The following is a 277202-nucleotide window of genomic DNA, read 5'->3' as shown; positions in this document are numbered from 1 at the left end:
TCACTTCCCACAGTCGGAGCAGCTGAATGGCCTCTCCCCAGTGTGAACTCGCTGGTGTCTCAGCAGGCCGGATGATGTAATGAATCCCTTCCCACAGTCGGAGCAGGTGAATGGTCTCTCCCCAGTGTGACTGCACTTGTGTCTCTCCAGGTTGGATAACTGAGTGAATCCCTTGCCACAGTTGGAGCAGGTGAACGGTCTCTCCCCGGTGTGAACTCGCCGATGTATTTCCAGCTGGGACGGGGAGTTGAATCGTTTCCCACAATCCCCACATTTACACGGTTTCTCCCCAGTGTGACTGCACTTGTGTCTCTCCAGTTTTGATGATTGGCTGAAGCCTTGTCCACACACAGAGCACGTGTACCGTTTCTCCCCACTGTGAACGGTGCCTTCTGCTTCCATGGTCAAAAGCTGATGATATTCCAGTCCCGATGTAGCGAGTGACTGTCAGATCTTGAGGTGATGTTTGGTTTGAGCTTCCAGTCTACAAATCCTCCCCTTTTAACATCCTGTAAAGAGAATTTCAAACAGGAAAAGGGAGTGTGAGAGAGAACCTACAAAAATACAAAGGCAGATTGTGAAATTGAGCTTAATGAATCTGGTCATTTGTGGGGCCGGCACAAGAAAAAAGTGACCAAGAAAGCTGCCCGATTGACGTAAAAACACATCTGGGCCAATACTGTCCTTCAGGGAAGGGAACCCACCTCCCTCGACAGGCCCACATTGTAAATTGTTGGTCCCACTGGGCCCAGAATTACTGGGGGTGAAACACAGCAGCTTCTCCCTCCTCTCCATCCAGCTCAAATTGATGCAACAAACAGACCCTTACAGGAGGCCTGTGAGTGCCTTCCACATCCAGCGCCCTCCTGATAGAGCGGCTGGGAATTGCTGGGCCTGCTATATAAATGTAAGTTGTTGTTTTCCTGGTGTGGTGGAGGTGCTGCCCCCGGGGGTTGCTGGTGCTGGGCCCGGTGGCTCTGACTCAGGCCCCGAGAGCCGCACTCGGTGTTACCCGGTGACTGAGAGCCACACTCGGTGTTGCCCAGGGACTGAGAGCAGCATTCGGTGTTGCTCGGGGACCGAGAGGCACACTCGGTGTTGCCCGGGAACTGAGAGCCGCATTCGGTGTTGCCCGGGGACCGAGAGGCACACTCGGTGTTGCCCGGGGACTGAGAGCCGCACTCGGCGTTGCCCGGGGACTGAGAGCCGTACTCGGTGTTGCCCGGGGACCGAGAGCCACACTCGGTGTTGCCCGGGGACTGAGAGCCACGCTCGGTGTTGCCCGGGGCCCGAGAGCCACACTCGATGATGCCCGGGGACTGAGAGCCACACTCGGTGTTGCCCGGGGACTGAGAGCCGCACTCGGTGTTGCCCGGGGACTGAGAGCCACACTCGGTGTTGCCCGGGGACTGAGAGCCACACTCGGTGTTGCCAGGGGACTGAGAGCAGCACTCGGTGTTGCCCGGTGATTGAGAGCCACACTCGGTGTTGTCCGGGGACTGAGCGCCTCGGTCGTGTTGCCCGGGGCCCGAGAGCCACACTCGGTGTTGCCCGGGGATTGAGAGCCACACACGGTGTTGCCCGGGGACTGAGATCCACACTCGGTGTTGCCCGGTGACTGAGAGCCACGCTCGCTGTTGCCCGGGGACTGAGAGCCGCGCTCGGTGTTGCCCGGGGACGGAGAGCCACACTCGGTGTTGCCCGGGGCCTGAGAGCCACACTCGGTGTTGTCCGGGGACTGAGAGCCACATTCGGTGTTGCCCGGGGCCTGGGAGCCACACTCGGTGTTGCCCGGGGATTGAGAGCCACACTCGGTGTTGCCCGGGGACTGAGAGCCACACTCGGTGGTGCCCGGTGACTGAGAGCCGCACTCGGTTAAAAATGAGGCAGACAAAAAGCTGGAAACTATTGACCAGTTCGCCTAACATCTGTGGTTGGAAAAATGTTGAAGAGTTCATTCTTTAAGAAGCAGTAGCACGACATTTGGAAAAGCATAATTCGGTCAGGCAGTCAGCATGGATTTATGAAGGAGAAGTTCAGTTTGATAAATTTGCTGGAATTCTTTGAGCATGTAACGAACACGTTGGATAAAGTGGGTGTGGTGTAATTGGACTCCCAGAAGGCATTTGACAAGGTGCCACATAAAAGATTACTGCACAAGATAAAGTTCACGGTGCTGGGGGTAATATATTAGCATGGAGAGAGGATTGGCTAACTAACAGAAAACAGAGAGTTGGGGTATATGGTACATTCTTGGGTTGGTAATCAGTAACTAGTGGAGTGCCGCAGGGATCAGTGCTGGTACCCCAACTATTTACAATTTATTTTAACGACTTGGAAGAAGGGACCGACTGTAACGTAGCCAAGATTGCTGGCGATATAAAGATGGGAGGAAAAGCAATGTGTGGGGAGGACACAAATAATCTGTAAAAGGACACAGATAGGCGAAGTGAGTGGCCAAAAATTTGGCAGATAGAGTATAATGTTGGAAAATGTGAGGTCATGCATTGTGGCAGGAAAAAAATCAAAGACCAAGTTATTCTTTAAATGGAGAAAGAATGCAATGTGCTGCAGTACAGCGGGACTTGGAGATACTTGTGCACGAAACACAAAAGTTTAATATGCAGGTACAGCAAGTGATCAGGAAGGCCAACTGAATCTTGGCCTTTATTGCAAAGGGGCTGGAGTATAAAAGCAGGGAGGTCTTGCTACAGTTATACAAGTTATTGGTGAGGCCACACCTGGAATACTGCGTGTAGTTTTGGTTTCCATATTTATGAAAGGATATACTTGCTTTGGAGGAAGTTGAAAGAAGGTTCACTAGGTTGATTCCGGAGATGAGGGGTTGACTTATGAGAAAAGATTGAGGAGGTTGGGCCTCTACTCATTGAATTGAGAAGAACGAATGAGAGGTGATTTATCGAAACGTATAAGATAATGAGGGGGCTTGACAAGGTGGATGCAGAGAGGATGTTTTCACTGATTGGGGAGACTAGAACTTGGGGGCATAATCTTTGAATAAGGGGCCGCCCATTTAAAACTGAGATGAGGAGGAATTTCTGCTCTCAGAGGGTTATAAACCTGTGGAATTCGCTGCCTCAAAGAGCTGTGTAAGCTGGGACATCGAATATATTTCAGACAGAGATAGACATTGTCTTAACTGATAAGGGAATAAGGGGTTATGGGGAGCGGGCAGGGAAGTGGACCTGAGTCCATGATCGGATCAGCCATGATCATATTAAATGGTGGAGCAGGCTCGAGGGGCCGTATGCCCTACTCCTGCTCCTATTTCTTATGTTCTTATTTTCCTATATAGTGGATGTCTGGTATGGGAGTCTGGATTTGATTCTGTATCTGTCCATCTCTGGTATGTTAATGAGGGTTTTACTCTGCATGTTAGTTTCTGATACGAGAGCATGGATTTTATCCTGTACCTGTCAATTTCTGGTAATTGCCTGTGGGTTTCATTTTGTCTCAAAAAGGGCCACATTACAACATAATTCTAAAAGGACAAAGAGTGTTTATAAAAACAAGCCTGAAAGCTCTGAGTCTCAAAGCGAGAAGCATTCGCAACAAGGTGGACAAATTAACTGCACAGATTGCTGTTAGCGGATATGATGTAATTGGGATTACAGAGACATGGCCCCAGAGTAACCACAGCTGGGAACATAACATCCAGGGGTATTCAATATTCAGGAAGAATAGCCAGATAGGAAAATGAGGTGGGGTAGTGTTAATGGTTAAAGAGGAGGTTAATGCAACAGTAAGGAAGGACATTGGCTGGGATAATGTGGAACCTATATGGGTAGAGCTGCGAAACACAAAAAGGCAGAAAAAAGTTAGTTGGAGTTGTGTACAAACCACCAAACAGTAGTAGGGAGGTTGGGGATGGCATCAAACAGGAAATTAGGGATGCGTGCAATAAGGGTACAGCAGTTATCATGGGTTACCTCAACCTAGATATTGATTGGGCTCACCAAACTTGTCGCAATACTGTGGAGGAGGATTTTCTGAAGTGTATAAGATATGATTTTCTAGACCAATATGTCGAGGAACCAGCTGGAGAGCAGGCCATCCTAGACTGGGTCTTCTGTAACGAGTGAGGATTGATTAGCAATCTGGCCGTGCGTGGCCCCTTGGGGAAAGTGACCATAATATGGTAGAAGTCTTCATTAAGCTGGAGAGCGACACGGTTAACTCAGAGACAAGGGTCCTGAACTTAAAGGAAACTTCAATGGTATGAGACGTGATTTGACTAGGATAAACTGGCGAATGATACTTAAAGGGTTGACGGTGGATAGGCAATGGCAGAGATTTAAAGATCACATGCATGAATTACAACTATTGTACATCCCTGTCTGGCGTAAAAATAAATCCGGAAAGGTGGCTCAACCATGGCTAACAAGGAAAATTAGGGACAGTATTAAATCCAAGGAAGAGGCATATAAATTGGCCAGAAAAAGCTGCAAACCTGAGGACTGGGAGAAGTTTCGAATTCAGCAGAGGAGGACAAAGGGTCTAATTAGGAGGGGGAGAATAGAGTATGAGAATAAGCTTGCAGGAAACATTAAAAACTGACTGCAAAAGATTCTGTAGATATGTGAAGTGAAAAAGATTAATGAAGACAAATGTGGTCCCTTGCAGTCAGAATCAGGTGAATTCATAATGGGGAACAAGGAAATGACAGACCAATTGAACAAATACTTTGGTTCTGTCTTCCCTCAGGAAGACACGAATTACCTCCCGAAATTACTAAGGTACTGAGGATCTAAGGAGAAGGAGGAACTGAGGGAAATCCTTATTAGTCAGGAAATGGTTGTAGGCAAACTGATGGGACTGAATGCCGATAAATCCCCAGGGCCTGATAGTCTGCATCCCAGAGTAGTTAAAGAAGTGGCCCTAGAAATAGTAGTTGCATTGGTGGTCATTTTCCGGAATTTCATGGACTATGGATCAGTACCTATGGTTTGGAGGGTAGCTAATGTAACCCCACTTTTAAAAAAAAGGAGGGGGAGAGAAAACAGGGAATTATAGACCGGTTTGCATGACATCGGTGAAGGGGAAAATGCTGGAATCAATTATTAAAGATGTAATAGCAGATCATTTGGAAAGCAGTGACAGGATTGGTCCAAGTCAGCATGGATTTATGAAAGGGAATTCATGCTTGACAAATCTTCGAGAGTTTTTTGAGGATGTAACTAGTGGAGTGGATAATGGTGAACCAGTGGGGATGTGGTGTATTTGGAATTTCAAAAGACTTTTGACAAGGTCCCACACAAGAGATTAGTGTGCAAAATTAAAGCACATGGTATTGGGGGTAATGTATTGACGTGGATAGAGAACCGGTTTGCAGACAGGAAGCAAAGAGTAGGAATAAACGGGTCTTTTTCAGAATGGCAGGCAGTGACTAGTGGGGTGCTGCAAGGTTCAGTTCATTGATCCCAACTAATTAAAATATATTTTAATGATTTAGACGATGGAATTGAAGGTAATATCTCCAAGTTTGCAGATGACACTAAGCTGGGTGGCAGCGTGAGCTGTGAGTAGGATGCTAAGAGGCTGCAGGGTGACTTGGACAGGTTAGGTGAATGGACAATTTCATGGCAGATGCATGATAATGTGGATAAATGTGAGGTTATCCACTTTGGTGGCAAAAACAGGAAGGCAGATTATCTGAATGGAGACAGATTAATAAAATGGGAGGTGCAAAGAGACCTGGGTGTTAGGTACATCAGTCACTGAAGGTAGGCATGCAGGTCCTGCAGGCAGTAAAGAAAGCAACTGGCATGCTGGCCTTCATAGCGAGGGGATTTGAGCAGGGAAGTCTTACTGCAGTTGTACAGGGCCTTGGTGAGACCACACCTTGAGTATTGTGTGCAGTCTTGGTCTATTAATCTGAGCAAGGACATGCTTGCTATTGAGGGAGTGCAGCGAAGGTTCACCAGACTAATTCCCGGGATGGCAGGACTGACATATGAAGAAAGACTGGATCAGCTAGGTTTACACTCACTGGAATTTAGAAGAATGAGAGGGGATCTCATAGAAACATCTAATATTATGACGGGACTGGACAGGTTAGAGGCAGGAAGAATGTTCCTGATGTTGGGGAAGTCCAGAATCATGGTCACAGTCTAAGGATAAGGGGTAAGCCATATCGGATAGAAATGAGGAGAAATTTTTCACCCAGAGAGTGGTAAACCTGTGCAGTTCTCTACCACAGAAAGTTGTGGAGTCCAGTTCGTTGGATATATTCAACAGGGAGTTAGATGTGGCCCTTACGGCTAAGAGGATCAGGAGCTATAGAGAGAAAGCGGGACTGAGGTACTGAAATTGCACGATGAGCCATGATCATATAGAATGGTGGTGCAGGTTCGAAGGGCCGAATGGCCTGCTCCTGCACCTATTTTCTATGTTTCTTTCCATTCTTGATGTGTGAGTGTGTTCTGTGCTGTATCTGTCCATCTCTGTTATGTGAATGTCAGCTCCACTCCATACCTGTCATTCTCCAGTATGTAAGTATTGTTTTACTGTGTACCACCAATTCATGATAGAGTATTGGTTTTACTTTCTAACTGTCAATTTGTGTTCTGGAGGTGAGTTTTATGCTGAATATGTCGGTCTCTGGTAAATGAATCTGAGTTTTACTCTGTATCTATCTGTCTCTGCTATGAGTGTGGGCCTTTCACTGTATCTCTCCATTTCTGTTATGAGAGCCTGGGTTTTATTCTGTACCCGTCAAGTTCTGATATCTGATTGTGGGCCTTACTCTATACCTGCCAGTTTCTGCTGAATTGTGAGTGGGCTTCCTTTGTACCAGTCAGTTTCTGGAATGAAATGAGATCTTTACCCTGTACCTGTCAATTCCTGGTTCGCGAGTATGGGCATGTCGCTATATGTCAATTTATGTTATGGGAATATGGATTTTAACATGTCAGCCTCTGATATGTGAGTATGGGTTTTATACTGTATCTCTCAGCCTCAGAATGTGAGTGTGGGTTTTATACTGTATCACTCAGTCTCTGATATGTGAGTGTGGATTTTATACTGTATCTCTTAGTCTCTGATATGTGAGTGTGGGTTTTATACTGTATCACTCAGTCTCTGATATGCAAGTGTGTGTTTTGTCTGCAACTGTCAGGTTTTGGTGTGTGTTGAGATTTAATCTGTGCCTCTCAGTTTCTGCTGTGGTAGTTTGGGTTTAATCTGTGTTTGCCAGTCTCTGGTATGTGAACGTAAAAATCAATGTTACTTTTTACCTGTATTTCTCTGATGTGTGAGTGAATATTTTGCCTTCTGTGTCATTTTTCAGATGTGCGGTTGTGGGTTTTACTCTGCCCCGATCAGTTTCTGCGATGCAAGTAACAATTTTACTTACTGCCTTTCAGTTTTCCGATATGTGCACATGGGATTTACACTTTAGCTGTCACTCTCTGGTATGCAAGTGGGGATTTTATTCTGTTACTGTCACTTTCATATATGTGGGTGTGTGTTGTATACTGTATCTGTCAGTCTATGGTACGGGAATGTGAGTTTTATTCTGCACCTGTCATCTTCTGGTATGTTCGGGGGTTTAAATACTAAATCTGACATATTCTGAAACACGAATATGGCTTTTGCTCTGTCCCCATCAGCTTCTGATATGCGAGTGTAGTTTATACTACCTGTTTGACATTTTTTCTGATAGATGATTGTCTTTTATTCTCTACCTGCCAGTTTCTGGCAAGTGAGTGTGGGTATTTAATGTACCTGTCAGTGTGATCTGTTTCAATGGTGAAACAGCATCTGATTCTACTGCTCAATTTGGTGGTAAGATTCACAATTTAACTCTGCCACTTCTGATCTTTGTGGGACTGAAAGCTTCTGCTCCCTGTGAAAATAGGATTGAGGCCAGTTCTGTGTCTCTGCGCTCTGTGAGTGAAAATCTACTTACTGTTAGTCTGAGAAGGAGCTGCCTGCACTGTTCCTTGTATTCTGGGTGGAGGAAATATCACATTTGTTCTGACTGAAGATTTTTACTCTGAGATTAATAATATGAGAACATTATTAGTTCTAAGATATGGATGCGCGGAGAATATGATGTATCTGAGGGAGTGACAATGTATCTCTCAATCATCAGCAACACGGTTCTGGAGAACTCAGCTCACAGAAACAACATAACCCGTCTTTAAAATATCTTCCCCACACTCCTGTCCTGATGCCTGCAATAGATGCACTTTGTGAAACTCCTCACGTTGAGATTGGAACTGAATCAGGAACATTCACTACTGATTTGGGGAAAGAAAGCAGCAATGATTTGAAACAGCGAGGTGATTTACTTTCTCTGTTACCTTACACTGTCCACGCACAGCCTGAGAATGGCCTCTTCCTTACCCCACTCACATCATGTCCCGGAACAAGATCCTGCTCCACTCTGCCTTTTACACACAGCCCCCAATGGAACTAATCCAGGAACGTTCACTACTGGTTTGGAGAGAGAAAGCAGCAGATTGTAAATAGGTGATTCTGACCATTCTGCCTCTCTTACCCTGGACACACACTGCCCACACACAGCACGAGAATGGCCTCTCCCTTCCCTGACTCACACCATGCACTGACACTGGTTCTTGGTGCAGTCTGCCCCATACACACATACCCCGACTCCCCCTAAACTGCCCCCGGACTCAATGCCGATCTCTGAGCCCATCTGCGGACACGCTTCCAAAGCGCTGCGCTGCTGTAAGGAGGCTGCTGCTCACTGCCTTACCCTGGGGTCACGGTGTCTCCATTCCCGGCTGTTTTAAACCATCTTTTTCCACTCACTGAGTGAATTGTGATCACAGGCAGGGCTGGGGGAGGAGAGGGCGCATGTGCAATTCTGCTCACTTGAAATGGACACAGGAGGCTGGGCTGAACTGCGCATGCGAAGCTCTCTGCAATAATGCAGCCTTTAAAAATCAAAGTGCACTTTTCCCAATTTACTTTTATCAGAATCTGAGCAAAGGAACTGGGCCTGGGGGGAAAGGACAGAAAATGATTAAAGCTCGGAGCCTTGTCCCTTGGAGATTCTCAATTTGGGATTATTCCGTGGAGGGTGTTTCTCTCCATGAGCCCGTCTTCACAAAGCAATTCTGCAGAAACATCAGAGGGACGAGGGAGTGGGAGTGTTTGCTGGGATCATGCAGGAGCTAATATCTGACAGAAAAAATCAGAGATCAGTTTAATTACAGTAAAACACTCAGTCACTGAGAGTAATACTGAAGTGGATAATCAAGGGGCAAAAGTGAGGGAGTAACTTAATACAATCACTATTCATAATAGTACTCAGAAAAATAATGGGACTAAAGGTAGACAAGTCACCTTGCCCTGATGGCTTACATCGTAGCGTCTTAAGAGAAGTGGCTGTCGAGATAGTGGACACATTGGTTGTAATCTACCAAAATTCCCTGGATTCTGGGGCGGTCCCAACAGATTGGAAAACGGAAAATGTAACGCTTCTATTTAAAAAAGGAGGCAGACAATAAGCAGGAAACTATAGACCAGTTAGCCTAACATCTGTCATTGGGAAAGTGCTGGAGACCATTATTAAGGAAGCAGTCGTGGGACATTTGGAAAAGCATGATTCAATCAAGCAGAGTCAGTATGGCTTCATGAAAGGGAACTCATGTTTGACAAATTTGCTGGAGTTCTTTGAGGATATAATGAGTAGGATGGATAAGGCGGAACCAGTGGATGTGGTGTGTTTGGATTTCCAGAAGGCATTTGAGAAGATGGCACATAAGAGGTTACTGCACAAGATAAAAGCTGACTGGGTTGGGGGCAGTATATTAGCATGGATAGAGGATAGGTTAACTAACAGAAAACCGAGAGTCGGGATAAATTGGTCTTTTTCTGGTTGGCAAATGGTGACTAGTTGGGTGCTGCAGGAATCGGTGCTAGGTCCTCAACTATTTACAATCGATATTAATGACTTGGAGAAAAGGACCGAGTGTAATATAGCCAAGTTTGCTGATGATACAAACGTGAGTGAGAAAGCAAATTGAGGACAAAAAAATCTGCAAAGGGATATAGACAGGCTCAATGAGTGGGCAAAAATTTGTCAGATGTAGTATTATATGGGAAAATGTGAGGTTATCCACTTTGGCAAAAATAATAGAAAAGAAAGTTATCATTTAAATGGAGAAAAATTGCAAGTGCTACAGGACAGATTGACCTGAGGCTGTTTGTGCATTAAACACAAAAAGTTAGTATGCAGGTACAGCAAGTAATCAGGAAGGCAAGTGGAATGTTGGCCTTTATTGCAAGGGGAATAGAATATAAAAGCAGAGAAGTCCTGCTATAACTGTACAGGGTATTGGTGAGACCACACCTGGAATACTACATTCAATTTTGCTCTGCATATTTAAGGAACGATATACTTGCATTGGAGGCTGTTCAGAGGTTAATTCTGGCGATGAGGGGGTTGTCTTATGAGGATATGTTGAGAAGGTTGGGCTGATACACTTTGGAATTCAACAGAATAAGAGGTGATCTTATTGAAACATATAATAACGAGGGGACTTGACAAGGTGGATCCAGAGAGGATATTGCCACTCATTGAGTAAACTAAATCTCGGGTGCATCGTCTCAGAATAAGGTGTCACCCATTTAAAACTGAGATGAGGAGGAATTTCTTCTCTCAGAGGGTAAATCTGTGGAATTCTCTGTCCCAGAGCTGTGGAGGCATGGTCATTGAATGTATTTAAGGCAGAGATAGACAGATATTTGAGCGATAAGGGACTAAAGAGTTATGGGGAGCGGGCAGAGAAGTGAAGGTGAGTCCATGATCAGATCAGCTATGATCTTATTGAATGGCAGAGCAGGATCCAAGGGCCAAATGATCCACTCCTGCTCCTATTTCTTATATTATTATGTTATTATGAGATAATAACCTGGGACTGTACATGGTGACTCTAACCCTGGGACTGTACCTGGGGACTCTAACCCTGGGACTGTACATGGGGACTCTAACCCTGGGAATGTACACGGGGAATCTAACCCTGGGACTGTACATGGGGACTCTAACCCTGGGACTGTATATGGGTCCTCTAACCCTGGGACTGTACCTGGGGACTCTAACCCTGGGACTGTACATGGGGACTCCAACCCTGGGACTGTACCTGGGGACTCTAACCCTGGGACTGTACCTGGGGACTCTAACCCTGGGACTGTACCTGGGGACTCTAACCCTGGGACTGCACATGGGGACTCTAACCCTGGGAGTGAACAGCTCTGGGGCTTACCTGTTACAATTGTCTGGGATGTAACCAGAAGCTGAGCACTGAGCAGCGCCTTTAGGAGATGGTGAGAAATCCGAGGTGTCGAGATGAAATAACTGAGCTGTTACTTTACCAAGATGTCCACGCATGCGCTTTGCTGCTCACTGAACCAAGATGGCGGAGGACTGGCCCTGCCTTCCTGTACAAAAATGGCCGCCGTTACCCTGGGCCTGTGACCGGGAGAAAGCCTCGAGGCTGCAGCCGCCGATATTCCGCCGATATTCCGGTTATTATTCCGGGCTTCCGGCGGGCTCCAATTGTTTATGAAGTCTCCCCGCCCACCCGCTGGTCCTTTACTCACCTCCACCCTGCTGAAATTGAGCTGTTTTGCGGGGCTCATTTCACCATCCCTGCTCCGCCATTACACACACCGCGCATGCTCCGAATACAGCCAGTTTCGGCGCCTGCGCACTCGGTCCCTGAAGTCTGTGGTCGGCAGGAATGCTGGGTAAATAGGATCAGCCAATCAGTGAATGGGACAGGTTTTACTGGGCCCCCATTGGCCACTGAACCATGTTCATTCTGGCACTTAGACTTTGTTTCTGCTGCTCTGAATAACCCTGCACCTGAGCAGGAGATTAATGTTCTGTCTCAATATTGTTTCAAACATCGTGTGTCCAATATTTGATTTCTCCATAACCATCATCATCATCATAGGCAGTCCCTGGAAGCGAGGATGACTTGCTTCCACGCCAAAAAAGAATGAGTTCACAGGTGTTTTAATGAAGGACCTAATATTGCAAATCCCGAGCTCCATTTTGAACGGTTGAAGCTGGCTGTGTTTGGATTGTTTTAACGTGTGGTGGCCGTTGCACACCAGGCACCACACTGGCTTGACGGAGCTCGGTCTTGCTCCAGTGGCAAGGATTACCCCAGACGACTGGAGACCAGCTCTGCTGCACGGACTGAGCGAACACATGTAAAGCAGTCTGGGCTGGGCCATGCTGCCCCTAGGCCCTTGCCCCTTCTGGGCCCCAGACTCATGCCTCTCCTGGGCCCCGGTCACGTCCTTCTATAATCTCTTGCCGCTCCTTCGCCCCTCCTGCTGTGCCTGCCCGCACTGCAATTAGCGACGTGACTTTGCAGCCGTCACCATCCTACAATGGATTGCCACCGCCGCACACTGCTCCCTCTGATGGCCCCGACCTGCTGATGGTCATGCAGGCCGGGGCCATGCCGCTGCACGGGAGACTAATTCATGTTCCCTTCCCTTCCATTTTGGGCCTTTTCTTACTCTGGATTATTTCACTTCTCACGCAGTTCATCTTTTGCCACATCAAATCCCAAGCTTGTTTCGGTTGAGCATACGGCTTGTGGATGTTACACACTGAACCGGCGTGTCTCACTTTTCAGACATTTGACGTTCCTTGAAAGAACTATCTTGCTTAAGACTGGAACTCTCTTATTTTCTATATTGTTTAACGATTTTTGAATGCGGTTAACAGATCTCCACACATACTGCTTGTGATCGCCTTTGAAATGCATGGTCTTTGTCATTGTTTTTGCTAATTTTGATGGGTTAGTTGATTTTAATTACTTCTTACGAACATACGTTGCAGAGATTTTTTGCACCAAATTATTGTTTAAACACTTCCTTTATCCGGTCTTTAGCTTCCCCACTGATCACTGTTTCCTCTTGTGGGGGGAATCGAGAACTAGGTGGCAAAGTCTAAGCATAAGGGGTCGCCCATTTAAAACGCAAATGAGGATGAATTTCTTCTCTCAGAGAGTCGTGAATCTTTGAAATTCTCTACGCCAGAGAGCAACGGAGGCTGGGACATTGAATACATTTAAGTTGCAGATGGACTGATTTTTGAAAGATAGCGAAGTCAAGCATTATGCGGAGAGGGCAGGGAAGTGGAATTGAGGCCAAGATCAGATCAGCCATGATATTATTGAATGCAGAGCGGGCTCAAGGGGCCAGATGGCCTACTTCTGCTCCTATTTCTTATGTTCTTAACATTGATTAGGGGCTGGGTTTAGATGTAGGTTTAGTGGTTATTGGGTGTGGTTTGTGGCTCTGTGTTAGGATTGGGATTAGTGATTGGGATAGTCAATATGATATTGGGCTTAGGATATAGTGATTAACGTAGAAAGCACTATTGGCAATATAAGTGTTACTGAACTTGCCCTTTTCCATTTCATGTTTTTAACCTCTCACAGACGAGTCACAAAACAGCCTCACAATGTGTTAATTCATGGAACCTTCATTTCTGCGCAAGCCTCATTTCCTCCCTTATTTTACATCTCTACATTTCTCACAGAAAAATCAATTAGTGACATTAGATTTGGGGATTTTGGGACAATAACAGACGGATACAGTTGTTGTGCTGGTTACATTTAATCATCAGCCTTATTGAAAAGGGCTTCTGACAATAATCTGTCACCAGGCCTCACAGTCACCGTCTGATTCCACCATCATATCTTCATTCATTACCCACCTTTCCCCCTAATTAGAGCTGCTTTCAGCGGCATGAACATTCCCCATACTGAGGCTCTCTAATTACCGAGCAGAGCATGAACACCGGCACAGACTGGTTAGTCCGAATGGCCCATTTCTGCCCATATATCTGATGTAATTCTATAGTCTCAGTGTAAGTGTTCCAAGGATTTGGTGCCTCAGTGTTATTGGTCCCTGGATTTGTTGTCACGGTATTAGTAATCCCTCAATTTGGTGTCACGATGTAATTCATCATGGATTTGATGTCTCATTGTAACTGGTCCCTGGATTTGGTGCCTCAGTGTAAGGGTTCCCTGGATTTGATGCCTCAATGTAAGTTGTCCCTGGATTTGGAATCACAATGTATGTGGTCCCTGGATTTGGTGTCAACAACACCTCATCACTGGGACTGAGGACAAACCCGCCGCCCAGCCACTCATTCAGCACAGAATGATCCCACTCAAATCTATTCCCAATTAACACTGCCCACATTAATTCACCAGAAACAGTCCAGTGCCTGCAAGGAACTGCAACCCCACGTCTAACTTCAGTGAAACACACAATACAAAACATTTGAAAGGAAAAATAAACCCCATCATAGTTCAACAAAGGCAATTAAGGGGCTGTAAATCCCATTCACTCATACACCTTCTTCACCCCTTCTCTCCACCTCCCCCTCCCCAACTACTCTTTCAACCCATCTCCCCAACCCCTCACCCCAACTCCTCTATCATCGCATTTCTCTCAAACCCTAAACCCAACACCTCTTTTACGCCTACTCTCCAAACCCTCCTCACCCAACTCCTCTTTTGACCTACAATTTAATTTTTAACATCACGTACACAAGTCATCCACACTGGAGGTAAATCTTAGGACCTTCTGTGATGGTGAGGTGATCACTGGGCAATAAAATGCAGAGACTGGTGGGAGGCTGCTTATTACCCTCGGTGAGATTTACTCCCCTTTCCCACAGTATACTGCGGACAAGTGGTCACCTTGGTAACGGAATGGTCAGTGTGACATCACTTTCGAATCAAGAGCACACAAGACAATGGGTCATCAATAAAAGGTAAAGCAATTAAACACTCTGCAATTACATTGTAAATAAGAGCAAATAAAATGCTGGAAAGTAACTGGCGAAGACAATAGCTTATCTCTGTGCAATTCACTGTCAAACATTAAGAATGATGTGTTTTGTTTACACACACGCTCACACACACGCATATATAGCAAAGACTTTTTGTGTGCACGTTTCAGTTGTTGTGCTTCACCAGAAGCTTAATTTTACTTCGTCCTTTAGGACCTTGCGGGAGCTTACCGGCGGTGCTTGCTGTGTGAGGATACAAGGAGACTGCACGCGTTTGCTCCTCCCAAACCTGGGGGAATGGAGCAGATATTTAAAGGTACCCGGACTCCCTTTTCACTGCCTGTTTATACTTAAAGGAACAGTGCAATTTATCTCGGAGTGTCGGGGGACTTCACGAACCGACCTCCCATGAACAGTTGTTCCCTTCTGTACTGTGCAGTGATTGAAAAGTTGTCGATTTCAGTGACTTGCGCCTTTCTAAAATGTCACACTCTTTTTGATGATCCATTTGACTTGAATTTGGAAAGACTTCAGAATTGTGCAGTGTGACGAAAGTTTCGTTAAAAGTTGGAGTAAAATGTGTTTTAAAATATTATTTCTAACCCTCCCCCCATCCCCCAAATTTTACAACGCTCTGCAATATTGAATGGGAAGTTCCCAAGTTCGTTCCTTGATCTGTGCTGTTAGTTGATCTCAGCTAAGGCAGCAGTTCAGGGGTTATAATTGTGCTCACTACCACTGGGCTAAATATGATTAACAATTAGTCAGTGCCCCTGCTCTTGATACCGATCCAATGACCTCAACTGGGAAATCACCTCAACTGGGAAGTGTGTGGTTGTAATTTGAGGGCAGGACTGGACTCGACTCTGATGCCTACCACAGTGGAAATGTGTATCCTGTACTTAAAGTAACAACGTTTGTAACCTCAATTTGCAGGGTATTAGAAGGTGAGGGTCTACAGCTGGGAAACTGAAACCAAACATCACGGCAAGATTTGAGAGATTCACCGGATTGATCAGGATCACCCTATCATCAGCCTTGGAAAAACACCAATCACAGCGGTGATAAAAAGGACACATGTTCTGTGTGTGGATGCACCTTCAACCAATCGTCTAGCCTGTGAGACTCGTGTGGCCAGCTGACTCAACACTGTAAATCTGGGGACAGTGGGAATGGATGCAGATGCTCGTTGGGTGGAAAGACTTCAGGGAGAGACCGTTTACCAGCTGACTGTGGAAAGTGATTCAGTCTCTCATCTCACCAACTGACATTCGAGGACTTCGATAACAGACTTTCTCCTGTGAATATAGAGCTGGGTTACTGGACCGTGATATTTGTACTTGTTCATCTTCATGACTGTAAACCTTTTTCAATTACTTGATGTGATGGTTTACTTGTACATTTTTCTTTAAATACATTTACTGAGTGGATTCAAATTTAAATTGAAACCAGATTTGCACGATTCTCTATTCACAAATCGAAGGTGAGAGAGATGCTGTCAGGAACGCGCTAAGTCCTGGAGCAGAAAGGGATTAACAGACTGTGTTTTGTGTTTAGTGATCCCAGGCGTGATAGCTATCTCTACTCTGGACACCAAGGCAAAGAGCGGCACTCTGGAAGGTATAAGGAACTGGGACTTCTCCCTGAGAGTAACCAAAGGCATGAGAACTGAAACAATCTCGAGAAAGAAAGGAGAAAAGGACCAAAATATAACAGGACATCAATTAGTTTCCTCTTATCGTGGATATTTCAAATATCGAAACATTTTATTATTTGAAATATCAAAATATTAAACTCCATCCAAGTTTTCGGGATTAGTAATATCAGCAGAAACAAATCCCAACTGACAGAACGAACACTATTCAGTCAGGATGCGATTAACAGCAGTAATAACAGTAGAACATTACCCCTGCAGTCACTTGTGAACACGCAATACTGATGACTGAGTGAATCCCTTCCCACACTTCCCCAGTGTGAACTCGCTGGAGTTTCAGCAGGTTGGATGACTGAGTGAACCCGTGCCCACACACAGAGCAGGTGAACGGCCACTCGTCGGTTTGACTGTGACAATGACTTTCTAGATCAGACGGGGAACTGAATCCCTTCTCACAGTCTCCACATTCCCACGGTTTCTCCATGATGCAGGTGTCCTTGTGTCTCCCAGGTTGGATGATCAGTTGACGTTTTGTCCACACACAGAACATGCGTAGTTTCTCCCTGCAGTGAATGGTGCAATATTTTTTCAGCTGTGTATCTGATTGAAGCTCTTTCCACAGTCAGTGCACTGGAACACTCTCACTCGGATATGTGTGTGTGCTTTTCCAGTCACACTGATGTCTGAAATATTTTCCCACAGACATGTTGTGGAACAATATTTGCGAGACTGTATAATATAGAAAGAGAGGTTCATTAAATCGGAGACAAAGCTCTGGGAGAAGTGTAAGAGACACCTGTCTCTGAACCAGCTTCTCAATTTGGTATCTCCAGTGAGGTTCTTTTACTTACAAATTACGTCACTTTACATCACATGCTTTAGCACTAGTCCTTAAGTCTAATCATCGCATTAAAAGGTTTACAAACCTTTTCATACAATTACTATCCAAGGCTGGGCTATTGATATAAACCATCCTCACATTGCGACAGAGCATTATAAACAAGTGCAGGCTTTTTAGCACCGGTATAGACAAACATACCCCCACTTATCTCTCCAGTCGTTCATTATCGCACTTTCCTATCTCCATAACTCAAGGCCAGCATACCTTGAAGTCTAACTGTTTTTTTTTTATATAAAGCATAATTCATCAGTATTGTCCCTTACAAAATTCATTAAAGGGGAAAATAAAAACAAAGATTTGGTCCCGTATATTAGTCAAGTATATGTCCAAAAATCCGCTCCAACAATATTCCCCCTTTTGGTCCTGGAGGAAGTTAACGAAATCCAGATGACCACAATGATAGTAGCATGGTGTCATATATTCGGCCTTTGGGGTATGTTACTTCCCTGATGTTCCATATGTCCACCTTGCTTATAGCTCGAGGCTACCCTTCAAAGATAGTGGTCGGTGTCATCGTCATCTGTTTCTTCATCCTTGGTGTCTTCAAGTATTTCCATCAGGTGTGCTTCTTCTTCGGCGATTACACTGGATTACTGGCATCAGTCAAGCCATTATAACTTTACAGCAGATATTAAAACACCCTATAATCAGACAGCAAGTAATTATTATTACAACCAGAATAATTACTCCATGCATAAGATAGGACCCACAGGATTCCCCTAACAGCCAGTCAAACCAGCAAGATCCTCCTGCTGTCGTGGATAACTTTTTACCTCCTTTCTTATGTGATCAGCGAGGTTGGTTATGTTTTCTGAATTATCGGGAATGTAAGTGCAACATTCAGCTCCAATTAAGGCACATGTGCCCCCACTTTGTGCTAGTGTATAATCTAGGGCCATTCGGTTCTGGAGTACTATTGTGCGTATGGCTACCATTTCAGCCGTTATGCCCTCCATTGCTTCAGCAGTGTCGTTAACTATCTGTTCCAGTACCCTCTCTAGGTTACGTAATTCATCTATGGTGCGTCCTATCCCGAATGTGAGCATCATGACCCCAAATAGCCTCTCTACCGGGGTAAGATCTCGTCTTAGTCGACCTGGTGTCTGTACTTCTGCTAAAGTACGTACCCGTCTGACAAAAGGGGACCACATATCCCAAATAACAGGACCCCCTTCAGTCCTGTGGCAACCAGGGATAGGCCTTATGCCCGCACACAAAATAAGTGCCATTGTATGCTGTTAGATTCGATCCCAATCTCTCTCTTAGCCCCGGTCGCCAGCTAATCTTAGTTTCCCAGTCCTGACTACTTGTCTGATTCTTCAAATCCTCTATTTCCAAGAACCCCTGGTTTGTTGTTTCGCTGGCTATTATGTTCCACCTGGTGAGGTTAAAATATCCTGCTACAAAACCTGTTTCCTCACCAGTCAGGGTTCTAGTGAAACAAATGTCAGCAGTGGGCCTTCCAACTCCTGAGGTGTTTGTCAAAACCAGGAATGGTGGTCGTACCGACCTATCGTATTCCAGATGATACCATCCGTCAATGCATCCAAAAGGTAACACCCCGATCTCCACGTTTCTTTATCCCTACTCTGGTTCCAAGGTATCATTTACTTCCCCTGTATCGTTTTGTCGCATTACCCACTCCATTCCGAGATGTTAAGGGAGATTGACCTCAAAGGGGTGCCTCCTTTGCTATGTATGGGGAAGTGCAAAAATACCCAGCAACTGGAAAAGTTCTCATTTTGCGCATAAACATAAGACATGTACAAAAAGGTATTCACATGTAACTCTCGTTTCAGTCTAGCTAGCAGGCCGGACCTAACACGAACTATGATAATCTCACCGATCGCAATATATAGTTTCATCTTATTACTCTATAATTAACAAATAGTCAAAGGCAAAATGGCCGTATGGTTTTGAAGAATCTCTCGCTGTCAATCTGTAATTCGACAAACAACAACAACTAATACGTGTGCTAAACGGCTGGTTCAAAACCCTTACGCTGGGCCCAATGCTTCCATTGTCCGTTCCCTTTAACATCGATGCAGGCACAAGTGTCCCTGCTGATTATAACCTCATACGGTCCTATTCATTTTTGGGGCAAACTCCGGTTTTCCCGGGAGAACCCTTACCATAACGTGATTTCCCGCCACCTGGACTTCAGGAAGCTTTGTAAGCTCTGCTTCCGCATCTCTTTCTTCCTGATTGTCCCTAACAAATTTACACATCCCTTTTAATTGAGTACTTATTTCCAAAACATACCGTTTTATTTTGTCTTTTAATGGGCCTACATCGGCCCCCCCTGTTATGATGTTCTCTGGTAATTGCATCGCCCTTCCTGTCATTAGTTCAGAAGGAATTAATCCGGTTGTCCGGTTTGTCGTGGCTCTTAACTTCATCAATATAATGGGTAGTACTTCTGTCCACGTTTTTCCTGACGTTTTCATGGCCTTTGCCAGGGAGTCCTTAAGGGTATGGTTCATGCGCTCCAACATCCCAGAACTCTGCTGGTGGTAGGGGATGTAGAATTTTTGTTTTATGCCCATCAGCTGGCAGATTGTTTTTACAATTTTTTTTTCCGGCGATGTCGGTGCCTTGTTCAGAATATCCTTGCCACTGTTGAGGCACTCCCCATCGGGGAATCACCGGCTCGGTCAATATCCTTGCCACTGTTGAGGCAGTGCAATCAGGTGTGGGGAAAGCTTCCAACCACCGGGTAAATTGATCTCTAATCACTAGGCAATATCTTTTTCCATGGGATGGGGGCAAAGGACATGTGAAATCAATTTGTACGTGTTCCCATGGCCCTCGTGGACGGGGCTGGTGTCACATTTTAATTTTAATGTGCCTGCCTGGATTATATTGTTCGCACGTAACACATCGATGGCAATATTTGGCGATATCTCTCCCCATCCCTTTCCACCATCAATCTCTTCAAAGACTGCCGGTCATGGCCTCTCGTCCTGAATGAGACAGGCCATCATACAACTCCAATAAGGTATTCTGTAAGCATTCAGGAGCCATTACCTTGTCGTTTCGTCTCCAAACGTTATCCTTCCCTTGCGTTGCGCCCTGCTTTGTCCACATACTTATTTCCTCCTCAGAAGTGTCCTGGTGTAGTTTCTCAATACTTATCTGTTCGTCTCGGGCCCCAGCGGCACTGACTGAGGCTTCCTCACACTCTTCCTGCTCTAATGCCTTCTGTGCAGCTACATCTGCAGCTTTATTTCCCTGGTGACTCAGCCAATCTGGACTGGTTCGGTCCGGCTCCCTCCTAGGGCTTTAATTTTAATAACCGCTTCCTCTTTTGGGTTATTACTTGCTGCTAAAAGAGCTTCTATTCTCAGCCGATGCTTTATGGGATGTCCGCTAGTTGTGATAAAACCTCTTCTCCCTCATGCTGTCATATAATCGTGTACAACCCCGAATGCATATCTACTGTCCGTATAGATATTAACAATCTTATTTTCCGATAATTCCAGTGCCCGGGTGAGGGCTACCAGTTCTGCCACTTGAGCTGACGACGCCCCATTAATTCTCCCTGATTTACCTGTCTCTAGATCCTGGTTAACTACGGCCTATCCGGTACGATGTAGTCCCTCTGCATAGTTTCGTGAGCCGTCCACAAACAAGGTTTGTTCTGCGGTTTGAAGGGGGGCGTCATTTATTCTATCCTCTTCCATATCCTCACATACCTCTTCGCAAAAGTGGGGTTCCCCTTTACCCATCATACCTTCTGCGGGGTTGTTTCCTACATCGCTAATTATGGTTACCGCTTTGTTGGGTGTTAAGAGGACTGCTTCCCACTTTGCCCGTCTCATATTAGATACGGTTCTCAGTTTTCCTGTGTTTAACATTTCTACCAATGTGTGTTTCCTGTGGCGAATGATGTTTCCAGTCATCACCACAGGCTCGCTTAATTTTTACCGCCCAAGCTGCGCAATCTAGCGCGGCTATACATCTGGATAACCCAGTCACCACCGATCTTTCGATGGTAGAGTAATAGGCTATAGGTCTCCTTTTATCCCCGTGATCTTGGGTGAACACGGCCATATAGAACCCACCTACATTGTTACAGTAGATGTGGAAATCCTTACCATGTCAGGCAGTCCCAATCCAGGTGCAGAGACTTTTTCTGACTTGAGTTTACTATACGCCTGTTCTTGTTCAAGGCCCCACTCTATGAGATCTAGGGATGGTTTCCCCCCTTTCACTGATGTTTGTATTGGCTCAGCAATTTTTGCAAAAACCGAGGATAAAGTTCCGACTGTAATTAAAGAGGCCCAGTAATTTCCTCACCCGCCTTACCGTTCCTGGTCTCGGCATGTCCTTGTCTGCCTTTTTCCTTTCCGAGGGCATTTCTTTCAGCCCCTTTGAGAGGCAGTACCCTAGGTACAGGACCTGGGATTTCCCTACTTGGGCCTTTTTGGGGTTAACCTTAAGACCCGCCGTTTCCAGAACCCTTTACACTAAGTATCGGTTTGCCTGATGTCTTTCCTTGCTTTCTGAGGCTATTAATACGTCGTCGACATATTGTAAAATAATATTTCTTGCCGGTACCTCTATTTGTTTTAGTATATCCCTCATGACTCGATGGAATATGGCAGGACTATTATGGAATCCTTGCGGTAATCGGGTCCAAGTATATTTTTTATCCTCCACCGTGAAGGGAAATTTTTCTTGTGATTCTATGTCGAGAGGAAGGGCCCAACAACCATTGGCTATGTCTAGGACTGGAAATATCTTATTTTCAGGGGATAATCCATTAAGGATTGTGGAGGGGCTGGCCACTATCGGGTGTAATTTGGGGGTGACCTTGTTAAGGGCAGTGTAGTCGATAGTGAGTCTATAACTCCCATCTGGTTTCCCTACCGGCCATGTTGGGGAGTTAGTGGTGCTAACTGTTTCTTTTACGATACCCTTTTCCACTAGCCCTTTTACTATTTCTACAACCGCTGTTCTTGCTTCAGGTCTAATAGGGTATTGTCGGTGTGGTTTAACAGATGGTCCAGGGAATTTAATAGGGTCCATCTTCGCCTTCCAGTGTCTAATTCTGTCTGTGCCCAGACCCCGGGCACATAGGCACATATGCCTCCATACCCTCCAGTCCCGAAAAGCCAGTCAGTTTTTGTGGCTGTAGCTACACCTATACTTTCCACATGGTGGGCTATCTGTCCTAAACCTCCCTTACTGCCATCCGCCTTTGGCCATGTAAGTTTCTCCTTGCCGCAATCAATCAGAGCCTTAAATTCCCTCATTACATCATTCCCCAATAGTGTTCCCTCACGACTCTTGCATACGTAAAATCTCATGGGTATATATAATTTATCAATTTCCACCAATTGGGTGGTGCTCAGGTAGGCCAGTGTGGGCTGTCCATCTATTCCGTTTATCAGAGCCTTCTTGTCGGTGACGGGAAGGGGCATATTGGTAATGGATATTGAGGCTCCCGTGTCCACTAGCCTTTCACACTGTCGGCCCCCTACTGGTGCAGACACATATATACTTCCCTCCTTTTCACTTTGTACAGGGGCTGCCGGACATCACCGGGTGGCTTTGTACACCTGCCACTTCTGGTATTCTTGTGCTGGAGGGTCCTTGCCTTATTAGGATAGCCATTTTTACCATAGCATGTCGCTTCCAGGTGCCCTTTCTTACCACAATACGTACATTGCTTTTCACTGCCTTTCTATTTGTATTCCCTGGCAAAATGGTCCGGTTTTCCACAATTATGGCAAGTCCCCCTTTTCTGCCCTCCTCCTGTTCCCGTGGCAGAGACATTTTCCTGCTTTATCTTTGTCTGAGATTTTTCATCGCCCCCTCCCTGGACGCCACTAGCCCACTCGACCAGTTCATCATAATCCTGGGTTACAATTACTCCCATTTTGATAATGGTCTGGTGTGCAGCGGATAGTCCGTCCTTGAATGCCTGAATAAATGTTCGGTCACCGCAGCCTGGGTTTCCCTGTCCAGAGCATTCTTGATATATGTGGAACAATCGTTCCAGATACGCTGAGGCTCCTTCCCCTTTTTGCTGTTTGGTTGTAGTAATTTTACCCCAATTAGTTTGGGCGTTGCCTAAAACCCGTTGGATCTCGGTTTTAAAAGGGCCAAAGGCCGCCTGTTGACCATCTACTTCGGTGGTTAAAGGTACCGCGTGTGTCCAACGACCCCTGAAAAGTAGACATTGGCTGCAAACGCGGTTCCTCCGGCCACTACTCCCCACCGATCTGCCGGGCAAGCCGCTCAGACTCGTTGGTGGATATCTCTGACGTGTAGTTGGTGGCCCACTCAAACTGTATCCAGCTCTGCCCAAAATTTAATATTCGCACATCGGGACTGTAATTTACCGAGGGAAGCCATTATCTGCTGTCTTTCGCCGGGGGTAAAGGGCTTATAGGTCGCAGTGGGATTTACAGCCGTCCCCCCTCTCGTTACCGGCGCCACCGGGAGGGTTTCTAAATCTTCCTGACCCGGGACGGTTGCTTCGCATTGATAATTCTCGTGAGGGGGCAGCGATCCCCCCCATTGAGATCGATCCTGGATCTGTTGTTCCAGCGCCAGGCATTTATTTTCGCAGTCTAAATGTTTCCTTTTTGCCTGGTTTAATTGTTTACTTTTTTCATCCATTTTCTCTTTAAACTCCTTAACCTGTTCCATTAGTCCTGCTAACTGATGCACCAATAATACTCCGGCTTTTTTAGTTTTATCTTTCTTTTGTTTAACTATCCAACTTCGCTGTTGTTCTAACGTCTGGGATACATCCCAACCGTACTTTTGCATTTTCTTGATTAAGACCTGTCGATCGGTCATATAGGAATTGATTAACGACCCGGGTTGGCCCGTGTTTTACATTCCCTTCCTTACCTTCCATCTTTGCCATTCTCGGACGTTTCCCTTTGTTCCTGTAATACTCACGGCCACGACTACTCTGTGGGGACTCTTTGTCTTCACAACAAAGCTAGCGTGTTTCCTTACCACCAGAGTTTTTCGGCTCTCGGTTGGAGTGATTAGTTTTCTTCCGCACCAACCTTATTTACAAAAGGGTATAATCAAGTTGTTAGTCTGCCTCTTCCCGCTATCGACTTACTCGTATCTTATACACTATCCCGTCGTGCCAGTACACCTTTCTTTTCAGTCTCTAACACCAGATTCCAGATACTGTCTTAAGTGATCACGTCTGATCGGACAGTATCCTGTCGTGACGCCATTTTTTTGTGGAAAAATATTTCCGAGACTGTATAATATATAAAGAGAGGTTTATTAAATCGGAGACAAAGCTTTGGGAGAAGTGATAAAGACCTCTGTCTTTGAACCAGCTTCTCAATTTGTTATCTCCAGTGAGGTTCTTTTATCTTACAAATTACGTCACTTAACATCACATGCCCTATCATCGCATTACAAGGTTTACAAAGCTTTTCCTCCAAGGCTGAGTTTTTTTGATATAAACCAGTCTGCATTGTGACAGAGCATTATAAACAAGGGCAGACTCTTTGGCACCGGTATAGACAAACATCCCACTTAATTATCTCTCCAGTCATTCATTATCACACTTTCCTATCTCCATAACTCAAGGCCAGCATACCTTAATGTCTAACTGTGTTTTTTATGTAAAGCATATTGCATCAGTATTGTCCCTTACAAAATTCATTAAAGGGGAAAATAAAACAAACGTTTGGTCCCATATACTAGTCAAGTATATGTCCAAAAATACGCTCCAACATCCATTAGTAAGGGTTCCATTATTTTTCTATCTAAGAGACAATTATACCCCTAGACCACCGAGCTGATTAGCTGAGACAAGCAGGGAGTGCAGTTTATTTTCAACCTTAAGTGATTCAGCCTATCCCACTTTCTACTGCGTAATACAGTGACATCAAATTGTACTGTCTTTCTCGGATTGGTCTTTGTCTGTTTAAAATGGTTGTGCTGTCAGTGCTGCTTCACTCGGTGTGTGTTTAAAAATGCAACGTGCTATCTGCAGTGGTAATGTGCTTAAATCGTTGGATTTGGAATTTAATGGAATTGTTCCCGAGTAGGTTAGAACCCTACTCGTAGTGTATCAGTCGGTGTAGGCATTTGCTCGTAATCCGCTCTGATTGGATTTCATTTGAGCTGAAATTCTTCTGAATTATTTTCCGGGAACTTTAAGGCCACCTGTTACATCACGCTCCCCCAATTATCCACTCGTGTGAGTCCAGAGGATTGGGACATTTTTAAAATCCAGCCAAGAACTACTAAAAATATGATTAAACGTAGATAGATTATGAATGTTAACTTACACGAAATATAAAATTAGATAGTAAGATTTTCTGCAGGTGTATAAAAAGGAAAAGAGTGGCTAAAGTAAATGTTGGTCTCCTGGAGGATGAGAATGGGGATTTAATAATGGAGAACAGGGAAATGGCAGAGACTTTGAACAAAGATTTTGTATCAGTTCTCAAGGTAGAAGTGACAAAAAACATCCCAAGAGTGGATTATCAATGGGCTATAGGGAGGGAGGCACTTAATACTATCATTATCACTAATGAAGTAATCAGAGGTAAAATAATGGGACTAAAGATGGACAAGTCTCCTAGGGTCTTAAGAGAAAAGGCAGCAGAGATACTGGATGGTTTGGTTGTGATCTACCAAAATTCCCACGATTCTGGGTTCGTCCCAGCGGATTGGAATACCACAAACTTAAAGCCTCTATTTAAATAAAGAGGCAGACGCAAAGCAGGAAACTATAAATCAGTTAGACGAACATCTGTCGTTGGGAAAAAGCTGGAGTCCATTATTAAGGAAGCAGTAGCAGGACATTTGATAAAACATGATGAATCAAGAAGAGTCAACATGGTTTTATGAAAGGGAAGTCATGTTGACAAATATCCTGCAAATCTTTGAGGATATATCGAGCAGAGTGGATAAGGGTGAACAAGTGGATGTGGTGCATTTGGATTTCCAGAAGGCATTCGATAAAATGCCACATAAGAGATTACTACACAAGATAAACGCTCACGGGGTTGGCTGTGATATATTAGCATGGATAGATGATTGGCTTACTAATAGAAATCAGATAGTCAGGATAAACGGGTCATTTTCAGGATGGGAAACAGTGACTAATGAGGTGCCGCAGAGATTTGTGCTGGTTCCTCAACTATTTAAAATCTGAATTAATTACATGGATGAAAGGACCGAGTGTAAAGTAGCCAAGCTGGCTGATGATACAAAGATGGGTGGGAAAGCAAATCGTGAGCAGCACAAAAAAAATCTTCAAGGGATTTAGACAGGCTAATTGACTGGGCAATAATTAGGCAGATTGATTATAATGTGGGAACATGTGAGGTTATCAACTTTGGCAGAAATATTAGAAAAGCAAATATTGGCCCTGAAATTCCGGCTTACCCGGGTCTGTACAGAGTTCCTATGGACCCGGGAAGGCATCGGAAATGCCGGTTTTCAGTGTGCAAGTTTCTGACATGACAGATGGCCGTATCTCTGGAGCAAGGACACTTGTAAATGGAACTTTGCGATATTTATTCTTACTAATGTGCTCAAAAACCTTGCGCCTGAAAAAGCAGGCGCATAGACGACTTTTACAGGCGCAAATGTTTTACAAAACACAAAAACATATAAAAATGAAGTTATTAAAACATATTTTATCATTAGAAACCCTCCCCACAACGGTAAGTTTGTTAAAGAACATGTTAAAAAATCGTGAATTTTTTAAAGACATTATTAACTTTAATTTAAATGGAAGTAGTGTAATTATTTTTTTTATAAGTGTGTTAGCTGTTTGGGTCTGTGTTTTTAGTGTTTCCGGCTCTATCACAATTATAGTAACAGGTGTATAGGACCCTGCGGAACTCCTATTACTATGATACCTCACCTGATTTGCTGCCCAAAGCCATGTGACTCCAGCTCTAGGCCGTGCACACGCTGCGAAGCGCAATCGAAGGAGTCCTCAAGAAAGACGAACGTGGTCAACAGCTTAATGTAGATGCGTATGTTTTCTCTAAAATGCCCGCGGGAAGGCCAAAACGGCATTTCATGGCCCACAATTTAAATGGAGAAACGTTGCAACATGATGCAATAAAAGGAGACATGGGAGTCCTTGTGCATTAAACATAAAATCGTTATTATTCAGTTACAGTAAGTAATCAGGAAGGCATATAGCTTGTTGGCATTTATTGCAAGGGAGATAGAGTATAAAAACAATGAAGTCCTGCTACAACTCTGCAGGCCACCACGTGGAGTACTGCGTACAGTTTTTAAGGAAGGTTATACTTGCATTGGAGGCTGCTCAGAGAAGGTTCACTAGGTTCATTCCGGAGATGAGGGCTTTGATTTGAGGATAGGTTTGGAAGGTTGGCCCTATACACATTGGAGATCTGAAGAATGCGTGGTGATCTGATTGAAACTTATAAGATCGATAGGGAGCTCGATCCCAATAACTTAGATTTTTTGTGGAATGTCTCATGCCTCTGTTTTTTTTTCATTGTACTTTTACCTTGCAGCTCATGTCCAAATTCATCTTTTTCGACCAAGCATGTTACACTCAGCTCATGAAATTTCTCAAATTAATAAGCGAGCCTCGATGGCTTTTCGATAAAAGTAAATAGAAAATTATGAATTTGCTCCATTTTCCCCACATTTTCCGAAATCTCAGAGCTTCACATGAGCAACTAATGAAAACTAATCAACTGAGTAAAGTTAAATGTTTCCCGGTGTATGCGGCGCTGTGTCGACTTGACGTCTGACACCCGTGTTCCATTCAGCACGCAGGAACTCGCCTGAATTTGCATACATTTAAATTCTGCGTCAATCTCAAAATAATCTTGAAAAATCCTCAGCACTGTATTTTAGTTAGTGCCCATTCTCTAGTGCTGAAGGTTTTAAGGAGCTGGCCTTTGAATTAGTATCATGTGTGCCGAATGCATACGATTATATAGGATATATAGAGCAGGAGCAAGCCATTCGACCCAACCAGTCGATCCACTGGACATCCTCTCACCAGAATAACGCTATATTCCTTTTTCGCACATATGCTTATCTAACTGTCATTTAAATGATTATTTCCTACTTGCTTCAACAAATCCCTGTGATAGTGAGTTCCACATTCTCAATCTATGATAAATAAGTTTCTTGTGAATTCTTTATTGGATTTGTTGGTGACGATCTTATATTGATACCCTCCAGTGACGGTCCTCCCCACATGTGGAAACTCTCTCTCTGTGCATTTAACCTATCAAACCCTTTCATGTCTAGCAGACCTCTACTAGGTCACCCTCAGATTTCTCTTTTCAAGCGAAAAGAGACGCGGCCTGTTCATCCTTTCCTGATATATATCCTCGCAGTCCATGTATCCTCCTTGTAAATCCTCTCTTTACCCTCTCCAGTTCCATTATATCAATTTTGTAAATAATATTGCGACCAGATTTGCACACAGTACGCCGAACGTGGTCTATCTGTAGAGGATTCTGTAATGACTGGGAATCAAACCGGCGTCGCCAGGCTCTCTGATCAGAGTAAAAGGCTTCATTCGATAAGGTAGTTTATAGCATTCCTGAAGGCATTTTGCTTGCAGAATCTGATTCGACATTTTGAACTTTGTCAATCTGGTTGCACGGGCAGGACTTTGAATGTGAGGGGGAAATTCTTGCAGAGTATTTCTGGTTGGAGACTAACAGCACCAGATTGAATGGCTGAGTTGTCTTAGACAGTAGACGGGACGTTATGGCGATGGCCGCCTAAACCGTTGTGCTCATTTATTGTGGTAAACATTTGATGCTGATGAATCATTCTAGAATTTGACTGAAACTTAGATACAATAGGCATTGAATCCACATCTCCTGAAAACCACTGGTCTCTTCCCCAGCATTGTTCACGTCTTGTTAAAATGAACACTGACTATTGGAATTCTTCACTTCTTGAATGAAGGTGGAACAGAGATCCGGATCGGAGATGGAACTTTTCCTCACTTCTTCCTTCAGATCATTAGTCTGGAGTGAACTGACAAAGATTTTGTAAGAAATGACATTCAAAGAGAAAACGTGCACGACAGTTCTCTTTACCACAAGACCTGCCCGTGCACCCCGATCAACATTGTGAAAAACTGACAGTCAGCTTCTGTGAGCAAAATTAATTTCGCTAAGTCAGTTATGTAAGGTCAGAGACTGCTAGAAATAGTCGGGTAAAAACAGTTCCTTTCCACTTTGGAAGCCACTGGGCAAACCGACCTCAACAGACTCGAAACCGCAATGTTATTTTCCATGAGGAGAGGTTGAGTAGACTAGGCCTATATTCTACAGAGTTTAGAAGAATAGGAGGTGATTTCATTGCGGAGCAGGCTCGAATGGCAGAATGACCGACCCTTTCTACTAATTCTTATTTTCTTATGTTCGTCGCATGCCTTGCGAATGCCCCCAGATCGACAATGTGGAAAACGCAGAATCAGTCTCTGTAAGCAGGTGTTTCAATAACTTCAGTTGAGTAACTTTCAGAATTGGTCGCTTTTTGGGGAGATTCGGAACACAGAAGAATAAGTTTTGCCCTGTCAGTTAAACAACCGGAGCACAACCCGAACCTGCAATCTTCTGACAACATCACGATTAAAACTGAACGCGGATGCCTTATCCATTCGGCAATATTTCCACAGCTGGTCACTTTGTTGTGGAGAGAATTGGGAGCTTTTTCAGGGCTTCAGCTATGATTAGAGAGAGGGTTTTACTCAAATATAAATACATTTTGAATTATTCAACAGGTGCGCTGTCAACTGGGTTCACTCCTACGCAAGGAAAACCATTTCGCTTTCAAATATATCACCTTAGAAATTCGGTCTTCACAGCTGTAATCAGACTAATATTAAGCAGACACACGCACCGAATGATCCTGCACAGACAGCACATCCCTTTTATACTGACAAAGAATGAACTTAACTGACAGCATATCCATTTAAAGAGACACAGAATGATCCGGGACTGACAGCACAGACATATTTAAACACATATTGGTCTACTTTGCTAAATCCTAAAATTCCTCCATCATCATAGGGAGTCCCTCGAAATCGAGGAGGAGTTGCTTCCACTCCCAAAGTGAGTTCTTTCATGGCTGAACAGACCGATGCGAGATCCACAGACTCTGTCACAGGTGGGACAGACATTCGACGGGGTAAGGGGTCGGTTGGGCTGGATTGCCGCGCGCTCCTTTTGCTGCGTGCGCCTGGGCTCCTCATGTGGCTTGCATCAAGCCTCAAAGAGCTCAACGCCCTCTCGGATGGACTTTCTCTACCTCGGGCGATCTGCGGCCAGGGTCTCCCAGTTGTCAGTGGTGATGTAGCAGTTTACCAGGGAGGCTCTGAGGATGTCCTTATAACGTTTATGCTGTCCTCCTTTGGCTTGGTTACCATGAAGGAGCTCCGCCGCAAGCATTTGCTTCTGCAGTCTCGTATCTGGCATTCGTGCTATGTGGCCTGCACAGCGAAGCTGATCGAGTGTGGGCAGTGCTTCAATACTGGGGATTTTAGCCTGGTCGAGGGCACTGATGTTGGTGTGCCTGTCCTCCCCGGAGATTTTCACGATCTAGCGGAGACATCGTTGGTGATATATATTCAGCGACTTGAGGTGCCTTCTGTACATCGTGCATGCCTCAGACCCATACAGGAGGGCGGGTATTTCTACAGCCCTCTGAACCATGAGTTTGGTCGTAGATTTGTTAAGATCTGATCTTAAAACACTTCTTTCCGCAGGCGGCCGAAGGCTGTTCTGGCGCACTGGAGGCGATGCTGAATCTCTGCATTCACATATGCCTTTGTTTTTAAGACGCTGCCGAGATATGTGAAATGGTCCACGTTATCCAGGGCCGTGCCTTGGGCCTTGATGATTGGAGGGCAGTGCTGTGCGGCGATGGCAGGCTGGTGAAGGAATTTTGTCTTACGGATGTTCAGCGTAAGGCCCATGCTTTCATATGCCTCAGGGAATACAGTGATTATACCCTGGAGTTCAGCCACTGAATGTGCACAGACGCAGGCGGCGTCCGCATGGAGCAGCTCAATGACAGAGGTAGGGGTGATCTTGTACCTGCACTGGAGGCGGCGTTGTTTAAACAGCTTCCGACTGGTTCTGAATTTAAATGGGGAGCTTGTTGATTGTGAGGTGGAGCATGGCGGCGAGGAAAATTGAGATATGCATATGAGGGAGAAGGGAACAGAACATTAGGCTGATAGAGTTGAGGAGGAAGGACAGGATAACGTCATTTTAATTCCAGATGTATTTAATGAATTCAATTCAAATTCCACAGCTGCCATGGTTGAATGTGTACACATGCCTCTGAATTACTAAACCAGTAACATAACCACTGTGCAACCGTACTCTTAACTTCATCCTTTATTTTTGCAAATGGGGTAAGGGGATGAATAGTCTCCTTCAGCTCTTAAGTGGCTTAAGTGGCTGAATGGCCTGCTCCGTTTCCTAAATACAAGGGTCGAGGGCTTGAATTGCCAACACCTGGATCGACTGGCTTATATTAACTGGAATTTAGAAGATTGAGAGGGGATTCTATAGAAACAGATACAATTCTGACGGGATTGGACAGGTTAAATGCAGGAAGAATGTACCCGATGTTCGGGAAATCCAGAACTAGGGATCAGAGTCGAAGGATAAGGGGTAAGCCATTTAGGACTGAGATGAGGAGAAACTTCTTCACTCAGAGAATTGTGAACCTGTGGAATTCTCTATCACAGAAAGTTGTTGTAGCCAGTTCGTTAGATATATTCAAAGTGGGAGTAAGATGTGCCACTTACTGCTAAAGGGATCAACTGGTATGGAGAGAAAGCAGGAATTGTGTACTGATCTTGCATGATCAGCCATCATCATATGAATGGTGGTGCAGGCTCGAAGGGCGAATGGCCTACTCCTGCATCCATTTTCGATGTTTGTATGTTTCTATGTATCCTGTTGATGTCTAATAGGCTGAACAGCGTTTAATCATCCCCTCTTTTCCAATGTAAGTGTTTTGAGGGGCCGAATAGTGTGCTTCTGTGTAACAATTTATGGGGGCTGAATGACGTCCTCTTGTTCCACTGCCACAGGCTCGAAGGACTGAATCGCCTCTACCCGTTCCAGCGTAACAGGCTCAAGTGGATGAATGACCTCCTCCTATTCTTGTGTAACAAGCTCGAGTGGCTGAATGCCCTCCTGCTGTCTTGTCTAACAAGCTTGAGGGAGTGAATGAACTCCTCCTGTTCCTGATTAACCGGCCTCTGTGGGTTGAATATTCTTCTCCTGTTCCTATGTAACCGGCTCGGGAGATTGAATGTCCTTCTCTTTTTCTAGTGTATGAGCATCGATGGGCTTAATGACAACCTCCTGTTCCTATGCAACGGATTCGAGGGGCAGAATTGCCTTTTCCTATAACTATAAAACTGTCTGGAAAGTGCCGAATGACCCACCTCCTGTTCTTATTTAAAACGCTTGAAAAGTTGAATGGTGGCCACCTGTTACTATTTAACATGTATGAGGGGATGAATAGCCTGCTCCTGCGTACAAGGTTGAAGGTACTGAAAGGCTTCTTCCTGTGCAATTGCCTCACATCATCATCATCATCATAGGCAGTCCCTCGGAATCGAGGAAGACTTGCTTCCACTCTTAGCATGAGTTGGTAGGTGGCTGTACAGTCTAATACGAGAACCACAGTCTCCGTCACAAGTGGGACAGAAAGTGTTTGAAGTAAAGGGTGGGCGTCGAGTCTGGTTTGTTGCACGCTCTTTCTGCTGCCAGCGCTTGATGTTTGCATGGTCTCGGGGATGAGACTCGAGCAGCTCAGTGCCCTCCCGGATGCACTTCCTCCACTTAGGGCGCTCATGGGCCAGTGACTCCCAAGTGTCAGTGGGAATGTCACACTTTATCAGGGAGGCTTTGAGTGTGTCCTTGTAACGTTTCCACTGCCCACCTTTGGCTCGTTGGCAGTGGACGAGTTGCGAGTAGAGCGCTTGCTTTGGGTGTCTCGTGTCTGGCATGCGAACTATGTGGCCTGCCCAACGGAGCTGATCATGTGTAGTCAGTGCTACAATGCTGGGTATGTTGGCCTGGACGAGGATATTAAATTTGGTGCGTCTGTCCTCCCAGGAGATTTGTAGGATCTTTCGGACAAATCGTTGGTGGTATTTCTCCAGCGACTTGCGGTGTCTACTTTACATGTTCCACATCTCTGAGCAGTACAGGAGGGCGGGTATTACTACGGCCTGTCGACCATGAGCTTGGTGAAAATATTGAAGTCCTGGTCTTCAACCACTCTTTTCCACAGGCGGCCGAAGGCTGACTGGCGCACTGGAGACGTTGTTGGATCTTGTCGTCAATGCCAGCTCTTGTTGATAGGAGGCGCCCGAAATAATAAATTGGTTCACGTTGTCCAGGGCCGTATCATGGATGTTGTTGACTGGGGAGCAGTGCTGTGCAGCGAGGACAGGTTGATGGAGGAATTTGTCTTACTGATGTTTAGCGCAAGCGCCATGCTTTCGTGTGCCTCAGTAAATACCTCGACTCTGTCCTGGAGTTCAGCCTCTGTGTGAGCACAGACGCAAGCGTCATCCGCGTACTGTAGCTCACGACAGAGGTTGGGATGAGCTTGGACCTGGCCTAGGGATGGCGAAGGATGAACAGGTTTCCCCTGGTTCTGTAGTTTAGTTGCACTCCAGCGGGGAGCTTGTGGACTGTGAGGTGGAACATGGCAGCGAGGAAGAATGAGAAGAGGGTTGGAGCGTTGACGCAGACTGCTTGACCCCCGGTCCGGAAGTGGATTCTGTCTGTGATGGATCCGTTGGTAATGATCACGGCCTGCATGTCATCGTGGAGCAGGCGGAGGATGGTGACGTACCTTTGGTGGCGTCCAAAACGGAGGAGGACGCTCCTTAGGCTCTCGTGGTTGAGAGTGGGAAAGGCATTTGTAAGGTCGAAGAAGGCCATGTTACCTGCACTTTTCCTGCAGCTGTCGAGGGGACGAAATCCGCTCTGCAACTCCGTGAGGAGCTCCTCGGCCACATGGAGAAGTCAGTTGAGGAGGATGCTAGCGAGGACTTTCCAAGTGGCTGATAGCAGGGAGATTCCCCTTTAGTTACTGCAGTCGGATTTATTGCCTTATTAAAGATGTTCACGATCACTGAATCACTAAGATCTCCCGGCATGCTTTCCTCCCTCCAGATGAGAGAAAGAAGGTCAGGTTTTCGCGCCAGCAGTGCCTCACCGCCATACTTTAGTGCATCAGCAATGATTCCGTCAGTCCCCGTAGCCTTGTTATTTTTTAGCTTTCTTATGGCGTTTTCTACCTCGTGCAGTGTTGGGGTCTCATTGAGGTGGTGGCGGGAATGGAGGCAAGTACACTCATGTCAAGCATTGGATTACATCGGATATACAGCACTGAAACAGGCCATTCGCCTCAGCCAGACTTTTATGCGCCTCTGGAGCCTCCGCTCAACATTCCTCAACAGCCTAATGCTCTATTTCCTTCTCTCTCATATGCCTGTCTAGCCCCTCCTTAAATACTTCCATACAATGCTCTTCAACCACTCCCTGTGGTACCGAATTACACAATATCACCACTCTTTGGGTGAATAAGTTTCTTTTGAATTCCCTATTTTGATTTCATGGTGACTATCTTATATTGATAGCGTCTAGTTATTCTGATCCCCACAAGTTGAAACATTCTAACTCTATCCACTCCATCAAAATCTTTCATAATTTTAAATGTCTGTATCAGGTCACGCCTCAGCCTTCCTTTTTCAAGAGAAAAGAGACACTGCCTGTTCATCCTTTCGTGATTTGTATACGCTGGCTGTTCTGGTATCATCCTTGAAAATCTTCACTGCATCCTCTGAAATGCCATTATGCCCTTTTTATAATATGGTGACCAGAACTGTACGTAGTACTCTCAGCGTGATCTAATGAAGGTTAAATACAGGTTTAGCATAATGTCGCTAATTTTCAATTCTTTATGTCTAGAAATAAATCAGCGTGTTTGGTTTGCTTTTTATGGCCTTGCTAACTTATGCCGTTATTTTTTAGAGATTTTGTATTTGTACTCCGATATCCCTTTTTTCCTGTACACCACCCAGACTGGCACCTGCCAATAATAAGTGACCTCACTAAGTCTCCTACTTAAATGTAACACCTCACATTTAGATGGTTTGAAATTCATTTGCCAATTATATGCCCATTCTGCAAGTTTATTAATGTCCTCTTGTAAGTTGTTGCAGTGTTCCTCCGTATTGACTATCCCTCCTAATTTGGTGTCACCCACACATTTAGAAATGTTGTTTTTGATTCCGAGGTCTAAATCTTTAATATAAATTTTGAAAAGCAGTGGTCCCAGCACCGATCCTTGCCTTCTGTGGCCAAGAAACGCTAACTTTTACAGCTACTCTTTGATTTCTGTCTTGAAGCCAGCTAGCTATCCATTCTGCCAGTTGTCACCTGACTCCGCATTCTCTGACCTGGCTTGAGGCTCTTCTTGTTCCGATGTAACAATCTATTTTTTTTATTTTATTCATTCAAGCATGTCGACATCGCTAGCAAGGGCCGGATTTGTTGCCCATCTCCATCTGCCCTTGTGAAATTGTTGGTGAGTCACTTTACGCAACCGACTGGCACGCCAGGCCATTTGAGAGGTCAGTTAAGAGCCAACGAAATTGCTGTGGGTTTGGAGTCCCATGTAGGCCCAGACCGGTAAGGACGGCAGAATTATTTCCCGAAAGGAGACAAGTGAACCAGATGAGGAGTTTGTTACAATGGTCATCATTATTGATACTTTTAAAATTCCAGATTTAATTAATTGAATTTAAATTTCCGCACTCTCGTGGTGGGCTATGATTTCTTCTCTCTGGATTATTAGTCCAGTGACATAACCATCATGCTACTATGATTGACCTCCATCTGTGTAATGCGCTCAAGGGGCTGAATGACACCTCCTATTCCTTTGCAACAGATTGAGGGAAGGAATGGTGTGCCCTGTTCCTACGCAACAGGATCGGGAGATTGATTCGCCTCCTCCTGTTCCTGTATAACAGGTTCGTGAGTCGCAAATGCCTCAACTTCAGCCTTTCGAATGGCTAAATGGACTTCTAGTCTTCTTATAGATAAGTCTCAAGGAGCTGACTGGCATCCGCTAGTCCTATGCCTCAAGCTCGAGGGGTTAATGGCCTTCCCCTGTCCTTGTGCAACAGACTGGAGAGGCTCAATGACATCCTCCTATTTCTGCTCAACAGCTTCGTTGGTTTGGCATTGCCTTCTGGTCAACTATGCGAAAGTTTCGAGCGACCGAATGGAGTTCGACATTTCTTGTAAAACAGGCGCACACAGCTGAATGGCTTCCTCCTGCCCTTTGCAATTGGTTTGAGGGGTTAAGTGACTCATTGGCCTCCACCTGTCGCTGTGTAACAGGCTCGATTGCTTGCATCCGTTACTGTGCAAAATATTCAGATGATACTTGGGAAGGACTGAACCCACTTGTGCAACAGAAAGTGCAGGGACCACAGTTAGCCTTCTCTGAAGTATTGCTTTGATGCAAAGTTCACTGTGCGGCCCAGGCTCAAATCCTGACTCTGGTGGGAGTCGAGCACAAAAACTTTGAATGTTTAATATGCCAAGAATTAAAAATCTAACGTGCTATCCATTGCGCCACAGAGTCGCCAAATTGGGCATCAATACAAAAGTAAAATAATGTTGATGCGTAATCTGAGCTAAAAAAAATCTGGAAACACTCAGCAGATGAGGCAGAATCTGCGCAGAGAGGAACAGAGTGAACGTTTCAGGTTGATGAAATTTGATCGCCACTGGATCAACCTCCGCCATCTAAAACGGATGCCCTGTCAGACCCGAATCATCATGTTTGAAAGCAATGTGTTGTCATGGACTCGTAGAACCTTTCAGCACGGAAGGAGGCTACTTCGGCCCAGCGTGTCCGCACAGTCCGGAAATTGCTATCCCGCCTAATCCCACTTTCCAACTCTTCTTGTAACCATGTAACAATCTATTTTTTTATTTTATTCTTTCAAGCATGTTGTCATCGCTAGCAAGTGGCTAATGGCCTTCTCCTGTTCTTGTGCAACCGACTGGAGAGGTTCAATTGCCTCTTACTATTTCTGTGCAACAGGTTAGTTGGTTTGGCATTGCCTTCTCCTCATCTATACAACAGGTTTTTGCGATCGAATTTGTTGCAGTCATCCTCAGTATTGAATATCCAACTAATTTGGCGTCATCCGAAAATTGAGAAATTGTGTTTTTGATTCCCAGGTAGAAGTCATTAATATAAATTGTAAACAACAGTGGTCCCAGCACCGATCCTTGTGGAACAACACTACCCACCTTCTGCCACTCGAAAAAGCTAACTTTTACACCTACTCTCTGCTTTCTGGCTTAAAGCCAGCTAGTTATGCATTTATCTAGTTGTCTCCAGACTCCACATTCTCTGACCTCTCTTGCGGTTCTTCTTTTTCCTGTGTAACAATCTAGACATCCGACTGTTTCTTTTATTCATTCTAGCATGTGGACAATACTAGCAAGGTTAGCCTTTGTTGCACTTCCCTAATTGCCCTTGTGAAGGTGATGGTTAGCCACCTTATGCAAATGAGTTTCTCACTAGGCCTTTTCAGAGAGCCGTGAAGAGCCAACCACGTTGCTCTGGATCTGGAGCAACATTTGGGCCCAGACAAGTAAGGACTGCAGATTTCCTTCACTAAAGGAGATTATTGAGCGAGATGGGTGTGTTGCGTCAATGGTCTTTTAAAATTCTAGATGTATTTAAATGAATTTAATTTGTCCTACTCTCTTGGTGAACTGTGATTTTCTCTCACTGGATTACTAGTCCAGTGCCACAGGCCTCCGGCTGTGTAATGTGCTAGAGGGGCTGAATGACTCAGGCTGTTCCTGTGCAATAGTTTGAGGGACGGAATGTCACCCCCCGCGTCCTATGTAACAGGTTCTAGGGGTTGATTAGTCTCCACCTGTTTCTGTATAACAGGTCGGTGTGTCTGAAATGACTCGTCCTAATCCTATGCAACATCATCTATTAAGGGGAGAGTGGAGTGGGGGAGGGGAGGCGGTGGGGAGGACGGTCGCAATGAAGAGAAATCTAGAAAGCTAAAGAGAAATGAAAATGAAGCAATGCCGGAAAGTGATTGTTGTAATGTAACCACATTATGTCAAGAAGGGACAGAGTATACAAAAAAAAGAGTGCACTAAAAAATAGGATCCTGATAAGAAAAAAAGCGATAAGATAAATCGAGCTATAGTGCAAAAAAATGTTATGATCTCTAATAATGTTAAAAAGACCAATCCAAAGCATTGTATCTGAATGGACGAAGCATCTGTAATAAGATAGAAGAATTAACAGCGCAAATAGATGTAAACAGATACCATATCGTTGCAATTACAGATATATGGTTGCACGGTGACCAGGGTTGGGAACAGAATATCAACCATTATCCGGTATTTAGGAAGGACAGGCAAAAAGGAAGAGCGGGTTGTTTTGCGTTGTAGGTAAAGGATGATATCAGCGCAATAATGAGAGAGATATTCGGCTCAGAAAGACAAGATGTAGATTCAGTTGGTTGGCGCTAAGTAGAACGAAGGACCAGAAAAGATTGGTGTGAGTTGTCCATAGGCCTCCAAATAGTTGTGGTAGTGTAGAGGATAACATTAACAGGAAATCAGAGCTGCATGTTACAAGGGTACTACCATCATCGAAGGTGACTTTAAACTACATATAAATTAAAATAATAATAATGTGGCCGGTGAATTCGTGGCGTTTGTGCCAGTTGTTTTTTTAGCCCAGTATTTTGCGGAGCGTACTAGGGAACAGAATATCCTAGATTGGGTCTTGTGTAATGAGAAGGGGTTAATTAAAAGTCAAGTTGTCTGGGGTCCTTTAGCGAAGAGTGGCAATAACTGGATTAAACTCGTTATTAAGATGGAAAGTGAAGTAGCCCAATCCGAATCTATGGTCCTAAATCTAAGCTAAAGAATCTACGAATGCATGGGGAATGAATTGCATGGGGTATGATAGATTGGGAAGAGTCAATAAACGTCATGTTGGTGGATGGGCAAGGACTAACATTTCAGGAACGAATGTATCAATTGCGGCAGTTATACTTTCCTTTCTGTTGTGAACAAAAAGGATGCTGGCCCAACCATGGTGAACAAAATAAATTAAGGATAGTATTAGATTCAAAGAAGAGTTATACAAAGCTGCCAGAGAAAGTACAACCCTGAGGATGGGGAATAATTTAGAATTCAGCAAAAATGTGCCAAGAGATTGATTGAGAGGCGAGAAATAGAGTATAAGAGTGAACTTGCAAGGAACATAAAAACCGGCTGCAGTAGATTCTACAAGTTCGTAAAAAGGAAAAGATTAGTGAATTTACAATGTGGAACAAGGACATGGCAGAACAATTAAATAAATACTTCGGTTCTGTCTTCACGGAGGACATAAATAACATCCCATAAATGCTTGTGAACCAAAGGTCTCGTGAGCAAAGGAATTAACGGACATGATTATTTGTAAGAAAATAGTGCTGAGGAAACTAATGGGAATGAAGGCCGATAAATCCTCAGGGCCTGATGATCTGCATCCCAGAGTAATAAAAGAGGTTGCAATGGAAATAGTGCATGCATTGGTTGACAACTTCCAAACATCTATAGATTATGGAACAGTTCCTGCAGTTTGCACGGTGGCAAATGTAACCCCACTGTTTAAAAATGGAGGGAGAGAGAAAATAAGGAACTACAGACTGGTTAGCCGAACACCAGTTGTAGGGAATATGCGAGAATCTATAGTAAAGGATATTATAACGGAACACTAAGATAATACCAAAGGGATTAGACAAAGTCAACATGAATTCATGAAAAGAAAATCATGTTTGACAAACCTACTCGAGTTTTTGAGGATGTAACTGAAAGAAAAGTTAAGGGAAACCAGTGGATATAGTGTATTTGGATTTTCAGAAGGGCTCTGATAAAGTCCCACGTAAGATGTAGTGTGCAAAATTAAAACATATATGATTGGGAGTAATTTACTAGCATGGATTGAAAATTGGTTAATGGACAGGAAACAGGATCGATGGGCAGAGGGACCTGGTGTCCTTGTAAAATTGTCTATTGAAAGCATACATGCAGGTGCAGCAAGCAGTGAGGAGGCAGATGGTATGTTGGCCTTCATTCCAAGAGGATGTGAGTAAATGAGTAAAGATGTGTTACTACAGTTCTACAGGGCCTTGGTGAGACCGCACCTGGAGTATTGTGTGCAGTTTTGGTTTCGTTACCCAAGAAAGGATAAACTTGCCATAGAGGGAGTGCAGCGAAGGTTCAGCAGATGGATTATTGGGATGGCAGGACTGTCGTATGAGCAAAGATTGGGTCGACTCGGCCTGTATTCTGTAGAGTTTAGAATAATGAGAGAGGATCTCATTGAAACGTATACCATTCTGCAAGGGTTGAATAGACTGGATGCGGGGAAGATGATGCACCTGATTGGGAAGGTTATAACAAGGGGTCATAGTCTCAGGATACGGGGTAGGAAATTTAGGAAGGAGAAGGCGAGATTTTCTTTTCATTCAGAGAGTGGTGCAGCTGTGGAATTCCCTACCACAGAAGGCTGTGAATGGCGAGTCACTGAATATACTTAAGAGGGAGATAGATTTCTAGACACAAAAGACATCAAGTGATACGGGGGAAAAGCGTGAATATGGTGTTGAGATAGAGGATTAGGAATGATCATATTAAATGGCGGTGCAGACTCGAAGGCCCGAATGGACTATTACTGCTCCCGTTTTCTATGTTTCTATGTTCTAGGATCTAAATGGACTTATACTCTTCTTGTAGAGCAAGCTCAAGGAACTGATCGGCTTCTGCCTCTCCGAAGGCTCAGATTTGAGACGTTAATGGCCTTCTCCTTTCCCTGTGCAACAGTGCGGTGCGGCTGAATGGCCTCCAGCCTTCTGTGTAATAGGAAAGTGTGCCTCCTCGTCATCTATGCAGCAGGTACGAGCGGCCGAAGGTGTTCTACTATTCTTGTATAAAAAGCCCAAGAATCTGAATTACTTCCTCTTGTCCTTTGCAACTGGCTCGAGGGGCGAATGGAATTCTGCTGTCCTTCTGTAACAGGTTCGATGGCTTGCTCTTGTTCCTGTTTATTAGACTCAGGTTCGAAGAGTACTCAATGGAAAAGTCGGTAGGATTGGAGCCACTGTGTAGCATGAATTGCAGGGAATGCAGTTTCCCTTCTCTGAAGTATTGATTTGCTGCAAAATGCACTGAGCTGCCGAAGAAACACCAGATCATGACCTAAATTCCGACTAAATTCCGACCTATCCAGATTAATGCCACTTTCTAGCTCTTAGTCCATAGCCTTTTAGGTTACTGGAATTGAAGTGCACATTCAAGGACTTTTAAAAGTGGTGAGGACTTCTGCCTCTAAATCACTTTCAGGAGTGAGTTCCAGACTCTCACCACCCCTGGGTGAAAACAGTGTACCTCAAATTCCGGAAAACCTCCTACCAATTACTTTAAATCTATGACGCCTGGTTGTTGGCCACTCTGCGAAGGGAAATAGATCCTTTCTATGCACTCGATTTAGGCCACTCATAATTTTATTCACTTCAATACAGACCCCCTTAGCCTCCACTGTTCCAAAGAAAACAAACCGAGCCGATGCAATGTTTACTCAGAGCTAAATTCACCATCCGCCTAAATCTAACATGTATGCTCACGAGTGCTGTCTGATCATTCCTGCAATGCGATGACCAGAGAAGCATGCAATAATCTAGCTGTGGCCCAACTAGAGTTTTACACATTTGAAGCATAACTTCCCCGATCTTATATTCTATGGCTCATCTAATGAAGGCAAGTATTCCGTTTTGCTTCTCAACATAGAAACATCGAAAATAGTTTCAGCAGTACGCCATTCGACACTTCGAGCCTGCACCACCACTCAATAAGATCATGGCAGATCATTCCCTCAGTACCGTTTTCCTGTTTCCTCCCTACCTCTTGATCCTTTTAGCCATAAGGACCACAATAATTCCTGTTGAATATATCCAATGAACTGGCATCAACAACTCTTTGCGGCAGGGAATTGCACAGGTTAACAACTCTCTGATTCTAGCCAATTCACGCCTCATACCATCGAAATTACCTTTCCTAAAGTTCAGGTCCCTAGTTTCTGAATTAACTGTGTCACTCTCCATCTTATAAAGAATTCTACCATGTTATGGTCACTCTTCCCCAAGGGGCCTCGCACAACAAGATTGACAATTAGTCGCTTTTCATTTCACATCACCTAGTCCACGATGGCCAGCTCTCTATGTGGTTCCTCGACATATTGGTCTGGAAAACCATCCCTAATATACTCCAGGAAATCGTCCTCCACCGCATTGCTACCAGTTTGGTCAGCCCAATCAATATATAGATGAAAGTCGCCCATGGTAACTGCTGTACCTTTATTGCACATATCCCTTATTTCTTGTTTGATGCTGTCCCCAACCTCACTACTACTGTTTGGAGGTCTGTACACAATTCTTACTAGCGTTTTCTGCCATTTGGTATTCTGCAGCTCCCCCCATACCGCTTCCAAATCATCCAAGCTAATGTCGCTCCTTATCATTGCATTAATTTCTTCTTTAACCAGCAACGCCACCCCGCCTCCTTTTCCTTTCTGTCTATACTTCACAAGCATCTTATCGACCTGCCCTGCTACCGTCAAGGATTCTGTGGACATGCACTCCAAGGTCATTTGCACCTCTACACTGATCAGTGGCCTAACATTTAAGGTTTATTCGCTTTCCCTATAAGCACTCCCCAAATGCATTATCTAACACTTCTTCGGGTTGAATTCCATTAAACCCCTGACAAGTTCTTTGATATCTACCTGCAATGTACAGCTTTCATTCCTCATTATCAAGCATACCTGGTTGATCAATCTTTCAGTCACCTGCGCTAATTTGTATTTAGTGGTTCGGTGTCAAATTTGTATCGCATAATACTCTTGTGAAGTGCCTTGGACATTTCGCTAATTTCAAGGTGCTAATTATATATAAGTTGTTGTTGTTGTTTAAAATGTGTGTTACATAACGTTATATAGAGATTGCATCACAGAAAGAGACAATTGCACCTAACTGGTGTTGCGAGAGTTAATGCTGCACACTACGCTACTTCACTTGATCCTATCAGCATATTGTTCTATTGCTATCTCAGTCATGTGCTTCGGTAATTTCCCTATAAAATGAATCTGTGCCATTCGCCTCAACTACTGCTTATGTAGCATCTTCCACATTCTAACCACTCTTCGGTAAATAAGTTGCTCTTGAATTGTCCACTGAATTAACCGCTGACCTCCCGTTCTGAAATCCTGCACAAGAGCAAACATTTTCTCCACATCAACTCGATCAAATACCTTCATAATGTTAAAAATATATCTCACTTGTTTTTCGAGAAAGAAGCTCCCCAGACTGTTCAGTTTTTCCCGAAATGTAAATTCTTTCAGTTCTAACCGAAATTTTTCCTTCTTTGCTGCGACATTCTGCGATTCTGTGATTTAATTTTCACAGATCCAATAGGGCAAGCATGCAGGCGGTCTCTCTGATAAATTGTACCAACGAATCGACTATTAAAGCAGCTCGACTGTGTAGCTGCGATGGCCGAGTGGTTAAGGCATTGGACTTGACGATGGGGGTTTCCCTGCGCATGTTCGAACCCTGCTCGCAGAGATTCTACAGATGCTGTTTTTTTATCGACTCACGGGGATCTCATTGGAATCTGATCACAATTCCCTCCACTGCCCTTTATTACACTGATTGACGCGAAGCTGTTGTTCGAACTGGTATTAATTGTTGGTTTGTTGGACACTATCTCCAAAAATCAGTGAGCAATATACACAGTATGAAAAAATGCCTTTTAATAAAGTCAAGTGCATTGTTTGGGAGGAACTCACCTTTCGTTAATGAGTGCGAACGAGGTTTGGTTTTATAAAGATGAACAAGTTTTGCCAAAATGTCCACGGCAGCGTTTGACGTTGCAATTTTCTGATTACATCAGTGTTTGCATCAAAGTAGATGCCTTATCCATTAAGCGACGTGGCCCCTGCAGTTTGCAGCAGAATAATGTATAGCAAAATTCTAATGGGTCAAAGTGTAATAGAAAGGCAAGCATGAAATCTCGGTGCCGCAATGCAAGGAGGATTCGGAAACCAGGACAGGGCTCTGAGCTAGTTAGAGTGGGTGAGCGCTCATATCACAGGACCCCAAAAATACAAAAGGCAGGAGGCAACAGAGCAGAGTAGCACTGGGGAAAGTGTAAACGACAAGGTGATAGGAAGGGACAATATGTATGATTATAAAGAGGCTGCAGGAGGGGTCAAAACTAAAAATCCTGGTTTAAAAACTAGTATTAAAACACTCTACCTAACCGCACGCAGCTTTTGAAATAAAGTAAATGATTTGACGGCACAAATCATCATAAATGGGTATGATTTGTTGGCCATTACTGAAACGTTGCAGGTTGGCCAGAACATGGAATTAAACATACAGCGGTATCTGACAATTCGGAAGGATAGACAAGAAGGGAAAGGAGGTGGGGTAGCTCTGTTAATAAAGGATGATATCAGGGCAGGTGTGAGAGACGATATTGGCTCTAATTAACAAAATGTTGAATCATTTTGGGTAGATATTAGAGATAATAAGGGGAAAAAGTCACTGGAGGGCGTAGTTTATAGGCCCCCAAATAATAGCTTCACGGTGGGGCGGGCAATAACCAAGGGAATAATGGAGGCATGTGAAAAAGGAACGGCAGTAATCATGGGGGATTTTAACCTACATATCGATTGGTCAAATCAAATCGCACTGCGCAGCCTTGAGGAGGAATTCATAGAATGCATACGGGATTGTTTCTTAGAACATTATGTTACAGAACGTAAAAGGGAGCAAGCTATCTTAGATCTGGTCCTGTGTAATGAGACAGGAATAATAAACGATCTCCCAGTACAAGATCCTCTCGGAATGACTGATCACAGTATGGTTGAATTTGTAATACAGTTTGAGGGTGACGAAGTAGTGTCTCAAACGAGCGTACTATGCTTAACCAAAAGTGACTATAGTGGGATGAGGGCAGAGTTGGCTGAAGTAGACTGGAACACAGATTAAACGGTGGCACAATTGAGGAAGAGTGGAGGACTTTTATGGAGATCTTTCACAGTGCTCAACAAAAATATATTCCAGTGAAAAAGAAGGGCGGTAAGAGAAGGGATAACCAGCCGTGGATAACCAAGGAAATAAAGGAGAGTGTCAAAATAAAAACGAATGCGTATAAGGTGGCTAAGGTTAGTGGGAAATTAGCAGATTGGGAAAATTTTAAACGACAGCAAAGAATGACGAAGAAAGCAATAAAGAAAGGAAAGCTAGATTACGAAGGTAAACTTGCACAAAACATAAAAATAGTTATTAAAAGCTTTTACCGATATATAAAACGGAAAAGTGTGACTACAGTAAATGTTGGTCCCTGAGAAGGTGAGAAGGGGGATTTAATAATGGGAAATGTGGAAATGACTGAGACCTCAAACAATTATTTTGCTTCGGTCTTCACAGTGGAACACGCAAAAATCATGCCAAAAATTGCTGGTCACGGGAATGTGGGAAGGAATGACCTTGAGAGAATCATTATCACTAGGGGGCTAGTGCTGGACAGGCTAATAGGACTCAAGGTAGAAAAGTCCCCTGATTCTGATGACATGCAACCCAGGGTATTAAAAGAGATGGCGGACGTTCTAGCAGATGCTTTCGTTATAATCTACCAAAATTCTCTGGGGAGGTACCAGTGAATTAAAAAGCAGCAAATGTAACGCCTCTGTTTAAAAAAGGGGGCAGACAAAAGGCAGGTAACTATAGGCCGGTTAGTTTAACATCTGTAGTGGGGAAAATGCTTGAAGCTATCATGAAGGAAGAAAGAGCGGGAACCTCGATAGGAATAGTGCAATCAAGCAGACGCAACATGGATTCAGGAAGGGGAAAGCATGTTTAATAATTTACTGGAATTCTTTGAGGATATAACGGGCATGGTGGATAGAGGTGTACCGATGGATGTGGTGTATTTAGATTTCCAAAAGGCTTTCGATAAGGTGCCACACAAAAGATTACTGCAGAAGATAAAGATACGCGGAGTCAGAGGAAATCTATTAGCATGGATAGAGAATTGGCTAACGAACAGAAAGCAGAAAGTCTGGATAAATGGGTCCTTTTCGGGTTGGAAATCGGTGGTTAGTGGTGTGCCACAGGGATCGGAGCTGGGACCACAACTGTTTACAATACACATAGATGACCTGGAAGAGGGGACAGATTGTCGTGTAACAAAATTTGCAGATGACACAAAGATTAGTGGGAAAGCGGATTGTGTAGAGGACACAGTGAGGCTGCAAAGAGATTTGGATAGGTTAAGCGAATGGGCAAAGGTTTGGCAGATGGAATACAATGTCAGAAAATGTGAGGTCATCCACCTTGGGGAAAAAAAACAGTAAAAACGAATATTATTTGAATGGAGAGAAATTACAACATGCTGAGGTGCAGAGGGTCCTGGGGGTCCTTGTGCATGAATCCCAAAATGTTAGTTTGCAGGTGCAGCAAGTAATCAGGAAGGCGAATGGAATGTTGGCCTTCATTGCGAGATGGATGGAGTAGAAAAGCAGGGAGGTCCTGCTGCAACTGTATAGGGCATTGTTCAGGACGCACCTGGAGTACTCCGTCCAATTTTGATCACCTTTCCTTAGGAAGGATATACTTGCTTTGAAGGGGGTACAGAGAAGATTTAATAGGCTGATTCCGGAGATGAGGGGGTTACCTTATTATGATAGATTGCGTAGACTGGGTCTTTACTCGTTGGAGTTCAGAAGGATGAGGGGTGATCTGAAAGAAACATTTAAACGAATGAAAGGGAGAGCCAAGATAGAGGCGGAAAGGTTGTTTCCACTGGTCGGGGAGACTAGAACTGGGGGCACAGCCTCAAAATAAGGGGGAGCCAATTTAAAACCGAGTTGAGAAGGAATTTGTTCTCCCAGAGGGTTGTGAATCTGTGCACTTCTCTGCCCAAGAAAGCAGTTGAGGTTAGCTCATTGAATGTATTCAAATCACAGATAGATACATTTTTAACGAATAAGGGAATTAGCGGTTACGGGGAGCGGGCGAGTCCGTGGAGCTGAGTCCTCGGCCAGATCAGCCATGATCTTGTTGAATGGTGGATCAGGCTCGAGGGGCTAGATGGCCTACTCCTGTTCCTAATTCTTATGTTCTTATAATGAGGGATTATGCAGTAGAATTGTATTTAGATCAGTTCCATACTTTGCACTACAAACCAATCAGCGGCAGTGAGTCTTTCACTGATTGAAATACGAGAAGTCACAAATCCCCGGAGGATATCGAATTCTTCATTTAATGCTGGAAATACTCCGCAGGGCCACCAGCTCTCGGCAGAACTAATGTTTTGCAGCATTGCTTCAATGTATTACAGGTTTGGTGTGAGTTTCGTCCCTGAATGTTTAAGCTGCTCTAAAATACTTGCAGGCCAACCGCACCACCAAAAATAAAATAAATGGCACGTAATGGGTTCGAACTCGCCAATTTGGCGTTAGTAACACCAAGCGCTAACCAAGTGAGGCAACCGGCCTTAATGCTATGTACTTTCTTATGGCACTTTTACATTAAAATGGTAGCATTCCTATAGCGACTTTTACCTCAGCACTTCCCAAAGCAGTTCAGAGCAAATTCATCACTTTTAAAATGTGATCACTTTGTAGTGTAGGAAATGCAAAAATGTACAGCATGGAAGTAGGCCCTTTCAGCCAATAGTGCCCGAGGAGGCCGATCAATAGCTTTCCAGCCTAGTTCCCACTTGCCAGCTCTAAGTCCGTCCTATGGGTTACAGCAATTTAAGTGGCATTCAAGTATTTTTAAAATGTGTGAGGGTTTCTGCCGCATTGAGGCATTGAGTTTCCGACTACCATGACGCCTTGGGTAAAGACATTTATCCTCACAGCTCGTCTAACCCTCCCCCTAATTCATCATCATAGGCAGTCCCTCTGAATCGAGGAAGACTTGCTTCCACTCTTAGCATGTGTTCTTAGATGGCTGTACAGTTCAATACGGGAACCACAGTCTCTGTCACAGGTCAGACAGACCGTCGTTGAGGGAAAGGATGGGCAGGGAGCCTGGTTTACCGCAGCTTCTTCCGCTGCCTGCACCTGATTTCTGCATGCTCTCGGCGACGATACTCGAGGAGCTCAGCACACTCCCGCATTCACTTCCTCCACTTAGGGCGATCTATGATCAAGGACTCCCACAGTGGGGATGTCACACTTTATCAGGGAGGCTTTGAGGGTGTCTTTGTAACGTTTCCTCTCTCTGCCTTTGGCTCATTTGCCGTGGACGAGTTCCGAGAAGAGCGCTTGCTATGGCAGTCTCGTGTGTGGCATATGGCCTGCCCAGCGGAGCTGATCAAGTGTGGTAAGTGGTGCAATGCTGGGGATGATGTCTTGGACGAGGACGCGAATGTTTGCGCGTCTGTCCTGCCAGGGGATTTGCAGGATCTTGAGGCGACATCGCTGGTGGCATTTCTCCAGCGACTTGAGGTGTTTACTGTACATAGTCCACGTCCCTGATCCATACAGGAGGGCGGGTATTACTACAGCCTTGTCGACCATGAGCTTGGCGACAGTTTTGAGGGAATCATCTTCAAAGACTCTTTTCCTCAGGCGGCCGAAGGCTGCACTGGCGCACTGGAGGCGGTGTTGGAACTCGTCATCAATGCCTGCTCTTGTTGATAGGAGGCGCCCGAGATAGGGGAATTGGTCCATCCCGAAATTAGTTTAAATCTATTCCCCCTGGTTGTTGACCATTCTGCAAAGGGAAACAGGACCTTCCTTCCAACTCTATCTAGGGCCCTCATAAAGTTATGCACCTCAATATAGTCTGCCCTCAGCCTCCTCTGGTCCAAAGAAAACAGACTCAGCATTTCCAATCTTTCCTCATCACCAAAATTCTCCATTCCAGGCAACTTTTTTTGTAAATCTCCTCAGTACCCTTTCCAGCGTAATCACATCTTTTTTTTTAAATGTGGTGACCAGAACTGCACACAGTACTCCAGCAGCGGCCTACCAATGTTTTATACAGTCAAGTACAATGTCCTTGCAGTAACCAGCAGAGTTACGGACCGAGAGCTGGTAAGTGGGATTAGGCTGGATAACCTTTTGTTGGCTGGCGCAGATACGATGGTAAGTACTGCAGGAATTCCAATACGGCCAAGTTGATCTCTTGGACTAATTTGATCGCGTAGATGGAGAGCAATTTTAACAGATTTTTTCCCCAAAATTAGCCTGGGGGATTTTTCTGCTTTTTTGCTTCTCCCATGCGTTCGCATGGCTCGGGTTGGTGTGGTGTCAATAATTTTTCGGTGCAAGGTGTGTATAAGTTGTGTGGGGCGGACTTATTGGGCTGGGCGTTCTTTATCTTTCCGCCATTGTCATACTTCACAGGTTCATATATAGCCTTCAGGGTTGTTGATCAAAGGGCCTTGTGGCTTTTTGTCGGCTGGCATGTATACTATGGGCCGAATTATCCTCCTTCAGCGCTGTGGATTTCTAGATTTCTATGTACTTTCACAGCCCCAGACTATTCCTTCACAGAGACAGACAGCTGCAACACATATTCAGACGGCTCTTTCACAGTCCCAGACTCGACCTTCACAGATTCACAATCTTCCAACACAGTACCACAATCTACCTTCACAGATCCAAACTTTTCCTGCACCGACCGAGACACCGGCTAAACAGACCCATGCAGCTCCCGCACAGAGGGGTACTGATCCTACACCGAGTCAGACATTACTGCACAGATCCATACACTCCTGTGCAGATAGGCAAAGCGCATACACAGCATCAAAATGCTTGTGTACAGACTGAGACAGTTCCTTTCAGAGACCCAGCATCATCTACACAGGAGCAAACATATCCTCATCAGCCGCAGACAACACCAACACATTTCCAGAGAGCTTCGACAGAGACACTGACATTTCCTTCGCGAAAGTAGGCAGCTCCTGTTCAGAACCAGGCATGAAGCAGGGATTAACAGCACAGGCACAAACTTTCCTACACAAACCCAAATAGCTCCGTTCAGAGACATTGGGACCTCCGAGACAGATTAATTCCCTCCTACATTGACATAGACAGCTCTACCCTGGCCAAGGCATCACCAACACAGATCCAAGAACTCCTACACAGATATAAGCAGTTCTTGCACGGGCGCAGACTGTTCCGACAAAGGGCCAGACTGCTCGTTCACCGAGCCAGACAGCTCGCTTCGGAGATGCAGACATCTCATAAAAAGATAAAGACAGCACCGGTACTGAATCAAAAAGCTCAATGCAGAACCACACTGACCCAGGGAGATCAACCAGAGACAGACACACTCCATCACAGATGCAGACTCTCCGGCACAAAAAGAGACAACTCTTGCAGAGACCCAGTCAGCTCCAAACCTGACACATGGAGCTGCAACACAAAGCAACACGCTCCTACACAAACCCGGACAACACTTCAACAGACACAGTCAGCTCAAATTCTTACACAGGCAGCTGCAACACAGACCCAGACAGCACCTAAAGAGACCCAGAAACTATTACACAGAAACAGAAGGCTCTTACAGTGACCCTGACACTCCTACCTATACTCAGAGAGCTTATCATTGAATCCAATGCATAATGCTGCAGATAACTGAATTAAATAGGCTTACAAAGGACAGCACAGCGTATACTGCCTTTCTGGCTATTCTGACCATGCCAGCGTTTATGTTCCACTCGAATATTCTGGAGTCTTTCTTGATTTAAATCTATCAGCATAGCCATCTATTCCTTTCTACCTCATATGCTTGTATAGCTTCTCCGTAAATGTATCTATACTATTCGCTTGAACCACTCCTACGCTTTTGATTTCCACATTCTCATCACTCTTTCCAGAAAGAAGTTGCTTCTGAATTCTCTATTTGATTTCTGGATTTCTTGATGACTATCTTATATTGGTGGCCTCCAGTTATGCTCTTCTCCACATGTGAAAACATTCTCTCTGTAAACACTCCATCAAAATCTTTCATAATTTTAAATAAATCTATTAGGTCAACCCTATAGATCAATCTTCAAGAGAAAAGAGACCCAGCTTGTTCATTATTTCCACTTATGAATAACCTCCCATTTCTGGTAGCATCCGTGTAAATCTTCTCTGCACCCTCCCAAGTGCCTCTATATCATCTTTATAATAGGATGAATGGAACTGCATGCAGTACTCTCAGTGTGGTCTAACTGAGGTTCAATACAGGTTTAGCATAACCTTCGCATTTTGCAATTTTATACCACTAGAAATAACCTCCACTTCTTAGTTACCTTTATTTTGTCTTGCTAAACTCTGTGACAATTTTTGTGATTTGTGTAGTTGTACTCAGAGATCCTATTGTTCCTCTACCCCACCGAGAGTCGTTTGTGCCAAGTAATTAGTGACCTCCATATTCTTCCTACCAAAATGTATTACCTCACATGTATGTGTGTGGAACTTAATTGAAAATTATATGCCCATTCTGTGTGTTTATTAATGTTGTCCTTAATTTGTTGCAGTCCTCCTCAGTATAAATTTCCTCCAATTTGGTATCATTGGCAAATTTGGAAATTCTGTTTTTAGTTCCAAATTCTAAATCGTTAATATAAATTGTGAACAATAGTGGTTCCGGCATTGATCCTTTTGGAACACCACTACCCATCTTCTGCCAATGTGAATATCTGCATTTTATCTCCAATCTCTGATTTCAGTCTTGAAGCTAGCTCGCTATACATTCTGCTGCTTATACCCTGACGTTGCTTAGCAGGCTATTATTGGGTATCATTGCGAGGGTCTTTTGAAAATCTAGATACCTTATACTTATTGCATGATCAATGTCTACCCTCTCTATAACCTCTTCAAACATTATGAGTTTGGTCCAGCAGTACTTTCCCTATTGAAATCCATGCTGATCATTCATTTTTATCCTTTTGGTTTCTAGATGTTCTTCTATTTTCTCCATTAGTAAGGGTTCCATTATTTTCCTATATAAGTGACAATCATACCCCTTGACCAACGAGCTGATTAGCTGAGACAAGCAGGGAGTACAGCATTTAATTCCCGCCGAAAGCGATTCAGCCATTCCCGCTTTCTATTGTGTAATGCAGCGACATCAAGTTGTTGTACTGTCAGTCTCGGATCAGTCTTTATCTGTTTAAAAGGATTGCGCTCTCAGTGCTGCTTCATTCAGTGTGTATTTAAAAAAATGCGACGTGCTAGCTGCCGTGGCTGTGTGGTTAAATCTTTGGATTAGAAATGTAATCGAATTGCTTCTGCGAAAGTTCGAGTCCTGTTCATAATGAATCAGTAGCTGTAGGCATTCGCACGTAATCCGCTCTGTTTGGAGGTCGTTTGAGGTTTAATTGTTTTGAATTATTTTGCAGCAACTTTTAGGCCACCTGTTCCGTCACGCTCACCCAATCATCCACTCGCGCGAGTCCAGAGGATTGGGACATTTCTATAATCCAGCAAAGAATGACTAAAAATATGGTTATAAGAGGGTAGATTATGAATGTTAACTTGAACGAAATATAAAAATAGATAGTAAGAGTTTCTACAGGTAAGTAAAAAGGAAAAGAGTGGCTAAAGTAAATGTTAGTCTCCTGGAGGATGAGACTGGGGCATTAATAATCGAGAACAGGGAAATGGCAGAGACTTTGAACACATATTTTGTTTCAGTTCTCACGGTAGAAGTCAGTAAAAACATACAAATAGTGGATAATCCAAGGGCTACATGGAGGGAGGAACTTAATACTATCATTATCACTAATGACGCAGTATGAGGTAAAATAATGGGACTAAAGGCGGACAAGTCTAATGTTCAGCCATGAACTCATTGAATGGCGGTGCAGGCTAGAAGGGCCGAATGGCCTACTCCTGCACCTATTTTCTATGTTTCTATGTTTCTATGACCTGATGGCTTATATCCTATGGATGCTTTGGTTGTATCCACAGGATATAAGCCATCAGGTCCAGGGGTCCTATGGAGGACTTGCTTCCACTCCCAAAGTGAATTCTTTGATGGTTAAGCAGTCCGATACGAGAGCCACAGACCCTTTCACAGGTGGGACAGGCATTCGTCAGGGGAAGGGGTCGGTAGGGCTGGTTTGCCGCACGCTCCTTCTGCTGCGTGCGCCTGGGCTCTTCATGCTCCTTGCATCGAGCCTCAAAGAGCTCAACGCCCTCCCGGATGGATTTTCTCCACCTCGGGCGATCTGCGGACAGGGTCTCACAGGTGTCAGTGGTGATATCGCACTTTCCCAGCGAGGCTTTGAGGGTGTCCTTACAACGTTTACGCTGTACTCCTTTGGCTCGTTTACCAGGAAGGAGTTCCGCATAAAGCATTGCTTCGGTAGTCTCACATCTGGAATGCGTACTATGTGGCCTGCCGAGCGAAGCTGATCGAGTGTGGTCAGTGCTTCAATACTGGGGATGTTACCCTGGTCGAGGACACTGATGTTGATGCGCCTGTCCTCCCAGGAAATTTGCAGGATCTTGCGGAGACATCGTTGGTGATATATCTCCAGCGACCTGAGGTGCCTTCTGCACATCGTCCATGCCTCAGACCCATACAGGAGGGCGGGTATTATTACAGCCCTGTAGACCATGAGTTTGGTGGTAGATTTGAGGGCCTGGTCTTCAAACAGTTTTTTCGGCAGGCGGCCGAAGGCTGCACTGGAGCACTGGAGGAAATGTTGAATCTCCATATCAATGTCTGCCGTTGTTGATAAGAGGCACCCCCTCATTTCTAATGGAATTATTCCAGTCACACAGCCTTCGTTCAATCAAAAAATATCTAGATTATGAATCAATTAGTTATTTATTTAAAATAAATCAAATTCAATTTTTTTGAAATAAAAATTAAATGTATTTATTTTCTTAAGTTGTTTAATATATATATATTTCTAAATTGTCTTTCAGACTGGGCTGGTTTTACATCCCTCCCTCCTTCCTGCCTGTCTACCACCTGTGGCTTCAATTACCGTCTCTGCCCCGCGTGGTCCTGAGCTCCACAGCACAATTGCCTTCAGGGATAAAAGAAATCACACTTTATTCTTTTAAAAGGGAACTGCGGTCAGTCAAGGGTGATTCTGCATCTGGATAAAAGGGATGTCCTTGCAGTCCCCGATCATTCTGTATCTGTTTAAAAGGGCTGGTTGACAGTTCCGGTTCATAATCTTTCCCTTTAAAACGGATTTTCTCATAAACCCGGGTCATCCTGTATAGTTTGAGAAGGATTATGATTTCAGCTGCAATGACCGAATGGTTAAACTGTTGTGTTCCAATTTACATTGGGGTTGCCTGCGCCTGTGCGCACCCAGATCGCAGTGCATCTGTTCATTTACTCTAAATATGCTCATTTTTTCCTAAATCCACTCCTTGATTTTGCTCGCAATATACACAACAACACAGTGTATGATGGTGGCAGTGGCCGTGTGGTCTAATGGATACGGCGTCTGACTTCGATATAACCGCGAACTTATCAAAACATTGCAGATTCGTATCTTGCCGCGGTCAATTAACTTGCTACGTGAAATTTTATATTTGTTGCGATTCTGCCGAAAAAACGAGCATCTCTTCGAGTCACTCACCTGAAGTAAAGGAAAGCTGTTTGCGTTAAGAATCTAATGGCACGTGTTAATCATTGTCGATCTGCATGCACGCGCAGAGCAAGCTGTGAAGTGGACTTTCTTGCACATTATTTCTGTTGGGTTACAAAAAGCACGAGATTGAGAGGCTGACGATTGGCTGAATGAGAGACGAGGTGGCCGAGAAATTAAGGCGATGAACTATTGATCAATTTTATTCTGCACGCATGGGTTCGAATCTTATCCTCATCATATTTGTGCTCAGCTTTGACTCCCCTGGTAACTTTGTCAATCACGTTAACCTCATCGCCGAATTTCCCTTTCACTGACAAGGATGCTGCATTTTGATCATGTCATGTCTCAAATTAATAATATATTCGTCAAATGGATAACATTTGTTGGACTGAGGAGAGGGGGACTAATTCGATAGGTCTCTGAGTGACAGCATAATACGATGGGCCTAACATCTTTTCTCACTACCGTCAGAATCTGAGAGCTGCGCTCTTCACTGTCGGCGGCTCGTTGGTTTCGGGGTATGATTCTCGCTTAGGAATGATCACATTTGAAATGCGAGAGGTCTCGGGCCAAATCCTGGACGAGCGCCGCCATTTTTTAATCAAAGTTCCACTCCTCACAGCCGCTTGACATGTGAGAAAACAGACATATTTCACTTTAAAACGTGTGATTTTGCAGCGATTGTTCCCTTAGCATCCAAATCCCAGAGCAAAGTGAAACTCACACAACTGAGTAAAGTTAAAGTATCTCAGAGGTACTCGGCTCTGTGACTCGTTGGATAACCTAAACCCGTGTTTAGTTCCGGCCAATAATTGATCAGTATATCTTCCTGTCTGTACGCATCAGCTCTGCTCAGTCGGGATACGCATACATTCAGCGTCAATTTTCACCTCTGCCCTGAATATGAATGCGTCATGTTTCTCTAGAGCTGAAAAGATGATAGAAGCTAGTTTTTGAATTAGTCTCTTGGTTGCCGAATTCAAAGCGGACAGGGAATCAATCCGGGGTGGCCAAGCTGCCTGATCTGATTAAAAGGCGTTGACACCTTATATTGTAGGCATGTTTTCGTCTTCTGGCCTCAATATTAGGTTCAACGTATCGGGTGATAAGCACCGCTCCCATTGTCTGGTAATGGTTCTGCTATTCCCACCAGCACCTCCTCTGGACCATCCTTTGATACGTTATTGCCCGATTACCACCCACTTTACCTTTCTCCATTGTGCCATGTATTATTTAATCAATGCTGCGTTCCACTGTATCACAGACGTTCCCAATTGACCTTTGTCACTGCGTATTATTTCCAGGCGCTATTTTTGTTGAAAAACCTGTAATCGTGAACTTTTTCCTAAAATATAGGAATGATTATCCGACAGAACGTGAAACCGAGTTCTTCATCCACAGAATATGCACCAGCTGTTGTGTTTTACATATTTATCTGTTTTTATTCATCCTGTTTCCGTGTCCCTTTTACGGGGATGTGCTGTCTGTCTGGGATCATTCTCTGTCTATTTAAAAGGGTGTGCTATCAGCTCTGCATCATTCTGTATCTGTTTAAAAGCGATGTGCTACCTGTCCCAGAGTTCAAATTTCAAATTTCAAAAACTACCTTTAGAGGGTGCAGGAATTTTAGTTTGTTTGTGTGTTTGTGTAAGCCAGTGTGTGTGCAAATGTGCTGTGCGATCTTACTGTTATGTGAGAAAAATGCATTGCATGCAGCTTGAAACCGTGCCGATTTGATTGAACACTCTTTCGTGGACTCTCGGACGGTAGAAGAATCTGCTGTGGGATTTTGCTATTCCACATCTGAAAGAAGGGAAAATACACAAGTTAGAAATATAACGATTTTATCGAGGGCTTACGTGTGGGCTGTGTGATGTGAAGACATCCTCCACCCTTATTTTCAAATTCAAATCAAATAAAATAAAATCAAGACAAGACGAGACAAGACATGACTGACTGACTGACTTTGTATATATATATATATATATATATATTTATATCCAATCCCAACTTTTTAACTTCCAAATTAAATGTTCTTTTTCTGTTCCGCCTGCTCCGGGCTCTATTACATTTTACCTCTTTGACAGCACAAGCAGCTGCTGTCAGATCCAGCAGCAAGTCACACGCGACTTTAAAAGATCGCCTTTGTAGCCCACAGCTTCCCTCCTGTCTTGTCTTCCAGCATGGACTTCCTGTGTTTGGGTATTTATTGACTGCACCTCCTCATTTCCAATCTAATTCTTCCAGTCACACAGCCTTTGTTCAATCAAAAATATATGGATTATGAATCAATTATTTATTTATTTAAAACAAATCAAAATCAATTGAAAAAAAATTAAATGTACTTATTTTCTTAAAATGTTAAATATATCTATATTTAAAAATTGGCTTTCAGTCTGGGCTGGTTTTATGTCCCTCCCTCCTCCTGCCTGTCACTCACCTGTGGCTTCAATAACCGTCTCTGTCCCGCGTGCTCCTGAACCCCACTACACAATTGCCTTCAGGGATAATAGAAATCTCACTTTATTCTTTTAAAAGGGAACTGCTGTCAGTACAGGCTCATTCTGCATCTGGGTAAAAGGGATGTCCTTGCAGTCCCGGATCATTCTGTGTCTGTTTAAACGGGCTGGTTGTCAGTTCCGCTTCATAATCTTTCCCTTTAAAACGGATTTTCTCATAAACCCGGGTCATCCTGTCTAGTTTGAGAAGGAGTATGATTTGTCAAATTGTTGTGTTCCAATTTACATTGGGGCTGCCTGCGCCGGTGCGCACCCAGATCGCAGTGCATCTGTTCATTCACTCGAAATATGCTCATCTTTTCGTAAATCCACACCTTGATGTTGCAGTTGCCCCGAATTTTCTCCCAATATGCACAACAACACAATGCACGTCGCGTAGCCTGAAGGATAAGGCGTCTGTCTTCGATGAAAACCGCGAAATTATCAGAAGAGTCCTGCCGCGGTCAACTTAGCTCGCTACGAGACATTTTATATTCTTTGTTGTGATTCTGCCGAGAAACCAACCATCTCTTCCAGTCACTCACCTGAAGTGAAGGAAGGCTGTTTGCTCAAAGAATCTCATGGCAAGTTTTCATCATTGTCGATCTGCATGCACGGGCAGAGCAAGCTGTGAAGTGGACTTTCTTGAACATTATTTCTGTTTGGATACAAAAAGCAGGAGATTGAATGGCTGACGATATCTTATAGCAGAGACGAGGTGGCCGAGAGGTTAAGGCGATGGACTGCTAATCCATTGTGCTCTGCACGCATGGGTTCGAATCCCATTCTCGTCGTCGTTGGCTTGCAGGTTAAACACTTTTTGACATTCACATTTCATCTCATCTCCAAATTCCCCTTTTACTGACAGGGATGCTGTACTTTCCTCATGTCATGTCTCAAAGTAATAATATATTCGTCAAAAGGAGAACAGTTGCAGTACAATGGCGAGGGGCACTAATTCGATAGGTATCTGAGAGACAGCACATGCACGATGGGCCATAATATCATTTCTCACCACCGTCAGAATCTGAGAGCTGCGCTTTTCACTGTCGGCGGCTCGTTGGTCCACGGTTATGATTCTCCCTTCGGAATGATCACATTTGAAATGCGAGAGTCACGGGCCAAATCCCGGACGAGCCCCGCCATGTTTTACTCAAATTTCCGCTTCTAACAGCCGCTCGACATGTGAGAAAACAGACGTATTTCACGTTAAAACGTGTGATTTTACGCCGATGTTCCCTCAGCATCCAAATCCCAGAGCAAAGTGAAACCCGCCAAACTGAGTAATGTTAAAATATCTCAGAGGTACTCGGCTCTGTGACTCGTTGGATAACCGAAAGCCTTGTTTGGTTCCGGCCGATACTTGATCAGTATATCTTCCTGTCTGTACGCATAGGTTCACCTCAATTGGGATAAGCATACATTCAGCGTCAATCTCCACCTCTGCCCTGAATATGAGTGCGTCCTGGTTCTCTAGAGCTGAAAGGATGAGAGAAGCTGCTTTTTGAATTCGTCCCTTGGCTGCCGAATTCAAAGCATACAGGAAATCAATCCGGGCTGGCAAAGCTGCCTGGTCTGATTAAAAGGCGGTGACAGCCTATATTGTAAGCATGTTCTCGTCTTCTGGCCTCAACATTAGGTTCAACGTATCGGATGATAAGCACCGCTCCCATTGTCTGGTAATGGTTCTGCTATTCCCACTAACACTTCCTCTGGACCATCCTTTGTTACGTTATTGCCCGATTACCACCCACTTTGCCTTTCTCCATTGTGCCATGTATTATTTAATCACTCCTTCGTTCCGCTGCATCACAAACGTTCCCATTTGACATTTCTCGCTGCGTATTTTTTCCAGGCGCTATTTTTGTTGAAAACATCTGTAATCTTTAACTTTTTCCTGAAATATCGCAATTATTATCCGACAGAACGTGAAACCGGATTCTTCCTCCACAAAATCTGCACGACCTGCCGAGTTTTACATATTTATCTGTTTTTATTCATTCTATTTCCGTGTCCCTTTTAAGGGGATTTGCTGTCTGTCCAAGATCATTCTCTGTCTCTGTAAAATGGTGTGCTATCAGACCCTCATCATTCTGTGTCTGTTTCAAAGGGATGTGCTGTCTGTCCCGGATTTCCAATTTGAAATTTCAAAACCTGACTTTGGAGGTTAAGGAATATTAGTTTGTTTGTGTGTTTCAGACTGGGCTGGTTTTACGTCCTTCCCTCCCTCCTTGTCTATCACCTGTGGCTTCAATAACAGTCTCTGCGCCGCGTGGTCCTGAGCCCCACTGCACAATTGCCTTCAGGGATGATCGAAATCTCACTTTATTCTTTTAAAAGGGAACTGCTGTCAGTCAAGGGTCATTCTGCATCTGGGTAAAAGGGATGTCCTTGCAATCCCGGATCATTCTGTGTCTGTTTAAATGGGCAGGTTGTCAGTTCCGGTTCATAATCTTTCCCTTTAAAACGTATTTTCTCATAAACCCGGGTCATCCTGTATTGTTTGAGAAGGAGTATGATTTCAGCTGCAATGACCGAATAGTTAAACTATAGTGTTCCAATTTACATTGGGGTTGCCTGCGCCGGTGCGCACCCAGATCGCAGTGCATCTGTTCATTCACTCGAAATATGCTCATCTTTTCCTAAATCCACTCCTTGATATTGCAGTTGCCCCGAATTTGCTCGCAATATATACAACAACACAATGAATGTTGCTGGCAGCGGCCGCGTGGCCTAATGGATAAGGCGTCTGACTTCGATGACAACCGCAAAATTATCAGAAGATTGCAGGTTCGAGTACTGCCGCGGTCAACTTAGCTCGCTACGAGACATTTTATATTCTTTGTTGTGATTCTGCCGAGAAACCAACCATCTCTTCCAGTCACTCACCTGAAGTGAAGGAAGGCTGTTTGCTCAAAGAATCTCATGGCAAGTTTTCATCATTGTCGATCTGCATGCACGGGCAGAGCAAGCTGTGAAGTGGACTTTCTTGCACATTATTTCTGTTTGGATACAAAAAGCAGGAGATTGAATGGCTGACGATATCTTACAGCAGAGACGAGGTGGCCGAGAGATTAAGGCGATGGACTGCTAATCCATTGTGCTCTGCACGCATGGGTTCGAATCCCATTCTCGTCGTCGTTGGCTTGCAGGTTAAACACTTTTTGACATTCACATTTCATCTCATCTCCAAATTCCCCTTTTACTGACAGGGATGCTGTACTTTCCTCATGTCATGTCTCAAATTAATAATATATTCGTCAAAAGGAGAACATTTGCAGTACAATGGCGAGGGGCACTAATTCGATAGGTATCTGAGAGACAGCACATGCACGATGGGCCATAATATCATTTCTCACCACCGTCAGAATCTGAGAGCTGCGCTTTTCACTGTCGGCGGCTCGTTGGTCCACGGTTATGATTCTCCCTTCGGAATGATCACATTTGAAATGCGAGAGTCACGGGCCAAATCCCGGACGAGCCCCGCCATGTTTTACTCAAATTTCCGCTTCTAACAGCCGCTCGACATGTGAGAAAACAGACGTATTTCACGTTAAAACGTGTGATTTTACGCCGATGTTCCCTCAGCATCCAAATCCCAGAGCAAAGTGAAACCCGCCAAACTGAGTAAAGTTAAAATATCTCAGAGGAACTCGGCTCTGTGACTCGTTGGATAACCGAAAGCCTTGTTTGGTTCCGGCCGATACTTGATCAGTATATCTTCCTGTCTGTACGCATAAGTTCACCTCAATTGGGATAAGCATACATTCAGCGTCAATCTCCACCTCTGCCCTGAATATGAGTGCGTCCTGGTTCTCTAGAGCTGAAAGGATGAGAGAAGCTGCTTTTTGAATTCGTCCCTTGGCTGCCGAATTCAAAGCATACAGGAAATCAATCCGGGCTGGCAAAGCTGCCTGGTCTGATTAAAAGGCGGTGACAGCCTATATTGTAAGCATGTTCTCGTCTTCTGGCCTCAACATTAGGTTCAACGTATCGGATGATAAGCACCGCTCCCATTTTCTGGTAATGGTTCTGCTATTCCCACTAACACTTCCTCTGGACCATCCTTTGTTACGTTATTGCCCGATTACCACCCACTTTGCCTTTCTCCATTGTGCCATGTATTATTTAATCACTCCTTCGTTCCGCTGCATCACAAACGTTCCCATTTGACATTTCTCGCTGCGTATTTTTTCCAGGCGCTATTTTTGTTGAAAACATCTGTAATCTTTAACTTTTTCCTGAAATATCGCAATTATTATCCGACAGAACGTGAAACCGGATTCTTCCTCCACAAAATCTGCACGACCTGCCGAGTTTTACATATTTATCTGTTTTTATTCATTCTATTTCCGTGTCCCTTTTAAGGGGATTTGCTGTGTGTCCAAGATCATTCTCTGTCTCTGTAAAATGGTGTGCTATCAGACCCTCATCATTCTGTGTCTGTTTCAAAGGGATGTGCTGTCTGTCCCGGATTTCCAATTTGAAATTTCAAAACCTGCCTTTGGAGGTTAAGGAATATTAGTTTGTTTGTGTGTTTCAGACTGGGCTGGTTTTACGTCCTTCCCTCCCTCCTTGTCTATCACCTGTGGCTTCAATAACAGTCTCTGCGCCGCGTGGTCCTGAGCCCCACTGCACAATTGCCTTCAGGGATGATCGAAATCTCACTTTATTCTTTTAAAAGGGAACTGCTGTCAGTCAAGGGTCATTCTGCATCTGGGTAAAAGGGATGTCCTTGCAATTCCGGATCATTCTGTGTCTGTTTAAATGGGCAGGTTGTCAGTTCCGGTTCATAATCTTTCCCTTTAAAACGGATTTTCTCATAAACCCGGGTCATCCTGTATTGTTTGAGAAGGAGTATGATTTCAGCTGCAATGACCGAATTGTTAAACTATAGTGTTCCAATTTACATTGGGGTTGCCTGCGCCGGTGCGCACCCAGATCGCAGTGCATCTGTTCATTCACTCGAAATATGCTCATCTTTTCCTAAATCCACTCCTTGATATTGCAGTTGCCCCGAATTTGCTCGCAATATATACAACAACACAATGAATGTTGCTGGCAGCGGCCGCGTGGCCTAATGGATAAGGCGTCTGACTTCGATGACAACCGCAAAGTTATCAGAAGATTGCAGGTTCGAGTCCTGCCGCGGTCAACTTAGCTCGCTACGAGACATTTTATATTCTTTGTTGTGATTCTGCCGAGAAACCAACCATCTCTTCCAGTCACTCACCTGAAGTGAAGGAAGGCTGTTTGCTCAAAGAATCTCATGGCAAGTTTTCATCATTGTCGATCTGCATGCACGGGCAGAGCAAGCTGTGAAGTGGACTTTCTTGCACATTATTTCTATTTGGATACAAAAAGCAGGAGATTGAATGGCTGACGATATCTTACACCAGAGACGAGGTGGCCGAGAGGTTAAGGCGATGGACTGCTAATCCATTGTGCTCTGCACGCATGGGTTCGAATCCCATTCTCGTCGTCGTTGGCTTGCAGGTTAAACACTTTTTGACATTCACATTTAACCTCATCGCCAAATTCCCCTTTTACTTACAGGGATGCTGTACTTTCCTCATGTCATGTCTCAAATTAATAATATATTGGTCAAAAGGAGAACAGTTGCAGTACAATGGCGAGGGGCACTAATTCGATAGGTATCTGAGAGACAGCACATGCACGATGGGCCATAATATCATTTCTCACCACCGTCAGAATCTCAGTGCTGCGCTTTTCACTGTCGGCGGCTCGTTGGTCCACGGTTATGATTCTCCCTTCGGAATGATCACATTTGAAATGCGAGAGTCACGGGCCAAATCCCGGACGAGCCCCGCCATGTTTTACTCAAATTTCCGCTTCTAACAGCCGCTCGACATGTGAGAAAACAGACGTATTTCACGTTAAAACGTGTGATTTTACGCCGATGTTCCCTCAGCATCCAAATCCCAGAGCAAAGTGAAACCCGCCAAACTGAGTAAAGTTAAAATATCTCAGAGGTACTCGGCTCTGTGACTCGTTGGATAACCGAAAGCCTTGTTTGGTTCCGGCCGATACTTGATCAGTATATCTTCCTGTCTGTACGCATAGGTTCACCTCAATTGGGATAAGCATACATTCAGCGTCAATCTCCACCTCTGCCCTGAATATGAGTGCGTCCTGGTTCTCTAGAGCTGAAAGGATGAGAGAAGCTGCTTTTTGAATTCGTCCCTTGGCTGCCGAATTCAAAGCATACAGGAAATCAATCCGGGCTGGCAAAGCTGCCTGGTCTGAATAAAAGGCGGTGACAGCCTATATTGTAAGCATGTTCTCGTCTTCTGGCCTCAACATTAGGTTCAACGTATCGGATGATAAGCACCGCTCCCATTGTCTGGTAATGGTTCTGCTATTCCCACTAACACTTCCTCTGGACCATCCTTTGTTACGTTATTGCCCGATTACCACCCACTTTGCCTTTCTCCATTGTGCCATGTATTATTTAATCACTCCTTCGTTCCGCTGCATCACAAACGTTCCCATTTGACATTTCTCGCTCCGTATTTTTTCCAGGCGCTATTTTTGTTGAAAACATCTGTAATCTTTAACTTTTTCCTGAAATATCGCAATTATTATCCGACAGAACGTGAAACCGGATTCTTCCTCCACATAATCTGCACGACCTGCCGAGTTTTACATATTTATCTGTTTTTATTCATTCTATTTCCGTGTCCCTTTTAAGGGGATTTGCTGTCTGTCCAAGATCATTCTCTGTCTCTGTAAAATGGTGTGCTATCAGACCCTCATCATTCTGTGTCTGTTTCAAAGGGATGTGCTGTCTGTCCCGGATTTCCAATTTGAAATTTCAAAACCTGCCTTGGAGGTTAAGGAATATTAGTTTGTTTGTGTGTTTCAGACTGGGCTGGTTTTACGTCCTTCCCTCCCTCCTTGTCTATCACCTGTGGCTTCAATAACAGTCTCTGCGCCGCGTGGTCCTGAGCCCCACTGCACAATTGCCTTCAGGGATGATCGAAATCTCACTTTATTCTTTTAAAAGGGAACTGCTGTCAGTCAAGGGTCATTCTGCATCTGGGTAAAAGGGATGTCCTTGCAATCCCGGATCATTCTGTGTCTGTTTAAATGGGCAGGTTGTCAGTTCCGGTTCATAATCTTTCCCTTTAAAACGTATTTTCTCATAAACCCGGGTCATCCTGTATTGTTTGAGAAGGAGTATGATTTCAGCTGCAATGACCGAATTGTTAAAGTATAGTGTTCCAATTTACATTGGGGTTGCCTGCGCCGGTGCGCACCCAGATCGCAGTGCATCTGTTCATTCACTCGAAATATGCTCATCTTTTCCTAAATCCACTCCTTGATATTGCAGTTGCCCCGAATTTGCTCGCAATATATACAACAACACAATGAATGTTGCTGGCAGCGGCCGCGTGGCCTAATGGATAAGGCGTCTGACTTCGATGACAACCGCAAAGTTATCAGAAGATTGCAGGTTCGAGTCCTGCCGCGGTCAACTTAGCTCGCTACGAGACATTTTATATTCTTTGTTGTGATTCTGCCGAGAAACCAACCATCTCTTCCAGTCACTCACCTGAAGTGAAGGAAGGCTGTTTGCTCAAAGAATCTCATGGCAAGTTTTCATCATTGTCGATCTGCATGCACGGGCAGAGCAAGCTGTGAAGTGGACTTTCTTGCACATTATTTCTGTTTGGATACAAAAAGCAGGAGATTGAATGGCTGACGATATCTTATAGCAGAGACGAGGTGGCCGAGAGGTTAAGGCGATGGACTGCTAATCCATTGTGCTCTGCACGCATGGGTTCGAATCCCATTCTCGTCGTCGTTGGCTTGCAGGTTAAACACTTTTTGACATTCACATTTCATCTCATCTCCAAATTCCCCTTTTACTGACAGGGATGCTGTACTTTCCTCATGTCATGTCTCAAATTAATAATATATTCGTCAAAAGGAGAACAGTTGCAGTACAATGGCGAGGGGCACTAATTCGATAGGTATCTGAGAGACAGCACATGCACGATGGGCCATAATATCATTTCTCACCACCGTCAGAATCTGAGAGCTGCGCTTTTCACTGTCGGCGGCTCATTGGTCCACGGTTATGATTCTCCCTTCGGAATGATCACATTTGAAATGCGAGAGTCACGGGCCAAATCCCGGACGAGCCCCGCCATGTTTTACTCAAATTTCCGCTTCTAACAGCCGCTCGACATGTGAGAAAACAGACGTATTTCACGTTAAAACGTGTCATTTTACGCCGATGTTCCCTCAGCATCCAAATCCCAGAGCAAAGTGAAACCCGCCAAACTGAGTAAAGTTAAAATATCTCAGAGGTACTCGGCTCTGTGACTCTTTGGATAACCGAAAGCCTTGTTTGGTTCCGGCCGATACTTGATCAGTATATCTTCCTGTCTGTACGCATAGGTTCACCTCAATTGGGATAAGCATACATTCAGCGTCAATCTCCACCTCTGCCCTGAATATGAGTGTGTCCTGGTTCTCTAGAGCTGAAAGGATGAGAGAAGCTGCTTTTTGAATTCGTCCCTTGGCTGCCGAATTCAAAGCATACAGGAAATCAATCCGGGCTGGCAAAGCTGCCTGGTCTGATTAAAAGGCGGTGACAGCCTATATTGTAAGCATGTTCTCGTCTTCTGGCCTCAACATTAGGTTCAACGTATCGGATGATAAGCACCGCTCCCATTGTCTGGTAATGGTTCTGCTATTCCCACTAACACTTCCTCTGGACCATCCTTTGTTACGTTATTGCCCGATTACCACCCACTTTGCCTTTCTCCATTGTGCCATGTATTATTTAATCACTCCTTCGTTCCGCTGCATCACAAACGTTCCCATTTGACATTTCTCGCTGCGTATTTTTTCCAGGCGCTATTTTTGTTGAAAACATCTGTAATCTTTAACTTTTTCCTGAAATATCGCAATTATTATCCGACAGAACGTGAAACCGGATTCTTCCTCCACAAAATCTGCACGACCTGCCGAGTTTTACATATTTATCTGTTTTTATTCATTCTATTTCCGTGTCCCTTTTAAGGGGATTTGCTGTCTGTCCAAGATCATTCTCTGTCTCTGTAAAATGGTGTGCTATCAGACCCTCATCATTCTGTGTCTGTTTCAAAGGGATGTGCTGTCTGTCCCGGATTTCCAATTTGAAATTTCAAAACCTGCCTTTGGAGGTTAAGGAATATTAGTTTGTTTGTGTGTTTCAGAATGGGCTGGTTTTACGTCCTTCCCTCCCTCCTTGTCTATCACCTGTGGCTTCAATAACAGTCTCTGCGCCGCGTGGTCCTGAGCCCCACTGCACAATTGCCTTCAGGGATGATCGAAATCTCACTTTATTCTCTTAAAAGGGAACTGCTGTCAGTCAAGGGTCATTCTGCATCTGGGTAAAAGGGATGTCCTTGCAATCCCGGATCATTCTGTGTCTGTTTAAATGGGCAGGTTGTCAGTTCCGGTTCATAATCTTTCCCTTTAAAACGGATTTTCTCATAAACCCGGGTCATCCTGTATTGTTTGAGAAGGAGTATGATTTCAGCTGCAATGACCGAATTGTTAAACTATAGTGTTCCAATTTACATTGGGGTTGCCTGCGCCGGTGCGCACCCAGATCGCAGTGCATCTGTTCATTCACTCGAAATATGCTCATCTTTTCCTAAATCCACTCCTTGATATTGCAGTTGCCCCGAATTTGCTCGCAATATATACAACAACACAATGAATGTTGCTGGCAGCGGCCGCGTGGCCTAATGGATAAGGCGTCTGACTTCGATGACAACCGCAAAGTTATCAGAAGATTGCAGGTTCGAGTACTGCCGCGGTCAACTTAGCTCGCTACGAGACATTTTATATTCTTTGTTGTGATTCTGCCGAGAAACCAACCATCTCTTCCAGTCACTCACCTGAAGTGAAGGAAGGCTGTTTGCTCAAAGAATCTCATGGCAAGTTTTCATCATTGTCGATCTGCATGCACGGGCAGAGCAAGCTGTGAAGTGGACTTTCTTGCACATTATTTCTGTTTGGATACAAAAAGCAGGAGATTGAATGGCTGACGATGTCTTATAGCAGAGACGAGGTGGCCGAGAGGTTAAGGCGATGGACTGCTAATCCATTGTGCTCTGTACGCATGGGTTCGAATCCCATTCTCGTCGTCGTTGGCTTGCAGGTTAAACACTTTTTGACATTCACATTTCATCTCATCTCCAAATTCTCCTTTTACTGACAGGGATGCTGTACTTTCCTCATGTCATGTCTCAAATTAATAATATATTTGTCAAAAGGAGAACAGTTGCAGTACAATGGCGAGGGGCACTAATTCGATCGGTATCTGAGAGACAGCACATGCATGATGGGCCATAATATCATTTCTCACCACCGTCAGAATCTCAGAGCTGCGCTTTTCACTGTCGGCGGCTCGTTGGTCCACGGTTATGATTCTCCCTTCGGAATGATCACATTTGAAATGCGAGAGTCACGGGCCAAATCCCGGACGAACCCCGCCATGTTTTACTCAAATTGCCGCTTCTAACAGCCGCTCGACATGTGAGAAAACAGACGTATTTCACGTTAAAACGTGTGATTTTACGCCGATGTTCCCTCAGCATCCAAATCCCAGAGCAAAGTGAAACCCGCCAAACTGAGTAAAGTTAAAATATCTCAGAGGTACTCGGCTCTGTGACTCGTTGGATAACCGAAAGCCTTGTTTGGTTCCGGCCGATACTTGATCAGTATATCTTCCTGTCTGTACGCATAGGTTCACCTCAATTGGGATAAGCATACATTCAGCGTCAATCTCCACCTCTGCCCTGAATATGAGTGCGTCCTGGTTCTCTAGAGCTGAAAGGATGAGAGAAGCTGCTTTTTGAATTCGTCCCTTGGCTGCCGAATTCAAAGCATACAGGAAATCAATCCGGGCTGGCAAAGCTGCCTGGTCTGATTAAAAGGCGGTGACAGCCTATATTGTAAGCATGTTCTCGTCTTCTGGCCTCAACATTAGGTTCAACGTATCGGATGATAAGCACCGCTCCCATTGTCTGGTAATGGTTCTGCTATTCCCACTAACACTTCCTCTGGACCATCCTTTGTTACGTTATTGCCCGATTACCACCCACTTTGCCTTTCTCCATTGTGCCATGTATTATTTAATCACTCCTTCGTTCCGCTGCATCACAAACGTTCCCATTTGACATTTCTCGCTGCGTATTTTTTCCAGGCGCTATTTTTGTTGAAAACATCTGTAATCTTTAACTTTTTCCTGAAATATCGCAATTATTATCCGACAGAACGTGAAACCGGATTCTTCCTCCACAAAATCTGCACGACCTGCCGAGTTTTACATATTTATCTGTTTTTATTCATTCTATTTCCGTGTCCCTTTTAAGGGGATTTGCTGTCTGTCCAAGATCATTCTCTGTCTCTGTAAAATGGTGTGCTATCAGACCCTCATCATTCTGTGTCTGTTTCAAAGGGATGTGCTGTCTGTCCCGGATTTCCAATTTGAAATTTCAAAACCTGCCTTTGGAGGTTAAGGAATATTAGTTTGTTTGTGTGTTTCAGACTGGGCTGGTTTTACGTCCTTCCCTCCCTCCTTGTCTATCACCTGTGGCTTCAATAACAGTCTCTGCGCCGCGTGGTCCTGAGCCCCACTGCACAATTGCCTTCAGGGATGATCGAAATCTCACTTTATTCTTTTAAAAGGGAACTGCTGTCAGTCAAGGGTCATTCTGCATCTGGGTAAAAGGGATGTCCTTGCAATCCCGGATCATTCTGTGTCTGTTTAAATGGGCAGGTTGTCAGTTCCGGTTCATAATCTTTCCCTTTAAAACGTATTTTCTCATAAACCCGGGTCATCCTGTATTGTTTGAGAAGGAGTATGATTTCAGCTGCAATGACCGAATAGTTAAACTATAGTGTTCCAATTTACATTGGGGTTGCCTGCGCCGGTGCGCACCCAGATCGCAGTGCATCTGTTCATTCACTCGAAATATGCTCATCTTTTCCTAAATCCACTCCTTGATATTGCAGTTGCCCCGAATTTGCTCGCAATATATACAACAACACAATGAATGTTGCTGGCAGCGGCCGCGTGGCCTAATGGATAAGGCGTCTGACTTCGATGACAACCGCAAAGTTATCAGAAGATTGCAGATTCGAGTACTGCCGCGGTCAACTTAGCTCGCTACGAGACATTTTATATTCTTTGTTGTGATTCTGCCGAGAAACCAACCATCTCTTCCAGTCACTCACCTGAAGTGAAGGAAGGCTGTTTGCTCAAAGAATCTCATGGCAAGTTTTCATCATTGTCGATCTGCATGCACGGGCAGAGCAAGCTGTGAAGTGGACTTTCTTGCACATTATTTCTGTTTGGATACAAAAAGCAGGAGATTGAATGGCTGACGATATCTTACAGCAGAGACGAGGTGGCCGAGAGATTAAAGCGATGGACTGCTAATCCATTGTGCTCTGCACGCATGGGTTCGAATCCCATTCTCGTCGTCGTTGGCTTGCAGGTTAAACACTTTTTGACATTCACATTTCATCTCATCTCCAAATTCCCCTTTTACTGACAGGGATGCTGTACTTTCCTCATGTCATGTCTCAAATTAATAATATATTCGTCAAAAGGAGAACAGTTGCAGTACAATGGCGAGGGGCACTAATTCGATAGGTATCTGAGAGACAGCACATGCACGATGGGCCATAATATCATTTCTCACCACCGTCAGAATCTGAGAGCTGCGCTTTTCACTGTCGGCGGCTCGTTGGTCCACGGTTATGATTCTCCCTTCGGAATGATCACATTTGAAATGCGAGAGTCACGGGCCAAATCCCGGACGAGCCCCGCCATGTTTTACTCAAATTTCCGCTTCTAACAGCCGCTCGACATGTGAGAAAACAGACGTATTTCACGTTAAAACGTGTGATTTTACGCCGATGTTCCCTCAGCATCCAAATCCCAGAGCAAAGTGAAACCCGCCAAACTGAGTAAAGTTAAAATATCTCAGAGGAACTCGGCTCTGTGACTCGTTGGATAACCGAAAGCCTTGTTTGGTTCCGGCCGATACTTGATCAGTATATCTTCCTGTCTGTACGCATAAGTTCACCTCAATTGGGATAAGCATACATTCAGCGTCAATCTCCACCTCTGCCCTGAATATGAGTGCGTCCTGGTTCTCTAGAGCTGAAAGGATGAGAGAAGCTGCTTTTTGAATTCGTCCCTTGGCTGCCGAATTCAAAGCATACAGGAAATCAATCCGGGCTGGCAAAGCTGCCTGGTCTGATTAAAAGGCGGTGACAGCCTATATTGTAAGCATGTTCTCGTCTTCTGGCCTCAACATTAGGTTCAACGTATCGGATGATAAGCACCGCTCCCATTGTCTGGTAATGGTTCTGCTATTCCCACTAACACTTCCTCTGGACCATCCTTTGTTACGTTATTGCCCGATTACCACCCACTTTGCCTTTCTCCATTGTGCCATGTATTATTTAATCACTCCTTCGTTCCGCTGCATCACAAACGTTCCCATTTGACATTTCTCGCTGCGTATTTTTTCCAGGCGCTATTTTTGTTGAAAACATCTGTAATCTTTAACTTTTTCCTGAAATATCGCAATTATTATCCGACAGAACGTGAAACCGGATTCTTCCTCCACAAAATCTGCACGACCTGCCGAGTTTTACATATTTATCTGTTTTTATTCATTCTATTTCCGTGTCCCTTTTAAGGGGATTTGCTGTGTGTCCAAGATCATTCTCTGTCTCTGTAAAATGGTGTGCTATCAGACCCATATCATTCTGTGTCTGTTTCAAAGGGATGTGCTGTCTGTCCCGGATTTCCAATTTGAAATTTCAAAACCTGCCTTTGGAGGTTAAGGAATATTAGTTTGTTTGTGTGTTTCAGACTGGGCTGGTTTTACGTCCTTCCCTCCCTCCTTGTCTATCACCTGTGGCTTCAATAACAGTCTCTGCGCCGCGTGGTCCTGAGCCCCACTGCACAATTGCCTTCAGGGATGATCGAAATCTCACTTTATTCTTTTAAAAGGGAACTGCTGTCAGTCAAGGGTCATTCTGCATCTGGGTAAAAGGGATGTCCTTGCAATTCCGGATCATTCTGTGTCTGTTTAAATGGGCAGGTTGTCAGTTCCGGTTCATAATCTTTCCCTTTAAAACGGATTTTCTCATAAACCCGGGTCATCCTGTATTGTTTGAGAAGGAGTATGATTTCAGCTGCAATGAACGAATTGTTAAACTATAGTGTTCCAATTTACATTGGGGTTGCCTGCGCCGGTGCGCACCCAGATCGCAGTGCATCTGTTCATTCACTCGAAATATGCTCATCTTTTCCTAAATCCACTCCTTGATATTGCAGTTGCCCCGAATTTGCTCGCAATATATACAACAACACAATGAATGTTGCTGGCAGCGGCCGCGTGGCCTAATGGATAAGGCGTCTGACTTCGATGACAACCGCAAAGTTATCAGAAGATTGCAGGTTCGAGTCCTGCCGCGGTCAACTTAGCTCGCTACGAGACATTTTATATTCTTTGTTGTGATTCTGCCGAGAAACCAACCATCTCTTCCAGTCACTCACCTGAAGTGAAGGAAGGCTGTTTGCTCAAAGAATCTCATGGCAAGTTTTCATCATTGTCGATCTGCATGCACGGGCAGAGCAAGCTGTGAAGTGGACTTTCTTGCACATTATTTCTATTTGGATACAAAAAGCAGGAGATTGAATGGCTGACGATATCTTACACCAGAGACGAGGTGGCCGAGAGGTTAAGGCGATGGACTGCTAATCCATTGTGCTCTGCACGCATGGGTTCGAATCCCATTCTCGTCGTCGTTGGCTTGCAGGTTAAACACTTTTTGACATTCACATTTAACCTCATCGCCAAATTCCCCTTTTACTTACAGGGATGCTGTACTTTCCTCATGTCATGTGTCAAATTAATAATATATTCGTCAAAAGGAGAACAGTTGCAGTACAATGGCGAGGGGCACTAATTCGATAGGTATCTGAGAGACAGCACATGCACGATGGGCCATAATATCATTTCTCACCACCGTCAGAATCTGAGAGCTGCGCTTTTCACTGTCGGCGGCTCATTGGTCCACGGTTATGATTCTCCCTTCGGAATGATCACATTTGAAATGCGAGAGTCACGGGCCAAATCCCGGACGAGCCCCGCCATGTTTTACTCAAATTTCCGCTTCTAACAGCCGCTCGACATGTGAGAAAACAGACGTATTTCACGTTAAAACGTGTGATTTTACGCCGATGTTCCCTCAGCATCCAAATCCCAGAGCAAAGTGAAACCCGCCAAACTGAGTAAAGTTAAAATATCTCAGAGGAACTCGGCTCTGTGACTCGTTGGATAACCGAAAGCCTTGTTTGGTTCCGGCCGATACTTGATCAGTATATCTTCCTGTCTGTACGCATAAGTTCACCTCAATTGGGATAAGCATACATTCAGCGTCAATCTCCACCTCTGCCCTGAATATGAGTGCGTCCTGGTTCTCTAGAGCTGAAAGGATGAGAGAAGCTGCTTTTTGAATTCGTCCCTTGGCTGCCGAATTCAAAGCATACAGGAAATCAATCCGGGCTGGCAAAGCTGCCTGGTCTGATTAAAAGGCGGTGACAGCCTATATTGTAAGCATGTTCTCGTCTTCTGGCCTCAACATTAGGTTCAACGTATCGGATGATAAGCACCGCTCCCATTGTCTGGTAATGGTTCTGCTATTCCCACTAACACTTCCTCTGGACCATCCTTTGTTACGTTATTGCCCGATTACCACCCACTTTGCCTTTCTCCATTGTGCCATGTATTATTTAATCACTCCTTCGTTCCGCTGCATCACAAACGTTCCCATTTGACATTTCTCGCTGCGTATTTTTTCCAGGCGCTATTTTTGTTGAAAACATCTGTAATCTTTAACTTTTTCCTGAAATATCGCAATTATTATCCGACAGAACGTGAAACCGGATTCTTCCTCCACAAAATCTGCACGACCTGCCGAGTTTTACATATTTATCTGTTTTTATTCATTCTATTTCCGTGTCCCTTTTAAGGGGATTTGCTGTGTGTCCAAGATCATTCTCTGTCTCTGTAAAATGGTGTGCTATCAGACCCATATCATTCTGTGTCTGTTTCAAAGGGATGTGCTGTCTGTCCCGGATTTCCAATTTGAAATTTCAAAACCTGCCTTTGGAGGTTAAGGAATATTAGTTTGTTTGTGTGTTTCAGACTGGGCTGGTTTTACGTCCTTCCCTCCCTCCTTGTCTATCACCTGTGGCTTCAATAACAGTCTCTGCGCCGCGTGGTCCTGAGCCCCACTGCACAATTGCCTTCAGGGATGATCGAAATCTCACTTTATTCTTTTAAAAGGGAACTGCTGTCAGTCAAGGGTCATTCTGCATCTGGGTAAAAGGGATGTCCTTGCAATTCCGGATCATTCTGTGTCTGTTTAAATGGGCAGGTTGTCAGTTCCGGTTCATAATCTTTCCCTTTAAAACGGATTTTCTCATAAACCCGGGTCATCCTGTATTGTTTGAGAAGGAGTATGATTTCAGCTGCAATGAACGAATTGTTAAACTATAGTGTTCCAATTTACATTGGGGTTGCCTGCGCCGGTGCGCACCCAGATCGCAGTGCATCTGTTCATTCACTCGAAATATGCTCATCTTTTCCTAAATCCACTCCTTGATATTGCAGTTGCCCCGAATTTGCTCGCAATATATACAACAACACAATGAATGTTGCTGGCAGCGGCCGCGTGGCCTAATGGATAAGGCGTCTGACTTCGATGACAACCGCAAAGTTATCAGAAGATTGCAGGTTCGAGTCCTGCCACGGTCAACTTAGCTCGCTACGAGACATTTTATATTCTTTGTTGTGATTCTGCCGAGAAACCAACCATCTCTTCCAGTCACTCACCTGAAGTGAAGGAAGGCTGTTTGCTCAAAGAATCTCATGGCAAGTTTTCATCATTGTCGATCTGCATGCACGGGCAGAGCAAGCTGTGAAGTGGACTTTCTTGCACATTATTTCTATTTGGATACAAAAAGCAGGAGATTGAATGGCTGACGATATCTTACACCAGAGACGAGGTGGCCGAGAGGTTAAGGCGATGGACTGCTAATCCATTGTGCTCTGCACGCATGGGTTCGAATCCCATTCTCGTCGTCGTTGGCTTGCAGGTTAAACACTTTTTGACATTCACATTTAACCTCATCGCCAAATTCCCCTTTTACTTACAGGGATGCTGTACTTTCCTCATGTCATGTCTCAAATTAATAATATATTGGTCAAAAGGAGAACAGTTGCAGTACAATGGCGAGGGGCACTAATTAGATAGGTATCTGAGAGACAGCACATGCACGATGGGCCATAATATCATTTCTCACCACCGTCAGAATCTGAGAGCTGCGCTTTTCACTGTCGGCGGCTCATTGGTCCACGGTTATGATTCTCCCTTCGGAATGATCACATTTGAAATGCGAGAGTCACGGGCCAAATCCCGGACGAGCCCCGCCATGTTTTACTCAAATTTCCGCTTCTAACAGCCGCTCGACATGTGAGAAAACAGATGTATTTCACGTTAAAACGTGTGATTTTACGCCGATGTTCCCTCAGCATCCAAATCCCAGAGCAAAGTGAAACCCGCCAAACTGAGTAAAGTTAAAATATCTCAGAGGTACTCGGCTCTGTGACTCTTTGGATAACCGAAAGCCTTGTTTGGTTCCGGCCGATACTTGATCAGTATATCTTCCTGTCTGTACGCATAGGTTCACCTCAATTGGGATAAGCATACATTCAGCGTCAATCTCCACCTCTGCCCTGAATATGAGTGTGTCCTGGTTCTCTAGAGCTGAAAGGATGAGAGAAGCTGCTTTTTGAATTCGTCCCTTGGCTGCCGAATTCAAAGCATACAGGAAATCAATCCGGGCTGGCAAAGCTGCCTGGTCTGATTAAAAGGCGGTGACAGCCTATATTGTAAGCATGTTCTCGTCTTCTGGCCTCAACATTAGGTTCAACGTATCGGATGATAAGCACCGCTCCCATTGTCTGGTAATGGTTCTGCTATTCCCACTAACACTTCCTCTGGACCATCCTTTGTTACGTTATTGCCCGATTACCACCCACTTTGCCTTTCTCCATTGTGCCATGTATTATTTAATCACTCCTTCGTTCCGCTGCATCACAAACGTTCCCATTTGACATTTCTCGCTGCGTATTTTTTCCAGGCGCTATTTTTGTTGAAAACATCTGTAATCTTTAACTTTTTCCTGAAATATCGCAATTATTATCCGACAGAACGTGAAACCGGATTCTTCCTCCACAAAATCTGCACGACCTGCCGAGTTTTACATATTTATCTGTTTTTATTCATTCTATTTCCGTGTCCCTTTTAAGGGGATTTGCTGTCTGTCCAAGATCATTCTCTGTCTCTGTAAAATGGTGTGCTATCAGACCCTCATCATTCTGTGTCTGTTTCAAAGGGATGTGCTGTCTGTCCCGGATTTCCAATTTGAAATTTCAAAACCTGCCTTTGGAGGTTAAGGAATATTAGTTTGTTTGTGTGTTTCAGAATGGGCTGGTTTTACGTCCTTCCCTCCCTCCTTGTCTATCACCTGTGGCTTCAATAACAGTCTCTGCGCCGCGTGGTCCTGAGCCCCACTGCACAATTGCCTTCAGGGATGATCGAAATCTCACTTTATTCTCTTAAAAGGGAACTGCTGTCAGTCAAGGGTCATTCTGCATCTGGGTAAAAGGGATGTCCTTGCAATCCCGGATCATTCTGTGTCTGTTTAAATGGGCAGGTTGTCAGTTCCGGTTCATAATCTTTCCCTTTAAAACGGATTTTCTCATAAACCCGGGTCATCCTGTATTGTTTGAGAAGGAGTATGATTTCAGCTGCAATGACCGAATTGTTAAACTATAGTGTTCCAATTTACATTGGGGTTGCCTGCGCCGGTGCGCACCCAGATCGCAGTGCATCTGTTCATTCACTCGAAATATGCTCATCTTTTCCTAAATCCACTCCTTGATATTGCAGTTGCCCCGAATTTGCTCGCAATATATACAACAACACAATGAATGTTGCTGGCAGCGGCCGCGTGGCCTAATGGATAAGGCGTCTGACTTCGATGACAACCGCAAAGTTATCAGAAGATTGCAGGTTCGAGTACTGCCGCGGTCAACTTAGCTCGCTACGAGACATTTTATATTCTTTGTTGTGATTCTGCCGAGAAACCAACCATCTCTTCCAGTCACTCACCTGAAGTGAAGGAAGGCTGTTTGCTCAAAGAATCTCATGGCAAGTTTTCATCATTGTCGATCTGCATGCACGGGCAGAGCAAGCTGTGAAGTGGACTTTCTTGCACATTATTTCTGTTTGGATACAAAAAGCAGGAGATTGAATGGCTGACGATATCTTATAGCAGAGACGAGGTGGCCGAGAGGTTAAGGCGATGGACTGCTAATCCATTGTGCTCTGCACGCATGGGTTCGAATCCCATTCTCGTCGTCGTTGGCTTGCAGGTTAAACACTTTTTGACATTCACATTTCATCTCATCTCCAAATTCCCCTTTTACTGACAGGGATGCTGTACTTTCCTCATGTCATGTGTCAAATTAATAATATATTCGTCAAAAGGAGAACAGTTGCAGTACAATGGCGAGGGGCACTAATTCGATAGGTATCTGAGAGACAGCACATGCACGATGGGCCATAATATCATTTCTCACCACCGTCAGAATCTGAGAGCTGCGCTTTTCACTGTCGGCGGCTCATTGGTCCACGGTTATGATTCTCCCTTCGGAATGATCACATTTGAAATGCGAGAGTCACGGGCCAAATCCCGGACGAGCCCCGCCATGTTTTACTCAAATTTCCGCTTCTAACAGCCGCTCGACATGTGAGAAAACAGACGTATTTCACGTTAAAACGTGTCATTTTACGCCGATGTTCCCTCAGCATCCAAATCCCAGAGCAAAGTGAAACCCGCCAAACTGAGTAAAGTTAAAATATCTCAGAGGTACTCGGCTCTGTGACTCTTTGGATAACCGAAAGCCTTGTTTGGTTCCGGCCGATACTTGATCAGTATATCTTCCTGTCTGTACGCATAGGTTCACCTCAATTGGGATAAGCATACATTCAGCGTCAATCTCCACCTCTGCCCTGAATATGAGTGTGTCCTGGTTCTCTAGAGCTGAAAGGATGAGAGAAGCTGCTTTTTGAATTCGTCCCTTGGCTGCCGAATTCAAAGCATACAGGAAATCAATCCGGGCTGGCAAAGCTGCCTGGTCTGATTAAAAGGCGGTGACAGCCTATATTGTAAGCATGTTCTCGTCTTCTGGCCTCAACATTAGGTTCAACGTATCGGATGATAAGCACCGCTCCCATTGTCTGGTAATGGTTCTGCTATTCCCACTAACACTTCCTCTGGACCATCCTTTGTTACGTTATTGCCCGATTACCACCCACTTTGCCTTTCTCCATTGTGCCATGTATTATTTAATCACTCCTTCGTTCCGCTGCATCACAAACGTTCCCATTTGACATTTCTCGCTGCGTATTTTTTCCAGGCGCTATTTTTGTTGAAAACATCTGTAATCTTTAACTTTTTCCTGAAATATCGCAATTATTATCCGACAGAACGTGAAACCGGATTCTTCCTCCACAAAATCTGCACGACCTGCCGAGTTTTACATATTTATCTGTTTTTATTCATTCTATTTCCGTGTCCCTTTTAAGGGGATTTGCTGTCTGTCCAAGATCATTCTCTGTCTCTGTAAAATGGTGTGCTATCAGACCCTCATCATTCTGTGTCTGTTTCAAAGGGATGTGCTGTCTGTCCCGGATTTCCAATTTGAAATTTCAAAACCTGCCTTTGGAGGTTAAGGAATATTAGTTTGTTTGTGTGTTTCAGAATGGGCTGGTTTTACGTCCTTCCCTCCCTCCTTGTCTATCACCTGTGGCTTCAATAACAGTCTCTGCGCCGCGTGGTCCTGAGCCCCACTGCACAATTGCCTTCAGGGATGATCGAAATCTCACTTTATTCTCTTAAAAGGGAACTGCTGTCAGTCAAGGGTCATTCTGCATCTGGGTAAAAGGGATGTCCTTGCAATTCCGGATCATTCTGTGTCTGTTTAAATGGGCAGGTTGTCAGTTCCGGTTCATAATCTTTCCCTTTAAAACGGATTTTCTCATAAACCCGGGTCATCCTGTATTGTTTGAGAAGGAGTATGATTTCAGCTGCAATGAACGAATTGTTAAACTATAGTGTTCCAATTTACATTGGGGTTGCCTGCGCCGGTGCGCACCCAGATCGCAGTGCATCTGTTCATTCACTCGAAATATGCTCATCTTTTCCTAAATCCACTCCTTGATATTGCAGTTGCCCCGAATTTGCTCGCAATATATACAACAACACAATGAATGTTGCTGGCAGCGGCCGCGTGGCCTAATGGATAAGGCGTCTGACTTCGATGACAACCGCAAAGTTATCAGAAGATTGCAGGTTCGAGTCCTGCCGCGGTCAACTTAGCTCGCTACGAGACATTTTATATTCTTTGTTGTGATTCTGCCGAGAAACCAACCATCTCTTCCAGTCACTCACCTGAAGTGAAGGAAGGCTGTTTGCTCAAAGAATCTCATGGCAAGTTTTCATCATTGTCGATCTGCATGCACGGGCAGAGCAAGCTGTGAAGTGGACTTTCTTGCACATTATTTCTATTTGGATACAAAAAGCAGGAGATTGAATGGCTGACGATATCTTACACCAGAGACGAGGTGGCCGAGAGGTTAAGGCGATGGACTGCTAATCCATTGCGCTCTGCACGCATGGGTTCGAATCCCATTCTCGTCGTCGTTGGCTTGCAGGTTAAACACTTTTTGACATTCACATTTAACCTCATCGCCAAATTCCCCTTTTACTTACAGGGATGCTGTACTTTCCTCATGTCATGTCTCAAATTAATAATATATTGGTCAAAAGGAGAACAGTTGCAGTACAATGGCGAGGGGCACTAATTAGATAGGTATCTGAGAGACAGCACATGCACGATGGGCCATAATATCATTTCTCACCACCGTCAGAATCTGAGAGCTGCGCTTTTCACTGTCGGCGGCTCATTGGTCCACGGTTATGATTCTCCCTTCGGAATGATCACATTTGAAATGCGAGAGTCACGGGCCAAATCCCGGACGAGCCCCGCCATGTTTTACTCAAATTTCCGCTTCTAACAGCCGCTCGACATGTGAGAAAACAGATGTATTTCACGTTAAAACGTGTGATTTTACGCCGATGTTCCCTCAGCATCCAAATCCCAGAGCAAAGTGAAACCCGCCAAACTGAGTAAAGTTAAAATATCTCAGAGGTACTCGGCTCTGTGACTCTTTGGATAACCGAAAGCCTTGTTTGGTTCCGGCCGATACTTGATCAGTATATCTTCCTGTCTGTACGCATAGGTTCACCTCAATTGGGATAAGCATACATTCAGCGTCAATCTCCACCTCTGCCCTGAATATGAGTGTGTCCTGGTTCTCTAGAGCTGAAAGGATGAGAGAAGCTGCTTTTTGAATTCGTCCCTTGGCTGCCGAATTCAAAGCATACAGGAAATCAATCCGGGCTGGCAAAGCTGCCTGGTCTGATTAAAAGGCGGTGACAGCCTATATTGTAAGCATGTTCTCGTCTTCTGGCCTCAACATTAGGTTCAACGTATCGGATGATAAGCACCGCTCCCATTGTCTGGTAATGGTTCTGCTATTCCCACTAACACTTCCTCTGGACCATCCTTTGTTACGTTATTGCCCGATTACCACCCACTTTGCCTTTCTCCATTGTGCCATGTATTATTTAATCACTCCTTCGTTCCGCTGCATCACAAACGTTCCCATTTGACATTTCTCGCTGCGTATTTTTTCCAGGCGCTATTTTTGTTGAAAACATCTGTAATCTTTAACTTTTTCCTGAAATATCGCAATTATTATCCGACAGAACGTGAAACCGGATTCTTCCTCCACAAAATCTGCACGACCTGCCGAGTTTTACATATTTATCTGTTTTTATTCATTCTATTTCCGTGTCCCTTTTAAGGGGATTTGCTGTCTGTCCAAGATCATTCTCTGTCTCTGTAAAATGGTGTGCTATCAGACCCTCATCATTCTGTGTCTGTTTCAAAGGGATGTGCTGTCTGTCCCGGATTTCCAATTTGAAATTTCAAAACCTGCCTTTGGAGGTTAAGGAATATTAGTTTGTTTGTGTGTTTCAGAATGGGCTGGTTTTACGTCCTTCCCTCCCTCCTTGTCTATCACCTGTGGCTTCAATAACAGTCTCTGCGCCGCGTGGTCCTGAGCCCCACTGCACAATTGCCTTCAGGGATGATCGAAATCTCACTTTATTCTCTTAAAAGGGAACTGCTGTCAGTCAAGGGTCATTCTGCATCTGGGTAAAAGGGATGTCCTTGCAATCCCGGATCATTCTGTGTCTGTTTAAATGGGCAGGTTGTCAGTTCCGGTTCATAATCTTTCCCTTTAAAACGGATTTTCTCATAAACCCGGGTCATCCTGTATTGTTTGAGAAGGAGTATGATTTCAGCTGCAATGACCGAATTGTTAAACTATAGTGTTCCAATTTACATTGGGGTTGCCTGCGCCGGTGCGCACCCAGATCGCAGTGCATCTGTTCATTCACTCGAAATATGCTCATCTTTTCCTAAATCCACTCCTTGATATTGCAGTTGCCCCGAATTTGCTCGCAATATATACAACAACACAATGAATGTTGCTGGCAGCGGCCGCGTGGCCTAATGGATAAGGCGTCTGACTTCGATGACAACCGCAAAGTTATCAGAAGATTGCAGGTTCGAGTACTGCCGCGGTCAACTTAGCTCGCTACGAGACATTTTATATTCTTTGTTGTGATTCTGCCGAGAAACCAACCATCTCTTCCAGTCACTCACCTGAAGTGAAGGAAGGCTGTTTGCTCAAAGAATCTCATGGCAAGTTTTCATCATTGTCGATCTGCATGCACGGGCAGAGCAAGCTGTGAAGTGGACTTTCTTGCACATTATTTCTGTTTGGATACAAAAAGCAGGAGATTGAATGGCTGACGATATCTTATAGCAGAGACGAGGTGGCCGAGAGGTTAAGGCGATGGACTGCTAATCCATTGTGCTCTGCACGCATGGGTTCGAATCCCATTCTCGTCGTCGTTGGCTTGCAGGTTAAACACTTTTTGACATTCACATTTCATCTCATCTCCAAATTCCCCTTTTACTGACAGGGATGCTGTACTTTCCTCATGTCATGTGTCAAATTAATAATATATTCGTCAAAAGGAGAACAGTTGCAGTACAATGGCGAGGGGCACTAATTCGATAGGTATCTGAGAGACAGCACATGCACGATGGGCCATAATATCATTTCTCACCACCGTCAGAATCTGAGAGCTGCGCTTTTCACTGTCGGCGGCTCATTGGTCCACGGTTATGATTCTCCCTTCGGAATGATCACATTTGAAATGCGAGAGTCACGGGCCAAATCCCGGACGAGCCCCGCCATGTTTTACTCAAATTTCCGCTTCTAACAGCCGCTCGACATGTGAGAAAACAGACGTATTTCACGTTAAAACGTGTCATTTTACGCCGATGTTCCCTCAGCATCCAAATCCCAGAGCAAAGTGAAACCCGCCAAACTGAGTAAAGTTAAAATATCTCAGAGGTACTCGGCTCTGTGACTCTTTGGATAACCGAAAGCCTTGTTTGGTTCCGGCCGATACTTGATCAGTATATCTTCCTGTCTGTACGCATAGGTTCACCTCAATTGGGATAAGCATACATTCAGCGTCAATCTCCACCTCTGCCCTGAATATGAGTGTGTCCTGGTTCTCTAGAGCTGAAAGGATGAGAGAAGCTGCTTTTTGAATTCGTCCCTTGGCTGCCGAATTCAAAGCATACAGGAAATCAATCCGGGCTGGCAAAGCTGCCTGGTCTGATTAAAAGGCGGTGACAGCCTATATTGTAAGCATGTTCTCGTCTTCTGGCCTCAACATTAGGTTCAACGTATCGGATGATAAGCACCGCTCCCATTGTCTGGTAATGGTTCTGCTATTCCCACTAACACTTCCTCTGGACCATCCTTTGTTACGTTATTGCCCGATTACCACCCACTTTGCCTTTCTCCATTGTGCCATGTATTATTTAATCACTCCTTCGTTCCGCTGCATCACAAACGTTCCCATTTGACATTTCTCGCTGCGTATTTTTTCCAGGCGCTATTTTTGTTGAAAACATCTGTAATCTTTAACTTTTTCCTGAAATATCGCAATTATTATCCGACAGAACGTGAAACCGGATTCTTCCTCCACAAAATCTGCACGACCTGCCGAGTTTTACATATTTATCTGTTTTTATTCATTCTATTTCCGTGTCCCTTTTAAGGGGATTTGCTGTCTGTCCAAGATCATTCTCTGTCTCTGTAAAATGGTGTGCTATCAGACCCTCATCATTCTGTGTCTGTTTCAAAGGGATGTGCTGTCTGTCCCGGATTTCCAATTTGAAATTTCAAAACCTGCCTTTGGAGGTTAAGGAATATTAGTTTGTTTGTGTGTTTCAGAATGGGCTGGTTTTACGTCCTTCCCTCCCTCCTTGTCTATCACCTGTGGCTTCAATAACAGTCTCTGCGCCGCGTGGTCCTGAGCCCCACTGCACAATTGCCTTCAGGGATGATCGAAATCTCACTTTATTCTCTTAAAAGGGAACTGCTGTCAGTCAAGGGTCATTCTGCATCTGGGTAAAAGGGATGTCCTTGCAATCCCGGATCATTCTGTGTCTGTTTAAATGGGCAGGTTGTCAGTTCCGGTTCATAATCTTTCCCTTTAAAACGGATTTTCTCATAAACCCGGGTCATCCTGTATTGTTTGAGAAGGAGTATGATTTCAGCTGCAATGACCGAATTGTTAAACTATAGTGTTCCAATTTACATTGGGGTTGCCTGCGCCGGTGCGCACCCAGATCGCAGTGCATCTGTTCATTCACTCGAAATATGCTCATCTTTTCCTAAATCCACTCCTTGATATTGCAGTTGCCCCGAATTTGCTCGCAATATATACAACAACACAATGAATGTTGCTGGCAGCGGCCGCGTGGCCTAATGGATAAGGCGTCTGACTTCGATGACAACCGCAAAGTTATCAGAAGATTGCAGGTTCGAGTACTGCCGCGGTCAACTTAGCTCGCTACGAGACATTTTATATTCTTTGTTGTGATTCTGCCGAGAAACCAACCATCTCTTCCAGTCACTCACCTGAAGTGAAGGAAGGCTGTTTGCTCAAAGAATCTCATGGCAAGTTTTCATCATTGTCGATCTGCATGCACGGGCAGAGCAAGCTGTGAAGTGGACTTTCTTGCACATTATTTCTGTTTGGATACAAAAAGCAGGAGATTGAATGGCTGACGATGTCTTATAGCAGAGACGAGGTGGCCGAGAGGTTAAGGCGATGGACTGCTAATCCATTGTGCTCTGCACGCATGGGTTCGAATCCCATTCTCGTCGTCGTTGGCTTGCAGGTTAAACACTTTTTGACATTCACATTTCATCTCATCTCCAAATTCTCCTTTTACTGACAGGGATGCTGTACTTTCCTCATGTCATGTCTCAAATTAATAATATATTTGTCAAAAGGAGAACAGTTGCAGTACAATGGCGAGGGGCACTAATTCGATAGGTATCTGAGAGACAGCACATGCATGATGGGCCATAATATCATTTCTCACCACCGTCAGAATCTCAGAGCTGCGCTTTTCACTGTCGGCGGCTCGTTGGTCCACGGTTATGATTCTCCCTTCGGAATGATCACATTTGAAATGCGAGAGTCACGGGCCAAATCCCGGACGAACCCCGCCATGTTTTACTCAAATTGCCGCTTCTAACAGCCGCTCGACATGTGAGAAAACAGACGTATTTCACGTTAAAACGTGTGATTTTACGCCGATGTTCCCTCAGCATCCAAATCCCAGAGCAAAGTGAAACCCGCCAAACTGAGTAAAGTTAAAATATCTCAGAGGTACTCGGCTCTGTGACTCGTTGGATAACCGAAAGCCTTGTTTGGTTCCGGCCGATACTTGATCAGTATATCTTCCTGTCTGTACGCATAGGTTCACCTCAATTGGGATAAGCATACATTCAGCGTCAATCTCCACCTCTGCCCTGAATATGAGTGCGTCCTGGTTCTCTAGAGCTGAAAGGATGAGAGAAGCTGCTTTTTGAATTCGTCCCTTGGCTGCCGAATTCAAAGCATACAGGAAATCAATCCGGGCTGGCAAAGCTGCCTGGTCTGATTAAAAGGCGGTGACAGCCTATATTGTAAGCATGTTCTCGTCTTCTGGCCTCAACATTAGGTTCAACGTATCGGATGATAAGCACCGCTCCCATTGTCTGGTAATGGTTCTGCTATTCCCACTAACACTTCCTCTGGACCATCCTTTGTTACGTTATTGCCCGATTACCACCCACTTTGCCTTTCTCCATTGTGCCATGTATTATTTAATCACTCCTTCGTTCCGCTGCATCACAAACGTTCCCATTTGACATTTCTCGCTGCGTATTTTTTCCAGGCGCTATTTTTGTTGAAAACATCTGTAATCTTTAACTTTTTCCTGAAATATCGCAATTATTATCCGACAGAACGTGAAACCGGATTCTTCCTCCACAAAATCTGCACGACCTGCCGAGTTTTACATATTTATCTGTTTTTATTCATTCTATTTCCGTGTCCCTTTTAAGGGGATTTGCTGTCTGTCCAAGATCATTCTCTGTCTCTGTAAAATGGTGTGCTATCAGACCCTCATCATTCTGTGTCTGTTTCAAAGGGATGTGCTGTCTGTCCCGGATTTCCAATTTGAAATTTCAAAACCTGCCTTTGGAGATTAAGGAATATTAGTTTGTTTGTGTGTTTCAGACTGGGCTGGTTTTACGTCCATCCCTCCCTCCTTGTCTATCACCTGTGGCTTCAATAACAGTCTCTGCGCCGCGTGGTCCTGAGCCCCACTGCACAATTGCCTTCAGGGATGATCGAAATCTCACTTTATTCTTTTAAAAGGGAACTGCTGTCAGTCAAGGGTCATTCTGCATCTGGGTAAAAGGGATGTCCTTGCAATCCCGGATCATTCTGTGTCTGTTTAAATGGGCAGGTTGTCAGTTCCGGTTCATAATCTTTCCCTTTAAAACGTATTTTCTCATAAACCCGGGTCATCCTGTATTGTTTGAGAAGGAGTATGATTTCAGCTGCAATGACCGAATAGTTAAACTATAGTGTTCCAATTTACATTGGGGTTGCCTGCGCCGGTGCGCACCCAGATCGCAGTGCATCTGTTCATTCACTCGAAATATGCTCATCTTTTCCTAAATCCACTCCTTGATATTGCAGTTGCCCCGAATTTGCTCGCAATATATACAACAACACAATGAATGTTGCTGGCAGCGGCCGCGTGGCCTAATGGATAAGGCGTCTGACTTCGATGACAACCGCAAAGTTATCAGAAGATTGCAGATTCGAGTACTGCCGCGGTCAACTTAGCTCGCTACGAGACATTTTATATTCTTTGTTGTGATTCTGCCGAGAAACCAACCATCTCTTCCAGTCACTCACCTGAAGTGAAGGAAGGCTGTTTGCTCAAAGAATCTCATGGCAAGTTTTCATCATTGTCGATCTGCATGCACGGGCAGAGCAAGCTGTGAAGTGGACTTTCTTGCACATTATTTCTGTTTGGATACAAAAAGCAGGAGATTGAATGGCTGACGATATCTTACAGCAGAGACGAGGTGGCCGAGAGATTAAAGCGATGGACTGCTAATCCATTGTGCTCTGCACGCATGGGTTCGAATCCCATTCTCGTCGTCGTTGGCTTGCAGGTTAAACACTTTTTGACATTCACATTTCATCTCATCTCCAAATTCCCCTTTTACTGACAGGGATGCTGTACTTTCCTCATGTCATGTCTCAAATTAATAATATATTCGTCAAAAGGAGAACAGTTGCAGTACAATGGCGAGGGGCACTAATTCGATAGGTATCTGAGAGACAGCACATGCACGATGGGCCATAATATCATTTCTCACCACCGTCAGAATCTGAGAGCTGCGCTTTTCACTGTCGGCGGCTCGTTGGTCCACGGTTATGATTCTCCCTTCGGAATGATCACATTTGAAATGCGAGAGTCACGGGCCAAATCCCGGACGAGCCCCGCCATGTTTTACTCAAATTTCCGCTTCTAACAGCCGCTCGACATGTGAGAAAACAGACGTATTTCACGTTAAAACGTGTGATTTTACGCCGATGTTCCCTCAGCATCCAAATCCCAGAGCAAAGTGAAACCCGCCAAACTGAGTAAAGTTAAAATATCTCAGAGGAACTCGGCTCTGTGACTCGTTGGATAACCGAAAGCCTTGTTTGGTTCCGGCCGATACTTGATCAGTATATCTTCCTGTCTGTACGCATAAGTTCACCTCAATTGGGATAAGCATACATTCAGCGTCAATCTCCACCTCTGCCCTGAATATGAGTGCGTCCTGGTTCTCTAGAGCTGAAAGGATGAGAGAAGCTGCTTTTTGAATTCGTCCCTTGGCTGCCGAATTCAAAGCATACAGGAAATCAATCCGGGCTGGCAAAGCTGCCTGGTCTGATTAAAAGGCGGTGACAGCCTATATTGTAAGCATGTTCTCGTCTTCTGGCCTCAACATTAGGTTCAACGTATCGGATGATAAGCACCGCTCCCATTGTCTGGTAATGGTTCTGCTATTCCCACTAACACTTCCTCTGGACCATCCTTTGTTACGTTATTGCCCGATTACCACCCACTTTGCCTTTCTCCATTGTGCCATGTATTATTTAATCACTCCTTCGTTCCGCTGCATCACAAACGTTCCCATTTGACATTTCTCGCTGCGTATTTTTTCCAGGCGCTATTTTTGTTGAAAACATCTGTAATCTTTAACTTTTTCCTGAAATATCGCAATTATTATCCGACAGAACGTGAAACCGGATTCTTCCTCCACAAAATCTGCACGACCTGCCGAGTTTTACATATTTATCTGTTTTTATTCATTCTATTTCCGTGTCCCTTTTAAGGGGATTTGCTGTGTGTCCAAGATCATTCTCTGTCTCTGTAAAATGGTGTGCTATCAGACCCATATCATTCTGTGTCTGTTTCAAAGGGATGTGCTGTCTGTCCCGGATTTCCAATTTGAAATTTCAAAACCTGCCTTTGGAGGTTAAGGAATATTAGTTTGTTTGTGTGTTTCAGACTGGGCTGGTTTTACGTCCTTCCCTCCCTCCTTGTCTATCACCTGTGGCTTCAATAACAGTCTCTGCGCCGCGTGGTCCTGAGCCCCACTGCACAATTGCCTTCAGGGATGATCGAAATCTCACTTTATTCTTTTAAAAGGGAACTGCTGTCAGTCAAGGGTCATTCTGCATCTGGGTAAAAGGGATGTCCTTGCAATTCCGGATCATTCTGTGTCTGTTTAAATGGGCAGGTTGTCAGTTCCGGTTCATAATCTTTCCCTTTAAAACGGATTTTCTCATAAACCCGGGTCATCCTGTATTGTTTGAGAAGGAGTATGATTTCAGCTGCAATGAACGAATTGTTAAACTATAGTGTTCCAATTTACATTGGGGTTGCCTGCGCCGGTGCGCACCCAGATCGCAGTGCATCTGTTCATTCACTCGAAATATGCTCATCTTTTCCTAAATCCACTCCTTGATATTGCAGTTGCCCCGAATTTGCTCGCAATATATACAACAACACAATGAATGTTGCTGGCAGCGGCCGCGTGGCCTAATAGATAAGGCGTCTGACTTCGATGACAACCGCAAAGTTATCAGAAGATTGCAGGTTCGAGTCCTGCCGCGGTCAACTTAGCTCGCTACGAGACATTTTATATTCTTTGTTGTGATTCTGCCGAGAAACCAACCATCTCTTCCAGTCACTCACCTGAAGTGAAGGAAGGCTGTTTGCTCAAAGAATCTCATGGCAAGTTTTCATCATTGTCGATCTGCATGCACGGGCAGAGCAAGCTGTGAAGTGGACTTTCTTGCACATTATTTCTATTTGGATACAAAAAGCAGGAGATTGAATGGCTGACGATATCTTACACCAGAGACGAGGTGGCCGAGAGGTTAAGGCGATGGACTGCTAATCCATTGTGCTCTGCACGCATGGGTTCGAATCCCATTCTCGTCGTCGTTGGCTTGCAGGTTAAACACTTTTTGACATTCACATTTAACCTCATCGCCAAATTCCCCTTTTACTTACAGGGATGCTGTACTTTCCTCATGTCATGTCTCAAATTAATAATATATTGGTCAAAAGGAGAACAGTTGCAGTACAATGGCGAGGGGCACTAATTAGATAGGTATCTGAGAGACAGCACATGCACGATGGGCCATAATATCATTTCTCACCACCGTCAGAATCTGAGAGCTGCGCTTTTCACTGTCGGCGGCTCATTGGTCCACGGTTATGATTCTCCCTTCGGAATGATCACATTTGAAATGCGAGAGTCACGGGCCAAATCCCGGACGAGCCCCGCCATGTTTTACTCAAATTTCCGCTTCTAACAGCCGCTCGACATGTGAGAAAACAGATGTATTTCACGTTAAAACGTGTGATTTTACGCCGATGTTCCCTCAGCATCCAAATCCCAGAGCAAAGTGAAACCCGCCAAACTGAGTAAAGTTAAAATATCTCAGAGGTACTCGGCTCTGTGACTCTTTGGATAACCGAAAGCCTTGTTTGGTTCCGGCCGATACTTGATCAGTATATCTTCCTGTCTGTACGCATAGGTTCACCTCAATTGGGATAAGCATACATTCAGCGTCAATCTCCACCTCTGCCCTGAATATGAGTGTGTCCTGGTTCTCTAGAGCTGAAAGGATGAGAGAAGCTGCTTTTTGAATTCGTCCCTTGGCTGCCGAATTCAAAGCATACAGGAAATCAATCCGGGCTGGCAAAGCTGCCTGGTCTGATTAAAAGGCGGTGACAGCCTATATTGTAAGCATGTTCTCGTCTTCTGGCCTCAACATTAGGTTCAACGTATCGGATGATAAGCACCGCTCCCATTGTCTGGTAATGGTTCTGCTATTCCCACTAACACTTCCTCTGGACCATCCTTTGTTACGTTATTGCCCGATTACCACCCACTTTGCCTTTCTCCATTGTGCCATGTATTATTTAATCACTCCTTCGTTCCGCTGCATCACAAACGTTCCCATTTGACATTTCTCGCTGCGTATTTTTTCCAGGCGCTATTTTTGTTGAAAACATCTGTAATCTTTAACTTTTTCCTGAAATATCGCAATTATTATCCGACAGAACGTGAAACCGGATTCTTCCTCCACAAAATCTGCACGACCTGCCGAGTTTTACATATTTATCTGTTTTTATTCATTCTATTTCCGTGTCCCTTTTAAGGGGATTTGCTGTCTGTCCAAGATCATTCTCTGTCTCTGTAAAATGGTGTGCTATCAGACCCTCATCATTCTGTGTCTGTTTCAAAGGGATGTGGTGTCTGTCCCGGATTTCCAATTTGAAATTTCAAAACCTGCCTTTGGAGGTTAAGGAATATTAGTTTGTTTGTGTGTTTCAGAATGGGCTGGTTTTACGTCCTTCCCTCCCTCCTTGTCTATCACCTGTGGCTTCAATAACAGTCTCTGCGCCGCGTGGTCCTGAGCCCCACTGCACAATTGCCTTCAGGGATGATCGAAATCTCACTTTATTCTCTTAAAAGGGAACTGCTGTCAGTCAAGGGTCATTCTGCATCTGGGTAAAAGGGATGTCCTTGCAATCCCGGATCATTCTGTGTCTGTTTAAATGGGCAGGTTGTCAGTTCCGGTTCATAATCTTTCCCTTTAAAACGGATTTTCTCATAAACCAGGGTCATCCTGTATTGTTTGAGAAGGAGTATGATTTCAGCTGCAATGACCGAATTGTTAAACTATAGTGTTCCAATTTACATTGGGGTTGCCTGCGCCGGTGCGCACCCAGATCGCAGTGCATCTGTTCATTCACTCGAAATATGCTCATCTTTTCCTAAATCCACTCCTTGATATTGCAGTTGCCCCGAATTTGCTCGCAATATATACAACAACACAATGAATGTTGCTGGCAGCGGCCGCGTGGCCTAATGGATAAGGCGTCTGACTTCGATGACAACCGCAAAGTTATCAGAAGATTGCAGGTTCGAGTACTGCCGCGGTCAACTTAGCTCGCTACGAGACATTTTATATTCTTTGTTGTGATTCTGCCGAGAAACCAACCATCTCTTCCAGTCACTCACCTGAAGTGAAGGAAGGCTGTTTGCTCAAAGAATCTCATGGCTGGTTTTCATCATTGTCGATCTGCATGCACGGGCAGAGCAAGCTGTGAAGTGGACTTTCTTGCACATTATTTCTGTTTGGATACAAAAAGCAGGAGATTGAATGGCTGACGATATCTTATAGCAGAGACGAGGTGGCCGAGAGGTTAAGGCGATGGACTGCTAATCCATTGTGCTCTGCACGCATGGGTTCGAATCCCATTCTCGTCGTCGTTGGCTTGCAGGTTAAACACTTTTTGACATTCACATTTCATCTCATCTCCAAATTCTCCTTTTACTGACAGGGATGCTGTACTTTCCTCATGTCATGTCTCAAATTAATAATATATTTGTCAAAAGGAGAACAGTTGCAGTACAATGGCGAGGGGCACTAATTCGATAGGTATCTGAGAGACAGCACATGCATGATGGGCCATAATATCATTTCTCACCACCGTCAGAATCTCAGAGCTGCGCTTTTCACTGTCGGCGGCTCGTTGGTCCACGGTTATGATTCTCCCTTCGGAATGATCACATTTGAAATGCGAGAGTCACGGGCCAAATCCCGGACGAACCCCGCCATGTTTTACTCAAATTGCCGCTTCTAACAGCCGCTCGACATGTGAGAAAACAGACGTATTTCACGTTAAAACGTGTGATTTTACGCCGATGTTCCCTCAGCATCCAAATCCCAGAGCAAAGTGAAACCCGCCAAACTGAGTAAAGTTAAAATATCTCAGAGGTACTCGGCTCTGTGACTCGTTGGATAACCGAAAGCCTTGTTTGGTTCCGGCCGATACTTGATCAGTATATCTTCCTGTCTGTACGCATAGGTTCACCTCAATTGGGATAAGCATACATTCAGCGTCAATCTCCACCTCTGCCCTGAATATGAGTGCGTCCTGGTTCTCTAGAGCTGAAAGGATGAGAGAAGCTGCTTTTTGAATTCGTCCCTTGGCTGCCGAATTCAAAGCATACAGGAAATCAATCCGGGCTGGCAAAGCTGCCTGGTCTGATTAAAAGGCGGTGACAGCCTATATTGTAAGCATGTTCTCGTCTTCTGGCCTCAACATTAGGTTCAACGTATCGGATGATAAGCACCGCTCCCATTGTCTGGTAATGGTTCTGCTATTCCCACTAACACTTCCTCTGGACCATCCTTTGTTACGTTATTGCCCGATTACCACCCACTTTGCCTTTCTCCATTGTGCCATGTATTATTTAATCACTCCTTCGTTCCGCTGCATCACAAACGTTCCCATTTGACATTTCTCGCTGCGTATTTTTTCCAGGCGCTATTTTTGTTGAAAACATCTGTAATCTTTAACTTTTTCCTGAAATATCGCAATTATTATCCGACAGAACGTGAAACCGGATTCTTCCTCCACAAAATCTGCACGACCTGCCGAGTTTTACATATTTATCTGTTTTTATTCATTCTATTTCCGTGTCCCTTTTAAGGGGATTTGCTGTCTGTCCAAGATCATTCTCTGTCTCTGTAAAATGGTGTGCTATCAGACCCTCATCATTCTGTGTCTGTTTCAAAGGGATGTGCTGTCTGTCCCGGATTTCCAATTTGAAATTTAAAAACCTGCCTTTGGAGGTTAAGGAATATTAGTTTGTTTGTGTGTTTCAGACTGGGCTGGTTTTACGTCCTTCCCTCCCTCCTTGTCTATCACCTGTGGCTTCAATAACAGTCTCTGCGCCGCGTGGTCCTGAGCCCCACTGCACAATTGCCTTCAGGGATGATCGAAATCTCATTTTATTCTTTTAAAAGGGAACTGCTGTCAGTCAAGGGTCATTCTGCATCTGGGTAAAAGGGATGTCCTTGCAATCCCGGATCATTCTGTGTCTGTTTAAATGGGCAGGTTGTCAGTTCCGGTTCATAATCTTTCCCTTTAAAACGGATTTTCTCATAAACCCGGGTCATCCTGTATTGTTTGAGAAGGAGTATGATTTCAGCTGCAATGACCGAATTGTTAAACTATAGTGTTTCAATTTACATTGGGGTTGCCTGCGCCGGTGCGCACCCAGATCGCAGTGCATCTGTTCATTCACTCGAAATATGCTCATCTTTTCCTAAATCCACTCCTTGATATTGCAGTTGCCCCGAATTTGCTCGCAATATATACAACAACACAATGAATGTTGCTGGCAGCGGCCGCGTGGCCTAATGGATAAGGCGTCTGACTTCGATGACAACCGCAAAGTTATCAGAAGATTGCAGGTTTGAGTCCTGCCGCGGTCAACTTAGCTCGCTACGAGACATTTTATATTCTTTGTTGTGATTCTGCCGAGAAACCAACCATCTCTTCCAGTCACTCACCTGAAGTGAAGGAAGGCTGTTTGCTCAAAGAATCTCATGGCTGGTTTTCATCATTGTCGATCTGCATGCACGGGCAGAGCAAGCTGTGAAGTGGACTTTCTTGCACATTATTTCTGTTTGGATACAAAAAGCAGGAGATTGAATGGCTGACGATATCTTATAGCAGAGACGAGGTGGCCGAGAGGTTAAGGCGATGGACTGCTAATCCATTGTGCTCTGCACGCATGGGTTCGAATCCCATTCTCGTCGTCGTTGGCTTGCAGGTTAAACACTTTTTGACATTCGCATTTCATCTCATCTCCAAATTCCCCTTTTACTGACAGGGATGCTGTACTTTCCTCATGTCATGTTTCAAATTAATAATATATTCGTCAAAAGGAGAACAGTTGCAGTACAATGGCGAGGGGCACTAATTCGATAGGTATCTGAGAGACAGCACATACACGATGGGCCATAATATCATTTCTCACCACCGTCAGAATCTGAGAGCTGCGCTTTTCACTGTCGGCGGCTCGTTGGTCCACGGTTATGATTCTCCCTTCGGAATGATCACATTTGAAATGCGAGAGTCACGGGCCAAATCCCGGACGAGCCCCGCCATGTTTTACTCAAATTTCCGCTTCTAACAGCCGCTCGACATGCGGGAAAACAGACGTATTTCACGTTAAAACGTGTGATTTTACGCCGATGTTCCCTCAGCATCCAAATCCCAGAGCAAAGTGAAACCCGCCAAACTGAGTAAAGTTAAAATATCTCAGAGGTACTCGGCTCTGTGACTCGTTGGATAACCGAAAGCCTTGTTTGGTTCCGGCCGATACTTGATCAGTATATCTTCCTGTCTGTACGCATAGGTTCACCTCAATTGGGATAAGCATACATTCAGCGTCAATCTCCACCTCTGCCCTGAATATGAGTGCGTCCTGGTTCTCTAGAGCTGAAAGGATGAGAGAAGCTGCTTTTTGAATTCGTCCCTTGGCTGCCGAATTCAAAGCATACAGGAAATCAATCCGGGCTGGCAAAGCTGCCTGGTCTGATTAAAAGGCGGTGACAGCCTATATTGTAAGCATGTTCTCGTCTTCTGGCCTCAACATTAGGTTCAACGTATCGGATGATAAGCACCGCTCCCATTGTCTGGTAATGGTTCTGCTATTCCCACTAACACTTCCTCTGGACCATCCTTTGTTACGTTATTGCCCGATTACCACCCACTTTGCCTTTCTCCATTGTGCCATGTATTATTTAATCACTCCTTCGTTCCGCTGCATCACAAACGTTCCCATTTGACATTTCTCGCTGCGTATTTTTTCCAGGCGCTATTTTTGTTGAAAACATCTGTAATCTTTAACTTTTTCCTGAAATATCGCAATTATTATCCGACAGAACGTAAAACCGGATTCTTCCTCCACAAAATCTGCACGACCTGCCGAGTTTTACATATTTATCTGTTTTTATTCATTCTATTTCCGTGTCCCTTTTAAGGGGATTTGCTGTCTGTCCAAGATCATTCTCTGTCTCTGTAAAATGGTGTGCTATCAGACCCTCATCATTCTGTGTCTGTTTCAAAGGGATGTGCTGTCTGTCCCGGATTTCCAATTTGAAATTTCAAAACCTGCCTTTGGAGGTTAAGGAATATTAGTTTGTTTGTGTGTTTCAGACTGGGCTGGTTTTACGTCCTTCCCTCCCTCCTTGTCTATCACCTGTGGCTTCAATAACAGTCTCTGCGCCGCGTGGTCCTGAGCCCCACTGCACAATTGCCTTCAGGGATGATCGAAATCTCATTTTATTCTTTTAAAAGGGAACTGCTGTCAGTCAAGGGTCATTCTGCATCTGGGTAAAAGGGATGTCCTTGCAATCCCGGATCATTCTGTGTCTGTTTAAATGGGCAGGTTGTCAGTTCCGGTTCATAATCTTTCCCTTTAAAACGGATTTTCTCATAAACCCGGGTCATCCTGTATTGTTTGAGAAGGAGTATGATTTCAGCTGCAATGACCGAATTGTTAAACTATAGTGTTCCAATTTACATTGGGGTTGCCTGCGCCGGTGCGCACCCAGATCGCAGTGCATCTGTTCATTCACTCGAAATATGCTCATCTTTTCCTAAATCCACTCCTTGATATTGCAGTTGCCCCGAATTTGCTCGCAATATATACAACAACACAATGAATGTTGCTTGCAGCGGCCGCGTGGCCTAATGGATAAGGCGTCTGACTTCGATGACAACCGCAAAGTTATCAGAAGATTGCAGGTTCGAGTCCTGCCGTGGTCAACTTAGCTCGCTACGAGACATTTTATATTCTTTGTTGTGATTCTGCCGAGAAACCAACCATCTCTTCCAGTCACTCACCTGAAGTGAAGGAAGGCTGTTTGCTCAAAGAATCTCATGGCAAGTTTTCATCATTGTCGATCTGCATGCACGGGCAGAGCAAGCTGTGAAGTGGACTTTCTTGCACATTATTTCTGTTTGGATACAAAAAGCAGGAGATTGAATGGCTGACGATATCTTATAGCAGAGACGAGGTGGCCGAGAGGTTACGGCGATGGACTGCTAATCCATTGTGCTCTGCACGCAAGGGTTCGAATCCCATTCTCGTCGTCGTTGGCTTGCAGGTTAAACACTTTTTGACATTCACATTTCATCTCATCTCCAAATTCCCCTTTTACTGACAGGGATGCTGTACTTTCCTCATGTCATGTCTCAAATTAATAATATATTCATCAAAAGGAGAACAGTTGCAGTACAATGGCGAGGGGCACTAATTCGATAGGTATCTGAGAGACAGCACATGCACGATGGGCCATAATATCATTTCTCACCACCGTCAGAATCTGAGAGCTGCGCTTTTCACTGTCGGCGGCTCGTTGGTCCAAGGTTATGATTCTCCCTTCGGAATGATCACATTTGAAATGCGAGAGTCACGGGCCAAATCCCGGACGAGCCCCGCCATGTTTTACTCAAATTTCCGCTTCTAACAGCCGCTCGACATGTGAGAAAACAGACGTATTTCACGTTAAAACGTGTGATTTTACGCCGATGTTCCCTCAGCATCCAAATCCCAGAGCAAAGTGAAACCCGCCAAACTGAGTAAAGTTAAAATATCTCAGAGGTACTCGGCTCTGTGACTCGTTGGATAACCGAAAGCCTTGTTTGGTTCCGGCCGATACTTGATCAGTATATCTTCCTGTCTGTACGCATAGGTTCACCTCAATTAGGATAAGCATACATTCAGCGTCAATCTCCACCTCTGCCCTGAATATGAGTGCGTCCTGGTTCTCTAGAGCTGAAAGGATGAGAGAAGCTGCTTTTTGAATTCGTCCCTTGGCTGCCGAATTCAAAGCATACAGGAAATCAATCCGGGCTGGCAAAGCTGCCTGGTCTGATTAAAAGGCGGTGACAGCCTATATTGTAAGCATGTTCTCGTCTTCTGGCCTCAACATTAGGTTCAACGTATCGGATGATAAGCACCGCTCCCATTGTCTGGTAATGGTTCTGCTATTCCCACTAACACTTCCTCTGGACCATCCTTTGTTACGTTATTGCCCGATTACCACCCACTTTGCCTTTCTCCATTGTGCCATGTATTATTTAATCACTCCTTCGTTCCGCTGCATCACAAACGTTCCCATTTGACATTTCTCGCTGCGTATTTTTTCCAGGCGCTATTTTTGTTGAAAACATCTGTAATCTTTAACTTTTTCCTGAAATATCGCAATTATTATCCGACAGAACGTGAAACCGGATTCTTCCTCCACAAAATCTGCACGACCTGCCGAGTTTTACATATTTATCTGTTTTTATTCATTCTATTTCCGTGTCCCTTTTAAGGGGATTTGCTGTCTGTCCAAGATCATTCTCTGTCTCTGTAAAATGGTGTGCTATCAGACCCTCATCATTCTGTGTCTGTTTCAAAGGGATGTGCTGTCTGTCCCGGATTTCCAATTTGAAATTTCAAAACCTGCCTTTGGAGGTTAAGGAATATTAGTTTGTTTGTGTGTTTCAGACTGGGCTGGTTTTACGTCCTTCCCTCCCTCCTTGTCTATCACCTGTGGCTTCAATAACAGTCTCTGCGCCGCGTGGTCCTGAGCCCCACTGCACAATTGCCTTCAGGGATGATCGAAATCTCACTTTATTCTTTTAAAAGGGAACTGCTGTCAGTCAAGGGTCATTCTGCATCTGGGTAAAAGGGATGTCCTTGCAATCCCGGATCATTCTGTGTCTGTTTAAATGGGCAGGTTGTCAGTTCCGGTTCATAATCTTTCCCTTTAAAACGGATTTTCTCATAAACCCGGGTCATCCTGTATTGTTTGAGAAGGAGTATGATTTCAGCTGCAATGACCGAATTGTTAAACTATAGTGTTCCAATTTACATTGGGGTTGCCTGCGCCGGTGCGCACCCAGATCGCAGTGCATCTGTTCATTCACTCGCAATATGCTCATCTTTTCCTAAATCCACTCCTTGATATTGCAGTTGCCCCGAATTTGCTCGCAATATATACAACAACACAATGAATTTTGCTGGCAGCGGCCGCGTGGCCTAATGGATAAGGCGTCTGACTTCGATGACAACCGCAAAGTTATCAGAAGATTGCAGGTTCGAGTCCTGCCGTGGTCAACTTAGCTCGCTACGAGACATTTTATATTCTTTGTTGTGATTCTGCCAAGAAACCAACCATCTCTTCCAGTCACTCACCTGAAGTGAAGGAAGGCTGTTTGCTCAAAGAATCTCATGGCTGGTTTTCATCATTGTCGATCTGCATGCACGGGCAGAGCAAGCTGTGAAGTGGACTTTCTTGCACATTATTTCTGTTTGGATACAAAAAGCAGGAGATTGAATGGCTGACGATATCTTATAGCAGAGACGAGGTGGCCGACAGGTTAAGGCGATGGACTGCTAATCCATTGTGCTCTGCACGCATGGGTTCGAATCCCATTCTCGTCGTCGTTGGCTTGCAGGTTAAACACTTTTTGACATTCACATTTCATCTCATCTCCAAATTCCCCTTTTACTGACAGGGATGCTGTACTTTCCTCATGTCATGTTTCAAATTAATAATATATTCGTCAAAAGGAGAACAGTTGCAGTACAATGGCGAGGGGCACTAATTCGATAGGTATCTGAGAGACAGCACATGCACGATGGGCCATAATATCATTTCTCACCACCGTCAGAATCTGAGAGCTGCGCTTTTCACTGTCGGCGGCTCGTTGGTCCACGGTTATGATTCTCCCTTCGGAATGATCACATTTGAAATGCGAGAGTCACGGGCCAAATCCCGGACGAGCCCCGCCATGTTTTACTCAAATTTCCGCTTCTAACAGCCGCTCGACATGCGGGAAAACAGACGTATTTCACGTTAAAACGTGTGATTTTACGCCGATGTTCCCTCAGCATCCAAATCCCAGAGCAAAGTGAAACCCGCCAAACTGAGTAAAGTTAAAATATCTCAGAGGTACTCGGCTCTGTGACTCGTTGGATAACCGAAAGCCTTGTTTGGTTCCGGCCGATACTTGATCAGTATATCTTCCTGTCTGTACGCATAGGTTCACCTCAATTGGGATAAGCATACATTCAGCGTCAATCTCCACCTCTGCCCTGAATATGAGTGCGTCCTGGTTCTCTAGAGCTGAAAGGATGAGAGAAGCTGCTTTTTGAATTCGTCCCTTGGCTGCCGAATTCAAAGCATACAGGAAATCAATCCGGGCTGGCAAAGCTGCCTGGTCTGATTGAAAGGCGGTGACAGCCTATATTGTAAGCATGTTCTCGTCTTCTGGCCTCAACATTAGGTTCAACGTATCGGATGATAAGCACCGCTCCCATTGTCTGGTAATGGTTCTGCTATTCCCACTAACACTTCCTCTGGACCATCCTTTGTTACGTTATTGCCCGATTACCACCCACTTTGCCTTTCTCCATTGTGCCATGTATTATTTAATCACTCCTTCGTTCCGCTGCATCACAAACGTTCCCATTTGACATTTCTCGCTGCGTATTTTTTCCAGGCGCTATTTTTGTTGAAAACATCTGTAATCTTTAACTTTTTCCTGAAATATCGCAATTATTATCCGACAGAACGTGAAACCGGATTCTTCCTCCACAAAATCTGCACGACCTGCCGAGTTTTACATATTTATCTGTTTTTATTCATTCTATTTCCGTGTCCCTTTTAAGGGGATTTGCTGTCTGTCCAAGATCATTCTCTGTCTCTGTAAAATGGTGTGCTATCAGACCCTCATCATTCTGTGTCTGTTTCAAAGGGATGTGCTGTCTGTCCCGGATTTCCAATTTGAAATTTCAAAACCTGCCTTTGGAGGTTAAGGAATATTAGTTTGTTTGTGTGTTTCAGACTGGGCTGGTTTTACGTCCTTCCCTCCCTCCTTGTCTATCACCTGTGGCTTCAATAACAGTCTCTGCGCCGCGTGGTCCTGAGCCCCACTGCACAATTGCCTTCAGGGATGATCGAAATCTCACTTTATTCTTTTAAAAGGGAACTGCTGTCAGTCAAGGGTCATTCTGCATCTGGGTAAAAGGGATGTCCTTGCAATCCCGGATCATTCTGTGTCTGTTTAAATGGGCAGGTTGTCAGTTCCGGTTCATAATCTTTCCCTTTAAAACGGATTTTCTCATAAACCCGGGTCATCCTGTATTGTTTGAGAAGGAGTATGATTTCAGCTGCAATGACCGAATTGTTAAACTATAGTGTTCCAATTTACATTGGGGTTGCCTGCGCCGGTGCGCACCCAGATCGCAGTGCATCTGTTCATTCACTCGCAATATGCTCATCTTTTCCTAAATCCACTCCTTGATATTGCAGTTGCCCCGAATTTGCTCGCAATATATACAACAACACAATGAATGTTGCTGGCAGCGGCCGCGTGGCCTAATGGATAAGGCGTCTGACTTCGATGACAACCGCAAAGTTATCAGAAGATTGCAGGTTCGAGTCCTGCCGTGGTCAACTTAGCTCGCTACGAGACATTTTATATTCTTTGTTGTGATTCTGCCGAGAAACCAACCATCTCTTCCAGTCACTCACCTGAAGTGAAGGAAGGCTGTTTGCTCAAAGAATCTCATGGCTGGTTTTCATCATTGTCGATCTGCATGCACGGGCAGAGCAAGCTGTGAAGTGGACTTTCTTGCACATTATTTCTGTTTGGATACAAAAAGCAGGAGATTGAATGGCTGACGATATCTTATAGCAGAGACGAGGTGGCCGAGAGGTTAAGGCGATGGACTGCTAATCCATTGTGCTCTGCACGCATGGGTTCGAATCCCATTCTCGTCGTCGTTGGCTTGCAGGTTAAACACTTTTTGACATTCAGATTTCATCTCATCTCCAAATTCCCCTTTTACTGACAGGGATGCTGTACTTTCCTCATGTCATGTTTCAAATTAATAATATATTCGTCAAAAGGAGAACAGTTGCAGTACAATGGCGAGGGGCACTAATTCGATAGGTATCTGAGAGACAGCACATGCACGATGGGCCATAATATCATTTCTCACCACCGTCAGAATCTGAGAGCTGCGCTTTTCACTGTCGGCGGCTCGTTGGTCCACGGTTATGATTCTCCCTTCGGAATGATCACATTTGAAATGCGAGAGTCACGGGCCAAATCCCGGACGAGCCCCGCCATGTTTTACTCAAATTTCCGCTTCTAACAGCCGCTCGACATGCGGGAAAACAGACGTATTTCACGTTAAAACGTGTAATTTTACGCCGATGTTCCCTCAGCATCCAAATCCCAGAGCAAAGTGAAACCCGCCAAACTGAGTAAAGTTAAAATATCTCAGAGGTACTCGGCTCTGTGACTCGTTGGATAACCGAAAGCCTTGTTTGGTTCCGGCCGATACTTGATCAGTATATCTTCCTGTCTGTACGCATAGGTTCACCTCAATTGGGATAAGCATACATTCAGCGTCAATCTCCACCTCTGCCCTGAATATGAGTGCGTCCTGGTTCTCTAGAGCTGAAAGGATGAGAGAAGCTGCTTTTTGAATTCGTCCCTTGGCTGCCGAATTCAAAGCATACAGGAAATCAATCCGGGCTGGCAAAGCTGCCTGGTCTGATTAAAAGGCGGTGACAGCCTATATTGTAAGCATGTTCTCGTCTTCTGGCCTCAACATTAGGTTCAACGTATCGGATGATAAGCACCGCTCCCATTGTCTGGTAATGGTTCTGCTATTCCCACTAACACTTCCTCTGGACCATCCTTTGTTACGTTATTGCCCGATTACCACCCACTTTGCCTTTCTCCATTGTGCCATGTATTATTTAATCACTCCTTCGTTCCGCTGCATCACAAACGTTCCCATTTGACATTTCTCGCTGCGTATTTTTTCCAGGCGCTATTTTTGTTGAAAACATCTGTAATCTTTAACTTTTTCCTGAAATATCGCAATTATTATCCGACAGAACGTGAAACCGGATTCTTCCTCCACAAAATCTGCACGACCTGCCGAGTTTTACATATTTATCTGTTTTTATTCATTCTATTTCCGTGTCCCTTTTAAGGGGATTTGCTGTCTGTCCAAGATCATTCTCTGTCTCTGTAAAATGGTGTGCTATCAGACCCTCATCATTCTGTGTCTGTTTCAAAGGGATGTGCTGTCTGTCCCGGATTTCCAATTTGAAATTTCAAAACCTGCCTTTGGAGGTTAAGGAATATTAGTTTGTTTGTGTGTTTCAGACTGGGCTGGTTTTACGTCCTTCCCTCCCTCCTTGTCTATCACCTGTGGCTTCAATAACAGTCTCTGCGCCGCGTGGTCCTGAGCCCCACTGCACAATTGCCTTCAGGGATGATCGAAATCTCATTTTATTCTTTTAAAAGGGAACTGCTGTCAGTCAAGGGTCATTCTGCATCTGGGTAAAAGGGATGTCCTTGCAATCCCGGATCATTCTGTGTCTGTTTAAATGGGCAGGTTGTCAGTTCCGGTTCATAATCTTTCCCTTTAAAACGGATTTTCTCATAAACCCGGGTCATCCTGTATTGTTTGAGAAGGAGTATGATTTCAGCTGCAATGACCGAATTGTTAAACTATAGTGTTCCAATTTACATTGGGGTTGCCTGCGCCGGTGCGCACCCAGATCGCAGTGCATCTGTTCATTCACTCGAAATATGCTCATCTTTTCCTAAATCCACTCCTTGATATTGCAGTTGCCCCGAATTTGCTCGCAATATATACAACAACACAATGAATGTTGCTTGCAGCGGCCGCGTGGCCTAATGGATAAGGCGTCTGACTTCGATGACAACCGCAAAGTTATCAGAAGATTGCAGGTTCGAGTCCTGCCGTGGTCAACTTAGCTCGCTACGAGACATTTTATATTCTTTGTTGTGATTCTGCCGAGAAACCAACCATCTCTTCCAGTCACTCACCTGAAGTGAAGGAAGGCTGTTTGCTCAAAGAATCTCATGGCAAGTTTTCATCATTGTCGATCTGCATGCACGGGCAGAGCAAGCTGTGAAGTGGACTTTCTTGCACATTATTTCTGTTTGGATACAAAAAGCAGGAGATTGAATGGCTGACGATATCTTATAGCAGAGACGAGGTGGCCGAGAGGTTACGGCGATGGACTGCTAATCCATTGTGCTCTGCACGCATGGGTTCGAATCCCATTCTCGTCGTCGTTGGCTTGCAGGTTAAACACTTTTTGACATTCACATTTCATCTCATCTCCAAATTCCCCTTTTTCTGACAGGGATGCTGTACTTTCCTCATGTCATGTCTCAAATTAATAATATATTCGTCAAAAGGAGAACAGTTGCAGTACAATGGCGAGGGGCACTAATTCGATAGGTATCTGAGAGACAGCACATGCACGATGGGCCATAATATCATTTCTCACCACCGTCAGAATCTGAGAGCTGCGCTTTTCACTGTCGGCGGCTCGTTGGTCCACGGTTATGATTCTCCCTTCGGAATGATCACATTTGAAATGCGAGAGTCACGGGCCAAATCCCGGACGAGCCCCGCCATGTTTTACTCAAATTTCCGCTTCTAACAGCCGCTCGACATGTGAGAAAACAGACGTATTTCACGTTAAAACGTGTGATTTTACGCCGATGTTCCCTCAGCATCCAAATCCCAGAGCAAAGTGAAACCCGCCAAACTGAGTAAAGTTAAAATATCTCAGAGGTACTCGGCTCTGTGACTCGTTGGATAACCGAAAGCCTTGTTTGGTTCCGGCCGATACTTGATCAGTATATCTTCCTGTCTGTACGCATAGGTTCACCTCAATTAGGATAAGCATACATTCAGCGTCAATCTCCACCTCTGCCCTGAATATGAGTGCGTCCTGGTTCTCTAGAGCTGAAAGGATGAGAGAAGCTGCTTTTTGAATTCGTCCCTTGGCTGCCGAATTCAAAGCATACAGTTAATCAATCCGGGCTGGCAAAGCTGCCTGGTCTGATTAAAAGGCGGTGACAGCCTATATTGTAAGCATGTTCTCGTCTTCTGGCCTCAACATTAGGTTCAGCGTATCGGATGATAAGCACCGCTCCCATTGTCTGGTAATGGTTCTGCTATTCCCACTAACACTTCCTCTGGACCATCCTTTGTTACGTTATTGCCCGATTACCACCCACTTTGCCTTTCTCCATTGTGCCATGTATTATTTAATCACTCCTTCGTTCCGCTGCATCACAAACGTTCCCATTTGACATTTCTCGCTGCGTATTTTTTCCAGGGGCTATTTTTGTTGAAAACATCTGTAATCTTTAACTTTTTCCTGAAATATCGCAATTATTATCCGACAGAACGTGAAACCGGATTCTTCCTCCACAAAATCTGCACGACCTGCCGAGTTTTACATATTTATCTGTTTTTATTCATTCTATTTCCGTGTCCCTTTTAAGGGGATTTGCTGTCTGTCCAAGATCATTCTCTGTCTCTGTAAAATGGTGTGCTATCAGACCCTCATCATTCTGTGTCTGTTTCAAAGGGATGTGCTGTCTGTCCCGGATTTCCAATTTGAAATTTCAAAACCTGCCTTTGGAGGTTAAGGAATATTAGTTTGTTTGTGTGTTTCAGACTGGGCTGGTTTTACGTCCTTCCCTCCCTCCTTGTCTATCACCTGTGGCTTCAATAACAGTCTCTGCGCCGCGTGGTCCTGAGCCCCACTGCACAATTGCCTTCAGGGATGATCGAAATCTCACTTTATTCTTTTAAAAGGGAACTGCTGTCAGTCAAGGGTCATTCTGCATCTGGGTAAAAGGGATGTCCTTGCAATCCCGGATCATTCTGTGTCTGTTTAAATGGGCAGGTTGTCAGTTCCGGTTCATAATCTTTCCCTTTAAAACGGATTTTCTCATAAACCCGGGTCATCCTGTATTGTTTGAGAAGGAGTATGATTTCAGCTGCAATGACCGAATTGTTAAACTATAGTGTTCCAATTTACATTGGGGTTGCCTGCGCCGGTGCGCACCCAGATCGCAGTGCATCTGTTCATTCACTCGCAATATGCTCATCTTTTCCTAAATCCACTCCTTGATATTGCAGTTGCCCCGAATTTGCTCGCAATATATACAACAACACAATGAATGTTGCTGGCAGCGGCCGCGTGGCCTAATGGATAAGGCGTCTGACTTCGATGACAACCGCAAAGTTATCAGAAGATTGCAGGTTCGAGTCCTGCCGCGGTCAACTTAGCTCGCTACGAGACATTTTATATTCTTTGTTGTGATTCTGCCGAGAAACCAACCATCTCTTCCAGTCACTCACCTGAAGTGAAGGAAGGCTGTTTGCTCAAAGAATCTCATGGCTGGTTTTCATCATTGTCGATCTGCATGCACGGGCAGAGCAAGCTGTGAAGTGGACTTTCTAGCACATTATTTCTGTTTGGATACAAAAAGCAGGAGATTGAATGGCTGACGATATCTTATAGCAGAGACGAGGTGGCCGAGAGGTTAAGGCGATGGACTGCTAATCCATTGTGCTCTGCACGCATGGGTTCGAATCCCATTCTCGTCGTCGTTGGCTTGCAGGTTAAACACTTTTTGACATTCACATTTCATCTCATCTCCAAATTCCCCTTTTACTGACAGGGATGCTGTACTTTCCTCATGTCATGTCTCAAATTAATAATATATTCGTCAAAAGGAGAACAGTTGCAGTACAATGGCGAGGGGCACTAATTCGATAGGTATCTGAGAGACAGCACATGCACGATGGGCCATAATATCATTTCTCACCACCGTCAGAATCTGAGAGCTGCGCTTTTCACTGTCGGCGGCTCGTTGGTCCACGGTTATGATTCTCCCTTCGGAATGATCACATTTGAAATGCGAGAGTCACGGGCCAAATCCCGGACGAGCCCCGCCATGTTTTACTCAAATTTCCGCTTCTAACAGCCGCTCGACATGCGGGAAAACAGACGTATTTCACGTTAAAACGTGTGATTTTACGCCGATGTTCCCTCAGCATCCAAATCCCAGAGCAAAGTGAAACCCGCCAAACTGAGTAAAGTTAAAATATCTCAGAGGTACTCGGCTCTGTGACTCGTTGGATAACCGAAAGCCTTGTTTGGTTCCGGCCGATACTTGATCAGTATATCTTCCTGTCTGTACGCATAGGTTCACCTCAATTGGGATAAGCATACATTCAGCGTCAATCTCCACCTCTGCCCTGAATATGAGTGCGTCCTGGTTCTCTAGAGCTGAAAGGATGAGAGAAGCTGCTTTTTGAATTCGTCCCTTGGCTGCCGAATTCAAAGCATACAGGAAATCAATCCGGGCTGGCAAAGCTGCCTGGTCTGATTAAAAGGCGGTGACAGCCTATATTGTAAGCATGTTCTCGTCTTCTGGCCTCAACATTAGGTTCAACGTATCGGATGATAAGCACCGCTCCCATTGTCTGGTAATGGTTCTGCTATTCCCACTAACACTTCCTCTGGACCATCCTTTGTTACGTTATTGCCCGATTACCACCCACTTTGCCTTTCTCCATTGTGCCATGTATTATTTAATCACTCCTTCGTTCCGCTGCATCACAAACGTTCCCATTTGACATTTCTCGCTGCGTATTTTTTCCAGGCGCTATTTTTGTTGAAAACATCTGTAATCTTTAACTTTTTCCTGAAATATCGCAATTATTATCCGACAGAACGTGAAACCGGATTCTTCCTCCACAAAATCTGCACGACCTGCCGAGTTTTACATATTTATCTGTTTTTATTCATTCTATTTCCGTGTCCCTTTTAAGGGGATTTGCTGTCTGTCCAAGATCATTCTCTGTCTCTGTAAAATGGTGTGCTATCAGACCCTCATCATTCTGTGTCTGTTTCAAAGGGATGTGCTGTCTGTCCCGGATTTCCAATTTGAAATTTCAAAACCTGCCTTTGGAGGTTAAGGAATATTAGTTTGTTTGTGTGTTTCAGACTGGGCTGGGTTTACGTCCTTCCCTCCCTCCTTGTCTATCACCTGTGGCTTCAATAACAGTCTCTGCGCCGCGTGGTCCAGAGCCCCACTGCACAATTGCCTTCAGGGATGATCGAAATCTCATTTTATTCTTTTAAAAGGGAACTGCTGTCAGTCAAGGGTCATTCTGCATCTGGGTAAAAGGGATGTCCTTGCAATCCCGGATCATTCTGTGTCTGTTTAAATGGGCAGGTTGTCAGTTCCGGTTCATAATCTTTCCCTTTAAAACGGATTTTCTCATAAACCCGGGTCATCCTGTATTGTTTGTGAAGGAGTATGATTTCAGCTGCAATGACCGAATTGTTAAACTATAGTGTTCCAATTTACATTGGGGTTGCCTGCGCCGGTGCGCACCCAGATCGCAGTGCATCTGTTCATTCACTCGAAATATGCTCATCTTTCCTAAATCCACTCCTTGATATTGCAGTTGCCCCGAATTTGCTCGCAATATATACAACAACACAATGAATGTTGCTGGCAGCGGCCGCGTGGCCTAATGGATAAGGCGTCTGACTTCGATGACAACCGCAAAGTTATCAGAAGATTGCAGGTTCGAGTCCTGCCGCGGTCAACTTAGCTCGCTACGAGACATTTTATATTCTTTGTTGTGATTCTGCCGAGAAACCAACCATCTCTTCCAGTCACTCACCTGAAGTGAAGGAAGGCTGTTTGCTCAAAGAATCTCATGGCAAGTTTTCATCATTGTCGATCTGCATGCACGGGCAGAGCAAGCTGTGAAGTGGACTTTCTTGCACATTATTTCTGTTTGGATACAAAAAGCAGGAGATTGAATGGCTGACGATATCTTATAGCAGAGACGAGGTGGCCGAGAGGTTACGGCGATGGACTGCTAATCCATTGTGCTCTGCACGCATGGGTTCGAATCCCATTCTCGTCGTCGTTGCCTTGCAGGTTAAACACTTTTTGACATTCACATTTCATCTCATCTCCAAATTCCCCTTTTACTGACAGGGATGCTGTACTTTCCTCATGTCATGTCTCAAATTAATAATATATTCGTCAAAAGGAGAACAGTTGCAGTACAATGGCGAGGGGCACTAATTCGATAGGTATCTGAGAGACAGCACATGCACGATGGGCCATAATATCATTTCTCACCACCGTCAGAATCTGAGAGCTGCGCTTTTCACTGTCGGCGGCTCGTTGGTCCACGGTTATGATTCTCCCTTCGGAATGATCACATTTGAAATGCGAGAGTCACGGGCCAAATCCCGGACGAGCCCCGCCATGTTTTACTCAAATTTCCGCTTCTAACAGCCGCTCGACATGTGAGAAAACAGACGTATTTCACCTTAAAACGTGTGATTTTACGCCGATGTTCCCTCAGCATCCAAATCCCAGAGCAAAGTGAAACCCGCCAAACTGAGTAAAGTTAAAATATCTCAGAGGTACTCGGCTCTGTGACTCGTTGGATAACCGAAAGCCTTGTTTGGTTCCGGCCGATACTTGATCAGTATATCTTCCTGTCTGTACGCATAGGTTCACCTCAATTGGGATAAGCATACATTCAGCGTCAATCTCCACCTCTGCCCTGAATATGAGTGCGTCCTGGTTCTCTAGAGCTGAAAGGATGAGAGAAGCTGCTTTTTGAATTCGTCCCTTGGCTGCCGAATTCAAAGCATACAGGAAATCAATCCGGGCTGGCAAAGCTGCCTGGTCTGATTAAAAGGCGGTGACAGCCTATATTGTAAGCATGTTCTCGTCTTCTGGCCTCAACATTAGGTTCAACGTATCGGATGATAAGCACCGCTCCCATTGTCTGGTAATGGTTCTGCTATTCCCACTAACACTTCCTCTGGACCATCCTTTGTTACGTTATTGCCCGATTACCACCCACTTTGCCTTTCTCCATTGTGCCATGTATTATTTAATCACTCCTTCGTTCCGCTGCATCACAAATGTTCCCATTTGACATTTCTCGCTGCGTATTTTTTCCAGGCGCTATTTTTGTTGAAAACATCTGTAATCTTTAACTTTTTCCTGAAATATCGCAATTATTATCCGACAGAACGTGAAACCGGATTCTTCCTCCACAAAATCTGCACGACCTGCCGAGTTTTACATATTTATCTGTTTTTATTCATTCTATTTCCGTGTCCCTTTTAAGGGGATTTGCTGTCTGTCCAAGATCATTCTCTGTCTCTGTAAAATGGTGTGCTATCAGACCCTCATCATTCTGTGTCTGTTTCAAAGGGATGTGCTGTCTGTCCCGGATTTCCAATTTGAAATTTCAAAACCTGCCTTTGGAGGTTAAGGAATATTAGTTTGTTTGTGTGTTTCAGACTGGGCTGGGTTTACGTCCTTCCCTCCCTCCTTGTCTATCACCTGTGGCTTCAATAACAGTCTCTGCGCCGCGTGGTCCAGAGCCCCACTGCACAATTGCCTTCAGGGATGATCGAAATCTCATTTTATTCTTTTAAAAGGGAACTGCTGTCAGTCAAGGGTCATTCTGCATCTGGGTAAAAGGGATGTCCTTGCAATCCCGGATCATTCTGTGTCTGTTTAAATGGGCAGGTTGTCAGTTCCGGTTCATAATCTTTCCCTTTAAAACGGATTTTCTCATAAACCCGGGTCATCCTGTATTGTTTGAGAAGGAGTATGATTTCAGCTGCAATGACCGAATTGTTAAACTATAGTGTTGCAATTTACATTGGGGTTGCCTGCGCCGGTGCGCACCCAGATCGCAGTGCATCTGTTCATTCACTCGAAATATGCTCATCTTTCCTAAATCCACTCCTTGATATTGCAGTTGCCCCGAATTTGCTCGCAATATATACAACAACACAATGAATGTTGCTGGCAGCGGCCGCGTGGCCTAATGGATAAGGCGTCTGACTTCGATGACAACCGCAAAGTTATCAGAAGATTGCAGGTTCGAGTCCTGCCGCGGTCAACTTAGCTCGCTACGAGACATTTTATATTCTTTGTTGTGATTCTGCCGAGAAACCAACCATCTCTTCCAGTCACTCACCTGAAGTGAAGGAAGGCTGTTTGCTCAAAGAATCTCATGGCAAGTTTTCATCATTGTCGATCTGCATGCACGGGCAGAGCAAGCTGTGAAGTGGACTTTCTTGCACATTATTTCTGTTTGGATACAAAAAGCAGGAGATTGAATGGCTGACGATATCTTATAGCAGAGACGAGGTGGCCGAGAGGTTACGGCGATGGACTGCTAATCCATTGTGCTCTGCACGCATGGGTTCGAATCCCATTCTCGTCGTCGTTGGCTTGCAGGTTAAACACTTTTTGACATTCACATTTCATCTCATCTCCAAATTCCCCTTTTACTGACAGGGATGCTGTACTTTCCTCATGTCATGTCTCAAATTAATAATATATTCGTCAAAAGGAGAACAGTTGCAGTACAATGGCGAGGGGCACTAATTCGATAGGTATCTGAGAGACAGCACATGCACGATGGGCCATAATATCATTTCTCACCACCGTCAGAATCTGAGAGCTGCGCTTTTCACTGTCGGCGGCTCGTTGGTCCACGGTTATGATTCTCCCTTCGGAATGATCACATTTGAAATGCGAGAGTCACGGGCCAAATCCCGGACGAGCCCCGCCATGTTTTACTCAAATTTCCGCTTCTAACAGCCGCTCGACATGTGAGAAAACAGACGTATTTCACGTTAAAACGTGTGATTTTACGCCGATGTTCCCTCAGCATCCAAATCCCAGAGCAAAGTGAAACCCGCCAAACTGAGTAAAGTTAAAATATCTCAGAGGTACTCGGCTCTGTGACTCGTTGGATAACCGAAAGCCTTGTTTGGTTCCGGCCGATACTTGATCAGTATATCTTCCTGTCTGTACGCATAGGTTCACCTCAATTGGGATAAGCATACATTCAGCGTCAATCTCCACCTCTGCCCTGAATATGAGTGCGTCCTGGTTCTCTAGAGCTGAAAGGATGAGAGAAGCTGCTTTTTGAATTCGTCCCTTGGCTGCCGAATTCAAAGCATACAGGAAATCAATCCGGGCTGGCAAAGCTGCCTGGTCTGATTAAAAGGCGGTGACAGCCTATATTGTAAGCATGTTCTCGTCTTCTGGCCTCAACATTAGGTTCAACGTATCGGATGATAAGCACCGCTCCCATTGTCTGGTAATGGTTCTGCTATTCCCACTAACACTTCCTCTGGACCATCCTTTGTTACGTTATTGCCCGATTACCACCCACTTTGCCTTTCTCCATTGTGCCATGTATTATTTAATCACTCCTTCGTTCCGCTGCATCACAAATGTTCCCATTTGACATTTCTCGCTGCGTATTTTTTCCAGGCGCTATTTTTGTTGAAAACATCTGTAATCTTTAACTTTTTCCTGAAATATCGCAATTATTATCCGACAGAACGTGAAACCGGATTCTTCCTCCACAAAATCTGCACGACCTGCCGAGTTTTACATATTTATCTGTTTTTATTCATTCTATTTCCGTGTCCCTTTTAAGGGGATTTGCTGTCTGTCCAAGATCATTCTCTGTCTCTGTAAAATGGTGTGCTATCAGACCCTCATCATTCTGTGTCTGTTTCAAAGGGATGTGCTGTCTGTCCCGGATTTCCAATTTGAAATTTCAAAACCTGCCTTTGGAGGTTAAGGAATATTAGTTTGTTTGTGTGTTTCAGACTGGGCTGGTTTTACGTCCTTCCCTCCCTCCTTGTCTATCACCTGTGGCTTCAATAACAGTCTCTGCGCCGCGTGGTCCTGAGCCCCACTGCACAATTGCCTTCAGGGATGATCGAAATCTCACTTTATTCTTTTAAAAGGGAACTGCTGTCAGTCAAGGGTCATTCTGCATCTGGGTAAAAGGGATATCCTTGCAATCCCGGATCATTCTGTGTCTGTTTAAATGGGCAGGTTGTCAGTTCCGGTTCATAATCTTTCCCTTTAAAACGGATTTTCTCATAAACCCGGGTCATCCTGTATTGTTTGAGAAGGAGTATGATTTCAGCTGCAATGACCGAATTGTTAAACTATAGTGTTCCAATTTACATTGGGGTTGCCTGCGCCGGTGCGCACCCAGATCGCAGTGCATCTGTTCATTCACTCGAAATATGCTCATCTTTTCCTAAATCCACTCCTTGATATTGCAGTTGCCCCGAATTTGCTCGCAATATATACAACAACACAATGAATGTTGCTGGCAGCGGCCGCGTGGCCTAATGGATAAGGCGTCTGACTTCGATGACAACCGCAAAGTTATCAGAAGATTGCAGGTTCGAGTCCTGCCGCGGTCAACTTAGCTCGCTACGAGACATTTTATATTCTTTGTTGTGATTCTGCCGAGAAACCAACCATCTCTTCCAGTCACTCACCTGAAGTGAAGGAAGGCTGTTTGCTCAAAGAATCTCATGGCAAGTTTTCATCATTGTCGATCTGCATGCACGGGCAGAGCAAGCTGTGAAGTGGACTTTCTTGCACATTATTTCTGTTTGGATACAAAAAGCAGGAGATTGAATGGCTGACGATATCTTATAGCAGAGACGAGGTGGCCGAGAGGTTAAGGCGATGGACTGCTAATCCATTGTGCTCTGCACGCATGGGTTCGAATCCCATTCTCGTCGTCGTTGGCTTGCAGGTTAAACACTTTTTGACATTCACATTTCATCTCATCTCCAAATTCCCCTTTTACTGACAGGGATGCTGTACTTTCCTCATGTCATGTCTCAAATTAATAATATATTCGTCAAAAGTAGAACAGTTGCGGTACAATGGCGAGGGGCACTAATTCGATAGGTATCTGAGAGACAGCACATGCACGATGGGCCATAATATCATTTCTCACCACCGTCAGAATCTGAGAGCTGCGCTTTTCACTGTCGGCGGCTCGTTGGTCCACGGTTATGATTCTCCCTTCGGAATGATCACATTTGAAATGCGAGAGTCACGGGCCAAATCCCGGACGAGCCCCGCCATGTTTTACTCAAATTTCCGCTTCTAACAGCCGCTCGACATGTGAGAAAACAGACGTATTTCACGTTAAAACGTGTGATTTTACGCCGATGTTCCCTCAGCATCCAAATCCCAGAGCAAAGTGAAACCCGCCAAACTGAGTAAAGTTAAAATATCTCAGAGGTACTCGGCTCTGTGACTCGTTGGATAACCGAAAGCCTTGTTTGGTTCCGGCCGATACTTGATCAGTATATCTTCCTGTCTGTACGCATAGGTTCACCTCAATTGGGATAAGCATACATTCAGCGTCAATCTCCACCTCTGCCCTGAATATGAGTGCGTCCTGGTTCTCTAGAGCTGAAAGGATGAGAGAAGCTGCTTTTTGAATTCGTCCCTTGGCTGCCGAATTCAAAGCATACAGGAAATCAATCCGGGCTGGCAAAGCTGCCTGGTCTGATTAAAAGGCGGTGACAGCCTATATTGTAAGCATGTTCTCGTCTTCTGGCCTCAACATTAGGTTCAACGTATCGGATGATAAGCACCGCTCCCATTGTCTGGTAATGGTTCTGCTATTCCCACTAACACTTCCTCTGGACCATCCTTTGTTACGTTATTGCCCGATTACCACCCACTTTGCCTTTCTCCATTGTGCCATGTATTATTTAATCACTCCTTCGTTCCGCTGCATCACAAACGTTCCCATTTGACATTTCTCGCTGCGTATTTTTTCCAGGCGCTATTTTTGTTGAAAACATCTGTAATCTTTAACTTTTTCCTGAAATATCGCAATTATTATCCGACAGAACGTCAAACCGGATTCTTCCTCCACAAAATCTGCACGACCTGCCGAGTTTTACATATTTATCTGTTTTTATTCATTCTATTTCCGTGTCCCTTTTAAGGGGATTTGCTGTCTGTCCAAGATCATTCTCTGTCTCTGTAAAATGGTGTGCTATCAGACCCTCATCATTCTGTGTCTGTTTCAAAGGGATGTGCTGTCTGTCCCGGATTTCCAATTTGAAATTTCAAAACCTGCCTTTGGAGGTTAAGGAATATTAGTTTGTTTGTGTGTTTCAGACTGGGCTGGTTTTACGTCCTTCCCTCCCTCCTTGTCTATCACCTGTGGCTTCAATAACAGTCTCTGCGCCGCGTGGTCCTGAGCCCCACTGCACAATTGCCTTCAGGGATGATCGAAATCTCACTTTATTCTTTTAAAAGGGAACTGCTGTCAGTCAAGGGTCATTCTGCATCTGGGTAAAAGGGATGTCCTTGCAATCCCGGATCATTCTGTGTCTGTTTAAATAGGCAGGTTGTCAGTTCCGGTTCATAAACTTTCCCTTTAAAACGGATTTTCTCATAAACCCGGGTCATCCTGTATTGTTTGAGAAGGAGTATGATTTCAGCTGCAATGACCGAATTGTTAAACTATAGTGTTCCAATTTACATTGGGGTTGCCTGCGCCGGTGCGCACCCAGATCGCAGTGCATCTGTTCATTCACTCGAAATATGCTCATCTTTTCCTAAATCCACTCCTTGATATTGCAGTTGCCCCGACTTTGCTCGCAATATATACAACAACACAATGAATGTTGCTGGCAGCGGCCGCGTGGCCTAATGGATAAGGCGTCTGACTTCGATGACAACCGCAAAGTTATCAGAAGATTGCAGGTTCGAGTCCTGCCGCGGTCAACTTAGCTCGCTACGAGACATTTTATATTCTTTGTTGTGATTCTGCCGAGAAACCAACCATCTCTTCCAGTCACTCACCTGAAGTGAAGGAAGGCTGTTTGCTCAAAGAATCTCATGGCAAGTTTTCATCATTGTCGATCTGCATGCACGGGCAGAGCAAGCTGTGAAGTGGACTTTCTTGCACATTATTTCTGTTTGGATACAAAAAGCAGGAGATTGAATGGCTGACGATATCTTATAGCAGAGACGAGGTGGCCGAGAGGTTAAGGCGATGGACTGCTAATCCATTGTGCTCTGCACGCATGGGTTCGAATCCCATTCTCGTCGTCGTTGGCTTGCAGGTTAAACACTTTTTGACATTCACATTTCATCTCATCTCCAAATTCCCCTTTTACTGACAGGGATGCTGTACTTTCCTCATGTCATGTCTCAAATTAATAATATATTCGTCAAAAGGAGAACAGTTGCAGTACAATGGCGAGGGGCACTAATTCGATAGGTATCTGAGAGACAGCACATGCACGATGGGCCATAATATCATTTCTCACCACCGTCAGAATCTGAGAGCTGCGCTTTTCACTGTCGGCGGCTCGTTGGTCCACGGTTATGATTCTCCCTTCGGAATGATCACATTTGAAATGCGAGAGTCACGGGCCAAATCCCGGACGAGCCCCGCCATGTTTTACTCAAATTTCCGCTTCTAACAGCCGCTCGACATGTGAGAAAACAGACGTATTTCACGTTAAAACGTGTGATTTTACGCCGATGTTCCCTCAGCATCCAAATCCCAGAGCAAAGTGAAACCCGCCAAACTGAGTAAAGTTAAAATATCTCAGAGGTACTCGGCTCTGTGACTCGTTGGATAACCGAAAGCCTTGTTTGGTTCCGGCCGATACTTGATCAGTATATCTTCCTGTCTGTACGCATAGGTTCACCTCAATTGGGATAAGCATAAATTCAGCGTCAATCTCCACCTCTGCCCTGAATATGAGTGCGTCCTGGTTCTCTAGAGCTGAAAGGATGAGAGAAGCTGCTTTTTGAATTCGTCCCTTGGCTGCCGAATTCAAAGCATACAGGAAATCAATCCGGGCTGGCAATGCTGCCTGGTCTGATTAAAAGGCGGTGACAGCCTATATTGTAAGCATGTTCTCGTCTTCTGGCCTCAACATTAGGTTCAACGTATCGGATGATAAGCACCGCTCCCATTGTCTGGTAATGGTTCTGCTATTCCCACTAACACTTCCTCTGGACCATCCTTTGTTACGTTATTGCCCGATTACCACCCACTTTGCCTTTCTCCATTGTGCCATGTATTATTTAATCACTCCTTCGTTCCGCTGCATCACAAACGTTCCCATTTGACATTTCTCGCTGCGTATTTTTTCCAGGCGCTATTTTTGTTGAAAACATCTGTAATCTTTAACTTTTTCCTGAAATATCGCAATTATTATCCGACAGAACGTCAAACCGGATTCTTCCTCCACAAAATCTGCACGACCTGCCGAGTTTTACATATTTATCTGTTTTTATTCATTCTATTTCCGTGTCCCTTTTAAGGGGATTTGCTGTCTGTCCAAGATCATTCTCTGTCTCTGTAAAATGGTGTGCTATCAGACCCTCATCATTCTGTGTCTGTTTCAAAGGGATGTGCTGTCTGTCCCGGATTTCCAATTTGAAATTTCAAAACCTGCCTTTGGAGGTTAAGGAATATTAGTTTGTTTGTGTGTTTCAGACTGGGCTGGTTTTACGTCCTTCCCTCCCTCCTTGTCTATCACCTGTGGCTTCAATAACAGTCTCTGCGCCGCGTGGTCCTGAGCCCCACTGCACAATTGCCTTCAGGGATGATCGAAATCTCACTTTATTCTTTTAAAAGGGAACTGCTGTCAGTCAAGGGTCATTCTGCATCTGGGTAAAAGGGATGTCCTTGCAATCCCGGATCATTCTGTGTCTGTTTAAATAGGCAGGTTGTCAGTTCCGGTTCATAATCTTTCCCTTTAAAACGGATTTTCTCATAAACCCGGGTCATCCTGTATTGTTTGAGAAGGAGTATGATTTCAGCTGCAATGACCGAATTGTTAAACTATAGTGTTCCAATTTACATTGGGGTTGCCTGCGCCGGTGCGCACCCAGATCGCAGTGCATCTGTTCATTCACTCGAAATATGCTCATCTTTTCCTAAATCCACTCCTTGATATTGCAGTTGCCCCGAATTTGCTCGCAATATATACAACAACACAATGAATGTTGCTGGCAGCGGCCGCGTGGCCTAATGGATAAGGCGTCTGACTTCGATGACAACCGCAAAGTTATCAGAAGATTGCAGGTTCGAGTCCTGCCGCGGTCAACTTAGCTCGCTACGAGACATTTTATATTCTTTGTTGTGATTCTGCCGAGAAACCAACCATCTCTTCCAGTCACTCACCTGAAGTGAAGGAAGGCTGTTTGCTCAAAGAATCTCATGGCAAGTTTTCATCATTGTCGATCTGCATGCACGGGCAGAGCAAGCTGTGAAGTGGACTTTCTTGCACATTATTTCTGTTTGGATACAAAAAGCAGGAGATTGAATGGCTGACGATATCTTATAGCAGAGACGAGGTGGCCGAGAGGTTACGGCGATGGACTGCTAATCCATTGTGCTCTGCACGCATGGGTTCGAATCCCATTCTCGTCGTCGTTGGCTTGCAGGTTAAACACTTTTTGACATTCACATTTCATCTCATCTCCAAATTCCCCTTTTACTGACAGGGATGCTGTACTTTCCTCATGTCATGTCTCAAATTAATAATATATTCGTCAAAAGGAGAACAGTTGCAGTACAATGGCGAGGGGCACTAATTCGATAGGTATCTGAGAGACAGCACATGCACGATGGGCCATAATATCATTTCTCACCACCGTCAGAATCTGAGAGCTGCGCTTTTCACTGTCGGCGGCTCGTTGGTCCACGGTTATGATTCTCCCTTCGGAATGATCACATTTGAAATGCGAGAGTCACGGGCCAAATCCCGGACGAGCCCCGCCATGTTTTACTCAAATTTCCGCTTCTAACAGCCGCTCGACATGTGAGAAAACAGACGTATTTCACGTTAAAACGTGTGATTTTACGCCGATGTTCCCTCAGCATCCAAATCCCAGAGCAAAGTGAAACCCGCCAAACTGAGTAAAGTTAAAATATCTCAGAGGTACTCGGCTCTGTGACTCGTTGGATAACCGAAAGCCTTGTTTGGTTCCGGCCGATACTTGATCAGTATATCTTCCTGTCTGTACGCATAGGTTCACCTCAATTGGGATAAGCATAAATTCAGCGTCAATCTCCACCTCTGCCCTGAATATGAGTGCGTCCTGGTTCTCTAGAGCTGAAAGGATGAGAGAAGCTGCTTTTTGAATTCGTCCCTTGGCTGCCGAATTCAAAGCATACAGGAAATCAATCCGGGCTGGCAATGCTGCCTGGTCTGATTAAAAGGCGGTGACAGCCTATATTGTAAGCATGTTCTCGTCTTCTGGCCTCAACATTAGGTTCAACGTATCGGATGATAAGCACCGCTCCCATTGTCTGGTAATGGTTCTGCTATTCCCACTAACACTTCCTCTGGACCATCCTTTGTTACGTTATTGCCCGATTACCACCCACTTTGCCTTTCTCCATTGTGCCATGTATTATTTAATCACTCCTTCGTTCCGCTGCATCACAAACGTTCCCATTTGACATTTCTCGCTGCGTATTTTTTCCAGGCGCTATTTTTGTTGAAAACATCTGTAATCTTTAACTTTTTCCTGAAATATCGCAATTATTATCCGACAGAACGTCAAACCGGATTCTTCCTCCACAAAATCTGCACGACCTGCCGAGTTTTACATATTTATCTGTTTTTATTCATTCTATTTCCGTGTCCCTTTTAAGGGGATTTGCTGTCTGTCCAAGATCATTCTCTGTCTCTGTAAAATGGTGTGCTATCAGACCCTCATCATTCTGTGTCTGTTTCAAAGGGATGTGCTGTCTGTCCCGGATTTCCAATTTGAAATTTCAAAACCTGCCTTTGGAGGTTAAGGAATATTAGTTTGTTTGTGTGTTTCAGACTGGGCTGGTTTTACGTCCTTCCCTCCCTCCTTGTCTATCACCTGTGGCTTCAATAACAGTCTCTGCGCCGCGTGGTCCTGAGCCCCACTGCACAATTGCCTTCAGGGATGATCGAAATCTCACTTTATTCTTTTAAAAGGGAACTGCTGTCAGTCAAGGGTCATTCTGCATCTGGGTAAAAGGGATGTCCTTGCAATCCCGGATCATTCTGTGTCTGTTTAAATAGGCAGGTTGTCAGTTCCGGTTCATAATCTTTCCCTTTAAAACGGATTTTCTCATAAACCCGGGTCATCCTGTATTGTTTGAGAAGGAGTATGATTTCAGCTGCAATGACCGAATTGTTAAACTATAGTGTTCCAATTTACATTGGGGTTGCCTGCGCCGGTGCGCACCCAGATCGCAGTGCATCTGTTCATTCACTCGAAATATGCTCATCTTTTCCTAAATCCACTCCTTGATATTGCAGTTGCCCCGAATTTGCTCGCAATATATACAACAACACAATGAATGTTGCTGGCAGCGGCCGCGTGGCCTAATGGATAAGGCGTCTGACTTCGATGACAACCGCAAAGTTATCAGAAGATTGCAGGTTCGAGTCCTGCCGCGGTCAACTTAGCTCGCTACGAGACATTTTATATTCTTTGTTGTGATTCTGCCGAGAAACCAACCATCTCTTCCAGTCACTCACCTGAAGTGAAGGAAGGCTGTTTGCTCAAAGAATCTCATGGCAAGTTTTCATCATTGTCGATCTGCATGCACGGGCAGAGCAAGCTGTGAAGTGGACTTTCTTGCACATTATTTCTGTTTGGATACAAAAAGCAGGAGATTGAATGGCTGACGATATCTTATAGCAGAGACGAGGTGGCCGAGAGGTTACGGCGATGGACTGCTAATCCATTGTGCTCTGCACGCATGGGTTCGAATCCCATTCTCGTCGTCGTTGGCTTGCAGGTTAAACACTTTTTGACATTCACATTTCATCTCATCTCCAAATTCCCCTTTTTCTGACAGGGATGCTGTACTTTCCTCATGTCATGTCTCAAATTAATAATATATTCGTCAAAAGGAGAACAGTTGCAGTACAATGGCGAGGGGCACTAATTCGATAGGTATCTGAGAGACAGCACATGCACGATGGGCCATAATATCATTTCTCACCACCGTCAGAATCTGAGAGCTGCGCTTTTCACTGTCGGCAGCTCGTTGGTCCACGGTTATGATTCTCCCTTCGGAATGATCACATTTGAAATGCGAGAGTCACGGGCCAAATCCCGGACGAGCCCCGCCATGTTTTACTCAAATTTCCGCTTCTAACAGCCGCTCGACATGTGAGAAAACAGACGTATTTCACGTTAAAACGTGTGATTTTACGCCGATGTTCCCTCAGCATCCAAATCCCAGAGCAAAGTGAAACCCGCCAAACTGAGTAAAGTTAAAATATCTCAGAGGTACTCGGCTCTGTGACTCGTTGGATAACCGAAAGCCTTGTTTGGTTCCGGCCGATACTTGATCAGTATATCTTCCTGTCTGTACGCATAGGTTCACCTCAATTAGGATAAGCATACATTCAGCGTCAATCTCCACCTCTGCCCTGAATATGAGTGCGTCCTGGTTCTCTAGAGCTGAAAGGATGAGAGAAGCTGCTTTTTGAATTCGTCCCTTGGCTGCCGAATTCAAAGCATACAGTTAATCAATCCGGGCTCGCAAAGCTGCCTGGTCTGATTAAAAGGCGGTGACAGCCTATATTGTAAGCATGTTCTCGTCTTCTGGCCTCAACATTAGGTTCAGCGTATCGGATGATAAGCACCGCTCCCATTGTCTGGTAATGGTTCTGCTATTCCCACTAACACTTCCTCTGGACCATCCTTTGTTACGTTATTGCCCGATTACCACCCACTTTGCCTTTCTCCATTGTGCCATGTATTATTTAATCACTCCTTCGTTCCGCTGCATCACAAACGTTCCCATTTGACATTTCTCGCTGCGTATTGTTTCCAGGGGCTATTTTTGTTGAAAACATCTGTAATCTTTAACTTTTTCCTGAAATATCGCAATTATTATCCGACAGAACGTGAAACCGGATTCTTCCTCCACAAAATCTGCACGACCTGCCGAGTTTTACATATTTATCTGTTTTTATTCATTCTATTTCCGTGTCCCTTTTAAGGGGATTTGCTGTCTGTCCAAGATCATTCTCTGTCTCTGTAAAATGGTGTGCTATCAGACCCTCATCATTCTGTGTCTGTTTCAAAGGGATGTGCTGTCTGTCCCGGATTTCCAATTTGAAATTTCAAAACCTGCCTTTGGAGGTTAAGGAATATTAGTTTGTTTGTGTGTTTCAGACTGGGCTGGTTTTACGTCCTTCCCTCCCTCCTTGTCTATCACCTGTGCCTTCAATAACAGTCTCTGCGCCGCGTGGTCCTGAGCCCCACTGCACAATTGCCTTCAGGGATGATCGAAATCTCACTTTATTCTTTTAAAAGGGAACTGCTGTCAGTCAAGGGTCATTCTGCATCTGGGTAAAAGGGATGTCCTTGCAATCCCGGATCATTCTGTGTCTGTTTAAATGGGCAGGTTGTCAGTTCCGGTTCATAATCTTTCCCTTTAAAACGGATTTTCTCATAAACCCGGGTCATCCTGTATTGTTTGAGAAGGAGTATGATTTCAGCTGCAATGACCGAATTGTTAAACTATAGTGTTCCAATTTACATTGGGGTTGCCTGCGCCGGTGCGCACCCAGATCGCAGTGCATCTGTTCATTCACTCGCAATATGCTCATCTTTTCCTAAATCCACTCCTTGATATTGCAGTTGCCCCGAATTTGCTCGCAATATATACAACAACACAATGAATGTTGCTGGCAGCGGCCGCGTGGCCTAATGGATAAGGCGTCTGACTTCGATGACAACCGCAAAGTTATCAGAAGATTGCAGGTTCGAGTCCTGCCGCGGTCAACTTAGCTCGCTACGAGACATTTTATATTCTTTGTTGTGATTCTGCCGAGAAACCAACCATCTCTTCCAGTCACTCACCTGAAGTGAAGGAAGGCTGTTTGCTCAAAGAATCTCATGGCTGGTTTTCATCATTGTCGATCTGCATGCACGGGCAGAGCAAGCTGTGAAGTGGACTTTCTAGCACATTATTTCTGTTTGGATACAAAAAGCAGGAGATTGAATGGCTGACGATATCTTATAGCAGAGACGAGGTGGCCGAGAGGTTAAGGCGATGGACTGCTAATCCATTGTGCTCAACACGCATGGGTTCGAATCCCATTCTCGTCGTCGTTGGCTTGCAGGTTAAACACTTTTTGACATTCACATTTCATCTCATCTCCAAATTCCCCTTTTACTGACAGGGATGCTGTACTTTCCTCATGTCATGTCTCAAATTAATAATATATTCGTCAAAAGGAGAACAGTTGCAGTACAATGGCGAGGGGCACTAATTCGATAGGTATCTGAGAGACAGCACATGCACGATGGGCCATAATATCATTTCTCACCACCGTCAGAATCTGAGAGCTGCGCTTTTCACTGTCGGCGGCTCGTTGGTCCACGGTTATGATTCTCCCTTCGGAATGATCACATTTGAAATGCGAGAGTCACGGGCCAAATCCCGGACGAGCCCCGCCATGTTTTACTCAAATTTCCGCTTCTAACAGCCGCTCGACATGCGGGAAAACAGACGTATTTCACGTTAAAACGTGTGATTTTACGCCGATGTTCCCTCAGCATCCAAATCCCAGAGCAAAGTGAAACCCGCCAAACTGAGTAAAGTTAAAATATCTCAGAGGTACTCGGCTCTGTGACTCGTTGGATAACCGAAAGCCTTGTTTGGTTCCGGCCGATACTTGATCAGTATATCTTCCTGTCTGTACGCATAGGTTCACCTCAATTGGGATAAGCATACATTCAGCGTCAATCTCCACCTCTGCCCTGAATATGAGTGCGTCCTGGTTCTCTAGAGCTGAAAGGATGAGAGAAGCTGCTTTTTGAATTCGTCCCTTGGCTGCCGAATTCAAAGCATACAGGAAATCAATCCGGGCTGGCAAAGCTGCCTGGTCTGATTAAAAGGCGGTGACAGCCTATATTGTAAGCATGTTCTCGTCTTCTGGCCTCAACATTAGGTTCAACGTATCGGATGATAAGCACCGCTCCCATTGTCTGGTAATGGTTCTGCTATTCCCACTAACACTTCCTCTGGACCATCCTTTGTTACGTTATTGCCCGATTACCACCCACTTTGCCTTTCTCCATTGTGCCATGTATTATTTAATCACTCCTTCGTTCCGCTGCATCACAAACGTTCCCATTTGACATTTCTCGCTGCGTATTTTTTCCAGGCGCTATTTTTGTTGAAAACATCTGTAATCTTTAACTTTTTCCTGAAATATCGCAATTATTATCCGACAGAACGTCAAACCGGATTCTTCCTCCACAAAATCTGCACGACCTGCCGAGTTTTACATATTTATCTGTTTTTATTCATTCTATTTCCGTGTCCCTTTTAAGGGGATTTGCTGTCTGTCCAAGATCATTCTCTGTCTCTGTAAAATGGTGTGCTATCAGACCCTCATCATTCTGTGTCTGTTTCAAAGGGATGTGCTGTCTGTCCCGGATTTCCAATTTGAAATTTCAAAACCTGCCTTTGGAGGTTAAGGAATATTAGTTTGTTTGTGTGTTTCAGACTGGGCTGGGTTTACGTCCTTCCCTCCCTCCTTGTCTATCACCTGTGGCTTCAATAACAGTCTCTGCGCCGCGTGGTCCAGAGCCCCACTGCACAATTGCCTTCAGGGATGATCGAAATCTCATTTTATTCTTTTAAAAGGGAACTGCTGTCAGTCAAGGGTCATTCTGCATCTGGGTAAAAGGGATGTCCTTGCAATCCCGGATCATTCTGTGTCTGTTTAAATGGGCAGGTTGTCAGTTCCGGTTCATAATCTTTCCCTTTAAAACGGATTTTCTCATAAACCCGGGTCATCCTGTATTGTTTGAGAAGGAGTATGATTTCAGCTGCAATGACCGAATTGTTAAACTATAGTGTTGCAATTTACATTGGGGTTGCCTGCGCCGGTGCGCACCCAGATCGCAGTGCATCTGTTCATTCACTCGAAATATGCTCATCTTTCCTAAATCCACTCCTTGATATTGCAGTTGCCCCGAATTTGCTCGCAATATATACAACAACACAATGAATGTTGCTGGCAGCGGCCGCGTGGCCTAATGGATAAGGCGTCTGACTTCGATGACAACCGCAAAGTTATCAGAAGATTGCAGGTTCGAGTCCTGCCGCGGTCAACTTAGCTCGCTACGAGACATTTTATATTCTTTGTTGTGATTCTGCCGAGAAACCAACCATCTCTTCCAGTCACTCACCTGAAGTGAAGGAAGGCTGTTTGCTCAAAGAATCTCATGGCAAGTTTTCATCATTGTCGATCTGCATGCACGGGCAGAGCAAGCTGTGAAGTGGACTTTCTTGCACATTATTTCTGTTTGGATACAAAAAGCAGGAGATTGAATGGCTGACGATATCTTATAGCAGAGACGAGGTGGCCGAGAGGTTACGGCGATGGACTGCTAATCCATTGTGCTCTGCACGCATGGGTTCGAATCCCATTCTCGTCGTCGTTGGCTTGCAGGTTAAACACTTTTTGACATTCACATTTCATCTCATCTCCAAATTCCCCTTTTACTGACAGGGATGCTGTACTTTCCTCATGTCATGTCTCAAATTAATAATATATTCGTCAAAAGGAGAACAGTTGCAGTACAATGGCGAGGGGCACTAATTCGATAGGTATCTGAGAGACAGCACATGCACGATGGGCCATAATATCATTTCTCACCACCGTCAGAATCTGAGAGCTGCGCTTTTCACTGTCGGCGGCTCGTTGGTCCACGGTTATGATTCTCCCTTCGGAATGATCACATTTGAAATGCGAGAGTCACGGGCCAAATCCCGGACGAGCCCCGCCATGTTTTACTCAAATTTCCGCTTCTAACAGCCGCTCGACATGTGAGAAAACAGACGTATTTCACGTTAAAACGTGTGATTTTACGCCGATGTTCCCTCAGCATCCAAATCCCAGAGCAAAGTGAAACCCGCCAAACTGAGTAAAGTTAAAATATCTCAGAGGTACTCGGCTCTGTGACTCGTTGGATAACCGAAAGCCTTGTTTGGTTCCGGCCGATACTTGATCAGTATATCTTCCTGTCTGTACGCATAGGTTCACCTCAATTGGGATAAGCATACATTCAGCGTCAATCTCCACCTCTGCCCTGAATATGAGTGCGTCCTGGTTCTCTAGAGCTGAAAGGATGAGAGAAGCTGCTTTTTGAATTCGTCCCTTGGCTGCCGAATTCAAAGCATACAGGAAATCAATCCGGGCTGGCAAAGCTGCCTGGTCTGATTAAAAGGCGGTGACAGCCTATATTGTAAGCATGTTCTCGTCTTCTGGCCTCAACATTAGGTTCAACGTATCGGATGATAAGCACCGCTCCCATTGTCTGGTAATGGTTCTGCTATTCCCACTAACACTTCCTCTGGACCATCCTTTGTTACGTTATTGCCCGATTACCACCCACTTTGCCTTTCTCCATTGTGCCATGTATTATTTAATCACTCCTTCGTTCCGCTGCATCACAAATGTTCCCATTTGACATTTCTCGCTGCGTATTTTTTCCAGGCGCTATTTTTGTTGAAAACATCTGTAATCTTTAACTTTTTCCTGAAATATCGCAATTATTATCCGACAGAACGTGAAACCGGATTCTTCCTCCACAAAATCTGCACGACCTGCCGAGTTTTACATATTTATCTGTTTTTATTCATTCTATTTCCGTGTCCCTTTTAAGGGGATTTGCTGTCTGTCCAAGATCATTCTCTGTCTCTGTAAAATGGTGTGCTATCAGACCCTCATCATTCTGTGTCTGTTTCAAAGGGATGTGCTGTCTGTCCCGGATTTCCAATTTGAAATTTCAAAACCTGCCTTTGGAGGTTAAGGAATATTAGTTTGTTTGTGTGTTTCAGACTGGGCTGGTTTTACGTCCTTCCCTCCCTCCTTGTCTATCACCTGTGGCTTCAATAACAGTCTCTGCGCCGCGTGGTCCTGAGCCCCACTGCACAATTGCCTTCAGGGATGATCGAAATCTCACTTTATTCTTTTAAAAGGGAACTGCTGTCAGTCAAGGGTCATTCTGCATCTGGGTAAAAGGGATATCCTTGCAATCCCGGATCATTCTGTGTCTGTTTAAATGGGCAGGTTGTCAGTTCCGGTTCATAATCTTTCCCTTTAAAACGGATTTTCTCATAAACCCGGGTCATCCTGTATTGTTTGAGAAGGAGTATGATTTCAGCTGCAATGACCGAATTGTTAAACTATAGTGTTCCAATTTACATTGGGGTTGCCTGCGCCGGTGCGCACCCAGATCGCAGTGCATCTGTTCATTCACTCGAAATATGCTCATCTTTTCCTAAATCCACTCCTTGATATTGCAGTTGCCCCGAATTTGCTCGCAATATATACAACAACACAATGAATGTTGCTGGCAGCGGCCGCGTGGCCTAATGGATAAGGCGTCTGACTTCGATGACAACCGCAAAGTTATCAGAAGATTGCAGGTTCGAGTCCTGCCGCGGTCAACTTAGCTCGCTACGAGAAATTTTATATTCTTTGTTGTGATTCTGCCGAGAAACCAACCATCTCTTCCAGTCACTCACCTGAAGTGAAGGAAGGCTGTTTGCTCAAAGAATCTCATGGCAAGTTTTCATCATTGTCGATCTGCATGCACGGGCAGAGCAAGCTGTGAAGTGGACTTTCTTGCACATTATTTCTGTTTGGATACAAAAAGCAGGAGATTGAATGGCTGACGATATCTTATAGCAGAGACGAGGTGGCCGAGAGGTTAAGGCGATGGACTGCTAATCCATTGTGCTCTGCACGCATGGGTTCGAATCCCATTCTCGTCGTCGTTGGCTTGCAGGTTAAACACTTTTTGACATTCACATTTCATCTCATCTCCAAATTCCCCTTTTACTGACAGGGATGCTGTACTTTCCTCATGTCATGTCTCAAATTAATAATATATTCGTCAAAAGTAGAACAGTTGCGGTACAATGGCGAGGGGCACTAATTCGATAGGTATCTGAGAGACAGCACATGCACGATGGGCCATAATATCATTTCTCACCACCGTCAGAATCTGAGAGCTGCGCTTTTCACTGTCGGCGGCTCGTTGGTCCACGGTTATGATTCTCCCTTCGGAATGATCACATTTGAAATGCGAGAGTCACGGGCCAAATCCCGGACGAGCACCGCCATGTTTTACTCAAATTTCCGCTTCTAACAGCCGCTCGACATGTGAGAAAACAGACGTATTTCACGTTAAAACGTGTGATTTTACGCCGATGTTCCCTCAGCATCCAAATCCCAGAGCAAAGTGAAACCCGCCAAACTGAGTAAAGTTAAAATATCTCAGAGGTACTCGGCTCTGTGACTCGTTGGATAACCGAAAGCCTTGTTTGGTTCCGGCCGATACTTGATCAGTATATCTTCCTGTCTGTACGCATAGGTTCACCTCAATTGGGATAAGCATACATTCAGCGTCAATCTCCACCTCTGCCCTGAATATGAGTGCGTCCTGGTTCTCTAGAGCTGAAAGGATGAGAGAAGCTGCTTTTTGAATTCGTCCCTTGGCTGCCGAATTCAAAGCATACAGGAAATCAATCCGGGCTGGCAAAGCTGCCTGGTCTGATTAAAAGGCGGTGACAGCCTATATTGTAAGCATGTTCTCGTCTTCTGGCCTCAACATTAGGTTCAACGTATCGGATGATAAGCACCGCTCCCATTGTCTGGTAATGGTTCTGCTATTCCCACTAACACTTCCTCTGGACCATCCTTTGTTACGTTATTGCCCGATTACCACCCACTTTGCCTTTCTCCATTGTGCCATGTATTATTTAATCACTCCTTCGTTCCGCTGCATCACAAACGTTCCCATTTGACATTTCTCGCTGCGTATTTTTTCCAGGCGCTATTTTTGTTGAAAACATCTGTAATCTTTAACTTTTTCCTGAAATATCGCAATTATTATCCGACAGAACGTGAAACCGGATTCTTCCTCCACAAAATCTGCACGACCTGCCGAGTTTTACATATTTATCTGTTTTTATTCATTCTATTTCCGTGTCCCTTTTAAGGGGATTTGCTGTCTGTCCAAGATCATTCTCTGTCTCTGTAAAATGGTGTGCTATCAGACCCTCATCATTCTGTGTCTGTTTCAAAGGGATGTGCTGTCTGTCCCGGATTTCCAATTTGAAATTTCAAAACCTGCCTTTGGAGGTTAAGGAATATTAGTTTGTTTGTGTGTTTCAGACTGGGCTGGGTTTACGTCCTTCCCTCCCTCCTTGTCTATCACCTGTGGCTTCAATAACAGTCTCTGCGCCGCGTGGTCCAGAGCCCCACTGCACAATTGCCTTCAGGGATGATCGAAATCTCATTTTATTCTTTTAAAAGGGAACTGCTGTCAGTCAAGGGTCATTCTGCATCTGGGTAAAAGGGATGTCCTTGCAATCCCGGATCATTCTGTGTCTGTTTAAATGGGCAGGTTGTCAGTTCCGGTTCATAATCTTTCCCTTTAAAACGGATTTTCTCATAAACCCGGGTCATCCTGTATTGTTTGAGAAGGAGTATGATTTCAGCTGCAATGACCGAATTGTTAAACTATAGTGTTGCAATTTACATTGGGGTTGCCTGCGCCGGTGCGCACCCAGATCGCAGTGCATCTGTTCATTCACTCGAAATATGCTCATCTTTCCGAAATCCACTCCTTGATATTGCAGTTGCCCCGAATTTGCTCGCAATATATACAACAACACAATGAATGTTGCTGGCAGCGGCCGCGTGGCCTAATGGATAAGGCGTCTGACTTCGATGACAACCGCAAAGTTATCAGAAGATTGCAGGTTCGAGTCCTGCCGCGGTCAACTTAGCTCGCTACGAGACATTTTATATTCTTTGTTGTGATTCTGCCGAGAAACCAACCATCTCTTCCAGTCACTCACCTGAAGTGAAGGAAGGCTGTTTGCTCAAAGAATCTCATGGCAAGTTTTCATCATTGTCGATCTGCATGCACGGGCAGAGCAAGCTGTGAAGTGGACTTTCTTGCACATTATTTCTGTTTGGATACAAAAAGCAGGAGATTGAATGGCTGACGATATCTTATAACAGAGACGAGGTGGCCGAGAGGTTACGGCGATGGACTGCTAATCCATTGTGCTCTGCACGCATGGGTTCGAATCCCATTCTCGTCGTCGTTGGCTTGCAGGTTAAACACTTTTTGACATTCACATTTCATCTCATCTCCAAATTCCCCTTTTACTGACAGGGATGCTGTACTTTCCTCATGTCATGTCTCAAATTAATAATATATTCGTCAAAAGGAGAACAGTTGCAGTACAATGGCGAGGGGCACTAATTCGATAGGTATCTGAGAGACAGCACATGCACGATGGGCCATAATATCATTTCTCACCACCGTCAGAATCTGAGAGCTGCGCTTTTCACTGTCGGCGGCTCGTTGGTCCACGGTTATGATTCTCCCTTCGGAATGATCACATTTGAAATGCGAGAGTCACGGGCCAAATCCCGGACGAGCCCCGCCATGTTTTACTCAAATTTCCGCTTCTAACAGCCGCTCGACATGTGAGAAAACAGACGTATTTCACGTTAAAACGTGTGATTTTACGCCGATGTTCCCTCAGCATCCAAATCCCAGAGCAAAGTGAAACCCGCCAAACTGAGTAAAGTTAAAATATCTCAGAGGTACTCGGCTCTGTGACTCGTTGGATAACCGAAAGCCTTGTTTGGTTCCGGCCGATACTTGATCAGTATATCTTCCTGTCTGTACACATAGGTTCACCTCAATTGGGATAAGCATACATTCAGCGTCAATCTCCACCTCTGCCCTGAATATGAGTGCGTCCTGGTTCTCTAGAGCTGAAAGGATGAGAGAAGCTGCTTTTTGAATTCGTCCCTTGGCTGCCGAATTCAAAGCATACAGGAAATCAATCCGGGCTGGCAAAGCTGCCTGGTCTGATTAAAAGGCGGTGACAGCCTATATTGTAAGCATGTTCTCGTCTTCTGGCCTCAACATTAGGTTCAACGTATCGGATGATAAGCACCGCTCCCATTGTCTGGTAATGGTTCTGCTATTCCCACTAACACTTCCTCTGGACCATCCTTTGTTACGTTATTGCCCGATTACCACCCACTTTGCCTTTCTCCATTGTGCCATGTATTATTTAATCACTCCTTCGTTCCGCTGCATCACAAATGTTCCCATTTGACATTTCTCGCTGCGTATTTTTTCCAGGCGCTATTTTTGTTGAAAACATCTGTAATCTTTAACTTTTTCCTGAAATATCGCAATTATTATCCGACAGAACGTGAAACCGGATTCTTCCTCCACAAAATCTGCACGACCTGCCGAGTTTTACATATTTATCTGTTTTTATTCATTCTATTTCCGTGTCCCTTTTAAGGGGATTTGCTGTCTGTCCAAGATCATTCTCTGTCTCTGTAAAATGGTGTGCTATCAGACCCTCATCATTCTGTGTCTGTTTCAAAGGGATGTGCTGTCTGTCCCGGATTTCCAATTTGAAATTTCAAAACCTGCCTTTGGAGGTTAAGGAATATTAGTTTGTTTGTGTGTTTCAGACTGGGCTGGTTTTACGTCCTTCCCTCCCTCCTTGTCTATCACCTGTGGCTTCAATAACAGTCTCTGCGCCGCGTGGTCCTGAGCCCCACTGCACAATTGCCTTCAGGGATGATCGAAATCTCACTTTATTCTTTTAAAAGGGAACTGCTGTCAGTCAAGGGTCATTCTGCATCTGGGTAAAAGGGATATCCTTGCAATCCCGGATCATTCTGTGTCTGTTTAAATGGGCAGGTTGTCAGTTCCGGTTCATAATCTTTCCCTTTAAAACGGATTTTCTCATAAACCCGGGTCATCCTGTATTGTTTGAGAAGGAGTATGATTTCAGCTGCAATGACCGAATTGTTAAACTATAGTGTTCCAATTTACATTGGGGTTGCCTGCGCCGGTGCGCACCCAGATCGCAGTGCATCTGTTCATTCACTCGAAATATGCTCATCTTTTCCTAAATCCACTCCTTGATATTGCAGTTGCCCCGAATTTGCTCGCAATATATACAACAACACAATGAATGTTGCTGGCAGCGGCCGCGTGGCCTAATGGATAAGGCGTCTGACTTCGATGACAACCGCAAAGTTATCAGAAGATTGCAGGTTCGAGTCCTGCCGCGGTCAACTTAGCTCGCTACGAGAAATTTTATATTCTTTGTTGTGATTCTGCCGAGAAACCAACCATCTCTTCCAGTCACTCACCTGAAGTGAAGGAAGGCTGTTTGCTCAAAGAATCTCATGGCAAGTTTTCATCATTGTCGATCTGCATGCACGGGCAGAGCAAGCTGTGAAGTGGACTTTCTTGCACATTATTTCTGTTTGGATACAAAAAGCAGGAGATTGAATGGCTGACGATATCTTATAGCAGAGACGAGGTGGCCGAGAGGTTAAGGCGATGGACTGCTAATCCATTGTGCTCTGCACGCATGGGTTCGAATCCCATTCTCGTCGTCGTTGGCTTGCAGGTTAAACACTTTTTGACATTCACATTTCATCTCATCTCCAAATTCCCCTTTTACTGACAGGGATGCTGTACTTTCCTCATGTCATGTCTCAAATTAATAATATATTCGTCAAAAGTAGAACAGTTGCGGTACAATGGCGAGGGGCACTAATTCGATAGGTATCTGAGAGACAGCACATGCACGATGGGCCATAATATCATTTCTCACCACCGTCAGAATCTGAGAGCTGCGCTTTTCACTGTCGGCGGCTCGTTGGTCCACGGTTATGATTCTCCCTTCGGAATGATCACATTTGAAATGCGAGAGTCACGGGCCAAATCCCGGACGAGCCCCGCCATGTTTTACTCAAATTTCCGCTTCTAACAGCCGCTCGACATGTGAGAAAACAGACGTATTTCACGTTAAAACGTGTGATTTTACGCCGATGTTCCCTCAGCATCCAAATCCCAGAGCAAAGTGAAACCCGCCAAACTGAGTAAAGTTAAAATATCTCAGAGGTACTCGGCTCTGTGACTCGTTGGATAACCGAAAGCCTTGTTTGGTTCCGGCCGATACTTGATCAGTATATCTTCCTGTCTGTACGCATAGGTTCACCTCAATTGGGATAAGCATACATTCAGCGTCAATCTCCACCTCTGCCCTGAATATGAGTGCGTCCTGGTTCTCTAGAGCTGAAAGGATGAGAGAAGCTGCTTTTTGAATTCGTCCCTTGGCTGCCGAATTCAAAGCATACAGGAAATCAATCCGGGCTGGCAAAGCTGCCTGGTCTGATTAAAAGGCGGTGACAGCCTATATTGTAAGCATGTTCTCGTCTTCTGGCCTCAACATTAGGTTCAACGTATCGGATGATAAGCACCGCTCCCATTGTCTGGTAATGGTTCTGCTATTCCCACTAACACTTCCTCTGGACCATCCTTTGTTACGTTATTGCCCGATTACCACCCACTTTGCCTTTCTCCATTGTGCCATGTATTATTTAATCACTCCTTCGTTCCGCTGCATCACAAACGTTCCCATTTGACATTTCTCGCTGCGTATTTTTTCCAGGCGCTATTTTTGTTGAAAACATCTGTAATCTTTAACTTTTTCCTGAAATATCGCAATTATTATCCGACAGAACGTCAAACCGGATTCTTCCTCCACAAAATCTGCACGACCTGCCGAGTTTTACATATTTATCTGTTTTTATTCATTCTATTTCCGTGTCCCTTTTAAGGGGATTTGCTGTCTGTCCAAGATCATTCTCTGTCTCTGTAAAATGGTGTGCTATCAGACCCTCATCATTCTGTGTCTGTTTCAAAGGGATGTGCTGTCTGTCCCGGATTTCCAATTTGAAATTTCAAAACCTGCCTTTGGAGGTTAAGGAATATTAGTTTGTTTGTGTGTTTCAGACTGGGCTGGTTTTACGTCCTTCCCTCCCTCCTTGTCTATCACCTGTGGCTTCAATAACAGTCTCTGCGCCGCGTGGTCCTGAGCCCCACTGCACAATTGCCTTCAGGGATGATCGAAATCTCACTTTATTCTTTTAAAAGGGAACTGCTGTCAGTCAAGGGTCATTCTGCATCTGGGTAAAAGGGATGTCCTTGCAATCCCGGATCATTCTGTGCCTGTTTAAATAGGCAGGTTGTCAGTTCCGGTTCATAAACTTTCCCTTTAAAACGGATTTTCTCATAAACCCGGGTCATCCTGTATTGTTTGAGAAGGAGTATGATTTCAGCTGCAATGACCGAATTGTTAAACTATAGTGTTCCAATTTACATTGGGGTTGCCTGCGCCGGTGCGCACCCAGATCGCAGTGCATCTGTTCATTCACTCGAAATATGCTCATCTTTTCCTAAATCCACTCCTTGATATTGCAGTTGCCCCGAATTTGCTCGCAATATATACAACAACACAATGAATGTTGCTGGCAGCGGCCGCGTGGCCTAATGGATAAGGCGTCTGACTTCGATGACAACCGCAAAGTTATCAGAAGATTGCAGGTTCGAGTCCTGCCGCGGTCAACTTAGCTCGCTACGAGAAATTTTATATTCTTTGTTGTGATTCTGCCGAGAAACCAACCATCTCTTCCAGTCACTCACCTGAAGTGAAGGAAGGCTGTTTGCTCAAAGAATCTCATGGCAAGTTTTCATCATTGTCGATCTGCATGCACGGGCAGAGCAAGCTGTGAAGTGGACTTTCTTGCACATTATTTCTGTTTGGATACAAAAAGCAGGAGATTGAATGGCTGACGATATCTTATAGCAGAGACGAGGTGGCCGAGAGGTTAAGGCGATGGACTGCTAATCCATTGTGCTCTGCACGCATGGGTTCGAATCCCATTCTCGTCGTCGTTGGCTTGCAGGTTAAACACTTTTTGACATTCACATTTCATCTCATCTCCAAATTCCCCTTTTACTGACAGGGATGCTGTACTTTCCTCATGTCATGTCTCAAATTAATAATATATTCGTCAAAAGTAGAACAGTTGCGGTACAATGGCGAGGGGCACTAATTCGATAGGTATCTGAGAGACAGCACATGCACGATGGGCCATAATATCATTTCTCACCACCGTCAGAATCTGAGAGCTGCGCTTTTCACTGTCGGCGGCTCGTTGGTCCACGGTTATGATTCTCCCTTCGGAATGATCACATTTGAAATGCGAGAGTCACGGGCCAAATCCCGGACGAGCCCCGCCATGTTTTACTCAAATTTCCGCTTCTAACAGCCGCTCGACATGTGAGAAAACAGACGTATTTCACGTTAAAACGTGTGATTTTACGCCGATGTTCCCTCAGCATCCAAATCCCAGAGCAAAGTGAAACCCGCCAAACTGAGTAAAGTTAAAATATCTCAGAGGTACTCGGCTCTGTGACTCGTTGGATAACCGAAAGCCTTGTTTGGTTCCGGCCGATACTTGATCAGTATATCTTCCTGTCTGTACGCATAGGTTCACCTCAATTGGGATAAGCATACATTCAGCGTCAATCTCCACCTCTGCCCTGAATATGAGTGCGTCCTGGTTCTCTAGAGCTGAAAGGATGAGAGAAGCTGCTTTTTGAATTCGTCCCTTGGCTGCCGAATTCAAAGCATACAGGAAATCAATCCGGGCTGGCAAAGCTGCCTGGTCTGATTAAAAGGCGGTGACAGCCTATATTGTAAGCATGTTCTCGTCTTCTGGCCTCAACATTAGGTTCAACGTATCGGATGATAAGCACCGCTCCCATTGTCTGGTAATGGTTCTGCTATTCCCACTAACACTTCCTCTGGACCATCCTTTGTTACGTTATTGCCCGATTACCACCCACTTTGCCTTTCTCCATTGTGCCATGTATTATTTAATCACTCCTTCGTTCCGCTGCATCACAAACGTTCCCATTTGACATTTCTCGCTGCGTATTTTTTCCAGGCGCTATTTTTGTTGAAAACATCTGTAATCTTTAACTTTTTCCTGAAATATCGCAATTATTATCCGACAGAACGTCAAACCGGATTCTTCCTCCACAAAATCTGCACGACCTGCCGAGTTTTACATATTTATCTGTTTTTATTCATTCTATTTCCGTGTCCCTTTTAAGGGGATTTGCTGTCTGTCCAAGATCATTCTCTGTCTCTGTAAAATGGTGTGCTATCAGACCCTCATCATTCTGTGTCTGTTTCAAAGGGATGTGCTGTCTGTCCCGGATTTCCAATTTGAAATTTCAAAACCTGCCTTTGGAGGTTAAGGAATATTAGTTTGTTTGTGTGTTTCAGACTGGGCTGGTTTTACGTCCTTCCCTCCCTCCTTGTCTATCACCTGTGGCTTCAATAACAGTCTCTGCGCCGCGTGGTCCTGAGCCCCACTGCACAATTGCCTTCAGGGATGATCGAAATCTCACTTTATTCTTTTAAAAGGGAACTGCTGTCAGTCAAGGGTCATTCTGCATCTGGGTAAAAGGGATGTCCTTGCAATCCCGGATCATTCTGTGCCTGTTTAAATAGGCAGGTTGTCAGTTCCGGTTCATAAACTTTCCCTTTAAAACGGATTTTCTCATAAACCCGGGTCATCCTGTATTGTTTGAGAAGGAGTATGATTTCAGCTGCAATGACCGAATTGTTAAACTATAGTGTTCCAATTTACATTGGGGTTGCCTGCGCCGGTGCGCACCCAGATCGCAGTGCATCTGTTCATTCACTCGAAATATGCTCATCTTTTCCTAAATCCACTCCTTGATATTGCAGTTGCCCCGACTTTGCTCGCAATATATACAACAACACAATGAATGTTGCTGGCAGCGGCCGCGTGGCCTAATGGATAAGACGTCTGACTTCGATGACAACCGCAAAGTTATCAGAAGATTGCAGGTTCGAGTCCTGCCGCGGTCAACTTAGCTCGCTACGAGAAATTTTATATTCTTTGTTGTGATTCTGCCGAGAAACCAACCATCTCTTCCAGTCACTCACCTGAAGTGAAGGAAGGCTGTTTGCTCAAAGAATCTCATGGCAAGTTTTCATCATTGTCGATCTGCATGCACGGGCAGAGCAAGCTGTGAAGTGGACTTTCTTGCACATTATTTCTGTTTGGATACAAAAAGCAGGAGATTGAATGGCTGACGATATCTTATAGCAGAGACGAGGTGGCCGAGAGGTTAAGGCGATGGACTGCTAATCCATTGTGCTCTGCACGCATGGGTTCGAATCCCATTCTCGTCGTCGTTGGCTTGCAGGTTAAACACTTTTTGACATTCACATTTCATCTCATCTCCAAATTCCCCTTTTACTGACAGGGATGCTGTACTTTCCTCATGTCATGTCTCAAATTAATAATATATTCGTCAAAAGGAGAACAGTTGCAGTACAATGGCGAGGGGCACTAATTCGATAGGTATCTGAGAGACAGCACATGCACGATGGGCCATAATATCATTTCTCACCACCGTCAGAATCTGAGAGCTGCGCTTTTCACTGTCGGCGGCTCGTTGGTCCACGGTTATGATTCTCCCTTCGGAATGATCACATTTGAAATGCGAGAGTCACGGGCCAAATCCCGGACGAGCCCCGCCATGTTTTACTCAAATTTCCGCTTCTAACAGCCGCTCGACATGTGAGAAAACAGACGTATTTCACGTTAAAACGTGTGATTTTACGCCGATGTTCCCTCAGCATCCAAATCCCAGAGCAAAGTGAAACCCGCCAAACTGAGTAAAGTTAAAATATCTCAGAGGTACTCGGCTCTGTGACTCGTTGGATAACCGAAAGCCTTGTTTGGTTCCGGCCGATACTTGATCAGTATATCTTCCTGTCTGTACGCATAGGTTCACCTCAATTGGGATAAGCATAAATTCAGCGTCAATCTCCACCTCTGCCCTGAATATGAGTGCGTCCTGGTTCTCTAGAGCTGAAAGGATGAGAGAAGCTGCTTTTTGAATTCGTCCCTTGGCTGCCGAATTCAAAGCATACAGGAAATCAATCCGGGCTGGCAATGCTGCCTGGTCTGATTAAAAGGCGGTGACAGCCTATATTGTAAGCATGTTCTCGTCTTCTGGCCTCAACATTAGGTTCAACGTATCGGATGATAAGCACCGCTCCCATTGTCTGGTAATGGTTCTGCTATTCCCACTAACACTTCCTCTGGACCATCCTTTGTTACGTTATTGCCCGATTACCACCCACTTTGCCTTTCTCCATTGTGCCATGTATTATTTAATCACTCCTTCGTTCCGCTGCATCACAAACGTTCCCATTTGACATTTCTCGCTGCGTATTTTTTCCAGGCGCTATTTTTGTTGAAAACATCTGTAATCTTTAACTTTTTCCTGAAATATCGCAATTATTATCCGACAGAACGTCAAACCGGATTCTTCCTCCACAAAATCTGCACGACCTGCCGAGTTTTACATATTTATCTGTTTTTATTCATTCTATTTCCGTGTCCCTTTTAAGGGGATTTGCTGTCTGTCCAAGATCATTCTCTGTCTCTGTAAAATGGTGTGCTATCAGACCCTCATCATTCTGTGTCTGTTTCAAAGGGATGTGCTGTCTGTCCCGGATTTCCAATTTGAAATTTCAAAACCTGCCTTTGGAGGTTAAGGAATATTAGTTTGTTTGTGTGTTTCAGACTGGGCTGGTTTTACGTCCTTCCCTCCCTCCTTGTCTATCACCTGTGGCTTCAATAACAGTCTCTGCGCCGCGTGGTCCTGAGCCCCACTGCACAATTGCCTTCAGGGATGATCGAAATCTCACTTTATTCTTTTAAAAGGGAACTGCTGTCAGTCAAGGGTCATTCTGCATCTGGGTAAAAGGGATGTCCTTGCAATCCCGGATCATTCTGTGTCTGTTTAAATAGGCAGGTTGTCAGTTCCGGTTCATAATCTTTCCCTTTAAAACGGATTTTCTCATAAACCCGGGTCATCCTGTATTGTTTGAGAAGGAGTATGATTTCAGCTGCAATGACCGAATTGTTAAACTATAGTGTTCCAATTTACATTGGGGTTGCCTGCGCCGGTGCGCACCCAGATCGCAGTGCATCTGTTCATTCACTCGAAATATGCTCATCTTTTCCTAAATCCACTCCTTGATATTGCAGTTGCCCCGAATTTGCTCGCAATATATACAACAACACAATGAATGTTGCTGGCAGCGGCCGCGTGGCCTAATGGATAAGGCGTCTGACTTCGATGACAACCGCAAAGTTATCAGAAGATTGCAGGTTCGAGTCCTGCCGCGGTCAACTTAGCTCGCTACGAGACATTTTATATTCTTTGTTGTGATTCTGCCGAGAAACCAACCATCTCTTCCAGTCACTCACCTGAAGTGAAGGAAGGCTGTTTGCTCAAAGAATCTCATGGCAAGTTTTCATCATTGTCGATCTGCATGCACGGGCAGAGCAAGCTGTGAAGTGGACTTTCTTGCACATTATTTCTGTTTGGATACAAAAAGCAGGAGATTGAATGGCTGACGATATCTTATAGCAGAGACGAGGTGGCCGAGAGGTTATGGCGATGGACTGCTAATCCATTGTGCTCTGCACGCATGGGTTCGAATCCCATTCTCGTCGTCGTTGGCTTGCAGGTTAAACACTTTTTGACATTCACATTTCATCTCATCTCCAAATTCCCCTTTTACTGACAGGGATGCTGAACTTTCCTCATGTCATGTCTCAAATTAATAATATATTCGTCAAAAGGAGAACAGTTGCAGTACAATGGCGAGGGGCACTAATTCGATAGGTATCTGAGAGACAGCACATGCACGATGGGCCATAATATCATTTCTCACCACCGTCAGAATCTGAGAGCTGCGCTTTTCACTGTCGGCGGCTCGTTGGTCCACGGTTATGATTCTCCCTTCGGAATGATCACATTTGAAATGCGAGAGTCACGGGCCAAATCCCGGACGAGCCCCGCCATGTTTTACTCAAATTTCCGCTTCTAACAGCCGCTCGACATGTGAGAAAACAGACGTATTTCACGTTAAAACGTGTGATTTTACGCCGATGTTCCCTCAGCATCCAAATCCCAGAGCAAAGTGAAACCCGCCAAACTGAGTAAAGTTAAAATATCTCAGAGGTACTCGGCTCTGTGACTCGTTGGATAACCGAAAGCCTTGTTTGGTTCCGGCCGATACTTGATCAGTATATCTTCCTGTCTGTACGCATAGGTTCACCTCAATTAGGATAAGCATACATTCAGCGTCAATCTCCACCTCTGCCCTGAATATGAGTGCGTCCTGGTTCTCTAGAGCTGAAAGGATGAGAGAAGCTGCTTTTTGAATTCGTCCCTTGGCTGCCGAATTCAAAGCATACAGTTAATCAATCCGGGCTGGCAAAGCTGCCTGGTCTGATTAAAAGGCGGTGACAGCCTATATTGTAAGCATGTTCTCGTCTTCTGGCCTCAACATTAGGTTCAGCGTATCGGATGATAAGCACCGCTCCCATTGTCTGGTAATGGTTCTGCTATTCCCACTAACACTTCCTCTGGACCATCCTTTGTTACGTTATTGCCCGATTACCACCCACTTTGCCTTTCTCCATTGTGCCATGTATTATTTAATCACTCCTTCGTTCCGCTGCATCACAAACGTTCCCATTTGACATTTCTCGCTGCGTATTTTTTCCAGGGGCTATTTTTGTTGAAAACATCTGTAATCTTTAACTTTTTCCTGAAATATCGCAATTATTATCCGACAGAACGTGAAACCGGATTCTTCCTCCACAAAATCTGCACGACCTGCCGAGTTTTACATATTTATCTGTTTTTATTCATTCTATTTCCGTGTCCCTTTTAAGGGGATTTGCTGTCTGTCCAAGATCATTCTCTGTCTCTGTAAAATGGTGTGCTATCAGACCCTCATCATTCTGTGTCTGTTTCAAAGGGATGTGCTGTCTGTCCCGGATTTCCAATTTGAAATTTCAAAACCTGCCTTTGGAGGTTAAGGAATATTAGTTTGTTTGTGTGTTTCAGACTGGGCTGGTTTTACGTCCTTCCCTCCCTCCTTGTCTATCACCTGTGGCTTCAATAACAGTCTCTGCGCCGCGTGGTCCTGAGCCCCACTGCACAATTGCCTTCAGGGATGATCGAAATCTCACTTTATTCTTTTAAAAGGGAACTGCTGTCAGTCAAGGGTCATTCTGCATCTGGGTAAAAGGGATGTCCTTGCAATCCCGGATCATTCTGTGTCTGTTTAAATGGGCAGGTTGTCAGTTCCGGTTCATAATCTTTCCCTTTAAAACGGATTTTCTCATAAACCCGGGTCATCCTGTATTGTTTGAGAAGGAGTATGATTTCAGCTGCAATGACCGAATTGTTAAACTATAGTGTTCCAATTTACATTGGGGTTGCCTGCGCCGGTGCGCACCCAGATCGCAGTGCATCTGTTCATTCACTCGCAATATGCTCATCTTTTCCTAAATCCACTCCTTGATATTGCAGTTGCCCCGAATTTGCTCGCAATATATACAACAACACAATGAATGTTGCTGGCAGCGGCCGCGTGGCCTAATGGATAAGGCGTCTGACTTCGATGACAACCGCAAAGTTATCAGAAGATTGCAGGTTCGAGTCCTGCCGCGGTCAACTTAGCTCGCTACGAGACATTTTATATTCTTTGTTGTGATTCTGCCGAGAAACCAACCATCTCTTCCAGTCACTCACCTGAAGTGAAGGAAGGCTGTTTGCTCAAAGAATCTCATGGCTGGTTTTCATCATTGTCGATCTGCATGCACGGGCAGAGCAAGCTGTGAAGTGGACTTTCTAGCACATTATTTCTGTTTGGATACAAAAAGCAGGAGATTGAATGGCTGACGATATCTTATAGCAGAGACGAGGTGGCCGAGAGGTTAAGGCGATGGACTGCTAATCCATTGTGCTCTGCACGCATGGGTTCGAATCCCATTCTCGTCGTCGTTGGCTTGCAGGTTAAACACTTTTTGACATTCACATTTCATCTCATCTCCAAATTCCCCTTTTACTGACAGGGATGCTGTACTTTCCTCATGTCATGTCTCAAATTAATAATATATTCGTCAAAAGGAGAACAGTTGCAGTACAATGGCGAGGGGCACTAATTCGATAGGTATCTGAGAGACAGCACATGCACAATGGGCCATAATATCATTTCTCACCACCGTCAGAATCTGAGAGCTGCGCTTTTCACTGTCGGCGGCTCGTTGGTCCACGGTTATGATTCTCCCTTCGGAATGATCACATTTGAAATGCGAGAGTCACGGGCCAAATCCCGGACGAGCCCCGCCATGTTTTACTCAAATTTCCGCTTCTAACAGCCGCTCGACATGCGGGAAAACAGACGTATTTCACGTTAAAACGTGTGATTTTACGCCGATGTTCCCTCAGCATCCAAATCCCAGAGCAAAGTGAAACCCGCCAAACTGAGTAAAGTTAAAATATCTCAGAGGTACTCGGCTCTGTGACTCGTTGGATAACCGAAAGCCTTGTTTGGTTCCGGCCGATACTTGATCAGTATATCTTCCTGTCTGTACGCATAGGTTCACCTCAATTGGGATAAGCATACATTCAGCGTCAATCTCCACCTCTGCCCTGAATATGAGTGCGTCCTGGTTCTCTAGAGCTGAAAGGATGAGAGAAGCTGCTTTTTGAATTCGTCCCTTGGCTGCCGAATTCAAAGCATACAGGAAATCAATCCGGGCTGGCAAAGCTGCCTGGTCTGATTAAAAGGCGGTGACAGCCTATATTGTAAGCATGTTCTCGTCTTCTGGCCTCAACATTAGGTTCAACGTATCGGATGATAAGCACCGCTCCCATTGTCTGGTAATGGTTCTGCTATTCCCACTAACACATCCTCTGGACCATCCTTTGTTACGTTATTGCCCGATTACCACCCACTTTGCCTTTCTCCATTGTGCCATGTATTATTTAATCACTCCTTCGTTCCGCTGCATCACAAATGTTCCCATTTGACATTTCTCGCTGCGTATTTTTTCCAGGCGCTATTTTTGTTGAAAACATCTGTAATCTTTAACTTTTTCCTGAAATATCGCAATTATTATCCGACAGAACGTGAAACCGGATTCTTCCTCCACAAAATCTGCACGACCTGCCGAGTTTTACATATTTATCTGTTTTTATTCATTCTATTTCCGTGTCCCTTTTAAGGGGATTTGCTGTCTGTCCAAGATCATTCTCTGTCTCTGTAAAATGGTGTGCTATCAGACCCTCATCATTCTGTGTCTGTTTCAAAGGGATGTGCTGTCTGTCCCGGATTTCCAATTTGAAATTTCAAAACCTGCCTTTGGAGGTTAAGGAATATTAGTTTGTTTGTGTGTTTCAGACTGGGCTGGTTTTACGTCCTTCCCTCCCTCCTTGTCTATCACCTGTGGCTTCAATAACAGTCTCTGCGCCGCGTGGTCCTGAGCCCCACTGCACAATTGCCTTCAGGGATGATCGAAATCTCACTTTATTCTTTTAAAAGGGAACTGCTGTCAGTCAAGGGTCATTCTGCATCTGGGTAAAAGGGATATCCTTGCAATCCCGGATCATTCTGTGTCTGTTTAAATGGGCAGGTTGTCAGTTCCGGTTCATAATCTTTCCCTTTAAAACGGATTTTCTCATAAACCCGGGTCATCCTGTATTGTTTGAGAAGGAGTATGATTTCAGCTGCAATGACCGAATTGTTAAACTATAGTGTTCCAATTTACATTGGGGTTGCCTGCGCCGGTGCGCACCCAGATCGCAGTGCATCTGTTCATTCACTCGAAATATGCTCATCTTTTCCTAAATCCACTCCTTGATATTGCAGTTGCCCCGAATTTGCTCGCAATATATACAACAACACAATGAATGTTGCTGGCAGCGGCCGCGTGGCCGAATGGATAAGGCGTCTGACTTCGATGACAACAGCAAAGTTATCAGAAAATTGCAGGTTCGAGTCCTGCCGCGGTCAACTTAGCTCGCTACGAGACATTTTATATTCTTTGTTGTGATTCTGCCGAGAAACCAACCATCTCTTCCAGTCACTCACCTGAAGTGAAGGAAGGCTGTTTGCTCAAAGAATGTCATGGCAAGTTTTCATCATTGTCGATCTGCATGCACGGGCAGAGCAAGCTGTGAAGTGGACTTTCTTGCACATTATTTCTGTTTGGATACAAAAAGCAGGAGATTGAATGGCTGACGATATCTTATAGCAGAGACGAGGTGGCCGAGAGGTTAAGGCGAAGGACTGCTAATCCATTGTGCTCTGCACGCATGGGTTCGAATCCCATTCTCGTCGTCGTTGGCTTGCAGCTTAACCACTTCTTGACATTCACATTTAACCTCATCGCCAAATTCCCCTTTTACTTACAGGGATGCTGTACTTTCCTCATGTCATGTCTCAAATTAATAATATATTGGTCAAAAGGAGAACAGTTGCAGTACAATGGCGAGGGGCACTAATTAGATAGGTATCTGAGAGACAGCACGTGCACGATGGGCCATAATATCATTTCTCACCACCGTCAGAATCTGAGAGCTGCGCTTTTCACTGTCGGCGGCTCGTTGGTCCACGGTTATGATTCTCCCTTCGGAATGATCACATTTGAAATGCGAGAGTCACGGGCGAAATCCCGGACGAGCCCCGCCATGTTTTACTCAAATTCCCGCTTCTAACAGCCGCTCGACATGTGAGAAAACAGACGTATATCACGTTAAAACGTGTGATTTTACGCCGATGTTCCCTCAGCATCCAAATCCCAGAGCAAAGTGAAACCCGCCAAACTGAGTAAAGTTAAAATATCTCAGAGGTACTCGGCTCTGTGACTCGTTGGATAACCTAAAGCCTTGTTTGGTTCCGGCCGATACTTGATCAGTATATCTTCCTGTCTGTACGCATAAGTTCACCTCAATTGGGATACGCATTCATTCAGCGTCAATCTCCACCTCTGCCCTGAATATGTGTGCGTCCTGGTTCTCTAGAGCTGAAAAGATGAGAGAAGCTGCTTTTTGAATTCGTCCCTTGGCTGCCGAATTCAAAGCATACAGGAAATCAATCCGGGCTGGCAAAGCTGCCTGGTCTGATTAAAAGGCGGTGACAGCCTATATTGTAAGCATGTTCTCGTCTTCTGGCCTCAACATTAGGTTCAACGTATCGGATGATAAGCATCGCTCCCATTGTCTGGTAATGGTTCTGCTATTCCCACTAACACTTCCTCTGGACCATCCTTTGTTACGTTATTGCCCGATTACCACCCACTTTGCCTTTCTCCATTGTGCCATGTATTATTTAATTACTCTTTCGTTCCGCTGCATCACAAACGTTCCCATTTGACATTTCTCGCTGCGTATTTTTTCCAGGCGCTATTTTTGTTGAAAACAACTGTAATCTTTAACTTTTTCCTGAAATATCGCAATTATTATCCGACAGAACGTGAAACCGGATTCTTTCTCCACAAAATCTGCACGACCTGCCGAGTTTTACATATTTATCTGTTTTTATTCATTCTATTTCCGTGTCCCTTTTAAGGGGAATTGCTGTCTGTCCAAGATCATTCTCTGTCTCTGTAAAATGGTGTGCTATCAGACCCTCATCATTCTGTGTCTGTTTCAAAGGGATGTGCTGTCTGTCCCGGATTTCCAATTTGAAATTTCAAAACCTGGCTTTGGAGGTTAAGGAATATTAGTTTGTTTGTGTGTTTCAGACTGGGCTGGTTTTACGTCCTTCCCTCCATCGTTGTCTATCACCTGTGGCTTCAATAACAGTCTCTGCGCCGCGTGGTCCTGAGCCCCACTGCACAATTGCCTTCAGGGATGATCGAAATCTCACTTTATTCTTTTAAAAGGGAACTGCTGTCAGTCAAGGGTCATTCTGCATCTGGGTAAAAGGGATGTCCTTGCAATCCCGGATCATTCTGTGTCTGTTTAAATGGGCTGGTTGTCAGTTCCGGTTCATAATCTTTCCCTTTAAAACGGATTTTCTCATAAACCCGGGTCATCCTGTATTGTTTGAGAAGGAGTATGATTTCAGCTGCAATGACGGAATTGTTAAACTATAGTGTTCCAATTTACATTGGGGTTGCCTGCGCCGGTGCGCACCCAGATCGCAGTGCATCTGTTCATTCACTCGAAATATGCTCATCTTTTCCTAAATCCACTCCTTGATATTGCAGTTGCCCCGAATTTGCTCGCAATATATACAACAACACAATGAATGTTGCTGGCAGCGGCCGCGTGGCCGAATGGATAAGGCGTCTGACTTCGATGACAACCGCAAAGTTATCAGAAAATTGCAGGTTCGAGTCCTGCCGCGGTCAACTTAGCTCGCTACGAGACATTTTATATTCTTTGTTGTGATTCTGCCGAGAAACCAACCATCTCTTCCAGTCACTCACCTGAAGTGAAGGAAGGCTGTTTGCTCAAAGAATGTCATGGCAAGTTTTCATCATTGTCGATCTGCATGCACGGGCAGAGCAAGCTGTGAAGTGGACTTTCTTGCACATTATTTCTGTTTGGATACAAAAAGCAGGAGATTGAATGGCTGACGATATCTTATAGCAGAGACGAGGTGGCCGAGAGGTTAAGGCGAAGGACTGCTAATCCATTGTGCTCTGCACGCATGGGTTCGAATCCCATTCTCGTCGTCGTTGGCTTGCAGCTTAACCACTTTTTGACATTCACATTTAACCTCATCGCCAAATTCCCCTTTTACTTACAGGGATGCTGTACTTTCCTCATGTCATGTCTCAAATTAATAATATATTGGTCAAAAGGAGAACAGTTGCAGTACAATGGCGAGGGGCACTAATTAGATAGGTATCTGAGAGACAGCACGTGCACGATGGGTCATAATATCATTTCTCACCACCGTCAGAATCTGAGAGCTGCGCTTTTCACTGTCGGCGGCTCGTTGGTCCACGGTTATGATTCTCCCTTCGGAATGATCACATTTGAAATGCGAGAGTCACGGGCGAAATCCCGGACGAGCCCCGCCATGTTTTACTCAAATTCCCGCTTCTAACAGCCGCTCGACATGTGAGAAAACAGACGTATATCACGTTAAAACGTGTGATTTTACGCCGATGTTCCCTCAGCATCCAAATCCCAGAGCAAAGTGAAACCCGCCAAACTGAGTAAAGTTAAAATATCTCAGAGGTACTCGGCTCTGTGACTCTTGGATAACAGAAAGCCTTGTTTGGTTCCGGCCGATACTTGATCAGTATATCTTCCTGTCTGTACGCATAAGTTCACCTCAATTGGGATACGCATTCATTCAGCGTCAATCTCCACCTCTGCCCTGAATATGTGTGCGTCCTGGTTCTCTAGAGCTGAAAAGATGAGAGAAGCTGCTTTTTGAATTCGTCCCTTGGCTGCCGAATTCAAAGCATACAGGAAATCAATCCGGGCTGGCAAAGCTGCCTGGTCTGATTAAAAGGCGGTGACAGCCTATATTGTAAGCATGTTCTCGTCTTCTGGCCTCAACATTAGGTTCAACGTATCGGATGATAAGCATCGCTCCCATTGTCTGGTAATGGTTCTGCTATTCCCACTAACACTTCCTCTGGACCATCCTTTGTTACGTTATTGCCCGACAACCACCCACTTTGCCTTTCTCCATTGTGCCATGTATTATTTAATTACTCTTTCGTTCCGCTGCATCACAAACGTTCCCATTTGACATTTCTCGCTGCGTATTTTTTCCAGGCGCTATTTTTGTTGAAAACAACTGTAATCTTTAACTTTTTCCTGAAATATCGCAATTATTATCCGACAGAACGTGAAACCGGATTCTTCCTCCACAAAATCTGCACGACCTGCCGAGTTTTACATATTTATCTGTTTTTATTCATTCTATTTCCGTGTCCCTTTTAAGGGGAATTGCTGTCTGTCCAAGATCATTCTCTGTCTCTGTAAAATGGTGTGCTATCAGACCCTCATCATTCTGTGTCTGTTTCAAAGGGATGTGCTGTCTGTCCCGGATTTCCAATTTGAAATTTCAAAACCTGGCTTTGGAGGTTAAGGAATATTAGTTTGTGTGTTTCAGACTGGGCTGGTTTTACGTCCTTCCCTCCCTCGTTGTCTATCACCTGTGGCTTCAATAACAGTCTCTGCGCCGCGTGGTCCTGAGCCCCACTGCACAATTGCCTTCAGGGATGATCGAAATCTCACTTTATTCCTTTAAAAGGGAACTGCTGTCAGTCAAGGGTCATTCTGCATCTGGGTAAAAGGGATGTCCTTGCAATCCCGGATCATTCTGTGTCTGTTTAAATGGGCTGGTTGTCAGTTCCGGTTCATAATCTTTCCCTTTAAAACGGATTTTCTCATAAACCCGGGTCATCCTGTATTGTTTGAGAAGGAGTATGATTTCAGCTGCAATGACGGAATTGTTAAACTATAGTGTTCCAATTTACATTGGGGTTGCCTGCGCTGGTGCGCACCCAGATCGCAGTGCATCTGTTCATTCACTCGAAATATGCTCATCTTTTCCTAAATCCACTCCTTGATATTGCAGTTGCCCCGAATTTGCTCGCAATATATACAACAACACAATGAATGTTGCTGGCAGCGGCTGCGTGGCCTAATGGATAAGGCGTCTGACTTCGATGACAACCGCAAAGTTATCAGAAGATTGCAGGTTCGAGTCCTGCCGCGGTCAACTTAGCTCGCTACGAGACATTTTATATTCTTTGTTGTGATTCTGCCGAGAAACCAACCATCTCTTCCAGTCACTCACCTGAAGTGAAGGAAGGCTGTTTGCTCAAAGAATCTCATGGCAAGTTTTCATCATTGTCGATCTGCATGCACGGGCAGAGCAAGCTGTGAAGTGGACTTTCTTGCACATTATTTCTGTTTGGATACAAAAAGCAGGAGATTGAATGGCTGACGATATCTTATAGCAGAGACGAGGTGGCCGAGAGGTTAAGGCGAAGGACTGCTAATCCATTGTGCTCTGCACGCATGGGTTCGAATCCTATTCTCGTCGTTGTTGTCTTGCCGCTTAACCACTTTTTGACATTCACATTTAACCTCATCGCCAAATTCCCCTTTTACTTACAGGGATGCTGTACTTTCCTCATGTCATGTCTCAAATTAATAATATATTCGTCAAAAGGAGAACAGTTGCAGTACAATGGCGAGGGGCACTAATTAGATAGGTATCTGAGAGACAGCACATGCACGATGGGCCATAATATCATTTCTCACCACCGTCAGAATCTGAGAGCTGCGCTTTTCACTGTCGGCGGCTCGTTGGTCCACGGTTATGATTCTCCCTTCGGAATGATCACATTTGAAATGCGAGAGTCACGGGCCAAATCCCGGACGAGCCCCGCCATGTTTTACTCAAATTTCCGCTTCTAACAGCCGCTCGACATGTGAGAAAACAGACGTATTTCACGTTAAAACGTGTGATTTTACGCCGATGTTCCCTTAGCATCCAAATCCCAGAGCAAAGTGAAACCCGCCAAACTGAGTAAAGTTAAAATATCTCAGAGGTACTCGGCTCTGTGACTCGTTGGATAACCGAAAGCCTTGTTTGGTTCCGGCCGATACTTGATCAGTATATCTTCCTGTCTGTACGCATAAGTTCACCTCAATTGGGATACGCATACATTCAGCGTCAATCTCCACCTCTGCCCTGAATATGAGTGCGTCCTGGTTCTCTAGAGCTGAAAAGATGAGAGAAGCTGCTTTTTGAATTCGTCCCTTGGCTGCCGAATTCAAAGCATACAGGAAATCAATCCGGGCTGGCAAAGCTGCCTGGTCTGATTAAAAGGCGGTGACAGCCTATATTGTAAGCATGTTCTCGTCTTCTGGCCTCAACATTAGGTTCAACGTATCGGATGATAAGCACCGCTCCCATTGTCTGGTAATGGTTCTGCTATTCCCACTAACACTTCCTCTGGACCATCCTTTGTTACGTTATTGCACGATTACCACCCACTTTGCCTTTCTCCATTGTGCCATGTATTATTTAATCACTCCTTCGTTCCGCTGCATCACAAACGTTCCCATTTGACATTTCTCGCTGCGTATTTTTTCCAGGCGCTATTTTTGTTGAAAACATCTGTAATCTTTAACTTTTTCCTGAAATATCGGAATTATTATCCGACAGAACGTGAAACCGGATTCTTCCTCCACAAAATCTGCACGACCTGCCGAGTTTTACATATTTATCTGTTTTTATTCATTCTATTTCCGTGTCCCTTTTAAGGGGAATTGCTGTCTGTCCAAGATCATTCTCTGTCTCTGTAAAATGGTGTGCTATCAGACCCTCATCATTCTGTGTCTGTTTCAAAGGGATGTGCTGTCTGTTCCGGATTTCCAATTTGCAATTTCAAAACCTGGCTTTGGAGGTTAAGGAATATTAGTTTGTTTGTGTGTTTCAGACTGGGCTGGTTTTACGTCCTTCCCTCCCTCGTTGTCTATCACCTGTGGCTTCAATAACAGTCTCTGCGCCGCGTGGTCCTGAGCCCCACTGCACAATTGCCTTCAGGGATGATCGAAATCTCACTTTATTCTTTTAAAAGGGAACTGCTGTCAGTCAAGGGTCATTCTGCATCTGGGTAAAAGGGATGTCCTTGCAATCCCGGATCATTCTGTGTCTGTTTAAATGGGCTGGTTGTCAGTTCCGGTTCATAATCTTTCCCTTTAAAACGGATTTTCTCATAAACCCGGGTCATCCTGTATTGTTTGAGAAGGAGTATGAATTCAGCTGCAATGACGGAATTGTTAAACTATAGTGTTCCAATTTACATTGGGGTTGCCTGCGCCGGTGCGCACCCAGATCGCAGTGCATCTGTTCATTCACTCGAAATATGCTCATCTTTTCCTAAATCCACTCCTTGATATTGCAGTTGCCCCGAATTTGCTCGTAATATATACAACAACACAATGAATGTTGTTGGCAGCGGCCACGTGGCCGAATGGATAAGGCGTCTGACTTCGATGACAACCGCAAAGTTATCAGAAAATTGCAGGTTCGAGTCCTGCCGCGGTCAACTTAGCTCGCTACGAGACATTTTATATTCTTTGTTGTGATTCTGCCGAGAAACCAACCATCTCTTCCAGTCACTCACCTGAAGTGAAGGAAGGCTGTTTGCTCAAAGAATCTCATGGCTGGTTTTCATCATTGTCGATCTGCATGCACGGGCAGAGCAAGCTGTGAAGTGGACTTTCTAGCACATTATTTCTGTTTGGATACAAAAAGCAGGAGATTGAATGGCTGACGATATCTTATAGCAGAGACGAGGTGGCCGAGAGGTTATGGCGATGGACTGCTAATCCATTGTGCTCTGCACGCATGGGTTCGAATCCCATTCTCGTCGTCGTTGGCTTGCAGCTTAACCATTTTTTGACATTCACATTTAACCTCATCGCCAAATTCCCCTTTTACTTACAGGGATGCTGTACTTTCCTCATGTCATGTCTCAAATTAATAATATATTGGTCAAAAGGAGAACAGTTGCAGTACAATGGCGAGGGGCACTAATTAGATAGGTATCTGAGAGACAGCACGTGCACGATGGGCCATAATATCATTTCTCACCACCGTCAGAATCTGAGAGCTGCGCTTTTCACTGTCGGCGGCTCGTTGGTCCACGGTTATGATTCTCCCTTCGGAATGATCACATTTGAAATGCGAGAGTCACGGGCGAAATCCCGGACGAGCCCCGCCATGTTTTACTCAAATTCCCGCTTCTAACAGCCGCTCGACATGTGAGAAAACAGACGTATATCACGTTAAAACGTGTGATTTTACGCCGATGTTCCCTCAGCATCCAAATCCCAGAGCAAAGTGAAACCCGCCAAACTGAGTAAAGTTAAAATATCTCAGAGGTACTCGGCTCTGTGACTCGTTGGATAACAGAAAGCCTTGTTTGGTTCCGGCCGATACTTGATCAGTATATCTTCCTGTCTGTACGCATAAGTTCACCTCAATTGGGATACGCATTCATTCAGCGTCAATCTCCACCTCTGCCCTGAATATGTGTGCGTCCTGGTTCTCTAGAGCTGAAAAGATGAGAGAAGCTGCTTTTTGAATTCGTCCCTTGGCTGCCGAATTCAAAGCATACAGGAAATCAATCCGGGCTGGCAAAGCTGCCTGGTCTGATTAAAAGGCGGTGACAGCCTATATTGTAAGCATGTTCTCGTCTTCTGGCCTCAACATTAGGTTCAACGTATCGGATGATAAGCATCGCTCCCATTGTCTGGTAATGGTTCTGCTATTCCCACTAACACTTCCTCTGGACCATCCTTTGTTACGTTATTGCCCGACAACCACCCACTTTGCCTTTCTCCATTGTGCCATGTATTATTTAATTACTCTTTCGTTCCGCTGCATCACAAACGTTCCCATTTGACATTTCTCGCTGCGTATTTTTTCCAGGCGCTATTTTTGTTGAAAACAACTGTAATCTTTAACTTTTTCCTGAAATATCGCAATTATTATCCGACAGAACGTGAAACCGGATTCTTCCTCCACAAAATCTGCACGACCTGCCGAGTTTTACATATTTATCTGTTTTTATTCATTCTATTTCCGTGTCCCTTTTAAGGGGAATTGCTGTCTGTCCAAGATCATTCTCTGTCTCTGTAAAATGGTGTGCTATCAGACCCTCATCATTCTGTGTCTGTTTCAAAGGGATGTGCTGTCTGTCCCGGATTTCCAATTTGAAATTTCAAAACCTGGCTTTGGAGGTTAAGGAATATTAGTTTGTTTGTGTGTTTCAGACTGGGCTGGTTTTACGTCCTTCCCTCCCTCGTTGTCTATCACCTGTGGCTTCAATAACAGTCTCTGCGCCGCGTGGTCCTGAGCCCCACTGCACAATTGCCTTCAGGGATGATCGAAATCTCACTTTATTCTTTTAAAAGGGAACTGCTGTCAGTCAAGGGTCATTCTGCATCTGGGTAAAAGGGATGTCCTTGCAATCCCGGATCATTCTGTGTCTGTTTAAATGGGCTGGTTGTCAGTTCCGGTTCATAATCTTTCCCTTTAAAACGGATTTTCTCATAAACCCGGGTCATCCTGTATTGTTTGAGAAGGAGTATGATTTCAGCTGCAATGACGGAATTGTTAAACTATAGTGTTCCAATTTACATTGGGGTTGCCTGCGCTGGTGCGCACCCAGATCGCAGTGCATCTGTTCATTCACTCGAAATATGCTCATCTTTTCCTAAATCCACTCCTTGATATTGCAGTTGCCCCGAATTTGCTCGCAATATATACAACAACACAATGAATGTTGCTGGCAGCGGCTGCGTGGCCTAATGGATAAGGCGTCTGACTTCGATGACAACCGCAAAGTTATCAGAAGATTGCAGGTTCGAGTCCTGCCGCGGTCAACTTAGCTCGCTACGAGACATTTTATATTCTTTGTTGTGATTCTGCCGAGAAACCAACCATCTCTTCCAGTCACTCACCTGAAGTGAAGGAAGGCTGTTTGCTCAAAGAATCTCATGGCAAGTTTTCATCATTGTCGATCTGCATGCACGGGCAGAGCAAGCTGTGAAGTGGACTTTCTTGCACATTATTTCTGTTTGGATACAAAAAGCAGGAGATTGAATGGCTGACGATATCTTATAGCAGAGACGAGGTGGCCGAGAGGTTAAGGCGAAGGACTGCTAATCCATTGTGCTCTGCACGCATGGGTTCGAATCCTATTCTCGTCGTTGTTGTCTTGCCGCTTAACCACTTTTTGACATTCACATTTAACCTCATCGCCAAATTCCCCTTTTACTTACAGGGATGCTGTACTTTCCTCATGTCATGTCTCAAATTAATAATATATTCGTCAAAAGGAGAACAGTTGCAGTACAATGGCGAGGGGCACTAATTAGATAGGTATCTGAGAGACAGCACATGCACGATGGGCCATAATATCATTTCTCACCACCGTCAGAATCTGAGAGCTGCGCTTTTCACTGTCGGCGGCTCGTTGGTCCACGGTTATGATTCTCCCTTCGGAATGATCACATTTGAAATGCGAGAGTCACGGGCCAAATCCCGGACGAGCCCCGCCATGTTTTACTCAAATTTCCGCTTCTAACAGCCGCTCGACATGTGAGAAAACAGACGTATTTCACGTTAAAACGTGTGATTTTACGCCGATGTTCCCTTAGCATCCAAATCCCAGAGCAAAGTGAAACCCGCCAAACTGAGTAAAGTTAAAATATCTCAGAGGTACTCGGCTCTGTGACTCGTTGGATAACCGAAAGCCTTGTTTGGTTCCGGCCGATACTTGATCAGTATATCTTCCTGTCTGTACGCATAAGTTCACCTCAATTGGGATACGCATACATTCAGCGTCAATCTCCACCTCTGCCCTGAATATGAGTGCGTCCTGGTTCTCTAGAGCTGAAAAGATGAGAGAAGCTGCTTTTTGAATTCGTCCCTTGGCTGCCGAATTCAAAGCATACAGGAAATCAATCCGGGCTGGCAAAGCTGCCTGGTCTGATTAAAAGGCGGTGACAGCCTATATTGTAAGCATGTTCTCGTCTTCTGGCCTCAACATTAGGTTCAACGTATCGGATGATAAGCACCGCTCCCATTGTCTGGTAATGGTTCTGCTATTCCCACTAACACTTCCTCTGGACCATCCTTTGTTACGTTATTGCACGATTACCACCCACTTTGCCTTTCTCCATTGTGCCATGTATTATTTAATCACTCCTTCGTTCCGCTGCATCACAAACGTTCCCATTTGACATTTCTCGCTGCGTATTTTTTCCAGGCGCTATTTTTGTTGAAAACATCTGTAATCTTTAACTTTTTCCTGAAATATCGGAATTATTATCCGACAGAACGTGAAACCGGATTCTTCCTCCACAAAATCTGCACGACCTGCCGAGTTTTACATATTTATCTGTTTTTATTCATTCTATTTCCGTGTCCCTTTTAAGGGGAATTGCTGTCTGTCCAAGATCATTCTCTGTCTCTGTAAAATGGTGTGCTATCAGACCCTCATCATTCTGTGTCTGTTTCAAAGGGATGTGCTGTCTGTTCCGGATTTCCAATTTGCAATTTCAAAACCTGGCTTTGGAGGTTAAGGAATATTAGTTTGTTTGTGTGTTTCAGACTGGGCTGGTTTTACGTCCTTCCCTCCCTCGTTGTCTATCACCTGTGGCTTCAATAACAGTCTCTGCGCCGCGTGGTCCTGAGCCCCACTGCACAATTGCCTTCAGGGATGATCGAAATCTCACTTTATTCTTTTAAAAGGGAACTGCTGTCAGTCAAGGGTCATTCTGCATCTGGGTAAAAGGGATGTCCTTGCAATCCCGGATCATTCTGTGTCTGTTTAAATGGGCTGGTTGTCAGTTCCGGTTCATAATCTTTCCCTTTAAAACGGATTTTCTCATAAACCCGGGTCATCCTGTATTGTTTGAGAAGGAGTATGAATTCAGCTGCAATGACGGAATTGTTAAACTATAGTGTTCCAATTTACATTGGGGTTGCCTGCGCCGGTGCGCACCCAGATCGCAGTGCATCTGTTCATTCACTCGAAATATGCTCATCTTTTCCTAAATCCACTCCTTGATATTGCAGTTGCCCCGAATTTGCTCGTAATATATACAACAACACAATGAATGTTGTTGGCAGCGGCCACGTGGCCGAATGGATAAGGCGTCTGACTTCGATGACAACCGCAAAGTTATCAGAAAATTGCAGGTTCGAGTCCTGCCGCGGTCAACTTAGCTCGCTACGAGACATTTTATATTCTTTGTTGTGATTCTGCCGAGAAACCAACCATCTCTTCCAGTCACTCACCTGAAGTGAAGGAAGGCTGTTTGCTCAAAGAATGTCATGGCAAGTTTTCGTCATGGCAAGTTTTCATCATTGTCGATCTGCATGCACGGGCAGAGCAAGCTGTGAAGTGGACTTTCTTGCACATTATTTCTGTTTGGATACAAAAAGCAGGAGATTGAATGGCTGACGATATCTTATAGCAGAGACGAGGTGGCCGAGAGGTTAAGACGATGGACTGCTAATCCATTGTGCTCTGCAAGCATGGGGTCGAATCCCATTCTCGTCGTCGTTGTCTTGCCGCTTAACCACTTTTTGACATTCACATTTAACCTCATCGCCAAATTCCCATTTTACTTACAGGGATGCTGTACTTTCCTCATGTCATGTCTCAAATTAATAATATATTCGTCAAAAGGAGAACAGTTGCAGTACAATGCGAGGGGCACTAATTAGATAGGTATCTGAGAGACAGCACATGCACGATGGGCCATAATATCATTTCTCACCACCGTCAGAATCTGAGAGTTGCGCTTTTCACTGTCGGCGGCTCGTTGGTCCACGGTTACGATTCTCCCTTCGGAATGATCACATTTGAAATGCGAGAGTCACGGGCGAAATCCCGGACGAGCCCCGCCATGTTTTACTCAAATTTCCGCTTCTAACAGCCGCTCGACATGTGAGAAAACAGACGTATTTCACGTTAAAACGTGTGATTTTACGCCGATGTTCCCTCAGCATCCAAATCCCAGAGCAAAGTGAAACCCGCCAAACTGAGTAAAGTTAAAATATCTCAGAGGTACTCGGCTCTGTGACTCGTTGGATAACCGAAAGCCTTGTTTGGTTCCGGCCGATACTTGATCAGTATATCTTCCTGTCTGTACGCATAAGTTCACCTCAATTGGGATACGCATACATTCAGCGTCAATCTCCACCTCTGCCCTGAATATGTGTGCGTCCTGGTTCTCTAGAGCTGAAAAGATGAGAGAAGCTGCTTTTTGAATTCGTCCCTTGGCTGCCGAATTCAAAGCATACAGGAAATCAATCCGGGCTGGCAAAGCTGCCTGGTCTGATTAAAAGGCGGTGACAGCCTATATTGTAAGCATGTTCTCGTCTTCTGGCCTCAACATTAGGTTCAACGTATCGGATGATAAGCACCGCTCCCATTGTCTGGTAATGGTTCTGCTATTCCCACTAACACTTCCTCTGGACCATCCTTTGTTACGTTATTGCCCGATTACCACCCACTTTGCCTTTCTCCATTGTGCCATGTATTATTTAATCACTCCTTCGTTCCGCTGCATCACAAACGTTCCCATTTGACATATCTCGCTGCGTATTTTTTCCAGGCGCTATTTTTGTTGAAAACATCTGTAATCTTTAACTTTTTCCTGAAATATCGGAATTATTATCCGACAGAACGTGAAACCGGATTCTTCCTCCACAAAATCTGCACGACCTGCCGAGTTTTACATATTTATCTGTTTTTATTCATTCTATTTCCGTGTCCCTTTTAAGGGGATTCGCTGTCTGTCCAAGATCATTCTCTGTCTCTGTAAAATGGTGTGCTATCAGACCCTCATCATTCTGTGTCTGTTTCAAAGGGATGTGCTGTCTGTCCCGGATATCCAATTTGAAATTTCAAAACCTGCCTTTTGAGGTGAAGGAATATTAGTTTGTTTGTGTGTTTCAGACTGGGCTGGTTTTACGTCCTTCCCTCCCTCCTTGTCTATCACCTGTGGCTTCAATAACAGTCTCTGCGCCGCGTGGTCCTGAGCCCCACTGCACAATTGCCTTCAGGGATGATCGAAATCTCACTTTATTCTTTTAAAAGGGAACTGCTGTCAGTCAAGGGTCATTCTGCATCTGGGTAAAAGGGATGTCCTTGCAATTCCGGATCATTCTGTGTCTGTTTAAATGGGCTGGTTGTCAGTTCCGGTTCATAATCTTTCCCTTTAAAACGGATTTTCTCATAAACCCGGGTCATCCTGTATTGTTTGAGAAGGAGTATGATTTCAGCTGCAATGACCGAATTGTTAAACTATAGTGTTCCAATTTACATTGGGGTTGCCTGCGCCGGTGCGCACCCAGATCGCAGTGCATCTGTTCATTCACTCGAAATATGCTCATCTTTTCCTAAATCCACTCCTTGATATTGCAGTTGCCCCGAATTTGCTCGCAATATATACAACAACACAATGAATGTTGCTGGCAGCGGCCGCGTGGCCTAATGGATAAGGCGTCTGACTTCGATGACAACCGCAAAGTTATCAGAAGATTGCAGGTTCGAGTCCTGCCGTGGTCAACTTAGCTCGCTACGAGACATTTTATATTCTTTGTTGTGATTCTGCCGAGAAACCAACCATCTCTTCCAGTCACTCACCTGAAGTGAAGGAAGTCTGTTTGCTCAAAGAATCTCATGGCAAGTTTTCATCATTGTCGATCTGCATGCACGGGCAGAGCAAGCTGTGAAGTGGACTTTCTTGCACATTATTTCTGTTTGGATACAAAAAGCAGGAGATTGAATGGCTGACGATATCTTATAGCAGAGACGAGGTGGCCGAGAGGTTAAGACGATGGACTGCTAATCCATTGTGCTCTGCAAGCATGGGGTCGAATCCCATTCTCGTTGTCGTTGTCTTGCCGCTTAACCACGTTTTGACATTCACATTTAACCTCATCGCCAAATTCCCATTTTACTTACAGGGATGCTGTACTTTCCTCATGTCATGTCTCAAATTAATAATATATTCGTCAAAAGGAGAACAGTTGCAGTACAATGGCGAGGGGCACTAATTAGATAGGTATCTGAGAGACAGCACATGCACGATGGGCCATAATATCATTTCTCACCACCGTCAGAATCTGAGAGCTGCGCTTTTCACTGTCGGCGGCTCGTTGGTCCACGGTTATGATTCTCCCTTCGGAATGATCACATTTGAAATGCGAGAGTCACGGGCGAAATCCCGGACGAGCCCCGCCATGTTTTACTCAAATTTCCGCTTCTACAGCCGCTCGACATGTGAGAAAACAGACGTATTTCACGTTAAAACGTGTGATTTTACGCCGATGTTCCCTCTGCATCCAAATCCCAGAGCAAAGTGAAACCCGCCAAACTGAGTAAAGTTAAAATATCTCAGAGGTACTCGGCTCTGTGACTCGTTGGATAACCGAAAGCCTTGTTTGGTTCCGGCCGATACTTGATCAGTATATCTTCCTGTCTGTACCCATAAGTTCACCTCAATTGGGATACGCATACATTCAGCGTCAATCTCCACCTCTGCCCTGAATATGTGTGCGTCCTGGTTCTCTAGAGCTGAAAAGATGAGAGAAGCTGCTTTTTGAATTCGTCCCTTGGCTGCCGAATTCAAAGCATACAGGAAATCAATCCGGGCTGGCAAAGCTGCCTGGTCTGATTAAAAGGCGGTGACAGCCTATATTGTAAGCATGTTCTCGTCTTCTGGCCTCAACATTAGGTTCAACGTATCGGATGATAAGCACCGCTCCCATTGTCTGGTAATGGTTCTGCTATTCCCACTAACACTTCCTCTGGACCATCCTTTGTTACGTTATTGCCCGATTACCACCCACTTTGCCTTTCTCCATTGTGCCATGTATTATTTAATCACTCCTTCGTTCCGCTGCATCACAAACGTTCCCATTTGACATTTCTCGCTGCGTATTTTTTCCAGGCGCTATTTTTGTTGAAAACATCTGTAATCTTTAACTTTTTCCTGAAATATCGGAATTATTATCCGACAGAACGTGAAACCGGATTCTTCCTCCACAAAATCTGCACGACCTGCCGAGTTTTACATATTTATCTGTTTTTATTCATTCTATTTCCGTGTCCCTTTTAAGGGGATTCGCTGTCTGTCCAAGATCATTCTCTGTCTCTGTAAAATGGTGTGCTATCAGACCCTCATCATTCTGTGTCTGTTTCAAAGGGATGTGCTGTCTGTCCCGGATATCCAATTTGAAATTTCAAAACCTGCCTTTGGAGGTGAAGGAATATTAGTTTGTTTGTGTGTTTCAGACTGGGCTGGTTTTACGTCTTTCCCTCCCTCCTTGTCTATCACCTGTGGCTTCAATAACAGTCTCTGCGCCGCGTGGTCCTGAGCCCCACTGCACAATTGCCTTCAGGAATGATCGAAATCTCACTTTATTCTTTTAAAAGGGAACTGCTGTCAGTCAAGGGTCATTCTGCATCTGGGTAAATGGGATGTCCTTGCAATCCCGGATCATTCTGTGTCTGTTTAAATGGGCTGGTTGTCAGTTCCGGTTCATAATCTTTCCCTTTAAAACGGATTTTCTCATAAACCCGGGTCATCCTGTATTGTTTGAGAAGGAGTATGATTTCAGCTGCAATGACCGAATTGTTAAACTATAGTGTTCCAATTTACATTGGGGTTGCCTGCGCCGGTGCGCACCCAGATCGCAGTGCATCTGTTCATTCACTCGAAATATGCTCATCTTTTCCGAAATCCACTCCTTGATATTGCAGTTGCCCCGAATTTGCTCGCAATATATACAACAACACAATGAATATTGCTGGCAGCGGCCGCGTGGCCTAATGGATAAGGCGTCTGACTTCGATGACAACCGCAAAGTTATCAGAAGATTGCAGGTTCGAGTCCTGCCGCGGTCAACTTAGCTCGCTACGAGACATTTTATATTCTTTGTTGTGATTCTGCCGAGAAACCAACCATCTCTTCCAGTCACTCACCTGAAGTGAAGGAAGGCTGTTTGCTCAAAGAATCTCATGGCTAGTTTTCATCATTGTCGATCTGCATGCACGGGCAGAGCAAGCTGTGAAGTGGACTTTCTTGCACATTATTTCTGTTTGGATACAAAAAGCAGGAGATTGAATGGCTGACGATATCTTATAGCAGAGACGATGTGGCCGAGAGGTTAAGACGATGGACTGCTAATCCATTGTGCTCTGCAAGAATGGGGTCGAATCCCATTCTCGTTGTCGTTGTCTTGCCGCTTAACCACGTTTTGACATTCACATTTAACCTCATCGCCAAATTCCCATTTTACTTACAGGGATGCTGTACTTTCCTCATGTCATGTCTCAAATTAATAATATATTCGTCAAAAGGAGAACAGTTGCAGTACAATGGCGAGGGGCACTAATTAGATAGGTATCTGAGAGACAGCACATGCACGATGGGCCATAATATCATTTCTCACCACCGTCAGAATCTGAGAGCTGCGCTTTTCACTGTCGGCGGCTCGTTGGTCCACGGTTATGATTCTCCCTTCGGAATGATCACATTTGAAATGCGAGAGTCACGGGCGAAATCCCGGACGAGCCCCGCCATGTTTTACTCAAATTTCCGCTTCTACAGCCGCTCGACATGTGAGAAAACAGACGTATTTCACGTTAAAACGTGTGATTTTACGCCGATGTTCCCTCTGCATCCAAATCCCAGAGCAAAGTGAAACCCGCCAAACTGAGTAAAGTTAAAATATCTCAGAGGTACTCGGCTCTGTGACTCGTTGGATAACCGAAAGCCTTGTTTGGTTCCGGCCGATACTTGATCAGTATATCTTCCTGTCTGTACGCATAAGTTCACCTCAATTGGGATACGCATACATTCAGCGTCAATCTCCACCTCTGCCCTGAATATGTGTGCGTCCTGGTTCTCTAGAGCTGAAAAGATGAGAGAAGCTGCTTTTTGAATTCGTCCCTTGGCTGCCGAATTCACAGCATACAGGAAATCAATCCGGGCTGGCAAAGCTGCCTGGTCTGATTAAAAGGCGGTGACAGCCTATATTGTAAGCATGTTCTCGTCTTCTGGCCTCAACATTAGGTTCAACGTATCGGATGATAAGCACCGCTCCCATTGTCTGGTAATGGTTCTGCTATTCCCACTAACACTTCCTCTGGACCATCCTTTGTTACGTTATTGCCCGATTACCACCCACTTTGCCTTTCTCCATTGTGCCATGTATTATTTAATCACTCCTTCGTTCCGCTGCATCACAAACGTTCCCATTTGACATTTCTCGCTGCGTATTTTTTCCAGGCGCTATTTTTGTTGAAAACATCTGTAATCTTTAACTTTTTCCTGAAATATCGGAATTATTATCCGACAGAACGTGAAACCGGATTCTTCCTCCACAAAATCTGCACGACCTGCCGAGTTTTACATATTTATCTGTTTTTATTCATTCTATTTCCGTGTCCCTTTTAAGGGGATTCGCTGTCTGTCCAAGATCATTCTCTGTCTCTGTAAAATGGTGTGCTATCAGACCCTCATCATTCTGTGTCTGTTTCAAAGGGATGTGCTGTCTGTCCCGGATATCCAATTTGAAATTTCAAAACCTGCCTTTGGAGGTGAAGGAATATTAGTTTGTTTGTGTGTTTCAGACTGGGCTGGTTTTACGTCTTTCCCTCCCTCCTTGTCTATCACCTGTGGCTTCAACAACAGTCTCTGCGCCGCGTGGTCCTGAGCCCCACTGCACAATTGCCTTCAGGAATGATCGAAATCTCACTTTATTCTTTTAAAAGGGAACTGCTGTCAGTCAAGGGTCATTCTGCATCTGGGTAAATGGGATGTCCTTGCAATCCCGGATCATTCTGTGTCTGTTTAAATGGGCTGGTTGTCAGTTCCGGTTCATAATCTTTCCCTTTAAAACGGATTTTCTCATAAACCCGGGTCATCCTGTATTGTTTGAGAAGGAGTATGATTTCAGCTGCAATGACCGAATTGTTAAACTATAGTGTTCCAATTTACATTGGGGTTGCCTGCGCCGGTGCGCACCCAGATCGCAGTGCATCTGTTCATTCACTCGAAATATGCTCATCTTTTCCGAAATCCACTCCTTGATATTGCAGTTGCCCCGAATTTGCTCGCAATATATACAACAACACAATGAATGTTGCTGGCAGCGGCCGCGTGGCCTAATGGATAAGGCGTCTGACTTCGATGACAACCGCAAAGTTATCAGAAGATTGCAGGTTCGAGTCCTGCCGCGGTCAACTTAGCTCGCTACGAGACATTTTATATTCTTTGTTGTGATTCTGCCGAGAAACCAACCATCTCTTCCAGTCACTCACCTGAAGTGAAGGAAGGCTGTTTGCTCAAAGAATCTCATGGCAAGTTTTCATCATTGTCGATCTGCATGCACGGGCAGAGCAAGCTGTGAAGTGGACTTTCTTGCACATTATTTCTGTTTGGATACAAAAAGCAGGAGATTGAATGGCTGACGATATCTTATAGCAGAGACGAGGTGGCCGAGAGGTTAAGACGATGGACTGCTAATCCATTGTGCTCCGCAAGAATGGGGTCGAATCCCATTCTCGTTCTCGTTGTCTTGCCGCTTAACCACGTTTTGACATTCACATTTAACCTCATCGCCAAATTCCCATTTTACTTACAGGGATGCTGTACTTTCCTCATGTCATGTCTCAAATTAATAATATATTCGTCAAAAGGAGAACAGTTGCAGTACAATGGCGAGGGGCACTAATTAGATAGGTATCTGAGAGACATCACATGCACGATGGGCCATAATATCATTTCTCACCACCGTCAGAATCTGAGAGCTGCGCTTTTCACTGTCGGCGGCTCGTTGGTCCACGGTTATGATTCTCCCTTCGGAATGATCACATTTGAAATGCGAGAGTCACGGGCGAAATCCCGGACGAGCCCCGCCATGTTTTACTCAAATTTCCGCTTCTAACAGCCGCTCGACATGTGAGAAAACAGACGTATTTCACGTTAAAACGTGTGATTTTACGCCGATGTTCCCTCAGCATCCAAATCCCAGAGCAAAGTGAAACCCGCCAAACTGAGTAAAGTTAAAATATCTCAGAGGTACTCGGCTCTGTGACTCGTTGGATAACCGAAAGCCTTGTTTGGTTCCGGCCGATACTTGATCAGTATATCTTCCTGTCTGTACGCATAAGTTCACCTCAATTGGGATACGCATACATTCAGCGTCAATCTCCACCTCTGCCCTGAATATGTGTGCGTCCTGGTTCTCTAGAGCTGAAAAGATGAGAGAAGCTGCTTTTTGAATTCGTCCCTTGGCTGCCGAATTCAAAGCATACAGGAAATCAATCCGGGCTGGCAAAGCTGCCTGGTCTGATTAAAAGGCGGTGACAGCCTATATTGTAAGCATGTTCTCGTCTTCTGGCCTCAACATTAGGTTCAACGTATCGGATGATAAGCACCGCTCCCATTGTCTGGTAATGGTTCTGCTATTCCCACTAACACTTCCTCTGGACCATCCTTTGTTACGTTATTGCCCGATTACCACCCACTTTGCCTTTCTCCATTGTGCCATGTATTATTTAATCACTCCTTCGTTCCGCTGCATCACAAACGTTCCCATTTGACATTTCTCGCTGCGTATTTTTTCCAGGCGCTATTTTTGTTGAAAACATCTGTAATCTTTAACTTTTTCCTGAAATATCGGAATTATTATCCGACAGAACGTGAAACCGGATTCTTCCTCCACAAAATCTGCACGACCTGCCGAGTTTTACATATTTATCTGTTTTTATTCATTCTATTTCCGTGTCCCTTTTAAGGGGATTCGCTGTCTGTCCAAGATCATTCTCTGTCTCTGTAAAATGGTGTGCTATCAGACCCTCATCATTCTGTGTCTGTTTCAAAGGGATGTGCTGTCTGTCCCGGATATCCAATTTGAAATTTCAAAACCTGCCTTTGGAGGTGAAGGAATATTAGTTTGTTTGTGTGTTTCAGACTGGGCTGGTTTTACGTCCTTCCCTCCCTCCTTGTCTATCACCTGTGGCTTCAATAACAGTCTCTGCGCCGCGTGGTCCTGAGCCCCACTGCACAATTGCCTTCAGGGATGATCGAAATCTCACTTTATTCTTTTAAAAGGGAACTGCTGTCAGTCAAGGGTCATTCTGCATCTGGGTAAAAGGGATGTCCTTGCAATCCCGGATCATTCTGTGTCTGTTTAAATGGGCTGGTTGTCAGTTCCGGTTCATAATCTTTCCCTTTAAAACGGATTTTCTCATAAACCCGGGTCATCCTGTATTGTTTGAGAAGGAGTATGATTTCAGCTGCAATGACCGAATTGTTAAACTATAGTGTTCCAATTTACATTGGGGTTGCCTGCGCCGGTGCGCACCCAGATCGCAGTGCATCTGTTCATTCACTCGAAATATGCTCATCTTTTCCGAAATCCACTCCTTGATATTGCAGTTGCCCCGAATTTGCTCGCAATATACACAACAACACAATGAATGTTGCTGGCAGCGGCCGCGTGGCCTAATGGATAAGGCGTCTGACTTTGATGACAACCCCAAAGTTATCAGAAGATTGCAGGTTCGAGTCCTGCCGCGGTCAATTTAGCTCGCTACGATACTTTTTATATTCTTTGTTGTGATTCTGCCGAGAAACCAACCATCTCTTCCAGTCACTCACCTGAAGTGAAGGAAGGCTGTTTGCTCAAAGAATCTCATGGCAAGTTTTCATCATTGTCGATCTGCATGCACGGGCAGAGCAAGCTGTGAAGTGGACTTTCTTGCACATTATTTCTGTTTGGATACAAAAAGCAGGAGATTGAATGGCTGACGATATCTTATAGCAGAGACGAGGTGGCCGAGAGGTTGAGGCGATGGACTGCTAATCTATTGTGCTCTGCACGCATGGGTTCGAATCCCATTCTCGTCGTCGTTGGCTTGCAGGTTGAACACTTTTTGACATTCACATTTAACCTCATCGCCAAATTCCCCTTTTACTTACAGGGATGCTGTACTTTCCTCATGTCATGTCTCAAATTAATAATATATTGGTCAAAAGGAGAACAGTTGCAGTACAATGGCGAGGGGCACTAATTAGATAGGTATCTGAGAGACAGCACATGCACGATGGGCCATAATATCATTTCTCACCACCGTCAGAATCTGAGAGCTGCGCTTTTCACTGTCGGCGGCTCGTTGGTCCACGGTTATGATTCTCCCTTCGGAATGATCACATTTGAAATGCGAGAGTCACGGGCGAAATCCCGGACGAGCCCCGCCATGTTTTACTCAAATTTCCGCTTCTAACAGCCGCTCGACATGTGAGAAATCAGACGTATTTCACGTTAAAACGTGTGATTTTACGCCGATGCTCCCTCAGCATCCAAATCCCAGAGCAAAGTGAAACCCGCCAAAATGAGTAAAGTTAAAATATCTCGGAGGTACTCGGCTCTGTGACTCGTTGGATAACCGAAAGCCTTGTTTGGTTCCGGCCGATACTTGATCAGTATATCTTCCTGTCTGTACGCATAAGTTCACCTCAATTGGGATAAGCATACATTCAGCGTCAATCTCCACCTCTGCCCTGAATATGTGTGCGTCCTGGTTCTCTAGAGCTGAAAAGATGAGAGAAGCTGCTTTTTGAATTCGTCCCTTGGCTGCCGAATTCAAAGCAGACAGGAAATCAATCCGGGCTGGCAAAGCTGCCTGGTCTGATTAAAAGGCGGTGACAGCCTATATTGTAAGCATGTTCTCGTCTTCTGGCCTCAACATTAGGTTCAACGTATCGGATGATAAGCATCGCTCCCATTGTCTGGTAATGGTTCTGCTATTCCCACTAACACTTCCTCTGGACCATCCTTTGTTACGTTATTGCCCGATTACCACCCACTTTGCCTTTCTCCATTGTGCCATGTATTATTTAATTACTCCTTCGTTCCGCTGCATCACAAACGTTCCCATTTGACATTTCTCGCTGCGTATTTTTTCCAGGCGCTATTTTTGTTGAAAACATCTGTAATCTTTAACTTTTTCCTGAAATATCGCAATTATTATCCGACAGAACGTGAAACCGGATTCTTCCTCCACAAAATCTGCACGACCTGCCGAGTTTTACATATTTATCTGTTTTTATTCATTCTATTTCCGTGTCCCTTTTAAGGGGATTTGCTGTCTGTCCAAGATCATTCTCTGTCTCTGTAAAATGGTGTGCTATGAGACCCTCATCATTCTATGTCTGTTTCAAAGGGATGTGCTGTCTGTCCCGGATTTCCAATTTGAAATTTCAAACCCTGGCTTTGGAGGTTAAGGAATATTAGTTTGTTTGTGTGTTTCAGACTGGGCTGGTTTTACGTCCTTCCCTCCCTCCTTGTCTATCACCTGTGGCTTCAATAACAGTCTCTGCGCCGCGTGGTCCTGAGCCCCACTGCACAATTGCCTTCAGGGATGATCGAAATCTCACTTTATTCTTTTAAAAGGGAACTGCTGTCAGTCAAGGGTCATTCTGCATCTGGGTAAAAGGGATGTCCTTGCAATCCCGGATCATTCTGTGTCTGTTTAAATGGGCTGGTTGTCAGTTCCGGTTCATAATCTTTCCCTTTAAAACGGATTTTCTCATAAACCCGGGTCATCCTGTATTGTTTGAGAAGGAGTATGATTTCAGCAGCAATGAAGGAATTATTAAACTATAGTGTTCCAATTTACATTGGGGTTGCCTGCGCCGGTGCGCACCCAGATCGCAGTGCATCTGTTCATTCACTCGAAATATGCTCATCTTTTCCTAAATCCACTCCTTGATATTGCAGTTGCCCCGAATTTGCTCGCAATATATACAACAACACAATGAATGTTGCTGGCAGCGGCCGCGTGGCCTAATGGATAAGGCGTCTGACTTCGATGACAATCGCAAAGTTATCAGAAGATTGCAAGTTCGAGTCCTGCCGCGGTCAACTTAGCTCGCTACGAGACATTTTATATTCTTTGTTGTGATTCTGCCGAGAAACCAACCATCTCTTCCAGTCACTCACCTGAAGTGAAGGAAGGCTGTTTGCTCAAAGAATCTCATGGCAAGTTTTCATCATTGTCGATCTGCATGCAGGGGCAGAGCAAGCTGTGAAGTGGACTTTCTTGCACGTTATTTCTGTTTGGATACAAAAAGCAGGAGATTGAATGGCTGACGTTATCTTATAGCAGAGACGAGGTGGCCGAGAGGTTAAGGCGATGGACTGCTAATCCATTGTGCTCTGCACGCATGGGTTCGAATCCCATTCTCGTCGTCGTTGGCTTGCAGGTTAAACACTTTTTGACATTCACATTTAACCTAATCGCCAAATTCCCCTTTTACTTACAGGGATGCTGTACTTTCCTCATGTCATGTCTCAAATTAATAATATATTCGTCAAAAGGAGAACAGTTGCAGTACAATGGCGAGGGGCACTAATTAGATAGGTATCTGAGAGACAGCACATGCACGATGGGCCATAATATCATTTCTCACCACCGTCAGAATCTGAGAGCTGCGCTTTTCACTGTCGGCGGCTCGTTGGTCCACGGTTATGATTCTCCCTTCGGAATGATCACATTTGAAATGCGAGAGTCACGGGCCAAATCCCGGACGAGCCCCGCCCTGTTTTACTCAAATTTCCGCTTCTAACAGCCGCTCGACATGTGAGAAAACAGACGTATTTCACGTTAAAACGTGTGATTTTATGCCGATGTTCCCTTAGCATCCAAATCCCAGAGCAAAGTGAAACCTGCCAAACTGAGTAAAGTTAAAATATCTCAGAGGTACTCGGCTCTGTGACTCGTTGGATAACCGAAAGCCTTGTTTGGTTCCGGCCGATACTTGATCAGTATATCTTCCTGTCTGTACGCATAAGTTCACCTCAATTGGGATAAGCATACATTCAGCGTCAATCTCCACCTCTGCCCTGAATATGAGTGCGTCCTATTTCTAGAGCTGAAAAGATGAGAGAAGCTGCTTTTTGAATTCGTCCCTTGGCTGCCGAATTCAAAGCATACAGGAAATCAATCCGGGCTGGCAAAGCTGCCTGGTCTGATTAAAAGGCGGTGACAGCCTATATTGTAAGCATGTTCTCGTCTTCTGGCCTCAACATTAGGTTCAACGTATCGGATGATAAGCACCGCTCCCATTGTCTGGTAATGGTTCTGCTATTCCCACTAACACTTCCTCTGGACCATCCTTTGTTACGTTATTGCCCGATTACCACCCACTTTGCCTTTCTCCATTGTGCCATGTATTATTTAATCACTCCTTCGTTCCGCTGCATCACAAACGTTCCCATTTGACATTTCTCGCTGCGTATTTTTTCCAGGCGCTATTTTTGTTGAAAATATCTGTAATCTTTAACTTTTTCCTGAAATATCGGAATTATTATCCGACAGAACGTGAAACCGGATTCTTCCTCCACAAAATCTGCACGACCTGCCGAGTTTTACATATTTATCTGTTTTTATTCATTCTATTTCCGTGTCCCTTTTAAGGGGATTTGCTGTCTGTCCAAGATCATTCTCTGTCTCTGTAAAATGGTGTTCTATCAGACCCTCATCATTCTGTGTCTGTTTCAAAGGGATGTGCTGTCTGTCCCGGATTTCCAATTTGAAATTTCAAAACCTGCCTTTGGAGGTTAAGGAATATTAGTTTGTTTGTGTGTTTCAGATTGGGCTGGTTTTACGTCCTTCCCTCCCTCCTTGTCTATCACCTGTGGCTTCAATAACAGTCTCTGCGCCGCGTGGTCCTGAGCCCCACTGCACAATTGCCTTCAGGGATGATCGAAATCTCACTTTATTCTTTTAAACGGGAACTGCTGTCAGTCAAGGGTCATTCTGCATCTGGGTAAAAGGGATGTCCTTGCAATCCCGGATCATTCTGTGTCTGTTTAAATGGGCTGGTTGTCAGTTCCGGTTCATAATCTTTCCCTTTAAAACGGATTTTCTCATAAACCCGGGTCATCCTGTATTGTTTGAGAAGGAGTATGATTTCAGCTGCAATGAAGGAATTGTTAAACTATAGTGTTCCAATTTACATTGGGGTTGCCTGAGCCGGTGCGCACCCAGATCGCAGTGCATCTGTTCATTCACTCGAAATATGTTCATCTTTTCCTAAATCCACTCCTTGATATTGCAGTTGCCCCGAATTTGCTCGCAATATATACAACAACACAATGAATGTTGCTGGCAGCGGCCGCGTGGCCTAATGGATAAGGCGTCTGACTTCGATGACAACCCTAAAGTTATCAGAAGATTGCAGGTTCGAGTCCTGCCGCGGTCAACTTAGCTCGCTACGATACTTTTTATATTCTTTGTTGTGATTCTGCCGAGAAACCAACCATCTCTTCCAGTCACTCACCTGAAGTGAAGGAAGGCTGTTTGCTCAAAGAATCTCATGGCAAGTTTTCATCATTGTCGATCTGCATGCACGGGCAGAGCAAGCTGTGAAGTGGACTTTCTTGCACATTATTTCTGTTTGGATACAAAAAGCAGGAGATTGAATGGCTGACGATATCTTATAGCAGAGACGAGGTGGCCGAGAGGTTAAGGCGATGGACTGCTAATCTATTGTGCTCTGCACGCATGGGTTCGAATCCCATTTTCGTCGTCGTTGGCTTGCAGGTTGAACACTTTTTGACATTCACATTTAACCTCATCGCCAAATTCCCCTTTTACTTACAGGGATGCTGTACTTTCCTCATGTCATGTCTCAAATTAATAATATATTGGTCAAAAGGAGAACAGTTGCAGTACATGGCGAGGGGCACTAATTAGATAGGTATCTGAGAGACAGCACATGCACGATGGGCCATAATATCATTTCTCACCACCGTCAGAATCTGAGAGCTGCGCTTTTCACTGTCGGCGGCTCGTTGGTCCACGGTTATGATTCTCCCTTCGGAATGATCACATTTGAAATGCGAGAGTCACGGGCGAAATCCCGGACGAACCCCGCCATGTTTTACTCAAATTTCCGCTTCTAACAGCCGCTCGACATGTGAGAAATCAGACGTATTTCACGTTAAAACGTGTGATTTTACGCCGATGTTCCCTCAGCATCCAAATCCCAGAGCAAAGTGAAACCCGCCAAAATGAGTAAAGTTAAAATATCTCGGAGGTACTCGGCTCTGTGACTCGTTGGATAACCGAAAGCCTTGTTTGGTTCCGGCCGATACTTGATCAGTATATCTTCCTGTCTGTACGCATAAGTTCACCTCAATTGGGATAAGCATACATTCAGCGTCAATCTCCACCTCTGCCCTGAATATGTGTGCGTCCTGGTTCTCTAGAGCTGAAAAGATGAGAGAAGCTGCTTTTTGAATTCGTCCCTTGGCTGCCGAATTCAAAGCATACAGGAAATCAATCCGGGCTGGCAAAGCTGCCTGGTCTGATTAAAAGGCGGTGACAGCCTATATTGTAAGCATGTTCTCGTCTTCTGGCCTCAACATTAGGTTCAACGTATCGGATGATAAGCATCGCTCCCATTGTCTGGTAATGGTTCTGCTATTCCCACTAACACTTCCTCTGGACCATCCTTTGTTACGTTATTGCCCGATTACCACCCACTTTGCCTTTCTCCATTGTGCCATGTATTATTTAATTACTCCTTCGTTCCGCTGCATCACAAACGTTCCCATTTGACATTTCTCGCTGCGTATTTTTTCCAGGCGCTATTTTTGTTGAAAACATCTGTAATCTTTAACTTTTTCCTGAAATATCGCAATTATTATCCGACAGAACGTGAAACCGGATTCTTCCTCCACAAAATCTGCACGACCTGCCGAGTTTTACATATTTATCTGTTTTTATTCATTCTATTTCCGTGTCCCTTTTAAGGGGATTTGCTGTCTGTCCAAGATCATTCTCTGTCTCTGTAAAATGGTGTGCTATGAGACCCTCATCATTCTGTGTCTGTTTCAAAGGGATGTGCTGTCTGTCCCGGATTTCCAATTTGAAATTTCAAACCCTGGCTTTGGAGGTTAAGGAATATTAGTTTGTTTGTGTGTTTCAGACTGGGCTGGTTTTACTTCCTTCCCTCCCTCCTTGTCTATCACCTGTGGCTTCAATAACAGTCTCTGCGCCGCGTGGTCCTGAGCCCCACTGCACAATTGCCTTCAGGGATGATCTAAATCTCACTTTATTCTTTTAAAAGGGAACTGCTGTCAGTCAAGGGTCATTCTGCATCTGGGTAAAAGGGATGTCCTTGCAATTCCGGATCATTCTGTGTCTGTTTAAATGGGCTGGTTGTCAGTTCCGGTTCATAATCTTTCCCTTTAAAACGGATTTTCTCATAAACCCGGGTCATCCTGTATTGTTTGAGAAGGAGTATGATTTCAGCAGCAATGAAGGAATTGTTAAACTATAGTGTTCCAATTTACATTGGGGTTGCCTGCGCCGGTGCGCACCCAGATCGCAGTGCATCTGTTCATTCACTCGAAATATGCTCATCTTTTCCTAAATCCACTCCTTGATATTGCAGTTGCCCCGAATTTGCTCGCAATATATACAACAACACAATGAATGTGCTGGCAGCGGCCGCGTGGCCTAATGGAAAAGGCGTTTGACTTCGATGACAACCGCAAAGTTATCAGAAGATTGCAAGTTCGAGTCCTGCCGCGGTCAACTTAGCTCGCTACGAGACATTTTATATTCTTTGTTGTGATTCTGCCGAGAAACCAACCATCTCTTCCAGTCACTCACCTGAAGTGAAGGAAGGCTGTTTGCTCAAAGAATCTCATGGCAAGTTTTCATCATTGTCGATCTGCATGCACGGGCAGAGCAAGCTGTGAGTGGACTTTCTTGCACATTATTTCTGTTTGGATACAAAAAGCAGGAGATTGAATGGCTGACGTTATCTTATAGCAGAGACGAGGTGGCCGAGAGGTTAAGGCGATGGACTGCTAATCCATTATGCTCTGCACGCATGGGTTCGAATCCCATTCTCGTCGTCGTTGGCTTGCAGGTTAAACACTTTTTGACATTCACATTTAACCTAATCGCCAAATTCCCCTTTTACTTACAGGGATGCTGTACTTTCCTCATGTCATGTCTCAAATTAATAATATATTCGTCAAAAGGAGAACAGTTGCAGTACAATGGCGAGGGGCACTAATTAGATAGGTATCTGAGAGACAGCACATGCACGATGGGCCATAATATCATTTCTCACCACCGTCAGAATCTGAGAGCTGCGCTTTTCACTGTCGGCGGCTCGTTGGTCCACGGTTATGATTCTCCCTTCGGAATGATCACATTTGAAATGCGAGAGTCACGGGCCAAATCCCGGACGAGCCCCGCCCTGTTTTACTCAAATTTCCGCTTCTAACAGCCGCTCGACATGTGAGAAAACAGACGTATTTCACGTTAAAACGTGTGATTTTATGCCGATGTTCCCTTAGCATCCAAATCCCAGAGCAAAGTGAAACCTGCCAAACTGAGTAAAGTTAAAATATCTCAGAGGTACTCGGCTCTGTGACTCGTTGGATAACCGAAAGCCTTGTTTGGTTCCGGCCGATACTTGATCAGTATATCTTCCTGTCTGTACGCATAAGTTCACCTCAATTGGGATAAGCATACATTCAGCGTCAATCTCCACCTCTGCCCTGAATATGAGTGCGTCCTGGTTCTCTAGAGCTGAAAAGATGAGAGAAGCTGCTTTTTGAATTCGTCCCTTGGCTGCCGAATTCAAAGCAGACAGGAAATCAATCCGGGCTGGCAAAGCTGCCTGGTCTGATTAAAAGGCGGTGACAGCCTATATTGTAAGCATGTTCTCGTCTTCTGGCCTCAACATTAGGTTCAACGTATCGGATGATAAGCACCGCTCCCATTGTCTGGTAATGGTTCTGCTATTCCCACTAACACTTCCTCTGGACCATCCTTTGTTACGTTATTGCCCGATTACCACCCACTTTGCCTTTCTCCATTGTGCCATGTATTATTTAATCACTCCTTCGTTCCACTGCATCACAAACGTTCCCATTTGACATTTCTCGCTGCGTATTTTTTCCAGGCGCTATTTTTGTTGAAAATATCTGTAATCTTTAACTTTTTCCTGAAATATCGGAATTATTATCCGACAGAACGTGAAACCGGATTCTTCCTCCACAAAATCTGCACGACCTGCCGAGTTTTACATATTTATCTGTTTTTATTCATTCTATTTCCGTGTCCCTTTTAAGGGGATTTGCTGTCTGTCCAAGATCATTCTCTGTCTCTGTAAAATGGTGTGCTATCAGACCCTCATCATTCTGTGTCTGTTTCAAAGGGATGTGCTGTCTGTCCCGGATTTCCAATTTGAAATTTCAAAACCTGCCTTTGGAGGTTAAGGAATATTAGTTTGTTTGTGTGTTTCAGACTGGGCTGGTTTTACGTCCTTCCCTCCCTCCTTGTCTATCAGCTGTGGTTTCAATAACAGTCTCTGCGCCGCGTAGTCCTGAGCCCCACTGCACAATTGCCTTCAGGGATGATCGAAATCTCACTTTATTCTTTTAAAAGGGAACTGCTGTCAGTCAAGGGTCATTCTGCATCTGGGTAAAAGGGATGTCCTTGCAATCCCGGATCATTCTGTGTCTGTTTAAATGGGCTGGTTGTCAGTTCCGGTTCATAATCTTTCCCTTTAAAACGGATTTTCTCATAAACCCGGGTCATCCTGTATTGTTTTAGAAGGAGTATGATTTCAGCTGCAATGACCGAATTCTTAAACTATAGTGTTCCAATTTACATTGGGGTTGCCTGCGCCGGTGCGCACCCAGATCGCAGTGCATCTGTTCATTTACTCGAAATATGCTCATCTTTTCCTAAATCCACTCCTTGATATTGCAGTTGCCCCGAATTTGCTCGCAATATATACAACAACACAATGAATGTTGCTGGCAGCGGCCGCATAGCCGAATGGATAAGGCGTCTGACTTCGATGACAACCGCAAAGTTATCAGAAAATTGCAGGTTCGAATCCTGCCGCGGTCAACTTAGCTCGCTACGAGGCATTTTATATTCTTTGTTGTGATTCTGCCGAGAAACCAACCATCTCTTCCAGTCACTCACCTGAAGTGAAGGAAGGCTGTTTGCTCAAAGAATGTCATGGCAAGTTTTCATCATTGTCGATCTGCATGCACGGGCAGAGCAAGCTGTGAAGTGGACTTTCTTGCACATTATTTCTGTTTGGATACAAAAAGCAGGAGATTGAATGGCTGACGATATCTTATAGCAGAGACGAGGTGGCCGAGAGGTTAAGGCGAAGGACTGCTAATCCATTGTGCTCTGCACGCATGGGTTCGAATCCCATTCTCGTCGTCGTTGGCTTGCAGCTTAACCACTTTTTGACATTCACATTTAACCTCATCGCCAAATTCCCCTTTTACTTACAGGGATGCTGTACTTTCCTCATGTCATGTCTCAAATTAATAATATATTCGTCAAAAGGAGAACATTTGCAGTACAATGGCGAGGGGCACTAATTAGGTAGGTATCTGAGAGACAGCACATGCACGATGGGCCATAATATCATTTCTCACCACCGTCAGAATCTGAGAGCTGCGCTTTTCACTGTCGGCGGCTCGTTGGTCCACGGTTATGATTCTCCCTTCGGAATGATCACATTTGAAATGCGAGAGTCACGGGCCAAATCCCGGACGAGCCCCGCCATGTTTTACTCAAATTTCCGCTTCTAACAGCCGCTCGACATGTGAGAAAACAGACGTATTTCACGTTAAAACGTGTGATTTTACGCCGATGTTCCCTTAGCATCCAAATCCCAGAGCAAAGTGAAACCCGCCAAACTGAGTAAAGTTAAAATATCTCAGAGGTACTCGGCTCTGTGACTCGTTGGATAACCGAAAGCCTTGTTTGGTTCCGGCCGATACTTGATCAGTATATCTTCCTGTCTGTACGCATAAGTTCACCTCAATTGGGATAAGCATACATTCAGCGTCAATCTCCACCTCTGCCCTGAATATGAGTGCGTCCTGGTTCTCTAGAGCTGAAAAGATGAGAGAAGCTGCTTTTTGAATTCGTCCCTTGGCTGCCGAATTCAAAGCAGACAGGAAATCAATCCGGGCTGGCAAAGCTGCCTGGTCTGATTAAAAGGCGGTGACAGCCTATATTGTAAGCATGTTCTCGTCTTCTGGCCTCAACATTAGGTTCAACGTATCGGATGATAAGCACCGCTCCCATTGTCTGGTAATGGTTCTGCTATTCCCACTAACACTTCCTCTGGACCATCCTTTGTTACGTTATTGCCCGATTACCACCCACTTTGCCTTTCTCCATTGTGCCATGTATTATTTAATCACTCCTTCGTTCCGCTGCATCACAAACGTTCCCATTTGACATTTCTCGCTGCGTATTTTTTCCAGGCGCTATTTTTGTTGAAAACATCTGTAATCTTTAACTTTTTCCTGAAATATCGGAATTATTATCCGACAGAACGTGAAACCGGATTCTTCCTCCACAAAATCTGCACGACCTGCCGAGTTTTACATATTTATCTGTTTTTATTCATTCTATTTCCGTGTCCCTTTTAAGGGGATTTGCTGTCTGTCCAAGACCATTCTCTGTCTCTGTAAAATGGTGTGCTATCAGACCCTCATCATTCTGTGTCTGTTTCAAAGGGATGTGCTGTCTGTCCCGGATTTCCAATTTGAAATTTCAAAACCTGGCTTTGGAGGTTAAGGAATATTAGTTTGTTTGTTTGTTTCAGACTGGGCTGGTTTTACGTCCTTCCCTCCCTCCTTGTCTATCACCTGTGGCTTCAATAACAGTCTCTGCGCCGCGTGGTCCTGAGCCCCACTGCACTATTGCCTTCAGGGATGATCGAAATCTCACTTTATTCTTTTAAAAGGGAACTGCTGTCAGTCAAGGGTCATTCTGCATCTGGGTAAAAGGGATGTCCTTGCAATCCCGGATCATTCTGTGTCTGTTTAAATGGGCTGGTTGTCAGTTCCGGTTCATAATCTTTCCCTTTAAAACGGATTTTCTCATAAACCCGGGTCATCCTGTATTGTTTGAGAAGGAGTATGATTTCAGCTGCAATGAAGGAATTGTTAAACTATAGTGTTCCAATTTACATTGGGGTTGCCTGCGCCGGTGCGCACCCAGATCGCAGTGCATCTGTTCATTCACTCGAAATATGCTCATCTTTTCCTAAATCCACTCCTTGATATTGCAGTTGCCCCGAATTTGCTCGCAATATATACAACAACACAATGAATGTTGCTGGCAGCGGCCGCGTGGCCTAATGGATAAGGCGTCTGACTTCGATGACAACTGCAAAGTTATCAGAAGATTGCAGGTTCGAGTACTGCCGCGGTCAACTTAGCTCGCTACGAGACATTTTATATTCGTTGTTGTGATTCTGCCGAGAAACCAACCATCTCTTCCAGTCACTCACCTGAAGTGAAGGAAGGCTGTTTGCTCAAAGAATCTCATTGCAAGTTTTCATCATTGTCGATCTGCATGCACGGGCAGAGCAAGCTGTGAAGTGGACTTTCTTGCACATTATTTCTGTTTGGATACAAAAAGCAGGAGATTGAATGGCTGACGATATCTTATAGCAGAGACGAGGTGGCCGAGAGGTTAAGGCGAAGGACTGCTAATCCATTGTACTCTGCACGCATGGGTTCGAATCCCATTCTCGTCGTCGTTGGCTTGCAGCTTAACCACTTTTTGACATTCACATTTAACCTCATCGCCAAATTCCCCTTTTACTTACAGGGATGCTGTACTTTCCTCATGTCATGTCTCAAATTAATAATATATTCGTCAAAAGGAGAACATTTGCAGTACAATGGCGAGGGGCACTAATTAGGTAGGTATTTGAGAGACAGCACATGCACGATGTGCCATAATATCATTTCTCACCACCGTCAGAATCTGAGAGCTGCGCTTTTCACTGTCGGCGGCTCGTTGGTCCACGGTTATGATTCTCCCTTCGGAATGATCACATTTGAAATGCGAGAGTCACGGGCCAAATCCCGGACGAGCCCCGCCATGTTTTACTCAAATTTCCGCTTCTAACAGCCGCTCGACATGTGAGAAAACAGACGTATTTCACGTTAAAACGTGTGATTTTACGCCGATGTTCCCTTAGCATCCAAATCCCAGAGCAAAGTGAAACCCGCCAAACTGAGTAAAGTTAAAATATCTCAGAGGTACTCGGCTCTGTGACTCGTTGGATAACCGAAAGCCTTGTTTGGTTCCGGCCGATACTTGATCAGTATATCTTCCTGTCTGTACGCATAAGTTCACCTCAATTGGGATAAGCATACATTCAGCGTCAATCTCCACCTCTGCCCTGAATATGTGTGCGTCCTGGTTCTCTAGAGCTGAAAAGATGAGAGAAGCTGCTTTTTGAATTCTTTCCCTTGGCTGCCGAATTCAAAGCATACAGGAAATCAATCCGGGCTGGCAAAGCTGCCTGGTCTGATTAAAAGGCGGTGACAGCCTATATTGTAAGCATGTTCTCGTCTTCTGCCCTCAACATTAGGTTCAACGTATCGAATGATAAGCACCGCTCCCATTGTCTGGTAATGTTTCTGCTATTCCCACTAACACTTCCTCTGGACCATCCTTTGTTACGTTATTGCCAGATTACCACGCTCTTTGCCTTTCTCCATTGTGCAATGTATTATTTAATCACTCCTTCGTTCCGCTGCATCACAAACGTTCCCATTTGACATTTCTCGCTGCGTATTTTTTCCAGGCGCTATTTTTGTTGAAAACATCTGTAATCTTTAACTTTTTCCTGAAATATCGGAATTATTATCCTACAGAACGTGAAACCGGATTCTTCCTCCACAAAATCTGCACGACCTGCCGAGTTTTACATATTTATCTGTTTTTATTCATTCTATTTCCGTGTCCCTTTTAAGGGGATTTGCTGTCTGTCCAAGATCATTCTCTGTCTCTGTAAAATGGTGTGCTATCAGACCCTCATCATTCTGTGTCTGTTTCAAAGGGATGTGCTGTCTGTCCCGGATTTCCAATTTGAAATTTCAAAACCTGCCTTTGGAGGTTAAGGAATATTAGTTTGTTTGTGTGTTTCAGACTGGGCTGGTTTTACGTCCTTCCCTCCCTCCTTGTCTATCACCTGTGGCTTCAATAACAGTCTCTGCGCCGCGTGGTCCTGAGCCCCACTGCACAATTGCCTTCAGGGATGATCGAAATCTCACTTTATTCTTTTAAAAGGGAACTGCTGTCAGTCAAGGGTCATTCTGCATCTGGGTAAAAGGGATGTCCTTGCAATCCCGGATCATTCTGTGTCTGTTTAAATGGGCTGGTTGTCAGTTCCGGTTCATAATTTTTCCCTTCAAAACGGATTTTCTCATAAACCCGGGTCATCCTGTATTGTTTGAGAAGGAGTATGATTTCAGCTGCAATGACAGAATTGTTAAACTATAGTGTTCCAATTTACATTGGGGTTGCCTGCGCCGGTGCGCACCCAGATCGCAGTGCATCTGTTCATTCTCTCGAAATATGCTCATCTTTTCCTAAATCCACTCCTTGATATTGCAGTTGCCACGAATTTGCTCGCAATATACACAACAACACAATGAATGTTGCTGGCAGCGGCCGCGTGGCCTAATGGATAAGGCGTCTGACTTCGATGACAACCGCAAAGTTATCAGAAGATTGCAGGTTCGAGTCCTGCCGCGGTCAACTTAGCTCGCTACGAGACATTTTATATTCTTTGTTGTGATTCTGCCGAGAAACCAACCATCTCTTCCAGTCACTCACCTGAAGTGAAGGAAGGCTGTTTGCTCAAAGAATCTCATGGCAAGTTTTCATCATTGTCGATCTGCAAACACGAGCAGAGCAAGCTGTGAAGTGGACTTTCTTGCACATTATTTCTGTTTGGATACAAAAAGCAGGAGATTGAATGGCTGACGATATCTTATAGCAGAGACGAGGTGGCCGAGAGGTTAAGGCGATGGACTGCTAATCCATTGTGCTCTGCACGCATGGGGTCGAATCCCATTCTCGTCGTCGTTGTCTTGCCGCTTCACCACTTTTTGACATTCACATTTAACCTAATCGCCAAAATCCCCTTTTACTTACAGGGATGCTGTACTTTCCTCATGTCATGTCTCAAATTAATAAAATATTCGTCAAAAGGAGAACAGTTGCAGTACAATGGCGAGGGGCACTAATTAGATAGGTATCTGAGAGACAGCACATGCACGATGGGCCATAATATCATTTCTCACCACCGTCAGAAGCTGAGAGCTGCGCTTTTCACTGTCGGCGGCTCGTTGGTCCACGGTTATGATTCTCCCTTCGGAATGATTACATTTGAAATGCGAGAGTCACGGGCCAAATCCCGGACGAGCCCCGCCATGTTTTACTCAAATTTCCGCTTCTAACAGCCGCTCGACATGTGAGAAAACAGACGTATTTCACGTTAAAACGTGTGATTTTACGCCGATGTTCCCTTAGCATCCAAATCCCAGAGCAAAGTGAAACCCGCCAAACTGAGTAAAGTTAAAATATCTCAGAGGTACTCGGCTCTGTGACTCGTTGGATAACCGAAAGCCTTGTTTGGTTCCGGCCGATACTTGATCAGTGTATCTTCCTGTCTGTACGCATAAGTTCACCTCAATTGGGATAAGCATACATTCAGCGTCAATCTCCTCCTCTGCCCTGAATATGAGTGCGTCCTGGTTCTCTAGAGCTGAAAAGATGAGAGAAGCAGCTTTTTGAATTCGTCCCTTGGCTGCCGAATTCAAAGCATACAGGAAATCAATCCGGGCTGGCAAAGCTGCCTGGTCTGATTAAAAGGCGGTGACAGCCTATATTGTAAGCATGTTCTCGTCTTCTGGCCTCAACATTAGGTTCAACGTATCGGATGATAAGCACCGCTCCCATTGTCTGGTAATGGTTCTGCTATTCCCACTAACACTTCCTCTGGACCATCCTTTGTTACGTTATTGCCCGATTACCACCCACTTTGCCTTTCTCCATTGTGCCATGTATTATTTAATCACTCCTACGTTCCGCTGCATCACAAACGTTCCCATTTGACATTTCTCGCTGCGTATTTTTTCCAGGCTCTATTTTTGTTGAAAACATCTGTAATCTTTAACTTTTTCCTGAAATATCGGAATTATTATCCGACAGAACGTGAAACCGGATTCTTCCTCCACAAAATCTGCACGACCTGCCGAGTTTTACATATTTATCTGTTTTTATTCATTCTATTTCCGTGTCCCTTTTAAGGGGATTTGCTGTCTGTCCAAGATCATTCTCTGTCTCTGTAAAATGGTGTGCTATCAGACCCTCATCATTCTGTGTCTGTTTCAAAGGGATGTGCTGTCTGTCCCGGATTTCCAATTTGAAATTTCAAAACCTGCCTTTGGAGGTTAAGGAATATTAGTTTGTTTGTGTGTTTCAGACTGGGCTGGTTTTACGAGCTTCCCTCCCTCCTTGTCTATCACCTGTGGCTTCAATAACAGTCTCTGCGCCGCGTGGTCCTGAGCCCCACTGCACAATTGCCTTCAGGGATGATCGAAATCTCACTTTATTCTTTTAAAAGGGAACTGCTGTCAGTCAAGGGTCATTCTGCATCTGGGTAAAAGGGATGTCCTTGCAATCCCGGATCATTCTGTGTCTGTTTAAATGGGCTGGTTGTCAGTTCCGGTTCATAATCTTTCCCTTTAAAACGGATTTTCTCATAAACCCGGGTCATCCTGTATTGTTTGAGAAGGAGTATGATTTCAGCTGCAATGACCGAATTGTTAAACTATAGTGTTCCAATTTACATTGGGGTTGCCTGCGCCGGTGCGCACCCAGATCGCAGTGCATCTGTTCATTCACTCGAAATATGCTCATCTTTTCCTAAATCCACTCCTTGATATTGCAGTTGCCCCGAATTTGCTCGCAATATACACAACAACACAATGAATGTTGCTGGCAGCGGCCGCGTGGCCTAATGGATAAGGCGTCTGACTTCGATGACAACCGCAAAGTTATCAGAAGATTGCAGGTTCGAGTCCTGCCGCGGTCAACTTAGCTCGCTACGAGACATTTTATATTCTTTGTTGTGATTCTGCCGAGAAACCAACCATCTCTTCCAGTCACTCACCTGAAGTGAAGGAAGGCTGTTTGCTCAAAGAATCTCATGGCAAGTTTTCATCATTGTCGATCTGCAAACACGAGCAGAGCAAGCTGTGAAGTGGACTTTCTTGCACATTATTTCTGTTTGGATACAAAAAGCAGGAGATTGAATGGCTGACGATATCTTATAGCAGAGACGAGGTGGCCGAGAAGTTAAGGCGATGGACTGCTAATCAATTGTGCTCTGCACGCATGGGGTCGAATCCCATTCTCGTCGTCGTTGTCTTGCCGCTTAACCACTTTTTGACATTCACATTTAACCTAATCGCCAAAATCCCCTTTTACTTACAGGGATGCTGTACTTTCCTCATGTCATGTCTCAAATTAATAAAATATTCGTCAAAAGGAGAACAGTTGCAGTACAATGGCGAGGGGCACTAATTAGATAGGTATCTGAGAGACAGCACATGCACGATGGGCCATAATATCATTTCTCACCACCGTCAGAAGCTGAGAGCTGCGCTTTTCACTGTCGGCGGCTCGTTGGTCCACGGTTATGATTCTCCCTTCGGAATGATCACATTTGAAATGCGAGAGTCACGGGCCAAATCCCGGACGAGCCCCGCCATGTTTTACTCAAATTTCCGCTTCTAACAGCCGCTCGACATGTGAGAAAACAGACGTATTTCACGTTAAAACGTGTGATTTTACGCCGATGTTCCCTTAGCATCCAAATCCCAGAGCAAAGTGAAACCCGCCAAACTGAGTAAAGTTAAAATATCTCAGAGGTACTCGGCTCTGTGACTCGTTGGATAACCGAAAGCCTTGTTTGGTTCCGGCCGATACTTGATCAGTATATCTTCCTGTCTGTACGCATAAGTTCACCTCAATTGGGATAAGCATACATTCAGCGTCAATCTCCACCTCTGCCCTGAATATGAGTGCGTCCTGGTTCTCTAGAGCTGAAAAGATGAGAGAAGCTGCTTTTTGAATTCGATCCTTGGCTGCCGAATTCAAAGCATACAGGAAATCAATCCGGGCTGGCAAAGCTGCCTGGTCTGATTAAAAGGCGGTGACAGCCTATATTGTAAGCATGTTCTCGTCTTCTGGCCTCAACATTAGGTTCAACGTATCGGATGATAAGCACCGCTCCCATTGTCTGGTAATGGTTCTGCTATTCCCACTAACACTTCCTCTGGACCATCCTTTGTTACGTTATTGCCCGATTACCACCCACTTTGCCTTTCTCCATTGTGCAATGTATTATTTAATCACTCCTACGTTCCGCTGCATCACAAACGTTCCCATTTGACATTTCTCGCTGCGTATTTTTTCCAGGCTCTATTTTTGTTGAAAACATCTGTAATCTTTAACTTTTTCCTGAAATATCGGAATTATTATCCGACAGAACGTGAAACCGGATTCTTCCTCCACAAAATCTGCACGACCTGCCGAGTTTTACATATTTATCTGTTTTTATTCATTCTATTTCCGTGTCCCTTTTAAGGGGATTTGCTGTCTGTCCAAGATCATTCTCTGTCTTTGTAAAATGGTGTGCTATCAGACCCTCATCATTCTGTGTCTGTTTCAAAGGGATGTGCTGTCTGTCCCGGATTTCCAATTTGAAATTTCAAAACCTGCCTTTGGAGGTTAAGGAATATTAGTTTGTTTGTGTGTTTCAGACTGGGCTGGTTTTACGAGCTTCCCTCCCTCCTTGTCTATCACCTGTGGCTTCAATAACAGTCTCTGCGCCGCGTGGTCCTGAGCCCCACTGCACAATTGCCTTCAGGGATGATCGAAATCTCACTTTATTCTTTTAAAAGGGAACGGCTGTCAGTCAAGGGTCATTCTGCATCTGGGTAAAAGGGATGTCCTTGCAATCCCGGATCATTCTGTGTCTGTTTAAATGGGCTGGTTGTCAGTTCCGGTTCATAATCTTTCCCTTTAAAACGGATTTTCTCATAAACCCGGGTCATCCTGTATTGTTTGAGAAGGAGTATGATTTCAGCTGCAATGACCGAATTGTAAAACTATAGTGTTCCAATTTACATTGGGGTTGCCTGCGCCGGTGCGCACCCAGATCGCAGTGCATCTGTTCATTCACTCGAAATATGCTCATCTTTTCCTAAATCCACTCCTTGATATTGCAGTTGTCCCTAATTTGCTCGCAATATATACAACAACACAATGAATGTTGCTGGCAGCGGCCACGTGGCCTAATGGATAAGCCGTCTGACTTCGATGACAACCGCAAAGTTATCAGAAGATTGCAGGTTCGAGTCCTTCCGCGGTCAACTTAGCTCGCTACGAGACAATTTATATTCTTTGTTGTGATTCTGCCGAGAAACCAACCATCTCTTCCAGTCACTCACCTGAAGTGAAGGAAGGCTGTTTGCTCAAAGAATCTCATGGCAAGTTTTCATCATTGTCGATCTGCAAACACGAGCAGAGCAAGCTGTGAAGTGGACTTTCTTGCACATTATTTCTGTTTGGATACAAAAAGCAGGAGATTGAATGGCTGACGATATCTTATAGCAGAGACGAGGTGGCCGAGAAGTTAAGGCGATGGACTGCTAATCAATTGTGCTCTGCACGCATGGGGTCGAATCCCATTCTCGTCGTCGTTGTCTTGCCGCTTAACCACTTTTTGACATTCACATTTAACCTAATCGCCAAAATCCCCTTTTACTTACAGGGATGCTGTACTTTCCTCATGTCATGTCTCAAATTAATAAAATATTCGTCAAAAGGAGAACAGTTGCAGTACAATGGCGAGGGGCACTAATTAGATAGGTATCTGAGAGACAGCACATGCACGATGGGCCATAATATCATTTCTCACCACCGTCAGAAGCTGAGAGCTGCGCTTTTCACTGTCGGCGGCTCGTTGGTCCACGGTTATGATTCTCCCTTCGGAATGATCACATTTGAAATGCGAGAGTCACGGGCCAAATCCCGGACGAGCCCCGCCATGTTTTACTCAAATTTCCGCTTCTAACAGCCGCTCGACATGTGAGAAAACAGACGTATTTCACGTTAAAACGTGTGATTTTACGCCGATGTTCCCTTAGCATCCAAATCCCAGAGCAAAGTGAAACCCGCCAAACTGAGTAAAGTTAAAATATCTCAGAGGTACTCGGCTCTGTGACTCGTTGGATAACCGAAAGCCTTGTTTGGTTCCGGCCGATACTTGATCAATATATCTTCCTGTCTGTACGCATAAGTTCACCTCAATTGGGATAAGCATACATTCAGCGTCAATCTCCACCTCTGCCCTGAATATGAGTGCGTCCTGGTTCTCTAGAGCTGAAAAGATGAGAGAAGCTGCTTTTTGAATTCGATCCTTGGCTGCCGAATTCAAAGCATACAGGAAATCAATCCGGGCTGGCAAAGCTGCCTGGTCTGATTAAAAGGCGGTGACAGCCTATATTGTAAGCATGTTCTCGTCTTCTGGCCTCAACATTAGGTTCAACGTATCGGATGATAAGCACCGCTCCCATTGTCTGGTAATGGTTCTGCTATTCCCACTAACACTTCCTCTGGACCATCCTTTGTTACGTTATTGCCCGATTACCACCCACTTTGCCTTTCTCCATTGTGCAATGTATTATTTAATCACTCCTACGTTCCGCTGCATCACAAACGTTCCCATTTGACATTTCTCGCTGCGTATTTTTTCCAGGCTCTATTTTTGTTGAAAACATCTGTAATCTTTAACTTTTTCCTGAAATATCGGAATTATTATCCGACAGAACGTGAAACCGGATTCTTCCTCCACAAAATCTGCACGACCTGCCGAGTTTTACATATTTATCTGTTTTTATTCATTCTATTTCCGTGTCCCTTTTAAGGGGATTTGCTGTCTGTCCAAGATCATTCTCTGTCTTTGTAAAATGGTGTGCTATCAGACCCTCATCATTCTGTGTCTGTTTCAAAGGGATGTGCTGTCTGTCCCGGATTTCCAATTTGAAATTTCAAAACCTGCCTTTGGAGGTTAAGGAATATTAGTTTGTTTGTGTGTTTCAGACTGGGCTGGTTTTACGAGCTTCCCTCCCTCCTTGTCTATCACCTGTGGCTTCAATAACAGTCTCTGCGCCGCGTGGTCCTGAGCCCCACTGCACAATTGCCTTCAGGGATGATCGAAATCTCACTTTATTCTTTTAAAAGGGAACGGCTGTCAGTCAAGGGTCATTCTGCATCTGGGTAAAAGGGATGTCCTTGCAATCCCGGATCATTCTGTGTCTGTTTAAATGGGCTGGTTGTCAGTTCCGGTTCATAATCTTTCCCTTTAAAACGGATTTTCTCATAAACCCGGGTCATCCTGTATTGTTTGAGAAGGAGTATGATTTCAGCTGCAATGACCGAATTGTAAAACTATAGTGTTCCAATTTACATTGGGGTTGCCTGCGCCGGTGCGCACCCAGATCGCAGTGCATCTGTTCATTCACTCGAAATATGCTCATCTTTTCCTAAATCCACTCCTTGATATTGCAGTTGTCCCTAATTTGCTCGCAATATATACAACAACACAATGAATGTTGCTGGCAGCGGCCACGTGGCCTAATGGATAAGCCGTCTGACTTCGATGACAACCGCAAAGTTATCAGAAGATTGCAGGTTCGAGTCCTTCCGCGGTCAACTTAGCTCGCTACGAGACAATTTATATTCTTTGTTGTGATTCTGCCGAGAAACCAACCATCTCTTCCAGTCACTCACCTGAAGTGAAGGAAGGCTGTTTGCTCAAAGAATCTCATAGCAAGTTTTCATCATTGTCGATCTGCATGCACGGGCAGAGCAAGCTGTGAAGTGGACTTTCTTGCACATTATTTCTGTTTGGATACAAAAAGCAGGAGATTGAATGGCTGACGATATCTTATAGCAGAGAAGAGGTGGCCGAGAGGTTAAGGCGATGGACTGCTAATCCATTGTGCTCTGCACGCATGGGTTCGAATCCCATTCTCGTCGTCGTTGGCTTGCAGGTTAAACACTTTTTGACATTCACATTGAACCTAATCGCCAAATTCCCCTTTTACTTACAGGGATGCTGTACTTTCCTCATGTCATGTCTCAAATTAATAATATATTCGTCAAAAGGAGAACAGTTGCAGTACAATGGCGAGGGGCACTAATTAGATAGGTATCTGAGAGACAGCACATGCACGATGGGCCATAATATCATTTCTCACCACCGTCAGAATCTGAGTGCTGCGCTTTTCACTGTCGGCGGCTCGTTGGTCCACGGTTATGATTCTCCCTTCGGAATGATCACATTTGAAATGCGAGAGTCACGGGCCAAATCCCGGACGAGCCCCGCCATGTTTTACTCAAATTTCCGCTTCTAACAGCCGCTCGACATGTGAGAAAACAGACGTATTTCACGTTAAAACGTGTGATTTTACGCCGATGTTCCCTTAGCATCCAAATCCCAGAGCAAAGTGAAACCCGCCAAACTGAGTAAAGTTAAAATATCTCAGAGGTACTCGGCTCTGTGACTCGTTGGATAACCGAAAGCCTTGTTTGGTTCCGGCCGATACTTGATCAGTATATCTTCCTGTCTGTACGCATAAGTTCACCTCAATTGGGATAAGCATACATTCAGCGTCAATCTCCACCTCTGCCCTGAATATGTGTGCGTCCTGGTTCTCTAGAGCTGAATAGATGAGAGAAGCTGCTTTTTGAATTCGTCCCTTGGCTGCCGAATTCAAAGCATACAGGAAATCAATCCGGGCTGGCAAAGCTGCCTGGTCTGATTAAAAGGCGGTGACAGCCTATATTGTAAGCATGTTCTCGTCTTCTGGCCTCAACATTAGGTTCAACGTATCGGATGATAAGCACCGCTCCCATTGTCTGGTAATGGTTCTGCTATTCCCACTAACACTTCCTCTGGACCATCCTTTGTTACGTTATTGCCCGATTACCACCCACTTTGCCTTTCTCCATTGTGCCATGTATTATTTAATCACTCCTTCGTTCCGCTGCATCACAAACGTTCCCATTTGACATTTCTCGCTGCGTATTTTTTCCAGGCGCTATTTTTGTTGAAAACATCTGTAATCTTTAACTTTTTCGTGAAATATCGCAATTATTATCCGACAGAACGTGAAACCGGATTCTTCCTCCACAAAATCTGCACGACCTGCCGAGTTTTACATATTTATCTGTTTTTATTCATTCGATTTCCGTGTCCCTTTTAAGGGGATTTGCTGTCTGTCCAAGATCATTCTCTGTCTCTGTAAAATGGTGTGCTATCAGACCCTCATCATTCTGTGTCAGTTTCAAAGGGATGTGCTGTCTGTCCCGGATTTCCAATTTGAAATTTCAAAACCTGCCTTTGGAGGTGAAGGAATATTAGTTTGTTTGTGTGTTTCAGACTGGGCTGGTTTTACGTCCTTCCCTCCCTCCTTGTCTATCACCTGTGGCTTCAATAACAGTCTCTGCGCCGCGTGGTCCTGAGCCCCACTGCACAATTGCCTTCAGGGATGATCGAAATCTCACTTTATTCTTTTAAAAGGGAACTGCTGTCAGTCAAGGGTCATTCTGCATCTGGGTAAAAGGGATGTCCTTGCAATCCCGGATCATTCTGTGTCTGTTTAAATGGGCTGGTTGTCAGTTCCGGTTCATAATCTTTCCCTTTAAAACGGATTTTCTCATAAACCCGGGTCATCCTGTATTGTTTGAGAAGGAGTATGATTTCAGCTGCAATGACCGAATTGTTAAACTATAGTGTTCCAATTTACATTGGGCTTGCCTGCGCCGGTGCGCACCCAGATCGCAGTGCATCTGTTCATTCACTCGAAATATGCTCATCTTTTCCTGAATCCACTCCTTGATATTGCAGTTGCCCCGAATTTGCTCGCAATATATACAACAACACAATGAATGCTGCTGGCAGCGGCCGCGTGGCCTAATGGATAAGGCGTCTGACTTCGATGACAACCGCAAAGTTATCAGAAGATTGCAGGTTCGAGTCCTGCCGCGGTCAACTTAGCTCGCTACGAGACATTTTATATTCTTTGTTGTGATTCTGCCGAGAAACCAACCATCTCTTCCAGTCACTCACCTGAAGTGAAGGAAGGCTGTTTGCTCAAAGAATGTCATGGCAAGTTTTCATCATTGTCGATCTGCATGCACGAGCAGAGCAAGCTGTGAAGTGGACTTTCTTGCACATTATTTCTGTTTGGATACAAAAAGCAGGAGATTGAATGGCTGACGATATCTTATAGCAGAGACGAGGTGGCCGAGAGATTAAGGCGATGGACTGCTAATCCATTGTGCTTTGCACGCATGGGTTCGAATCCCATTCTCGTCGTCGTTGGCTTGCAGCTCAGCCACTTTTTGACACTCACATTTAACCTCATCGCCAAATTCCCCTTTTACTTACAGGGATGCTGTACTTTCCTCATGTCATGTCTCAAATTAATAATATATTCGTCAAAAGGAGAACAGTTGCAGAACAATGGCAACGGCACTAATTAGATAGGTATCTGAGAGACAGCACATGCACGATGGGCCATAATATCATTTCTCACCTCCGTCAGAATCTGAGAGCTGCGCTTTTCACTGTCGGCGGCTCGTTGGTCCACGGTTATGATTCTCCCTTCGGATTGATCACATTTGAAATGCGAGAGGTCACGGGCCAAATCCCGGACGAGCCCCGCCATGTTTTACTCAAAGTTCCGCTTCTAACAGCCGCTCGACATGAGAGAAAACAGACGTATTTCAAGTTAAAACTTGTGATTTTACGCCGATGTTCCCTCAGCATCCAAATCCCAGAGCAAAGTGAAACCCGCCAAACTGAGTAAAGTTAAAATATCTCAGAGGTACTCGGCTCTGTGACTCGTTGGATAACCTAAAGCCTTGTTTGGTTCCGGCCGATACTTGATCAGTATATCTTCCTGTCTGTACGCATAAGTTCACCTCAATTGGGATAAGCATACATTAAGCGTCAATCTCCACCTCTGCCCTGAATATGTGTGCGTCCTGTTTCTCTCGAGCTGAAAAGATGAGAGAAGCTGCCTTTTGAATTCGTCCCTTGGCTGCCGAATTCAAAGCGGACAGGAAATCAATCCGGGCTGGCAATGCTGCCTGGTCTGATTAAAAGGCGGTGACATCCTATATTGTAAGCATGTTCTCGTCTTCTGGCCTCAACATTAGGTTCAACGTACCGGATGATAAGCACCGCTCCTATTGTCTGGTAATGGTTCTGCTATTCCCACTAACACCTCCTCTGGACCATCCTTTGTTACGTTATTGCCCGATTACCTCCCACTTTGCCTTTCTCCATTGTGCCGTGTATTATTTAATCACTCCTGCGTTCCGCTGTATCACAAACGTTCCCATTTGAAATTTCTCGCTGCGTATTTTTTGCAGGCGTTATTTTTGTTGAAAACATCTGTAATCTTTAACTTTTTCCTGAAATATCGGAATGATTATCCGACAGAACGTGAAACCGGATTCTTCCTCCACAAAATCTGCACGACATGCCGAGTTTTACATATTTATCTGTTTTTATTCATTCTATTTCCGTGTCCCTTTTCAGGGGATTTGCTGTCTGTCCGAGATCATTCTCTGTCTCTGTAAAATAGTGTGCTATCAGACCCTCATCATTCTGTGTCTGTTTCAAAGGGATGTGCTGTCTGTCCCGGATTTCCAATTTGAAATTTCAAAACCTGCCTTTGGAGGTTAAGGAATATTAGTTTGTTTGTGTGTTTCAGACTGGGCTGGTTTTACGTCCCTCCCTCCTTGTCTATCACCTGTGGCTTCAATAACAGTCTCTGCGCCGCGTGGTCCTGAGCCCCACTGCACAATTGCCTTCAGGGATGATCGAAATCTCACTTTATTCTTTTAAAAGGGGACTGCTGTCAGTCAAGGGTCATTCTGCATCTGGGTAAAAGGGATGTCCTTGCAATCCCGGATCATTCTGTGTCTATTTAAATGGGCTGGTTGTCAGTTCCGGTTCATAATCTTTCCCTTTTAAACGGATTTTCTCATAAACCCGGGTCATCCTGTATTGTTTGAGAAGGAGTATGATTTCAGCTGCAATGACCGAATTGTTAAACTATAGTGTTCCAATTTACATTGGGGTTGCCTGCACCGGTGCGCACCCAGATCGCAGTGCATCTGTTCATTCACTCGAAATATGCTCATCTTTTCCGAAATCCACTCCTTGATATTGCAGTTGCCCCGATTTTGCTCGCAATATACACAACAACACAATGAATGTTGCTGGCAGCGGCCGCGTGGCCTAATGGATAAGGCGTCTGACTTCGATGACAACCGCAAAGTTATCAGAAGATTGCAGGTTCGAGTCCTGCCGCGGTCAATTAGCTCACTACGTGAAATTTTATATTCTTTGTTGTGATTCTGCCGAGAAACCAACCATCTCTTCCAGTCACTCACCTGAAGTGAAGGAAGGCTGTTTGCTCAAAGAATCTCATGGCAAGTTTTCATCATTGTCGATCTGCATGCACGAGCAGAGCAAGCTGTGAAGTGGACTTTCTTGCACATTATTTCTGTTTGGATACAAAAAGCAGGAGATTGAATGGCTGACGATGTCTTATAGCAGAGACGAGGTGGCCGAGAGATTAAGGCGATGGACTGCTAATCCATTGTGCTCTGCACGCATGCGTTCGAATCCCATTCTCGTCGTCGTTGGCTTGCAGCTTAGCCACATTTTGACATTCACATTTAACCTCATCGCCAAATTCCCCTTTTACTCACAGGGATGCTGTACTTTCCTCATGTCATGTCTCAAATTAATAATATATTCGTCAAAAGGAGAACAGTTGCAGTACAATGGCGAGGGGCACTAATTAGATAGGTATCTGAGAGACAGCACATGGACGATGGGCCATAATATCATTTCTCACCACCGTCAGAATCTGAGAGCTGCGCTTTTCACTGTCGGCGGCTCGTTGGTCCACGGTTATGATTCTCCCTTCGGATTGATCACATTTGAAATGCGAGAGGTCACGGGCCAAATCCCGGACGAGCCCCGCCATGTTTTACTCAAAGTTCCGCTTCTAACAGCCGCTCGATATGAGAGAAAACAGACGTATTTCAAGTTAAAACTTGTGATTTTACGCCGATGTTCCCTTAGCATCCAAATCCCAGAGCAAAGTGAAACCCGCCAAACGGAGTAAAGTTAAAATATCTCAGAGGTACTCGGCTCTGTGACTCGTTGGATAACCTAAAGCCTTGTTTGGTTCCGGCCGATACTTGATCAGTATATCTTCCTGTCTGTACGCATAAGTTCACCTCAATTGGGATAAGCATACGTTCAGCGTCAATCTCCACCTCTGCCCTGAATATGTATTCCTCCTGGTTCTCTAGAGCTGAAAAGATGAGAGAAGCTGCTTTTTGAATTCGTCCCTTGGCTGCCGAATTCAAAGCATACAGGAAATCAATCCGGGCTGGCAAAGCTGCCTGGTCTGATTAAAAGGCGGTGACAGCCTATATTGTAAGCATGTTCTCGTCTTCTGGCCTCAACATTAGGTTCAACGTATCGGGTGATAAGCACCGCTCCCATTGTCTGGTAATGGTTCTGCTATTCCCACAAACACTTCCTCTGGACCATCCTTTGTTACGTTATTGCCCGATTACCACCCACTTTGCCTTTCTCCATTGTGCCATGTATTATTTAATTACTCCTTCGTTCCGCTGCATCACAAACGTTCCCATTTGACATTTCTCGCTGCGTATTTTTTCCAGGCGCTATTTTTGTTGAAAACATCTGTAATCTTTAACTTTTTCCTGAAATATCGGAATTATTATCCGACAGAACGTGAAATCGGATTCCTCCTCCACAAAATCTGCACGACCTGCCGAGTTTTACATATTTATCTGTTATTATTCATTCTATTTCCGTGTCCCTTTTAAGGGGATTTGCTGTCTGTCCAAGATCATTCTCTGTCTCTGTAAAATGGTGTGCTATCAGACCCTCATCATTCTGTGTCTGTTTCAAAGGGATGTGCTGTCTGTCCCGGATTTCCAATTTGAAATTTCAAAACCTGCCTTTGGAGGTTAAGGAATATTAGTTTGTTTGTGTGTTTCAGACTGGGCTGGTTTTACGTCCCACCCTCCCTCCTTGTCTATCACCTGTGGCTTCAATAACAGTCTCTGCGCCGCGTGGTCCTGAGCCCCACTGCACAATTGCCTTCAGGGATGATCGAAATCTCACTTTATTCTTTTAAAAGGGGACTGCTGTCAGTCAAGGGTCATTCTGCATCTGGGTAAAAGGGATGTCCTTGCAATCCCGGATCATTCTGTGTCTGTTTGAATGGGCTGGTTGTCAGTTCCGGTTCATAATCTTTCCCTTTAAAACGGATTTTCTCATAAACCCGGGGTCATCCTGTATTGTTTGAGAAGGAGTATGATTTCAGCTGCAATGACCGAATTGTTAAACTATAGTGTTCCAACTTACATTGGGGTTGCCAGCGCCGGTGCGCACCCAGATCGCAGTGCATCTGTTCATTCACTCGAAATATGCTCATCTTTTCCAAAATCCACTCCTTCATCTTGCAGTTGCCCCGAATTTGCTCGCAATATACACAACACCACAATGATTGGTGCTGGCAGCGGCCGCGTGGCCTAATAGATGAGGCGTCTGACTTCGATTTCAACCGCAAAGTTATCAGAAGATTGCAGGTTCGAGTCCTGCCGCGGTCAACTAAGCTCGTTACGTGAAATTTTATATTCTTTGTTGTGATTCTGCCGAGAAACCAACCATCTCTTCCAGTCACTCACCTGAAGTGAAGGAAGGCTGTTTGCTGAAAGAATCTCATGGCAAGTTTTCATCATTGTCGATCTGCATGCACGGGCAGAGCAAGCTGTGAAGTGGACTTTCTTGCACATTATTTCTGTTTGGATACAAAAAGCAGGAGATTGAATGGCTGACGATGTCTTATAGCAGAAACGAGGTGGCCGAGAGATTAAGGCGATGGACTGCTAATCCATTATGCTCTGCACGCATGGGTTCGAATCCCATTCTCGTCGTCGTTGTCTTGCAGCTTAACCACTTTTTGACATTCACATTTAACCTCATCGCCAAATTCCCCTTTTACTTACAGGGATGCTGTACTTTCCTCATGCCATGTCTCAAATTAATAATATATTCGTCAAAAGGAGAACAGTTGCAGTACAATGGCGAGGGGCACTAATTAGATAGGTATCTGAGAGACAGCACATGCACGATGGGCCATAATATCATTTCACACCACCGTCAGAATCTGAGAGCTGCGCTTTTCACTGTCGGCGGCTCGTTGGTCCACGGTTATGAATCTCGCTTCGGAATGATCACATTTTAAATGCGAGAGATCACGGGCCAAATCCCGGTGGAGCTCCGCCATGTTTTATTCAAAACTCCGCTTCTTACAGCCGCTCGACATGTGAGAAAACAGACATATTTCACGTTAAAACGTGTGATTTTACGCCGATGTTTCATTAGCATCCAAATCCCAGAGCAAAGTGAAACCCGCCAAATTGAGTAAAGTTAAAATATCTCAGAGGTACTCGGCTCTGTGACTCGTTGGATAACCTGAACCCTTGTTTGGTTTCGGCCAATACTTGATCAGTATATCTTCCTATCTGAACGCATAAGTTCACCTCAATTGGGATAATCTTACATTCAGCGTCAATCTCAACCTCTGCCCTGAATATGAGTGCGTCCTGTTTCTCTAGAGCTGAAAAGATGAGAGAAGCTGCCTTTTGAATTAGTCCCTTGGCTGCCGAATTCAAAGCGGACAGGACATCAATCCGGGCTGGCAAAGCTGCCTGGTCTGATTATATTGTAGGCATGTTCTCGTCTTCTGGCCTCAACATTATGTTCAACGTATCGGATCATAAGCACCGCTCCCATTGTCTGGTAATGGTTCTGCTATTCCCACTAACACCTCCTCTGGACGATCCTTTGTTCCGTTATTGCCCGATTACCACGCACTTTGCCTTTCTCCATTGTGCCATGTATTATTTAATCACTCCTGCGTTCCACTGTATCACAGACGTTCCCATTTGACCTTTCTCGCTGCGTATTTTTTCCAGGCGCTATTTTTGTTGAAAAAATCTGTAATCTTTAACTTTTTCATAAAATATCGGAATGATTATCCGACAGAACGTGAAACCGGATTCTTCCTCCACAAATTCTGCACGACCTGCCGAGTTTTGCATATTTATCTGTTTTTATTCATTCTATTTCCGTGTCCCTTTTAAGGGGATGTGCTTTTTGTCCGAGATCATTCTCTGTCTCTTTAAAATGGTGTGCTATCAGACCGTCATTATTCTGTGTCTGTTTAAAAGGGATGTGCTGTCTGTCCCTGATTTCCAATTTCAAATTTCCAAACCTGCCTTTGGAGTTTAAGGAATTTTAGTTTGTTTGTGTATTTGTGTAAGCTAGAGAGTGTGCAAAGGTGCTGTGCGATCTTACTGTAATGTGAGAAAAATGCATTACATGCAACTTGAAACCGTACTGATTTGATTGAACACTCCTTCGTGGACTGTCTGACGGTAGAAGAATCTGCTGTGGGACTTTGCTATTCCACATCTGAAAGAAGGGCAAATACACAAGTTAGAAATATAGCGATTTTAGCCAGGGCTTGCGTGTGGGCTGTGTGACATGATGACATCCTCCATCCTTATTTTCAAATTCAAATCAAATCAAACCAAGACAAGACAAGACAAGACTTGACTGACTTTGTTTATCCATGTATATATATGTGTGTATATTTAAATATAATCCCAAATTTTTAACTTCCAAAATAAATATGCTTTTTCTGTTCCGCCTGCACCGGGCTCTATTACATTTGACCTATTTCACAGCACAAGCAGCTGCTGTCAGATCCAGCAGAAAGAGACACGCGACTTTAAAAGATCGCCATTATTGCCCACATCTTCCCTCATGCTTGTCTTCCACCATGGGCTTACTGTGTTTGGGTATTTATTTACTGCACCACTCATTTCCAATGGAATTATTCTCGTTACACAGATTTCGTTCAATCAAAAAATACATAGATTATGAATCATTTATGTATTTATTTAAAACAACTCAAATTCAATTTTTTTTAAATTCAATTTAAATGCATTCATTTTCTAAAAATGTTAAATATATATATATTTCAGTCTAGACTGGTTTTACGTGTATCCCTCCTTCCTGCCTGTCTATCACCTGGGGCTTCAATAACCGTTTCTGCCCCGCGTGGTCCTGAGCCCCACTGCACAATTGCCTTCAGGGATGATAGAAATCTCACTTTATTCTTTTAAAATGGAATTGCTGTCAGTCATGTGTCATTCTGTATCTGGGTAAAAGGGATGTCCTTGCAGTCCCGGATCATTCTGTGTCTGTTTAAACAGGCTGGTTGTCAGTTCCGGTTCATAATCTTTCCCTTTAAAACGGATTTTCTCATAAACCCCGGTCATCCTGTATAGTTTGAGAAGGAGTATGATTTCAGCTGCAATGACCGAATTGTTAAACTGTTGTATTCCAATTTGCATTGGGGTTGCCTGCGGCGGTGCGCACCCAGATCGCAGTGCATCTGTTCATTCACTCAAAATATGCTCATCTTGTCCGAAATCCACTCCTTGCTGTTGCAGTTGCCCCGAATTTGCTCCCAATATACACAACGACACAATATCCCATCATGGCAGAGGCCACGTGGCCTAATGGATAAGGCGTCTGACTTGAATTATAACCGCGATGTTAGCAAATGATTGCAGTTTCGAGTTCGACTGAAGTTGCTGCGTGAAATGTTATATTCTTTGATGTGATTCTGCCGAGAAATCAACACTCTCTTCCAGAAACTCACCTGAAGTAAAGGAAGGCAGTTTGCTAAAATAATCTAATGGCACGTTTTCATCATTGTCGATCTGCATGCACGGGCAGAGCAAGCTGTGAAGTGGACTTTCTTGCACATTTTTTCTGTTTGGATACAAAAAGCAGGAGATTGAATGGCTGACGATGCGAGACAGAAGAGAGGAGATGGCCGAGAGGTTAAGGCGATGGACTGTTAATTCATTGTGGTATACACGCATGGGTTCGAATTACGTCCTCGTCGTCGTTGTCTTGCAGCTTTGATCTCCCTGGTCGTTTTTTCATTCAAATTTACCTCAGCGCCAAATTCCCCTTTTACTTGCATTGATGCTGCCCTTTGCTCATGTCATGTCTCAAATTAATAATATATTCATCTAAATGATAACATTTGCAGGACAATGGCGAGGGGGACTAATTAGATCGGTCTCTGAGGGACAGCACAAGCACGATGGGCCGAATATCTTTTCTCACTACCGTCAGAATCTGAGAGCTGCGCTTTTCACTGTCGGCGGCTCGTTGGTCTAGGGGTATGATTCTCGCTTCGTAATGATCACACTTGAAATGCGAGAGTTCTCGGGCCAAATCCCGGACGAACCGCATAATTTTTTACTCAAAGTTCCGCTTCTCACAGCCGCTCGACATATGAGAAAACAGACATATTTCACGTTAATACGTGTGATTTTACGCCGATGTTCCCACAACTTCCAAATCTCAGAGCAAAGTGAAACCCGCCAAACTGAGTAAAGTTAAAGTATCTCAGAGGTACTCGGCTCTGTGACTCGTTGGGTCACCTACACCCTTGTTTGGTTCCGGCCAATTCTTGATCAGTATATCTTCCTGTCTGTAGGCATAAGTTCACCTCAATTGGGAGAAGCATACCTTCAGCGTCAATCTCCACCTCTGCCCTGAATATGAGTGATTCCTGTTTCTCTAGAGCCGAAAAGCTGAGAGAAGCTGCCTTTTCAATTAATCCCTTGGCTGCCGAATTCAAAGCGGACAGGAAATCAATCCGGGCTGGCCAAGCTGCCTGGTCTGATTAAAAGGCGGTAACACCCTACATTGTAGGCACGTTATAGTCTTCTGGCCTCAACGTTAGGTTCAACGTATCGGATCATAAGCACCGCTCCCATTGTCTGGTAATGGTTCTGCTATTCCCACTAACACCTCCTCTGGGCCATCCTTTGTTACGTTATTGCCCGATTACCACCCACTTTGCCTTTCTCCATTTGTGCCATGTATTATTTAATCACTCCTGCGTTCCACTGCATCACAGACGTTCCCATTTCACCTTTCTCGCTGAGTATTTTTTCCAGGCGCTATTTTTGTTGAAAAATCTGTAATCTTTAACTTTTTCCAAAAATATCGGAATGATTATCCGACAGAACGTGAAACGGATTCTTCCTCCACAGAATCTGCACGACCTGCCGAGTTTTAAGAACATAAGAACATAAGAGCATAAGAATTAGGAACAGGAGCAGGCTATCTAGCCCCTCGAGCCTGCTCCGCCACTCAATAAGATCATGGCTGATCTGGCCGTGGACTCAGCTCCCCTTACCCGCCCGCTCCCCGTAACCCTTAATTCCCTTTTTGGTTTTAAATCTATCTATCTGTGATTTGAATACATTCAATGAGCTAGCCTCAACTGCTTCCTTGGGCAGAGAATTCCACAGATTTAAAACCCTCTGGGAGAAGAAATTCCTTCTCAACTCGATTTTAAATTGGCTCCCCCGTATTTTGAGGCTGTGCCCCCTGTTCTAGTCTGCCCGACCAGTGGAAACAACCTCTCTGCCTCTATCTTGTCTATCCCTTTCATTATGTTAAATGCTTCTATAAGATTACCCCTCATCCCTCTGAACTCCAACGAGTAAAGACCCAATCTACTCAATCTTTCATCATAAGGTAGCCCCCTCAGCTCCGGAATCAGCCTAGTTAATCGTCTCTGTACCCCCTCGAAAGCTAGTATATCCTTCTTTGAGATGGTGACCAAAATGCACGCAGCACTCCAGGTGTGGCCTCACCAATACCCGATACAGTTGCAGCAGGACCTCCCTGCTTTTGTACTCCATGCCTCTCGCAATGAAGGCCAACATTCCATTCACCTTCCTTATTAACTTCTGCACCTGCAAACTAACGTTTTGGGATTCATGCACAAGGACCCCCAGGTCCCTCTGCACCGCAGCATGTCGTAATTTCTCCCCATTCAAATAATATTCCCTTTTACAGTTTTTTTTTCGAAGGTGGATGGCCTCACATTTTCCAACATTGTATTCGATCTGCCAAACCTTAGCCCATTCGCTTAACCTATCTAAATCTCTTTGCAGCCTCTCTGTGTCCTCTACGCAACCCGCTTTCCCACTAATCATTGTGTCATCTGCAAATTTTGTTACACGACACTCTGTCCCCTCTTCCAGTTCATCTATGTATATTGTAAACAGTTGTGGTCCCAGCACCGATCCCTGTGGCACACCACTAACCACCGATTTCCAACCCGAAAAGGACCCATTATTCCGACTCTCTCCTGTCTGTTAGCTAGACAATTTTCTATCCATTCTAATACATTTCCTCTGACTCCGCGTACCTTTAGCTTCTGCAGTAACCTTTTATGTGGCCCCTTATCGAATGCCTTTTGGAAATATAAATACCCCACATCCATCGGTACACCTCTATCCACCATGCTCGTTATATCCTCAACGAATTCCAGTAAATTAGTTAAACTTGATTTCCCTTTCATGAAACCATGTTGCGTCTGCTTGATTGCACTATTCCTATCTAGATGTCCCGCTATTTCATCCTTAATGATAGCTTCAAGGATTCTCCCCACGACAGATGTTACTCTAACCGGCCTATCGTTACCTGCCTTTTGTCTGCCCCCTTTTTTAAACAGAGGCGTTACATTAGCTGATTTCCATTCCGCTGGTACCTCCCCAGAATCCAGAGAATTTTGGTAGATTATAACGAATGCATCTGCTATAATTTCCGCCATCTCTTTTAATACCCTCGGATGCATTTCATCAGGACCAGGGCACTTGACTACCTTGAGTTCCATTAGCCTGTCTAGCACTACCCCGCTAGTGATAGTGATTGTTTCAAGGTCCTCCCTTCCCACATTCCGGTGACCAACAATTTTTGGCATGGTTTTTGTGTCTTCCACTGTGAAGACCGAAGCAAAATAATTGTTTAAGTTCTCAGCCATTTTCACATTTCCCATTATTAAATACCCCTTATCATCTTAGAAGGAACCAACATTTACTTTAGTCACTCGTTTCCATATTTTTTATCGGTAAAAGCTTTTACTATCTGTTTTTATGTTTTGCGCAAGTTTACTTTCGTAATCTATCTTTCATTTCTTTATTGCTTTCTTAGTCATTCTTTGCTGTCGTTTAAAATTTTCCCAATCTGCTAGTTTCCCACTAATCTTGGCCACCTTGGCTAGGCATTGGTTTTTAATTTGATACTCTCCTTTATTTCTTTGGTTATCCACGGCTGGTTATCCCTTCTCTTACCGCCCTTCTTTTTCACTGGAATACATTTTTGTTGAACACTATGAAAGAGCTCCTTAAAAGTCCTCCACTGTTCCTCAATTGTGTCATCGTTTAGTCTGTGTTTGCAGTCTACTTTGGGCAACTCTGCCCTCATCCCACTTTAGTCCCCTTTGTTTAAGCATATTACGCTCGTTTGAGACACTACTTCCTCACCCTCATTCTGTATTTCAAATTCAACCATACTGTGATCACGCATTCCGAGAGGATCTTTTACTAGGAGATCATTTATTATTCCTGTCTCATTACACAGGACCAGATCTAAGATAGCTTGCTCCCTTGTAGGTTCTGTAACATATTGTTCTAAGAAACAATCCCGCATGCATTCTATGAATTCCTCCTCAAGGCTACCCCGTGCGATTTGGTTTGACAAATCGATATATCGATTAAAATCCCCCATGATTACTGCCGTTCCTTTTTCACATGCCTCCATTATTCCCTTGACTATTGCCCGCCCCACCGTGAAGTTATTATTTGGGGGCCTATAAACTACGCCCACCAGTGACTTTTTCCCTTTACTATCTCTAATCTCCACCCACAATGATTCAACATTTTGTTCATTCGAGCCGATATCGTTTCTCACAACTGGCCTGATATCATCCTTTAATAACAGAGCTACCTCACCTCCTTTTCCTTCTTGTCTATCTTTCCGAATTGTCAAATACCCCTGTATGTTTAATTCCCAGTCTTGGCCACGCTGCAACCATGATTCTGTAATGGCCACCAAATCTTACCCATTTGTAATGATTTGTGCCGTCAACTCATTTACTTTATTTAGAATGCTGCGTGCGTTTAGGTAGCGTGTTTTAATACTAGTTTTTAAACCATGATTTTTAGTTTTGACCCCTCCTGCAGCCCCTTTATATTCAGACATATTGTCCCTTCCTATCACCTTGTGGTTTACACTTACCCCAGTGCTACTCTGCTGTGTCGCCTCCTGCCTTTTGCATTCTTTCTTGGGATTCTGATCATCTGAGCTCTCATCCACTCTAACGAGCTCAGAGCCCTCTCATGGCTTCCGAATACGCCTTGCATTGATACACCAAGCCTTCATGATTGCTTTTTTAATACACTTTGACCCTTTAGAATTTTGCTGTACAGTGGCCCTTTTTGTTTTTTGCCTTGGGTTTCTCTGCCCTTTACATTTACTCATCTCCTTTCTGTCTTTTGCTTTTGTCTCCATTTTGTTTCCCTCTGTCTCCCTGCATTGATTCCCACCTCCCTGCCATATTAGTTTAACTCCTCCCCAACAGCACTAGCAAACACTCCCCCGAGAACATTGGTTCTATTCCTGCCCAGGTGCAGACCGTCCGGTTTGTACTGGTCCCACCTCCCCCAGAACAGGTTCCAATGCCCCAGGAATTCGAATCCCTCCCTGCTGCACCACTACTCAAGCCACGTATTCTTCTGAGCTATCCTGCGATTTCTACTCTGACTAGCACGTGGTACTGGTAGCAATCCTGAGATTACTACTTTTGAGGTCCGGCGTTTTAATTTAGCTCCTAGCTCCTTAAATTAGTCTTGTAGGACCTGAACCCTTTTTACCTATATCGTTGGTACCAATGTGCACCATGACAACTGGCTGTTCTACCTCCCTTTTCAGAATGTCCTGCACCCACTCCGAGACATCCTTGACCCTTGCACCAGGGAGGCAACCTACCATCCTGGAGTCTCGGTTGCGGCCGCAGAAACGCCTATCTATTCCCAGTACAATTGAATCCCCTATCACTATCGCCACGGTGCCAAGAACTTGGCTGCTGCTACCCTCCCCTGATGAGTCACCCCCCTCAACAGTTCTCAAAGCGGTGTATCTGTTTTGCAGGGGGATGACCGCAGGGGACCCCTGCACTACTTTCCTTGCACTGCTCTTCCTGCTGGTCTTCCCTTCCCTAGCTGGCTGTGGACCCTTAACCTGCGGTAAGACCAACTCGCTACGCGTGCTACTCACATCATTCTCAGCATCGTGGATGCTCCAGAGTGAATCCACCCTCAGCTCCAATTCCGCAACGCGGACTGCCAGGAGCTGGAGGCGGATACACTTCCTGCACACGTAGTTGTCAGGAACACCGGAAGTGTCCCTGAGTTTACACATGGTACAGGAGGAACATATCACATGTCCGAGCTCTCCTGCCATGACTTAACCCTTAGATTAACTTAATTGGCAACAACAGTATTAAAAGTTCCTCACTGATATAGAAGAGGAAAAAGAAAAACTACTTACAAGTCACCAGCCAATCACTTACCCCCTTGGCTGTGACATCACCTTTCTATTTCTTTCTACTTCTTTTTTGCCTCCTCCTGTAGTCGCACAAGCACAGATTCGGAAAAGGGGAGGTGCAACGACACCTGGGTGTCATGGTACATCAGTCATTGCAGGTTGGCATGCATATACAGCAGACGGTTAAGAAAGCAAATGGTATGTTGGCCTTCATTGCGAGGGGAGTTGAGTACAGGAGCAGGGAGGTGTTGCTACAGTTGTACAGGGCCTTGGTGAGGCCACACCTGGAGTATTGTGCACAGCTCTCGTCTCCTAATTGAGGAAGGACATTCTTGCTATTGAGGGAGTGCAACGAAGGTTCACCAGACTGATTCCCTGGATGGCGGGACTGACCTATCAAGAGAGACTGGATCAACTGGGCTTGTATTCACTGGAGTTCAGAAGAATGAGAGGGGTTCTCATAGAAACGTTTAAAATCCTGATGGGTTTAGACAGGTTATATGCAGGAAGAATGTTCCCAATGTTGGGGAAGTCCAGAATCAGGGTTCACAGTCTAAGGATAAGGGGTAAGCCATTTAGGACCGAGATGAGGAGAAACTTCTTCACCCAGAGAGTGGTGAAACTGTGGAATTCTCTTCCACAGAAAGTTGGTGAGGCCAATTCGCTGAATATATTCAAAATGGAATTGGATGAAATCCTTACTACTTGGGGGATCAAGGGGTATGGCGAGAAACAGGAATGGGGTACTGAAGTTGCATTTTCAGCCATGAACTCATTGAATGGCGGTACAAGCTTGAAGGGCCGAATGGCCTACTCCTGCACCTATTTTCTATGTTTCTATATTTGTATGTTTCTCTCCAATGAACCTCCTCGACGCTGCTCCCGACTCAGTATAGGGGGAGGGGGTTGTGGGGGACTGGGGTTGTAGGGGTGGGGGTTGTGGGGGGGTAGTTATAGGGGTGGGAGTTGTGGGGTGTTGTGGGGTGGCTTGTAAGATTGGAGCCTGTCGGGGATGGGGTTTTAGGGTGGGGGTTGTGGTGGTGGGGGTTGTAGGGACGGGAGCTGTAGGGGTGGTGGTTTTGGGCGAGCAGGGTTGTAGGGGTGGAGGGTGTATGGGAGGGGGGTGTAGAGTTGGGGTGTGAGGGGGTGTTGCAGGGGTGGGGGTTGTGGGGGGTGTAGGGGCAGGGTTTGTGGGGGGTGTAGGGGGTGGGTGTTGTGTGAGGTGTAGGGGCAGGTGTTCTGGGGGCTGTAGGGGGTGGGGGTTGTGGGGGTGTCGGGTGTGTGACTTGTGGGGTGTGTAGGGGTGGGGTTGTGGGGGATGTAGTGGTTGGGGTTGTTGGGGGTGTGGGTTGTGGGGGTTGTGGGGGGGTGTAGGGTGTGTGGATTGTGGGGGGGTGTAGGGGTGGGGGCTGTGGGGGATGTAGGGGTGGGGGTAGTGGGGATGTAGGGGTGGGGGTTGTGGGGGGGGTGTAGGGGTGGGGGTTGTGGGGGATGTAGGGGTGGGGGTAGTGGGGGTGTAGGGGTGGGGGCTGTGGGGGGGTGTAGGGGTGTGGGTTGTGGGGGATGTAGGGGTGGGGGTAGTGGGGGTGTAGGGGTGGGGGTTGTGTGGGGGGTGTAGGGGTGGGGGTTGTGGGGGTGTGGGGTTTGTGGGTTGTGGGGGGAGTGGTGTGTGCGGTTTGTGGGGGGAGTGGGGTGCAGAGTTTGTGGCGGTTGTAGGGGGTGGGGGTTGTGGGGGGTGTAGGGGGTGGGGGTTGTGTGGGATGTAGGGGGTGTGGATTGTGGAGGGTGTAGAGGTGGGTTTGTGGGGGATTTATGGGTGGGGGATGTGGGAGGTGTAGGGGATGGTGTTTGTGGGGTTGTAGCGGTGGGGTTTGTGGGGGGGGTTATAGTGGTGGGGTTGTGGGTGGGGTGTAGAGGTGGGTATTGTCGGGGGTGAGGGCGCGGAGGTTGGGGAACAGTTTCCTTTATGTTTAATTTCTATCTCCCTGAGGTGCGGAGGATTGGCAGAATAGTCATTCCCCCACAACACTGACCAAGTGCCACCTACACTCACTCACAAGCCCGATGTGCAATTAAACTGGTTTACCTCCTTCCTGCATGATGCATTCTCCACCCCAGCCAGTACTATCAGCCAATGGAAAGCTCAGAGTTCGATGATTGATGGGGTTGAGTGGCGTCTCATTTAGTCTTTGATTTACAGTCTTAACAACCCAAAATGTCTGCACCAACAACCCAAAAATACCCAGGCGAGCAGACTTGCCTTTGATGCTTGATGGGCCAAAGTGTCTTTTTATTCATGAAAACTGTTTGGCCACGAGTTTGGCTTCATTCTTAGAAATGGAGAAAAGAGAAGACCCAGAAAACGGAGCTTAGTGCCACCTTCATTATAATAATGGCATCACACACACGAAAACTTATGCCGAGGGAGAAGATGGATTCATGGCTGTCCATTTATCTGACCTCATTTCTGTGCAAAGCCTCCATATTATAGGTTGTGCTCTGCCGTACCCAAGCTATGCCAGGATTGTGCAGACTCCATATGGACCCAGGCAACTTTTAGTCGTTCAGAGCACACGCCTGAAAACAACGGCTGGTCTAACAAATACATGTAAATCAGGACTCGGCGCCTGGTTAATGATCCCTCGGCTCAATTGGATCTTGGAAGCACTGTATTTGATTTGTAACATAAAATCTGACTGCAAAAGCTTCTATAGATATGTGAAGAGAAAAAGATTAATGAAGACAAATTTGGGACCCTTGCGCTCAGAATCAGGTGAATTTATAATTGGAACAAAGAAATGGCAGACCAATTGAACAAATACTTTGGATTTGTCTTCACCAAGGAAGACACAAAGACCTTCCGGGAATACTAGGGGTTCGACGGTCTAGCGAAAAGGAGGAATTGAATTAAATCCTTATTAGTCAGGAAATTGTGTTCGGGAAATTGATGGGATTGAAGTCCGATAAATACCTAGGGCCTGATAGACTGCATCCCAGAGTACTTAAGGAAGTGGCCCTAGAAATAGTAGATACATTGGTGATCATTTTCCAACATTCTATTGACTCTGGATCAGTTCTTATGGACTGGAGGGTAGCTAATGTAAAACCACTTTTTAAAAAAGGAGGGAGAGAGAAAACAGCGAATTAGAGACCGGTTAGCCTGACATCGGTAGTGGGGAAAATGTTGGAATCAATTATTAAAGATGAAATAGCAGCGCATTTGGAAAGCATTGACAGGATCGGTCCAATTCAGCATGGATTTATAAAAAGGAAATCATGCTTGACAAATCTTCTAGAATTTTTTGAGGATGTAACTAATAGAGTGGACAAGGGAGAACCATTGGATGTGATATATTTGGACTTCCAAAAGGCTTTTGACAAGGTCCCACACAAGAGATTAGTGTGCAAAATTAAAGCACATGTTATTGGGGGTAATGTATTGACGATTGACATGGATAGAGAACTGGTTGACAGACAGGAAGCAGAGTCGGAATAAACGGGTCCTTTTCAAAATGGCAGGCAGTGACCAGTGGGGTGCATCAGGGTTCAGTACTGGGACCCCAGCTATTTACAATATACATCAATGATTTAGATGAAGGAATTGAATGTAATATCTCCAAGTTTGCAGATGACACTAAGCTGGGTGGTGGTGTGAGCTGTGAGGAGGATGCTAAGAGGTTGCAGGGTGACTTGGACATGTTACGTTGGTGGGCAAATGCATGGCAGATGCCTAATAATGTGGATAAAAGTGAGGTTATCCACTTTGATGGCAAAAACAGGAAGACATAATATTATCTGAATGGTGACAGATTAGGAAAAGGGGAGGTGCAAAGAGATCTGGTTGTCAGGGTACATCAGTCATTGAAGTTTGGCATGCAGGTACAGCAGGCGGTGAAGAAGGCAAATGGCATGTTGGCCTTTACAGCGAGGGGATTTGAGTATAGGAGCAGTGAGGTCTTACTGCAATTGCACAGAGCCTTGGTGAGACCACACCTGGAATACTGTGTTCAGTTTTGTTATCCTAATTTGAGGAAGGACGTTCTTGCTATTGAGAGAGCACAGCGAAGGTTCACCAGACTGATTCCCGTGATGGCAGGACTGACATATGTGGAGGGACTGGATCAACTGGGCTTGTATCCACTAGAGTTTAGAAGAATGAGAGGGGATATCATAGAAACATGTAAAATTCGTACGGGTTAGAGGCAGGAAGAATGTTCCCGCTGTTGCGGAGTTCCAGAACCAGGGGTCACAGTCTAAGAATAAGGGGTAAACGATTTAGGACCGAGATGAGGAGAAACGTCTTCACTCAGAGAGTGGTTAACCTGTGGAAGCATTTACCGCAGAAAGTTGTTGAGGCCAGTTCATTAGATATATTCAAAATGGAGTTTGATATGGCCCTTCTGGCCAAAGGGATCAAGGGGTATGGAGAGAAAGCAGGAAAGAGGTACTGAGGAAATGATCATCCATGATCTTATTGAATGGCGATGCAGGCTCGAAGGGCCGAATGGCCTGCTCCTGCACCTCATTTCTATGTTTCTATGTATGATCTGTATTAAGTGCTGTATCCCAAAGCAAGCGCCCTACGCGGAACACCTACACGGCAAGTGAGCCCCAGGTGGGTAGAGGAAATGTTTCAAAGACACCCTCAAAGCCTCCCTGATAAAGTGCAACATCCCCACTGACACCTGGGGAGTCCCTGGCCAAACATCGCTCTAAGTGGAAGAAGAGCATCCGGGAGGGTGCTGAGCACCTCGAGTCTCGTCGCCGAGAGCATGCAGCAAACAAGCGCAGACAGCAGAAGCAGCGTGCGGCAAACCAGACTCCTCACTCACCCTTTCCTTCAACCACTCTCTGTCCCACCTGTGACAGAGACTCTAATTCCCATATTGGACTGTTCAGTCACCTGATAACTCACTTTGAGAGTGGAAGCAATTCGATTTCGAGAGACTGTCTATGATGTTGCTTTGCTCAATAACAACAACAACTTCCATTTATATGGCGTGTTTAGTATATTCATTGTAAAACCTGCCCACAAACCCTTGATGATGAAAGTCGGGTAAAGGCTGTTATTTAACACTATTTACTGGGATGCTCAGCAACATTCGGCAAGTCTCTGGTACTTTGTAAATGTGGTGAGGTTTTCTGACTCTACCACCCTTTCAGGCAGTGAGTTCCAGATCCCCACCATCCTCTGGGTGAAGAGATTTCACCTCAAACCCCCGGTTACCCTCCCCCCAATTAGTTTAAAGCTATGCCCAGTCTGCTAAGGGAAATAGGTCGGTCTTATCAACTCTATCTAGGCCTCTCATAGTTTCCTAAACCTCACAAAGTACTTCCCTCAGCCTCCTCTGTTCCAAAGAAAACAAGCCCAATTTCTGACTGTGTTCGCTGCTCTGACTGAGTTGTAAAATTGTGAATTTGAAGCTGCAGGTCAGTCTGGCCAGGGGCTTGTGAACAAAGTCACTCTGCCCACATTGGGCATGTTGCTCAGTCTGCCCCAGGAGCTGGAGTACAGCAAGGATGGAGAGGAGCAAAGCCTGCAGCTGCTGGGAAGGGAGGGCGTAGGAGGGTAGAGAGCAGGAGGGGAGGTTACAGGAAGGGAGGGTGCAGGAGGGGAGGGCATAGGAGGGCAGGGTGAAGGAGGGGAGGGTTTAGGAGGGGAGGGTGTAGGAGGGCAGGGTGTAGGAGGGGAGGGTGTAGGAGTGCAGGGTGCAGGAGGGGAAGGTGTAGGAGGGGAGGGTGCAAGTTGCCTTATACCACCCGAGTGCACAGGAGCAGAACATCTTTCCAGTGGGCATCACTCAGGTTCCGGGCAAAATCGATAGAACCCACATAAACCTGTGCGCCACTCATCAAACAATCAGCCATAGTGTGATGCCAGGCAGAGCATCATACAGGTCTGCGCTTGGTAAAGGGATCAAGGGGTATGGAGAGAAAGCAGGAGTGGGGTACTGAAGTTGCACGATCAGCCATGAACACATTGAACGGAGGTGCAGGCTCGAGGGACCGAACGGCCCACTCTCGCACACATGTACCATGTTTCTATGTTTCGTGCCAGTTGTCACAATGCCTTTAGCCTGCACAGGCCTCAATCCCAACATCTCTTCTAGCCATACCATCAGTTGTCAGGCTTGCTGCTTGTGGACAAGTGTATCTCCTGAGGACGTGGCTTCTGGCAGGTGTCAGGAAGCCGACCTCAGATCCAGGGAGCATTACAATCAGAGCCACGCCTCTACCAAAGCTCTAATTGAGCAAACAGTTGAAGCAGAGGTTGCGACGCTTGGATAGATATGAAGGCATCTTGCAATATATCCCCGATAGAGTCTGCAGATTTGTTGTAATTTGCTGCATGCTCCATAACTTTGTTCTGCATTGGGGGCTCCTGGCGAGGAAGAAGTGGATGCGCGGGAGCAGGAAGAGCAGCAGACGCTGTGTTTACCGAGCAACAATAAGGGCCACTAATTCTACCCGCCGCCAGGGCTGAACAACAACAAATCATTAAACTAATAGAGGCATTTAACATTGTGAAAGGTTTTGGTAGATTAGACACAGAGAGAATGTTTCCACTTGTGGGGTGAGCAAAACTAGAGGCCATCAATATAAGATAGTCACCAAGGAATCAAACAGGTATTTCAGAAGAACCTTCTTTACCCAGAGAGTGGTGAGAATGTGGAACCCGCTACCACAGGGAGTGATTGAAGCGAATGGTAACGATGCATTTAAGGAGAGGCTAGACAAGCATTTGAGGGGGAAGGGAATAGAGGGTTATGTTGATTGATTTAGATGAGGAAAGATGGGAGGAGGCTCGAATGCAGCATAAACGCCGGCATGGACTGGTTAAACATACAAACATAAGGAATAGGAGCAGGAGTCGGCCATTCAGCTCCTCGAGCCCGCTCCGCCGCCCTACAAAGATCATGATCGATCTTCCACCTCAACTTCACTTTCCTGCGCTATCCTCATATCCCTTGATTCCCAAATGGTCTGTTTCTGTGCTGTATATCCTGTGTAATCCTATGATCATCATCACAGGCAGTCCCTCGTAATCGAGGAAGGCTTGCTTCCACTCTGAAAGTGTATAAAATTATGAGGTGCCTAGATCGAGTGGATAAGACCTATTTCACTTAACAGAACGCGGCCGGGCCATTGTCAGCAGCATTGTCAGCAGCACCCGATAAGTCCAGGGTACTGCTGACAACACTAGGTTCGGTGTGACTCCTGTGGCCCAGAAAATGTTCTGGTCAAGTTCCAAGGGTGTCGCACTGGAGAGGTTCAACTGTCTGCGTATCACCTCACTAGGCATGGTCAAGCTAATCCAAAGAAACAGCGCACACAAGGAGATTGTTTCCAAATCGTTCATTTTTCAGTTGTGAACAAAAATGTCGGAGAACTGAAGGTCACTGTCAGGCAAACGCTTAGTGCCTGTCTTCAGTGCTCCATTGTCGAATCTGGTACCCCCCCGAACCGCCAGCCCAGTGGCTATGACGTGGGAGGTGGAAGGCCGTTGATCATCCCTAGAGGGCCAAAACACACGAATGTCCAGCTGCAGTCTGCAGCCTGTTGGCGTCCGCTGGGGCAGTCTGGCACCAACCCGAGCACTGGTCAATGGGCTGGCAGAGGGAGCACGTATGCTATTGATGATTGTAATGAGCAGGAATGTGAACTCTAGCTGATTTTTTCCACTCCCTAGCCCAGAGGAGCATTGGAGGTCAATAGTGACATATTTACCGCCATTGCAGCTGAGATCCACGAACTTAACAAGAGACTGGCTGTTAAAGGAGAGACCTTTAGGTTTGCTTGGATCAATGCATTACCTCCTGCCCCTCCCCAATGCCCCCTCTCCGCCTGAATGTTATTGGGAGTGAGAGCTAGTTTCCTTTAGACTTCATTTTTATCTCCCTGAGGTGAGACGATGGATGGGCAGTTTAGTAACCCCCCTCCCCCCCACACAGCCGACCACCCAAGGGCCACCTGCACTCTTCCAGAAGCAAGGCATCCAATTGACATTGGTTTACTGCTTCCCTCTTAGTCTTTGTCTCCTTCTCCCTGATTTTAAACATGTCACTCCACCCTCCTCGCTGCAGGAACTTAGCACGGGTGAACTCCACTGTTGGCTTCACCAATTCCATCAAGCCGGACTGCTCCACTCCTGTCGTAGATTTATGTCCCCCAGTCATAAGAAATATGAGCAGGAATAGGCCATACGACCTTTCAACTCCCAGGTCACAGCCACTGGACCAGCAACTCACAGGGGCAATAGATTAGGCAAAGTAGCACTTTAGTATTCAATAGCTTATCAGAAAATGACTGGACAATGTTCTTTTTATTATTCATTAAGTTATAACAGTGGGGATGGCTCGATTCTCTAACATAGCTGCATATTTCACAAAGGAAACAGGATGCAAGCATAGAAATCACTCTACTGTCAACAGAAATGGTGATATTTCAGTTGGATGGCAATACCTTCCTTTATTGAAATCGAAGTCCTTAAATCTATGCGACAAGGACTTTACAGATAATGCCTAAATAGAGTCTACCCATTATCACTTGCAGCTAACTGGAAACAAAAACATGAATTGTCATTAATAAAAATATTTTTATTTCGACTTTCACCAATACTCCCCCACTCCATTACTCTCCCCCCAAGGGCCCACCCCCCTTCAACTGAATATGAGCCATATTTATCAGGCAACCTTTCGGCCACCTCAGCAGTTAGCTTGAGTTGTACATATGTTTCGCGTTACAGTCCCTCCTGAAGCCCGAGATCATTCAAGCATGCCCATTCTAAATTGGATGAATGCAGGGAACCCCCATGAAGCCCTGTGAGTAAGAATATTGAAGCAATCAACAGAAAGGAAGGTGGGGGGTGATAAACTAATCATTTCGGATTTATGTATGAACACCATTCTTGGTACTTAACGGCTGGGTGAAATTCTCCTTAGCATGAGGCTATGGAAGCAATTTACGCTGACATGCTATTCTAATTAAAGAATCTTCCTTAGAGAGGCTGCAAGAGTAGAGACACCGACTGTAGATGGTCCTCCGCCTTGGTTGGACTTGGTTGGGGCTGTGAAAGGTGACCTCTTTAATGCATTCGATGAAAGATATACATCTAATTGGAAGCACTTAATGGAAAAATGTTGATCACGCCTTAACTTGAATGACCACATAGGCTCAATGAAGCTGTATTTTGTAATTTTATGACTATTTATAGAGGGCAATCCATTCAACCATAAGGCTAGACTAACAAGATCCTTGCTGGCAAGATAACAAAATAATCAGAAAGTTGGACAAAAATTAATAAATGTCCAAACCAGATGTTTGTCAGTGTAGTTACTTGCATCAACTCCAGATAATTTATTTGAATGCTGATGCGATGTGAAGTTTATGCTTTGTTTCCACCGAGCTTGTGGTATTCTACCGAAGGGACCACCTTCGAGGAAGTGCCATGTTACCCTTGAGATTAACAAGAAGATTCCGAGTTCTTTCAGGCTTCAAGCCTGGATTCAAGCCCTAGCACCTTCATTCAGATCATTGGGATACGAAGTCAGATTGGTCAACACCACGTGCGTGAGCAGAGCTTTGCCAGAACCGGTTATAGCTAGCATTTTCAAACTCGGAGCCTCATCTCCAATTTTTAGAAGTCCCGAATTGGATTAAAGTAGCCAAAGTGGAAAGAAAGTTAATGCAGTTTTGATCCACAACCTCTAGATGTCTTCAGCACGGTTTGTAGGCAATAATATTTATTTTGCTTATTTTTTACTGAAGAACCTGGGTGAAAGGTCACGGATCATAATGTAAAGCAACAGGATTGAAAGATTAAGAGAGAAGATTAGATAAATCAATTGGTGGTTGGGTGACGCCAGGCTTGAGATTTGAATGCCGATGGAAGGGAACAAGTTCCGCAGTTCTGAATCCAAAAAAGGAATGAATTGGCGATAGTGCGATCCTGGTTAACCCATGCCACTGGATAAAGACCCGGCTATGGCAAGCCCGCGCGGCGGCCGATGTGCAACGGCCAAAACATAGAAACATACAAAATAGGTGCAGGAGTAGGCCATTCGGCCCTTCTCGCCTGCACCGCCATTCAATGAGTTCATGGCTGAACATGCAACTCCAGTACCCCATTCCTGCTTTCTCGACATAGCCCTTGATCCCTCTAGTAGCAAGGACTTCATCTAACTTCTTTTTGAATATATTATTGAATTGGCCTCAACAACTTTCTGTGGTAGAGAATTCCACAGTTTCACCGCTCTCTGGGTGAAGAAGTTTCTCCTCATCTCGGTCCTAAATGGCTTACCCCTTATCCTTAGACTCTGACACCTGGTTCTGGACTTCCCCAACATTGGGAACATTCTTCCTGCATCTAACCTGTCTAAATCCATCAGAATTTTAAACGTTTCTATGAGGTCCCCTCTCATTCTTCTGAACTCCAGTGAATACAAGCCCAGTTGATCCAGTCTTTCTTGATAGGTCAGTCCCGCCATCCCAGGAATCAGTCTGGTGAACCTTCGCTGCACCCCCTGAATAGCAAGAATGTCCTTCCTTAAGTTAGGAGACAAAAACTGTACACAATACTCCAGGTGTGGCCTCATCAAGGCCCTGTACAACTGTAGCAACACCTCACTGCCCCTGTAGCCAGACAGGAATGCACAATTGTTGTAGTTCATCAATGCGGTCTCTAAATGTCTGCCATTGCCCATCCACTGTCAACCCCTTCAGTATCATTCGCCAATCTATCGTAGCCAATTCACGCCTCATACCTTCAAAGTTTCCCTTCTTTAAGTTCTGGACCATGGTCTCTGAATTAACTATTTAATTCTCCATCCTAATGTAGAATTCCACCATATTATGGTCACTCTTCCCCAAGGGGCCTCGCACAACGAGATTGCTAATTAACCCTCTCTCATTACACAACACCCAGTCTAAGATGTCCTCCCCCCTCGTTGGTTCCTCGACATATTGGTCTAGAAAACCATCCCTTATGCACTCCTGGAAATCATCCTGCACCGTATTGCTTCCAATTTGGTTAGCTCAATCTATATGCATTTTAAAGTCACCCATTATAACTGCTGCACCTTTATTGCATGCACCCCTAATTTCCTGTTTGATGCCCTCCCCAACATCACTACTACTGTTTGAAGGTTTGTACACAACTACCACGAACGTTTTTGCCCTTTGGTGTTCTGGAGCTCTACCCATATAGATTTCACATCATCCAAGCTAATGTTCTTCCTAACTATTGCATTAATCTCCACTTTAACCAGCAATGGTACCCAACCTCCTTTTCCGTTTATTCTATCATTCCTGAATGTTGAATACCAATGGATGTTGAGTTCCCAGCCCTAATCATCCTGGAGCCACGTCTCTGTAATCGCAATCACATCATATCTGTTAACATCTATTTGCACAGTTAATTCATTCACCTTATTACGGATATTACTTGCATTGAGACACAAAGCCTTCAGGTTTCTTTTTTTTAACACCCTTTGTCCTTTTAGAATTTTGCTGTGTCGTGGCCCTTTTTGTTTTTTGCCTTGGGTTTCTCTACCCTCCACTTTTACTCATTTCCTTTCTGTCTTTTGCTTTTGTCTCCTTTTTGATCTACATATTTATTTGTTTTTATTCATTCTATTTCCGTGTCCCTTTTAAGGGGATATGCTGTCTGTCCGAGATCATTCGCTGTCTGATAAAAATGTTGTGCGATCAGCCCCGCATCATTCTGTGTCTGTTTAAAAGCGATGTGCTCTCTGTCCCGGATTTCCAATTTCAAATTTCAAAAACTGCCTTTGGAGGTTGCAGGGATTTTAGTTTGTTTGTGTGTTTGTGCAAGCTAGAGTGTGTGCAAACGTGCTGTGCGATCTTACTGGCATGTGAGGCAAATGCATTACATGCAACTTGAAACCGTACTGATTTGATTGAACACTCCTCTGACGGTATAAGAATCTGCTGTGAAATTTTGCTGTTCCACATCTGAAAGAAGAGAAAATACACAAGTTAGAAATATAGCGATTTTAGCCAGGATTGCTTGTGGGCTGTGTGACATCCTCCATCCTTATTTTCAAATTCAGATCAAATCAAACCAAGACAAGACAAGACATGAATGACTGACTGACTTTCTTTCGACACGTATATATATGTGCATATTTATATATAATCGCAAATGTTTAACTTCCAAAATAAATATGATTTTTCTGTTCTGCCTCCACCGGGCTCTATTACATTTGACCTCTTTCACAGCACAAGCAGCTGCTGTCAGATTCAGCAGAAATACACACGCGACTTCAAAATATCGCATTTGTGGCCCACATCTTTCCGCGTGGCTTGTCTTCCACCATTTGCTTACTGTGTTTGGATATTTATTGACTGCACCCCTCATTTCCAATGAAATTCTTCTGTTCACACAGCCTTCGTTCAATCAAAAAAAATATAGATTATGAATCAATTATTTATTTATGTAAAATAAATCAAATTCATTTTTTTTAAAATAAAATTAAATGCATTTATTTTCTTAAAATGTTCAATATATAAATATATTTCAATCTGGGCTGGTTTTGCGTCCCTCCCTCCTTCCTGCATGTCAATCACCTGTGGCTTCAATAACCGTCTCTGCCCGCGTGGTCCTGAGCCCCACTGCACAATTGCCTTCAGGGGTGATAGAAATCTCACTTTATTCTTTTAAAAGGGAATTGCTGTCATTCAAGGGTCATTCTGCATCTGGGTAAAAGGGATGTCTTTGCAGTCCCGGATCATTCTGCCTCTGTTTAAACGGGCTGGTTGTCAGTTCCGGTTCATAATCTTTCCCTTCAAAACGGATTTTCTCGTAAACCCGGGTCATCCTGTATAGTTAGAGAATGAGTATGATTTCAGCTGCAATGACCGAATTGTTAAACTGTTGTGTTCCAATTGACATTGGGGTTGCCTGCGCCGGTGCGCACCCAGATCGCAGTGCATCTGTTCGTTCACTCGAAATATGCTCATCTTTTCCTAAATCCACTCCTTGACAATGCAGTTGCGCCGAATTTGCTCCCAATATACACAATACAAGCTGCCGGTCGAAGCTGTGTGGCCTAATTGATAAGGCGTCTGACTTCGATTATAACGGCTAAGTTCTCATAATATTGCTGGTTCGAGTCGTGCTGCAGTCAACTTTGCTCGGTGCGTGAAATTTTATATTTTTTGTTGTGATTGTGCCGATAAACCAACCATCTCGTCCAGTTACTCACCTGACGTAAAGGAAGGCTGATTGCTCGAAGAATCTAATGGCACGTTTTCATCATTGATCATCTGTATGCACGGGCAGAGCAAGCTGTGAAGTGGACTTCCTTGAACATTATTTCTGTTTGGATACAAAAAGCACGAGATTGAATGGCTGCCGATCCGTTGTAGAAGAGACGAGGTGGCGGAGAGGTTCAGGCGATGGACTGCTCATCCATTGTACTCTCCACGCATGGGTTCGAATCACATCCTCGTCGTCGTTGTCTTACAGTTTTGACCTCTCTGGTCGTTTTGTCATTTACATTTAACCTCATCGCCAAATTCACCTTTTACTGACAAGGATGCTGTACTTTGCTCATGTCATGTCTCAAATTGATAATATGTTCGTCAAAAGGATAACATTTGCAGGACTATGGCGTGGGCGACTAATTTGATAGGTCTCTGAGGGACAGCACAAGCACGATGGTCCTAATATCTTTTCTCACTACCGTCAGAATCTGAGAGCTGCGCTTTTCACTGTCGGCGGCTCGTTGGTCGAGGGCTATGATTCTCGCTTAGGAATGATCACGCTTGAAATGCGAGAAGTCTCGGCCAAATCCTGGAAGGTCGACATGTGAGACAACAGATATATTTCAAGTTAAACGTGTGATTTTGCGCCGATGTTCCCGCAGCATCCAAATCGCAGAGCAAAGATTTAATCCCCTTCCCACTGAATACTGTGGACAGACCTGGTTACCTTCGTAACGGAATGGTCATTCTGACATCACGTTCTGAACAAGCGCACACAACATAGAAACATAGAAAATAGGTGCAGGAGTAGGCCATTCGGCCCTTCTAGCCTGCACCGCCATTCAATGAGTTCATGGCTGAACATTCAACTTCAGAACTTCATTCCTGCTTAATCACCATACCCCTTGATCCCCCTAGTAGTAAGGACTTCATCTAACTCCTTTTTGAATATATTTAGTGAATTGACCTCAACAACTTTCTGTGGTAGAGAATTCCACAGGTTCACCACTCTCTGGGTGAAGAAATTCCTCCTGATCTCGGTCCTAAATGGCTTACCCCTTATCCTTAGACTGTGTATCCTGGTTCTGGACTTCCCCAACATTGGGAACATTCTTCCTGCATCTAACCTGTCTAACTCAGTCAAAACTTTAAACCTTTCTATGAGCTCCCCTCTCATTCTTCTGAACTCCAGTGAATACAAGCCCAGTTGATCCAGTCTTTCTTGATAGGTCAGTCCCACCGTCCCGGGAATCAGTCTGGTGAATCTTCGCTTCACTCCCTCAATAGCCAGAATGTCCTTCCTCAGGTTAGGAGACAAAACTGTACACAATACTCCAGGTGTGGCCTCACCAATGCCCTGTACAACTGTAGCAACACCTCCCTGCCCCTGTACTCAAATCCCCTCGCTATGAAGGCCAACATGCCATTTGCTTTCGTAACCGCCTGCTGCACCTGCATGCCAACCTTCAATAACTGATGTACCATGACACCCAGGTCTCTTTGCACCTCCCCTTTTCCTAATCTGTCACCATTCAGATAATAGTCTGTCTGTCTGTTTTTACCACCAAAGTGGATAACCTCACATTTATCCACATTATACTTCATCTGCCATGCATTTGCCCACTCACCTGACCTATCCAAGTCGCTCTGCAGCCTCATAGCATCCTCCTCGCAGCTCACACTGCCACCCAACTTAGTGTCGTCCGCAAATTATTAGATACTGCATTTAATCCCCTCATCTAAATCATTAATGTACAATGTAAACAGCTGGGGTCCCAGCACAGAACATTGCGGTGCCCCACTAGTCATTGCCTTACATTCCGAAAAGTCCCCATTTACTCCTCCTATTTGCTTCCTGTCTGACAACCAGTTCTCAATCCATGTCAGCACACTACCCCCAATCCCATGTGCTTTAGCTTTGCATATTAATCTCTTGTGTGGGACCTTGTCGAAAGCCTTCTGAAAGTCCAAATATACCAAATCAACTAGTTCTCCCTTGTCCACTCTACTGGAAACATCCTCAAAAAATTCCAGAAGTTTTGTCAAGCATGATTTCCCTTTCACAAATCCATGCTGACTTGGACCTATCATATCACCTCTTTCCAAATGCACTGCTATGACATCCTTACTAATTGATTCCATCATTTTACCCACTACCGAAGTCAGTATGACCTGTATATAATTCCCTGTTATATCTCTCCCTTCTTTTTTAAAAAGTGGGGTTACATTGGCTACCCTCCACTCCATCGGAACTGATCCAGAATCAATGGATTGTTGGAAAATGACTGTCGATGCATCCACTATTTCGAAGACCACCTCCTTAATTGCTCTGGGATGCAGTCCATCAGGCCCTGGGGATTTATCGGCCCTCAATCCCATCAATTTCCCCAACACAATTTCCCGACTAATAATGATTTCCCTCAGTTCCTCCTCCTTACTAGACCCTCCGACCCCTTTTATATCCGGAAGGTTGTTAGTGTCCTCCTTAATGAATACCGAACCAAAGTACTTGTTCAATTGGTCCGCCATTTCTTTGTTCCCCGGAATGACTTCCCCTGATTCTGACTGCAGGGGACCTACGTTTGTCTTTATTAACCTTTTTCTCTTTAGATATCTATAGAAACTTTTGCAGTCCGTCTTAATGTTCCCTGCAAACTTCTTCTCGTACTCCATTTTCCCTGCCCTAATCAAACCCTTTGTCCTCCTCTGCTGAGTTCTAAATTTCTCCCAGTCCCCGTGTTCGCTGCTATTTCTGGCCAATTTGTATGCCACTTCCTTGGCTTTAATACTATCCCTGATTTCCCTTGATAGCCACGTTTGAGCCACCTTCCCTTTTTTATTTTTACACCAGATAGGAATGTACAATTGTTGTAGTTCATCCATGCGGTCTCTAAATGTCTGCCATTGCCCATCCACAGTCAACCACTTCAGTATCATTCGCCAATCTATCCTAGCCAATTCACGCCTCATACCTTCAAAGTTACCCTTATTTAAGTTCTGCACCATGGTCTCTGAATTAACTGTTTCATTCTCCATCCTAATGCAGAATTCCACCATATTATGGTCACTCTTACCCAAGGGGCCTCGAACAACGAGATTGCTAATTAATCCTCTCTCATTACACAACACCCAGTCTAAGATGGCCTCCTCTCTAGTTGGTTCATCGACATATTATTCTAAAAAAACATCCCTTATTCACTCCATGAAATCCTCCTCCACCGTATTGCTTCCAGTTTGGTTAACCCAATCTATGTGCATATTAAAGTCACCCATTATAACTGCTGCACCTTTATTGCACGCACCCCTAATTTCATGTTTGATGCCCTCCCCAACATCACTACTACTGTTTGGAGGTCTGTACACAACTCCCACTAAAGTTTTTTGCCCATTGGTGTTCTGCAGCTCTACCCATATAGAATCCACATCATCCAAGCTAATGTCCTTCCGAACTATTGCCTTAATTTCCTCCTTAACCAGCAATGCTACCCCACCTCCTTTTCCTTTTATTCTATCCTTCCTGAATGTTGAATACCCCTGGATGTTGTGTTCCCAGCCCTGATCATTCTCGAGCCACGTCTCTGTAATCCCAATCACATCATATTTGTTAACATCTATTTGCACAGTTAATGCATCCACCTTATTGCGGATACTCCTTACATTAAGACACAAAGCCTTCAGGCTTATTTTTTTAACACCCTTTGTCCTTTTAGAATTTTGCTGTACAATGGCCCTCTTTGTTCTTTGCCTTGGGTTTCTCTGCCCTCCACTTTTCCTCATCTCCTTTCTGTCTTTTGCTTTTGCCTCCTTTTTGTTTCACTCTGTCTCCCTGCATTGGTTCCCATCCCCCTGCCATATTAGTTTTACTCCTCCCCACGAGCACTAGCAAACATTCCCCCGAGGACATTGGTTCCGGTCCTGCCCAGGTGCAGACTGTCCGGTTTGTACTGGTCCCACCTCCCCCAGAACCATTTCCAATGCCCCAGGAATTTGAATCCCTCCCTGCTGCACCAATGCTCAAGCCACGTATTCATCTTCGCTATCCTGCAATTCCTACTCTGACTATCACGTGCCACTGGTAGCAATCCAGAGATTACTACTTTTGAGGTCATACTTTTCAATTTAGCTCCGAGCTCCTTAAATTCGTTTCATATGACCTCATCCCTTTTTTTTACCGATGTCGTTGGTACCAATGTGCACCACGACAACTGGCTGATCTCCCTCTATTTTTAGAATGTCCTGCACCCGCTCCGAGACATCCTTGAACCTTGCACCAGGGAGGCAACATACCATCCTGGAGTCTCGGTTGCGGCCGCAGAAACGCCTATCTATTCCTCTTACAATTGAATCCCCTATCACTATCGCTCTCCCACTCTTTTTCCTGCCCTCCTGTGCAACAAGACAATGAGTCATCAACCATTGGTAAATGAATTAAATAGTCTGCAATTACATTGTAAATAATAGGAAATAAAATGCTGGCTAATAACTGGTGCAGATAATAGCTTATCTCTAGCAAAGATTAAGAATGATGTGTTTTGTTTACACACACACACGCACATAGCAATGACTCTGTGTGCATTCTTTTCAGTTGTTCCACTTATCCTGATGCAATTCTATTTCTTAGGACTTTAGGAACCTGCGGGAAGCCATTCGGCGGTGTTTGCTGTGTCAGTATCTCAAGAGATTGCGCGCCGTTGCTCCTCCCACTGCCTGGGAGAATGGGGCAGCTATTTAAAGGGACAGGGACTCTCTTTTCTCTGCCTATTTATATCTAAAGGTACAGTCTAGTTTATCTCAGAGTGTCGGCGGACTTCACGAACCGAGCTCCCATTAACATTCACTCCCTTCTGTATCGCACTGTGATTGTAAAGCTGTCTATTCGAGTGACTTGAGCCTTTCTAAAATGGCACATGGTTTTTATAATCCAAGTGATTTGCTTGTTTATTTTGGAAAAAATTCAGAATTGTGCAGTGTGACGAAGGTTTTGTTTAAAGGTGGAGTAAAATTTGTTTCAAAATATTCTTTCGAACACTCCCTCAACCCCCCAAATTTTAGAACACTCTGCAATACTGACTGGGAAGTTCCCAATTTCGATCCTTGATCTGGGCTGTTAGTTGATCTCAGCCAAGGCAACAGTTCAGGGGTTATAATTGTCCTCAGTACCATTGCGTTAAATATGTGTCAAAATTAGGCACTGCCCTTGCTGTTGATACTGATCCAGTGACATCAATTGGGAAGTGCATGAATGTCATTTGGGGGTAGGATTGTTTTGGCTCTGATGCCTACCACAGTGGAAATCGTGCTGAAACTCACTGAGTCGACTGATGGTGAATCACCAGAGGTTAACAAATTTATGTGGAATTGCACCCAGCCAGATTCAGCACTTCCTGGAGAAAGTAACTCGCAGTTGATTTTAGACAGTAAGGATGGAGGGAGAGTGTCTAGAATAAGGCATTTACAGCTTTGCAGGGACCGGAGGGTACAGAATGTCCGATAGAAACTAGACTTGTCTGTTCTGTACTCCCCGCAGGATAACAATCCAGAATGGGAATTCGTCCAGAGACCAGAACCGGGGCAGTTTGAACAATCTGTCTAATATGTCCTTACTATAGAGTCTAAATGCACACGAGGCCTATACTTGAGAGAACGTCATTCTGTGGCCACTAACATTTATTATCCAGCACTCAAGTGATGAAGGTGGGTGGAGCTTCCCCTTTTATACCTGAAAGTCCAGGTTAGGAGTGTCTCCCACAAGTTCACCCCCTTGTGGTCAATGTTCTCACGGTGTACAACTTAGGTCAGTTTATACATGGGTTACAATGACAGTTGAATACATGACATCACCTCTCCCCAAAGTCTTATTGGGATCACTCGTTAAGTCTCTCTGGTGGTTTACGCTCCCTTGTAGAGCGCCTGAGATGGTGCTCCAGTTGTTGGGCGTTGGCCTGAGTGTCTGCTGTTTGCGGTTCCTCGGCCTGTCCGGACTGCCCACAGTGACTGGGCTCTCCTCCGCTTGGTTCCGGTGTTCGGTCACCTGTGTTGGAGTGAACTCTATATCGTGTTCTTCCTCTGCTTCTTCTATGGGGTTGCTGAATCTCCTTTTTGTTTGATCCACGTGTTTGCGGCAGATTTGTCCATTGGTAAGTTTAACTATCAGAATCCTATTCCACTCTTTGGGCAATCACAGTGCCTGCGAGTCATTTAAGCCCTGCAGCGTAGATGAGGACAAAGACAGAGTCATTGATATCAATACATCACACCCTTGCATTCCCGTCATGGTAGTCACATTGTGACTGGCGCCTGCTCTCAAAAATTTCTTTCATGATGGTGTGCATAATGGATAACCTGGTGTTGAGTGTCTTTTTCATTAGCAGCTCTGCGGGTGGAACCCCTGTGAGCGAGTGTGGTCGGGATCTATTGGCCAACAGGAGTCTTGAGAAGCGGCTTTGTAGGGAACACCCTTGGATTCTGAGCATCCCCTGTTTGATTATCTGCACTGCTCGTTCCACCTGACCATTTGCGGCCGGCTTGAACGGTGCCCTTCTGACATTGTCGATACTATTTCCTGCCATGAAGTCCTGGAATTCAGTGCTTGTGAGACACAGGACATTGTCGCTGACCAAGTCGTCCGGTCGACCATGGGCAGCGAACATTGTGCATTGACTTTCTCCCTTGGCAGAGGATGTGCTTGAATTGAGAGTGTCACACTCGATCCATTTGGAGTAGGCGTCTACTACAACCAAAAACATTTTTCTCATGAAAGGACCTGCGTAGTCCACATGGATGCGTGACCATGGTTTGGCGGGCCAGGACCAGGGGCTAAGGTGGGTGATCCCTTGGCGCATTGCCCCGCTGGGCACACGTGTTGCATTTGTGAACACAAAGTTTCACGTCTGCATCTATCCCTGGCCACCAAACGTGTGACCTGGCAATTGTCTTTATCATTACAATGCCCGGGTGCTCATTGTGGAGTTCTCTGATGAACATCTCTCTGCCCATCTGGGGCATGACAACACGGTTTCCCCATAGTCGGCAATCGGCCTGAATCGAGAGTTCATCCTTGCGCCTGTGAAATGGTTTGAATTCCTCAGGGAATGCCCCGTGCGTGGCTGCCCAGTTTTTCATGACACATTTCATGACTAAAGACAGTAGCGGGTCTCTATTTGTCCAGACTTTGAACTGATGGGCTGTCACAGGTGAGCCTTCGCTTTCAAAACTACAACAGCCATGAACATCTCAGCAGCATGCTAGGTTGCCCCTCGGTGGTGGCTAGTGGGAGCCTGCTGAGTGTATCGGCGCAGTTTTCATTGCCCGGTCTGTGCTGAATTGTATAGTCATAGGCGGCTAACCTGAGTGCCCACCTCTGTATGCGGGCCAATGCCTTTGCATGTATGGCCTTGTTGTCGGCCAAAAGGGACGTTAGGGGTTTGTCATCTGTCTCCAGCTCAAACTTCCTGCCAAACAGGTACTGGTGTATTTTTTTACAGCATATATCCATGCAAGCGCTTACTTTTATACCATCCCGTAGCCCCGTTCTGCCTGGGACAGACTTCTGGAGGCATAAGCTACCGGCCGTAACTGACCATTGGCATTCACATGCTGCAACACACACCTGACCCCATAGGACGACGCATCGTATGTTAAAACAAGTTTCTTACATGGATCGTATCACGTTAACAGATTGTCGGAGTATAACAAATGTTGTGCTCTATCAGAATTCCTTTCCTGGCTGTTCCCCCAGAACCATTCACGACCTTTGTGCAGGAGCACGTGTAGCGGCTTTTAACAGCGTGCTCAATTTGGGAAGAAAGTTAACAAAATAATTCAGGAGCCCCAGGAATGAATGCAGCTCCGTCGTGTTACGGGGACTGGGTGTTCTCTGGATCGCTTCCGTCTTGGACACAGTAGGTCTGATCCCGTCTGTTGCTACCCTCATCCCCAGGAATTCTACCTCTGGAGCTGGGAAGATGCACTTCAACTTTTACAATCGCAGACCTACCCGGTCCAGTCTGCGTAGCACCTCCTCCAGGTTGCAGAGGTGTTCTTCAGTGTCACAACCCGTGATGAGGATGTCGTCTTGAAAAACCACTGTCCTTCGAATCGACTTGAGGAGGCTTTCCATATTTCGTTGAAAGATAGCGGCGGCCAAACGAATTCCAAACGGACATATGTTGTACTCAAACAACCCCTTGTGTGTCGTGATGGTGGTCAGCTTCTTTGACTCACTCGCCAGCTCCTGGGTCATGTAAGCAGAGGTCAGGTCCAATTCTGAATAAGGTTTGACACCGGATAGCGTCGCAAAGAGGTCCTCCGCTCTCGGAAGCGGGTACTGGTCTTGCAGTGACACCCGATTGATGGTGGCCTTCTAATCATGACATATCATGACCGACCCATCCGCCTTGAGCACCGGCACAATCAGGCACACCCAGTAACTGAATTCGACTAGCGAAATGATGCCTTCCCTCAGCAGGCATTCCAATTCGCCTTCTATCTTATCCCGCATCACGTACAGTGCCACTTTGGCCTTTTGGTGTACTGGACTCACGTCCGGATTTCTGTGAATCACTACCTTGGTCCCCATGAAAGTGCCAATGCCTGGTTGAAATAGTGAGTCAAATTTGTCCAGGGCCTGTGAGCATGATATTCGCTCCACAGAAGAAATTGCGTTGACATCGCCCCATTTCCAGTTCATGACAGGAAGCCAACTCCTCCCAAGCAGTGCGGGACTGTCCCCTGGGACAATCCAGAGTGGCAAACTGTTCTCTGAATCTTTGTGGGTCACAACTACCGTGGCACTGCCTAGCACCGTAATGATCTCCTTTGGTTATGTCCGTAGCTGTGCATCAATTGACAATAATTTTGGCCTCCTGGCCTTGGACGCCCACAAATTGTCGAACTGTTTTATACTCATCAGGGACTGGCTGGTCCCTGTGTCTAACTCCATTGATACTGAGATGCCATTGAGGAGCACTTTCATCATTATCGGTGGCGTCCTGGTGTATGAACTGTACATGTGCTCCACATGAACTCGCTGAACTTCAGCTTCCAGCAATTTCCCCCATTGTCCCTTTGGCCTCGTAGGGCTTACATCGAGCCCGTCCTCCTCGTACATCAATGCGGCTGCAGGCTTCCTGCACATACGCAGCAAGTGACCGCTGACGTTGCAGTTTCTGCAGGTATATTGCTGATAGCTGCAAGCTCTGGCTGTGTGTTTGCCTCCACATCTCCAACATGAGCCGTTGTTGGAAACAAAGGTCCATTACCATTCGATCTTCTCTGACTGTCTCTGTAACTGTCCTTAAGCGCACCATTGACAGGTGTTGATGGCACCATTACTGGCCGCATTGTCCCTTGCGATGGCATGGATCACGATTCAGTTAGCCATTATCTCTGTTGAATTCCCACTTTGGCTTCGACTACATGCTCGGGCATGTCCGATTGACCCTGTCTGCCTAGAGAACTGTGTGCCACGTTAACAATGTTGACTTCCTGTCCATTTGCTGCATTTAAACCAACATTTTTGTCAAACATCATTCTGGTCTCTTCCTCCCCCGAAATAAATGTCTGGGCCATCAAAGCCGCTGTTTCCAGGGTCAAGTCTTTAGTCTCAATCATTTTCCTGAAAACCCCAGTGTGCCTGATGACCCAAATAAAAAAGTCTCACAGCATTTCCGCTCTGCATGCATCTGGGAACTTACATCGGCTCGCCGGTCGCTGGAGGTCTGTCATGAAGTCTGGAACACTTTGCCTTTCTCACCACTGGTGCATGTAAAACCGATGTCTCGCCATGTGCATGCTTCTCGCCAGTTTAAACTGTTCCCCGATCAACATACTGAGCTCTTCAAAATCTTTGTCCGCCGCCTTCTCCGGCACGAGAAGGTCCTTCATCATGAGGTAGGTCCTGGATCCACAAACCATCAGTTGATGAGCCCTGCGTTTGTTGGCCGAATCCTGTCTCAGCCATTCCTTACTGACGAAACTTTGCTGCAGTCTCTCAATAAACTCGTCCCAATCATCACCAACACAGTATCTCTCGTTTGTGCTGCTAGTGGCCACGCTCGGGTGCTTTAAATCCAAGTTTCTCGCCACCAATAATATGTCCTTACTCTGCAGTATAAATGCACACGAGGCCCATACTTGAGACAAGGTCACTCTGTGACCAGTAACCTTTATTAGCCAGCACTGAAGTGATGAAGGTGGGTGGAGCGTCGCCTTTTATACCTGAACGTCCAGGTTAGGAGCGTCTCCCAAAAGTTCACCACCTCGTGGTCAATATTCTCACGGTGTACAACTTAGGTCAGTTTATGCATGGGTTACAATGACAGTTGAATACATGTAACTGTCCCTCTTCCCTTTTCACAGAAGGACTCCCAGTTCTGGTCTCACTGCCGCCTTTGCGGGCGTTCGATCGACAATCTGTGAAACCCAAATTTTTCAAATATTGGGTTGGAATGTGTCCGTTACAGAATTAATGGGGATCGACTCTCGCCCATTACAGACAGTTTGAAATAGCACCCGAATTTAATCCAGCCTGTAACTTGCAAGGGACACCGGGAAAAAGACTAAATAAATTAAAACCTGTTAGCAAATCTTTGACCAATGGTGGATTTATTAACATAATCCGCTATTTTTAAAATTGTTGGCGGGTTTTTTAATTACAAATCGTTATTCTGACTGTTGGAGACAGTAATTTCGGCCCTACTTTCATTGGTGGGCTAAATAGACTGGTATTGGTTATCAGAAAAGACCAATGAAATTCATCTCGAAGCGATTAATCACAAGTTCGCTCATTGCATTTCCCCAGAAGGTTAACAAGGGCAGATGTGGGAGGAGTGTCTCATTATTTCTCTGAACATGTGGATTGTCTAGAAGAGGAAAAACCGGCGGTAAAGCTCGGCCCAAGGCCAAGTCTCGCTCCTCCCGGGCCGGATTGCAGTTCCCTGTGGGCCGTGTTCACAGGCTCCTGCGGAAGGGGAACTACGCTGAGCGTGTGGGTGCCAGAGCCCCGGTCTACATGCATGCTGTGCTCGAGTATCTGACCGGCTGAAATCCTGGAGCTGGCCGGCAACGCTGCCCGCGACAACAAGAAGACCCGCATCATCCCCAGACATCTGCAGCTGGCCATCCGCAACGACCAGGAGCTCAACAAGCTGCTGGAAAAGGTGACCATCGCTCAGGGTATGGTGCCGCCTAATATCCAGGCTGTGCTGCTGCCCAAGTATACCACCGGTCCGTCCAAGAGCAAGTAAAGCGGACAAGATTTAATCTGGTAACCCAAAGGATCTTTTCCGAGCCACCCACAGTATCAATGTAAGGGCAGGTTAATGCTCTCTGGATCACAATTGTCCCAGATCTAAATTAACATTGAATCTCTGCAATTAAGCGGTTAGTTTCCTGATCAGAAATGACCCTCAGACATTCTCGGTTATAAACTGGTCACTGTCGACAGATAGTGCAACAGGTTTGCTGTTATAAAATCGTGCTGCAAGATACCATGAATCATTTCTGGCCTGCGAGGCGGTAAACTTACCCCGATTGCGATGGCCGGGAATGGAAGCCGGGCCCACTGCTTGGGAGGCAGCTCACTGCTCACTATAGCACCATCGCTCACAATTGAGAAAGTGACAGGAAGAGGCTGGTTTCAATACACCAAACTTAGTGTTTTCAGCAGGTTATGTCGTACAAATTAGCTAATTTACAAAAAACATTCCACATGTCTGTTGATTATTTTTTAAACTAAAAGGGCATAAACTAATAAATGTGGTGCGGGCTCAGCCCAAGCAAGGTAACTATTCACAGTGACCGTTTTTAATTGTAGGGAAAGTGTCCCAGCACCGTGCTTACATTCTGATTACTGAATATAATGTTTATCCCACTTAAGACCCGCAAGAATTAGTTAGTCCGCAAAAACAAGGGCAGATTTGGGAGGAGTGTCTCATTCTTTCTCTGAACATGTGGATTGTCTAGAAGAGGAAAAACCGGCGGTAAAGTTCGGCCCAAGGCCAAGTCTCGCTCCTCCCGGGCTGGATTGCAGTGGGGGTTAGTGGTATAGTGGTGAGAATAGCTGCCTTCCAATCCAGGTTAAACCGGGTTTAATTCCCGGCCATCGCTTCCGATGTAACTTTAATATCCCTGTTAGATCAGAAATGAATTATGTGAGTTTCTAACAGCAGCATTTATAACTAAGAATAATTATTAATGAAATTAATTTTGACGAAAATCATTCATGTGCGTCTGCCATAGCATTAAAACGGACTTTGAACCAATAAATGAATTCTCAGTCAGAAACGTTGGACCCATCAACCGCTCATTCCCTTTATACTCGACTCTCAACATCCGTTTATATTCGGCTCACACAACGTGTTCAATGACAGCCGGTCCCACGATCAGGTTCCGTCTGCTTTGTATTTCTCTGAAGTCGGTCTCTCTCTATATTGATTCGCTGATCCGAATATCCGCTAACAGCAAACCTGCGGCAGTGTTTGTCGATCTAGATTTCTACATGTTCGATAGAGAGTGACCGATTTATTACCGAGATCAGGAAATACACAGCGTAATTACAGAGATTTAATGTCAATTTAGATCTGGAACAATTGTGATCCAGAGAGCATTAAGCTGCTCTCACATTGATACTGTGGGTGGCTCTGAAAAGAGCCTTTGGTTTATTAGATTAAATCCTGTCCGCTTTACTTGCTCTTGGATACACTAGTGGTTTTCTTGGGCAGCAGCACAGCCTGTATATCAGGCAGCACCCCGCCCTGAGCGATGGTCACCTTTCCCAACAGCTTGTTGAGCCACTGGTCGTTGCGGATGGCCAGCTGCAGGTGTCTGGGGATGAGGCGGGTCTTCTTGTTGTCGCGGGCCGCGTTGCCGGCCAGCTCCAGGATTTCAGCGGTCAGATACTCGAGCACAGCACCCATGTAGACCAGGGCTCTGGCACCCAGACGCACAGCGTAGTTCCCCTTCCGCAGGAGCCTGTTAACACGGCCCACAGGGAAGTGCAATCTGGCCTGGGAGGAGCGAGACTTGGCCTTGGCCCGCGCTTTATCGCCGGTTTTTCATCTTCTAAATATTTCCACAATCTACACGCTCATGGAAAGAATGAGAAACTCCTCCCACATCTGCCTTCTACCTTCTGGTGGAATGCAGGGAGCGAACTTGTGATTGGTCGCTCTGTGTTGAATTTCATTGGTCCTTTCCGATGACCAATCGCAGCCTCTTTAGCCCACCAAAGAAACCTGGGCAGAAATGACTGTTCTCAACAGTGAGTCTTTGAAGGACTTAGAAATTCACAAATCCCGCCAATAATTGTTAAAATTGCGGATTATGTTAGTAACTTCCCCATTAGCCTCATATTTCCAAACACTTTTTGTTTCCTTCCATGTTTCACTTGCAAATTCCAGGCTGTTACAATCAGGAATAAATTCGGGTTCAGTTTCAAACTATATGTAATGGGAGGGAATCACTTCCCACTTATTCTGTAACGGGACACAATCCACTCAATCTTTGTAAAAGTTGGATTACATAGATTATCGATCGATCCCCCGCACAGACAGCAGTGAGACCAGAACTGGGAATCCTTCTGTGAAAAGGGAAGAGGGACAGAGTGTTCAAAATGTCCCCGGTTCTGGTCTCTGCAAGAACTCCCATTCTGGGTTGTTGCACTCAGACTCGAAGGTTAATAAACGGTTTGACTCGTAAGAAGAATGTTCTTTTAAAATTAAAAGGGCGTGAGAGAGAACGAGGTGGCTAAAGTCTGAGTCTCATCCTAAAACAAGATTCTAATTCGTCGGCAGCCGCTGTAAATAAACGGGTCTGAGAGCTAAGAGAAAGGGCGACCAGGGACCGTGTTTGTAGTTTAAAAGGAAGAACCGGACAGTAAAATCAGTTGTCTGAGAATTTAAAATTAAATCTACAGCTGGAACTGCAAAGGTTCCCACACACTTGTTCAGGAAATAATTACAGTAAATTGAGTCTAAACGGAGATGGGTTTGTGCAGCTCTTTCAGAGAGGTTGTGAGTAGCTGTTAAAAGAGCCGTTGTCTTTGGGTTTGATCTCTCAGGACAGCGCGCAGTTTTACTTGGAGCTGGTGTACTTGGTCACCACCTTTGTCCCTTCCGACACGGCGTGCTTGGCCAGCTCCCCGGGCAGCAGCAGGCGCACGGTGGTCTGGATCTCCCGGGAGCTGATGGTGCGGCGCTTGTTGTAATGGACCAGGCGGGAAGCCTCACCTGCGATGTGCTCCAAAGTATCCTTCACAACCGAGTTCATGATGACCATGGCCTTGGAGGAGATGCCGGTATGGGGGTGACCTTTGTAGATGTAAATGGAGTAACTCTCCTTCCTCCACCTTCTGCATTCCTTGCAGCCCTTCAATGATGTTTTCTTGATTACTTTCTTGGTGGTAACTGTTTCCCGGGCGGGGAGCGGGCTCAGCGGCCGCCATCTTGGTCAGGGCGGGTCTCACGGCGCATGTGTATTCCTTTGTGCAGGGACAACGTGTGGGCGGGGCTTCAGGGTGTAGGTCAGTTTGATTCGTCACATGTTTGTGCCCAGGTCAGTGGCCCCAGAAAGAGAACCTTGCTGTCTGATTGTTGTTTGGTGACCCTAAGATACACTTAAATTGGCACAACAAAATAACAGTTTACTTACTGATATAAAAAAGGAAAAGAAAAGCTACTCACCACCAGCAGCCAATCACTTATCCCCTTGGCTGTGACGTCATCTTTTGATTCCTTTCTACTTCTTATTCGACTTCTCTCCCCGCTGCAGCTGCACAAGTCACGCCTTTATCGGCCGCTCCGACGCTGCTCCCGCCTCTCACCAACTGCCGCTGCATATGGAACACCCGCTGGGCCTTTTATAGGCCGCTGCGACGCTGCTCCCGCTTTTCGCCAATGCACAGTATCATTCCCAAAGTAATCCTACTGCCCCGCTCTCTCCCCATAGTCCTGTATCAATCTCCAAACTAATCCCACTGCCCCGCTCTCCGCATAGTCCTGTATCAATCCCAAACTAATCCCACTGCCCCGCTCTCTCCCCATAGTCCTGTATCAATCCCCAAACTAATCGCACTGCCCCGCTCTCTCCCCATCGTCCTGTATCAATCTCCAAACTAATCCCACTGCCCAGCTCTCCCCATAGTCCTGTATCAATACCAAACTAATCCCACTGCCCCGCTCTCTCCCCATAGTCCTGTATCAATCCCCAAACAAATCCCACTGCCCCGCTCTCTCCCCATCGTCCTGTATCAATCTCCAAACTAATCCCACTGCCCCGCTCTCTCCCCATAGTCCTGTATCAATCCCCAAACTAATCCCACAGCCCCGCTCTCTCCCCATAGTCCTGTATCAATCCCCAAAATAATCCTCCTGCTGTGCTAACTCCCCATCGTCCTGTATCAATCCCCAAACTAATCCCACTGCCCCGTTCTCTCCCCATAGTCCTAAATCAATCCCCAAACTTATCCCACTGCCCCGCTCTCTCCCCATAGTCCTCTATCAATCCCCAAACTAATCCCACTGTCCCGCTCTGTCCGCATAGTCCTGTATCAATCCCCAAACTAATCCCACTGTCCCGCTCTCTCCCCATTGTCCTGTATCAATCTTCAAACTAATCCCACTGCCCCGCTCTCTCCCCATAGTCCTGTATTAATCCCCAAACTAATCCCACTGCCCCGCTCTCTCCCCATAGTCCTGTATCAATCCCCGAACTAATCCCACTGCACCGCTCTCTTCCCATACTCCTGTATCAATCCCCAACTATTCCCACTGCCCCGCTCTCTCCGCATAGACCTGTATCAATCCCCATACTAATCCCACTGCCCCGCTCTCTCCCCATAGCCTTGTATCAATCCCCAAACTAATCCCACTGCCCCGCTCTCTCCCCATCGTCCTGTATCAATCTCCAAACTAATCCCACTGCCCCGCTCTCCCCATAGTCCTGTATCAATCCAAAACGAATCCCACTGCCCTGCGCTCTCCCCATAGTCCTGTATCAATCCCCAAACTAATCCCACTGCCCCGCTCTCTCCCCATCGTCCTGTATCAATCTCCAAACTAATGCCACTGCCCCGCTCTCTCCCCATAGTCCTGTATCAATCCCCAAACTAATCCCACTGCCCCGCTCTCTCCCCATAATCCTGTATCAATCCCCAAACTAATCCTCCTGTCGCGCTAACTCCCCATCGTCCTGTATCAATCCCAAACTAATCCCACTGCCCCGCTCTCTCCCCATAGTCCTGTATCAATCCCCAAACTAATCCCACTGCCCGCTCTCTCCCCATAGTCCAGTATCAGTCCTCAAACTAATCCCACTGTTCCGCTCTCTCCGCATAGCCCTGTATCAATCCGAAACTAATTCCACTGCCCCGCTCTCTCCACATAGTCCTGTATCAATCCCCAAACTAATCCCACTGTCCCGCTCTCTCCCCATAGACGCGTATCAATCCCCAAACTAATCCCACTGCCCCGCTCTCTCCCCATTGTCCTGTATTAATCCCCAAACTAATCCCACTGCCCCGCTCTCTCCCCATAGTCCTGTATCAATCCCCAAACTAATCCCACTGCCCCGCTCTCTCCCCATAGCCTTGTATCAATCCCCAAACTAATCCCACACCTCGCTCTCTCCCCATAGCCTTGTATCAATCACAAACTAATCCCACTGCCCCGCTCTCTCCGCATAGACCTGTATCAATCCCCAAACTAACCCACTGCCCTGCTCTCTCCCCATAGCCTTGTAACAATCCCCAAACTAATCCCACTGCCCCGCTCTCTCCGTATAGACCTGTATCAATCCGAAACTAATTCCACTGCCCCGTTCTCTCCCCATAGCCCTGTATCAGTCAGAAACTAATCCCACTGCCCCGCTCTCTCCCCATAGCCTTGTATCAATCCCCAAACTAATCCCACAGCCCCGCTCTCTCCCCATAGTCCTGTATCAATCCCGAAACTAATCCCTCTGCTCCGCTCTCTCCCCATAGTCCTGTATTAATCCCCAAACTAATCCCCCTGCCCCGCTGTCTCCCCATAGTCCTGTATCAATCCCCAAACTAATCCCACTGCCCCGCTCTCTCCCCATAGCCTTGTATCAATCACAAACTAATCCCACTGCCCCGTTCTCTCCGCATAGACCTGTATCAATCTCCAAACTAATCCCACTGCCCTGCTCTCTCCCCATAGCCTTGTATCAATCCCCAAACTAATCCCACTGCCCCGCTCTCTCCGCATAGACCTGTACCAATCCGAAACTAATTCCACTGCCCCGCTCACTCCCCATAGCACTGTATCAATCAGAAACTAATCCCACTGCCCCGCTCTCTCCCCATAGCCTTGTATCAATCCCCAAACTAATGCCACTGCCCCGCTCTCTCCCCATAGTCCTGTATCAATCCCGAAACTAATCCCACTGCCCCGCTATCTCCCCATAGTCCTGTATCAATCTCCAAAGTAATCCCACTTCCCCGCTCTCTCCCCATAGCCTTGTGTCAATCCCCAAACTAATCCCACTGCCCCGCTCTCTCCCCATAGCCCTGTATCAATGCCAAACTAATCCCACTGCCCCGCTCTCTCCCCATAGCCCTGCATCAATCCCCAAACTTATCCCACTGCTCCGCTCTCGCCCCATAGGCGTGTATCAATCCCCAAACTAATCCCACTGCCGCGCTCTCTCCGCATTGTCATCTATAAATCCCCAAACTATTCCCACTGCCCCGCTCTCTCCCCATAGCCCTGCATCAATCCCAAACTAATCCCACTGCCCCGCTCTCGCCCCACAGCCGTGTATCAATCCACAAACTAATCCCACAGCCTCGCTCTCTCCCCATAGTCCTGTATCAATCCCCAAACTAATCCCACTGTCCCGTTCTCTCCCCATAGCCCTGTATCAATCCCCAAACTAATCCCACTGCCCCGCTCTCTCCCCATAGTCCTGTATCAATCCCAAACTAATCCCACTGCCCCGCTCTCTTCCCATAGTTCTGTATCAATCCCCAAACTAATCCCACTGCCCTGCTCTCTCCCCATAGCCCTGTATCAATCCCAGAATCTATACAGAGAGAGACAGATAGAGAGACAAACACACACTGACACATAGATATATATATAGAGAGCGAGAGAGAGAGACACACGCACTCTCTCTCTCTCGCTATCTGTCTGTTTCCCACTCTCTGTCTCTCTCTCTCGCTCGCTGTCTCTTTCTCTCTCGATGACTCTCTGTGTGTCTCTCTCTCTCTGGGTCTGTCTGTCTCTATTTCTGTCTCGCTCTCTCTCTCTGTCTCTCTCTCTCTCACTATCTCACTCTATCTCTCTTTGTATATCTGTCTCTCTGTTTTTCTCTTTCTCGGACTCCCTCTCTCTCTCTCTGTCTTTCCCTCTCTCTCTCTCACTGTCTCTCGCTGCCTCTCTCTCTCTGTCTCGCTCGCTCCATCTCTCTGTCTCTAATCCCACTGCCCCGCTTTCTCCCCATAGCCCTGTATCAAACGCCAAACTAATCCCACTGCCCCACTTTTTCCCCATCCCCCTGTATCATTTCCCAAACTAATGCCTCTGTTCCGTTCTCTCCCCATAGCACTGTGTCAATCCCCAAACTAATCCCACTGCCCCGCTATCTCCCCATAGCCTTGTATCAATCCCAGAATCTATACAGGAAGAGAGACAGATCGAGAGACAGACACATGCAATCTCGTCCTCTCTGTCTCTGTCTGTCTCTCTCTCCCTATGTATGTGTCTCTCTCTCTGTCTCTCATTCTCTCTCTCTGTCTCCCTCTCTCTGTCTCTCTCTCTCGCTCTCTGTCTATCTCGCTCTCTCTCTTGTAGCTCTCTCTGGTCTGTCTCTCTCTCTGTTTCTCTCTCTCTATCTGTCTCTCTCTCTCCCGCTGACTGTCGCTCTGTCTGTCTCTCTCTCTGTCTCTCTCTCTTTCTCTCTCTCGCTCTCTGTGTCTTTCTCTCTGTCTGTCTCTCTTTCTTTCTCTCTCTCTCTCTTTGTCTATCTGTCTCTCTGTTTTTCTCTCTCTGATTCTCTCTCTCTCTGCCTCTCCATCTGTCTCTCTGTCTCTGTTTCTCTGTCTCTCTCCCTCGATCTCTGTGTCTTTCTGTCTCACGCTGTCTCGCTCTGTCTGTCTCTCTCTTTCTCTCTCTCTCGCGTTGTTTATCTGTATCTCTCTGTTTTTATCTCTCTCTGACTGTTTGTTCCTCTCTCTGAGTCTACCTCTCTATCTCTTTGACTGCATATCTCTGTCTCTCTCTCTCTCCGTCTCCCTCTCTCCATGTATCTCTCTGTCTCACTCGCTGTATCTCTCTACAATTCTGTCTCTCTGTCTCTCACTCTGTCTCTCTGTCCTGCGCTCTGCCTCTCTCTCGCTCTCTGTCGCTCTGTATCTCTCTCGCTCTCTTTCTCTCTCTCTCGCTCTCTATCTTTCTCTGTCTCTCTCTTGTCTCCCACCATCCCTATCTCTCTCTCGCTGACTATCCTGTCTCTCTCTCTCTATTTCTCTCTCGCTCTGTATTTTTCTCTGTCTCTCTCTCTGTCTCCCTTTCTCTCTCTCTCTCTCTCTCTCTCTCTCTCTCTCTCTCTCTGTCTCTCTCTCTCTCTCTCTCTCTCTCTCTCCCTCTCTCCCCCTCTCTCTCTGTCTCTGTCTCTAGCTCTCTCTCTCTCCCTGTCTCTCTCTCTCTCTCTCTCTCAATCTGTATCTCACTCTCTCTGTCACTCTGTCTGTCTCACTTGCTCTCTCTCTCTCTCTCTCTCTCTCTCTCTCTCACTCTGCATTGTTCTGTCTTTCTCTCTCTGTGACTAAATCTCTCTTTCTCTCTGCCTCTCTCTCTCTCTGTCTCTCTGTCTCTATCTCTGTCTCTCTCTCTCTCGGTCTCTCTCTATCTGTCACTCTCTCTCAGTATCTTACTGCCTCTCTCTCTCTCTGTCTCTCTCTCTATCTCTGCCTCTCTCTCTCTCTCGGTCTCTCTGTCTCTCTCTCTCTCTCGTTCTCTCTCTCTCTGTCATTCTCTCTCTGTATCTCTCTGTCTCTCTCTCTCTCTATATCTCTCTCTGTATCTCTCTGTCTCTCTCTCTCTCTCTATATATATATATATATATATATATATCTCACTCTCTTTCTTTCTCTCTATCCCTCTCTCTGAATCTCTCTCTCTTTCTCTCTCTGTCTGCCTATTTCTGTCTCTCTCCATCACTATCTCTCTGTCTCTCTCTGTCTCTCTCGTCTATCTCTCTCTGTCTCTCTCTTGCTTTGTATCTCTCTGCATCTCTCTATAACTCTCTCTCTCTCTCTCTCTCTCTCTCTCTCTCTCTCTTTCTCTCTCTCTCACTCTGTTTCTCCCTCTCCCGTTCTCTGTCCCTCTGTGTCTGTCGATGTCCCTCTGTCTCTCTCTCTGTTTCACTCTCTCCCTGACTCTCTCCCTCGCCCTGTCTCTCACTCTCTCTCTCACTCACTCTCTCCCTGTCTCTCACTATCTCTCACTCTGTATTTTTCTGTCTTTCCCTCTCTCTGTCTCTCTCTCTCTCTCTCTCTGCCTCTCTATCTCCCTGCCTCTCTGTTTCTATCACTGTCTCTCTGTCTCTCTCCCTCAATCTGTCTCTCACGCTCTCTGCCTCTCTCTCTCGCTTTGTATTTTTCTCTGTGTCTTTCTCTTTTGGTCTCTCTCTCTGTCTCCTTCTATCTCTCTGCATCTCTCTCGCACTTTCACTCTCTCTCTTTGTCTCTCTCTGTCTCACTCTATGTTTCTGCCTCGCTCTGTCTCTCTCTCTTTCTGTCTATCTCTCTCTGTTTTTCTCTCTCTGACTTTCGCTCAACCTCTCGCTCTGTCTTTCTTTCTCTCTTTGTCTCTCTTTGTCTCTATCTATCTCTCTCTCTCTCACTCTCTTTCTCTCTCTCTGTGCCTCTCCCCTGCTCTTTATATCTCGTTATCTCTATCTCGCTCTATCTGTCTCTATCTCTCTTTCTCTTTCTCTCTCTGCCTTTCTCTCTCTGTCTCTCTCGCTCTGTATTTTCTCTTCATCTCTCTCTCTGTCTCTCTCTCTTTCTCTCTCTATCTCTCTCTCCCTCTCTCTCCCTCTCTCAGTCAATTTGTCTCTCTCACTCGCTCTCACTGTCTTTTCTTCTCACTCTCTCTCTCTCTCTTTGGCTCGCTATCCTCTCTCTCTCGCTCTGTCTCAGTCTGTCTCTCAATCTCTGTCTCTTACGCTTTCTGTCTCTGTCTCTATGTCCCGCTCTCTCTGAGTCTCTCTCTCTATCACGCTCTGTCTGCCTTTCTCTATCTCTCTCTTTCCATCACTCTCTCTGTCTCTCTTTCTCTTTATCTCTCTATAATTCTGTCTCTCGCTCTCTCTGTCTCTCTCATTCTCTCTGTCTCTCTCTCTCTGTGTCTCTCCGTCTCTGCCTCTCTCTCTCTCTCTCGATCTGTCTCTCACTCTCTCTGTCTCTCTTCCTCATTTTGTATTTTTCTCTGTCTCTGTCTCTCTCTTTCTCTCTCTCTGTCTCTCTCTCTCGCTGCCTCACTCTCTCTCTCTCCGTCGCTCTGGCTCTCTCTCTCGGTCTAATCCCACTGCCCCGCTCTCTCCACAAAGCCCTGTATCAATCCCTAATCTAATCCCACTGACCCGCTCTCTCCCCATAGCCCTGTATCAATCCCCAAACTAATCCCACTGCAACGCCCTCTCCCCATAGTCCTGTGTCAATCCCAGAATCTATACAGAGAGACAGATAGACATACACACACACACACACATATTCTCTCGCTCTCTGTCTCTCTCTCTCTATCTCTCTATACGTTTGCCTCTCTCTCTCTCGCTCTACTGTCTCTCTGTTCCCCTCTCACTGAGTCTTTCTCTCTGTCTCTCTCTATCTATCTGTCGATCTCTCTCTGTCTCTCTCTCTCTCTCGCTCTCTCGCTCTGTATTTTTTGTGTCTCTCTCTCTGACTCTCTCTCCATCTTGCTCTGTATCTCTCTCTCTTTCTCTTTCTCTCTGTCTCTGTCTCTCTCTTTCTTTCTTTGTTTCTCTATCTATCTGTGTCTCTGTTTTTTCTCTCTCTCTGACTCTCACTCTCAGTCTCTCCCTTTCTTTCTTTCTCTCTCTCTCTCTCCCTCTCTCTCCCCCTCTCTCTCTGTCTCTGTCTCTATCTCTCTCTCTCTCCCTGTCTCTCTCTCTCCCTCGACCTGTCTCTCAGTCTCTCTGTCACTCTGTCTGTCTCACTTGCTCTCTCTCTCTCTCTCTCTCTCTCTCTCTCTCTGCCTCTCTTTCTCTCTCTCTCTCTGCATTGTTTCTGTCTTTCTCTCTCTGTGACTAAATCTCTCTTTCTCTCTGCCTCTCTCTCTCTCTCTGTCTCTCTGTCTCTATCTCTGCCTCACTCTCTCTCGGTCTCTCTGTCTCTCTCTCTCTCTCTCTCTCTCTCTCTCGGTCACTCTCTCTCTGTATCTCTCTGCCTCTCTCTCTCTGTCTCTCTGTCTCTATCTCTGCCTCTCTCTCTCTCGGTCTCTCTGTCTCTCTCTCTGTCTCTCTCTCTCTCGCTCTCTCTCTCTCTGTCACTCTCTCTCTGTATCTCTGTCTCTCTCTCTCTATATATATCTCTCTCTCACTCTCTTTCTGTCTCTCTATCCCTCTCTCTCAGAATCTCTCTCTCTATCTCTCTCTGTCTGCCTATTTCTGTCTCTCTCTCTCTTCATCACTATCTCTCTGTCTCTGTCGCTCTCTCTCTCTGTCTCTCTCTTGCTATGTATCTCTTTCTCTCTCTCTGCATCTCTCTATAACTCATTCTCTCTCTCTCTCTTTCTCTCAATCTCACTCTGTTTCTCCCTCTCCCGTTTTCTGTCCCTCTCTGTCTGTCTGTTGATGTCCCTCTGTCTCTCTCTCTCTGTTTCACTCTCTCCCTGACTCTCTCCCCCGCCCTGTCTCTCACTCTCTCTCTTCCTGTCTCTCACTATCTCTCACTCTGTATTTTTTCTGTTTTTCTCTCTCTCTGTCTCTCTCTCTCTCTCTCTGCCTCTCTATCTCTCTGTCTCTCTGTCTCTATCACTCTCTATCTGTCTCTCTCCCTCAATCTGTATCACACGCTCTCTGCCTCTCTCTCTCGCTTTGTATTTTTCTCTGTCTCTCTCTCTCTTTTGGTCTCTCTGTATCTGTCTCTTTCTCTCTCGCTGCCTCTCTCTCTCTCTCACTTTCACTCTCTCTCTTTGTCTCTCTCTGTCTCTCTCTATGTTTCTGCCTCGCTCTGTCTCTCTCTCTCTGTCTATCTGTCTCTGTTTTTCTCTCTATGAATCTCGCTCAACCTCTCTCTCTGTCTTTCTTTCTCTCTCTCTCTCTCTGTCTCTATCTGTCTCTCTCTCTCTCACTCTCTTTCTCTCTCTCTGTGCCTCTCCCCTGCTCTTTATATCTCTTTATCTCTATCGCTCTCTATCTGTCGCTATCTCTCTCTCTCTCTCTTTCTCTCTCTGCCTTTCTCTCTCTGTCTCTCTCTCTCTAGCTCTGTATTTTTCTCTGTCTCTATCTCTCTGTCTCTCTCTCTTTCTCTCTCTATCTCTCTCTCCCTCTCTCTCCCTCTCGCTGTCAATCTGTCTCTCTCACTCGCTCTCACTGTCTTTCCTTCTCACTCTGTCTCTCTCTTTGGCTCGCTATCATCTCTCTCTCTCGCTCTGTCTCTGTCTGTCTCTCAATCTCTGTCTGTCTCTTACGCTTTCTGTCTCTGTCTCTCTGTTCCGCTCTCTCTGAGTCTCTCTCTCTATCGCTCTGTGTCTGCCTATCTCTGTCTCTCTCTCTCCATCACTCTATCTCTCTGTCTCTCTCTCTCTCTCTGTATCACTGTCTCTCCATATCTCTGACTCTCTCTCTCTCGCCGAATCTCTCTCGCTCTCTCTTTCTCTCTTTCTCTCTGTCTCTCTCTGTCTCTCTCTCTCTGTATCTCTGTCTCACCATATCTCTGACTCTCTCTCTCTCTCGCCGACTCTCTCTCTCTCTCTTTCTCTCTCTCTCTCTCTCTCTCTCTCTCTCTCTCGCTCTCTCTATGTATCTCTCTGTCTCACTTTCTCTGTATCTCTCTATAACTCTGTCTCTCGCTCTGATGTGGAATCTATATGGGTAGAGCTGCAGAACACCAAAGGGCAAAAAACGTTAGTGGGAGTTGTGTACAGACCTCCAAACAGTAGTAGTGATGTTGGGGAGGGCATCAAACATGAAATTAGGGGTGCGTGCAATAAAGGTGCAGCAGTTATAATGGGTGACTTTAATATGCAAATAGATTGGGCGAATCAAACTGGAAGCAATACGGTGGAGGAGGATTTCCTGGAATGCATAAGGGATGGATTTTTAGACCAATATGTCGAGGAACCAGCTAGGGGGGAGGCCATCTTAGACTGGGTGTTATGTAATGAGAGATGATTAATTGGCAATCTCGTTGTGCGAGGCCCCTTGGGGAAGACTGACCATAATACGGTGGAATTCTGCATTGGGATGGAGAATGAAACAGTTAATTCAGAGACCATGATCCAGAACTTAAAGAAGGCTAACTTTGAAGGTATGAGGCGTGAATTGGCTGGGATGGATTGGCGAATGATACTTAAGTGGTTGACTGTGGATGGGCAATGGCAGACATTTAGAGACCGCATGGATGAACTACAACAATTGTACATTCCTGTCTGCCATAAAAATAGAAAAGGGAAGGTGGCTCAACCGTGGCTATCAAGGGAAATCAGGGATAGTATTAAAGCAAAGGAAGTGGCACACAAATTGGCCAGAAATAGCAGCGAACCTGGGGACTGGGAGAAATTTAGAACTCAGCAGAGGAGGACAAAGGGCTTGATTAGGGCAGGGAAAATGGAGTACGAGAAGCAGCTTGCAGGGAACATTAAGACGGATTGCAAAAGTTTCTATAGATATGTAAAGAGAAAAAGGTTAGTAAAGACAAACGTCGGTCCCCTGCAGTCAGAATCAGGGGAAGTCATAACGGGGAACAAAGAAGTAGCTGACCAATTGAACAAGTACTTTGGTTCGGTATTCACGAAGGAGGACACACACAACCTTCCGGTTATAAAAGGGGTCGCGGGGTCTAGTAAGGAGGAGTAACTGAGGGAAATCCTTATAAACCGTTAAATTGTGTTGGGGAAATTGATTGGATTGAAGGCCGATAAATCCCCAGGGCCTGATGGACTGCATCCCAGAATACTTAAGGAGGTGGCCTTGGAAATAGTGGATGCGTTGGCAGTCATTTTCTAACATTCCATTGATTCTGGATCAGTTCCTGTAGAGTGGAGCGTAGCCAATGTAACCCCACTTTTTAAAAAAGGAGGGAGAGAGACAACAGGGAATTATAGACCGGTCAGCCTGACATCGACAGTGGGTAAAATGATGGAATCAATTATTAAGGATGTCATAGCAGTGCATTTGGAAAGAGGTGACATGATAGGTCCAAATCAGCATGGATTTGTGAAAGGGAAATCATGCTTGACAAATCTTCTGGAATTTTTTGAGGATGTTTCCAGTAGAGTGGACAAGGGAGAACCAGTTGATGTGGTATATTTGGACTTTCAGAAGGCGTTCGACAAGGTCCCACACAAGAGATTGATGTGCAAAGTTAGAGCACATGGGATTGGGGTTTGTGTACTGACATGGATTGAGAACTGGTTGTCAGACAGGAAGCAAAGAGTAGGAGTAAATGGGTACTTTTCAGAATGGCAAGCAGTGACTCGTGGGGTACCGCAAGGTTCTGTGCTGGGGCCCCAGCTGTTAACACTGTACATTAATGATTTAGATGAGGGGATTAAATGTAGTATCTCCAAATTTGCGGATGACACTAAGTTGGGTGGCAGTGTGAGCTGCGAGGAGGATGCTGTGAGGCTGCAGAGCGACTTGGATTGGTTATGTGAGTGGGCAAATGCATGGCAGATGAAGTATAATGTGGATAAATGTGAGGGTATCCACTTTGGTGGTGAAAACAGAGAGACAGACTATTATCTGAATGGTGACAGATTAGGAAAAGGGGAGGTGCAAAGAGACCTGGGTGTCATGGTACATCAGTCATTGAAGGTTGGCATGCAGGTACAGCAGGCGGTTAAGAAAGCAAATGGCATGTTGGCCTTCATAGCAAGGGGATTTGAGTACAGGGGCAGGGAGGTGTTGCTACAGTTGTACAGGACATTGGAGTATTGTGTACAGTTTTGGTCTCCTAACCTGAGGAAGGACATTCTTGTTATTGAGGGAATGCAGCGAAGGTTCACCAGACTGATTCCCGGGATGGCGGGACTGACCTATCAAGAAAGACTGGATTAACTGGGCTTGTATTCACTGGAGTTCAGAAGAATGAGAGGGGACCTCATAGAAACATTAAAAATTCTGACGGGGTTAGACAGGTTAGATGCAGGAAGAATGTTCCCAATGTTGGGGAAGTCCAGAACCAGAGGTCACAGTCTAAGGATAAGAGGTAAGCCATTTAGGACCGAGATGCGGAGGAACTTCTTCACCCAGAGAGTGGTGAACCTGTGGAATTCTCTACCACAGAATGTTGTTGAGGCCAATTCACTAAATATAGTCAAAAAGGAGTTCGATGAGGTCCTTACTACTAGGGGGATCAAAGGGTATGGCGAGAAAGCAGGAATGGGGTACTGAAGTTGAATGTTCAGCCATGAACTCATTGAATGGTGGTGCATGCTAGAAGGACCGAATGGCCTACTCCTGCACCTATTTTCTATGTTTCTATATTTCTATGTTTCTTCTGTCTCTCTCATTCTCTCTGTCTCGCTCTCGTCTCTCTGTCTCTGCCTCTTTCTCTCTCCCTCTCTCTCTCTCTCTCTGTTTCTCTCTCGCTGCCTCTCTCTCTCTCTCCGTCGCTCTGGCTCTCTATCTCGGTCTAATCCCACTGCCCCGCTCTCTCCCCATAGTCCTGTATCAATCCCCAAACTAATCCCACTGCCCAGCTCCCTTCCCATAGCCCTGTATCAATCTCCAAACTCGTCCCACTGCCCCACTCACTCCCCATAGTCCTGTATCACACCCCAAACTAATCTGTGTTATTTCCCAGAATCTATACAGAGAGACAGATAGACACACACACACACACACTCGCTCTGTCTCTCCCACTCTGCCTAGGTCTCTATAAGTTTGCCTCTCTCTCACTCTCGTTCTCTCTGTCTCTCTGTTCCCCTCTCTCTGAGTCTTTCTCTCTCTCTCTATCTGTCTGTCGATCTCTCGCTGTCTCTCTCTCTCTCGCTCTGTATTTTTTTGTGTCTCTCTTTCTGACTCATTCTCTCTGTCTCTGTCTCTCCCTTTCTCTCTTTGTTTCTCTGTCTATCTGTGTTTCTTATTTCTCTCTCTCTGACTCTCACTCTCAGTCTCTCCCTGTCTTTCTTTCTCTCTCTCTCTCTCTCTCTCTCTCTGGCTCTATCTGTCTCTCTCCGTCTGTATCTTTCTCTATGTCTCTCTCTTTCTCTCTATCTGTGCCTCTCCCCCTCTCTATTTCTTCACTCTCTCTCTCTTGTCTCTCTCTCTCTCTCTCTATCACTGTCTTCTCTCTCTCTCTCTCTCTCTCTTTCTCGGCAATACGTGCCCTGGTGTCAAATGGTCACCACACATCTTATGTAAAACTGCTGCTCAATCTCACCCAAACTAATCTCACTGCCCCGCTATCTCCCCATAGACCTGTATCAATCCTCAAACTAATCCCACTGCCCCGTTCTCTCCCCATAGTCCTGTGTCAATCCCCAAACTAATCTCACTGTCCCGCTCTCTCCCCATAGTCCTGTATCAATGCCCAAACTAATCCCACTGCGCCGCTCTCGCCCCATAGTCCTGTATCAATCTCAAACTAATCCCACTGCCCCACTCTCTCCCCATAGCCCTGTATCAATCCCGAATCTAATCGCACTACCCCGCTCTCGCCCCACAGCCCTGTATCAATCCGCAAACTAATCTCACTGCCCCGCTCTCTCCCCATAGACCTGTATCAATCCCAGAATCTATACAGAGAGACAGATGGAGACACACACACACACACACACACACACACACACACACACACACTCTCTCTCTGTGTCTTTGTCTCTCTCGCTCACTCTCTCTCTCTCGCTCTCTCTCACTCTCTCTCTGTCTCTCTCATGCTTTGTCTATCTGTGTCTCTGTTTTTCTCTGTCTGTATTTCCCTCTCTCTTTCTCTCTCCCTCTCTCTCTCTCTCTCTCTCTCTCTCTCTCTCTCTCTCTCTCTCTCTCTCTCTCTCTCTCTCTCTCTCTCTCTCTCTATCTATCTCTCTCTCTCCCTTTATCTCTCTCTCTCTGTCTCTCGCTCTCTTTGTCTGTTGACCTTCATAGCTAGAGGATTTGAGTATAAGAGCAGGGATGTCTTACTGCAGTTGTACAGGGCCTTGGTGAGGCCTCACCTGGAATATTGTGTTCAGTTTTGGTCTAATCTGAGGAAGGATGTTCGTTGCTATCGAGGGAGTACAGCGAAGGTTCACCAGACTGAATCCCGGGATGGCAGGACTGACAAAGGAGGAGAGACTGGATCAACTGGGCCTTTATACACTGGAGTGTAGAAGAATAAGAGGGGATCTCACAGAAACATATAAACTTCTGATGGGACTGGACAGGTTAGAGGCAGGAAGAATGTTCCCGTTGCTGGGGAGTTCCAGACCCAGGGGTGACAGTCTGAGAATAAGGCGTCAGCCATTTTGGACCCAGATGAAGAGTAACGTCTTCACTCAGATAGTGGTTAACCTGTGGAATTCTCTGTCCCAGAGAGTTGTTGATGCCAGTTCCGTGCATATATTCAAAAGGCAGTCGCATACGCCCTTACAGCAAAAGGGACCAAGGGGTATGGAGAGAACGCTGCATAAGTGTACTGAGGGAATGATCAGACATGATCTTATTGAATGGTGGTGCAGGCTGGTGGGGCAGAATGGCCTAATCCTGCACCTATTTTCTATGTTTCTACGTTTCTATGTCTATCTGTCTCTCTCTGTTTTACTCTCTCTCTGATACTCTCTCTCAGTCTCATTCGCTCTCTGTCTTTCTTTCATTCTATCTTTCCCTCTGTCTCTCTCTATCTGTCTCTCTCTCTGTCATGCTCTCCATGTCTCTCTCTCTCTCTCTCTCTCTCTCTCTCTCTGCCTCTATATATCTCTGTCTCTCTATTTCTCTCTCTCTGTCTCTCTCTGTGTCCCACTCTCTCTCCCTCTCGCTCTCTCTTTCAGCCTCCCTGTCTCTCTCTCTCCCTCTCGGTATCGCTGTCCCTCTATCTCTGTCGCTCTCTGTCAGTCTCTCTGTCTCCCTCTCTCCGTCTTGCTCCCTCACTCCCTCCCTCGTTCCCAATTTCTATCAATCCATCTATCTCTTTCTCTTTTTCCTCTGTCTTTGCTGCTGTCCATTTCCGATCTCTCTCTTTCTGTTTTCTGCCAACAATCTCTGTCTATCCCTAATTCTCTCACTGCTTCTCCCTGTCCACCTTTCTTTTTCTCTCTCCCTGTCTGTCATTCCCATTCTGATGTTTCCTTGATTAAAAAGTACCCTAACATATTGCAGTCTGACTGTTTAAAACCACAGCAATAAATCACATTTCTTGGACATTTTTGATTTGCCAACCATCCAATTGCGGGTTGAAATGTATGGCGTATATCTAGTTTCTCCATCTGAAAGCTTTGAATGTTTCAGATTGACCTGTATATGGGATCAAAGGCTGATTCAGACAATGCTGCATTGTGGAACGGTGGGATATCGTCGCAATGCAGGAAATGGAAAAGCAAGTTTTGTTGGTTTGAATAATATGTAAATTCGATTGTGTCGCCCCCTCACAGATAAACAGGATTGAAGCTGTTTACCATCAATGTCCTGAAAGAATTAATTCGTTCAACAAGGTGTGACTGATTTCAAACTCGTCAAACACACGAAGGACCCAGAGACTGGGACCAATACACAAAGCCCCGAGCCCAGACAAGCAAACCAGGTTTGTTCACAGATCACACAGACACGTGTCCTGGTGTAAAATGGTCAACACGCATCTCATGTAAAATGGCTGCTCAATTTCACCCAAACTAATCCCACTTCCCCTCTCTCTGCCCATAGCCCTGTATCAATCCCCAAACTAATCCCACTGCCCCGCTCTCTCCCCATAGTCCTGTATCAATCCCCAAACTAATCCCACTGCCCCGCTCTCTCCCCATAGTCCTGTGTCAATCCCCGAACTAATCCCACTGCCCCGCTCTCTCCCCATAGCCCAGTATCAATCCCAAACTAATCCCACTGCCCCGCTCTCACCCATAGCCGTGTATCAAGCCCAGAATCTATACAGAGAGAGAGACACACACACACACTCATTCTGTCTCTCTCTATCTCTCTGCTTCTCTCTGTCTCTCGCTCTGTCATTCTTTCGATTACTCTCACTCTCTAACTCTCTCTCTCTATGTCTCTCACTCTCTGTCTCGCTCTCTGTCTATCTCTCTCTCTCTGTCTGTCTCTTTCTCTCTCTGTCTTACTGCCTGTCTCTCTGCCTCTCTCTCTCTCGCTCTCCCTTTATCTCTCTCTCTCGTTCCCTGTGTATATCTCTCTCTGTCTCTTTGTCTATCTGTCTCTTCTCTCTCTCTCTCTCTCTCTCTCTCTCTCTCTGCATCTATATTTGTCTTTCCCTCTGTCTCTCCCACAGTGTCTCACTCGCTCTGTCTCTCACTCTCTCTGTCTGTCTCTGCCTCATCTCTTACCCTCTGTCGCTCTCTCTAGCTGTCTCTCTCTCTGTCTGTCCCTTTCTCTCTGAGTATCTCTCTCCAGCTGACTCTGTCTGCCTATCTCTGTCTCTCTCTCTCTCTCCATCACTCTCTCTCTATTGCTCTCTCTATCTCTCTGTCTCTCTGTTTCTCACTATACGTTTGTCTTTCTCTCTCTCTCGCTCTCTGTCCCCATCTTTCTGAGTCTCTCTCTATATCTCTCTCTACCTGTCCGTCGATCTCTCTCTCTCGCTCTGTATTTTATGTGTCTCTCTCTCTGACTCTCTCTCTCTCTCTCCAAATCGCTCTGTATCTCTCTCTCTCTTTCTCTGTCTCTCTGTCACTCTCTCTCGCTCTTTGTTTTTCTGTGTCTCTCTCCCTGTTTCTGCCTTGCTCTATCTCTCTCTATCGCTCTGTCTATCTGTCTCTCTCTTTTTCTCTCTCTCTGACTCTCACTCTCAATCTCTCCCTGTCTATCTTTATCTCTCTCTCTCTCTCTCTCGCTCTCTCTGTCTGTCTCTATTTTTCTCTCTCCCTCTGTTTCTTTCTCTATGTCTCAATCTTTATCTCCCTCTGTGCCTCTCTCCCTCTCGATTTATGTCACTCTCACTCTCTTGTCTCTCTCTCTTTCTCTTCTCTCTCTCTCTCTCTCTCTCTCTCTCTCTCTCTCTCTCCTCTCTATCTCTCTCTCTCTTTCTCTCTCTCCCGTTCTCTGTAACATGTGTCCTGGTGTAAAATGGTCACCACTCATCGCATATAAAAAGACTGCTCAATCTCAACCAAAATATTCCCACTGCCCCGCTCTCTCCCCATAGCCCTGTATCAATCCCCAAACTAATCTCACTGTCCCGTTCTCTCCCCAAAATCCTGTATCAATCCCCTAACTAAACTCACTGCCCCGCTCTCTCCCCATAGTCCTGTGTCAATCCCAGAATCTATACAGAGACAGATAGAAACACAGACACACACACACACATACAATCTCTCTCTCTCTCTCTCTGTCTCTCTCTCTCTCTCTCTCTCTCTCTGTCTTTTTTTCTCCCTCACTCTCTCTCTCTCTCTCTCTCTCTCTCTCTCTCTCTCTCTCTCTCTCTCTCTCTGTCTCTCTTTTTCTTGATTTGTCTATTTGTGTCTCTGTTCTCTCGATCTGTATTTCTCGCTCTCTCTGTCTCTCTTTCTGTCTCTCTCTCTCTCTCTCTCTCTCTCTCTCTCTCTCTCTCTCTCTCTCTCCATCTATCTCTCTCCCTTTGTCTCTCTCTCTCTGTCTCTCTCTCTCTTTGTCTGTTGACCTTCATAGCTAGAGGATTTGAATGTAGGAGCAGGGAGGTCTTACTGCAGTTGTACAGGGCGTTGGTGAGGCCTCACCTGGAATATTGTGTTCAGTTTTGATCTCCTAATCTGAGGAAGGATGTGCGTTGCTATCGAGGGAGTACAGCGAAGGTTCACCAGACTGAATCCCGGGATGGCATGACTGACAAAGGAAGAGAGACTGGATCAACTGGGCCTTTATACACTGATGTTTAGAAGAATGAGAGGCAATCGCACAGAAATATATAAACTTCTGAGGGGACTGGACAGGTTAGAGGCAGGAAGAATGTTCCCGTTGCTGTGGAGTTCCAGAACCAGGGGTAATAGTCTGAGAATAAGGCGGAAGCCATTTCGGACCCAGATGAGGAGTAACGTCTTCACTCAGAGAGTGGTTAACCAGTGGAATTCTCTACCGCAGAGAGTTGTTGATGCCAATCCATTTGATATATTCAAAAGGCAGTCGGATATGGCCCTTACAGCCAAAGGAATCAAGGGGTATGGAGAGAAAGCAGTAAAGGTGTACTGAGGGTATGATCAGACATGAACTTATTGAATGGTGGTGCAGGCTGGAAGGGCAGAATGGCCTAATCCTGCACCTATTTTCTATGTTTCTACGTTTCTATGTCTATCTGTCTCTCTCTGTTTTACTCTCACTCTGATTATCTCGCTCAGTCTCATTCGCTCTCTCTCTTTCATTCATTCTCTCTTTCCCTCTGTCTCTCTCTATCTGTCTCTCTCTCTCTCTCTCTCTCTCTCTCTCTCTCTCTCTCTCTCTCTCTCTCTTCTCTTTTTGTCTATCTGTGTCTCTGTTTTCTCGATCTGTATTTCCCTCTCTCACTCTGTCTCTCTTTCTTTCTCTATCGCTCTCTCTGTCTCTCTTTCTGACTGTCTCTCTCTCTCTCTCTCTCTCTCTCTCTCTCTCTCTCTCTCTCTCTCCCTTTGTCTCTCTCTCTGTCTCTCTCTCTCTTTGTCTGTTGACCTTCATAGCTAGAGGATTTGTATATAGGAGCAGGGAGGTCTTACTGCAATTGTACAGGGCCTTGGTGAGGCCTCACCTGGAATATTGTGTTCAGTTTTGATCTTAAATCTGAGGAAGGATGTGCGTTGCTATCGAGGGAGTACAGCGAAGGTTCACCAGACTGAATCCCGGGATGGCATGACTGACAAAGGAGGAGAGACTGGATCAACTGGGCCTTTATACACTGAAGTTTAGAAGAATGAGAGGCAATCGCACAGAAATATATAAACTTCTGAGGGGACTGGACTGGTTAGAGGCAGGAAGAATGTTCCCGTTGCTGGGGAGTTCCAGAACCAGGGGTGATAGTCTGAGAATAAGGCGTAAGCCATTTCGGACCCAGATGAGGAGTAACGTCTTCATTCAGAGAGTGGTTAACCTGTGGAATTCTCTACCGCAGAGAATTGTTGATGCCAATCCATTTGATATATTCAAAAGGCAGTCGGATATGGCCCTTACAGCCAACGGAATCAAGGGGTATGGAGAGAAAGCAGTAAAGGTGTACTGAGGGTATGATCAGACATGAACTTATTGAATGGTGGTGCCGGCTGGAAGGGCAGAATGGCCTACTCCTGCACCTATTTTCCATGTTTCTACATTTCTATGTCTATCTGTCTCTCTCTGTTTTACTCTCTCTCTGATTCTCTCACTCAGTCTCATTCGCTCTCGGTCTTTCTCTCATTCCCTCTTTCCCTCTGTCTCTCTCTATCTGTCTCTCTCTGTCACTCTCTCTCTCTCTCTCTCTCTCTCTCTCTCTCTGCCTCTCTATATATCTCTGTCTCTCTATCTCTCTCTGCATGTCTCTCTGTCTCCCACTCTCTCTCTCTCTCTCGCTCTCTCTTTCAGTCTCCCTGTCTCTCTCTCCCTCTCTGTATCTCTGTCCCTCTCTCTCTCACTCTGTCAGTCTCTCTGTCGCCCTCACTCCGCTTTGCTCCCTCACTCTCTCCCTCGCTCCCAATTTCTATCTGTTCATCTATCTCTTTCACTTTTTCTTCTGTCTTTGCTGCTGTCCATTTCCGATCTCTCTCTTTCTCTTTTCTTCCAACACGCTCTCTCTATCCCTAATTCTCTCACTGCTTCTCCCTGTCCACGTCTCTTTTTCTCTCTCCCAGTCTCTCATTCCCATTCTGATGTTTCCTTGATTGAAAAGTAGCCTGACATTTTGCAGCCTGACTGTTTAAACCCACAGCAAGAAATCACATTTCTGGGACATTTTTGATTTGCCAACCATCCAATTGTGGGTTGGAATGTGTGGGGTAAATCTAGTTTCTCCATCTGAAAGCTTTGAGTGTTTCAGATTGAACAGTATATGGGATCAAAGGCTGATTCAGACATTGCTGCATTATGGAACGGTGGGATATCTTCACAGGGCAGGATATGGAGAAGCATGTTTTGTTGGTTTGAATAATGTGTAAATTCGATTGGGTCGCCCCTCACTGTTAAACAGGATTGAAGCTGTTTACCATCAATGCCCTGAAAGAATGAAATGGTTCAACAAGGTGTGACCGACTTCAAACTCTTCAAACACATGAAGGACCTAGAGACTGGGACCAATTCACAAAGCCCCGAGCCCAGAAGGCCAATTACGTTTGTTCACAGATCACCCTGGTGTAAAATGGTCACCACGTATCTGATGTAAAATACCTGCTCAATTTTACCCAAACTAATTCCACTGCCCCGCTCTCGGCCCATAGCCCTGTATCAGTCCCCAAACTAATCCCACTGTCCCGCTCTCTCCCCATAGTCCTGTATCAATCCCCAAACTAATCCCACTGCCCCGCTCTCTCTCCAAAACCCTGTATCAATTCCCAAACTAATGCCACTGCCCCGCTCTCTCCTCATAGCCCTGTATCATTCCCAAGCTAATTCTACTGCCCCGCTCTGTCCCCATAGCCATGCATTAATCCAAAACTAATACCACTGCCGCGCTCTCGCCCCATAGCCCTGCATCAATCCCAAACGAATCCCATTGGACCGCGCTCTCCCCATAACCCTGTATCAATCCTCAAACTAATCCCACTGCCCCGCTCTCTCCCCATCGCCCTTTATCAATCCCCCAAGTCAATCCCACTGCTCCGCTCTCTCCCCATAGCCCTGTATACATCCCCAAACAATCCCACTGCCCTGCTCCCTTCTCATAGCCCTGTGTCAAACCCAGAATCTATACAGAAAGAGAGAGAGAGTAGTGTCACAAACTCTCTCTCTCTCTCTCTCTCTCTCTCTCTATGTCTCTCACTCTTTGTCTCGCTCTCTGTCTCTCTCTATGTCTGTCTCTCTACCGCTCTCTCTCCATCTCTGTCTCTCTCTCTCTCTCTCTATCTTTCCCTCTCTCTGTCTCTCTCTCTCTCTCTGTCTCTCTCTCTGCCTGTATCATCCGTGACCTCTCAATGACTTGACCCCGAGCGGATAGGGTCAGTAGCAGAGGTCGGGAGTGAGAAAATGGTTTTCCAAATGATGCTTTGTAAATCTCAGTGAGAATGTAAATAAACCGATACAAATATAAAATGTGAGAAGACTTTAACAAAATGTAAACGCTGACAGTAGCTCCATCACCGCCCTTTCTCATCATTGCCCCGCTACTTTGTATTAAAAAGCAACAATAAGTTGTGCTCTGAAAGTGAGCACCTTGCTCAGGTCTCAGCACCACGGACCATTGGTGATGGGAAATACACAAACTATCTCTCTTCACAGAGACGCGGAGTTTGTAAACTTTCGTTTTAAAGGTCTGAATGTTCACAGTTTCTTCGTGCGGGCTGTCTAACTGGAGCCGATCCCCTAACACCCGAGTTGTGGAGGTAAAAGTGAGAATTCAACCCAGAGTGTTTAACCTTCCCTTCTAGCCCATTGAAGGTCAATGAAAGCCAGCAGATGGGGAGGGTGAGCTTGGCAAATGTCTGTAAAGTTTTACAGTACAATATCACCTGCTGCTGGTGTACATCAGTACTGCAGTAATGCCAACATTGGAGGAACATTCGGTTCATTTCACAATTTAGGCAAGGCCTTTCTTCAGAACTAAGAGATAATTGGATCAGAGAGAAGGCCGTAAAATAAACAGGGGCCTGGAAAGCTGCGATTAAAGCCACTCACCTTTCTGAGTACATAACTCACTCAGAGAATTGTGAACCTGCGGAATTCTCTGCCTGACTCCAATGACTGAGTGAATCCCTTCCCACACTGAGAGAGGTGAACAGTCTCTCCCCAGTGTGAACTCGCTGGTGTATCAGCAGGTGGGATAACTGAGTGAATCCCTTCCCACACTCAGAGAGGTGAACGGCCTCTCCCCAGTGTGAACTCACTGGTGTATCTGCAGGTGGGATAACTGAGTGAATCCCTTCCCACACTCAGAGAGGTGAACGGTCTCTCCCCAGTGTGAACTCGCTGGTGTGTTTACAGCTGGGACGGGTAGTGGAAACATTTCCCACAGTCCCTACATTTACACGGTTTTTCTCCAGTGTTTCTGCGCTTGTGTCTCTCCAGGTTGGATGATCGGCTGAATCCTTGCCCACACACACAGCACGTGTACAGTTTCTCACCACTGTGAACAGTGTTTTTTGCTTCCATGGTCAAAGGCCGAAGATATTCAGCTCCCGATGTATCGAGTGACTCCATCAGATCTGAATGTGATGTTGGCTTCGAGCCTCTGGTCGACAAATCCTCCCCGTTTAAAGTGAACTTCTGTAAAATAAAGTGAAAGAAGAAAAATAGAACATAATAAATAGGAGCAGGAGTCGGCCATTCGGCCCCGTGGGCCTGCTCCACCATTCAATAAGATCACGGCTGATCTGATCATGGGCTCAGCTCCACTTCGCTGCCCGCTCCCCATAAACCTTTACTTCCATACTCGCTCAAAAATCTGTCGATCCCCGCGTTAAATATCTGCAACGTCCCGTCTTCCACAGCTCTCTGGGACAGAGAATTACACAGATTTATAACTCTCAAGAGAAGAAATTCCTCCTCATCTCCGTTTTAAATGGACGACCACTTACTCTGAAACTATGCCCCCTGGTTTTAGTTTCCCCTATGAGTGGGAACATCGTCTCTGCATCCACCTTGTCAAGCCCCCTCAGTATCTTTCATGTTTCAATAAGATCACCTCTCATTCTTCTTAACTCCAATGTGTAGAGGCCCAATCTTCTCAAACCGTTCTTCATAAGTCAACCCCCTCACCTCAGGTATCAACCTCGTGAACCTTCTCTGAACTGCCTCCAATGCAAGTATATCCTTCCTTAAATGCAGAGACCAAAACTGCACGCTGTACTCCAGGTGTGGCCTCATAAATACCCTGTCCAGTTGTAGCAGGAGTTCTCTGCTTTTATACTCTATCCGCTTTGCAATCACAGCTTCTCCAGTCTATCCAGGTAACTGAAGTGCCTCATCCCTGGGATCATTTTCGTAAATCTTTTCTGCACCCTCTATAAGGCCTCCATATTCTTCCAAAACTGCGTTGCCCACAGCTGGGACTGGATCACTGGAACCTGCGGCTGGTCCCTCACACACTGAGGCTCACATTCACACATACTTCAGCTGGGGCTGGATCACTGGACCCTGATGCTGGTCCCTCACACACTGAGCCTCACATTCACGCACACTTCAGCTGCATCTGGATTATTGGACCCTGAGGCTGGTCCCTCACACACTAAACCCTTACATTCACACAATCTTCAGCTGGGTCTGGATCACTGGACCCTGAGACTGGTCTCTCACACACTGAGCCTTACATTCACACACTCTTCAGCTGGGACTGGATCACTGGACCCTGATGCTGGTCCCTCACACACTGAGCCTCACATTCACGCACACTTCAGCTGGGTCTGGATCGCTGGACACTGAGGCTGGTCCCTCACACACTGAGCCTCACATTCACACACACTTCTGCTGGGTCTGGATCGCTGGACCCTCATTCTGCTGGTCCATCACACACTGAGCCTCACATTCACACACACTTCAGCTGGGTCTGGATCACTGGAGCCTGAGGCTGGTCCCTCAAACACTGAGCCTCACATTCACACACACTTCAGCTGGGTCTGGATCACTGGACCCTGCGGCTGGTCCCTCACACACTGAGCCCTTACATTCACACACTCTTCAGCTGGGTCTGGATCACTGGACCCTGAGGCTGGTCCATCACACACTGAGCTTCATATTCACACACACTTCAGCTGGGTCTGGTTCACTGGAGCCTGAGGCTGGTCCCTCACACACTGAGCCTCATATTCACACACACTTCAGCTGCGTCTGGATCACTGGAGCCTGAGGCTGGTCCCTCACACACTGAGCCTCACATTCACACACACTTCAACTGGGTCTGGATCACTGGACCCTGTGACTGGTCCCTCACACACTGAGCCTCACATTCACACACACTTCAGCTGCATCTGGATCATTGGACACTGAGGCTGGTCCCTCACACACTGAACCCTTACATTCACACACTCTTCAGCTGGGTCTGGATCACTGGACCCTGAGGTTGGTCCCTCACACACTGAGCATCACATTCATACAAACTTCAGCTGCGTCTGGATCACTGGACCCTGAGGCTGGTCTCTCACACACTGAACCCTTACATTCACACAAACTTCAGCTGGGTCTGGATCACTGGACCAGAGACTGGTCCCTCACACACTGAGCCTCACATTCACACGCACTTCAGTTGGGTCTGGATCACTGGACCCTGAGACTGGTCCCTCACACACTGAGCCTCACATTAACACACACTTCAGCTGGGTCTGGATCACTGGACCCTGAGGCTGTTGGTCCCTCACACACTGAGCCTTACATTCACACACACTTCAGCTGGGTCTGGATCACTGGATCCTGAGGCTGGTCCCTCACACACTGAGCCTCACATTCACACACACTTCAGCTGGGAATGGATCACTGGACCCTGAGGCTGGTCCATCACACACTGAGTCTCACATTCACACACACTTCAGCTGGGTCTGGAACACTGGGCCCTGATACCGGATATGCAGCGAACGTGTTAGGACAATGGCGGGGTTTTCCTGCAGAAAGTTTTCCTCAGTATGTTTTCGGTGAAGGAGTACTCGATGAAAGCGACACTATTTTACTCCTCACAAGGTTAGAATCACCTTGCTGTCACGGTGCCCAATCTGACCTACGTTCACAGATATCTGTCAGCAGGCCATGGCCACCTGGGTAATTTCTTCCTGAGAAGAGTCTGCAGCTGTCCACACATCGTGCTACTGGTTCTCATTGCCAGTGGTGTTGTTACTCTGCAAACACCATTGTAAATAGACAGTGGGAAAGGGGACGCGCTGCTGGAAACACCACCGTTCACAGACACCAGGACAATGGACTCACGGCCACAATGAACATCACCTCAGTTCCAATAAATTCCACAGAGCCGCAGGTGATGGAGAAGCTGTTCGTGAACTGGAGAATGTAAAATTTCAAAGACAATACATGCTGATTGATATAATGATCTGTTTATTATTCTCCAGATATTTCCACACTCAAAAACCAACACAGTTATCATTCACTTCCTGATATTCTTCAGCTATTAAATCGAAAGTTGTATTCTCCTTTTACACTCCCCTGGGATAACCCACGTGTTCTGATGTTCATCCGGCAATAAACATTCCATGGTCACAACATCCTAAACCTCAATGCTGGGACTTTTATCTCTTTGTGTCCAGGAGCATGATTTAATCCAATTTAACTGCTAGCGCTATTATAACCCACTGTCTACATAATGTTCTTCTACCTTGTTCACAGACACTTACATAGTAAACCGCAGGCCTTGTCAGATATTGCCCAGTGTTATGTCTGAAGAAGTCTGGGCCTGAGTTGTAGCCTGCTGAGGATCAGGTAAAATATAACTCAGGATACGATATGTGATGTAAGGCAGATCTAATGTTGGGAATTGCTTTGAACTTTTCTTTCCTGAACTAAAGTAAATATTATTCTCAGAGGAAACTTCAACCCATTTTTCAGCTCATCTCTGAATTTAGTCTGGGTTACTGCATAAATACACGTGTTTGTGCAGCAGCTCAAAAGCAGCAGCATATAGCTGGTATAGTCTGCAATATGCATCGGGTCATTGAAACTTGGAAAATAATACTGGTTTGTAATTCGCATTAATAAGAAAAATATCACATACGCCATCCAGAGCAGTATGAAGTTACCGGATATAGCGAAGAGTAAAATGATTGATTTCCTTCGTTTCTCCATCTCCGGATCATTGTGATTCACATCATTCTTGCTGCCCCTCAGCCTCCTGCGGACTCTGCTGGCCGCCAAAATGTATCCTACAGTCAGAGCATTGAGCAGCAATATCAGTAATATTGGGAGCAGTGGGGTTAAACAGCGGTTAATCCAGCCAAATGCTACCCAAGCAGTTACAGTGTAATACTCCAGTTTTTCATGACAGCCCCATGGTGCATGGTCGATTGTATAGTAGGGTTCATATATAAAGAACCAGGGGATGTTTTTTATACAGAACAGCAGGCACACGGTTCCTATAACCAGGGATGCAGTTTTCTCGGTGCAATATTTAGTCCTCAGCTTCTGGCAACAAATGGTAACAAAACGATCGAAAGTGAAAGCGATGGTTAACCAGACAGAAATATCGGTGACTGCCCGCATCAGCGCTAGGAGGAAAGAACACACAGGTGTAATGAGCAGGAAGGTAGTCGGGAAATAATAATCATTAATCCGAACCAGTATCACATCAGTGATAATGACCAGTAGATCCGCCGCTGACATGGTCACCAGGTAGCGAGTGATACATCTGGAGAGACCGCACTTTCCCCGGGACAGGATCACAATCGTCACCACATTAGCTGTAAAAGGGAAACACACAGGAACAGGGAATCAGCCGTCAGGTTACAGCAAGGGAGCCAGTTACACAGGATTTGGTGTGAAATGTACTTTACTGCAGGATCTGGGGACTGGAACTGAACTCTTTACCGCTGCTAGAATTGTCCAGCAGAACAGGATTTTAACATACAATTGCAATGTTAAATATCTGTGAGTGTGGGGTAACTACCCGAAAATAAACGATTCACAAAGAGTATAGAATATACAAATAGACTCTGGAAATTTCCTCGGAGCTGTTACCCATCTGCCACTGCAACTTCGTAGAAAGTGGTGTAGAAATCCACTGGAGATCCGAGTAACCTACTGGCCATTTAAATGTATGAATAAATGGACAGTGTGAGAAGGAGTTATGGATAATTGTGAAAAGTAGCAGTTCAGTGACAGAGGAAGAAATGAACAGAAAACTATTTGAAAATCAGTCATGAATGGTCAATTCTAAATTGGGCGATGTTTGGGGAGCGGTGAGAATGACGCCTGACCGAAATGCAGTGAATACTAAAGGGGAACAACCGAGGGTGAGACAAAGTGCGGGATTTGGGTCCGTGGGCAGGAAAGGGGAGCGGATACAAGGTGTGGGTACGGAATGGCTCAGAGTTCTCATGTTGTATTCGCAGACTGGAGGCTATGAGTAAAGACCTTTGGACAAACTACTGTCAAACACCACGATAATAGGGGAGTTGGTATGTTTCAACTCAACCAAGTTGCAACAGTTACGTTTATAATCCACCAGATAAACATTTAATCTGAACAACTGACTTCTTGCCTGGAAGTCTCAGGTCTTTACATTGGTGTCTTGGACAGTGCAACCCCCATCTGGACAAACTCTAACAATAACCACAAGGGGGAGAAGTTCAGATGTGATCATGAACAAACAACTTTATCTTGCACCTTCTTCTGTGATCCTAGGAAAAATATACATTCCAAAGTTCACAATGGCACAAGGGCCATAATCTTCTCCTCGCTTTTGACGCCTCTAATAACGCAGCAAACTTCAGAGGGAGTGGTGGGTGGCGATCTCCAGACCGAAGCAAAGATAGTGCACAATTGACAATAGAGGCTGCAGTCCAGCCCAGGAGATACCTGCCGAGATTCAGCTTCAGAAAGGCTCCGTGGTAAGGTCTAAGCTCTGAATTGGCAGAATCCATCTTTAATATTAATCCGGCACATAGCAATATGGAGAATCTGTCTCTGGTGAGAAAGACTGCCGGAAAGTACATCCCAGCGGATGTGGGACATTATATGTACCTGAGCTTCCAGCACAATCTATCAACAATGTAAGATATGCTCAGAAGTGTTTGATTCGGATTCCTTTGGTGTGCAGGATAGTGTGACATATAGCAGTGGTTCCAACTTGATATACGTAAAGAGCTTCATGTGTTCATTTGTAAAGAAATAGAGACAGACAGAGAGCGAGAGAGAGATTACATATACAAAAGAAACGTCGGTACTGAAAAAATATCGTGAGCAAGATAAGGCGGCTGGTGTAGAAATAATTAACTGAATTCCCGTTCAACTGTGTTTAGACAATACAGTCTTAGCTGGGAATTAAATCACATGAGTATAGAAGATTAATATAGTTAAGTATGAGTGTGGGGTGGGGGCGGCGTGTAGTTACCATGGATACAGAAGTATCATGAAAATCTACACAGAAAAATGGACAAAATAACTCTGAATCAAACACAAGAAATGGGCCGTCCTGTGCTGTTTACAAGACGGAGATGGGCCTCCTTCTTGAACCGCTGCAGTCCGTGTGGTGACGGTGCTCCACAGAGTTGTTAGTTGGTGAACTGCATGAAATAATGGCGAAGATATGAGTAGATAATATTTCCGACTGGACTTTGCAAATGGCCAAATCTGTCAGTAATTTATGTATCTGAACTAAAGAGCCTTATAAAAGTTGCTAAAATCATGTCCCATATTCAGTATTTGTCAAATCACTTAATTAATTCAACAACTGGAACATTATTACAACAACAACAATAATTTCTACTTAAATAGCGCCTTTATAAAACTTCCCGAGGCGCTTCACAGGAGTGTTACAAGACATAACAAATAAATTTGGCACTGAGCCACATAAGAATAAATTACGACAGATGACCAAAAGTTTGGTCAGAGGGAGGTTATAAGCACTGTCTTCAAGGATAAAGGGAGGTATAGAGGCGGTGAGGATTTAGGGAGGCTGTTCCAGAGCACAGGGCTTGGACAGCTGAAGGCACGGCCACCAATGGTTGAGCAGTTATAATCAGGGATGCACAAGAGGGTAGAATTTGAGGAGCGCAGACATCTTGGGTGGTTGCGATGCTAAATCAGATTACAGAGATAGCGAGGGACGAGGCCCTGGAGGGATTTGTACACAGAAGGTGAATTTTGGAATCGAGGTATTGTTGAACTGGGATCAATGTCGCTCAGCGAGCACAGGTGGGACTTCGTGCGAGATTGGACATGCACTGGCGAGTTTTGAATGAGCTCAAGTTTACATAGGGCAGAATGTAGGAGATCAGCCAGGAGTGTGTTGGAGCTGTACAAACTAGAGGTAATTAAGGCATGGATGGAGGTTTCATCAACAGAGGAACTGAGGCAGGGGCGGAGACGGGCAATGTTATGGAGGTGGAAAAAGGTGGATTTAGTTATGCTGCAGGTATATGGCCAGAAGATCATTTCCCGTTCTAATAGGATAGCTAGATTGCGAACTGTCTGGTTCAGTCACAGACAGAAGCACGGGAGAGGGATCGAGTCGTTGGTTAATGAACACAGTTTGTGGCGGGACCCACAGAAAATGTCATCGGTATTCCCAATATTTAATTGGACAACATTTCTGCTCAACAAGTCAACAAGTACTGAATGTCGGACAAGCAGTCTGCTAATTTAGAGACCTTGGATGCCTCGAGAGAAGTGGGGGCGATGTAGAGCTAGGTATCAGCAGCCTACATGTGGAAACTGAAGCTGTGTTTTCAGATGATGTTGGCAAGGGGCATCATATAGTGGAGAACAGGAGGGGGCCAATGATAAATTCCTGGGGAACACGATATGCAACGATTTATCGTGAGAATAGAAGCGAATGCAAGTGATTTTCTGGCTACGATTAGGGAGATACGGATGGAACCAGGCGTGTACACTCCCACCCAGTTGGAGAGGCATTGGTGGGAAATGGAGTACTCAACCATATCAAAGGCTGGGACTGGTCGAGAATGATGAGGAGGGAAAGTTTATCTTTGTCAATGTCACAAAGGATGCCATTTGTGAGTTTGATAAGAGCAGTTTCGGTAGTGTGGCATGGTGGATACCAGACTGAAGGGATTCAAACATGGAGTTCCGGGAGGCGACAACATGTTCAAGGACTTTGGGGTGGAAATTAAGGTTGGAGAGGGGGCGATAGCTTGCAAGGCCAGTGTGGTAAAGGGTTGTTTTTTGAGGAGAGGGGTGATAACGATAGATTTGAAGGAGAGGAGAGGACATGAGCTGGGAGCACCATTAACAATGTCAGCTAAAACGGGAGACAGAAAAGGAAGTTGGGTGGTGAGCAGCTTGGTGGGAATAGGGTCAAGATCAAGTGAGCTGTAAGTGGGTCTCATGGATAAGATGAGCATGGAGAGGTCAAGAGGGGCAGATCAGGGAGAGACTAGAGAGAGAAGCGATTTCATGGCTAGCGCATGGTGGAAACTGAGGGGAAGTTTGACTCGTTGGGCTAGAGGAAGGAAGAGAAGTGGCAGAGGCAGCTGATTGGGTAGTCTCAATCTTTGAGACAAATAATTCCATGAGCTACTCACACTTGTTGTTGGAGGTGAGTGTGGTGGAGACTGGGGAGAGGAGTTTAACAAGAAGGTTAACAGTCGAGAATAGTAGCCGGGGGTTATATTTCCATTCTATAATGATGTTGGAATAGTAAGCAGTTTTAGCAGACACGAGTAGGGCCCGATAATACTTTATGTGGTCGAGCCAAATCTGGCTTAGAATGGTTAAATCAGTTGTCCGACACATCCGTACAAGTCTGCGGCCCTTGTACTTGAGTGAGCGAGACTGAGGGCCGTACCAGGGGAAAGGCCAGGGTGAGAGAGATTCATTGTTTTAATAGGAAATAGGGCAACAAAGGTGATGGTGAGGGGATATTTGGGGAGATTGCTGGCTGTAGAAATGTCATTGTCAATTAATTCATTATCTCCTCGGTTTAAACAGAGTCACAATTTAAATATTGGTGATACCTGATTCACAAATATTCTCGTAACAAAACGATTTGACAATTATTCTTGTTTCTAATTGCAGCTGCTATATAATGACAGGACAAAAAGGGAAACAATGTCCTTCTCTCACTGAATCCAACCACAACTGTTGCCAGCTACAATTAAAATATCATTACTGCTGTGTATTAATGTTTCTATTTTCCAAACTCTCCATCCCTTCAGTCTCCGGTTCCACTGCCTGTGCAATGTCCCAAATATAATCATTACATTGAAAATGGAATTTGCGGCCACGGACCATAACTGTGCTTGGTACACGAATTCAGCTCTGAATAAATACATCACCACTGTGGTTTCTATGAATTGCTTGAAACCACAACTGTATTTCCCAGAATTGGCGTGAAATAATACACTTGTATTTCACACTCTAGCAAAGTTAATATGGCCTTTCACTGTTTGTCAGAAGATGGTTTCTACAACTTCGTAACATACCTTGCAATGTAACTAAATGTATATATATGCTACAGCAAGATCCACAAATATAACATCTGGTTGGTAAAGTTGGCTAAGGTTTGCGTTATTCGGAGAAACTGCCATGGGAAAGTCAAACGAATGTCAGACTAGATTTTCGACAGGGTATCAAACCCAAAAACTTCTGATTCAGATGGAAGCCCCGGCTGTTACATTTAAAGGCGAGGTAGATAACTTAACCAGAGCATGTAAAGAGGAGAACATTAGCGAGGGGTTCCTGACGCTGCTAACGATTAACTGAAACAATTTCACACTCGAACGACATCCCACTGTGTGAATACTGGGCTCATTCTCACTTAGAACCGCATTGCTCCGAGACATTCCATGTAAAACAATGTTAGATTTTGAGTTGGAATTCAAAAACATTGTAACGTCAATAAACACCTCGCAAAGTTTGGAGGAAATGGAGGACAGATATTCTCGGAATTTCCGATAGTGACCCAAATCTGACAAATAATCACCTCAGGACCGACAGAACAATGACCAGGCCCTCCAGGTAATACAGCGAGACACGGATTTATGCAATCGGTAACCTGTTAAAATGAGCGCTGGAATCTCTATGGACTGCAGTAATATCATCGGACATTTTTTCGTGTCGAACACTCAGATACACTGAAATTGGACCTGAGATTACCGGAACGCTCATTGCAGAAATGATGACTCTGGTGCTTGACGTATAGGAACGCAGGATTTGATCATTCTGACCCACAAGCCTTTTCCACCATTCCAGTAGACCATGGGTGATCGGCACCATAACTCCAATTACCGTCTTAGTTCCATATCCCTTGAAACCCTGACCTTAACAAATCTATCGATCAGAGTCTGTAAAATTACAACTGTCAATTGAAATAATTTTGGGAGAAGGAGTGTTAGATTTCTCATCGACTTTGTGTGAGAAAGTGTTTCGTGATTTCACTCCGAGCTCCAATTTTAAGATAATGCCTTCTGGTATAGATTACACCGCCATAGGAAACAGTTTCTGTGCCGACACTATCCAACACCTTTATCTATTTAAATAGCTCGGTTATATCACGTTTCACCCTTCTAAACACAATGGAATACAAGGCAAGGTTATGTAAACTTTCCTCATATTTGAATACTTTAAACCGTGGTATCAGTCTGGTTAACTTGTGCTGAAACCCCTCGAAGGCCAATCCATCTATCCTGCAATATGTTGCCCAAAACTGAACGTACATATTCCAAATGAGATCTCACCAAATCTCTGTACAGCGAGAACAGCACTTCCTCAGTTGTAAATATCTTCCCCCTTGTGATAAAAGCCAAAATTCGCTTAACATTTATCCCTATTCTGTGGTTCCTTCCATTCAACCAACTATCGCTAATTACGTGTGTTCCCATTTTTATGAATAATAACTGAAAAACATTATCAAAGCAGGGTCTTAACTGACACTGTAATACAATTTGAGACGATGGGAACAGACTTTGCAATGCACCGAGTACTGATCATAATTATAGTTAAAATTACCGCAGCTGACACAATATTGAATGGAAATAACAATTTGGCGCTTTTGCTTCACCAACTAAGCACGTTACCGGGAACACCAATTACCACGCCGAGAACTGGAACACAGCAAATGGTAATACAATAAATCAAACTGTATTGATCTCTGAGAAATGATGGGGACTCTTGGTGCGGCACATGTTACAACGGACCATGTGAGCTGATATATTCAGAGATACTCTTAGTAATACAGGGGCGAAACTTGTAGTAGGAGCATTAGGCTGTATTGATCCTGAGATTTGTGAGAGTCAGCGGGCCAGTGAGACAACTCACTTCAATCTGTTCTCATTGAGTAACCTCTTCAAACGTACTCTACAGAGTGTTACAAACAGCCGTAATATTGGACTTTAATGCTGATCATGTTTCTTCAAACACAAACATGCAATGGAATTTATTAGTGCAGGGTGGTGGGAACTCATGAGACATAATGTGAGATTTCAGTTTCCCAACTGAAGTGGGAAAGTTAGTCAGTGGTACAATGGGTGATACAACACACTGGTTCGATACCCTGGGCTCTGCCACATAAACTGTAAATGTGAGGTAGAGGAATGTAACACAGACACTGATTACAGGGCGATATGATAGATGTGTTTAAAATTAATGACAGGATGGAAGAAGATAGATAGAAGCAGACTGATTTCAGTAGATGTGTGTTGCAGAACGAGGCTCTGTAGAAAGAAGATGAAATCGAAGACAATGGAACAGAGAGAAGAGAGAGCGGGAGAAGATTTTTTATACAGGGATTGTGGAGTTCAGTCACATGGATAGAGGTTGAGGCAGAAACTGACAGAATTCAAAGTAGATTGGGTCCGTGGCTGGAGGAAGAGGCGATAAAGGGATATGGAGACCGGGTGGGTAAATGTGACTGGAAATTCCTCTATCTCTCAGTATCTGAAGCGAAATTAAAGTGAATGTGTGTGGATAACCGAGCGGACAGACTTACTGAGGGTACAGTCGATGTTATATCACCCTGCAAGCGTTTGGTCTGAACAATAAATTTGTCCGATTAGTATAAAGGCACCTGACCCGGCATGGAGACGGTGCTTTGGTTAAAATGCAGGTATTGTATCTAAAACGTGTTTTTAAATGTGGACAAACCCAGGACAGCTGCATAGAGCGCCGCTGCCTTGTTCCAATCGCTCTCTCACAGCACGGATTCCCGGTCTGACCTGTACCGCTGCAGGAATGGATGTGACAGAAACCAACTGCCTCCCACCGGCTGAAGGCAGAACAATCTCCGCCGGGAGGGTGAAGGCGAGTCTGAGAACAGGCTGGTCACCGGTCAGTGGAGAAGATGAGGGAGAGAGTCTGTGTTCCTGCATGGAGCACAATCCCACTCTCGGCATGGATTGTGATCACCAGGAATAATATCCGGCACTTTGCTGGAACCAGACCGAGAACAGCGGGTAGATTCTGATTAACGGGACTGAACAAATCTCGGTCCTGACTGTCCGAATTCCCAGGTATATGTCCATGATCGGCTGTCAGTGTCTGTCTCCACAGCGGGAGTCAATGGGAGACATACTGGAGCATTTTACAACACGCTGAATATTCATTAAAATATAATCTGTCAGATATTACCGAGTGTTACGGGAAAGGAGTGCAGGCACGGAAAAATGGGATTAAACTAATTCATTGAGTCACTCATTGCACGATTCTCAGATAAAACCGAACCAGTTTGAAAGACATTACATGGGGAAATAATCTGAAGATATTATGGCGGGTTAAAGAAAATTAGAAAGTCAACAAATGATCAGTAACTTAAAAAGGTCGAGCGGGAAATACAGTCACTGACTTTCAGCCTTTTAATTGAATTGAGAAGAATAGTTAAAAAATATAATTACTGACATAAGAGCAGGAATAAAGTTAATCCCAACTTTATTCACGACGTCAGTAATGGAATATAATCACTTACCGGGGATTCCCACGGCTGCTATAATCGGATAGTAAATCATTACCGCCTGTAGAACTGGTGGTAACCAGGAAAATGGATAGGCGATTAACGGAACTCTCATTCTGTCCGAGAAGTGATGATGACTCTTGGCACTGAACACAGTGCTCCAACTGACGGTGAGATGAGAGCTGAAGAGAAAAACGCAATTATAATTGCGGGAGATTTCCCGTGGGACCATGAAAGATCAGGAGCATTGATATTACTTCCAGTCATTTGGCAGCGCGTCAACACCCTTCACAGTAATGTTTGTGCTGCACTAATTATATCCAAACTAATAATACATGTGTTTGACGTGAAAACACCCAAAGATTGGAGTGATATTTTGCTCACATTTCTAACTAATAATGTACAGAAAGCCGGGCTCTGCCGGCAATGCTGCACCACATTTAACAGAAGCAGCTCCAGTTTTCCTCCTGGTATGTGAGACGGTTAAATCCTGTCGATGCACCAACTGAATTCCCCGAATTCTGAAACATGTTTCAATGTTTACACCACTCCGGGCGTTCGTCACTCATCCGTTTCACTGTGGGAGTTCTGGTTGGCAATTGAATCAGAAATATATGTTTTTAGCACGGAAGAGGTCGGGCATTGCACTAGCACCTTGCAGAAAAATGAATCTAAATTATAGTGTAAAAAGTTGCTGAATTAATAGCGCAGAAAATGCAGTCTCATACTACAGCTCACTCACTTATTTTGCCTGCATATCGTAAAATTGTCAACATAATGCTTGGTGATGAAGCGGAACAAGAAATTGCAAAAATTCCGCTGTCTGACCATACAATTCGGAGAAGGATAAATGATATGTCATCTAACATTGAAGAAAATGTATCCCAGAAATTTACAAACTCGAATTTTGCTTTGCAAATCGACGGGTCGGTCGACATTATTGGTAAAGCACAATTATTATCATTTGTTCACTTCATTAATGAAAACGAGATATTGCACCAATTTCTGTGCTGTACAGAACTTCCAGAAAATACTAGAGGTCAAGACATGTTTGATTCTGTCAATTCATATTTTGAAGACTTCAAAATTTCATGGGACTCATGTGTTGGAATCTGCACGGACGGTGCTCCATCTATGGTGGGACATGTCAAAGGATTCATTACGCTCGCAAAAAAAATAATACCAAGCATTCCCTTGGCCATTAGTAACCAGTCTCGAGGCCCTTAGCAGCCGGTCCCCTGGCCCTCAACCACCAGTCCCATGGCCCTTGACAACCGGTCCCAAAGCCCTCGGTAACCGGTCCCATGGCCCTGAGCAACCGGTCTCTTAGCACCTTCACAACCGGTCTCTTGGTCCTTCACAACCGGTCTGTTGGCCCTTCGCAACCGGTCTCTTGGCCCTTAGCAACAGGTCTCTTGGCCCTTAGCAACAGGTCTCTTGGCCCTTAGCAATTGGCCCCTTGTACCTGAGCAGCATGTCTCTTGGCCCTTAGTAACAGGTCTCTTGGCAGTCAGCCATCAATCACTTGGCCCTTCGCAAAACGTCACATGGCCCTTAGCAACCGGTCTCTTAGCACCTTCACAACCGGTCTCTTGGTCCTTCACAACCGGTCTCTTGACCCTTCACAACCGGTCTCTTGGCACTTCGCAACCGGTCTCTTGGCCCTTAGTAACCGGTCTCTTGGCCCTTAGCAAAAGGTCTCTTGGACGTCAGCCATCAGTCACTTGGCCCTTCACAAACCGTCACATGGCTCTTAGCAAACGGTCTCTTGACATTAAGCAACCTGTCCTTTGGCCCTTAGCAGATGCTCCCTTGGCCCACAGCAACCAACACTTGGCCCTTAGCAACTGGTGCTTCGGCCCTCAGCCACCAGTCCCTTGGCCCTAAGTCACCGGTCATTTGGCCCTCAACAACCTGTCTCTTGGCCCTCAACAACCGATCCCTTGTTCTTTAACAACCTGTCCCTTGTTCTTTAACAACCAGTCCCTTGGCCCTTGGCAAGTTGTTCCAAGGCCCTCGGCAACCAGTCTCTTGACCTCGGCAACCGGTCCCTTGGCTCAAAGCAACTGGTCTCGTGACCCTCTACCACTATCACTTTGCCCTCAGCCACCAGTAACTTGGCCCTCTGCAACCGGTCCTTTGGTCCTTAGCAACCGGTCCCGTGGATCTTAGCAGACAATCCCATGGCCCTTAGCCACCAGTCCCTTGGCCTCGGCAACAAGTCGCTTAGCCCTCAGCAGCTGGTCCATTTCTGCTCAACAACTGGACTCTTGCCACTTAGCAGCCAACCCTTGGCCCTCAGCAACTTGGTCCTCAGCAATCGACCCCTTGGCCCTCAGCAACCAGCCCCTTGGCGGTTAGCAGCCAACACTTGCCACTTTGCACCAGGTCCCATCGCACTGAGCAACAGGCCCTTAGCCCTCAGCCACTGGGCGTTTCGCTCTTAGCAACAAGGAAATTAGCCCTTCGCAACCTGTCCCTTGGCCCTTAGCAACCGATGCCCTAACCTTAGCGACAAGTCGCTTGACACTCAGCCGCCCGATCCTTAGCCCTCAGTCACTGGTTCCTTGGCCCTTAGCACCCAGTTCCTTGGCCCTGAGCAACCAGTTCCTTGGCCGTTAGCAATCAGGCCCATGGCCCTTAGCAAACAGTCTTTAGGCCCTTCGCAGCCGGTTCCTTGGCCCTTAAGCAGTATAATATGGCTAAATGTAAGGTTATCCACTTTGGTAGCAAAAACAGGATGGCAGATAATTATCTGAATGGTGACAGATTAGTAAAAGGGGAGGTGCAAAGAGACCTGGGTGTCATGGTACTTCAGTCGTTGAAGGTAGGCATGCAGGTACAGCAGGCAGTAAAGAAACCAAATGGCATGCTGGCCTTCATAGCGAGGGGATTTGAGTATAGGAGTAGGGAGGTCTTACTGCAGTTGCACAGGGCCTTGGTGAGACCACACGGTGAGTATTGTGTGCAGTTTTGGTCTCCTAATCTGAGGAAGGACATTCTTGCTATTGAGGGAGTGTAGTGAAGGTTCACTGGGATGGCAGGACTGACATATGAGGAAAGACTGGATCGGCTAGGCTTATACTCACTGAACTTAAGAAGAATGACAGGGGATCTCATAGAAACTTTTTACATTTTGATGGGACTGGACAGGTTAGATGCAGGAAGAATGTTCACGATGTTGGGGAAGTCCAGAACCAAAGGGTCACAGTCTAAAGATAAGGGGTAAGCCATATAGGACTGAGCTGAGGAGAATCTTTGTCACCCAGAGAGTTGTGAATCTGTGGAATTCTCTACCATCGAAAGTTGTTAAGTCCAGTTCATTGGGCATATTCAAAAGGGAGATAGATGTCACCCTTGCAGCAAAAAGATCATGGGATATGGAGACAAGGCAGGGGTGGGGTACTGAGGTTGCATGATCAGCCATGATCATGTTGAATGGTAGGGCAGGCTCGAAGGGCCGAATGGCCTATTTTCCATGTTTCTTTGTTTAGCCACTGGTCCCTTGGCCCTCACCAACTGGTCCCTTGGCTCTGAGCAACAGATCCCTTGGTCCATAGCAACCGGTCTCTTGATGCTAAGAAAACGGTTCCTTGGCCCTTAGCAACTGGTCTCTTGGCCGTTAGCAGCCAACACTTGCCACTTAGCCCTCAGCCACTGGTCGTTTCGCTCTGAGCAGCAAGGTACTTGGCCTTTAGCAACCAGTCCGTTGCCCATAGCAACTGGTCCCTTGCTGCATAGCAACCAACACTTGGCTCTTCGCAACCGGTGCCTTGGCCCTCAGCCACCAGAAACTTCATGCTCAGCCACCCGATTCCTAGCCCTCAGCCACCGGTCGTTTCGCTCCTAGCAGCAAGGCACTTGGGCCTTACGAACCAGTCCTTGTCCCTTAGCAACTGGTCCCTTGTCCCTTAGCAACAGGTCCCTTGTCCCTTAGCAACTAGGCCATTGGCCCTTAGCAACTGGTCCCTTGGCCCTTAGCAACAGGTCCCTTGTCCCTTAGCAACTAGGCCATTGGCCCTTAGCAACTGGTCCCTTGTCCCTTAGCAACTGGTCCATTGTCCCTTAGCAACAGGTCCCTTGTCCCTTAGCAACTAGGCCATTGGCCCTTAGCAACTGGTCCCTTGGCCCTTAGCAACTGGTCCCCTGTCCCTTAGCAACTAGGCCCTTGGCCCTTAGCAACTGGTCCCTTGGCCCTTAGCAACTGGTGCCTTGCCCTTAGCAACTAGGCCCTTGGCCCTTAGCAACTGGTCCCTTGTCCCTTAGCAACTTGTCCCTTGTCCCATAGCAACTGGTCCCTTGTCCCTTAGCAACTAGGCCCTTGGCCCTTAGCAACTGGTCCCTTGTCCCTTAGCAACTAGGCCCTTGTCCCTTAGCAACAGGTCCCTTGGCCCTTAGCAACTGGTCTCTTTTCCCTTAGCAACTAGGCCATTGGCCCTTAGCAACTGGTCCCTTGGCCCTTAGCAACTGTTCCCTTGTCCCGTAGCAACTGGTCCCTTGTCCCTTAGCAACAGGTCCCTTGTCCCTTAGCAACTAGGCCATTGGCCCTTAGCAACTGGTCCCTTGGCCCTTAGCAACTGGTCCCCTGTCCCTTAGCAACTAGGCCCTTGGCCCTTAGCAACTGGTCCCTTGTCCCATAGCAACTGGTCCCTTGGCCCTTAGCAACTGGTCCCTTGGCCCTTAGCAACTGGTCCCTTGTCCGTTAGCAACTAGGCCCTTGGCCCTTAGCAACTGGTCCCTTGGCCCTTAACAAGTGGTCCCTTGTCCCTTAGAAACTAGGCCCTTGGCCCTTAGCAACTGGTCCCTTGGCCCTTAGCAACTGGTCCCATGTCCCTTCGCAACTAGGCCCTTGGCCCTTAGCAACTGGTCCCTTTTCCCTTAGCAACTGGTCCCTTGTCCCTTAGCAACTAGGCCCTTGGCCCTTAGCAACTGGTCCCTTGGCCCTTAGCAACTGGTCCCTTGTCCCTTAGCAACTAGGCCCTTGGCCCTCAGCAACTGGTCCCTTGGCGCTTCGCAACAAGTCTCTCGTCCCTTAGCAACTGGTCTCCTGACCCTCTGCCACCAAGTGCCAAGGCCCTCAGCAACCAGTCACTTGGGCCTTGGCACCCAATCATTGTCTCCAAGCAAACAGTCCCTTGGCCTGAATCACCATGGCTTTTCCCTCAGCAACTGCCATGTTTGTCCTCAGCAACCAGTCCCTTGGCGCTCAGGATCCGGTCCCTTGGCACTCAACAAGCGGTCCCTTGGCCCTCAACAACCGGTCCATTGGCTCCCAGCATCTGTACCTTGGTGCTCAGCAACTGGACCCTTGGCCCTCAGCAACTGGGCCCTTGGCCTTCAGCAGTCAATCTTTTGGCCCTCAGGAGCCAGTCCCTTGACCTTCAACCACCAGTCCCATAGCCCTTAGAAACCGTTCCCCTGGCCCTCAGCAACCGATCCCTTTGCCCATAGCAACCGGTCCCTTGGCCCTTAGCAACCAGTCCCTTGCCAGTCATCAACCAGTCAATTGGCCCTCAGCCACTGGTCCCTTGGCCTTCAGCCATCGGTCATTTGACCCTCAGCCACTGGTCATTTGGCACTCAGCCACCAGTCATTTAACCCTCAGCCACCGGTCATTTGGCCCTTAGCAACCGGTCCCTTGGCGCTTAGCAACCGGTCCCTTGGCCATTAGCAGACAATCTCTTGCCACTTAGCAACCAGTCTCTTCGCCCTGAGCCACTGTTCTCTTCACCCTGAGCAACCGGACTTCAGCTCTCAGCCACCGGTTGTTTCGCTTTTAGCAGCAAGGCACTTGGGGCTCAGCTACCAGTCCCTTCACGCTCAGCCACCCAATCCTTAGCCCTCAGCGACTGGTCGTTTCGCTCATAGCAGCAAGGCACTTGCCCCTGAACGAAAAGTCCCTTGGGCCTTACCAACCGGTCCCTTGGCCCTTAGCAACTGTTTTATTGGCCCTTAGCAACCAGTCTGTCGGCCCTTGGCAACCCGTTATTTGGCTTTCTGTCACCAGTGCCAAGGCTCGCGGCAACCGGTCACTTGGCCCTGAATCACCATTGCTTTGCCCTCAGCACCGGCTGTTCTTCCCTCAGCCACCAGTCCCTTGGACCTCAGCCACTGTAACTTGGGCCTTACCAACAGGTCCATTGACCCTTAGCAACTGGTCCCTTGGCCCTTAGCAACCAGTCCCTTGGCCCTAAGCAGGCAATCCCTTGTCCCTTAGCAACTGGTCCCTTGGTGCAAAGCAACTGGTCCATTGGCCTTCAGCAACTGGCCCATTTGCCGTTAGCAGCCAACACTTGCCACTTCGCAACCGGTCTCTTCGCCCTCAGCCACTGGTCCCTTCGCACTGAGCAACGTTTCCTCAGCCCTCAGCCACTGGTCGTTTCGCTCTTAGCGGCAAGGCACTTGGCCCTTAGCAACTAGTCCTTTAGCCCGTAGCAACCAGTCCCTTGCCCCACAGCAACCAACATTGGCCCATAGCAACCAGTGCCTTGGCCCTCAGCGACCAGTACCTTCATGCTCAGTCACCTGATCCTAAGCCCACAGACTCCGGTCATTTCGATCCTAGCAGCAAGGCACTTGGCCCTTACCAACCGGTCCCTTGGCCCTGAGCAACTAGTCTTTAGGCCATTAGCAACTGGTCTCTTCGCCCTCTGCCACCAGTGCCATGACCCTCGGCAACCATTAGCACCCAACCATTGGCTCTAAACAACCATTCCCTTGGCCCTTAACCACCATGGCTTTGCCCTCAGCAACCAGTAGTTTTGCCCTCAGCCATCAGTCCCTTGGCCCTCAACCACCGGTCCCTTTCACCCTCAGCAACCGGTCCCTTGGCCCTCAGCCACCGGTCCCTTGGCCCTCAGCCACCGGTCCCTTTCACCCTCAACCACTGGTCCCTTTCACCCTCAGCCACCGGTCCCTTCGCCCTCAGCCTCCGGTCTCTTTGGTCCTCAGCCCCCGGGCCCTTGGTCCTTAGCAACTGGTCATTTGGCCATTAGCAACTGGTCATTTGGTCCTTAGCAACTGGTCATTTGGCCCTTAGCAACTGGTCATTTGGACCTTAGCAACTGGTTATTTGGCACTTAGCAATCAACCTCTTGGCCCTTAGCAACTGGTCCCTTGGTGCATAGCAAGCAGTCCCTTTGCCCGAAGGAACATATCTCTTGGGCCTAAGCAACAGGTCCCTTTGTCCTGAGCAACCGGTCCCTTGGCCCTCAGCAACTGGTCCCTTGGTGCATAATAAGCAGTCCCTTTGCCCGAAGGAACATGTCTCTTGGGCCTAAGCAACAGGTCTCTTTGTCCTGAGCAACCGGTCCCTTGGCCCTCAGCAACTAGTCCCTTGGTGCATAATAAGCAGTCCCTTTGCCCGAAGGAACACGTCTCTTGGGCCTAAGCAAAAGTTTCCTTTGTCCTGAGCAACCGGTCCCTTGGCCCTCAGCAACTGGTCCCTTCTCCCTGAGCAACAAGCCCATTTGCCCTTAGCAACTGGTTCCTTGGCCTCCAGCAACCAAAATTTGGCCCTTAGCAACCGGTGCTTTGGCCCTCAGCGACAAAACCCTTGACACTCAGCCGCACGATCCTCAGCCCTCAGTCATCGGTTGTTTTGCTCTAAGCATCCAGTCCCTTGGCCCTCAGCAACCAATCCCTTGGCCTCAGGAACCGCTCACTTGGCCCTGAACAACCTATCCCTTGACACGAAGCAGCTGGTCCCTTGGGCATTAGCAGCCAACTCTTGCCACGTAGCAACCGGTCCATCTCCCTGAGCAACCAGCCCTTAGCCCTCAGCAACTGGTCCCTTGGCCCTCAACAGCCGGTCCATTGGTTCTCAGAAACCGGTCCCTTGGCCCGAAGGAACCGGTCCATTGGCCCGAAGGAACTGGTCCCTTGCACGAAGGAAATGGTCCCTCGCCCTAAGGAACCGGTCCCTTGCCTGAAGCATCCAGTCGCTTGGCCTTAAGCAACATGTCCCTTCTCTCTGAGCAACGGGTGCTTTGGTCCTCAGGCACCAGTCCCTTAGCCTTTAGTAAACAGTCCCTTGGCCCTTAGTAACCAATCCCTTTGGCCATTAGCAACTAGTCCCTTGGAAATTAGCAACGAATCCCTTAGCCCTCAGCAACCAGTCCCTTAGCCCTTAGCAACCAGTCCTTTGGCTCTTAGCAACCGGACCCTTGGAAGTAACCAACAGGTCTTTTGGCACTTTGCGACTAGTCCCTTGTCCATTAGCAACCAGGCCTTTGGCCTTTAGCAACCAGTCCCTTAGCTCTTAGCAAACAGTCCCTTAGCAGTTAGCGACCAGTCCTTTAGCCCTTTGCAACATGTCCCTTGGCACTTAGCATCCGATCCTTTGGCACTTCGGAAATGGTCCCTTGGCCATTAGCAACAAGTCTCTTGGCCATTAGCAAAAGGTCCTTTGGCCATTAGCACCGGTCCATTGGCCATTAGGAACAAGTCCCTTGCCGCTAATCAACCGGTCCCTTGGCCCTTAGCAACCGGTCCCTTGCCATTAATCAACCGGTCCCTTGGCCATTAGCAGCCAACACTTGCCACTTAGTAACAAGTCTCTTCACCCTCAGCCACTGGTCTCTTCGCCCTGAGCATCCGGACCTCAGCTCTCAGCCATCGGTTGTTTTGCTCTTAGCAGCAAGGCACTTGGCCCTCAGCCACCGGTCACTTTGCCCTCAGCCACTGATCACTTGGTCCTCAGCCACTGGTCACTTGGGCATCAGCCACCGGTCGTTTGGCTCTCAGCCACCGGACGCTTGGCCCTCAGCGACTAGACCCTTGGCCCTCAGACGCTGGTCACTTGAGCTTCAGCCACCGGTCCATTGGCCCTCAGCAACTAGACGCTTGGCCATCAGCCACCGGTCCCTTGGCCCTCAGCAACTAGACCATTGGTCCTCAGCCACCGGTCCCTTGGCCCTCAGCCACCTGTCCCTTGACCCTCAGCAATTGGACACTTGGCACTCAGCCACCAGCCCCTTGGCCCTCAGCCCCTCAGCCACCAGCCCCTTGGCCCTCAGCCACCGGTCCCTTGGCCCTCAGCCACCGGTCCCTTGGCCCTCAGCCACCAGCCCCTTGGCCCTCAGCCACCAGTCCCTTGTCCCTCAGCCACCAGCCCCTTGGCCCTCAGCCAAAGGTCCCTTGGCTCTCAGCCACCAGCCACTTGGCCCTCAGCCACCGGTCCCTTGGCCCTCAGCCACCGGTCCCTTGTCCCTCAGCCACCGGTCCCTTGGCCCTCAGCAACTAGTCCCTTGGTCCTCAGCCACCAATCCCTTGGCCCTCAGCCACCGGTCCCTTGGCCCTCAGCCACCAGCCCCTTGGCCCTCAGCCACCGGTCCCTTGGCCCTCAGCCACCGGTCCATTGGCCCTCAGCAACTAGACCCTTGGCCCTCAGCCACCGCTCACTTGGCCCTCAGCCACCAGCCCCTTGGCCCTCAGCCACCGGTCAGTTGGCCCTCAGTCACCGGTCCCTTGGCCCTCAGCAACTAGTCCCTTGGTCCTCAGCCACCAGTACCTTGGCCCTCAGCGACCGGACCCTTGGCCCTCAGCGACCGGACTCTTGGCCCTCAGCCACCGGACCCTTGGCACTCAGCGACTGGTCCCTTGGCTCTCAGCCACTGGACCCTTGGCCCTCAGCCACCGGACCCTTGGCCCTCAGCCACCGGACCCTTGGCTCTCAGACACCGGACCCTTGGCCGTCAGCGACCGGACCCTTGGCACTCAGCAACCGGACCCTTGGCCCTTAGCGACTGGTCCCTTGGCTCTCAGCCACCGGACCATTAGCCCTCAGCCACCGGACCCTTGGCCCTCAGCCACCGGACACTTGGCCCTCAGCCACCGGACCCTTGGCTCTCAGCGACCGGACCCTTGGCCCGCAGCGACTGGTCCCTTGGCTCTCAGCCACCGGACCCTTGGCCCTCAGACACCTGACCCTTGGCCCTCAGCGACCGGACCCTTGGCTCTCAGCGACTGGTTCCTTGTCCATCAGCCACGGGTCCCTTGGCCCTCAGCCACCGGTCCCTTGGCACTGAGCAACCGGTCACTTGGCCCTCAGCCACCGGTCCATTGACCCATAGCCACCAGTCCCTTGGCCCTCAGCCACCGGGTCCTTGGCCCTCAGCCACCAGTCCCTTGGCACTGAGCAACCGGTCACTTGGCCCTCAGCCACCGGTCCATTGACCCATAGCCACCAGTCCCTTGGCCCTCAGCCACCGGATCCTTGGCCCTCAGCCACCAGTCCCTTGGCACTCAGCCACCGGTCCCGTGGACCTCAGCCACCGGTCCGTTGACCCTCAGCCACCGGTCTCTTGGCCCTCAACCAACAGTCTCTTGGCCCTCAGCCACAGGTCGCTTGACGCTCAGCCACCGGTCTCTTGGCACTGAGCAACCAGTCACTTGGCCCTCAGCCACCAGTCGCTTTGCACTGAGCAACCAGTCCCTTTGCCCTCAGCCACCGGTCCCTTGGCACTGAGCAACCAGTCACTTGGCCCTCAGCCACCGGTCCCTTGTCCCTCAGCCACCAGTCCCTTTGCCCTCAGCCACCAGTCCCTTGGCACTGAGCAACCGGTCACTTGGCCTTCAGCCACCGGTCCCTTGGCCCTCAGCCACCGGTCCCTTGGCCCTTATCCACTGGTCCCTTGGCCCTCAGCCACTGGTCCCTTGGCCCTCAGCCACCGGTCCCGTGGACCTCAGCCACCGGTCCCTTGGCCATCAAGCACCGGTCCCTTGGCCCTCAGCCAACAGTCTCTTGGCCCTCAGCCACCTGTCCCTTGGCCTCCAGCCACTGGTCCCTTGGCCCTCAGCCACCGGTCCTTTGGCCCTCAGCCACCGGTCCCGTGGACCTCAGCCACCGTTCCCTTGGTCCTCAGCCACCGGTCCCGTGGACCTCAGCCACCGGTCCCTTGGCCATCAGCCACCGGTCGCTTGGCCCTCAGCCAACAGTCTCTTGGCCCTCAGCCACCTGTCCCTTGGCCCTCAGCCACTGGTCCCTTGGCCCTCAGCCACCAGTCTCTTGGCCCTCAGCCACAGGTCGCTTGACGCTCAGCCACCGGTCCCTTGTCCCTCAGCCACCAGTCCCTTTGCCCTCAGCCACCAGTCCCTTGACCCTCAGCCACCGGACGCTTGGCCCTCAGCCACCAGTCCCTTGGTCCTCAGCCACCAGTCCCTTGGCCCTCATCCACCGGTCACTAGGCTCTCAGCCACCGGGTCCTTGACCCTCAGCCACCAGCCCCTTGGCCCTCAACCACCGGTCCCTTGGCCCTCAGCCACCAGTCCCTTGGACCTCAGCCACCGGCCACTTGGCTCTCAGCCACCGGGTCGTTGACCCTCAGCCACCAGTCCCTTGGCCCTCAGTCACCGGGTCCTTGACCCTCAGCCACAAGTCCCTTGGCCCTCAGCCACCAGTCCCTTGGCCCTCAGTCATCGAGTCCTTGACCCTCAGCCACAAGTCCCTTGGCCCTCAGCCACAAGTCCCTTGACCCTCAGCCACCAGTCCCTTGGCCCTCAGTCACCGAGTCCTTGACCCTCAGCCACCAGTCCCTTGGCCCTCAGTCACCGGGTCCTTGACCCTCAGCCACCGGACCCTTGGCCCTCAGTCACCGAGTCCTTGACACTCAGCCACAAGTCCCTTGGCCGTCAGCCACCAGTCCCTTGACCCTCAGCCACCAGTCCCTTGGCCCTCAGTCACCGAGTCCTTGACCCTCAGCCACCAGTCCCTTGGCCCTCAGTCACCGAGTCCTTGACACTCAGCCACAAGTCCCTTGACCTTCAGCCACCAGTCCCTTGGCCCTCAGTCACCGGGTCCTTGACACTCAGCCACTAGTCCCTTGGCCCTCAGCCACCAGTCCCTTGACCCTCAGCCATCGGTCACTTGACTCTCGCCAACCATTCCTTTGGCCATCACAACTTGTCCCTTGGCCCTCAGCAAGCGGTCATTTAGCACTTAGCACCTGGTGATTTAGCCCTCACCAGTTGTTCTTTAGGCACTTCGCAATTGGTCCCTTGGCTCTCAGCCACCGGCCACTTGGCTCTCAGCCACCAGCCCCTTGGCACTCAACCACCGGTCCCTTGGCCCTCAGTCACCGGGTCCTTGACACTCAGCCACAAGTCCCTTGGCCCTCAGCCACCAGTCTCTTGACCCTCAGCCACCAGTCCCTTGGCCCTCAGTCACCGGGTCCTTGACACTCAGCCACAAGTCCCTTGACCCTCAGCCACCGTTCCCTTGGTCCTCAGCCACCGGTCCCGTGGACCTCAGCCACCGGTCCCTTGGCCATCAGCCACCGGTCGCTTGGCCCTCAGCCAACAGTCTCTTGGCCCTCAGCCACCTGTCCCTTGGCCCTCAGCCACTTGTCCCTTGGCCCTCAGCCACCAGTCTCTTGGCCCTCAGCCACAGGTCGCTTGACGCTCAGCCACCGGTCCCTTGTCCCTCAGCCACCAGTCCCTTTGCCCTCAGCCACCAGTCCCTTGACCCTCAGCCACCGGACGCTTGGCCCTCAGCCACCAGTCCCTTGGTCCTCAGCCACCAGTCCCTTGGCCCTCATCCACCGGTCACTAGGCTCTCAGCCACCGGGTCCTTGACCCTCAGCCACCAGCCCCTTGGCCCTCAACCACCGGTCCCATGGCCCTCAGCCACCAGTCCCTTGGACCTCAGCCACCGGCCACTTGGCTCTCAGCCACCGGGTCGTTGACCCTCAGCCACCAGTCCCTTGGCCCTCAGTCACCGGGTCCTTGACCCTCAGCCACAAGTCCCTTGGCCCTCAGCCACCAGTCCCTTGACCCTTAGCCACCAGTCCCTTGGCCCTCAGTCATCGAGTCCTTGACCCTCAGCCACAAGTCCCTTGACCCTCAGCCACCAGTCCCTTGACCCTCAGCCACCAGTCCCTTGGCCCTCAGTCACCGAGTCCTTGACCCTCAGCCACCAGTCCCTTGGCCCTCAGTCACCGGGTCCTTGACCCTCAGCCACCGGACCCTTGGCCCTCAGTCACCGAGTCCTTGACCCTCAGCCACAAGTCCCTTGGCCGTCAGCCACCAGTCCCTTGACCCTCAGCCACCAGTCCCTTGGCCCTCAGTCACCGAGTCCTTGACCCTCAGCCACCAGTCCCTTGGCCCTCAGTCACCGAGTCCTTGACACTCAGCCACAAGTCCCTTGACCTTCAGCCACCAGTCCCTTGGCCCTCAGTCACCGGGTCCTTGACACTCAGCCACTAGTCCCTTGGCCCTCAGCCACCAGTCCCTTGACCCTCAGCCATCGGTCCCTTGACTCTCGGCAACCATTCCTTTGGCCATCACAACTTGTCCCTTGGCCCTCAGCAAGCGGTCATTTAGCACTTAGCACCTGGTGATTTAGCCCTCACCAGTTGTTCTTTAGGCACTTCGCAATTGGTCCCTTGGCTCTCAGCCACCGGCCACTTGGCTCTCAGCCACCAGCCCCTTGGCCCTCAACCACCGGTCCCTTGGCCCTCAGTCACCGGGTCCTTGACACTCAGCCACAAGTCCCTTGGCCCTCAGCCACCAGTCTCTTGACCCTCAGCCACCAGTCCCTTGGCCCTCAGTCACCGGGACCTTGACACTCAGCCACAAGTCCCTTGACCCTCAGCCACCAGTCCCTTGGTCCTCAGCCACCGGTCCCTTGGCCCTCAGCCACCAGTCCCTTGGTCCTCAGCCACCAGTCCCTTGGCCCTCATCCACCGGTCACGAGGCTCTCAGCCACCGGGTCCTTGACCCTCAGCCACCAGCCCCTTGGCCCTCAACCACCGGTCCCTTTGCCCTCAGCCACCAGTCCCTTGGACCTCAGCCACCAGCCACTTGGCTCTCAGCCACCGGGTCGTTGACCCTCAGCCACCAGTCCCATGGCCCTCAGTCACCGGGTCCTTGACACTCAGCCACAAGTCCCTTGGCCCTCAGCCACCAGTCCCTTGACCCTCAGCCACCAGTCCCTTGACCCTCAGCCATCGGTCCCTTGACTCTCGGCAACCATTCCTTTGGCCATCACAACTTGTCCCTTGGCCCTCAGCAAGCGGTCATTTAGCACTTAGCACATGGTGATTTCGCCCTCAGCAGTTGTTCTTTAGGCACTTCGCAATTGGTCCCTTGGTGCTCAGCCACCGGGCCCTTGGCTCTCAGCGACCGGACCCTTGGCCCTCATCCACCGGTCGCTTGGCCCTCAGCCACCAGTCCCTTGATTCTCAGCCACCAGTCCCTTGGTCCTCAGCCACCGGTCCCTTGGCTCTCAGCGACCGCACCCTTGGCACTCATCCACCGGTCACTTGGCCCTCAGCCACCAGTCCCTTGGTTGTCAGCCACCAGTCCCTTGGCCCTCAGCCACCGGTCACTTGGCTCTCAGCCACCGGGTCCTTGACCCTCAGCCACCAGGCCCTTGGACCTCAGCCACCGGTCACTTGGCTCTCATCCACCGGGTCCTTGACCCACA

The 277202-nt window shown here is 45.8% G+C and overlaps 109 non-coding genes and 1 pseudogene across 109 annotated transcripts; all 110 read left to right on the top strand.

The window, feature by feature from the left end:
• Positions 1 to 58331: 58331 nt before the first annotated feature.
• trnas-gcu (transfer RNA serine (anticodon GCU)) lies at positions 58332 to 58413 on the top strand. Its single transcript has one exon. It is a non-coding gene; the product is annotated as a tRNA-Ser (tRNA).
• A 1928-nt stretch (positions 58414 to 60341) lies between these two features.
• On the top strand, positions 60342 to 60430 carry trnar-ucg (transfer RNA arginine (anticodon UCG)). Its single transcript is given in 2 exon segments — positions 60342 to 60378; positions 60395 to 60430. It is a non-coding gene; the product is annotated as a tRNA-Arg (tRNA).
• A 245-nt stretch (positions 60431 to 60675) lies between these two features.
• trnas-gcu (transfer RNA serine (anticodon GCU)) lies at positions 60676 to 60757 on the top strand. The gene has a single exon. It is a non-coding gene; the product is annotated as a tRNA-Ser (tRNA).
• A 1928-nt stretch (positions 60758 to 62685) lies between these two features.
• On the top strand, positions 62686 to 62774 carry trnar-ucg (transfer RNA arginine (anticodon UCG)). The gene is given in 2 exon segments: positions 62686 to 62722; positions 62739 to 62774. It is a non-coding gene; the product is annotated as a tRNA-Arg (tRNA).
• Positions 62775 to 63019: 245 nt separating this feature from the next.
• On the top strand, positions 63020 to 63101 carry trnas-gcu (transfer RNA serine (anticodon GCU)). Its single transcript has one exon. It is a non-coding gene; the product is annotated as a tRNA-Ser (tRNA).
• A 1927-nt stretch (positions 63102 to 65028) lies between these two features.
• Positions 65029 to 65117, top strand: trnar-ucg (transfer RNA arginine (anticodon UCG)). The gene is given in 2 exon segments: positions 65029 to 65065; positions 65082 to 65117. It is a non-coding gene; the product is annotated as a tRNA-Arg (tRNA).
• Positions 65118 to 65362: 245 nt separating this feature from the next.
• On the top strand, positions 65363 to 65444 carry trnas-gcu (transfer RNA serine (anticodon GCU)). The gene has a single exon. It is a non-coding gene; the product is annotated as a tRNA-Ser (tRNA).
• A 1928-nt stretch (positions 65445 to 67372) lies between these two features.
• Positions 67373 to 67461, top strand: trnar-ucg (transfer RNA arginine (anticodon UCG)). Its single transcript is given in 2 exon segments — positions 67373 to 67409; positions 67426 to 67461. It is a non-coding gene; the product is annotated as a tRNA-Arg (tRNA).
• Positions 67462 to 67706: 245 nt separating this feature from the next.
• trnas-gcu (transfer RNA serine (anticodon GCU)) lies at positions 67707 to 67788 on the top strand. Its single transcript has one exon. It is a non-coding gene; the product is annotated as a tRNA-Ser (tRNA).
• Positions 67789 to 69716: 1928 nt separating this feature from the next.
• On the top strand, positions 69717 to 69805 carry trnar-ucg (transfer RNA arginine (anticodon UCG)). The gene is given in 2 exon segments: positions 69717 to 69753; positions 69770 to 69805. It is a non-coding gene; the product is annotated as a tRNA-Arg (tRNA).
• A 245-nt stretch (positions 69806 to 70050) lies between these two features.
• On the top strand, positions 70051 to 70132 carry trnas-gcu (transfer RNA serine (anticodon GCU)). The gene has a single exon. It is a non-coding gene; the product is annotated as a tRNA-Ser (tRNA).
• A 1928-nt stretch (positions 70133 to 72060) lies between these two features.
• Positions 72061 to 72149, top strand: trnar-ucg (transfer RNA arginine (anticodon UCG)). Its single transcript is given in 2 exon segments — positions 72061 to 72097; positions 72114 to 72149. It is a non-coding gene; the product is annotated as a tRNA-Arg (tRNA).
• Positions 72150 to 72394: 245 nt separating this feature from the next.
• Positions 72395 to 72476, top strand: trnas-gcu (transfer RNA serine (anticodon GCU)). The gene has a single exon. It is a non-coding gene; the product is annotated as a tRNA-Ser (tRNA).
• Positions 72477 to 74404: 1928 nt separating this feature from the next.
• On the top strand, positions 74405 to 74493 carry trnar-ucg (transfer RNA arginine (anticodon UCG)). Its single transcript is given in 2 exon segments — positions 74405 to 74441; positions 74458 to 74493. It is a non-coding gene; the product is annotated as a tRNA-Arg (tRNA).
• Positions 74494 to 74738: 245 nt separating this feature from the next.
• Positions 74739 to 74820, top strand: trnas-gcu (transfer RNA serine (anticodon GCU)). The gene has a single exon. It is a non-coding gene; the product is annotated as a tRNA-Ser (tRNA).
• Positions 74821 to 76748: 1928 nt separating this feature from the next.
• On the top strand, positions 76749 to 76837 carry trnar-ucg (transfer RNA arginine (anticodon UCG)). Its single transcript is given in 2 exon segments — positions 76749 to 76785; positions 76802 to 76837. It is a non-coding gene; the product is annotated as a tRNA-Arg (tRNA).
• A 245-nt stretch (positions 76838 to 77082) lies between these two features.
• On the top strand, positions 77083 to 77164 carry trnas-gcu (transfer RNA serine (anticodon GCU)). Its single transcript has one exon. It is a non-coding gene; the product is annotated as a tRNA-Ser (tRNA).
• A 1928-nt stretch (positions 77165 to 79092) lies between these two features.
• trnar-ucg (transfer RNA arginine (anticodon UCG)) lies at positions 79093 to 79181 on the top strand. The gene is given in 2 exon segments: positions 79093 to 79129; positions 79146 to 79181. It is a non-coding gene; the product is annotated as a tRNA-Arg (tRNA).
• Positions 79182 to 79426: 245 nt separating this feature from the next.
• Positions 79427 to 79508, top strand: trnas-gcu (transfer RNA serine (anticodon GCU)). Its single transcript has one exon. It is a non-coding gene; the product is annotated as a tRNA-Ser (tRNA).
• A 1928-nt stretch (positions 79509 to 81436) lies between these two features.
• trnar-ucg (transfer RNA arginine (anticodon UCG)) lies at positions 81437 to 81525 on the top strand. The gene is given in 2 exon segments: positions 81437 to 81473; positions 81490 to 81525. It is a non-coding gene; the product is annotated as a tRNA-Arg (tRNA).
• A 245-nt stretch (positions 81526 to 81770) lies between these two features.
• On the top strand, positions 81771 to 81852 carry trnas-gcu (transfer RNA serine (anticodon GCU)). The gene has a single exon. It is a non-coding gene; the product is annotated as a tRNA-Ser (tRNA).
• Positions 81853 to 83780: 1928 nt separating this feature from the next.
• On the top strand, positions 83781 to 83869 carry trnar-ucg (transfer RNA arginine (anticodon UCG)). The gene is given in 2 exon segments: positions 83781 to 83817; positions 83834 to 83869. It is a non-coding gene; the product is annotated as a tRNA-Arg (tRNA).
• A 245-nt stretch (positions 83870 to 84114) lies between these two features.
• Positions 84115 to 84196, top strand: trnas-gcu (transfer RNA serine (anticodon GCU)). The gene has a single exon. It is a non-coding gene; the product is annotated as a tRNA-Ser (tRNA).
• A 1928-nt stretch (positions 84197 to 86124) lies between these two features.
• Positions 86125 to 86213, top strand: trnar-ucg (transfer RNA arginine (anticodon UCG)). Its single transcript is given in 2 exon segments — positions 86125 to 86161; positions 86178 to 86213. It is a non-coding gene; the product is annotated as a tRNA-Arg (tRNA).
• Positions 86214 to 86458: 245 nt separating this feature from the next.
• trnas-gcu (transfer RNA serine (anticodon GCU)) lies at positions 86459 to 86540 on the top strand. Its single transcript has one exon. It is a non-coding gene; the product is annotated as a tRNA-Ser (tRNA).
• Positions 86541 to 88468: 1928 nt separating this feature from the next.
• Positions 88469 to 88557, top strand: trnar-ucg (transfer RNA arginine (anticodon UCG)). Its single transcript is given in 2 exon segments — positions 88469 to 88505; positions 88522 to 88557. It is a non-coding gene; the product is annotated as a tRNA-Arg (tRNA).
• A 245-nt stretch (positions 88558 to 88802) lies between these two features.
• trnas-gcu (transfer RNA serine (anticodon GCU)) lies at positions 88803 to 88884 on the top strand. The gene has a single exon. It is a non-coding gene; the product is annotated as a tRNA-Ser (tRNA).
• Positions 88885 to 90812: 1928 nt separating this feature from the next.
• Positions 90813 to 90901, top strand: trnar-ucg (transfer RNA arginine (anticodon UCG)). The gene is given in 2 exon segments: positions 90813 to 90849; positions 90866 to 90901. It is a non-coding gene; the product is annotated as a tRNA-Arg (tRNA).
• Positions 90902 to 91146: 245 nt separating this feature from the next.
• trnas-gcu (transfer RNA serine (anticodon GCU)) lies at positions 91147 to 91228 on the top strand. The gene has a single exon. It is a non-coding gene; the product is annotated as a tRNA-Ser (tRNA).
• Positions 91229 to 93156: 1928 nt separating this feature from the next.
• On the top strand, positions 93157 to 93245 carry trnar-ucg (transfer RNA arginine (anticodon UCG)). Its single transcript is given in 2 exon segments — positions 93157 to 93193; positions 93210 to 93245. It is a non-coding gene; the product is annotated as a tRNA-Arg (tRNA).
• A 245-nt stretch (positions 93246 to 93490) lies between these two features.
• trnas-gcu (transfer RNA serine (anticodon GCU)) lies at positions 93491 to 93572 on the top strand. Its single transcript has one exon. It is a non-coding gene; the product is annotated as a tRNA-Ser (tRNA).
• Positions 93573 to 95500: 1928 nt separating this feature from the next.
• Positions 95501 to 95589, top strand: trnar-ucg (transfer RNA arginine (anticodon UCG)). Its single transcript is given in 2 exon segments — positions 95501 to 95537; positions 95554 to 95589. It is a non-coding gene; the product is annotated as a tRNA-Arg (tRNA).
• A 245-nt stretch (positions 95590 to 95834) lies between these two features.
• trnas-gcu (transfer RNA serine (anticodon GCU)) lies at positions 95835 to 95916 on the top strand. Its single transcript has one exon. It is a non-coding gene; the product is annotated as a tRNA-Ser (tRNA).
• A 1928-nt stretch (positions 95917 to 97844) lies between these two features.
• On the top strand, positions 97845 to 97933 carry trnar-ucg (transfer RNA arginine (anticodon UCG)). The gene is given in 2 exon segments: positions 97845 to 97881; positions 97898 to 97933. It is a non-coding gene; the product is annotated as a tRNA-Arg (tRNA).
• A 245-nt stretch (positions 97934 to 98178) lies between these two features.
• On the top strand, positions 98179 to 98260 carry trnas-gcu (transfer RNA serine (anticodon GCU)). The gene has a single exon. It is a non-coding gene; the product is annotated as a tRNA-Ser (tRNA).
• A 1928-nt stretch (positions 98261 to 100188) lies between these two features.
• On the top strand, positions 100189 to 100277 carry trnar-ucg (transfer RNA arginine (anticodon UCG)). Its single transcript is given in 2 exon segments — positions 100189 to 100225; positions 100242 to 100277. It is a non-coding gene; the product is annotated as a tRNA-Arg (tRNA).
• Positions 100278 to 100522: 245 nt separating this feature from the next.
• On the top strand, positions 100523 to 100604 carry trnas-gcu (transfer RNA serine (anticodon GCU)). Its single transcript has one exon. It is a non-coding gene; the product is annotated as a tRNA-Ser (tRNA).
• A 1928-nt stretch (positions 100605 to 102532) lies between these two features.
• trnar-ucg (transfer RNA arginine (anticodon UCG)) lies at positions 102533 to 102621 on the top strand. The gene is given in 2 exon segments: positions 102533 to 102569; positions 102586 to 102621. It is a non-coding gene; the product is annotated as a tRNA-Arg (tRNA).
• Positions 102622 to 102866: 245 nt separating this feature from the next.
• trnas-gcu (transfer RNA serine (anticodon GCU)) lies at positions 102867 to 102948 on the top strand. The gene has a single exon. It is a non-coding gene; the product is annotated as a tRNA-Ser (tRNA).
• A 1928-nt stretch (positions 102949 to 104876) lies between these two features.
• Positions 104877 to 104965, top strand: trnar-ucg (transfer RNA arginine (anticodon UCG)). Its single transcript is given in 2 exon segments — positions 104877 to 104913; positions 104930 to 104965. It is a non-coding gene; the product is annotated as a tRNA-Arg (tRNA).
• Positions 104966 to 105210: 245 nt separating this feature from the next.
• On the top strand, positions 105211 to 105292 carry trnas-gcu (transfer RNA serine (anticodon GCU)). The gene has a single exon. It is a non-coding gene; the product is annotated as a tRNA-Ser (tRNA).
• A 1927-nt stretch (positions 105293 to 107219) lies between these two features.
• On the top strand, positions 107220 to 107308 carry trnar-ucg (transfer RNA arginine (anticodon UCG)). Its single transcript is given in 2 exon segments — positions 107220 to 107256; positions 107273 to 107308. It is a non-coding gene; the product is annotated as a tRNA-Arg (tRNA).
• Positions 107309 to 107553: 245 nt separating this feature from the next.
• trnas-gcu (transfer RNA serine (anticodon GCU)) lies at positions 107554 to 107635 on the top strand. The gene has a single exon. It is a non-coding gene; the product is annotated as a tRNA-Ser (tRNA).
• A 1927-nt stretch (positions 107636 to 109562) lies between these two features.
• On the top strand, positions 109563 to 109651 carry trnar-ucg (transfer RNA arginine (anticodon UCG)). Its single transcript is given in 2 exon segments — positions 109563 to 109599; positions 109616 to 109651. It is a non-coding gene; the product is annotated as a tRNA-Arg (tRNA).
• A 245-nt stretch (positions 109652 to 109896) lies between these two features.
• On the top strand, positions 109897 to 109978 carry trnas-gcu (transfer RNA serine (anticodon GCU)). Its single transcript has one exon. It is a non-coding gene; the product is annotated as a tRNA-Ser (tRNA).
• A 1928-nt stretch (positions 109979 to 111906) lies between these two features.
• Positions 111907 to 111995, top strand: trnar-ucg (transfer RNA arginine (anticodon UCG)). The gene is given in 2 exon segments: positions 111907 to 111943; positions 111960 to 111995. It is a non-coding gene; the product is annotated as a tRNA-Arg (tRNA).
• A 245-nt stretch (positions 111996 to 112240) lies between these two features.
• Positions 112241 to 112322, top strand: trnas-gcu (transfer RNA serine (anticodon GCU)). The gene has a single exon. It is a non-coding gene; the product is annotated as a tRNA-Ser (tRNA).
• A 1928-nt stretch (positions 112323 to 114250) lies between these two features.
• trnar-ucg (transfer RNA arginine (anticodon UCG)) lies at positions 114251 to 114339 on the top strand. Its single transcript is given in 2 exon segments — positions 114251 to 114287; positions 114304 to 114339. It is a non-coding gene; the product is annotated as a tRNA-Arg (tRNA).
• Positions 114340 to 114584: 245 nt separating this feature from the next.
• On the top strand, positions 114585 to 114666 carry trnas-gcu (transfer RNA serine (anticodon GCU)). Its single transcript has one exon. It is a non-coding gene; the product is annotated as a tRNA-Ser (tRNA).
• A 1928-nt stretch (positions 114667 to 116594) lies between these two features.
• Positions 116595 to 116683, top strand: trnar-ucg (transfer RNA arginine (anticodon UCG)). The gene is given in 2 exon segments: positions 116595 to 116631; positions 116648 to 116683. It is a non-coding gene; the product is annotated as a tRNA-Arg (tRNA).
• Positions 116684 to 116928: 245 nt separating this feature from the next.
• trnas-gcu (transfer RNA serine (anticodon GCU)) lies at positions 116929 to 117010 on the top strand. Its single transcript has one exon. It is a non-coding gene; the product is annotated as a tRNA-Ser (tRNA).
• Positions 117011 to 118938: 1928 nt separating this feature from the next.
• On the top strand, positions 118939 to 119027 carry trnar-ucg (transfer RNA arginine (anticodon UCG)). Its single transcript is given in 2 exon segments — positions 118939 to 118975; positions 118992 to 119027. It is a non-coding gene; the product is annotated as a tRNA-Arg (tRNA).
• A 245-nt stretch (positions 119028 to 119272) lies between these two features.
• On the top strand, positions 119273 to 119354 carry trnas-gcu (transfer RNA serine (anticodon GCU)). The gene has a single exon. It is a non-coding gene; the product is annotated as a tRNA-Ser (tRNA).
• Positions 119355 to 121282: 1928 nt separating this feature from the next.
• trnar-ucg (transfer RNA arginine (anticodon UCG)) lies at positions 121283 to 121371 on the top strand. The gene is given in 2 exon segments: positions 121283 to 121319; positions 121336 to 121371. It is a non-coding gene; the product is annotated as a tRNA-Arg (tRNA).
• Positions 121372 to 121616: 245 nt separating this feature from the next.
• Positions 121617 to 121698, top strand: trnas-gcu (transfer RNA serine (anticodon GCU)). Its single transcript has one exon. It is a non-coding gene; the product is annotated as a tRNA-Ser (tRNA).
• Positions 121699 to 123625: 1927 nt separating this feature from the next.
• trnar-ucg (transfer RNA arginine (anticodon UCG)) lies at positions 123626 to 123714 on the top strand. Its single transcript is given in 2 exon segments — positions 123626 to 123662; positions 123679 to 123714. It is a non-coding gene; the product is annotated as a tRNA-Arg (tRNA).
• A 245-nt stretch (positions 123715 to 123959) lies between these two features.
• trnas-gcu (transfer RNA serine (anticodon GCU)) lies at positions 123960 to 124041 on the top strand. Its single transcript has one exon. It is a non-coding gene; the product is annotated as a tRNA-Ser (tRNA).
• Positions 124042 to 125969: 1928 nt separating this feature from the next.
• Positions 125970 to 126058, top strand: trnar-ucg (transfer RNA arginine (anticodon UCG)). Its single transcript is given in 2 exon segments — positions 125970 to 126006; positions 126023 to 126058. It is a non-coding gene; the product is annotated as a tRNA-Arg (tRNA).
• Positions 126059 to 126303: 245 nt separating this feature from the next.
• trnas-gcu (transfer RNA serine (anticodon GCU)) lies at positions 126304 to 126385 on the top strand. The gene has a single exon. It is a non-coding gene; the product is annotated as a tRNA-Ser (tRNA).
• Positions 126386 to 128312: 1927 nt separating this feature from the next.
• trnar-ucg (transfer RNA arginine (anticodon UCG)) lies at positions 128313 to 128401 on the top strand. The gene is given in 2 exon segments: positions 128313 to 128349; positions 128366 to 128401. It is a non-coding gene; the product is annotated as a tRNA-Arg (tRNA).
• Positions 128402 to 128646: 245 nt separating this feature from the next.
• On the top strand, positions 128647 to 128728 carry trnas-gcu (transfer RNA serine (anticodon GCU)). Its single transcript has one exon. It is a non-coding gene; the product is annotated as a tRNA-Ser (tRNA).
• Positions 128729 to 130656: 1928 nt separating this feature from the next.
• Positions 130657 to 130745, top strand: trnar-ucg (transfer RNA arginine (anticodon UCG)). The gene is given in 2 exon segments: positions 130657 to 130693; positions 130710 to 130745. It is a non-coding gene; the product is annotated as a tRNA-Arg (tRNA).
• Positions 130746 to 130990: 245 nt separating this feature from the next.
• Positions 130991 to 131072, top strand: trnas-gcu (transfer RNA serine (anticodon GCU)). Its single transcript has one exon. It is a non-coding gene; the product is annotated as a tRNA-Ser (tRNA).
• A 1928-nt stretch (positions 131073 to 133000) lies between these two features.
• Positions 133001 to 133089, top strand: trnar-ucg (transfer RNA arginine (anticodon UCG)). Its single transcript is given in 2 exon segments — positions 133001 to 133037; positions 133054 to 133089. It is a non-coding gene; the product is annotated as a tRNA-Arg (tRNA).
• A 245-nt stretch (positions 133090 to 133334) lies between these two features.
• Positions 133335 to 133416, top strand: trnas-gcu (transfer RNA serine (anticodon GCU)). The gene has a single exon. It is a non-coding gene; the product is annotated as a tRNA-Ser (tRNA).
• Positions 133417 to 135344: 1928 nt separating this feature from the next.
• On the top strand, positions 135345 to 135433 carry trnar-ucg (transfer RNA arginine (anticodon UCG)). The gene is given in 2 exon segments: positions 135345 to 135381; positions 135398 to 135433. It is a non-coding gene; the product is annotated as a tRNA-Arg (tRNA).
• A 245-nt stretch (positions 135434 to 135678) lies between these two features.
• trnas-gcu (transfer RNA serine (anticodon GCU)) lies at positions 135679 to 135760 on the top strand. The gene has a single exon. It is a non-coding gene; the product is annotated as a tRNA-Ser (tRNA).
• A 1928-nt stretch (positions 135761 to 137688) lies between these two features.
• Positions 137689 to 137777, top strand: trnar-ucg (transfer RNA arginine (anticodon UCG)). The gene is given in 2 exon segments: positions 137689 to 137725; positions 137742 to 137777. It is a non-coding gene; the product is annotated as a tRNA-Arg (tRNA).
• A 245-nt stretch (positions 137778 to 138022) lies between these two features.
• trnas-gcu (transfer RNA serine (anticodon GCU)) lies at positions 138023 to 138104 on the top strand. The gene has a single exon. It is a non-coding gene; the product is annotated as a tRNA-Ser (tRNA).
• A 1928-nt stretch (positions 138105 to 140032) lies between these two features.
• trnar-ucg (transfer RNA arginine (anticodon UCG)) lies at positions 140033 to 140121 on the top strand. Its single transcript is given in 2 exon segments — positions 140033 to 140069; positions 140086 to 140121. It is a non-coding gene; the product is annotated as a tRNA-Arg (tRNA).
• Positions 140122 to 140366: 245 nt separating this feature from the next.
• Positions 140367 to 140448, top strand: trnas-gcu (transfer RNA serine (anticodon GCU)). The gene has a single exon. It is a non-coding gene; the product is annotated as a tRNA-Ser (tRNA).
• A 1928-nt stretch (positions 140449 to 142376) lies between these two features.
• On the top strand, positions 142377 to 142465 carry trnar-ucg (transfer RNA arginine (anticodon UCG)). Its single transcript is given in 2 exon segments — positions 142377 to 142413; positions 142430 to 142465. It is a non-coding gene; the product is annotated as a tRNA-Arg (tRNA).
• Positions 142466 to 142710: 245 nt separating this feature from the next.
• Positions 142711 to 142792, top strand: trnas-gcu (transfer RNA serine (anticodon GCU)). The gene has a single exon. It is a non-coding gene; the product is annotated as a tRNA-Ser (tRNA).
• A 1928-nt stretch (positions 142793 to 144720) lies between these two features.
• trnar-ucg (transfer RNA arginine (anticodon UCG)) lies at positions 144721 to 144809 on the top strand. Its single transcript is given in 2 exon segments — positions 144721 to 144757; positions 144774 to 144809. It is a non-coding gene; the product is annotated as a tRNA-Arg (tRNA).
• Positions 144810 to 145054: 245 nt separating this feature from the next.
• trnas-gcu (transfer RNA serine (anticodon GCU)) lies at positions 145055 to 145136 on the top strand. Its single transcript has one exon. It is a non-coding gene; the product is annotated as a tRNA-Ser (tRNA).
• A 1923-nt stretch (positions 145137 to 147059) lies between these two features.
• trnar-ucg (transfer RNA arginine (anticodon UCG)) lies at positions 147060 to 147148 on the top strand. The gene is given in 2 exon segments: positions 147060 to 147096; positions 147113 to 147148. It is a non-coding gene; the product is annotated as a tRNA-Arg (tRNA).
• A 245-nt stretch (positions 147149 to 147393) lies between these two features.
• On the top strand, positions 147394 to 147475 carry trnas-gcu (transfer RNA serine (anticodon GCU)). The gene has a single exon. It is a non-coding gene; the product is annotated as a tRNA-Ser (tRNA).
• A 1928-nt stretch (positions 147476 to 149403) lies between these two features.
• On the top strand, positions 149404 to 149492 carry trnar-ucg (transfer RNA arginine (anticodon UCG)). Its single transcript is given in 2 exon segments — positions 149404 to 149440; positions 149457 to 149492. It is a non-coding gene; the product is annotated as a tRNA-Arg (tRNA).
• Positions 149493 to 149737: 245 nt separating this feature from the next.
• On the top strand, positions 149738 to 149819 carry trnas-gcu (transfer RNA serine (anticodon GCU)). Its single transcript has one exon. It is a non-coding gene; the product is annotated as a tRNA-Ser (tRNA).
• A 1928-nt stretch (positions 149820 to 151747) lies between these two features.
• On the top strand, positions 151748 to 151836 carry trnar-ucg (transfer RNA arginine (anticodon UCG)). The gene is given in 2 exon segments: positions 151748 to 151784; positions 151801 to 151836. It is a non-coding gene; the product is annotated as a tRNA-Arg (tRNA).
• A 245-nt stretch (positions 151837 to 152081) lies between these two features.
• On the top strand, positions 152082 to 152163 carry trnas-gcu (transfer RNA serine (anticodon GCU)). Its single transcript has one exon. It is a non-coding gene; the product is annotated as a tRNA-Ser (tRNA).
• A 1928-nt stretch (positions 152164 to 154091) lies between these two features.
• Positions 154092 to 154180, top strand: trnar-ucg (transfer RNA arginine (anticodon UCG)). The gene is given in 2 exon segments: positions 154092 to 154128; positions 154145 to 154180. It is a non-coding gene; the product is annotated as a tRNA-Arg (tRNA).
• Positions 154181 to 154441: 261 nt separating this feature from the next.
• trnas-gcu (transfer RNA serine (anticodon GCU)) lies at positions 154442 to 154523 on the top strand. Its single transcript has one exon. It is a non-coding gene; the product is annotated as a tRNA-Ser (tRNA).
• Positions 154524 to 156450: 1927 nt separating this feature from the next.
• trnar-ucg (transfer RNA arginine (anticodon UCG)) lies at positions 156451 to 156539 on the top strand. The gene is given in 2 exon segments: positions 156451 to 156487; positions 156504 to 156539. It is a non-coding gene; the product is annotated as a tRNA-Arg (tRNA).
• A 2254-nt stretch (positions 156540 to 158793) lies between these two features.
• On the top strand, positions 158794 to 158882 carry trnar-ucg (transfer RNA arginine (anticodon UCG)). The gene is given in 2 exon segments: positions 158794 to 158830; positions 158847 to 158882. It is a non-coding gene; the product is annotated as a tRNA-Arg (tRNA).
• Positions 158883 to 161136: 2254 nt separating this feature from the next.
• Positions 161137 to 161225, top strand: trnar-ucg (transfer RNA arginine (anticodon UCG)). Its single transcript is given in 2 exon segments — positions 161137 to 161173; positions 161190 to 161225. It is a non-coding gene; the product is annotated as a tRNA-Arg (tRNA).
• Positions 161226 to 163480: 2255 nt separating this feature from the next.
• trnaq-uug (transfer RNA glutamine (anticodon UUG)) lies at positions 163481 to 163569 on the top strand. The gene is given in 2 exon segments: positions 163481 to 163517; positions 163534 to 163569. It is a non-coding gene; the product is annotated as a tRNA-Gln (tRNA).
• A 245-nt stretch (positions 163570 to 163814) lies between these two features.
• Positions 163815 to 163896, top strand: trnas-gcu (transfer RNA serine (anticodon GCU)). Its single transcript has one exon. It is a non-coding gene; the product is annotated as a tRNA-Ser (tRNA).
• Positions 163897 to 165824: 1928 nt separating this feature from the next.
• trnar-ucg (transfer RNA arginine (anticodon UCG)) lies at positions 165825 to 165913 on the top strand. Its single transcript is given in 2 exon segments — positions 165825 to 165861; positions 165878 to 165913. It is a non-coding gene; the product is annotated as a tRNA-Arg (tRNA).
• A 245-nt stretch (positions 165914 to 166158) lies between these two features.
• trnas-gcu (transfer RNA serine (anticodon GCU)) lies at positions 166159 to 166240 on the top strand. Its single transcript has one exon. It is a non-coding gene; the product is annotated as a tRNA-Ser (tRNA).
• A 1926-nt stretch (positions 166241 to 168166) lies between these two features.
• Positions 168167 to 168255, top strand: trnar-ucg (transfer RNA arginine (anticodon UCG)). Its single transcript is given in 2 exon segments — positions 168167 to 168203; positions 168220 to 168255. It is a non-coding gene; the product is annotated as a tRNA-Arg (tRNA).
• A 245-nt stretch (positions 168256 to 168500) lies between these two features.
• Positions 168501 to 168582, top strand: trnas-gcu (transfer RNA serine (anticodon GCU)). The gene has a single exon. It is a non-coding gene; the product is annotated as a tRNA-Ser (tRNA).
• Positions 168583 to 170508: 1926 nt separating this feature from the next.
• On the top strand, positions 170509 to 170597 carry trnar-ucg (transfer RNA arginine (anticodon UCG)). The gene is given in 2 exon segments: positions 170509 to 170545; positions 170562 to 170597. It is a non-coding gene; the product is annotated as a tRNA-Arg (tRNA).
• Positions 170598 to 170841: 244 nt separating this feature from the next.
• trnas-gcu (transfer RNA serine (anticodon GCU)) lies at positions 170842 to 170923 on the top strand. The gene has a single exon. It is a non-coding gene; the product is annotated as a tRNA-Ser (tRNA).
• A 1928-nt stretch (positions 170924 to 172851) lies between these two features.
• On the top strand, positions 172852 to 172940 carry trnar-ucg (transfer RNA arginine (anticodon UCG)). Its single transcript is given in 2 exon segments — positions 172852 to 172888; positions 172905 to 172940. It is a non-coding gene; the product is annotated as a tRNA-Arg (tRNA).
• Positions 172941 to 173185: 245 nt separating this feature from the next.
• Positions 173186 to 173267, top strand: trnas-gcu (transfer RNA serine (anticodon GCU)). Its single transcript has one exon. It is a non-coding gene; the product is annotated as a tRNA-Ser (tRNA).
• A 1928-nt stretch (positions 173268 to 175195) lies between these two features.
• trnar-ucg (transfer RNA arginine (anticodon UCG)) lies at positions 175196 to 175284 on the top strand. The gene is given in 2 exon segments: positions 175196 to 175232; positions 175249 to 175284. It is a non-coding gene; the product is annotated as a tRNA-Arg (tRNA).
• Positions 175285 to 175529: 245 nt separating this feature from the next.
• trnas-gcu (transfer RNA serine (anticodon GCU)) lies at positions 175530 to 175611 on the top strand. Its single transcript has one exon. It is a non-coding gene; the product is annotated as a tRNA-Ser (tRNA).
• Positions 175612 to 177540: 1929 nt separating this feature from the next.
• On the top strand, positions 177541 to 177629 carry trnar-ucg (transfer RNA arginine (anticodon UCG)). Its single transcript is given in 2 exon segments — positions 177541 to 177577; positions 177594 to 177629. It is a non-coding gene; the product is annotated as a tRNA-Arg (tRNA).
• Positions 177630 to 177874: 245 nt separating this feature from the next.
• trnas-gcu (transfer RNA serine (anticodon GCU)) lies at positions 177875 to 177956 on the top strand. The gene has a single exon. It is a non-coding gene; the product is annotated as a tRNA-Ser (tRNA).
• A 1928-nt stretch (positions 177957 to 179884) lies between these two features.
• On the top strand, positions 179885 to 179973 carry trnar-ucg (transfer RNA arginine (anticodon UCG)). The gene is given in 2 exon segments: positions 179885 to 179921; positions 179938 to 179973. It is a non-coding gene; the product is annotated as a tRNA-Arg (tRNA).
• Positions 179974 to 180218: 245 nt separating this feature from the next.
• trnas-gcu (transfer RNA serine (anticodon GCU)) lies at positions 180219 to 180300 on the top strand. Its single transcript has one exon. It is a non-coding gene; the product is annotated as a tRNA-Ser (tRNA).
• Positions 180301 to 182562: 2262 nt separating this feature from the next.
• Positions 182563 to 182644, top strand: trnas-gcu (transfer RNA serine (anticodon GCU)). Its single transcript has one exon. It is a non-coding gene; the product is annotated as a tRNA-Ser (tRNA).
• Positions 182645 to 184906: 2262 nt separating this feature from the next.
• trnas-gcu (transfer RNA serine (anticodon GCU)) lies at positions 184907 to 184988 on the top strand. Its single transcript has one exon. It is a non-coding gene; the product is annotated as a tRNA-Ser (tRNA).
• Positions 184989 to 186916: 1928 nt separating this feature from the next.
• Positions 186917 to 187005, top strand: trnar-ucg (transfer RNA arginine (anticodon UCG)). Its single transcript is given in 2 exon segments — positions 186917 to 186953; positions 186970 to 187005. It is a non-coding gene; the product is annotated as a tRNA-Arg (tRNA).
• Positions 187006 to 187250: 245 nt separating this feature from the next.
• On the top strand, positions 187251 to 187332 carry trnas-gcu (transfer RNA serine (anticodon GCU)). Its single transcript has one exon. It is a non-coding gene; the product is annotated as a tRNA-Ser (tRNA).
• A 1924-nt stretch (positions 187333 to 189256) lies between these two features.
• On the top strand, positions 189257 to 189345 carry trnar-ucg (transfer RNA arginine (anticodon UCG)). Its single transcript is given in 2 exon segments — positions 189257 to 189293; positions 189310 to 189345. It is a non-coding gene; the product is annotated as a tRNA-Arg (tRNA).
• A 244-nt stretch (positions 189346 to 189589) lies between these two features.
• Positions 189590 to 189671, top strand: trnas-gcu (transfer RNA serine (anticodon GCU)). Its single transcript has one exon. It is a non-coding gene; the product is annotated as a tRNA-Ser (tRNA).
• A 2264-nt stretch (positions 189672 to 191935) lies between these two features.
• Positions 191936 to 192017, top strand: trnas-gcu (transfer RNA serine (anticodon GCU)). Its single transcript has one exon. It is a non-coding gene; the product is annotated as a tRNA-Ser (tRNA).
• Positions 192018 to 224671: 32654 nt separating this feature from the next.
• LOC139243300 (histone H2A type 2-A-like) lies at positions 224672 to 225053 on the top strand (annotated as a pseudogene).
• The last annotated feature ends 52149 nt before the right edge of the window (positions 225054 to 277202 follow it).

The sequence above is a fragment of the Pristiophorus japonicus genome, unplaced genomic scaffold, assembly GCF_044704955.1.
Source record: "Pristiophorus japonicus isolate sPriJap1 unplaced genomic scaffold, sPriJap1.hap1 HAP1_SCAFFOLD_168, whole genome shotgun sequence".
Classification (NCBI taxonomy): Eukaryota; Metazoa; Chordata; class Chondrichthyes; family Pristiophoridae; genus Pristiophorus; species Pristiophorus japonicus.
This window is presented reverse-complemented; position numbering and strand designations above follow the sequence as displayed.